Genomic DNA, 288,358 nt, shown 5'->3' with positions numbered 1-288,358 from the left:
ATGATGAAATGCATTCAACTCAAAAATCCAATGACTGACAGCTTTCAGTACCAGGTTTCATAGTCAAGCACGTAAATCAATTGGCACAGCAAATATTCAGTCCTAAACTGCCAAAGGACTGCAAAGAATAAAATAAAATTAGAGAAAGAAGATGTTTAATAACTATTCTCTTACATCACTAACAGGCAAAAGACTCTATGTCTCCCTTTCTTTCTTATTGTGTATTGGGAAGGTTGTTACAAAAGACTATAATTAGAAAGCAAACCAAATAAAACTTTCTGTTTACTGTACTGTCTCACACTGTCACCCACCCCTCCAATACACACACAGCATCTGAGTATCTATCAATCAGTATTTTTGGATGCGATATTATATAGGCCTTAGTATTATTAGTTTAGTTTTAGAGTCCATAATTATAATGTAGTTACTATACTCGTTAGAAAAGACCATATTAAAATGTTCTTAATTGCTTAGGAGAAGCATATGGAACAAGTTACCCAATCATGATGCTAAATCCTGGCTTCTTTCAAGAAACAGCTGCATGAGATCTTCAGATCAATTAGCTACTAACTACTAAATGAGCTAGATGGGCAAAATGGCCTCCTCTCATTTGTAACTTTTCTTGTGTTCCGCTATTATGAATTTCTTTTGATAGTGCAATTTCCTAGCTTAAGAATGTTGAAATATTACTATTACTATATTAATTATATAGCTACAGTTAATGTTTTTTTTCTTTTTCAGCTGTTGAAGGCTGTCACACCAGGTGAAGGCCACTATGATGTTTTTGCTTGGGCAGGACTTGTTTGTAGTGCCCACTGCTTGCATGCATGTTTCTAGGGACAGCATGCTGTTAAGCCTGATCTGCACCACAGATGGTTTTCCATTGATGGAACATGGCTTTGGTGCCCAAATTATGTCCAGATGGGGTTCATACATTTTTGCAGGGTACAGAAAGTAAGCACGGTAATCCCATTATCTGCTATTTCAGGCTTGTTAAAAATGACGAATACTCTTGTCTCCACAAATTCTTTATTCCTCAGCTCTATGTACAGTATGATTAAATATTAAACAGAGGGCCACATGGGAAAAACAGAATGTGCAGAGAGAAGGTCCATTGTCTCATCGTCTTTATAAACATAAGAGATTTTCAAACTCATCATTTTGGGTAAAAGTCCGCATTAAGATAAATCCAGCCCCATGTTTTAAAACATGAAAGATGTTTTCAGTTTACAGGTCAGCCAACGTTCTATGGAGCTGATAATATTGGCAGATTTTGGGCATTTCTTCTGATTTCATGGTATTTGTCAAGGGACAATATTTGCTCGAATTAATTGCAGATCCTTCAGTTTTTTTCTGCATTTTAGCTTTTACAGAAACACTAGACATCCCACTTCTTTCTAGGGAAATGGTAAGGTTAAATGCTTAAGAGTCACAAGGTTGCTGGTAAGATCATTATTATATATGTATATATATATTATAGAAATATTATTATATAAGGTAACTATTATAGTATTTATTATATACTGCATCATATATTTATATTGTTACTAATACTAAAATAATACATTAATTAAATATGTTGTAGAAATCCTAACTTATTTGGTCTTCTTTCTGAAGAATAAAATGGCAGCAGCAACCTTTTCAAGCTCTAATCAGTAAACTTGACTCAATGGCCTTGTACTGTATGTGCTTTAAGTAATTTTTCATAGAAATGGACACGATTAGCAAATGTGAAATTATAAGGAAAACCGTATGAAAAACTCTATAAAGACATCCCCATGTTAATTGGTTTCAAGTCATTTTTCATGTATAACTAAAGTTGATTTAGTTGGACCAGGTATGGAAGAAGGATTATAGCATCTACCTGTACATAAGAACATAAAGCTACAAATGAGAGATAGCTATTTGGTCCATCTAGCCAATCTACACTACTTCATACAATGTTAGGTAGTTTGTCTGCCTTACAAAATACTATGCAAAATATTTACTAGAAATTGATATGCATTTATCAAAACTATTTGCTCATTTGAGCCATGCTTTTTACATGAGACAGTCTTTGATAAGGTCATTTTATTGTGCGGATTGCGATTTTGCCCAGATTTTGTTCCTTGTTTATGCTTATTGATCACGTTCTACAAGATCTAAATTACAAATTGGAAGCTCTTCACTGAAGATCGGAAGAGATGACCACAAATAAGTCAGTTTTGCCCAGCTGTTCTGAATCATAATTACATGATCTTCTCGTAAAAGCAAAGAACAATGTGGAGGATGACGTGGAATAATTCACTCCTGTATTGAAGTAAATATTTGGCAAGCACAATACAATACAATCTCTAACACGTTGGACTTTCCAGTCAGTAAAACAATATGACAACCGGATAACCACCGCAAGTCTAAGAAATAAGTAGAGCCATCTAATGGACTGTTAAATGTATTTCTCAGTATTTATATACCCTGATATCAATTTACTTCATTAATCAGTACCAGTGTTCGCTATATACGACATACACAAATCCCTCTCCTCACATTTTTGTCGCATGCATCCCACCTCCATCCTACCCCACTTCTGAAGCTACTACTTGGTTAACCTCTCTCTCTAAATAGTGTGCCAGACCTGCTTGTCCTGTGGCCAGTGGGCTGCTCCTTGACCAAGCAGGTTAAAGCAACAGTTATTATACTTCAAATACACAAGAAACACCCAGAAAAGCACCTGATTCTTGGGTGTCACATTGTGTCACATGTAATTAGATGTTTATGTTGATTGTATTAAAAATGTAAATGTGCATTATGTTCATGTACTGTAAGTTCCTTCTTTCAAGCCAATGGTTTATTTATACTTTACATACAGAATTGTGATTGTGATACTAAATTTCAGCTCACCAGTCCAGCAGATACAGGAAAATCACAATGAATCTTGGAAGTGCTTAGAAAACAGCCTTCACATATTCAATGACAGCGACACTTGTCCTAGTTCACTCAGTAGGTGCTGACGTATTTGTAGGTCAGGGTTACACACATCTCAGGTTTGTGTCTCATTATGTCCTTTCAAAATGACAAAAGCATACAGTAAATATCTATGTACTTTTTAAAAACCAAAGTTCCTGACAGCAGCGAAAAGGAGATAGTTGTTTCACACCCATTAACTTCGCTTTTTGACCGCTGTAGATGAGGGATCCCCTTCTCTGACCTGTCACTTCATTAGTTACTTTCATTTTTTCACCTCCTACTCTATTGTCACCTCAGAGCAGGTCTTTTTAAGGGGAAAGGCTGTTCTCTCACATACTCTCTCAGGCAAGGAGTTGTCAGGAAAGCTCCAGGGGCTTAACTAAAGTCAATCAGACACCTTGTCTAAAATGTTGAAATTTTAACATATACCTTACAACATAAAATTGGTGGGCTGAGTGTTTAGTTTTTTTTGTAGGAAAAATTTTTGGGGAAATTTTTTAAAATGTCTTGCCCTTTAACATTAAAAACGGTGGATAAAGCCGTAATCATTGTTTAATAATTTAGGCATCTCATAAAATATATCAGTTGCAAAGTAGACAAGTCAAGTCCATACAGAGGTGCAACAAACACTTCTTTGAACAACAAATCCTATTTCTGTGCTGTACTTCAGAGGTTTTACAGGGCTCTAACAATACAAGGTCATTGCATTGCATTCAGATGGCAGTGAAGGAGAATGAGCATGATTGGAATGTTCTAGAGTGAGCAATTTGAACATTTTCGGCACAAATGCTGAAAATGAACACTGAGAGGTAACCTGAAGACGACTAAATCTAAAACCAGGAAACCAGAATTTTTATTTTTCATTCTAAAGATGATTTTAGAACAAGTCAAATTTTTGCCACACAGTGAAGCGTGTTTTCAATTCAAGTGATTTATGTTCACTCTCTTGTTTTGATATGTAATAGTCTGACATTTTACAAAACTATAATGGTACTGCTGGGAATTTTTTTAACAAAAAATGATAACTGTTTGGATGTGACCTTTTTACCCTATTGCATATAAATGTTTATTTTTTCTGATCATCAGAAAATTACGGTATGAAAATTTCTTTTCAGATTTAATTAAATGTTATAACACAATGGTGATTATCATAAGTTACTTTTTTGTGCCTACAAATGTGTAAAAATGAGTTTTTTTCTTAAGAGATCATTTTATTTAGCTTGACTAACACATTAAAAATCAATAGCATTTTGTGGTCCTCAAAAATCTCCAGGTGGAAATGTACATTGTCAGATTCACACCATATTTGGAAAAAGTACTAAATGTAAAGAAATATATAATAAGCAGGCCTTAAAAGACTTGTACAGAGTAAACACAGATGTGATCATTTCTGTAGGGGCGGGTTGGCATTGTACAGTATGCAGTAAAATAACAAAGAAATGTCCAATATTGCTCTTAACTTAGATATGATTTAAATTTTTGTACGAATTGATACTTTGCGACATTTTTATATTTCATTATGACTCTGCTGTAGACTGTCAAATTTTGACAACCAGCATATACAGTAAAGAAAGTGTGATGAGGCCTACAGTAGGCGATGGAGGCTTTCCATTCTTGGCATCCATACTACAGCAAAATGTTTTTTTTTATGTGCTGATAATCTGTTATCCTATTGACTGACTTTACAGTATGTTTTGTAGACATCAAAATGTTACAGTCCTCAAATATAAACAATAGCACCTTGACCCACAATGTAATATAGCAAGTAATGATGTAATACATAAGATCATAATACTGCATGGAATAATATCAATTATAATAAGAATGTGTGAAAAGACTCTATAAAGAACACTATAAAACAATCTAGCATCTTAATAAGCCACTTCATTAAATTCAGTTTTCCTTTTAACAGGTTATCTCTGTTTCAGCTTGTATAGTGTGAAATTTAGTTTCATGGAATAAATGTTGGAGCTTAAATAATATAACAATGTGTGCCAACAAGTGCAGTTTTATCTGCACTAAAAGACTATAGGAAAAAACTTTTAAAACAGTTTAACACTTTGAAAATTAATTGCTTTAAGATAAATAATGTTATTCTTGTTATCAGGTGTTTGGAAAAAAATCACAATTACAAAATTCAAAATGTATAGGAGAAATTCCCAAATTAAAATATACGCAAATTGTGGATCATAAAATATAATAAATGATAAAACATAAGAAAGGGAAACTGTATGCCTTTTCCTTGTTCTACATTCATAATAAGACATAAAAGTCACAGCAAAATGTTTTGAAATAACATATATAACACCTTATCCATCAAATGTACAACATACTGTGTATTTATACAACATATCCTTTTGTTCACATAGAATGTGTTGATTCTTCAATTCCAGACATTTTCCTAGTCTAGCACTTTAGTAGTTTAGGTAGTAGACAGGTATTTACATCAAAGGAGGAAGATGCTAAATGCCAATAAAATGATGTTTGAATCTACATGAATCCTTGTAAAAAAGACTAGATGCAAAATAGCTTTAAACGTTTTAGAGAAGTGAAACATCTGGATCTTTATTGTACTTGTATATTCCTTTCTAACATTTGCAAATCTGTCTGCATATTCTGCACGGCTGGAGTCCAGTACACCCTCACCCTTGAAAAAATGATCTCAAATCTGGCAGTTTTCTGCTCTCAAAATTGACAAAATAATCTCTGTTTCAATGTAAAAAAAAAGATAAGCTAGTGTCAAGAGTACTCATCTCTCACATAATAAAGTTTTGCTTTTAGACCATTAGTACATAAAACACTCCAATACATAATGGCTGTCTAACTACCACAGGAACTAACATGAGAATATTTAAAACACCTTAAAAATGAATGGTTAATCGAATTTACAATTTACTCATTTAGTTTTACCAAATGGTAGACAGCATTTTGAGTGGCACAGTAAAGATTTATCATCTGCTTTTTCCTGTGGTTGTTTTCTCCAAAATAGTAAAATATCAGTGGAATCAGACAGACACATAAACCAAGCTTCAGAAAAGTATTCAGACCCTTGTAAAAATATTAACCCAGTAGTTAATAGAAAATATGAAACAAAAACAGAACCATCATAAATAGGATAAGTATTTAAGCCTTTTGCTGTGGAATCAAATTACCTAATGAGTCACACAATTATTTAAGTGGTCTCATGCTCAGGTTGTGAATTTCAAGTGAAGGCTTTACCATGAAGATTAAGGAGCTTTCAAAGGATTTGGAAGAGCATCCAATCTGATAGTAAAGGTTAGTCTATAAGGTCAGTCTACAATTTTTTATTTTATTTTGTACAGATTGTCATATGGTACATATTTTTGGGCCATGTTATTTAAGTATATATCTCTCACTCCAGACATCCCATCCAAACCACTACTTTTGACACAGAAAATAATGGTTACACGGTAAAGAAATTAAGTTTAAAGGTTATTTGTCATGTGAAAAAAATAGAAAGCACCAAACAGCATGGAAGCTTAATATTCACTTTCTTTTTTTATAGAGGTTTTACATATCCTGTGATTATCACAAATCGGAGTCATGTCAGGTAAAAACTATTATTGGTGAGAAATTAAAATATTAGAAAACTGAAATCTAAATTTAAGTTTAGTAATAGATGAAGCAATAGCATGGAGAGTCAAAAGGAATTTTTAACTTAATATTGCCCTGTAGTCAGTAGTTTCACACTTTGGTGAGGTGGGGAGAATTTACAACGCTACATAATATGTATTCAAAACAGATATAAAGCATAAAACATTTCAAATTCTACATCACTTCTGCTACCAAAACAACTGACCAGCTGGCTTCACAAGGGACTTCAAAACTATTGGCTTTTCATTTTCTTTTGTGACTGAGAACAATCTTTACTATTGTAATGTAAAATACATTTTGCACTTGTAAAAAGTCAGCCACACAATCTAAATCTTGCAAAGTCGTAAGTCAGGCTAATAGGAATATTTTTTTAAATGTCACTTATTTAACATTTATATAATCTGGGAGATTTATGTTTTTGAGTCTTTGGAATTTATTCTAAATAACCGAGTCACTTTCAGAGCTGCTGTCCTTAAGACAAGACACTGGGAATACTGTAGCAAGAATATATGAAGTGAAGCACATTTTATATGTGCTGACAGGCTTCGTAAAATGGACTTACTTCAATAACTTCTACGCATGCGGTATGATTCCCATTTGCCATAAATATCGTAGCTTTCTCAAACTGGAAGTAATTTCCACTTAAAAATGTACTGGTGAAACATTTCAAAATGTCATGATTCACTGCATTGTAAAGAGCATTATATTTTATGTGACTCTGAATACCATTATATGAAAACTGATAGACTGCCTGAGGAAGATTAATAGCTTAAATCTCATCTGCTTTACTTACACCACAGCTACTTTGGTACAACAATTGAGTATGTGAATCATTTTATTCAAAGGGTGAGTATAAAGGAAAACAGGCCGAGCTGTCATTGCCGGTCCAATTTTATCGGGCTTTCATTTGTTTTTCTTCACATTTTCTTAAAATATAGAAATTTAAATATAATATTTTATATTCAGGATTATTATCAATAAATAACCTCTGACCTCACTATTCTATTGTGACCCTGGTACAAATTTACTCAATCCAAAAATAAAGATACAATGATTTCAGTGATAGGGATACCTATGATAATTTTTTCCAACAGGATGGTTTAATTGGTCCTTTGGAAATGCTGTTATATTTTATTGATCAAAACAAAGTTGTTAACACTCTTCATTCTCTGTTGTCCTATTTAGTCAATACAGCAACTCTGTATGTCTGTTCTACTAAACATTTTGTGTTTACAGTTATCGAGTACTACAAATGGAAAGAAATGGCATTCACCGAAGATCACTTTATGATTGTTCTGTGATTCATTGTAAGACAGCACCAGAATCGAATTACTGCACGATACCTGTACAAATACTCTTTTTCTGTTGATCCTGTATTCTTATAAGATAGTTTGTGTTTTCTATGTAGTACACAGTATAAAACTATTTGAAATTCAGATGGTCTTTCATTTAGCATGCATTTATAAATACAGTACGCTGTTTTAAGTTATACTGTATCAATTATCTTTCTTAATATTTCAATTTCCTTGAAAAGTCAGCGTCTTTCATGATTAAGACTCAGCAGTATTCTAATTGGAGTGGTATAAATCATCTGTTTTTTTTATTCAGTCTCTATGGAGAATGACCGCCTCCACACATTTATATGAAGGCCTTTTTGTCTGTCTCATTACACTGCCTACATGCTCAATCTAGTTAATGGAAAACTTGTCCCAAGTCACAGCTCTTAAATATTTGATTATTACTAGCGGTCTAGAATGCTTCTCAAGCATACTTTATATAACATCTTCTTTTGCATTACTGATTTGTCTTTAGATATTCTACAATAATTCTATATGTGTCATCATCATTCTGAATGTATCTTGTCTTTTCAGGATTTAGATTTGATATTTCTTATGTTATTCTTATCACTTTCTTATAAACAAGACAGACAATGTTGAACTTTCTTTACACAAGTTATGTTTAAAAGTCTCACTGATGACATGTACATTTCCGTAAAAACAGATGTTTCAGTTATTTTTGGACATTTGTGAGAAAATTGGAAAGCCTACAAAAATATTACATAACATTTAAAAGGAAAGTGCCAAATGTCAAATGAAATGGGGGAATACATAGTATTCCCACTACTGTACAAAATAACAATTACACTTCACAGAGAAATCTGGAGATAGACCAAAAATTGAAAAACACGCAGTCATGTTTCTTTCGTTGTGTTCCTGTAATTAATAAATACATTACATACAGTACAGGTATACATTTTATAATGGATATGCATATAATTGTAAATACTGTAGCTTCACTGGTGAGATCCATAAAATCTGATTACAGTTACTGTCAATAAATTACAAAAATTAAAAATACTTTTGGGATTACTAGTAGTTAAAAAGGAACAAATCAATCATATTTGCTTTGACCCTTTGGGATCTTATACAGTAGATATAAAAGAAGTATTTCATCGATCTGCTACTATCATAAAATAAATATAATTTAATAGAAAAACAAAGCTTGTATACTGCACCTCACTCTCAGAATACAGAGTACTTTTGTCTGTACTTTTGTACTTTTGTACTTTTGTCTCTTAGGTCATAATTAACCACTCAAAATGTGATTATATATCCAGATACCACAGTTTACTACTGCTGATGTGCAAATGATTATCTGGGCAAAAGAGAGTTAACTTATTGTGATGGTGACCAATTCTCCATGTTATTATTAGAGTTGATGTTAGTAAAATAGTTTAATTGTTGTTACTAATATTTTGTACAGAAAAAGCTACAAGAAAAATAAAACATTGCACTCTCAACATATTCCTGTCCCAATGGCTAGAATGAAATAAAAGGATAAAAATGTAAAACAATTACCTTTTCGATGACCCTATGACTGTGTAGTAAAAATCAGACTTTAAGCCGGATAAAGTTACATACTGTAGTTAGTGTTTGTTGGCTTAAAGCTTTGAAAAATCTGGCAAAATTCTCAACGTTGTTTTAGTTTCTTATAATAGGAAAATGCACTTGTGTTTTCTCGTTGTAATATTAATTTCACACTCAGATGTCTTACTTTCTCTCCACTGTTAGTTTACAGGCTTGATGGCATAAGCTCCAGCTCCCCTATCCTATATTGGATAAAGCTGTTAGAAAATGGATGGATTTTAGATTACAGCAGATTACACAAAAAGCATATTCATTAAGCCTAAAATGTGTTTTAACTAATTTACATTAAGAAATGGGAATATTCTCCATAGAGTAACACAGTCAATGTGAGTACTGCAATTATTTTTTTTGTAGGTCATGCATACCAAAACTTGATGCCAAAGTGACATCTAGAATCCACATGGACTTAAGAAGAACATTGTTCATTGGCTTGATACATATCTGGTTCAAGTATAAATCATACAAAGATTCATAAGTGTTGCTTTTAGTCCTTTGAAATTTAAATAAAAATCCCAAATGAGTGTACACTAATAAGACTGCCTTGAACAACTTACTCAAAGATGGATCATTATGTACTGCTAGGAAATGAACAAGATGCAGTAATTGATGTTGTGCCATAAAAATATGTCATTGAACGCTAACACTGATATTATGACGAGACAGAAGATTTGGTGCAACAATGGAGATGCAATGCAACATGTTGTTGTGCTTTTGGGCTCTTTTTTTATTAAACTCCAGTGGTCTGCAGGACAGTGAACAAAGCAATGGACACAGTACGCTTTTATTTACTGTACCTGTATGTTTTTAGTATACATGGGACGCCTCGTATGTTACTCCACCAATCCATTTTATAAACATTTTATCCAATACAGGGTCACTGAGAAGCTAGAACATATTCTGGCAAGCAACAGGCACACTGTATACAGTACCAATGCCTTGCTAGCTTGCCAGGGATACAAGCTAATGAGTGGGCAAACCAGAAGCCATAAAAACATTAATAATAAAAATGCTAAACATAACCTGACCTCTTCTAATCTGTAGGCTTTTTATGTTTTTGCACTTTTATGGCACTTATGACCTCCTCTCATTTGTAACATTCTTGTCCAAGGATGCTCGTACTCAAAATTCCAAATTGGCAAGCAGTAGCATATTGACCATCATCTTTCAGTGGGCACAACAGCCTTAATCCAATAGGACTACGATGTAAAGTGTATATAAGCATATACACTTACTGTATGCATGTTTGCATATACACCTGTACCTCTTTTTACGAAAGTAATTTGTTCCCAGAAACCCATTCATATAGTGAACATTTTTAGTAAAAGAAAAACCTATTACCGTTATTTATTATGGGGAAAATTTACCATCCGTTCCGAACCCCTACTTTTACTTTTTTCACCAAAAAATAATATCTAACATTCATACTGTGGTTTGTGTTTTTAGTAATAAGTTTTAGTGTAACTGCTTAACTAGTTAGACATCCTTAAGCATACCTAAGTACAATAACCACTTTATTTTTTTGTGTAATTACACAGACACAATTTTCATTTTCTTAACACCTTTGATAAACACCTATGATAAAGTCTAAACCACACATTTTTGTACACAAAAGGTAAGAGCGCACACAATAGCGAGCAATGTATGAAGCCAGTTGTGGTGAACTATATTGCATGTTTCTCCTGTCACTCCGTAGGTTGTGCTCGCTCTCACCCGTACTAGTTAGTGGAATGTTAGGCAAAAACTCAGCATAAAACAAGTCGTATGATGCCTTACTCTTCACTCTCTACATTTGACTGAGGTTTTGACATTTTTCTTCTTGTCTTTTGTTCGTAGTTTCAAAGTTGGCTTTCATAACTCGAAATGTGGGTAGCAATTCACATGCTTCGTAGTATTGAATTTTCATAAAAAGAGATACTTATTGACAGAGCAGGTACTGGAGGTATCAAATCCAAAAAAATTTCAGCAAGGCATTGCTGGCATTCAAGGTTGGGATGAGGTTTTTGGGTTGGTATGCAGTGTTTTTTTCCATCCAAATGTAATGTTGCATATTCATTCTAAAAAGTGACACTTTTGCCTCATCAGTCCACAGAACATTGTTCCAGTAGTGGTGTGGAACATCCAGGTGGTCTTTCGCAAACTTGAGACAGAGCAGTGGTCTTCTCTGTGGTACCCTCCATACACGCCACTATTGTTCAGTATTTTTCCTATTGTGGACTCGTGAATTAGCCAATGCAAGAGATGCCTGCAGATCCTTAGCTGTTACCCTAAGGTACTTTGTTACCTCCTTGAACATTGTACAGCTCACCCTTGCTGTGGTTTTTGCAGGATGACCACTCCTAGGGAGAGTAGCGGTTGTACTGAATTTCTTTCATTTGTACACCATTTGCATGACTTGATTAATGGAGGCCTAAGTCTTTAAAAATGCTTTGTAACCCTTTCCAGCCTTATCAACAAATATTCTTCTGAGGTCTTCTGTAAACTCTTTTGATTGGGGCATGTTTCACTTCAACAAATCTGTGTTGTGAACAGCAGACTGTGTTTCTAACCAAGCTTTGTGCGGTTTTTATAGCGCAGAGCACCTCCCACTCACACCTGAATATCATCTCATTGATTAGAACTCCTGACTCCTATTACCCCCTTTAATAGTAATCATTATCCTAGAGGTTCACATACTTTTTCCAGCATAGACAGTGTATGTTTCAACAACATGTTCAATATAGACAAGAAAAAGTAAAATTGTTTGTGTGTTACTTGTTTATTCATATTGTGTTTATCTATTGTTATGACTTGCAGGAATGAATGTTATTGGGTTATGAATATTATGAATGCAGGAATACAGATAATCTCACAAACTTTTTCACACAACTGTACTGTGTCTGCATGTGCCCTGCAATGGACTGGCATCCCATCCAGGGTGTATTCTGCCTAGCCAGGATAAACTCCAACTCCCCTCGACCCTACATTTGATTAAAGCAGTCAGAAAATGGATGGATAATGGCAAATTGACAAAATGGTGCTACATTGATCAAGTGCTGGAACCTCACTTGCTGCCCTTCGTGGAAACTCATGCAGGACACTGCATTTCCTCATGCATTTCTCAAGGACTGCCTGTCTTTCATTCAGGTGGACAAACCCAAGTTCATTCGAGGAATTGAGAAGGCTACTTAAGGCATTTTTCCCCGCTTAATCAGTGCTCCGACATCGATATAGAGCATTCTGTGCTAGCTTTCACTTTCACCCTAACAAGCGCCTTTTTTCCTTGAGAAAATTGTAAGCACTGATTCAGTGTGGTCTTGCCGTCCTCCAGACAAAGCCTCCGGCTCATTAAAAAAGCGGTCACTGCTGGCTCAATATTTCAACCCTTTTTGTGAGCAGTCACCTCCAGGGCTTTTCCTCCCCAGACTTCACCACTGGCGCTACCTGACAGGCTTTCTCTGCTGGGGGCCACGGCCTCTTTCTACCAGCAGCTCTTTTTCATCCCTGCCGAGGCTCGGTTCTCCAGCCTTTCCAGTGCAGCTGACAGGCAGCTTTTTCCATCCTTCAGACAACTTCTCTCGCCTCTCCAATCAGCCTGCATCATTTTCCGGCACACACCGCTCACTTAAGCCCTCGCTCCCACCAAGTCTCTCCAAGGACTCCCAGAGTTTTTCTGAACCCCTGAATATTCCTATATAATGTCTGGTCATAAAATGTCAATAAATACCATTTATTGACAAATAAAGGCATAAATAAAGGTCAATTCTCAGCGAACCTGCTAGAAAACATTTTGTCAATCTCAAGATAATAACTGTGAATTTGTAGCAGTTTTAAGTGCTATTTATTTAATCTTTCTTTCTGTGATGCAAAATTTAAATGTGTTAGAATTACAGTACTTAAACATAATTTCCTATTACTCAATATATGCTCCCCTGTGCTGTGCAGGCATTATGACCTGATCTGTAATGGTAATTTCACCCAGAATAAGGTAATTGCCAACATTCTCTACACTAAGGTTAACTTTGTATTGAACAAATAGATTTAAACAGCTACAGCAATGAACCAGACATTAACTGGAAGATGTACCTGTATACATTATACATTTTAACTACTTGCTTTATTTTGCTATGTAGTAGCAAAAGTACACTAGGTTACTTAGGTGTTCATGTACTCACAATCAAGCAAGTTATATCAGTAGATATACAAAGGGTGAATTAAACTTTTAATGCTAATGCAGGGGACAGAAAAGACTCCATAAAGTGAAAAACGGTGAATTTACAACACATAGTTCATTGTAATGAACCAATAAACACACCTGAATGGGACAGCTGTCCATGTTGTAGAATGGATCCTTGTAAAAGAAAAAGATGGTGCTGAGTCGATGCAGTACAAGACAGCAAGGCTGCAGATGCAAGCAAGCAGGCAGGTCAAGCAGGTGGAGCAGACGAGGCAAGCCGGTGACACGAGGCTGCGCAGCCAGGCGGCTGGCAAGGGTCGCGGAGCTGCAAGCACACAGCTGTGGTGGAAAGAGGCTAGTCGGGCAGGCAAAAGGTCCAAACCCTGTAGAAATGCGTCAGAGCATTCTGGAGCAAGCAAGGGGGGAGACAAACCACAGCCAGAGAGAAATCCAGGAGTCAGGGTAGAAGAAACACAGTCGAGAGCCAAGCCAGAATGACAGCACACACACTGAGAAAAGCCACTCAAGCACGGGGAAACACAATGCCAGGTCACCAAGCCTTGGCTGAGAACAAGCGCTGCAAAATCAGAGAAAAGGGAATAAATACGCTCCTGGTAATCATGCGGGTGCTGGCATAGATACCCGCCCCGAGCTGGAAACAGCACTAACCCAAGTGTGATTGTTACGCTTCACTAAAGACAATATTACTCTCTTACCTCCAAAATGGCAGCTTATTTATTTTATTTTGACCTCAGAATCTAAATCTGTTGCATTTCTCTAAGAAAGCCATGTCAACTACAGGTCCTAGAGAACCATCATCAGTCATTGACTGCTATTGATTTAAAGATGTCTACAACGCCTTAGAAAACAATAGCCCTTGAGACCAGGGTTAGATAAGTATGGCCAAAACATTCAGGGCTCATCTTGCCCTCAATACAAAAAGCATTATAGGACTACTTTTTTCGTACTTACAGGCAAACAGACAAACCCAATTTTACAGTACATTATGGCCACACCTGTGAAAGGAGATCTCAGTGTTTTGTATCCAAGTGTGGTAATGGTAATGAGTTGACAGTTTCCAGAGTTGATCAGTAATAACAGACAACATGCAGCAATGAATTAATCTAATCAGTATTAAATCAGATTCAAGTATACCATAAGAAAAAAATAATTAAACTAAGTAGCCCTGTTACAAAATATCATACAACTGAAATTTTCTCGTTCTGAAGTTCTAGCATTCCTGCTTATGGGACTTTATCCATAAAGAACTCTGTTTTTACAAAAACAGTTAGTTCAGTATAGAAATTACCTTTGAGTATATTCAGAGAATAGATTAAAAAAGTGACACCTCATTGCACTGGGTCTCCTGGAATCAAATCTTAATATCATACTGTATGTTACAGTGCTAAAGTGGTCTAATGAAATTAACTTCAAAGGTACAGTATCTTTAAACAACAGAGTAACAAATTCCATACATTGCCTTAACATAAACCATATGGTTATCAATACAATATGAACTTCACCAGACCAGATTTCTTTTGGAATGTCTAAGGTACTAGAAGTTTTTCCTGTTAAAGATGTAAAAGGACAGACATGGAACAGAACGTTGGATGCTGTCAAAATGAATCAAGTTTGTTTAAACTACTATATCTGCAGTAAATGCGTTACTATTTCTGCCTTATGCAATCCTTTATACCCACCACTCTATTTATGAATTCTCCTGCATTTGGTTATGCAGGCCCCTAACCACTCTAAAGTTCTAAACAAATCTAAATTGAAGAAACATCTGTTTTTTATCTTATTTGAAGACATGTCTTTCTCTTTACTTTGCCTTTAACCTGTTAACTTTCCTTATACTACTGTGACAATGTGGTGTTATTTAACCGAGCATCTTTGAGTATCATCACCTGTTTGTAAATACCAGCCTCAACACCTTGCATAAATGTTTCATTTTTTATGTATCCTAGAAAGTTAATGTCATACCGCTACAAATCCTCAATAAAATGCATTTGTTTTTAGATATTTAAGCCAACATGTAAATGTGCAAATTTGCACTTTTACTGTATATTTTTCATATATTACAACATCACTGGGAATATTTGTTTGAAATATATGCTTCTTCTATACTGGCAGTTGCATGATGTATTAAAGAATGGGGTCAGGGGAACTGAAGATGAAGAGTGAGGACAGTAAAGAAGCTTCAGGAGGAGCAATAAATTCTCCTGAAGAATTTATTTATTTATTTATACAAAGGCATTGTATTAATAAGGCCTTTGTGATATATGGTGCTTATAATTGATAAATTAGCTATACATTAACATATAAAACTGTTACTCGGGAACATTTTGACAAAAAATGCACTCTTTCAGATGAGTCTTCACTGAGCAAAAGTTAAGAAAATGAGGAATTTTATTTCCTGTACAAAATAATGATGCCAAAGGTGAAAAAGTATCATCCACCGAGGAGCTGAGCAAACAGATGGTTGAAAGTGACTGATTTCTTTTCAAACATATGGCTCTAGAAAGTTTTTATAAAACACTGTACATATACAGTGCATGGTGTGAAATGGAACATTTCCACAATGTTTTTTCCAAAGCACAAGAAGCCAGCAACACTGGGCTTCAAATGCAGGTGTCTGGCTTTTCAAACAATACAATATCTGGATCACAGACGGATCAATATCAACAGTAGGATGGGTTTATTGTAAGTTTCTCCAATTAAACACATGAAGCACATCACTGATTATTTCATGAACAGACGTCACTTTAAATGAAACAGAAACTGCATTCAAAGATGACAGAATTAAAAGTTGCGCTGACATCTAACTATACTGTTACAAGTGAGAGGGTTAAGAAAATATTTAACTTCACTTCTCAATACTTCTTTCTTTAAGGTAAGACGATGGTCATTCTTGGGACCATTTGTCAGGTGGTATTTCTCATCTTGCCATCTCAGTGGCCAAAAAGTTGGATAACCAAGACTTTACTAATATTTAACAAAGACAGACCAAATCACTCTTAGTTCTGTGCATTAAGTCAGCTTTCTTGGAGATAGTGGAGAGGAAAGGTGTGGCTCAAGGCTCAAGAGCAGGGAGTAAGGAGCGTCAGAGGAAGAGAAGAATAGGGACGATGAGATTGTTATATGCTTACATTCTTCTGGACACGCCCAGATAATGTGAGCACTGAAGAGATCTACTTTAGTGTTTAGGTAAGGGACTGATGTCTTTTAGTTGTGTAAATATTTATTTCTTATTGGTGGTATCCATTAAGCTAAAGAAATCTCTCACTTTTTTAGTGATGCACAATTTATAACAGTTCATTATTCTATTTTGGAGAAGTGTTTAGTTCTGCACAGGACCTGTTATTTTATAAGAAACTAATTACCTCTTCTTCCTACACAGTATTTGTGCCTCCTATGTTGTGTTGAGCTCTGCCTCTCCTGTAAATTGCATATCCCAGTTAAAATATTGTAAATATCTTTACATAAAATTATGTTTTTCTATGTTTGCTGCTTTGTTTATTACGTTATTTCAATATGACAAAAAAAGAAAGGAAACAAGTTACAGTACAAGTGCTACTGCTTGAAAATAGGAATCTTGTAATTGTTTAACAATTTAACAATTTGCCAGCACAGGCAAGCTGGTGTCAGGATCTTTTTTGATTTATCTATTATAAATCTCCTAATTTCAATTATTCACCCCCCCTCCCCCTCCAGATTATTACTATTCATACACACTTTGCAGTGAAAGACAAAAATAGTCAACTTCTGGCATAGAATACAGTATATAAAATGTGCTGTGTAATACATTGTCTTAATCACTAGTGTTTGAAGAATGACGTAGAAAGACATTCAAAAGAGACTCCAGGAGTAATTAGTATATTCTGGATAGTTTTTGAATTTACATCCTTTCAAAATAGTTTTTAAATACAGAAGAATTAACATCTGAATTCATGTGCATTCACAGCCACATTCCATTAATAGGAAAAATATCGGATAAAATAAGAAAAGCTTAATTTCATACTTAGTCATCCCACCATCATAGGCCAATTAAAAACAAAATCATACCTTTTATTTGACAGAAACTGAGCAATGAAGTAATTGTTACAATTACCTTATCATATGTGACATGATTGATATACACAATGTTCCAGTGTGTTAATGAAAACTTAATGCAGTGCATGATAGTGCATAAAGAGACCTGTGCAAGCTAGTTCTTAAAATTATAGGATCACCTGGAAATTATATTCATAGTCCACTATGGAATTCAGTTAGACATAGTTCTTTTATGTTTAGAAAGTAGGCAGCACTCCTGTTGTTTGACTCTGGCAGAGATCAGCTCTTGAAAGAACTTGTCTGACTGAAAGCATGTGTGTCTTTCTCAAACAATTGTGGCAAATCTATATTCTGTGTTGGTGTGGTGTTTAAAATTTTCTCTGGTAACACTGTCCTGGCAAGGTGGTGTTGAGAGACTGTCACCCACAAAGATGCCCCTGTGCCCCATGAGAAGCATATTTTCCCTCAAGATAAGATAGATAGATAAGACTTTATTGATCCCGAAGGGAAATTGATGATGACAGTGTACATGAGGATGCAACCATATTTAAATTAGTGCTATTTTCTTTGTGCACTGCCAGCAGTGACCACTTTGACAGATGGTGTACAATAGAGTCTAAAAAATGCAAAATATTCATAAATGGAATACAAAAATAAATTAGATATAGAAAACTGAAATCTGCAATTCTAAAGCAAAACGCTTTCAAAGGATATATATATATGGGGCCAGAGCTAAGGTTTCTTAGGACTAACTTGATCTTAAATTTGCCAAGGGGCTTAGAGAGTTATTCTGAAGCGGTCATATCTCTCTAAAAATAAAGGTCCAAATAAATGAAACCTTAGATCTTAATCCCCCTAGTGGGATGATACCCAAGTATCCCACACAGCATTTTCTTATTCCAAAACTTGTAAATCACAGAAATACCATGATATACTATTTGAAAACATACAAAAAAGAATCAACACATGTTAAAGTACAAAGACTGAGAGCTCTGATGTCAAGCATAAATGACCAGGTCATAATTCACACCTTTTACCTCTCAATATGGCTCGGACAGTAACCATACAAGAACATACCTGACTACACTGCATATGTTAAGCATCTATGCCCCCCCAAAACAATTCCAAGGGTCTTGAACAGTATCACAGATCATCCCTGAACAGCTTTCATCCACATCAGTACCTTAATCTTTGAGTGTAAAAGTCAGTATTTGTTTCCATATTCTTTTGAGGCAATAACTTTATACGTTCTATAACCCACTAAGCTCACCAAAGAGTTTGCTTAAACATTTGAGGTGCTCTGCCAAACCATTTCTTTACCCCACATAAAAGCTGTTATCTGTTCTTGGATTATTCCAAGTATGCAAAAAGCAAGCTAAATTGGATTTAAATCTGGAGAAGGATTTGATTAGTCTAATATTTTCCAGTTCTCTCTGGATGAATCTTTTGCTTGTATTGGCTTTATGTTTTGGGTCATTGCCATGATGCAATGGTGAAATACTGCCCAGTAAGAATGAAAGCACTTTCTCCTGTCTAAATAGACAAAATGTTCTGTAACCTGCAGAATTAATTCTTCTGCTACCATCTCTAGATTCATCCTGAATAATTGTCTGTGCACCAGTCCAGGATGTGTTTATGCACATCTAGGACATGACTTTACCTCAACCATGCTGCACAGAAGAGGTGCTGTTCTTTGGAGCGTCTGCAGTTTGTTTATTCCATAGTTTAAATGTTCATGTCACTTTGGTAAAGGTTTATTTTGGTTTCCTCTTTGCATAAATCTTTCTGCCATGACTCTCATTGCTCATCTTTGTTCTTCTCGGCAAATCTGATTCAAATCTGTGGTCTAGTTTTTGTTATTCCACTGTCTTCATTTTCTGTGAACTGTGGATTTTGATCATCTTCACCCCTCTACTGTGGTGTTTGTTGGTGATTTCACTCTCAGTTGTTTTAACGTTTTCCTTGACATCTCTGATAATTTAATCTGTCATCAACTGCAGATGTTTTTCTTGGCCAACCTGGTATTGACCGATGAGTAATTATACCTGTGGTTTCTTTTTTCTTCAGTATATTCCAAGTTGTTGATTTTGGTAGGCCTGTGTTTCTGTGTTATGTTATGATTGAGCTTTTCGCTTAGCTTCAAAATTGCCTACTTTTCTTTAACAGAGAGTTTTTTACTTTTCATTTTGACCTTTGAGTGTAGACTCTAAACAGTGAAGCTATGATCAATGCTTTTTTAAGAGTGCTTAATTATGTCAGAAAACTTCCTAAAGAGTACCAACACTATCATCTTATTTAATTGACCAAAGAATGTAGAACTGTATGTATTGGCTTTATTATAGTAATGGTGAAGTGTGTAGTAAAGACCCTATGTGTGACGTTATAATCCAGAAGAGTCTGGAGAAGGACATCAGGGAAAGAAACAACAGGGTTAGGATGGGTTGACAAACAGGGGGTGGTGACTGTAGTGATCCAGTGCACAGGGGAAACACCAAGGCAGCCAAATCCAGGGTAGTAATAAGGGTAGTCAGGGCACAGTCCGTCATCAAAGAGCCGGGAGAGCCATCCAAGACAAAGACAATTAAAACCAGGGAATGGGGAAGTAGGACCAGGAACACGGAAGATAAAAACATGATGGGACTAGGCACGCCAAGCCCCAGGCTCAGAGGTCAGGACATCAGGGTGAAGGCCTATGCCCTCAAGCTTCCCCTGAAGCCTGGTAGTAGGTGGGCCTTCGGGTGTCCATCTTCCAGAGCTGAGCCAAGAACTACGGAGGCGCCGGGCTTATATAACAAGGAGGGACCGTGACAGTAAGTTGTACTTACAGTACATTCAGAGTTCATAGTAAGTAAAGATGGAAACACCGAAAGAGAAACACAGAAAGAAATAAAAAGACTGAAAAAAGCTCTTCAGCATAGAAAAGACTAAGACACATATATAATAAAATGATATCAATGCCTGCTAATGATAACAGCTTTCCAGATCAAAAACAAATGGGTTGCTTAGAGATTCCAGTTCCAGATACTCTTCATAAAACCATTATCTTTCACCATTCATTAACTGAAGATATAAAACAGAAGTACCATAAATCCACAAAAGAAAAGAACAATCAATTTATTTCACAAAACATTAAAGGGGAAAAACACAGAAGAAGTACAGATTGACGAAATGTGCTTAGAAAACCTTTGAATTTTCATGAAAGCTGATTTTGCAGGGGTAAATGAACAGGATCATTTATTTTTTAAAACCACTACTAGTGAACCTAAGAAATAAGCTGGTGCTTTCATGTCTAACACAATACAAGTTACATAACTGCAAACTAGAAGAAAAAAGTCTGTCCTAGTCGACACCGTGAAGAAACTGCACGTCAAATTCTTTTTCGAAAATCCATCTGTGATTTGTTATTCATTGTTCCGATGGATGTAACCATTATGAGTTTTGAATCCGATGATTTATGACTAAGAATCATGTCTCTGTAAACTTCATGACAAGTAGTATTAAAATTTAATGACTGAATTAATGTCCACTGATCCTGTTTCCAAAACATGTTTGTATGATCGCACTGAATGAAAATCTTCCAATTAGATTAGTGAAAAAAGAAAAAAATCACAGTAACAAAAAGAAAAAGAAAGCTCCATTGAGCTGAGATCTTTCAAATCCAGCTCCACAGACTCAGAAGTTTTTTCCACATAAAATAGTAGTTTGTTAACACCATGAAATGAAAAACAAGTCAGCATATGAATGCTTTAGGAATATGACGTCTCAGAAAACTATTCTTGAAAGGTTGGTAGTGAGATCCAAGAAGAGCACTTCATTCATCCAAACAAGAAGCAACAATTTGTGCTGGAGAGCAGAGTAATATCAAAATCCCTATAGAAAGGAAAGGGCCCTCAAGCAATACGGGCATACCTTACTTACAGATCATTTGAAATTACTTTGTCTCTGTTGTTCATGTTTTCAGTTGTGGATCATGAAAAGGGGTAATTTGCAGCCATTTCATACTGAAGTACCATGAGAGGGTTTCCTGGGATATGAAACTTATTTATGGACAAGAGAAGAGTTCTCCTGATGCAGATATCGGTGTTCTGTAAAGAATAGCTGGCAGAATAGTCAGACATGGAAAGGTCACACCAATTATTATTAATTTATTCAAGTCATTGTATTATGGAGGTACTGTATAGATGTAACATTGCTATATATGAAAAAGGTTACTGTTGACAAAGCCACCAAAGAAATGCCTGGAGGTCTTGCAAATTGTACCTTCAACAATACACATTCATCTGCCAATCAAACGTTTTCCTGGAATATGTATGTGTCAGGATGTTAGCAGTGTATATTTAATTAAAAAAAAGGTTCCTGTGTTTGTGAACAAATGCAAGACAAATTTTCAGAACCACAATTGACTAGAACTGACGAACAGCTGGAACAAACATTTTGCTTTATGTGCCATAAAGAAAATAAAACATGGTGGTCTATTCTATCAATCCCACAGAAGATCAAGATCACCAAACAAATCCATTGCCAGATCTGGAAATGTGGATGATCAAGTCTGCAGCTCCAAAGACCATTGCAGCTCCAGTGCCAGCACCACTGAAAAACGCAAATAAAGAGATGATGCCCTTTTTTCAGGAATACAGCCATTTGAGATGTTGTCTCCCTGGAGCTGCAGTATTTAACATCCTCCCAGTTGTTGACCAGGCCAAATGACTGGTCTCTCCAGTTGTAAAAAATTCAAAGATCTAAGAAAAAATACAGAAGAGCAGGGAACATCAGCGGTATTCCCAGGAATAATATGTGCACCATGCAAAGGTGAACAACTGGAAATATGAATTTTTAAACATGACATGTGAGTGGACCCCAACTACACTTACGAAAACATCATCTTTCTCACTGGAAACCTTTCCATGGCAAAGGCCATTTATACACATTAGATGGATTACATCTAGTTGAGATGGGACCAGCTGGCTTGGGTCAAGAATCTCCAAAGAAAGTTGTAAACATCTAATGTTGAATGGAAGGGGTGAGAATTCAGAGGAAATTTGTAAGGGGAGTACTCTGGAGATACAGAACAGAACTTCAGGAAAAATGTCAGATAATGAAATGATTACATCTAAATGTCAGGAATGTTCGGAACAAAATAGAAACATGCAATTATGACTCGATTGGAAGCACAGAAACATGGCTAACAGAGAATGGCAGTAATGAATACATAATTAGTGGATACGCAGCATTCCAGAGACACAGGAAAGACAGAGGAGGAGGAGCTGTAGAACTACAGTATACATCAAGAAAGAACCTAACCTAGATGAAGCAAGAGTCTCATGCTCTACTGTACATACTGTAAGTCATACTTCTAAAAACATCTACAAGGTTTAATGTCATACAACGAGAGTATGCTAAAGGACCCCAAATTCAAATAGGATTTCCTTAATTCCAGATAATTAAATCAAGAAAATACATGTAAAGAAAGGTATACTGCACTCTTAACCAAGTAGTTCATCAGGCAGAAGAAGTGGAAAGTTTTGAACTGGCCGTGTCAATCTCCTGATTTAAATCCTATTGAACATGCGTTTTAATTGTTCAATAGGAAACTAAAGTCAGAAACCCCTACAAACAAGCAAAAAAATGAAAGTGGCTGCAGTTAAGGCTTGGAAAAGCATTCCAAAGGAACATATCAAGAACCTGGTGATTTTCACAGGTCACAGATTTGAACCAGTCATTTTATGTAAGGTAAGACCAATTCCTAACTTTACACTGGTTTAATTTACTTTTAAATTATTTTTTGTGCCAATACTTCTGATCACCTAAAAAGGGGAGATTGAACATAACAAATTATATTGTCCTAACATGGCGAAAAATGTAAAGTATGCAAAATGATACACAGAGTTGAAATTCTATACTTTTGCTTCAGTTTTATCTTTTGATCTGAGATACAGAGTTCTTTAGTGCACTGCAAAAAATACCAAATTTCACTTCACCATACCAATATTAATGCTTCTCATTCTATTTGGAAATAGTGAACTGTTGCCTAAAATAATATGCTATTTATTTTAGGAAAAACTGTCTAAACAGACTATTAATTCTGCTTGGTTTAGAAAAAGGGTGTTTTAAAGGGTAACTGCTAGGTACCTTTTTGCCCTTATTAAGTTTAATCAGTGTAACCTAGAGAGATTTACAGTAACCTTTCCAAGTGTGAAATGGCCTGAGCAAATTAATACTTATTCCTATAATTCACAGCCTTGCAACATGTATGTATAAATAATAGATATTAGTTATGTCACATTGGTAAATCATAATAAAGGCAGCATTAGTGTCACGATTGTAGTCCCTCCCCCTTAAGGGCGCTCCGGCTCGTTCACTTTTTAGTTGATTTCGTGCACCTGATCCCTGTTCCTGCCTCCCTACAAAAGCCAGACGCTCACTCTGTTCCAGGCTCTGCATTGGTTTCCTGAACCAGCCGAGTCCGTGACCTGGAGCGCCTGGTTCCGTTTCCCCTTTTTCCCCAGACCCTTCGCCGGATCCCGCTCCAGTTTTTAACTTTGTCATGTCTGTCTACAACCCCTCGCCGGATTCCGCTCTGGCTTTTAACTTTGTTTTGTTCGTCTTGGATTTATCACCCGGCTCTGGACCTTCGCCTGCACTGGACTTCCCTTTGGACTCCCTTTTGGACTGTTCGCCTGGACCAAGCCCCCCGGAGCACCTTCGTCACGCCCCCCCCCACCCCAGTTCCTCTACCAGCCCAGTTCCTCGTCTCCAACCTGTGTGTGTTCACTCCCTTCCGGATTGTGTCCTCTGCATAGGGTCCTGAATGAACGCTTCGTAACAATTAGCATTGCTTGGGAGAGTATACCTGTGTAAAGACACCAGCCATTGATTAACTATAATGAGGGATTCTCACATGGACCTAAATTGAATTTAAGGGTGTGTCACTGCTAGTAGAAGAAACATAGGGATGTAAACCCAGACACTGAGTGAGCCAACTTTAAGCATACTGTATTAGGATTTATTTCCGACAAACCCTTGTTTTTTTATTTTAAATAAATTAATACTAACTGCAAACTTTTAAGTACACTGGTGTTTGGAGTCTTTCATGTGTTAGAGTCCCCTGAACCAAGAAGGGGAGGGCTATAGTGCACCTCTAGTGTTCAGGGATGTAAGCGACATAAAAATGGACTTTTCTAGCCTGGATTCTCCCGAAATGCCGTTGGAGGTTTTGATTAACTTAAAGTGAATGTGTTCCACTGGGCTGAGTACAACGTCTTTTTACATTATCAAATGTATGCCTTGATTTACCCAAATATAAAATATAAAGCTGCAGTGGTTCAGAGGTCAGCACTGCTTCCTTGAAGCGCCGGGGCCCTGGGTTCGATTTCAGAGCTGGGGTGCCATCTTCGTGGGGTTTGTACTGTATGCTCTCCTCATGTTCACTTGGGTTTCTTCCCACAGTCCAGAAATACAGTATACTGGTAGGTTAATTGGATCTGGTGTGAGAGTGTACAGGTCTAAGTTTGTGTCTGTGTGTGCCCTGCAATGGACTGGCATCCAGGTTGTATCCGGCTATTAAAAGATTAATTTACCAATTTCAGATACTAAGCATTCAACGTTACATGTCTCTAGATTAGAACTGGTCAACAGATAGAAAACAGGATGACTTACAGTAGATCAATACAAACTACGGGGATATCATTGGTAGAATACTGCAGGAGGCTGAATTAGGACTCTTGCATCTCCTAGTTTATATCAATGATCAGTATTCTTGTAAGTTAATGAAGTAGTCAAAACCACAGGAAATTTCAATATACTGTAAGAAGCAAATGCTGTAAAGCTTGCAAAGGAAATTCAAAAAGATTTAGACAGAGTCCAAGTCTGGGTAAACATCTGGCAGATTACATTTAATGTAAACCAGGACAGTGTGTTACATTTAGTTAAGAGAACAAAACTAAATATAATTATAACATGACTATATATTTAGATATAGAATTGGAAACACTGAGCCTGAAGAAGCTTCTTATGAAAATGATGTATGTGAATATATTGAATTTAAAAAGATAATCATGATGTTAGGATATGTAATTTAATTGAATAGAAATAACATCAAGGAATGTTTTGTGAAACTAAGCCCACATGTACAGTATACTATTGCATATATGGGAAGAGAAAGCGTTGAAATATTCACCGTATGTACTACGAGGCCAACAGCAGTTGCCAAAGGCTCCGGCAGACTTCTGGTCTCCTATGTGCAGCATAATAACTGGCTGTATTGGAATGACAGTGGAAATGCATTGAAATCCAAGAACAGCAGGCACAAAGGGGATGTGGGAGCATGGAGCAAGCTACCCTGTTGTGTCATTGAAGCTGATACCTTTAAAGGAACAGCTAGTTGAGATCCTCAGATTAATGAACTATTAACTACCAAATGGACAAAATGGGCTGAATGGGCTTGTCTTGTTTCTAACCTTATGTCCTGAGACATGACAGTGTTTGTTCCACAGCGAATACCCTGTCTCAAAGTACTTCTCTGCTAGATTCATAAAAGCATTTCCCACAGATTAGTATTTGCCAAAGAAAAGACTCCATGTGAAGTGCTAAGGCATCCCTGTCCAAAGAATCAGCTAAATGCAAGCCAGAATAAACAGATGTGCAAGTGAAAATTCAGTTAAAACAGAGACCACATGAGATCAAACAGAAGTCAGAAGATGTTCGAAAAATTAAAAGTCTTTGTAACTTTTACAAAGTTCATATATCTGAACACTGAATTATTAACATTGTGATATAGGCAAAACACTTAGAGCTTTCAGCAATGGTCACACACCACCAGTTCATAGGGAATACAGGGAAGTTACTGTATGCATGTTGTCTTTAACTTTTTAGAGAAGTGCTTGGGCCAAACAACAATTTTTTATTCTAGGTCCAGTCATTCAAGCCCCACAGTATGTGGGAGAAGGAACCATTGACTTTTTTACCTTGGCCTTGGCCTATCAACATTCCTATTTATGACACCCTACTCCAAGCTGCTTGACACGGTGGTTTCACATTAGGTGGGTAGATGGCAAAAAGTAATTTTCAATTCAAATGTTTTTTCTAAAAGAAAATATCACATTTCTCTGATTTTCTCTTGCTTCAGGATTACTGTATAAATACAATGTTTTGTGAATATAAATGATTACCTCATAATGAAGGTTTGCTGTGATATTTGTCATAGCTGCTCTAACCAAAGTAAGGTAAACCTCAAATCTACCAGAAGACCTTTCACTCAGCACATTGCCATGACAACGAGGTCAGGTGGAAATCGGTCCCACCTGTGTGCACTTAACCTGGCTATTTAATACGTGCCCCTGCAATACTCGAATGTTCAATCTTAGTGATTTTCATGCTAGTCTGGCCATTCTTAGTTACCTTTGCTTACTGCCTTGTCTTTCTCACACCTGAAGAAGGCTCCATGGCCGAAACATTGTGTTTTCTCTGTTCTTTTTTTTTCAGCATGGAATAAACCTATTACTTATTCTTACTGTGCTTATCTTGTTTCTTGTTTTTTTTGCTTTGTTTCCCTTTGCTCTTGGATTTTTCAGTTTAGATGGTGTACTTGTTTATTCCATGGTCTTCTGGATCATTTCTCACTCATGACTTCTGTGATGTTTGTTTTCATTTCTCTCTGACTTCAAACCTTGCTTGTTTTTCAACCTTGGCTCAGGAATGTGTACCAAAGGCTTTCTCACTTGTCATTTCAGCTCTTACTTACCTGCACTTGAATCCATCTGGCACCTTCTGATGACTACATTTTCTCGAAGTAATCACGGCTATTACATGTATATCACAGTAAAAGCAGAATAAAGGAAGGTAAAGGGTGGGAAAACCAAGGTTAAGAACATAAAACAAATCTTATATTGTAGCATGAGGAAGTTAGTGACTTCACTCCCCATGACTCCTTAAAACATTAAAATCCCGGAAGCTAGGAGACTAGCCTTATTAATGTTGTTATTATTATGTTATTAATGTTTGAAATGTATTTGGTGAATACCATGGATTGGGAGTGTCAACATCCCTAAGAAATCTTAAAAATGAGTATTTGTGTCATCAAATCATGTGCTTGTAATATTAACAAATGGGCAAAGCTCTGCATTATAATGTAATTTGCCCAAAATTACAGTTGAAATACAGGCAAGTGCTTAGTGAATTTTGCCTGTTTTTAGAATTTTTCAGTTTCAAATAGCACAATGTCAGTATTATGTAACACTTAATGGTAATATATGTGTGTCTGATGGAGTACTGTATGTTGACTTTCGTGATCTAATTATCTACCAAATAAACTAGTTTCCATCTAGTTTCCAGACCAATTTCCAAAAATGGTTAATATCTGTTCCAAAAAACAAGTACTTTAGTACCTTGGAGCAAAAAAAAAACATTATTGACATTTTAAAGTGCTTCGCTACATTTGAGAATAAACTCATATTAGCTTTATGAGATATCTCTAAAGAACCATCAACCATCAACCATCATCCTTCAAGTAAACTATACATTACTCTTTAATGTACTGTACTTATCTGCATTGCAGGTGGTGAGAGCTTCACAAAGCACCATATGAGGGCTATTTGTCATGCCTGAATTGTTACATGTATCTCAGTCTACTGAGAATTTTGTGGAAGTGAATTTGTAAATTATTCCTGATTGTATGAGGTCAGCAAGGTCTGTTTCACAGCGTGTTGTAGACCTAATATATCTTCTGTAGCATAAGACTCACTTTCGTTTGTATGTTGATGGTACTTATTATTTATGTATAACATCCATTTTTTTTAAAATGCATTTGTATTCAGGCCAGGAAAGGTCTGTGTTTCATCTTTCATCATCTTTAATCATTTAAAATGATTAATTATTTTAATCTGATGCCCACTTACTGTTTAATTCCTATTTGTGCAGTGAAATAACGCCTGCTCTACATGAAATACGTGTTGGGATTGAGCAATAAAAATCACTTTAGTGTCTTCTCTGTAGTTAGATACTACCTACTGAGCAGCAATGGCATCTTATAGTACCTTGTTGCCTGATTTCATAAATCTTAGAAGAAGAAAACCTCTAGTGTAAGTGTCAGTGGGGGACCAGTAGGTGTCACTCTTTACTCTGGACTAGAATTTCCGATTTCCAATTCGATTCCAATTCAACAAACTAAAGATCCAGTGTGAGACTTAAACTGAGGTCCTGACTAATTTGTCAGTAATTATACTGTCATAGATGCTAAATTTTTCAAATTAATGGAGTTTTAATGAAAGTTCGGGAGGAATGAAGGCAGCCGAGCTCATTCGACACAGCTGCTGCAATTCCCACTAATTCTGACGTAAGCGACCGGTCTCCATATATATCAAACGTCACCCTCTCTTCTTCCTCGTTCGTTTTCTGCATCCCTCCTCCACCCCCTCTCCACCTTTGAAGCTGCCCAATTGGTTGCATGGGGGTCCTATCCTCCCCGTCCAACGGCCAGGAGTTTGGCCCTCAGCCAAGCGGGTTACGCCAAGTCTTCATATCCCAATAAACGATTCTAATTTCTCTCAACCTTTCGGCTGCTGTCATTCCTCGTGAATTGTAGGTGTTTGTCTTAAAATGTACTCGTATTTAACGAAGTATTCACTATCCCCCCTCACTTCTTAAAGGAAAAAATACTCGTAATGTATTACATGTTCAGTGTATATACTGTACATGAGACCATGTTCTACAATAGTTCATATGGGAATCATGTGTTGTGTGAATTGTTTTTCAAGTTTGACAGATATAAATAACAAAAACAGAGGTTGTCTAAGCAAGAGCAGCACGATTTTTATGATCACCACATGACACCACATTTTTTATGAATCAGTGGTGGCGGCGGCCATCTTCTACGCTGTTGTGTGCTGGGGCAGCAGCATCATGACAAAAAATGCAAATAGGCTCAATAAACTCATCAAGAAGGCTGGCTCTGTGTTGGGGATGAGCCTTGACCCCCTGGAGGTGGTGGCTGAGAGGAGAATGCTGACCAAGCTCACAGCCATCATGAACAACGCCTCTCATCCGCTTCTTGGGACTGTTATTGGGCAATGGAGCACTTTTAGCAGCAGACTGCTCCAGCTACGGTGTTCAAGGGAACGTTTCCGCAGATCTTTCCTGCCGGCGGCTGTCAGGGTGTATAACGCTGCCCTAGGCTCGGACTGTTAGCCCTTCATTTGCTCATCTATGGACAGCATGTTTGCTCCATTGTACTTTTTGGACAATCAGTCTGTATAAATTTATGCATATTTTGCACATAATTTCATTGTTTCTACAGTGACTATGGTCATCACATTTTGCACACACCTATGTATTTATTATTTAGGTATTTTATATTTATTTTGTTGTCTTTTGTTTTTATAACTATTCTGATGTCTGTTTTTGCTTGTCTTGGGCTGGACTGCTGTAACACATCAATTTCCCTATGGGATTAATAAAGTCTTATCTATCTTAATCATTTCCAGCCAGGGTATGATACTATGCACTATGACGCAAACTCAGATTAAACGTTGACATAAGCTCTGTTTATCATATCAATAATAATGTGCTTGGGCCACTGCAGGGGAAGAGGGGGACAGTGTGCTGTAAACTTTTCATATTTTTGTAAGTGTGACATGGGATGGAAAAGGTTGAGGAACACTATTAGTATATTACTTTGTGTTAGTGGTTCTTTCATGGAAGATAAGGTCTTCAATCTGTTGTTATGACTGAGCTAGGGTGGCCCAAAAAACTGACAACAACCATAAAACAAAGGATTTATTGTTTCTTTTTTCAGGTTTTTACAACAATACAAGCACTCAAATCCCTCTACACACCCGTACACGCACACACCTGTGTGAGTATGCATTTTCAGACCTATCAACATTAATCCCATAATTAAATTATTAGCACCTAGTGTGGTGTTTTACATCAACTGTAATACATGACCATATAACAGCCTCTGGTGGCAAGTCTTCTTCAACTGCAGCCCATTCTTATGACAGCCTACCACAATGGCCTTGGAAAGTTTTTCATGCATTTTTTTCTCTTCTTTCTAAATTTATTCCCTCTAATTGTACATCTTTTTGTTAATAAAAGTACAGTTTTTTCTTACTATTTTCATTTTCTAGTTCAAATGATAATGGGATCTTACTGGTTTTGTTACATTTACTAAGCCATGTTGTTAGCTAAAGAAATACTGACAACCTCTGGATGGTCCCCAGAGGGGTGCAAACAGCTTTAACATCAACATCCACAAATGTCGGGACCTTATAAATCACTGTCAACAAAATGCATTCTGTTCTTTGGAATAAGGCTAATTACACAATTCAATTCAAAGGGAATATTCTATTCTCTGTCACCAAGAAGCTTTTAACTCAATTTTGTTTTTCACAGTGCTCTAATTTATTGTGTTTAGCTTGTCTCAGTTCTGAAATTGCATCAGCCTACAGGTCTCGACTTCTCTCGACTTCTAGGAGACCCTTATCTTCAGTGTTTGTCTTTGCCATGTACTGGAAATGAAATGATTTGCAAAGTTAAAATAAAGCAGGAAAAGACCATGAGAAATGTTAGTTTGCTAGAAGTGCTATGAAATCTACCTGAGCACCTTTTCCTTCAGGCCATGCACTGAGACGTCATTAGCCACATTCAGTTGTGCTCTAACAACCTCTAAATAACCTGTCAGAGCAGTGTGATATGGGAGTTTGGGCCTAACACAAATGTCTACTGTATAGTCATGCATTGCATCATTTTAGAAGTTATGCAATAAATGTTTATCATCAATGTTTGAGCAGTGTTGTACAGCCAAACATTTTAACAAATTATGCATGTCTAGGGACTACCAGTGGCTCCCTGCTAAGATAGTGGTTTAAATAACAGGTTCTCACACATTGAGCCTATCTCCTCTTAAATAAGTCAATTTCTGTTTGGGGCCATTTTCACAGCTTTACCCCTTTAGTCAGGCCTACAAAGAGCAAGTTTAATTGGCAAAGGAGTCAGGTAGCCCCCTCCTCATAACTGAAGGTTAACAAGCCTCTTGCCTGGCAGACTACAGATTTCCTGATTCTCCAGGGGAAGGACTGTTGATCTCCCCGACACGCAACTCCACAGTGAGGGATTTTACTGGGGACTACCTCAGAGGTCACTGAAAACCAATCTATTTGTTAATGTAAAAGCTGTTTGCACCACTCTGGGGACCATGCAGTCTCATCTTCAGTGGGTGGAGGAAATGATTACAACTGCTCATCATCATTTGTCAACAAAGAAAGCAGCTGTGTGGAAATTCTGCACATAGAGCAATGGCAAAGCCATAACATCAACAGGGAGTTGGAGAAGGACATATCCCTGTTTCATTACTGTTCAAATAAGAGGATATAAGCCTCTGCTTTAGGTTCAATACAGTCAGCTTGCCAGAGGACACTGAGGGAGACCCATTGACTCATTCAATTTTTAACAAATACTATACCTACAATACCAAAATGGCTGCCCTCGCTGGCTACCATCAAGCCCATTGGAGTAATGAGAGATCATACACTGCAGTGCTCTGTGCCTAATCAGGACTTAGTATGCATAAATTATGAGATTTAGCAATTTAATTAAAGCCTCAACTAGTGTTTGCTCACAATTATGATGATGATTAATGCAGTTTAGTTTGGGTGAGAACAAACCAACCAACAAATGTCTTTTAACAATCTTTAATTCAAAAGCGTGACAGTAACTGAAGGTACCCTAGACACAGTCAGTCAATATGAAATGTTGTGGTAGCCAATCCTTCACAATCGCAAATATTTAATGCATTGATTGCAGTTCCTTATCTTTAAATTTATCTGCTCCTCTCTGTACAAAGCAAACCAGCTGTTTCTTGCCATACAAAATACAGATCCATCAGGATTAACTATTATCTTAAAACAAAATGGTTAGCTTTCCTGTAGAAAATCCCCTTGGGATTGTTTATGCACAAATAAGGAAAAAAATGAAGTGAAAAGACTAGAACAAAACACAGATAAAATGCCCAAGATGAAATGATACACAAGATACTGCCCAAAGTTATACACAATATACTAAATGCATTACTTGTGTTAATATTCAAAAGGCTTTGCTGTGGAAAACACATTGCAAGTACAATGATGTTCACAGATTAAGAAATAAATACAGTAGTGAGTGCTATCCCTGCAAACAGTATGTACAGTACATATTTGTGCATAGGGATGTAATAGAGTGATAGTCTTATAAGAGGCATGTTTTGCCAGACAGGAGCTGTGTCACAGACACATTAATCTGGTGCTCACATTGGATTTATAGTCTGTGGCTTGCAGATTTTAACACAGTTACCAGGAGCAGCAGTTATTCTCTTTTTTACTGACATTAAGTTGAATGTTTGTGGTCCTATAATAAGAGTTTTCATACCTACCTTATAACTATTGTTAGGTGATATAGTTATCCTGTCAAGTAGATAAAATACTTCGTTAACTGCTAAGCATTGCCAGCACTTGACAAGAATGAACTTCAGTCTAATTGCTAAAACCATTGTTCATTTGAACATGTGAGCAATCGCATGCAGTTGACCGGCCTACTGAAATAAAGGAATAAAAAAAAACTTCAATGGAATACTCAGTTGAGTTCTATACTACTTACCAAAAGCATAACTATTCAAAGTCACATATCTCTAAAAAACGATTAATTATACTATATACTGTATACATGAGTAAAATAAATGTTTGATAAATGTTTTAAAACTCATACATCTATTTTCAAACTGCTTTACCCTAGAGCCTAGCCTGGGGGGATACACCTTGGACAGGACGCTAGTCCATTGCAGGGCACCTACAGATGCTTACACACACACCAGGGCTAATTAAAGCTCTGCATATGCCTTAAGTATTATGTCAAATGCCAAAAAGAAATGGCTGGATGAGATCCTTGGGATGAATAAACTACCAAGAAACCAAACAAGATAGATTGACGCAATGAAATCCTCTCATTTGCAACTTTTCTTATATTTTTACTATAGTTCTTCAGTTAATGAAATAATGTCCTAATATTTTAGTAATGCTAATTGGTCTTTATCACTGTGAACATAGAAGGCACTCATTTGTATCCATATCTGTGTTCTGCAAATTTCTTCTGGTTTGAGCTAGGATTATGGCTATTTAATATATTTTGATCTTATTGTACCTACTGTACATGATTGTTGCTTGTACTCATTATCTATATTTTCCATATTGTTCGTCTCCCTGGATAAGAGTGTCTGCTAAGCAGATAATAATAAATGATTTCAGTATTGCTAAAGCTTTATTTAAAATGATAATGTTTGTGATAGAGGATTTACAGTACCCGCTGTTGGAAAATTAAATCCATGATTTAAATTGTTGTCTATGCAAGGTAGTCAAATGTCAGGCCAGTAGTGCAATATATCAAGTCTGCCCTGACAGTGAGAGAATAAAGACATTTCATCTCCTCACCTCTCAACAGGGCAGAAAGGAGACTGATTTATTAACCTGCAGCCTTGTGAGTCACCCACCCACAGCACCATAGATTAGATGAGTGCCATGCTGAGATGTCTATGGGAACTAATTTATTGAACTGACTTATTGAGCAACAATTTCACTGTGTTTTAATAGCAGAATCACAGTATTATTGTGAAGAAGCTATACATGGAAGGCTAACTAGCAATTCACAATATATACTGTACATACAGAAAGAGAATACTTTATAAACAAACAGGAAACAAAAAGGAAAGCAAACTAAAAATATTGTTTGTGTAGGCTTCTACCCATTTACTTTAACAGAGTAACAGAGCACTTTAACTTCAAGTAAACTAAGGAGAAAATAGAATGACACTTGCTGGATTGGAGCCCTGTGACTAAACTATATTTGAAAACCAGAACTTAGAGGTACAGGGCACATTTTACCATGTGCATTTAATGTGTAGCTGTTGTAGTATAATAACTTCAGAGTTTCAAGTCAAACGATGTAGTGGTTCCTATGGCAGCAGCAGTTTCCAGTTCGAGATAAAAATGGGGAGCCCAGTTCAACATTGTAAGTAAACAGTGGGCCGTGGTTCAAGTGTTAAACCTATCAGCAGGCACAAACAGGTAAGCAACAAGTGGGTCTAGCAAAAAGGCAAAACACAGTTCAGAATTGTAATCAGAGAACGAGCACACTTTAAAGCTGGAGAGACACATCGAAGGCACAAAAGGAATATCCAAAACCCGAGGTCCAGTGAAGAAATATGGGTTTGTACAACACAAGGGAAAGCCAGGGTCAGAGCCAAGCAGGGTGAAGAGTCCAAAGCAAAACACAGACAAAGCTACAAGCAAGAAGAATATTAGGTATTATCAGGTGCTTTTTTTACCTTTGTGGGAGTAGGAAATATTTTTGCAATCTGTGAAGTATACTGTATTTCTGAGTTACAAGCCAAATATTACTAAGGAAAAAAAAACAAATGGCAGTCATCCTAGTTAACATAAGAATCCCATTTATACATTTACTAACCTTGTTAGCTTTAGAATTTTAGTTTGTTAACTGGATGAACATTTTTTGAGCAGAAGCAGAGTGTACTGTAGGCCCTCTACCCAGTTACTACACTACACTATTAGTCTCCAGGTCAGATATGAAGTATGAGTCTCAGTCACTACTCTGTAATGTCTCGTTTTTGTGCCGATGATTGGATTTTAAGCATTCTTATTAATCAAACAGTCTGTGTAGTTTCAATCAACAAGCTCACAAGAGAGATTTATAGTGCAATAATATAAATAAATAATACCCACAACTTTTAAAATAGCAGATCTGTCCAACACATAAATAATTTGATGTGGGCTATCTACAGCAATCACAGTCTGGAGTATAAATCTACCTTTTTGGAATGAAATTCTGGAGGAAGGAATATGGACTAATCACAAACAATGGCTAAATATAGCTCCAAACAGATTGAATTCTACTTTGGGTTGCATGTCCATAAATTGTGATCTTCTGAGAACAGCAGATTTTATTTGAATTCTTAAGGCATAAAAGGCATATCCAAAAGTCGCCTAGAACACTGAAAAATATAAGAACGTTAATTTAAATTAGTGAATTAAATAAATAATAAAATAAATTTTTAATTTTAAACTATTTTCACATGTTTAAATGAATATCAGATGTTAAAATGAATGAATTTTACTTTGTGCTATGTAAAAGATTATGTGATTCTACACAGTACAATTAACAGTTCAAAGCCCATTATTATATTAATCTCTAGTCATCCTTGAGGCAGTAAATAAGTTATGGCTTTAAGGTAGTTAAATAGTTTAAGGCTTTAACTATCATGAAGGGAAATCTCAGAATCACAGAGACAGGAATAATGTGTAGAAGAAAGTATATACTCAATAATTAGAGATACAGAGTTTTAATTTCTGTTCCTTGTTGCTAGAAATGTTATACTATATAAAATGTTATTATTGTCAAATATACTATAAAACCAAGCTTGGAATTCAAGTTGCATAATCCCTGTTAAAATTCCTTACAGAAACACATTCTGGCTTCCGTATGTCTCCCAAATTCTCTTTGACATTCAGTTCATGCTTGACTTTCAAAATGTGAAAATGAGTTTAAATGTCTAAATGATATTTTGGTATAAATACAAGGTATTAAATGAAGCAGTGTAACATAGTGGGTAAGTCTCTGGACTCCTAACATGACTGGTTATGGCTTCAAGGTCCGGCTGGAGAAACTGGTGATGTCCGCTTGAGCGATGTACTTTACACCAGTGGCTCCTGTCCACCCATCTGAATACAGTAAATGGAGACCATCACCTCCTACCTTACTAGGTGTTAACATTCATGTATGTCTTGGGCTACATAATCAATGGAGTTTAAAAAGTTCAGGAGGAGGTCAAGCCCTAATCTCCTACCTAGTTCTTCCTGACTCGCTTGTGAGTATTTCTCTTCTTTACCCTTGCAGCAGCTCCCTGGCTCATTCCTGCAGATGGGAGAATCAGCTCTTTCTCAGTCAGGCAGGTTAGCCACTAATATGTATTAAACTTCTTCTTTGTCTTATTTAGGGTTTGACCTAACCTCTGAATATATGTTTGAGGATGTTGCCTGTTTTCCTAGAGCTGCTCAGTCTCATGTTGAATCCTATGTGTCTGATAAAAACTATGGTTTGCAGCCTTCCCCAGGATAAGCAGTGTGTATGTGATGGTCAAATCCTTTTGCAGCAGTCTAAATTTCTCTCTCCATTTTTTAAATCAGATAAAGAGCCTTTTGTCACACTCTATTTACACCTTGAAATTTTACAGTTCCTTCTTTAAAGAAAGATAGATTTTGCTGTGGTGCAATCATCTTTTACAACTCCACCACCTGGCTATCAGCATTTCTCCAACTCTATTCAAGTTTACTGCAGGTATCCTGAGCTAGACCCACTCTCGTGCTGACATCAGGACCTTACTGTATATGCTTAAACAGGTGGGTGGACTTTACCAACTGGGGTAATTGGGGTAAAGTACCTTACTCAAGGGTACGGCAGCGGTGTTAACAGTTGGGACTTGAACTCACAATTTACCAGTTATGACTGCCCTCCCCCCTAGGAAGATCTCACAAAATGGTTATTTGTTTATTAGATTGTGAACATCAGGGCATTTGAATTTCACCATTGAGATGTATTATTAGTTCTATATCAATGGAATAATTTTCTGCATTGCAATTGAGTTGCCAGAGGTATTAAACAACACTGCCAATACCCTCCTCTTTGTGCATTATTAGTGAATTGATAGAGGCATCAGGTATGTGATCTGAGTTTAAGGTGGGGACTCTTAAGGAAAGGCAGAGTAACTTACCTATAAATTCTGCTAGATAGGGAATGCTATTATAAACCCATTTTCTGTATGTACAGTATAGTGAGTTGATTTTTGATGCAGTGTAAGTGTATAAAAGCAAGTACTGTATATGGCGAACATGAAGTTAGATCTGTTAGAGTTTGATTTTTTGTTTAGTTATTTGTAGTATTTTGACTGATCACTCATATGACACATTTGGTGTACAATATTTGATTTATCACTTTGCTATTTTCAATACCTTAGAACATAGAACTCTCCCTTAACTCATTCTTCTGATCTGTTGAGGACTACCGATAACACATAACACATAAGAAAACTTTACTTTCAAACCCAAATCATTCTTATGATTGAAATCCAACAACATGCCAGGTTAGGTTAATACATGTTCCGAAATGGATTAATAAATGTTTCCAAATTCCAGGTATAAGGGTAGCACCTAATAGCTTCATACCCGCTATACTTGAAACCCTACTAACTAAAGTGATCTTTCAGGTTCATAACACACGTTAGATTCATCTGTGGCACTTTACTATAAAAGCTGTTCATATTTAGCTTACAGGGAATAGAGAAAACCATTTGAATTTGATGTGATGACATAATTAATTAAAGTCAATAAGAAACTGAATTCACAAGGAATGGCTTAGCTGAAGAGCCAATGGTAAAATGCTACCATTTGTGGCACTGTAACAGATCACCTCTAAGTCAGATCCCATGTAAAAGTTGAGAAATGTTTCCAATTCACCTTCCAGCAAGTGAGTGTGGAATCTATCTGATAAATAGACCTGTTCAAAAATAAATCTTGAGTTTCATTCCAGAGTGAGGTGGTGATGAGGCATGAGACTGAAAATGTGTTCTTACCCAAGACACTCAGATACAAAGAACAGCTTTCTGCAGTTTGTCCTGCATCTGTGTTCCTTACCGAAGGCATCATTCAAATGAGTATTATAAAGAAATTTAAATGTCAAAGAAAATACATTTTAATCTAAAGATTTGAACTACCACTTTTTTGTCTCCATATTTTCATATGGATATGTGGAAATCTTAAAACTACAATTTGCTAGTATTTTATATATATATATTCATTTTATAGGCTTGTAGAGACTGGATGTCTGACGTGTAAAAGCAGGACATGGATTGTGTGCCTAAGCAGCAAAAGAAGCCTGTGTTTGACATTGCCAGGTCAGTATTTCTGGATGTCAGAAATATTCTTTGCTGGCATTTTCCCAAATATGTCCCTTTTCCCTTTAACACGACTTTTATGGTAACAAGGGAGTCTGCTCATGCTGTATCTGTGTATAAAAAGCACCTCTGGAGCTGAGGGTAGCAGAGAACACTGGTGTCTCCCTGTTCAGCTCTCCAGAAGGACTTTCATAAACGTCTTCCAAAACTACACAAAAGTGCTGATTTGTTGCACATCAACACACCTTTTCCTTTGAATTGTTTGTGCAAGAGAAATGATTCCACGTATAAATGATTAACATAACCAAATATAATATGACTAATTCAGCCTTAGGACTGATTTGAATTAGTTTCGGTATTCTAATCTTCAACAGATTATATGCCTTTCATGATACAGAAAGTTGGAATACGATGTTATGAAAATGAATACCTTATGTATCTGTAATGTTCCATACCGGAAATGCCTGAATGCCTTTGCGTGATCTCGATACATTATTGATGAAAATATGTTTGCTTATTATGGAATTCCTTTTACCTGCTTTAATGTATGGTTTCACATTAGAAGGTGCATTTGTGCTGATGTCCCTGATCCTCTTCTGAGATTATGAAGAAAAACCCTAAATGCTTTATTGATCAAGAAGATCAGGGAACAGACTGCAGGAAGTGGGTATAAATGTTATGAAAAGATTAATTATACATTGAATGGAAATAAAAAAGTCAAGATAAAAATGCTACTTAATCTATACCATTTCCGGGTTCAAGCTTCTCATAATTAGGCTTTACAGTGTGTAGATACTTTCATTTCTTTTAATTGAAGACAATTGTCAACTTTTTGTCACTGTAGGTGCATTTTGCATGTCTTATTGTGCTATCAAATGCAGAAACATATTTTAAACACAAAAGCAAATTAATACTGTGTCACCTTTTCCACTGGGAATTAATAAAGTATTTTTAATTCCCTTTTGTTCCTATTAGTGTTGGTGGACCAGAAGGTTTCACTCTTCCCTCAGGACATGAATTAGAAGACCAATGCCCCAGTATGACTACCAGGGACACTGTGCTGTAGGAGGTGGTGACCAGGGCCGCCTTAATCACGGGCCCCTGGGCTATAGATTTTCAGGGAGGCCCCCCATCCCCCAACACACATCACTCCCAACCAACAAACACAACTGTGCCCAACATGTCATTACATTTAAAATCTTGTTCAAAACGTTCTACAAAAACAGAACTTAAGACAAATTAGAACAATTTCTTAATAGCACAGTATTATAGGCTACTATAAGTGAAGTCTTCCTGTATACTGGCTGACATACGAATTTCGGCAGCTTTTGCTAAGCTGCTAAAACGTTTTTAACACCGCCACAGACGGACTTCCCAACAAACAGTTTTGAGTGTGGAGAAAGAGTTTTCGCCTGTGACTGTCGAAGCACAGCATACTAAGGCCCGTTTAAATGTTATTAATAGACTACTGCAGGCATTCCTTAAATGGTTTTGTGGTATTCTGATAGCAGTCTCTGAACAGTCCATTTCTGAGGCCTGTTCCTCTTGCATCAGGCACATTAGGAATCGGTACGCAACGTGGCATACTTCGTACATCGAATCCAATCAAAGGCGAACCGGTGCACCGCCGGGCATTCTGGTTGAATGGATGAATGCACCCATATGCGCTATAAAGCACACAGCGCATAGCCTACGAAAACAAATAGCCTAACCAAGCAAAATGCAACATGAAGAAAAAAAAACTTCATGTTGGAAACCGTCTATGGAAAAACAGCTAGCTACAGACTAATTAACAAAGGCAAGCCGATGTTAACCAACACACCGTCCCAACGAAATTATAGCAAGCATAATTAAGTTAGACATCTTTACAGAGATTGAAAAGAAATGCCATGGCTGGCACGGAAATAATAACATCATGTAAACAGGCCTAATCTAATATTCAACTTAGCCCTACCTTTGATGTATTTTGAGTTGGCGTGCAATGTTTGGTCTTGGGCTACATCACAAAGCGAATACAGCAGGGCTTGGCATTGAATATTGTAACGGATTCGGGTTCTCGGGCTTGTGCCCTCATCACCCCCTCCCCAGTTTGTCCCTCCACCGCATGGGCATAATCCTGGGTCTCCGATGAAGACCTCACCCTTAACTCACAACTTGCAGCCCACTGAAGCTCAGCAGGTGAGCTTGGTCAGTACCTGGATGGGAGACCTCCAAGGAAAAACTAAAGTTGCTGCTGGAAGAGGTGTTAGTTGGGCCAGCAGGGGGCGCTCACCCTGCAGTCTGTGTGGGTCCTAATGCCCCAGTATAGTGACGGGGACACTATACTGTAAAAAGGCACTGTCCTTTGGATGAGATGTAAAACCAGTCCTGACTCTGTGGTCATTAAAGATCCCAGGGTTCTTCTTGAAAAGAGTAAGGGTGTAACCCCAGTGTCCTGGCCAAAATTCCCATCGGCCCTTACCAATCGTGGTCTCCTAATAATCCCCATCTATGAACTGGCTTCATCTCTCTGCTCTCATCCCCACTGATAGCTGGTGTGTGGTGAGTGTTCTGAGGCACTATGGCTGCCGTCGCATCATCCAGGTAGATGCTGCACATTGTTGATGGTGGAGGGGAGTCCCTATTACCTCTAAAGTGCTTGTAACCTGTAAATTGGAGTGTCCAGAAAAGTGCTATATAACTGTAAGCAATTATTATTAATATTATTACTAAAGCTTTAAACCCAAACATTGTTGTAAATTGAAAGAGATGAGGCAAAAATCCTCCAACAATAACTGTCAAGAAAGAAGTTGAAAATTCTTTTTAAATTGAAAGCACTCCGCCTAGAAGAACCTATGTTTTTATTTAAGAGTGTTATTTTGTTCAATAGAAAAATGCTGACTGGGAGAAAACCCAAAAGCATAATTACTTGAAACAACTGAATTGAACATCCACAGTACATGGTGTATAAAAGTACAACCACTGGTTAATTTTACGCTTAATAACAACCATGACGTGTGATCTTTTAATGCAGGGGGGCAATGACTAGAAATTCACACGCTACCATTTGCCAGTCCGCATTGGAACAGCTAAATTATCTTAATGATAATGTTGCTTTATTAGCCCTATACAATTTCTTGCATTAAGAGCTCATCTTTTCACATACCCCAGCTTGCTCTCCATGAGACACAGACAGGGAGAGAAGCTTGGGGGTCAGAGTGCAGGGTCAGCCATTGTACAGCACCCCTGGAGCAGTTGGGCTTAAGGGCCTTGGTCAGGGGCCCAGTGGAGTAGGATTCCTCTACCAGCTGCAGGATTTGAACCAGTAACCTTCCAATCATAGGCACAGATCCTTAGCCACAGAGCCACTGCTCCATCTTGTGTTCCTGCAGCAAGGTGTAACTCTGACTATTATTTGTTCTAGTCACTGAAGCGAGCACTGTAACTCATTGTTACGGATTCGGTACGAGGGACCGAACCAGTGAGTGAACCCACTTGCAGGAGCGAACAAAGCCAAGCCGTAATCCGAAAGCAAGCCGTAATCGTAGGAACGAGCCGAGAGTCCAGGGGAAGCCAGATATCCGAAAGGGAACGAGTACCGAAGCCGAAGCGTGATCCGAAGTCGTAGTCAGTAGAGCAGTCCGATAATCCAGGGGTAGCCAGTGATCCGAAACAGAGCGAAAGTAACCAAGCCAAACCGAGATCCGAAAAGCCGAAGTCCAAAGGGAAAAACCGCAAACCGGAAGCCAAGACGAACACAGGGTAGAAGTGGGAGTAGCGCAACCGGGAAGCTCGAAAGGAAAAACCAATACTGAGCAACGAGGTAGGGAAGGACAGGTGTTTAAGTAGGATGAGATGGGGGTGTGGTGGTGAATGGGAAAACTAATAGGTGAACTGATGGATAGGGGCTACGCCTACTTCTGCCTCCTCCGTTGCCGGGAGGCAGGGATCGTAACACTCATTTTCCAAGATGTTGAATCCTTGAACTCTGGTGTTGACAAGTGTTTAAAAGCAGCTGTCATGAGAGATTTTTTTAAGTTCAAATCATAAGATATTCTATTATTGGAGCTTTGCATGCTTGGAAGGCAAATGGACTAACCACATTGAAGTGAAAGCAACATTGAACAAAGGCTGAAATCTTGTGTATTCCTGAACTGAAAGAATGGCCCTTGTAAATATTAAGATGTTTTCTCAATGGTCTCATTGTGAAAATACTTTCCACGTTCCTACTCAAGTATTTGAAATCGTCTGTTATGCGTTTCTCATATAGAACTGATGAGCCAAAATCACTAATTGTTTGATTTTAATTTCTCACCTTTTGGATGTGTAAAATCTGTAAGGAACAATATTCAAGACCGAAATGATTTATGCTGACAAGACCTCCACAGCATGTGTCTTACAAAATCAGTAGTATTGATTGTCAACCCCAAATGTGTCGATCATTGCGTAAGGTTAACACCAATACAGCCAACGTCCCATACAAATGAATGAAGATGTCTTCTAAACCTTCTAGAGCAGATTAATATTATAGATGGGTGTGACAGGCCTACCTCTCCTCAGGTGGCTTGTGAGGCCTGAGCACATGGACAAACACAATGGAAAGAAAAAAAAGAAACTTCCTCTAATGCCAACTATCCCCATGAATCCCTTTATATATCAGACTTAGGCTACATGAAGGCCAGATGATAAAGTGACTCTCACACTTCAACAATTAGACAATTAACATAATATCCTATATAAACTGTAGATACAGTGTAAACTGTATATACTATAAACACCAGGTGAATATGTGCACATATACTGTATATACAAATGACTGAAGTCCAAACAACCTCTAAGGAGAAATCAATTTCCTCCCACATTCCAAAGATGTACTGGTAGGTTAATTGGTTTCTGAGAAAATTGGCCCTGATGTCAGTGTGTGTGTCTGTGTTTGCCTTGCGATGGACTGGTGTCCCCTCCAGGGTGTATCTCACCTCGTACCTGTGGCTTGCCAGGTTGGGCTCCCCCCTTGACTGGATCTTAGGAGTTGGAAAATCAAATCTAAAAACGTAGCCTTAATATTTCAATAAATCCATCCATCCATTTTCTAACCGTTTTATCCTATACAGGGTCATGGGAGCCAAGCAGGCAACAGGTACAAGGCAGGACCCCAGAGAGGATGCCAGTCCATCACAGAGCACACAGAGACACAATTTCAACAAATCAACTAGGAAACATAAGCGGAAAGAAAGGACACGATGAAATAATTAAATAAATGATAAGATCCAGTTCAAGATCTGGAGGAGAATAAATTGCAAGCACACTTGAAAAAGCTTATGGAAAGGCTAATAGAGAGAAAGAAATATTGTAATGGAGGCTAAAAACAAAATAAGTTAATAAGTAGGTCAGTATGGCAACAGCAAGAATACATAAAGGAGGAAGTAAAATGTATCTAGAAAAATAATGGGAAACACTTAGACAATGAAAGAGATAAGTACTAAAGAAGTACTTCACTCAAGTGTTCACTAAGGAAGAAGAGAACAAAAATACCTCACATAGTGCAAATACAAAGTTCTGTACTAAATAGTATTGACATGGAAGAGGCAGAAGTTTCTCAGGTACTGAGTACTAGGAACACCCAGTATTAATAAATCTCCAGGGCCTGTTGCTATCCCACCAATAGCTCTTAAGGAAATGAGATACTGTATGTCAGAAGGCATTGATACAGCTCTTCCAATAGTTATTCAAGATGAGTGTAGTGTAGCACCCGTGGACTGTAGAACTGTTAATGTAGTGTCCATGCATTGAAAGGCTGACATAACTGAACCAGGTGCTGTATGTTACAACTGGCCAGGTATACGTTCTCAGCCCTCAGTCTCCTCGGAGACTGGTCACATTGGCACAAGCAGCTCCACACCGCCTGGTGCTGTCCCAGACACCTGCTGCCCATTAACCCTGAGTAGCACGGTATTTAAGCCCCACAGCACCACTGCACGGGGTTTGGTTATTGAGATGCTCTCAGCCCCGCTCTGTTATGACCTGAGCTCTGTTTTCCAGAGTTGTCCTGCTTACAGGCAGCCTGGTGCCGTCCCACTCCTGCTTCCAGTCCTGTCCTGCTGCTAGCGGTCTTGTTCAGTGCTGCTTCACTTTCCATGCTCCTACTGTATCAGCACGGCTCCAGCTGCCTCTGTCTGCTCTTCCCGAGCAGCTTCCACCATCTGGGAGGCTTCGGGTGTTTGACCCCTTCTGTGTCCAGCTGAATGCTGCATCAACCTCTTGTCTGTTCCATTTACTACCTTTTCAATAAACTGGGCTGAACCACACAAATGGATCCCTCAAAACAGCTATTTTCCATCAGGCCGCTGCGTAACACTGTAAGTATAGAATACGTCTGACTTCAATTGCAATTACCTGTAAAGTTATGGAACCAATAATTAGAACTAGAGAATCACATATAAGTAAATAAGGTTCTAGGCGATCTACTGTAGCCAACCTAGATTTTTAAAAGGTACAGTTGGTCTTGCGTATCTAATTTGTTCGAATTTTTTGAACAAGCAACAACAGTAATCAATACAGACCATAGAACACAGTGTGTTTAGATTTTTAGAAGACGTTTGATAAAATTCTTCATAAAATATCCATTTTCAATTAGCAGGCGGTAGGCATATGCAGAAATGTGTGTTTGGATTGAGAACTGCTTAATGGACTCAAAGCAGAGAATGCAGATAATGGGATGTAGTTGTGGAATACTACAGGTATCTTTGCTAGAAACTTTGCTAGAGTTTGCTTCTTTCTATCAGTGATTTGGATTCTGGTAAAGTTTGGTCAAGTTTGCAGATGCAGACCAAAATAGGAAGATTAGCAAACACCTTAAATCAAGGCATGTTATGTTAAAATTGCATAATGCACTAGTATGGTCTCAATTAGAATATTCAAATAAATGTTGCTGTTCTGAAATCAGTCCAGAGAAGGGCAATCAGACATTTTCCTGGGCTTAAAGGAATGGCCTACACTAACACACTAAAAGAGCTAAACCTTTTTAGTCTTGAACAGAAAACATCCAGTGGGGACCTGATCCAAGTATTCAAAGTCATCACATACATTGTCATTGTCAACCCAGTGAACTTCTTTATTATCAAATGTGTCATTTCATGAAATGGCACACCATAGGAAGGGTTTGAAAAGGTCTGCAAGGTAACCTTAGTGCACAGCTAATAAAAGAAGTAAAGCCATTTTTAACATCTCCAATATACTATCTAAATCTTCTTACGTCTATCTTCTATCTAAAGGGCTTTTTCTTCTATCTTCCATCTATCAGGGTGGAGCAGTGGCACTGTGCCTGTGGCTGGGAGGTTGCTGGTTCAAATCCCATGGCTGGCAGAGGAATCCTACTCTGTTGGGCCTCTGAGCAAGGCCCTTAACCCCAGCTGCTCCAGGGACACTGTATAAACGGCTGACCCTATGCTCTGACCCCAGGCTTCTCTCTCATTGCCTGTGTGTCTCATGGAGAGCAAGCTTGGGTATGTGAAAAGACAAATTCCTAATGCAAGAAATTATATATGGCCAATAAAGTTATCTTATCCTATCATCTTTTGTTATAGAAATATTCTTCCATAACATTTTTTTTCATTTTAAGGGGCAAAAGGGAATTTTGGTCATGGTGTACCATGTATTTGAGTTTAGCTCCGGGTGACGTATCAGTTCTTTAGATTTCCAGACAATATGCGGTACAACATTTATAATTTGGGACTAGCTTTGATCATGAGGCACAGATAAAGGTGTAGCATATTATGAAGTTGCTTTCATACAATTAACAATTGTAGATTGAGTTCCCCAGTGAAAATAAGACTGACGTCATGGCACGTCAGGTTCAATAGGAAGGCTGTTGAGTCAGGATGTGTTGACTGGGTAACCATGGTAACAGAGATAGGCAGGGTCCTTATAAATGGATGGAATTGCTGCTTTCAAGAGTAGCAAATGGTGACTGAAAAGGTGAGTGTAGAATAATGGTTGTGGCAAAGGCAATAAGGTCAACAGCAAAAAGGCTCAGTTTGAATGCAGCAAATAAACACTTCATTTAAATTTCAAGGTTCTTTCATTTTCTAATTTCTTTAGACTTTGCATTTCAGTTCTTAGCTCTTTCATACAACAGCTGTCATCTTTATTTATCGTTGTAGGTCTGCATAGACACATTTCTGTATATTTGTTTTTATTCATTCACTCTTTTTGAAAGCTGAATTCACATGTTGAGAGCCAGTTCACTCATCTGATGATCTTCTGTCACGCACACGTCAAGTAAAAGTTGAGAAGGACTCAGGAGCAGCAGTACACACAGATTCTGCAATGCACGGCCTTACTGTGAGTTTGTTGCTCTACAATACCATGCTAGAGTTGCTAGAGCAAAGGAATTCTAATATGCTATAGTATAAAGAATACTGATATTGTTTGGCCTAGTTGGTCAGGATTATTACATGTCACCTTGCATTCAGGGTAAAGCAACAAATTTCAATGAGCACGGTTAGCTCTCAATGAGAGGATTAGATAATTAAAGTCTCCCTTTATCAACTGGAAAGGTTGGTGGTCCAATTGCAATGTTGGGTGTTGATGATGAATGCATGCTAGACAATGGTGTTTCACCTAGAATAGTACAGTCCAAAGTCCTGCTGTATAAATTAGTACAAACCTAAGATGCCTTGGTTGAATGTATCATTACTAAAAAATTAATATCTCAATTACTGTAGGTATTTTTTTCTGTGGCTAGGGGCCCATATAAGCTCTTAAACGTGGAATGTGTTTGGAAATCTATCACAGAATTATACTGTAAGTTAACGTAGTATTTTTGTAAAGCCTATACCTTTACTTTTGTTTATTTTACCTCATTTCTGTCCATTACAGGGCCTATCCCAGAAGCACAGAGCACAAGGCAGGACTTCGCCCCAGTTATTGCTACTTCCAAAAATAATTAAAATTGTCATTATTAACAACACACAGCCCATTCAGCACCTGTGTCCTTATACATTCAGCGAGAGAAAACAAAAGTACAATTGTTCCCTGTGCACCGGATTAACAAAAATCAATACTGTGCACCCATGCTGGAAAAGAGCAGAAGTGGGCTGTTCTTAAGGTAAAACAAATCTTCAAGTCAGTTCTAATTTCACTTTTAGCTATGGATTTAAGTTTATTTGTTCTTATAAAATAAAAAATCACAGCTGTTTTTTTTCTTTTCTGATTTTTCTGCTGAAACAGAAATTTGAGTTTTGTGTTCTGTATCATATAGTACTTCAGTAAGTTCCTATGGATTTGAATTGTTCCAATAATTACAGTGTCATGCCATGTAATCTACATGTAATCTTCATGTTGGAAAAGAAATCCAAAAGATGTATGCCTCTCAGTTCCACGAGTTCCACAAAAGCCCCTAAAAGAAAAATGTTTAATCCAAAGGGTCTGTATCACCACTTTTGTGCAAAAGACTTTGTACGAACTCTTAAATGGTCAGTGAGCAGAGATCTGGAAACCTTGTTAATGGTTCTTAATTTAAAAAAATGGATTGATCCAATTATGCTCAGCTAGAATGAAAACCAGAAGGCTCTGTGGCTCTCCGGAACCTTTATGCCTAGAAAGCACTCTGCCTTGTGGTTTTGAGCACGGAGTACCTTGAAAGCATATTCAAAACCAATTAATAAAAGCAAGTCAATTCGGCACTCGGAATGATGGTAACTTTAGAATGATGCAGCTTTCTAAGAAGCACATTAATATTGAATACAAAACTATGAGAAATGTTTGCGTAAGATATTAAATGGCAATAGTCAATATCGCCAGTTAAAGAATCTAACAAATGTTGTAATGGACATACCGGAATGATAAGCAGGCTGTGCATGTGACTGGTGAGAATTGTGCAGAGGGGAGTGAGGGCTATCAGTTTGCCGGGAAGTGTAGATAAATTACATGGGGAGTATGGAAAGAGGAATGATGATGTTCCAGCAAATCGCACACTGCTAACAGGCAGAAGAGGAACAATAAGAATATTTTTTTCTCAGTACAACTTTTTCTATATAAACCATGAAATGCAAATTTTACAGTACTGTACAGTAACTTAATAAGGATATATATTTTTAACCATTACTGCAACCATCTTTTACCAGAAACAGCAATAGCTTTGCTGTGGCAATTGTTTTTGAGTTATTGCAATTATTTTGCAGAACTATAATATCTGTGAATCAATGCAGCCAGGAAGCAACTCACTCTGACATGAAATCAAGCCTAATGCATCCGTTTTCGTTTTTTTTTTTTGCTTTTAAAGATGTTACTGCTTCATAAGGAAGTTGCCATTGTAGTTAGAAATGATATTTTGTGCTACTCGAATCAATTAGCTTCTACCTGTAACTACCAATGGGACTACATGAGCCTACTGTTCTCCTTTGGTTTGTGACTTCTGATTTTTCGAAAGTGCTTTTAAAAGTGGCAATTCCTCGCTTGAATTCATAATGCGCATCTATTAATAAATCACAACCAAATATATTACTATGAATATAATTACTGTTATGATGGAGATGCATTAAATATGTTTTCAACTGAAGTTTTTTCAATGGGATGTGAAGATTTTTTACATGCTCTTCGGTCGGTTTAACGCGGTGGAATGTTAGCAACCTCTGGTGGTCAAGGATAATTCCGTTAAAATTCAACTGACAGGTGTTCAAAGAAAACTTCACGGGCGGTGTACTCGCAACGTTTTTAAAATGATTTAAAGTGTCATGCTGAGCTCTGTGAAAAAGAAAGATACCTCATATATATGAGAGAGAGAGAGAGAGAGAGAGAGATTGTTTAATGGCATCTAAAAAACCCACACATGACAACTATACCTATATATCCAGTGGAACAAGTAAAGGTTTATTGCACCAAAGTACACCAGTGAGCAATTATTAACATCCAGGGCCTAACTGGAATGTTGCTTTTAAAATAATACAGCTATTTAGTTTAGAGAGGTTTATTTCTGGTCGTGTTACACTCAGTGGTGTTCTTTTTCCTATGCACAACATCTTTTTATCGTAAAAAAAAACAGCAATCTTATTTAAATACGAACTTGGGAACACTGCCGTCAGATGTCACGAAACATTTTTAGGACCGTGTTTTGTCACCGTGTAGCGTAGTACTTAAATCCTACTGAAATAATTTTACTTTTGTTGGTAACAAGATAATAGAGAGTTGAAATGGTCCTGTTACTGTTACTTTTCTGAAAACAAAGTAGCGTTTAGTTCCAGAACAGGACGCGTAAAACGCGGTCAATTAATAGTGTCTTAATAATACTGTATGCGCTATACGACTGTTAATGCACTGTCTGTGCAATAGCGCCATCTAGCATTCTAACTAGATATCGCCTTTCATGTAACTTCAAAGTTATTCCCAATGCAAGAAGGGTCTAAAATAAAAGCCAACATAAGTACACAGCCTAATCTTATGGGAATAAAAGCTCCTAATTAACAGGGAATTTCAAAAATTTACCGACACTGTTGAGATTTACTCCCATGTAAATAATCTGCTCCTTTTTTCCCTTGATATGTTTTCTCAGACATTGATTTATTTACAGAGTATCAGGTTCTCCTGTATATTTTACCATTCCCTGTGAATGTAGCATGTCTCAGCTTGCTAAAAAAGAATTGCATTAGAGGGCCTTAGTGACAACAATACACCAGCATGTAACATGCCATGCTTTGTCATCACATTCAACTTAATTAAAAGGACAGCCTGACAGCAGGGGCCTAAATTAAATTCAGGAATTCAGGAAATCAGATGGAACTTTCATATTCGGCTTACTGAAATGGCACCTGTCTCATTTGAAATACGATCCCCAGGTGAACCCCTCCCTGATCTTTCACTAAAGATATGTATTTACTGTAGATTTAGAGTGTGTGGGTTTGAGTCCATGGGTGCCCCACGATGGCCTAGTGTCTTGTCCAATATGTACCCACTGCTTGACAGGTTAAGCTCCTTCACGACTCTGAATGGGATAAAAACGTTACATAATGTGTGGTTGGGTAGCTTGTAAGATCTGGCTGAAGAATCTTTAATCTTCAATGAAGGGACAGTTGAGTTTCAGGACAAAGAATTATTTATTGAGGCATGCAGGGGACATGAATTTGGGAAAGTTGTGCTAACAGTTTCAGGAAAGTTCAGAATATACAGAGATTTTATAGGTTTCAAGCCAAGGTTAAGCTGTAAGTTATGGCCAACAATAATACATGTTTTGTAAGATGTATAACAGCATATTTTCGACAGCATCCTTGAGACAGTTGGAGTTGGCTAACTTTCTGTTGCAAAACCTGCTCATTGGCAGCTTCACACAAAATATTGAAAAATGAGAAATCACAGCTGATACAGAAAACAACAAATTTTACACTAAGAATGCTAAGAATAATTGGTAAGGCTTCTTCACTGACCTTCCTGAAGTTCCCCCTTACTTCAATGAGTGAAGCAATTTTATCTACCAGATCTGGTGTGCAGCTGATGCACAAATGGCTGCCACACATCACACATGTGGGTGCTGCACTATCGTAGTGGATAAAAGGGGTCCCCTCCTGCTCTAGATAAAGCACTCTGGACTGGGATGACAATTACTGTGCAAAAATGCAAGAAGGTATTATTAAATACATGCTGCATTCATTCACAGCACCTTCTTGTTTTTCTTATAGATTCCATGCTATTGCAATAGTTTTGAAACTCTTTCCTCTGGTACTGAAACAAATGAAGGTGAAGCCATCAAACCACACTTTGCTGACATTTTACAGCTCATAGTTACACACACAATTGCAGCAAACACGGGCAGCACCTGCACACAAAATGCCTATACAATTGTGAAACAGATTCTGTACACTTATAGTGATATTAATCCTCGCCCATCAGCTAGGTATTACAACAGAACCCAGATGAATACTCTGTCTCCAAGGTCTTGATATACCAGACCAGACCAGTGCTGTCCACCAGTTTTAGAACTAGAAGGGTGACAGATCTTCCCACTCATCAGAATCGCTACAGTCGAACCCAGGTTGAGGCTGATTACCTTGGTGTGTGATTCAGAAGGCAATTGCTTAATCCAGAGCTAAATTACAATTGCTATGACTAAAGGGAGTTTACACTTATCTAACCCATTTTTCTAGGTTTTCGTTTGTAATTACTTTTCAGAATGTTTCAGCATTTTTCACTTTGAGGCTGTGTGTTGCAGTGTGTAAATAAAGATCAAATAAATTCAGATTTAATGTCTTGATTTCAGGCTGTTAGCACACGGGGGGTGTAGACTTCTTATACTGTGAATATCAGATTTCATTATTTTATATAAAACTGTGTTATAATGGATATTTTATATCTGGATTTGGGTATATTCTATATCGTAGCACACTTCTAGTCCTGTGCACTTTGAATGCTGTTTTGGAAGCCCCATCTAGATATTTAGACCTTTCATACATCTAAGATAAGATAAGAGATAAGATAAGATCACTTTATTAGCCGTATACAATTTCTTGCATTAGGAATTTGTCTTTCCGCATACCCCAACTTGCTCTCCATGAGACACACAGGCATGCAGAAGGGGAGAGAGAAGCTTGATGTCAGAGCCCAGGGTCAGCCATTTATATGGCACCCCTGAAGCAGCTGGGGTTAAGGGCCTTGCTCAGGGGCCAAACAGAGTAGGATTCCTTGGTTGGCTGCGGGATCTAGGTGATGTTCCAGTACCTGTCTCTTCAGAACATTAGAGCTCGCAGCAATGCCACCCTCCAACTCACAACTGGCAACCCCTGAAGCTCAGCAGGTGTGACCCTGCCCAGTTCCAGGATGGGAGACCATCTGGGAAAGCTATGGTCACCCTGCAGTCTGTGTGGGTCCCAATGCCCCAGTATAGTGATGGGAACACTATAGTGTAAAAATGCTCCGTCCCTACGATGAGACGCAAAACCAAGGTCCCGACTCTCTGCAACCATTAAAAATCCCAGGGCCCTTCTGGAGAAGAGCTGGGGTGTTACCCCAGTGTCCTGGCCAAATTTCCCATTGGCCTTTACCAATCATGGTCTCCTAATAAACCCTACCTATGCATTGGCTTAATCACTCTGTCCTCCCCACCGATAGCTGATGTGTGGTGAGTGTTCTGGTGCACTATGGCTGCTGTCGCATCATCCAGGTGGGGCTGCACATTGGTGGTGGTGGAGAGGAGTCCCCATTACCTGTAAAGCACTTTGAGTGGAGTGTCCAGAAAAGTGTGAATGTAAGGAATTAATATTATTGTTATTATTATTTATCCTAAGAATAAACTAAAGCCTAGATGAGGGGGTACATAGCTCCAAATGGTCATAATGTCTGTGGGTGCTTGTTCCATCTTTGCTTTTGATGACTTAATTGAAGCAATCGTTAGCTTAAATGGATGAATTTGACACTTTTCAAAGCTCTTCTGCTGTTTATTTGAGGATGATATTCAATCTTGGTAATATATATTAGTGAATGAATAAAGGCCTGGAAACAGTGATTATATAGACCAATGAACTGAACAGTTGTTTAAAATCAAATCATTAATAACTCAGAGTGGGGGGAAAAAAACACTCTGCTCAAAGCTTTGAATATTAGTGTCCTATGTTGTAAATATAGTCTTTTTTTAATTCAAGCTGCATACAGAGTACAGATTTTCCCAATATTCTATTTTTGACATCCCCCTCCTTCCTGTTACAAACAAGAAAATAATTTTTTTCTGAGATATTTACACTGGCTATATTTCGCAAAAACAATAAAGTGATTTCACAATAACATTTCAGAAGCTTAGTTTATAATATTAGAGGCACAAAAGATAAATGTGAAATGTCCCTTTCATGTGTGAAATAAACAAGAATACTTCTGAAATTTCTTAGCCAGGGCAACACAAGTCTACTCCTCCAGAAACAGTAAATGATTCAATGAATAGAACACCTGGAGCAACACTGCACAGCATCATTACCCATAGAAATGCAAATCCATAGCTTAAAAAGCCATGACCATCTTTATATAAACTTCTTTAGATTATTAAATTAAGATTTTTTTTGCTATAAAAAAATCGGTATTGTGAACTTTGTGCCTGGAAGCAATTTTCATGTTGTTTAAACAGAAGCTGAAAGAGAGGCTGTAAACACAGTCACGCTGTATCAGTTACTTGAGATTTAATGCTCATATCAGACCAGGTGAGAAATACAAAAAAATTATAACACAAACCGCACAAACCCAGGTTTTATAATAGACGATACAAGCATGAACCTGGCACAAGAGAAAAAACTTGTGTCTGCTATCAAACCAACAATTTCTTCTTGACCAATTCATTTTTCTGTATAATCTCAGCTACAGTGCTGTTGTACCAAGTTAAAGTTGTTAAGATGTCCATTAAAAACATTACTTGAAGACAGTGCTTACAACATTCAACTTGCTTCCCACAAACCTGATTAACAAAAAGAAATGTCGTGAGAATTATTTAAAAAAACTCACAAAGCTTTGTGATCAACATAATTGAACATATTGTTAAGCTTACAATACAGAAACACCGATAAAAATCTCACATTTTCTAGCCAGTTTTTGCTAGAGTACCTTGGTCTATAAGCACCTTAGAAGTCCATGAAAACATGCAGCATCCTTTGATTAATCAGCCTATTCCGATTTCTCTGTTTTTGCTTTTTTTGCTTTCCTTTTCAGTTGTAGTGTCTTCAGCTCTGTCATTGTCGCAAATGTTCTGTAAATCCAAAGAATCTGAATGAAAAACAAAAAAACAAACTGTCAAATAATATAGTATGGAACCTTAAGACTACTGTCATTTTGAGGTCTGAAAAATGTTTATTTAAAACTAAACTATTAATGAATGTGCTTTCCTGTTAAAGAGAAAATATAAAAATAGATGTAAAGATTAGGGAATTCTTAATACAAGGTATCTTCCAGTGAAGAAACTTTCCTAACTTCACCATACCAACATGCTCCATGTGGCATTTCACATTTTTCAAAGTCCTCATCACCAATTGTTTTATACGTTCAGGTTAAAATGTGACTTATCAAGCAAAATAAAACTAAATTACAAGTCAATTGCCCAATACAATAACTACAGACATTCGGGAATTAAATAAAAGCACAGAGAAAGGGCTCAATTCAATAAAGGGCTCAGCTGAAAAATGCTTAAATTTAAAGCTTTTGCACAGACTTTGTAAATTGGAAGAGATATAAAAAAATATCAAAACATTTAAGAATGTAGCTTCGTTACAAGCTACTGTAGAAAGCAAGAGATATAAAGTTTGATATGTTTCTAGGACTAGCAGTAACTTACATTTTAATGTACAGTCAGGTAAAAGTTTAAGGGACAGGAAAGAGAGCCATGATCATTGTTATTTTGTATAGAATTAGATTACTTCAATTGGAAACAGAAGCACAATGCAATTTGATCATTTTCTGTGTCATTTTATTATACCTGCTATCTGTTCCACTGATATGCACTGATGTATCATTTGGAAAACCTGACAGTAGTTCATATAATCATAAATCCTTACAGTATTTAATAAAACCGTGTACCCCAGACAAAAAATTAAAATGCAAGGCATTGTGATTGTTCAAAACTTTCTATGGTCTGTTAAGTCTTAAGATATATGATGAAAACAGTTCTTTTACACATTTATAATTTCACAGCACATTATATAATGTTGTGTCTTCTACAGCTGTCTTTCACTTTCTGATTTTATTTTTGTAATTATTATACAGAAATGTGTTAAATCATTGTATTAAAATGTCTATAAACTTTCAACTGATACTTGTAAGTACTACACATGTATGTAAGTGTATAATGTGGAATTCCCACGGATTAACTTAATTTAGGTCATAACTTACCACAATAATGATAGTGTTGAGTAAAAGGGGAGCTGAAAACACTAAGGAGATGAACATTCCTCTTGAATCAAAGTACTGGTACTTAGAAAATGACCTGTTTTTATAAAGGAGAAAAAATGTAATTACTCTCTTTACAGGAAATTGAAAATGTGGCATAATAATGTGTAGGAACAAGAAATAGGTTTATTCCACGCTGAAAAGAAAAGAAAGAAAACACAACGTTTCGGCCGTGGAGCCTTCACAGGTGTGAGGGCTCCACGGCCGAAACGTTGTGTTTTCTTTCTTTTCTTTTCAGCGTGGAATAAACCTATTACTTGTTCATTTGCAGCTGACGCAGCTACCCACCTGAACATAGTAATGTGTATATCAACACACAACTGATAAAATGAAACAAGAGACACAGACCACAGTATAGCAAATGTTAAATAGTATCTTCCATTCTGAACAGTCAAAAAATAAATACAAGTGTTCCTGGATAAACTTATGACTAAAATTTAATGTAATGTTGTCAATGGTAACTATTTCATATGATGCTTATATTTAATGTAATACACTGTTACCATTTGTGAGTACATAAAATGTGTTTGCTTGTATTTATTCATAAATGTACAAAACTGTATTTTATTAAGTTACCAAGTTGCACTTATAGCATAAAATGTTTGTAGAAGGTTATCACTGAAAATTTACAGAGAAATGTTTTAATTTCTCTTTTCTCATTTTACAATTAGGGCACTTATCAATTCATAAGATGCAAACTTACCTCCAATTCATTGCTGCAATTTCATTTATGTTCTCTGCAAAGTATACCATCCCAGCTACAAGAAAACAATCCTTAGTTAGCTTAACTTATTAGGCTCTTTTAATTCACTGTGCTAGTAAAAATTGTCTTTGTAAGCTGTTCTTACTGTAAAAAGGTTAAATGGTATGTTTTTAACTTTTCTAGGATTTTACATCATGATATGGGAGGATTTAATTCTAACTCATACTAAATAATACTGATTGAACAGAGAATGTAATATTGCAAATATGGCTCATGGTATTACAAGTTATGAAATAATAAAACCACCACAAAAAGAGACTATCATTACCATAACTACATCACTAAGCATTTTCATGAAACCCATGCACCTGGACAGAATTGTCAAAGATGATTTTTTCTAGTAATGGTACACCCTGACACAAACCGTAAACGGGCAGCAAGTCATTTATCATTTATCACATGGCACTCATTTTTATTGGTAAAAAAAAAAGAACAGACGCAATATCTATCAGAATTGCCTCAAGTAAATGTTGCTTACTATAAACAACTTTTTTTCCAGAGTGATCAAAAAATAAGTATCCTATTTTGTATTCTTAACACTAATGCACACATTCAGATAAAAGAGAAAAATAGATTCTCAGAAAAAAAATTTGCAATGTTCATCCACCCTTTTTCCTAACCTCTGTATCCAATACAGAGTCACAGGGGAGCCAGAGCCTATCCCGGCAAGCAACAGGCGCAAGGCAGGGTACACCCTGGACGGGACAAAACACGCTGCATAAGAATTAACACAAAAGCTGAGAGCACATTTATACAAGTAAATAAGTAAGTTATTACTAACTTTCATGAATCCAAATCCAGAAAGAAAGAATACATAATATCAAAGACAATTCTAATTGCATTGGTAAATAATTTGTCAGTGTAAGAAATTAAATTTTATATATATCCGAGAGATTTTTTACAATTGAATAAGTACCTACAAATCATTTTTAAAATACATATGGATTATATTTTATATACTTTAAATCTGATGAAACTTACTATTTTGTATATTATCTCCACATTTTACAAGGGAATTGGTATGGTATACAATGTGGGTTGTACCCTCAATTTTGTATTTCAATTTTTTGTTTTACAGTTTTCTTTAAACTTCAGGTTAATACCACAATGATATGACAACCATGGTATTTTGTGGGTGAGGTTCTTATTACACGGGAATTTCATACCATCCCACTCCTAAGACAAGTGAAATACTTATTCACGACTGATATCTGGGAAAATCCGTGCTCACTATGGAAGGGTTTCCTTTGGAAGAACCACATAACTGGGCAAGCAGCACCATGGTTGTGAAGGTTTGAGCTAAGCAAGGTATCCTGTACAACCAGAGTCCCTTGTCTGGGAGTGTTCAGCCTGCAGTTTGATGCTAACTTGGGTCACAAGTTCAACAGCACGCAGAGATCACCATCATTCTAGGGCTGGTTTGAGGGTAACAAAACAAGAGACAAGTTGATTGGTAGGTGGTTCAAAATTTGGGAAGGGGGAGGGCATAAACATTATGCCCTCTTCCTAATTAAATACATAAACATTGACTGTGTTTATTCAAAAGTCTAAAACACGAACCTTCATAAATCCAACTCCACGCCAACACTGTAGAGTTTCACCGATTCGTTCGCCTGTTAGAAATGCGGAAGCTCTCACTGGCTTAAAGAGTACTCACCCATCACAAGGAAATGAAAGATCTGAAGTCTGTAAAATCTGAACGTCACAAAGGTAATCAACAAGCAGATAGCGTGGAATGTCACAAGTCCAATCAGCCAGGCTTCGGACCACTGGATCTGAACAAACAGCAGATTGAAAAAGTTCTGCAAGGTTCTCTTTCGCAAAACACTACTGACACCTGTCTAAGTGGCATCATTAGGAATTCCCATCTATGCCTATTACTTCATGACTCATGACATGGATTTCAGGGTTAGGTTTAATTACCCTGGCAGAGTAGCAGAGACTAAGACATATGAGCAGAAACTGAATTGTGAAAAGGTAAGCGTATCAGACGTCGAGATATGCACACCTTGTTTTAATTATCTGACATATATGGAATATGCATGATTGGTTATATCGGAAGATATTTTTATCTAACTAGAGCAATCATTCAGAACAGACCTATAGCCCTATATTAGGAGATTACGCCGTATTTGGGACCCACAGTTAAATTTACCAGTAAATTAGTGTTGTTGTTTTTTTTCATTTTTTCCCCATTTTCCGACAGGGAAGTTGCCAAATTAACCGAATTTAAAAACGTAAACGGAGCATGAAATCTGACATTAAACGTAGGTTGTAATATCTTCGGGGGACATTATGAAAACGCCAAACATTATGCATGCATGCATCATATTTAATATATTGTTTTTCTCACTAGCGTAACACCTGCGTTCATTGTCTTTTCAGAGGCAGAGGGAAGAAAAGGTTACTAAAGTACATCATGCTTGAAGGCAGCATCACCAAAAGCAGATACATATTGCATCATGTGAATGTTACAAACTTCCTTGACAGAATCATCACAACGAAACTGCTCAAAATAAGATGTATTATAAAACCCCCTTACAGAAAGCAGGAATGTCCAAATAGAAGTGATCCTCAAGTTGCTGATAGCATCGATTGGAATTGAACTAACATTCTGCTCTTCTTGCTCAGCCATTTCAAAAAGTTAACTATCACAAAACCAACAAACCACTAAACATAAACTCATCGGAAGCTCACTAATAAACCTGTTTTAGCTCAGCGACGGCGCATTGTGATGACGTCGGTCAGAGCAGCGCCGTAAAACAAGTGAAAGACGCGCTGATTTAGATTTTGAGACCCTACTTATATCTGTTGTATTTTTTCAATAGTCAGTTCTACGCCACATCTCCATGAATCTAAACATTTATGAAAATGCACCCCCTTCCTTACACACATACATGTCACCGAAATTACATTTATTATTCAAATTGGAAACAAAACTTGTTTCAATATTTAATCTGAGTTGGTTCGAAGAGCACAGTCTGCTCCTCTTGGCAGGCAGTGATGAGAATTCTGAGCTCTTTATCAGCTGCTGTCTGGCGGTCATTGTTTTTTTTTTTTAGCCCTGCCAAAAACAAACTATTTCTGAGCAAAGGACAAAGTAAAGTCTTATTCCATCCTGAAAAGAGAAGAAAAGAAACACAAGAAGAAGGCTACAGCCGAAACGTTTCGTTTCTAATCTCCTCTTCCCTTGTCCTTTGCAGCCTATACAGTACGTGCCGACGTAGCCACTACTAACAGCCTACTTCTGAACAAGCGGAAATCGTATCCAGTTTATAATAGTGTAACGCTTACGGCCGACAGGTACTGTGTAAGAGCCGGCGTACCAGAGCAGGTGACGTCACCGCCCTTCCCTATGATAGCAGGACTACAGCTACTGGGCTGGTTAGAGATCTCTCTTTAGCTCACGGGGCTAGGTCGCTGCAGAGAGACGCGGAAGTCCCGCGTTCGAGCCCCGGACAGTGTGGGGCCGACCTGATGCGGCAAGGGCGCCCGCCAGAGCCCCCGTTGCGTTACAATAGTAATAATAATTGCTTACACTTATATAGCGCTTTTCTGGACACTCCACTCAGAGCGCTTTACAGGTAATGGGGACTCCCCTCCACCACCAGCAATGTGCAGCATCCACCTGGATGATGCGACGGCAGCCATAGTGCGCCAGAACGCTTACCACACATCAGCTATCAGTGGGGAGGAGAGCAGAGTAATGTAGCCAATTCATAGATGGGGATTATTAGGAGGCCATGATTGGTAAGGGCCAATGGGAAATTTGGCCAGGACACCGGGGTTACACCCCTACTCTTTTCGAGAAACGTCCTGGGATTTAGTTTAGTATCCCCTTGAAATCTGTAACCCACTCCGAAATGCTCCAGATATAAAATGTTTATTGTTTATTATTATTATTATTATTATTTATGCAGATAACACATAAGGACAAATATGCACATAGCCATTGTGTGCTTCCTTTTGGGTTTCCCGTCCTATGCAACAATCATTTAAGCTTTCATTCACGTGGTGGCGGTAACTTTGTTACATTGCTCTGATCTCTAGCAAACGCACAAAATACATGGGGAAAGCGATAGAAACACGCACAAACAACGGGCTGCTTTTTTAACCCATATCGTAATAAGCAAAGGCACAAACATGCACGCAGGAGCTGTCTACTGTATATCAGCGAGCATCCTGGACATTTTTATTGAGCGTGTGGTAGGATAGGATACGACACCTGTAAAAGACCCCGCAGGTTGTAGGAGAACTGCTACACTCCCCAATGCCCCAGTTTGAAGAGGGGAGCGAGCCGGAGTCTCAGAGTGAAATAGACCACTCCGGCCTCTCATAGCGTACAGGAGAGAAAGTGATCCACAGTTCAAGACAGAGAGCCAGTTCAATGCTGCAAGAGACCCAGATTAATCACAGCAAGATTAATGGCTCAGTAATAAAAAAGAAATAAAAACTGAAGAGCTATCACCTATATATCCAAATTTTAGTCACAAAAGATCAACCTTTTTTAACCTCTGACACCTATAAGCAGGTGCAAAAACATTTCGTCTGAATCAGACTAATGTCTTTATCGCTATTTCTAGAGGCACACCAAGTAATTACTAAGTACAGTATGGGTTAATGAGTTGATACTAGAGCACGAAAGACAAGTTTCTGCAGAGGGGTTCCATTTATGATGGAAGTATTTCTCCCAGGTTGCTGATTATAGAGTTTAATAATTGAGATAGTGCCAAATCAAATAAATCTTTAAAATATCTCTTCACAGCATGAATGTTCCCAAATGTTTTTGTTCCCAAAAACGTTTCCGCATGTCCTTCCTCCCGGTGGCTGTCAGGGTGTATAACACTGCCCTAGGTTAGGACTGTTAGCCCTTCATCTGCTCATCTATGGACAGCATGTTGCACTAATGTACTTTTTGGACACTGCATTAATATACTGTTTATACTGTGGTACTTTCAATCTGTATATACCTATGTGCATTTTGCACATATTTTATTGTTTTACAGTGACTATTAGCATATTTTGCACACACCTCACTATTTTATTTTGTATTGCTGTACTTATTTTATTTTTTTTTTCTGTTCTGATGTCTGTTTTTGCTTGTCTTGGGCTGGGCTGCTGTCACACATCAACTTCCCTTCGGGATCAATAAAGTCTTATCTATCTAAATGTGTTGTTTTTTATTTGTTGTGCAGGGAGGTGTAGAGGCAAACAATTTTCAGATTTTGCATTTTCACTTCTGTATCAAAATACACATTTTGTTTTTATTCAAATCAATTTTAAGTTGTACTTGTTTTCTTTATTGTTCAGACTTATCTGTTCATTATTACTCTTAAGACTTGCATTCCACTTTATACTAAATCACAAAAGTCTAACTATAAACAAATGTATACAATTCTAAATAAATCATTAATTCATTCAATTGATCTATTATTTTGTCCTTTCTGCCTCCTTTAGTGTTTGCTTCACAAATAAATTTTACTTACATTTAAATAACTCTCAGTAGTACTCTTTGTGAGGCAATCATATTGTAAGAGTTTAAAATCGAAACCATTCCAAATAGAAAAAATGATCATGGGACAGTATACCATTATACACTGTCAAATACTTACTGTAAATACCTGAAAATACAACAATACTAGCTTCAGTTTTAAGATATTTTTATTGACTTGTAAGTGTCAGATTAGTAAATACAAAACTTCAATGTTATTCATTTTAAATTCGAAAGAAATAGACCATAAATAAATAAAACATTGCTATGAAGATGACAGCTATTTCTTTTAGTACAGATAATTCAGTTCAAAGATTCATCATTCACTTTTGGTGTTTATTAGCATTCTGATATGAAATAATTTCTATTTAACTTTTAAAATATTACAAGAGTTTAATTCTACTATGACAAAAAGGTTTTCTACAGACTGTTTTTCAATACAAAATAAATATAATTTTGACTTAATACTTTACATTTAGCATACTGAACATAAATTAGCTCTTAAAGGCTATCATTATGATTATGTTGAAAATTCTGTAACATTACAAAAAAGCAGGATTCAATGATAATTGTTAACACTTGATAACACTGTGAAGTTCATTGAAATAAGAAAGCTTAGCTATAATAATCACAACATAGCTATAAGATACCTTTGTTATTTTGGGACATAAAACATTTTCTATTTTTTGAGAATAGTTTTACATGTGGACATTTTTCCTTTTTTACCATGTGGTTACACAGCATACCTGTACACACTGGTTTTCGAAGAAAAAAATGGTGGATATTTAAATTTACAAGCTAACAATTAATTGACATTCACAAATGTTTAAGAAAGAGGGCTTAAGATGATGTTTTAAAGAAACTGAAAAATAATATCACATAAGGCACTTTTAATTACACCTTTTGAAGTCTTGTTGAATTCAGTCAGACTTTGATCCTTTGTGTTTAAGAGAGCCAGCAGGTGGCACATCTGTTGCACTTAAGGCATGTATTTAGGCTAAGGAATGTTTCACAGGTGAAATTTTGTTAGTCAAAAAGTTCTATGCTGAAAATTAGAAAGAAAAAACAATTCAGCTGTTGAGCCTCATTTAGGCAGACTGAGAGTCTCTACACTCTCTTGACCAGAATACTGTGGACTCAGACTCCACTACACCGCCTCCCATAAATACCGGGATGTATAAACAGGTATCTTGACAAGTTGCCATTTTAAAATGAGAATTTACTCCTCACTGATTGATGTAGTTAACAAGATAAATACCCGTTCTAGATACAGAACCCATGCCTGCTTGGGACTGCTGTTCAAAAACCTGACTTCCACTCCTCCTTTTATACAATCGTATTTTAATTTAAAAACTTCCACTTTGAAATTTCTTTTTCACTAGCAAATCTGACTGCTGCATGTGGCACCAATACATTACTCCTTTTATATTTATGTAAATCAACAAAAAATAAAATGAGACCAAAGAAAAATCAGTAGCACAAGCATTTGTCAGCATCTAAGCTACTATGGATTGTTTTTTTATTGATTTGAACACTTCCATCATTTGTTCAAAAGTGCAGCCAAAGCTTAAATTCATCTTGTGAATCAAAGTCAAATATCAAATAATACAAATAGTCATTTTTTAGCACTTCTAAGGTACGCATACTTTAGGCACACTCTTGAAAATGTTTAATTTTGCACTTGTTTCCACAGAAATAACCTAATATCCTGCTTTTCTTTTATTGTGTTGTGAGAGGAAGATATTGATGTGTAGTGTTTATTCATGTAGAACAGCCAGAATACTGAAAGCAAAAGTAGTTCATTCTTATATCATTCCCCCCTTTCTCTTCAGTCATTATTTTCCACACTGAATGCCCTCACCGTCTCCTAGGCTTCAGCTTGCATCACTCAAACCTCTTCCATTTCGTTCTCCTTGTCTCACACATTCACACGCTCCTGTCTTCTGCTCGAACTTGCCTTTCCCTTCTTTCTACCCCACTGAGACATACTAGACAATATTACAGACTAGCAATATTCTGAGAATTAACATGACTTGTGGTTGATACAATCACAAAATCAGATTTGAAAGTGACTGTCACAATTATTCTCCAGACTGTAACCTGAGGTATTGTGCAGTTTACAGTCTTCAGCACTTACTGACATTTGGTTTTTAGTACATTGTGAAAATGGTATAATATTTCAACTATTACAGCTAATAATTTTCTAAGTGTTTAATAAAACACATTTTGTAAAAGTTGTTGAATGTAGAATGTCTAAGATATTTATACAGCATTATACTGCCATATCAAATATTACAGAACACTTTATATTCCTTCAATTCATTATAACGAATCACGTTTATTCTGTGATTCATTTTGGATCAAGTGTGATAAAAAAGCTTTTCATGATAAACAATGTAAATATATTGTTTTTTTCTGCTTTTGCGTATACAAATATATACATTTTTTATTAAGATTTAGAGCAGCTTACACCAATAGATAAAGTTCATTACCATTGTGTCCCCTCCTTTTCTTGAGGCAGCATAAGCAGAAGTTAAGCAAAGTACTAAAATACTTTAAGAAAAGCACATTACCTTTCTATTACCTCAGGTAATATTAAGACATTTCATGTGTTCATCATTAATAATTTGTGTTAAAGACTTCTGAATTTTCTCCAAAATCATTATCTGTCTCAATTGGCTTCTGATTACGGTGCCATACAGACAACTAGAATACGAGGAGTTGATGTCCCGCTCAGCCATGGATGTGGATTCGTCGCCATTATCAGCTTCTTGATCTTGCTCCATGTGTGTCTGGGAAAAGAGCGGCTGCCACTGTCATAGGCGAAGAGTAGCCCGCTGCAAACTCCTGAAGTCCAATCACAAGACACCGCCATCCAAACCGAAGGGCCTTGCCCACATTCTGCAAAAACAATCGGGACATTGGTTTGGAATCCCACGTAAAGAAATGTCATTAGGTGTAGAAGTTATTAATACAGTACAAAAGATAAATAACAAAGGTAGAAGTATTTTATTAGAGATGTCTAAATAACAGCAGTTTCATTTTTGACATAAACCACGCTTTGCAGCTCAAAGAGCAAGTGCTCTTCCTCATGCTATAAGAAATGTCAAGCTGCAAACTTTCCATCCAGACAAGAATTTATCATTTAATTCAATACAGAGACATAATTTAGTACATAGGTCACATCATAGTTCCAGCTGGTTTCATCCTGCTATACACTATTATTATAGATTTTTTTAATTTATGTTCATTTTTTATTATATTGTATATTTTACTATATATAAATAGTAATTAACATTGGGCGGAGTGGTGGCTCTGTGCCTGTGGCTGGAAGGTTGCTGGTTCAAATCCCGTAGCAGGCAGAGGAATCCTACTCTCTTGGGCCCCTGAGCAAGACCCTTAACCCCAACTGCTCCTGGGGTGCTATACAATGGCTGACCCTGAGCTCTGACCCCAAGCTTCTCTCCCTGTCTGTGTCTCATGGAGAGCAAGCTGGGGTATGCGAAAACACGCATTCCTAATGCAAGAAATTGTATAGGGCTAATAAAGCAACATTATCATTATTATTAACATTACATTATTTTTGATAATCCAAAGCAATTTTAAAAAAACTCACTCAAAAACAAATTTAAATGAAGATTAAAGTCTGTTAAATCTGTATTATAAACATAATTAGAAATAAAAAAAATCAAGATGCAAAAAAGCAAGTTCAGCTGGAGCTAAATACATTTTTGTTAGAGACATCTTTGTGTTGAGTGATTCACAGGATTGTACGTATGTGCTCGCCCTGCCCTCGCTGTTCTCCAGTGGGGCGTGTCGCAGTTTCTGTAGTCTGCGGCCACGCCCAGCTCGCGTGGAGACAGCTGACGCAGAGCACCTGGCAGCAGGTCCTCTGAGGGTTTTAAATCCCTCTACTGTTTCTCCTCGACGACTCAGCATTGCCATTGTTCACTCCACTCCTGAGCCACCTGCCAGCGTCCTAGCAGAGCGCCTCTCGTTCCTGGTCTCCAGGGCCCTTGGACTCCTCCTGCGAGCTCTGCCCATGGCTGTGCTTTCCAATAACATCACCAGGCTGCTGAGTGTGGACCGGAAGTCGGGACCCTACACCAGACCCGGATCGCAACAAACAACTCCCTTGGCTCGGTCACCAGCACGTCTCCGGAGAGGACCTCCTGACGAGCACGCGCCTCTTTCAGTCCAGAGACTGAGGCGCCTTGAGCATGACTGTGCCGTCTGGGAGTATCCTGATCCTGCCTGGCTTCAGCGCCAGACTCCTCAGCCGTGGACTGCTCCTCGGAAGCAAGCACAGCTCTGGACATTGACGGCTCATCCCCTCCTTCACTAGTTTGGCCCTGCACTTCCCCTTCCTGCACCACAGCCTGCCAGTCCACCTGACCGCACGCCGGGCGACTCCAGAGGGCCGTCCTCCTTTCCTGCGTGGCCTCCATTTTCCTGGGAGTGCAGCTGCAGGAATCCGCTCCGAAGTGAAAGAGAGAGAGACCCCAGCGGCCCTTGCTCCCAGACTCCAGTCGGTGCACTTTAGGCTGGTGCTGCACTGTTCCAGTCACTCCTGCGCGCGAGGCGCCATGAGCCGGCTACTCCCACTGGTCTGTCGCGCCTTCGCTCCTGGGTCTGTAACACCTACAGTGCCACCTCAATTCCTGGGGGGTGGGGTTGGGGGTTGGTCATAACATGTACGCTGTGATAAATTACAGAACTCATTTTCCCCCATACAACCATAGCTGTCAGGTGCCCTGAAGGCCAGGTGATGCAGGCCTACAGTGTTAATTTCTTTGTGTGGCAAACTCATATTGTCACCAAGAAGTCCTTCAATGTAGTAGATCTTCTTCCTTCATTGAGAAGAGACTGCAGGGGGCCAAGGACTGCTACAGAGACAGGGCAGGAGATTGAGTTCCAGTCCCAGGATATGTAGCAAATGAGAAGAGTCCTCACTTTCAGGAATACCAGTGCCTATTGAGGGGTTGTGTGTGCTGAAGAGGGTGTGAACCACACCTATCCGAAGTTAATTCTTTCTTAACTCCCTTTAGAACGGAAATATTTTATTTGAAACAGCCTATATACGTTTTAAAAAATCAAATTAATAACTCAAAGTCCTTTAAAAGTGTTTCCATGTTTTTCTTTGGTCTTTAGGTTCTTAAGGCGCAGGCTAATACGGTGTATTTTCCATGGAGTGACTTCTTGCGTCTCGGCTTCCAGAAAGATATCAAAAGTATTTCTGGTTTTCTGAACCATTTACCTCAAACCCCAGCTATGGCCATTGTTCAGTGCTTTCATGTCCTCCACTAAAGAAAATAAGCAAATCTGTACAGACAATCGTGTTACTATTCTCGTTATTTGTGTACAGTTAGCTCATTTCTGAAAAGGCACTTCCGCTTCTTTTCCCTGGGGGGGTTCCACAACAGTGCACTGCTGGTGTCCTTCCCAGCTCAGGAACGGCCCAGCGAAAACAAGCATTTCCTCTCTTCTTCACGTGCCCCTTTCCTGGAACCTTGCTTGCATCTTGTTCACTGTGACAATGTTCTTTGAGCCCGTCTTTATTCATGCAGCACAATGAGCTGCATTTCCTCCATGACTACTTGGAACTGGTCATAGATGTGACATTGGTTGGCCAGATTTTCTCACACACTGCCTAACTTTGCATCTGCATTGGCTACAGGTCATGGACTTTCAAGGGCAAAATCAGTCGATCGCATTCAAGAATATAATCAGCCTCCAGAGACCTCTTCTCCGCCCACTTGGAAAACAGAGGTTTAAAACTGCCGCAAACACCCAGAGATGGGTCCCCCTGCAGGGAAATGGGGATGGATTACGCAGTCAAACTGCACCTTGGAAGAAAGAAGTCTGGTGGCAGCTTGTGAGAGACCCGACAGTGAGCTGGGAGAAAAGTGCAGATGCACTGGTGTGGTGGGACTGTACTGTATGTGGGCGTAGCAGAGTTAGTTCAGATACAGTGACATCATCGCCCTCACTGCGGGTAGCAGGGACCTCAGCTGCCTGGGCTGAGGGAGGTCTCCTTTAGCTCATGCAGCTGGCTCCCTGTTGCGTTACGCCAGAGACCCGGGTTCGCGGCCCAGGTGCTGCGGGACGGAACGGGGTGGCAGAGGACACGAGACCGCGACGGTCACATGGGCAGAAAGGCACCGAGCAGCTGTACAATCAGAAGGCCGTACATACAGCGGCTGTAATCACCACTGGCGGAGGCCATCATGAGTGTCTAGTTTCAGGCTGAGGAGCCCACATGAAACCACATGAGAAAAAATAATATAGATATTATAGTCGAAAGTATATCTTAACACAACAAAGGGAAGAAGACCTTTGCTCTCCTTTACAGTAGGTGCAATAATTTTGCGATGTTGTTCTTTTGTCTTTACAATAATGCACGTTCTGTGTATTATTTTGACAAAATAGCATGAGAAAGAGAACTTGCTCTTTGAGCTGCAAAGCATGGTTTATGTCAAAAATGAAACTGCTGTTATTTAGACATCTTTAAAGAAATACTTCTTCCTTTGTTATTTATCTTTTGTACTGTATTAATAACTTCTACACCTAATGACTTTCAGTATGAGCTTGACTTAAAGGTCAGGATAGGACCTAACAAACAGTAAATACAGACTCTAAAAGTGAGAACATACTAACAGAGGTTTTTCAACTTATAGAGGACATCTACCTTATAGCAAATTTGCATTTTTAAATATGGGGCATCAGGGTAACAGGTAGCACATTATATCTGTGATTTAGATCTTTGTCATGCAATAAACTGTATAAAATAGGAAAGATATCAACCTTTGATACTTTTTATTTGATAGACAATGATTTATGTGTTAACCAACTGATTTGATGACATGGCAGGAGGACACAGAGTAACTGGGAGTAATTCCAAAGTTCCATAGTCTACTGAAACTGATAAAGCTAATGAATCATCACTGTCTAAAAATAACTATTTAACTTGGTAAGTTGGACTTTTTTTGTAGAGTGGTCTTGTATAATTTGGTACAAAAATATGGCCCTGATTTCACTATTCATGCGATTTACTAACTATAGGTCATATTGACCTTTTTTTGTCCATTTCAAAGCCAGATGAAATGTCAATGCAAAGATTCCTAAAGTCAATAAAACATAAAAACAGTCTGTCTGAGCTGCTAATCTCCAAAACAAACTTTGTAATAAAGCTGTAAACAAGAGGAATAGCAAATATTTGTCTTTCAGCAGTACAGGACAAGACTATCCATTATTTAGTAACAGACTAAAGTATAACCAGTACTCAGAACTGTAGCAGCCATTCCATCTGACTGCTCACTGGAAGGAGTTAATACAGACTGCCAGCTAACAAGGAAAAACATAATTGTGTGAAGCAAAATATAAACCACAAAAATGTTTCCTTTAACTCAGCAATGAAGACAAACATGTTTTTTCACATGCTAAGCCTGTTTGTCAATAGAAATTCCTCTACAATCGGCAGCTTACCGGTTACAATACACTTCACTGGCCTGACAAGGGAAGTCAGGAGTCACGGAGTCATGTTTGCTGCTTAATACTTTATTATAGGCCGACAACGTTTTGGTGACAGATCATAGTTTAGAGATGTTTTACTGTTTTCAGTTGGATGTTGTGGATACAGACCATGGGTGGAGATCCTATTTTTAAATTGATTTTTGTCATTCTCAGTAACTGGAAACCTTTAACAGTGCTGCTAGTTAGCAACCTTCTAGCCATCCATTATCAGAAAGTCCTGTAGCCAGGCCAGGGTTACTGCAGTTTAGCAATCATCTTTCCAAATCAATACACCAAAAACAACACTTCACATTAACTTCTGCCTGTTACAGTAGTTACTGTATATTGTTCCCTTTTTGGCTAAGGATCTGCGCCTGTGGCTGGAAGGTTGCCAGTTCGTATTCCGCGGCCAGAAGAGGAATCCTACTCCGTTGGGCCCCTGAGCAAGGCCCTTAACCCCAACTGCTCCAGGGGCGCAGTATAAATGGCTGAGCCTGTGCTCTGACCCCAAGCTTCTCTCCCTGTCTGTGTGTCTCATGGAGAGCAAGTTGGGGTATGCAAAAAGACAAATTCCAAATACAAGAAATTGTACATGGCCAATAAAGTGATCTTATCTTATGGAACAGATGATATTGAATATATGTATCTTGTTGAAAATATAAATATAAAATCTCAACTTTAGTTATAATGTTGTCTCGTCTTCCACTGTATATTTAGAAAAAAATTAAGATGGTAGGGAATTCAAAGCTCTACTGAATTCTCTACTGAATTCCAGAAAGCCTGGAAAGTAATCTCCTCTAATCCCTCTGGAAATCCAAGCCATGTCACCTGATAACAAATATGCACATACTTTGAAGGATGAAAAAATCATATTTTACTGAAAAGTTCCAATTTTATGAGCTGAAAGTAACTAGCAAGGAAAATGTGCCATCTGAAATTATAGAGAATACCAGCAATTCTAAGATTGATTTAAGTTTATGATCTTAATTATTCTTCTTATTGCTTAAAACAAATAATTTAATAGTAATAAATAGGTTTAGATTGGTTTTGCACTACTGAATGTATATCTGACAGAGTAACAACGTACATTTAACAGTCCATGATTATGAAGCTTTAAAGATTTCAAAGGCTTTAACAATTTTATTGGTAACATATTATAAATTGGATTATCTATCATTTTATCTATTTGATCTCTTATATGCTGTTTACTAGAGTTGGCTAATTTTTGAGCATGTGCACAGACTGGTTTCCTTGATTTGGCTTTGCGAAGTATAAAAGTGTTTTTTTTACCATCATTTTGTAATTGTGTTTGTTTTTTGTAAAGAGTATATCACCATGAATGAGACAGTAATTATATTTCTGTGACTGAAGAGGGAACTTTTTTATTATTCACCTCTCTTATTACTACATAATTATGCTTCATACACAGGTTAACTGATGAACAACGAAAAACGGTAGGAAACCAATGGTAATCTCATTATTTTAATCTGGATATTTACTTCATACCTGAAGTTATTTCAACCTGACACTACATTGGAGACAGAAACAACCTAAGATGTTTCTCCCTTGATATGTACAGTATACAAAAGTCCAGTGCATACCCGAATGAAGGTTACAAGCAACAGAATTAAATTTAATTTTAAATACTACAATTCTCTCAGTATTTTGGCCCAATAATCATGTAATTTGTATAATTTTGCAGATAAGCAAATAAAACTCCCACTGCACAGCATTTACATCTTTATCAGGTTTCATGAACCAGAGAAAGCACTGATGGCAAGCATTTGAATAGGACCCACAGCCAAAATGATGAACAGAAATACCTTTTCCTCTGTCCCTCACATACTACCGCGACTTGTTAACCTCTTGAGAGAAAGCATTCCCTGTTCTGTTGCATTTGGCTGCTGCTCTGTTGCTGAAGCCTAACAGTTTTCCATCTAATACAAAAATCCTCAAATTCTTCAAGCTAGGCCCATACCAATACACATGACTTTAGGGTACCTTAAATAGTTTGTTTTCTACTACATGAGCATGTGAATAACATAATTATATCAGTATGCTTAAGCTGCACATAGAGCACAGTATATTAGCCTGTAAATATTTTTTCTGGCTGCATTACTGGTGTTTGTAAATCGACAAATGATTCTTTTAGAAATGTTCAATTTCATCTCACATTTTTAATTCCTACATCAAACCTTTGATCTAAAGTCCACAAATTCATAATGAATTCCAACGAATGCCACAAGACCTGAAAACATTTTGCAAGGATGAGCTGGATATAGTCCACATAGGTTCAATGAGATTCGTGCCTGGTGTCTGTCCAGAAAAGTGAAGAGTTTGCTACCTTAGACCTCTTTCATTGTTGGTCTTTCATATGGCATACAAACAGGGACAGCTTCATCCAGAAACCATAGCCTTTAGAAGATCTCTTTAGACGATCATAATTGTTTAGAATATCAGATGTTTTAATGGTAAATCACACTTCACCCCCAGAAGTCAAAGAATCACAAGTCTGGACAACTCTTCACAACTGGACACCTTTGAGCACTTTTTGCCTGCTGTGACAGCCAAGCCTGCTACAGATTTATTTTATTTTTATTTTTATTTTATTTTTTATTTCTGATGTTCTTTAAAGAATTGAGTAACAGTATTGTGACAGCAAAAAAAGTGATATTCGGAATAAACGGCTGTTTTTTTTTCCCCAAACTGTTTTCAAGAGGTCTCTGTAAAAGGTCTGTTAAGAACTGGGTGTGGAGTGATTGCTATGGTAATTAAATGGAATTCAGGAAGGGTCAACGTGCACAGGTTTTTCCAACAAAAAATGTAATCGTATATTCAGTTAGGTCTGTTTAGTTCATTCATGCTTTTACATTTAAGATACAATAGTCCACCCACCTATCCATCCATTTTCTAACTGCTTTTTTTAAATTCAGGCTCAAGAAGGAGCCAGAGTCTATCCCAGCAAGCATGGCGGGATACACCCTGGATGGGATACCAGGCCATCGCTGGGCGGGCAGACAGACACAAACACAGACACTAACACACACCAGAGTGGACTGAGGAAGAAAGAAAAGCACCAAGAGGAAACCCATGTGAACACTGGGAGAACACCCAAACTCCACACAGACAGCACTCCTGGTCTAGAATTGAATCCAGCGCTCCAGCACAGAGGGCGGCATCTCCATGCCACCCACTTTTTAAGACAGTGATCTACTGTACATAAAAGTAATCTCAATAAAAAGACATTCACATTTTCCAACAGCTTGGTCTTCCTTTTCTTATTTTACAGAGAATTAAATACTTACGTTATTTAAGAAAAGTGTACTGTAAATAACCCCAAATCCTTTCATCATCATCGCACATACCACATAGCACAAAGCACAATCAATAATGGCACCGGTAGTAACTTGTTTTTTACACACATTTTTTTAAATACCTTTCTGTACTTCTTGTACTTCTGTTTCTTTTGCTGTTTCTTTTCCTCTTTAGCTCGTCCTGTCGTCTCGTCGTCTTCTACCAAAGGCTCGTACTTGTCCGGTAAGAAGGCGAAGTGAACCTGTCTGGAAGAGCGCTTGTCTCCTTGACTAGTGCTGGAGCCTTCGGTTCCTTCTGAAGCGGCAGCCTGCGGGGAGTCCGACTGCCGCTTGCGCCACTTTCTCACTTTTCTCGTGTTCGGAGATTCAACAAACTGCTCTTCGATATTCTCGACGATTTTTGCTCTGTCATCCCGAAGTGTTTTTTGTTTCATCTTTGTTTTAAAAATCCTGTCCTGTTGTCATAGCACACTCGAAACCAGTTGCAGCGATGTGTTCGTGGGCTAGCAAGTGGAATTGGAGTGCGCACCGGACCTTGGACACAGCAATTAACAAAGTAACTTGCATAGCTTTACGTAAGACGACTAAGGCTTTGCAGTTGCACGCAGATAATTAGACCTGACACATTCTTTACAATAGGAAGTGTTTTCTTTGTAACTGTTGGTAATCTGGGTATTATTACAAAGACCAATAGTCTCTTATTTTAAAGGTATTGTAAATTTTAAAAAAGTAGGATGAACACAAGGACCGCTCCTCGTTGCAACCATGTGATAAGAAACCTGGATATCGATCAGTGAGCCTCAATAAATTCTCTGATCAGGATTTTAGGCTCCCACAAATAAATGTAAAACAAGTTCATTAATGTATGAAAAATAGATTATTATTAAGATTATAATTATCAGTTCATCACATAAACTATATATTTATATTATATACACATTTTTTCCCGAAAAAAGTGACGTTCACTGTGAACTATAAATGTATCACGGTTAGTGTGCGTCATGTAAACATTATGTATGTACAGTATATACTTTTCTGTCTTTGAGTATGTAACAAGTGAACCTCTCCCTGCGTTGATTCGATCTCAGTTGCTCGCGGGTTTGGAGCTACTGACCTGATGGCTCACAACTACACTGATGTAACAAGCTTGACCCACTGAACACTCTTACATTTACATTAAATAGTACTAAAGTATATGTGGGGTTCAGTTAACGGTATTTCTGGCGTAGTCAATCACTTATTTTAGCCTTCACTGATCATTGTATTTGGTGTTACCAATTTATAATTAGTATTGTTAATTTGATGCCACTTAATACGGGCTAGGTGTATTGAGAAACAGGTTACACTCCAGTGAAAGCTGGGATAAAAAAAACCTTTTATATAGCACACAATTAAAATTGAAATGCATGTTCATATGAAAACAAAAAATCCCATTACCAAATCTATATTCTAATGAAGAGATCAGTTTTCACACCCTCCATCAATTCAAGTTAGGTAATCCCCGGGGAATGTGAATAAAAGCTGAATTCTCCAGTGGCAGGAGAGGCTGGGTTTTTGCCTTGTGTTGTGTGACCACCGGGGTCGGAGCTACACGGAGATGTCCATGGCCACTATTGACACACTCATCAGGGAAGGATAGAGGGCAGCCTCAACTGTTCCATAGGTCCTTTCTGGGCAGTGCAGACGTTACAGTATAGCCTGTTGGTTGACCCCCCCCCCCAGTAGAAGGCGTGTCTTGGTCACCCTGAAGTGATCTACCTCCCAACACCTCGGGCCGCACTGCTGCAGAGACTACTGTCTGCTACGGGGTGCACCCTGCACTGCTTCTACACCCCATGGACGACCTGTTGACCTGACCACTGTGCCCAGAAAGCCCTCAAGGAATCTGGGTCCGACCAACACGTCCTACAGTATGAAGGAGGCATTCCAGCTTTCACACACTGACAGACCAGCTTGAGTTTCACCTGTCAGTTTCCTGACTGTCTTCTGAAGATGGCATGAGACCAGGCAGAGGGATGCAGCAGTGTCCCAGCTCTCACTCCTCACAGCATTCTCCAAGACCCCCTCTGCACTTGGCCGCTGGGACAGGACATAGGCTTTCAGATGGTGCTGGCCTGGACAGTGTTGCACAGTGTCAGCAGGGGACTTGGAAGGTGCTGTCAAAAGAGCTGCTGAGGTACACCAGGCACTGGGTAGGAGGAATAGACTCCAGGACCCTTATTCAGAAGTCTCTCAAACTTGGCAGGAGCGTTGTAGAGGCTGAGAAGTATCACCTGAAAATGTCTAGGACCTTATCCCCCTCGCCCCTTATATAGGGCATGAAAAGAGGAATAACATGATTTATCAATAATTCCTTAGACTTATGCAATGTTTTTGTGGACACTCTGCTTCAACAATGATGAAGCATTTAACAGGTAATGGGGACTCCCCTCCATCATCACCAACGTGCAGCCCCACCTGGATGATGCAACAGCAGCTATAGTGCACCAGTAAGCCCACCACACACCAGCTATCGGTGGGGAGGAGAACAGAGTGTTGAAGCCAGTTCATAGAGGGGGATTATTTGGTGGCCATGATTGAGTAAAGGCCAATGGGAAATGTGGCCAGGACACCAGGGTAACACCCCTACTCTTTTCGAGAAATCCCCTGGGATTCTTAATGACCAGAGAGTCAGGACCTCGGTTTTATGTATCATTCAAAGGATGGTGCTTTTACAGTATAGTGTCCCCGTCACTATACTGGGCCATTAGGACCCACATAGACCATAGGGTAAGCACCCCCTGCTGGCCCCACTAACATGTCTTCCAGCAGTAACCTTAGTGTTTCCCAGGAGGTCTCCCATCCAGGTATTGACCAGGCTCACATCTGCTGAGCTTCAGTGGGCTGCCAGTTGTGAGTTGCAGGGTGATATGACTCCTGGATTGAGGGGACCCTCTGGCTGACTCGGGTCCCAAGGGAGCCTCCTAGTTCGCATAAACCAAGGGCCGGCACAGACTTCAGCCTCCCATCCAGGCTCACACCTGCTTAGCTTCAGTGGGCTGCCAGTTGTGAGTTGCAGGGTGATATGGCTGCTCGATGAATTTATGTATCTTTCTTGTATTTTATTCTAGTCTTTTTTTCTACTTACTGTACATTATTTTATTGATATTTATGTAAAGTGTCTTGAGAATGCTCTGGATTGAAAGGCACTATACAGCATAAAACAAAATATGATGGATTGGTAACACCAGTTTAAAATCTCTGCAATCTGTTCTAATTCCCCTGTCTTTTCCTTTGTTTTTGTTAACAGTCTGTTTGGTAGGTGGGGGGGATTATTGCTAAGACCATTTATTCATCAAGGGACTTTGTGTCACGATTGTAACTCCCTCCTCTTAAGGGGGCTCCAGCCCTTTCTTGTTTGTACTGATTTTCCTGCACCTGATCCTGTTCCAGCCCCCTTCCCTTTAGAAGCCAGACGCTGCCACAGGTGGATGCTGCACATTGGTGGTGGTGGAGGGGAGTCCCCATTACCTGTAAAGCATTTTGAGTGGAGTGACCAGAAAAGCGCTATATAAGTGTAAGCAATTATTGTTTTAATTTTTATCCATCCATTTTATAACTGGTTCTTCCATTCCAGGGTCATGGGAGATCTGGAGCCTATCCCAGCAAACAGCAGACGCAAGTCAGGATACACCCTGGATGGGACGCCAGTCCATCATAGGCTGACACATTCACGCCAGGGCCAGTTTTCCTCCCAGAAACCAATGAACGTACCAGTAAATATTATTTTTTTTAATTTTATATTTTTACATCTGTTGTTAGTATTGCTGCCTCACAGCACTGAATTCAATTCCTTGTTACTATCTGCATGCAGTTTGTATGTTTTCCGCATTGTTACATGAATTTCCTCCAGGTACTCTGGTTCCCTGCCTATTCCTAAGACATGCTGGTAGGTGTATTGGCTTCAGTAAAATTTGACATTAGTGTGAATGTGTTTATGGCTGATGTCCCCTCCAGGGAGTTTCCCACATTACTCCTGTTGCTGCCAGGATAGGCTTTGGCTCTCCTGTAACCCTATACTGGATAATATAAGTTAGAAAACAGATATGTGTTTTATGGAGTCCTTGTAGGTGACCATGGACATCACTTGGAATGGTAATCTCTGAAGTCTGTGCACAATCCCATAACACCAGCAGAGTGAGACATAACAGTATAAAGCAGGAAATCACATTGACAGAGCTGTCAATCTTAAAACAGCACTTTGCTCTCAGTCGGTCTGAATACCAGTCCAATAATTGCCTGCAGCCTCATTGTATCATGTGCAGTCCTCTACAACCTGGCTATAGACTTGGGTGAACCACCTGTTCCATCTCCAAGACATTCAACACACTGGAGGTTTTCACTCCATTATTATTGGGCCACAGACAAGGATGCTTAAAGGCGTTATCTGGTACCAATATTATTTAAGCCATAAGCTTTCACTTCATTCTGGACCTTTTACATGTGATGCAGTGTTCTGCTTATAAAATTCTAAATAGCTTAAGTCTATAGCAAGAGTTGTACAACCATTCCCTTATTATGTAAGTGTTTGGTTCCTCAAATCTTTACCAAAATACGGGTAACTCACATTTTACGCACGTCAGAAGCAACCATTTCTTTGCCATTGCATGAAAACATTGCACGTAGGTAGAGAATTACCATTCATGATATTGCAGTGATGCACCCTACTTGCTCTAACTGTGTCGTTGAGTGAGGGAGAAGCAGAGCAGAAGTACAGGCTCACCAAGGGTTTATTGTTCTTTACTGATTAACAGGTGTGTGTGTCATCAGGGGAGGGGAAGAGAGCAAGAGAGAGAGAGAACATAGAAGCATCTAGCAGCCCATGAGCTGCTAGAGCAAGGTTTCCCAACCTGAGGTCTGTGACCCCCCCAGATGGATTGCCAAAAACACAAGGGGTTGCTGGGGGCTTTTATAGATTTGAGGTAATAAAGTATTTTTAAAAATAGCTTCTCCTGCAGTGATCCACACAATTTATATTAAAATTAATATCATATTTACAGTTTGGATAAAACAGTAGCCTTAGTTTTGCTAATTGACCTTCAATCTACATCACAAGCACATCACACTTCACATCTGGGACAAAAACTACAATGAATCACTGCAACTGTGCCAATTCACATGCCAATATGTGCTGCAAGCTGACCCCTCCAGATCATAAAGCTTTCTTCGGTCAGAGTCAAAATGGCACAGGGAATATAGCACATTTGGCAAAAAGTGTTGCCAGGAGAGCTACCTGGATTTTGGTTTTATAGAAAGTGCAGATAAGAGTTGGCCAAAATGTGACAAATGGGAAAAAATTGCCAGAGAGCATGAAGCCTTGCAAAATGCCAAGAAGCCAGGAAAGTTGACACCCCGTGAGACTATGAGATAATTTCCAACAAAAGAAAGATATACTGTATCAATTGCTATTAGACCAGTGGGCATGAGAGACGCTTTTGCAAGAGTTGGGAGTGATGCACTGAGTCCCATTGAGGCTTCTTTCGAGTGCTCACACTGAATCACACAACTCAAAAAAACCACATGACCTTAGCAAATAACTCATTAAAACCCGCTTGTATTAAAATGGGTGAGAAAACGTGGGGGCTGCAGGTAGCTGCTAAACCAAAGACAGTACCGCTATCAGCACAGTCAACGACAGAATCGATTGGACGGCACATAAGTAAGAGGGGATTTTTTTTCATAAACAAACTGATAAATGGGCCATTTACAGGTCAGTTGGATGAGACAACCGTTGCGAATGAAGCGGCATTGATTGTGTACGTGCAATACATTGTCTTGTTTTAACTCGGTTTTATCAAGGAGAGCAAAGGACATTTTCAAAGAATTTGACTCCCACCTTACAGCACAAACTTGCTGTAAAATGCAAGAATATCGTCACCATGCATTGATGTGGCAGCTTCCACGATGGGGGCGTGGGGGAGAAGAACAGGGAATTCAATTGTCAATTGGAAAAAAAAAAAGGCTCCTCTTTGTCAAATAGTTCATGGCATGATGCACTAGACAGCAAAAATTGTCTGGCGGACTGAAAAACTCCCCCTGATAGCGTGGCAAGGGGGTTTTCCACATGAACTGCAACCGTATACTTCCCCGTGTAGCAGTGGCAAGCACATCACTCGGTCTTTACCGGTTGGCCACGTTCGCTCGTTAACCGCCTTCTTAATTACCTGCGTCCCGACCCGGAAAACGACCGAGGCTGCAACCAGTATTACCCCCGCTATAACCCTTCTCCGATTTGTTGTACCAGGAGAAACCTCTAACCTCCCAATCTTCCTTTATAACTGCTCGCTATTCTTCTTAGCCATGATAGTCGGTAAAAAGGCAACCTCTGACTGCCTCAGCAACTGCTTAATAGGAAGCTAGCTATTCCAAGTGCAGCCAATTCGGTGATTTCCTCGCGGAATTTGATGAATGCGGCTCGTCTAAATGAGACGACCTCGCCCCTTGGGGATTGATCTGTGCTCCCAACATCTGCTTTGCTACACGGACATGTTCGATAAACGCCTTCAAGGCTCTGAGACTAACTGTTGTGCAAGGGAGCAATAGATGCATTCGTTCGCAAACTGGAGAAAAAGGAGCTTCAAAACACAAGCCAATGCACCCGCTGCCTAAATCAGTGATTAAGGTGGTACCCGCTAACACAGAAACAGGTTCGCCACAGTACTGTATATAGAGGTTACCACACGTGAACGAAAGGTGAGACTGAAGTATACAACACACCTGATGAATAATGCATTATATTCACTATTCATCTGCAGAACAAACTTGCTGCACTACTTGCTCTTTACATATGCAACTTAAACTTTTCCTACCGAGAAAAAAATATTATTTGAATAATAATTTTATGTTAAATTAACTTTATGTAAATCGAGTCTTGTGTGACTGGGGAAAAGGTTACTAAATTAGCCTCTGCATAATCCTGAAACGGCCTCCTTTGAGTCACTGGATTTATCAAACACTCCACAGCCGAAACGTTGTTTCCTTTCCTCTCTTTTCAGCATGGAATAAACCTATTACTTGACACTTACAACTGTAAGTAATCTTTCTTATTTTTTTGTGGCTGTGCTATTGATCCTACTACGGTCTTTTTATTGATCATCACAACTGCACCTTGTGAAACACTAAAGCATGATGTGAGTGTGCTGGCCAGGATACCAGACAGATTATATTCGGGAAAGCAGTGTTTGTTTTTTGGAATATCATGAAGGGAAAAGGGACAGTACAAGGACTACTCTCACTTCTGGTGGTTGGGGACTGTAACACAAAGATGTTTTTTTTTGTGTGCGTGTGCCTATTGTGGATAACGTTTTGAGTTCCTTTTTTTAAAGTTGATACATGTTGTTAATTGCAAATAGTTTTAGGAATGTCTTGCAGTGGTCTGCGAGTGTGCTGGGTCTCTTCAGAATCCAACGCACAGAGAGCAGGGAGATGGGTCCTTCAACCTTTAAAATTGCTGAGGTCGTAGCTGACTAGATCCTGAAAAGTGTTGTGACGTACTCTGCTGAAAGTGCATTACCCGCTCATTACACTAAATTTCTGCAAACCCCAACCGTTCCCCTTTGAACGGTTGGGGTTTGCATGAGGCGATATAAGTCGTTTGTCTCAGCAAATACTTATTTTTTTTCATTGGAGACTTGGCACTGCGGAAAGTTACCATTTCTCTCAGTGCTGCTGTTGGTTTCCAGCTCAGCCAAAATTATTCAGACAAAAGATAACAAGTGTATATTATTAAAAAAGGGTGTTTCGAAGATTTTGTTTTGTAAGATTTTTTTTTTGTTAAATCGTTATCAAGAGGCAGCCAGCTCAAGCCATTTGTAAATGTTATGTAAGTATTGAGCTTTGTTGTGAATGTTTCGGAGGCATAGAACGTAAAATGATTTTGTGTTCATATTGCTTTGGAATACCGTAAATACATAATATAAATCACTTTTAAAATAAAAATTAAACATTCTCTAAACCGTTGTACAAAATGTAATTAAATCCATAGCGAATTTTAATTGTGCGTTATATGATAATTTTTCTCTACTTTACTACTTTTGCGCTGCATAGACTAAAATTCAGAATACCATTTGCAATAAAAAGCAGACGAGGCTCACAATAAAATATGTATTTCCTTCATATAATCAGAATGAGGCGATGTCTAAAAAGCCGCTAATGTGAAAATATGATTACCTCTATTGTATATTGAAGTTGTGATTCATCCCAGCAAGGGGTTGAATTTCTGAGTTTCAGTCTCAGATCTCAATATCCTTGATATCCTAGGGACTATCCCTGATAGTCTTTAGCAAATACACTGTGTATATTGTAACGCTCCGGGGTTCATGTAAGTATGCGCCCTCGCCGTCAGGGACTCGAACCCGGGCCTCCGGCGTCACTCAACAGGGACCCAGCCAGTTGAGCTCAAGGGAAATCTCCCGTCAGCCCGGCAGCTGCGGTTCCTGCTATTCACAAGGAAGGGCGGTGACGTTACTGCGCTGGTAAGCCGGCTCTCACAACCTGCAATGGTAAAAAAAAAAAAACACAACCTGCAATGGTGGCCGTATGCGTTACAGTATATTGGCGAGCTCATTGCATTATTAAATGAGTTGTTCCCCTACCAAATAATTAATTTTATTAATAATTACAAATGTATTTGTGAATATTATATAATGGATATTTAAATTATTACCTTGCTGGTTGAGCAGAAAATGGCAGTTGAAGTTGCAGTTACGAATATTGCTTTCAAATTGATACAGAAAAACAATAACAGAAAGTCTGTGTTGAGCTGTTTGTTGCTTGCAGTTGAGGAAAAATTAAAATACGCTGTGGAATGAAATTTGTAATGTTTTTTTTTGGTTCGGACTTCATCATAATCCACTAACTCTTACTGTATGTGTCTTTGCAGATTATTGGAAACTCAGCAAAAACAATACTGTGGACAGCCATCTTACTTGGGACACTGAAGCAACATTATCTACTTTTAAACTCCATCTTACTGTTACACACAAGCTCTTCTTGCTTCCAATTTACTTTAAAGTTCTTTCTGTTCCTACAATATGCCACACTTAGACATCTGGCCATTCGATATAACATCTCTGTTATTTGTTCTGCTTTGCTTTACTTTCACTTTCTACATTTCTAAACCCCTAAAAATGTATAATTTCCCACCTGGTCCCCGAGCTCTTCCAATCATAGGAAACATTCATATTCTGGATCTCAAAAAACCATACATGACCTTGATGGAGGTAAGTTCAAATACGGTTAAATATCAGATGTCATGTGTGTGCTCATTCTCTGTTTGGACAGAGTATGTAGCTTTGTGATCATACTGTAACTTTAGGGTTAGTTATCTACGCTTTTGAAGTTTAGGATTTTCATGGTGTTTATAACATAATCCATTAACAAGAAGGAGTAAGTGGTGATGACAAAGTGTTGAAAACTACCAGTTTGCAAGCATGTGGTAATTTGCACAATTGACAATTGGTATTTCTTGTTACGTGAAATGAAATTTGATCTTTTTGGATGAACAGCATCTAAAGGGTGTGAAGGATCTAGAGTAATTCTGCAATTGAGGAATGTTTAACAATCCCCCCTGAAAAAGTCCAAAATCTCATAGCATGCTAGAAGAGAAATCTTATTAGTCTAATCCATGTTATAGAAGGATTTACAAAATACTGAAGGGATGTGAATAAATGGAAATGTGTTTTCTGGATTTAAATTCTGTTTGACCAATAAGACTTTTCCCTGTGGAAAACTATTGAAATTACAGAGTAACATTTTTAGATTTCTTAAAGCAAGATACATTATCCCATTTGCATATCTTTTTATTATATTTGGTGTTCCTAATTCCGCAGGGTATGAAAAAATCACTTTACAGGGTACATAATGTGGCGGGTCGGGGGTGAGGTACAATAACACTGGCCATCTTTTCTGTCAACAATGGAGATAAAAATTGCTTGCATCCACTGTGCACTTTGACTTTTTTGCCCAGAAAAAGATTATGGTGGGGAGATAAGGGAATTCATGTTCCTAGTTTTAACAGGACAATGAAGTAACATTTTTAAATTATTTTCACAAATGCTTAAAACAAAACAGTATTATCTAATAAAATGTGTTACCTTTAAACCAAAATATACTTAGGTTCTTAGGCTTTTTTCACTGGAGAAAAAGTAGAATTTGTACTTGCATCATGCACAAAATTGTATTTTCTGCCTTATTTACTAAACTAATGATATGATTAATATCATTAATGACACTAAATGCCTTAATTGGAGATGACACAGTAGATACAGGGTATGCCACAGAGACAGTGTGTAGACTAAAGTCATTATGCAGATTTGCATGATTGATTTATAAGACAAAGCTCTGTTCCACAGACATTTTTATAGAAATATTGGGGATTCTGGATTGTCTTTTTGCAAATTTAATTTCCTTTACTGAATTTAGCTTGTACCTTGTTAATAGAACATACTGTAGATAAGAGGACAATATGTATTTTAACAAAAAATATGGCTTCAAAAGGATATTGGATGTTTCCCTTCACTATTTAAGTAATGTCTTTCTTTTTTCTTAGTTGGCAGAGACATATGGATCTGTGTTTAGCATTCAAATGGGCCTGAGGAAAATGGTGGTTCTGTATGGATATGAGACCATAAAGGATGCCCTTCTATCTCATGCTGATGAATTTGCTGAACGCCCGAAAATACCGATATTTGAGAAAATTACCAGAGGAAATGGTATATGCATATTATTGTTGAAGAAAGTAACTTTGATCCAGTATCTTTTGCAGAAAGGGGGCATTTTTTAAAGAATTCTTGTTATACTGTATTTGTGTATTCCTGGCTGGCCTTGTAAGTGTTTTGCAGACGTCAGTTATAAACCAGCATTCACATAAACTACAGCATCATTGTAATGAACTGAAGAACGAGTATAAAAAACTTTGTATTTATTTAAAGCAAAAAAAAAGGCAAAATAAAAATAAAGAAAAAAGTGTTAAGAAAAATACAAAAACTTACAGATAGATACTTATAGCTATAACTATATAATTCATGCTTTTTGCAGTCAAGTAGGAGTCAGGACAACCAGTGTGAATTCAGTAACCTTCAATGCATTCTCAGGAGAATTTAAAGGAGGGAGAGTGCTCTTATCCAGGAAAATTCCTATTCTTCTGAGTCTCAGGAAATCCAGTTGTACCAATATGGCCATTTCTAATGTCAAATATTTTAAGTGGGTAAATAATCCCAATATCCCTAATATGGGCATTCCAACTATTTACTTTTGTTATTTCTTCTACCACCAAAAACCTACTTGAAGTTAGTTGATGCAGCAAACATATTATAGCCATGCAAGCAAAAGAGAGAAAACTCACAAATTCCCTCTCGAGACTCTTAACTCTTCAAGATGCTTTACATTTTTCTTCAATAACCACAGGCATTATCTTTGGTCATGGGGAGTCTTGGAAAGCTGTTCGCAGATTTACTTTATCAACCTTGCGTGATCTCGGAATGGGTAAAAAGACCATCGAAGATAAAATCATTGAGGAATGTGATTATCTAGTGAAAACATTTGGAGACCAAAATGGTAAGTAAGGACTATGTTCTGAATGTACAAAAAGCTCTAAATGAGAGGAGTCCATTTGGACTACTGTAGGTTGTTTGCAACAGCATTATCTTCAACAACATTTACCGTTGGTTAATGTTCTAACTGATTTTTAAAACATAAAAAATATGTATTTAGCTCTTAACAACACAAATCTTTATTTGCATGTATAATTTATTGTGGTATTAAATGTATATCCAGTATTATGTTTTCTGGCAGCACGGACTTAAAGATGTTTTAGATAGCTTGTCGAAAATCATCCTAGTATTACTTCCATGTCAGTCTCCAGTTTAAAGCAGTTCAAGTAGGCAGCTGCGTCAGCATGTGTAGGCTGCAAAGGAACAGGTAAAGGTTTATTCCATGCTGAAAAGAGAAGAAAGGAAACACAAGGCTTTGGCTGTGGAGCCTTCTTTGGGTGTGGAGCCTGCTTCACCGAAAAAAGAAATGTTTTGTTTCTTTTCTTCTCTTTTCAGCATGGAATAAACCTTTACTTGTTCCTTTGCAGTCTCCAGTCTTTGTCTTAATATTTGTTGTGGATTTTGCTAAAAAGGTACCCAAATTGTCGGGTTTGATTGGTATATCCATCTACAGTATCTATCCCTGCCCTGGCATGTTGCAGTTGAACGATTTGTTACTTACTGACATACAGTACTGTAAGAACTACAGTTGCCACTTGTGAACAAGGTCCTAAAGCAAGACTTTTCCACTGAGGGCCATTGCTTCCTCCTACACTTTTCTCTAGGAGAGAATCATGACCTTAGATCTGGCGGTGTGAACTGTTATCTGTAAGTCGCATCCAGCAATCCTCTGTGTCATTGCAGTGTTTGTAGCATGTCTTTGTCATGTTCGGCAGTATTGCCGTACCATGCAGTCATGCCATTAGTGAGGCATCACTGTATGGTATGGCACACGCACATGTAATGCATTCAGCAGCTGCTGGTGAATCGTATCTTCCCCTCGTGCTTTACCATTACAAAGGCTAACCTGCAGCTCCATTAACTGCAGCAGGATCCTCACCAACAGTGATCGTTCCAATCTCGCCAGAGTTTCTGATACTGCCTTCATTAAGGAGGACATGAACACCGATCTGAGAAGTTCCTCAAAGTGTCCCTTCTACTTCTCGACTACCTCAGTGGAAGTCAGTGTTTTACTACCTTTTCTGAGCTCTCCAAAATCCTTCCAAACCAGGTTTTTGCTTTATTGAAAACTGCATCATATTGAACTGGTCAGCCAATACTTCTCAGCCAATTCATGAGTTCAGCAGAGTTGCTTAGAGGGTCTCTTTCATTGACGTTACAACATTACCGACCACTGGTGTCTCAGTGTATCCTGTGTTTGTTACCGTGACTGGCCCTAACTGACAACAGTTCAAAGATTGATGTCCTCTGTTTCAATAGTAAAATTTGATTTAGACTTTGACTTCTGTTCTGAAGTTTATTGAGAGGTATTAACATTAATAAAAATAACCTAGCGATAGCAAGGTCATTTGCATTTTCTTCTATCCTCACCTACAATATAAAAGATCTATTGGAGCTGGGAGTTGCAATCGTTCTGCACAGGTATAGTCAACATGGATTTAGAAAATGTAGATCTCGATTAACCTGTTGGTTTGAGTTCTCTTAACAATAAATAACAGTAATGGAAGCATATGTGTAGTGTATGTAGATCTTCAGTAGCCTTTTAATAAGGTTCCTCATAAAAAGCTAAGACTGATGGTAGACATTCAGAAAAATGCATACATTTGGATAGAAAATAGTACAGATGAGGAGTGAACACTCAAATTGGAGTGGTGAAATTAGTGGAGAACCAGTGGAATCTGTACGAATACCACAGCTTTTCCCAGTTTATATTAAACAACCCAGATTCATTATAATTAGTAACCGTGACAGGTAGTCAAGTTTGCAAACAATAGAAAGTTTGGCTTAGCAACCACTGTAGAAAAAGCAAATGAAATGAAAACGTTTTAGATAATACTCAACACTGGCCAACACCTGGAAAATGCCCTTCAGTGCAGACAAATGCAAAATATTACATGAAAGCAGCAAATACCTACATTAAACACAAAATGGGAAATGATGAGCTTAAAAAGGCTACTTATAAAAAAGACTTGAGTGTAGATGTAGAAACATTTACTTATCCAGGGTGGGCCCTTGGCTTAGGCGAACTAGGAGGCTCCCTTGGGCCCCAAGTCAGCCAGGGGGTCCCCTCAATCCAATAATTATATCACCCTGCAACTCACAACTGGCAACTCACTGACGCTAAGCAGGTGTGAGCCTTGTCAGTACCTGGATGGGAGACCTCCTGGGAAAAACTAAGGTTGCTGCTGGAAGAGGTGTTAGTGGGGCCAGCAGGGGGTGCTCACCGTGTGGTGTACGTGGGTCCCAGTGACCCAGTATAGTGATGGGGACATTATACTGTAAAAAGGTGCCATCCTTCGAATGAGACATAAAACCAAGGTCCTATGGTGAATTCAAATCCCAGGGCCTTTCTCGAAAAGAGTATTGGTGTTACCCTGGCGTCCTGGCCAAATTTCCCATTGGCCAATTTCCCATTCTTGTCTTTACCAATCGTGAATCGGTTTGCCTTTGCCACGACCCCCGAGCACCGGATCACCCCCCTGTCTGTTAACCCGTCCTGATCCTCTACGTCTTTTCCCTGTTGTCCTTCTCCACTTACTTCCGGATTATACCATCTTCAAAGGGTCCTGGACTACGCTTCAATTGTATGTGCAAATTGTGATCTGGAGGGCCCCCAAAAAGATAGGGCTGGCACTGTAGGTATCCTGGAAGTGGGTAGCAGGCAAGTAGCTGAAGGAACTGCAGTAGCAAATGACTTGCCACTAGAGGCCGCCAAAAGGCCTCTAGCTAATGTAAATAGTTCAGTCATTAACTCGGTAAGATGTTACTCTGTAAAACATACTACGTGTTAATTTGTTAATTATTTACAATGTTAATTGTAAAGGGTCTTTTGGTACAATTAGTACCAAATGGTGTAATTTGGTTTAATTAGTGGTGTATCTGGCATAATAAGGGCTTGTATAGTGATAGCAGTGCTTGAGTTTAGTGGTAGTCATGAGGGTGTTTAAGTAATTCAAGTGGGTAGCTGCATCAGCATGTGTAGGCTGCAAAGGAACAAGCAAAGGTTTATTCCATGCTGAAAAGAGAAGAAAAGAAACACTGCGGACACAGCCAAAATGTTGTTTCTTGTCTTTTCAGCATGTCATAAGAAGGTTGCTTGGAAGTATTTTTCCTTAATTGTAAATTATTCAAATTGCAACAAAACTGTCTGCACTTGATGTTGTTACTTTTTATGTGCATAGATATTTGAGACTATCCTAGCTAAGGATGAGGTCTGTAACAATATGCATTTAAACCTGTGTTAAACAGTGTTGTGAGAGTATGGAGCAAGATTACTAGTCATGTTTTTTAATTCTTCTGTTTCCATTCCAATTAATTTCTTGAAAAAAATAATAGAATTACATGTTAAAACTTTGATTGTTTTATCTATAAAAATCACAGAGAACCAGATCAAAAGTATCAGGAAATGAATGGGAAATACTGGTGAACAAACCTTGTTTTTTAAGCTTCTAATGTTGATTAGATTTCAGCATTTGTTAGTGTTATCAATTTGCATTTTCAGGACAGCCATTTCAAACATGACTTTTCCTGAATGCAGCGACATCTAACATTATTATCTCCATAATCATGGGACACAGACTTGAATATGGAGATGAGAATTTTAAGAAACTTCTTGAAATGAATAATAGAAATTTTGTGCTGACAGGAAGCCCACAGGTTCAGGTAAGGAACAAAAATATTCAAAATAATTTTTAGAATTTTATATTAAATTACAAACTACAACTTTGTGCTACATCAGCAGAGTATAATTCTATTTTTCAGTTGTACAAGATATACCCAATTATCCATTCCTTACCCGGCTTTCATCATGATGTTTTGAGACACCAAGATAATCTGAAAGCATTCTTCAGAAAGATCTTCATAGAAGAAAGGAAAGTATTAGATGAAAACAGCTCAAGAAATTTTATTAATTCATTTATGAATAAACAAGAAACGGTAAGTCCTGTTTTATATCTCTAATCCTCAGCCAAATAATTTTTAGACTGTAATCAGTATGATTGTCAGTTTTTGTTGTTGCAGCTACAATTTTATTTGCAAATGTCTTGTTTACTACTTTAATCAATTCAAATTGGTAAGAAATGTTTTGTCATTTCTAGTAAAAATGCTAAAAATTAAGTAGTTCAGCAATTTAAGATAAATGCCTGAAATTTGTTGTTGGAAACTTGAGGTGTTACAATTTAATCCAATCAAAATTAATATCAGTATCAAAATCAAATGTCCTAACACTAGCTTTATATGCAGGCAAAAGAAAACCTTATTGGCAGATAATACCAAGTGCAACCTGACATGTTTTCTTTTTTTCCCTAGTACAGTATGATAAGTTAAAAGAACAATGTTTATTTACAATAATAAACATAAACACAAGTTTTCACAGCAATTTTGAACTGATAGTTATTGATCTGCGAGTTCCAGCGCCATGATTTCCATAGTCAAATAAAGCACAAAACTCTAACCAGCAATTGAGGACCAAATACAATAAAAGGAAACTCGTGTCTTCTAAAATATTAGTTCCTCCTCAGAACTAAATCACTCTCTAAACCAGATACTAAATGAATATAAATCTTTTTCTTAATAGCTAAAAAATGAGATACTACTTTTAGCCTGATGGATACTGCAAATAGGAAATCGGTATTTCTTCAATTATAATAGGCCAGTTCCTTACTTAAAACCAAGACTTGACCTCCTTAATGCACAGATTATCTCAAATGATTCTGGATATTTAGTCTGTTAAAAGAGATTTTCTCTCACAATTACTTCTTTCTCCTGTATAATTTTCTTTTCTCCACTATCTTTTTATCCTGCCATGCCATCCATGTGATTGCTCTAAGAGGGATGACACTGATTTAATCAAGAGTTGTTTGGCTATTGTGATGCCTTAAGCGAGATGATAAAATAAAAGCTGTGTAAATACACATTCCAGGATGCCCATAGATTTACTTATTGAATGAGGGACATTTGAAATTTGAGAAATTGGAAATCCCCAACAAGTCACATTATTTAACCATTAATATTAAGAAAAATAAGAACATAAAAGCTTAATATTTTCTCATTTAATGTAATAAAGATTCATATATGTACTTTTAACACACTTTCTAAATTGAATATATGAAAGTGAAAATGTATTGGATAGAAATCAAAGAATGCATGGGGTTCTTTGAGCTAAATACAATCAAATGTAATGTCAAGTTAAGTAAATGTGTTAAATAACATCAGCTATCTGGTCAAGGGATGAATGGGAATGAATATAAATTTAAAAATATTTTAGCTAGCCAGTATTTAGTGGATATTATCTTGGTGTTTTATTAGTGACTGAAATTGTAATCTTTCAGGAAAAGAAAAATCCTCATTCACACTTTCATGAGTGGAATCTGTTATGTACCGTTACCAATTTGTTTGTTGCTGGGACAGAAACAACTTCCAACACTCTGCGCTGGGCTATTTTACTTATGGTGAAGTACCCTGACATTCAAAGTAAGTTGTGTGTTCTCACCTCTATTTCAATAGTAAAATTTAATTTAGATTTCTGTTCTAACATTTTTTCAGAGGTTTAACATTAACACAAATGACCCAGCGATATTTACAGTAAGTAGATATGGATAACTGAGAAAATTTATACTGTAGGATAGTGGCCATTTCAGACTCTCATTTTATCTGGTTGGAACACACTACTTTATCAGAAGTAATAAAAACGTTGGATATTTTTGTGGTCTTCTCTTTGTCCTATAATGTATAGGACAGTCCCATTTCCAAATGCAAAGAGTTCCACTTTTGAGAGACTGATGGACTAGCTGTCCAACCTAAGACCTAAATCAGAAATAAGAAATAAATCAAAACTTCAAATTGGCAACTAGTCACTAGTGCCATTACAAACACAGTACTTAACTAGCATATTGCTTACCAGAAGCCTCTTTTTTAAGTGATATATGAAATATTGGGTTTTCTTGTAGTATTTTACTGGTGGATTAAAGTTTTTTAATTAAACCATGCCTAATCAAACAATTAAGATAATGACGCTGATCTATTCAAACTACACTGACATAAATGGTGTGACAGTGTGGTGCGGGTGGCGCCCCGGCGAGCACCGGTAAGAAGTCAACGCCCGGGGTGAGGGGCCAGAAGCACCGGGGTGAGGTTAGCAGGGACCAACAAGAATACGAACAGAGGTGGAAAAATAAACAAAAAGCAAAAAGAAAGTGTACCACTGTGCCTCGTTACCTCCAGGCTGGGCTTTCCCTGTTTAGCGGGGTCCAGTCTGGTGAGCAGAGCGCGTAAGGTAAAAACAAAACAAGAACTGAGTGCGTAACAAAACATGCGTGTGTAAGCCTGCCCTACTGAAAGTGCGTGATGGGACAGGCAGAAATAAAAATGAAAAGAGAACCTTACGCGGTTGCAATCCCCTCCGGGACTGTCGGTGAAAACTCCCCCCTTCCGGGGATGTCCAGTGTGTCTTTATAGGATCCGCCCAGCTGGGGCTCATCAGCCTGAAGCCAAAACAGCTGAGACCGCAAAGACAAGGCGTCGCCCTTCTACCAGGGCTCCGCCTCCACACTGGGCACGCCCCCGCGTAATGCCACAATGGATATAAAATATTAACTACACAAACTGACGGGTAAATCAGGAAACAAAGCACCACACCGTTTCAACTACTATTTATCTTTAGATTTGTAACGCGTTCGTGGACACCTATGTCGTGTCGGATCATCCTAATCCGTTAACATGACATGGAGGACATACACATAGAAATCCTGTGTTTCATATGGGGAAATGCAGGACTGGGGCTGTGGCTGGACCAATCCTGAAGTGAGCAACCTTCCCAGCCCAAACTTTGTCCATTACCTACTGGCCTTTCTGTTTGCTGTGTTGACTAGTACCTAAACTATCACGATAATCCTGTCTGGCCAGAGACATATTACAAATAGGCATTGCCAGTGCCCCTGACACAGCAGTTGTTTTGTCATTTAATATTTGTAATAATATGCCTCCTCACAAGACTGAACCTTTTTAAGCCTAATCCATTGTCTCACCATATGATTTTACCAACCTATTCCGTTACCCGAGTAGACTACATTTTTATGGAGGAATCACCTTGCAGGCAGCTGACGTTTATTCCTCTAATAATTTTGGACAAAATACAGAACATTATTAAGCTCTCCATCTCTGGAGTATCCCCACACTATCCTCTAGTGGACCGAAAGCACATAGAAAAAACTGTGGGCGAATTACTAAATATCTGTTAGTTTCTTTGAGTTTTGAGTTTTTAGTGACTGCAATTGATGCGTATCAATACTATGCACGCTTCTTATGTGGTGACCAATGTAATCCATGCAGGATTACCAGTCCTGCCAATGGTGATTGTCTGTCCTTCTGTTCTCAGAAGAAATCCAACATATCCACACCTGTTTCTGACATAACATGGGTCTCTACAATGAATTTCAGACTGTCATCCCTTTTCATGCTGCCCACGTCAGTGTCCACCCAGGTTTAAGCTGATGCCTTGTATTAGAACCAGGTGGCATTTTCTAATGGGTTCATGATGAAATACACAATGCACTCAAAATGTTCCAAATCACTGGCATAACTGATTTCTGACAGTAAGAGGTCCTTTTAAGTGAGGATTTGAAGTGTTTTTACTTAAAACAACTGAACAAAAGACCAAGTATAAAATAATTAAAGCAAGGAATTCAAAATGAGATAATCAATGACATCAAACCTTTCTCCAAAGTGGGTCTCCCGAAGTGGATTAGGTTTTACACAAAAAAAATCAACGGGAACAAATCTGTTAAATGTGAAAGCTTTGACTATGTGCGGTCAAACACTGTATGCACAGGATATGAAGTGCACATCATGTCCTTGTTGCTTCCAGTGGACCATGTGACAGCACCACTCTTAGAGGAGAGAAGGTGGGAGGCTAAAACACTCCCCAGCAGGCTGTGAGGGGCACAGCAGGCACTGTAGGCATGTGTGTTTCGTGCTGTAAAGTGATGGCCATTCCCTGTGATCTCACAGCAGGCAAATGAAAGGGTGCAAGATTATGATGTAGCCTTCCTCCTGAACTCCTGTTATAAACTCCATATATACATTCAAACAAGGAAGAGTACACAGGTGTATATCTCAACTTTGAAAATTCCATTTGGAAGACATTTGTTGTCTAGTTGCTTGTGTAGAAATCAGATCATTTAGCTCCTCATCTGTAGATCACTATGGACCATTGTATTCTGTCATTTCTGTAAAAAGTAGTAATGTAATTTTCTAATAAAATTTCTTCAACTGTGAAATTTTGGATTATCCGTACAAGTCCTCAAGGTCAGTGAGTAAAACCTTAGGAAACAGGTTAACTTGTACTAGTTAAGAAACAAACTAAAATTAACTAGATGAGTCTTTGGTGATCCAGGAGTAAGGTGATTTTTTTTTTTTACAGTAGAAAAAAATGGCACCATTTGATGGTTTATTTTGATTATTAGAACTTATTGGTTGTACCACGGTTTGTATTTTGAATGTCTGTTCACATTTGTTAATTTGATGCACTTTCTAAGAGGTGCTGCAGGCTGGCGTCATTGAACTATTCTATATTTCTTCTAAAACCGACGTTAAATCTGTCCATTCTCTAATTTAGAGGAAGTTCACAAGGAGATAGACAGAGTTATTGGGACTTCCACTCCTAGGTTTCACCATCGCCAGCTGATGCCATTTTCCGATGCTGTGATGCATGAAACCCAGAGATTTGCAGATATTTTACCAATGGACCTTCCCCGTGAAACTACCGTGGATGTAACTTTCAGAGGATATTTAATTCCAAAGGTAAATTTGTGCTGTACCAATGAGTTATCGCAGGACAAATCATGGCAAAGCAATTGCAGGATGATGAATTAACTGATAATTTTTAAAGAATTTTGGAGTGCAGAGGTTGGGTGTACAGTACTATGCATCTCTATTATTAAAGTCATGGGCACAGATGGTAATTAGCATATTCACACAAAGAGGGAAAAACGAGAAGATTCAGGCCTTCCCAAGCCAAGAACAGTTAGGAGTGGGAATTGTGACATTTTTGATCCCTTGATCCAGCATGATTGATGATTTTACTATATTCGGAGCAAAAACGTGATTCTAATATTTCCCTTATACAGTTGTAGGGTACTCCTCTACATACCACAGGGTCTGTGGTACCAAATGTTGGGATTGTCTCACTCCTGTAGACTTCTCCCTCAGGATCCATAGCAGTCATGCCTCATACATATGAACTTTAGGCCTGCGAAAGTCATAAACACACTACACAGGTGCAAGTAGTTCAGGTGGGTAGCTGCGTCAGCATGCATAGGCTGCAAAGGAACAAGTAATAGGTTTATTCCATGCTGAAAAGAGAAGAAAGAAAACGTTTCAGCCGTGGAGTCTTCTCACACCTGAAGAAGGCTCCATGGCCGAAACGTTGTTTTCTTTTTTCTCTTTTCAGCATGGAATAAACCTATTACTTGTTCCTACACAGGTCAAGTCTTCTTAACTCTTTCTTTTCAGGTTGCACATAAAAGGGAGCCTCTGCAGAGGAACTACCAGAATACAAAATTACAACAGGCTAAGAACTCTGGACACTCAGCTGTGGTGCCAGAGGGTTCACACCAAGACCAAGCCCTCAAGTTAAACTCTGCATCATCAGAAATAACATTCTTTAATCATCACACAAAGTATTGCACATGTAAGCGATCTCCAATATGCTCTAAATCCAGCCATTCAATTTAAAAGTAATATCTGAAATCTGAAGTATATAATGGTACGATACAAGCACTTCACCAACTGGTCTGACCCATAAACTTTCTAGTTATAAGTCAAGAGCTCCAAAAACTACTACATTTTGCGGTTTCCATGTCTTCATCCTTTTGGGTTCGTTTCCTCTCCTCAGCAGAGGTTTCTGAGCCACTGCACTACATGTCCACGGACACAATTTTACACAAATATGCATCTTAACTAAACTTGAAGAAACAGTAACAAGTGAACTTACAGAAAAGTTATTTACAAGACCTCTACTGATTATTTTCATACAGAGAATTTACATTTGGTAACTAATCATTGTTTTTGGAATGTCTATCTCAACCTCTTGTCAAAAATACCAGTTTCTCGAGCCACCTCAGAGACTCACATAAAGCAGTGGGTGAAACATGAAGTTGAGCTACAGACTGTTTAATATGTTTGCAAGTTGTTTATCTGTTCAGAACTATTAAACATAATTGTATGTTTTTCCTTTTTTTAGGGAACTTACATTATTCCATTACTGAGGTCTGTACACCGTGATAAAAAATACTGGGAAAAGCCGGATGAATTTTATCCTTCACATTTTCTCGATTCAGAAGGGAACTTTGTAAAGAGAGAGGCCTTTATGCCCTTTTCAGCAGGTAAAATAGAGATTACTGAGAAAGAATAACAAATTAGCCAAAGCTATATTCATTACAAGCTTTTCAAGAACTTGTCTCGCATTCATTTCCTTCCGGAGAACAGCTGTTTCTGAGTGTTTTGTTGTGCTCAATTTCTCAATTTTCCCCTTCTCATGAAACAACATTCTGGTGTGCATTCCATTTGACACAAGAAGAAAAGATCCAGCTTGGCCACTGCCATTTTTTTACTAATTCTGGAACATGTCCTCATCATGTTCATTGACTTCCTCAAAAATATATTTGCTTGTATTTCGGTAAGATCACATGAAAAAATAAAAATAAACATAAAAATAAACCAGGCAGTGTTGTAAGAGATTGCATAAATAACCATTAATGTATAACCTTCACAGAAAAATAGTTTACTAATGTGATGTCTTGATGACATATTGCAAGAGTCATCAAGTAATTTGCAATCTCTATGTTCAATTTTTGGCGATGTTAAGAAACTCATAGAAGAAACATTGCAGAAGAAGGCTGGCCTACTCATCCTAGGGTGATACTTATGGATAGTGTGAAGTCTCCAACCTCTTTCAGTCCTCAAGCAATGAGATATTTGATCTGAGGTCTTCAAAAGTTTAGAGGGAATTTAAAAACTTAAGTTCAATATTATTAAAGATTGTTATGATAGACAATGGGTTCAGGGAAGAGGATGCTCAATCACGATGCAGATTTAGGGTGAATAGGATGGTTTTCTTACAGCCTTTTCTTCTTTGGCAGGACGTCGAGTCTGTGCTGGAGAAACGCTTGCCAAGATGGAACTTTTCTTATTCTTCACTTCCCTGTTTCAGTCTTTCTCTTTCCATGCTCCTCCTGGTGTCGCAGAAAAAGATATCGATCTCTCTCCTGTCGGGGGGCTAACTTTGTCACCTAAGCCCCAACTTGTGTGTGCTGTAAAGCGCAAGGATTTTGCCTAGAAAGATCAATGCAACATTCTAGATGGAAGCTAAATGTGCTGTATTAATTGCATTAAGTGAATTAGGAGGTGTGCTGTTCTTCATTAGAATGATTGAGATTTAGCCAACATGACGGGAAAAATCCATGTGTAGTAATGTATGTGAGTGAAAGATGTTTAAGAAATTGCTTTCAAGAAACCGTGTTCTGACAGTTTTAAAAGGCTGTAGCTAGGAACTATATAATCTTTATAAAAATGTCCAAGAAGAACATGTCAACACAAAATTTCCACCTGTACTTTAAACTCATACTATAGACTGCTGTATATTAAATTGATACAAATGATCAGATTACCTAGAATACCATAAATAACTTCAGTTTCAATTAATTTAAAAATGAAAGTGTATTATGCTGTTTTGCTTACAGTGTATTGATTATGATGTATTACATTCTATACCATATTACACCTAAAGTTTTAAGAATGATCTATTACAATTATTACATGATTTAAAATTTTAACTGGTAGTAAATCATAGAAATGCTTCTGCAGTAGTGTATGTCACAAGATACTAACAATTTATCTTTTTCATTTTGTGGATTGTTACTGAAAATGGTGTAATAACCATGCTAAAATGTCACAAAGACTCACTTATGTGGTTTAGAAATGCACAGTAGTTATGTAGTATGTAGTTTGTATGAGACAATCCACTTCAGCAACAAACAAAGGAAGGTACTGGAAAGTAAACTCATGATATCTATTGCTAATTTGGCTACATACATTAATTATTTAATGTTAATTTTGTCAGATCAATTTAACACTTAAGGGTCTTATTTTAAGTTCTGCAATGGATACAACTGAAACACTGCATGTCCTGTAGTACTGCTTTATGATTGAGACGTAAGGACCATCTTTAACAAAATATCAGACAAAGTTGAGCATTCATAAAGAATTAATCTGTAATAGCAGAGAGAAAGCACAAGTAAAAATGTCTCATCCAGCCATATAAATATAATACAAACCTTTTATCTGCAATTGCTACAAACCCTGAAAACCTGCCTAATTTCAAGTCCAAGTATTCAAAGTACAGGGTGCTTAAGAAGTTATTGTATCTAAACAGGTGTATTTTGAAAATGGATCGCCACAAAGCAAAGTAATTTTCATGCACATACTAACAGAAATAACAGAAACCCATTCTCACAGACATTGACAGGATACCCCAAAAGGCATTAATATCACAGGTTTCAACAACTGAAGAGGCAGTGTATTCCTGAACTATACAGATCAGTGGACGGTACAGATGTTCAGCTCTCCATTGTGCTACGAATAACCTGTTGCAAGCAAGTCTAGAGAAAATTTAATTCCTCTGTGATTAATAACACAGGTATTAGAATACGAAACACTTTAATCATAAATATGAGCTTATTAATTCCATTCAAATTTCCCGGCAATTTTTGGCAGAACGTTTATTCCCTGTTCTGAATATCTTATGCCTCTTATTTAATCTCACGGTATATTGCATTCCTCAAAACTAACTTGTCAAATTAACATTTTAATGTTCATTTTTATTTGCACATTAAAAGCCAATTTCTTTAAGGAAGGAAAGCTTACTTTCATTTATTTTTCAGGGCTTTCAAAATACTGTAAAGTTGTCATGTTCATCAAATTAAAAAAGGGATTCACAAACGTAATAAGTTGGTTCTTGGAATCATGCTATAATGATTAAAAGGCACTTGCTTTGCCTGTGAACTGAGTAAAGATATAGCTGCTCAGCTGAGGCCAGAAAATATAGTGTGCATACTAGAAGATAGAAACATGAACATAAAGCTATTAGCTGTTCTTAAACTGATAAGTTATTTTATTTTGTTTAAAGTTATTTTAAGAGGGTTTGAAGTTTTGTTTATTTTTGATTAAGTGAAGCCACTATAAATTTATTTTGAGCTAATTCGATTTAATCATTAAAACCAAAAAATATTAGGGAAAAAATGCGTAATTTGGTCTTGAGATGTGCAAAGACGCTGGCTGACAAATACTGTTTCAACCTAAAATATCCATGAGCTTGTAAGCTGTAAGAAAAATGAAAAACACAACTGAAGTGTTGAAAATTTTAATGGGTTTTAAAAAGCGTCTAATACACAGGTAACAAGATCCTCTAGTTTTTCTTGAATCTCTGAACCTGATTTCTTAATTGATCTAATTAGATAATGTCCAACGTCCAGCGTTTTAATGTGGACTTAAGTGTCTTAATCAGGTGCTAATTGTGAAGCACGAATAGAGGCTACAGGACTCCAGCCCTGGTGGACTGGTTGCCCATTACTGTGATGAGGTCTAAAACCTGAGCTATACTGCTCATTTATTAAATGGCAACATTTATGTATACACTTAACAAACTATAATGAAAAGGCACTGATATAGCATGTAATGCGTTTCTAATGCCTTTCTGTATATAAATCATGAGAACACACAGTTGTCCTCACTCTTGGGGGCGGAAGACCACAGTACCGCAGGATTTATAAACCACAAATATTTTTCTGACTAAAAGACTAGAAATACTAGTAATTAAGGCAAATTAAAAGAGCTCAGGTAGAATGAAATTCAGAAGATCCTATGCTCTACCAGATCAGGATTGAGAAGCAATGTCTTACCATTAGTACTCTTTTACTGATGAAACATCATCTGCACACAAGCAATATATACATTATTTAAATATATTCATACACTTTAGTTTTTCAACTGAACACATTCTACATATTTTGAGCACTTAAACATTTTATACACCATATGTTTCCTTGCTTTGTACAACACATACTGTAGATTCATTAGTTTTACGCAGCACATTTTCAATTAGGGATGTCAGTGCAGGTTGGGCTCTAACTCTAAAACCCCAAAGCCAGTTCCAAGAAGGACCTTTAGCTGAAAAATATTCACTTTTCATCTTCCTCTTCCTGATTTCGTCTCGCAAACGGCAATGTGGTCTGTGTACGATCTGGGTCATTGAGACGAAGAATCCGAATCAAATTATTCACTGGCAGAGAACTGAAAGACAGTACATAGATGATAAACGATAATGGAAATCCAGATCTAAAATATAAACACAACTATATACAATACAAGGAAACAAGTTAAGATTTATTCCATGCTGAAAAGAGAAGAAAAACACAACATTTTGGCTGTGGAGCCTTCGTCAGGTGTAATACCTGACACCAGAAGGATGGAATAAACCTTTACTTGTTCCTTTGCTGCCTATGCATGCTGACGCACCTACCCACTTGAACTTTTATATACAATATATATAGGGATTTTCATGTTTAGTGATAGCCTTTAAATATCAAATAAAAAAAAATGAAATCAATGTTGATCCAAACAAAATGAGAAAAAACACCACAAAACATTATTCCCTTTACATTAGTATAACTCATTTACTGACAGTGTTAAAAGGAAATTACTGACACTTGTCTTTATACTCAGAACTTGCATATCCTACCCCCAAATATTTTCACTCAAATTACAGCCATACAGTATGTAGACAGGTTTATTGTGCTGCTTTTTCATGTCCGCCAGGTTTGGCAGTGGTTTTACTGAAAACTATATAAAATAGCAAATATACGCAGGACACACTTTAGTTTAGAGATTTAGTTTTTTGTATACAGCACTTTTGTTCGAAATTGAACATTTTCTTTTAAAAAACTAAAATATTGAATACTAAATTATTTTATTAGCACACTACAGACTTACTTGAAAACACAGTATGGTGTAGAGGGGCCTGATTGTTTTCAAACTTTTCTTTAGAATGGGAAGAGAGAAATATCAAGACTGGAGCTGTACCTCATGCTCTGTGGGGTCAGGAAAATGAACTGCCGGTAGCGCTGACTTGCAGCAATTTTCAACATCATGTCCATGGAAATTCTTCGATTCACCATATCCTGTATTTTAAAAAAGGAAAAATCTTCCAATGAGCTTATTTCCTCAGTCTCCCTTTTTCTCCCCCATTCAAAGGCAATTCTATGAATATGACACAAGTGCACTACACTCCTGGACCTTACTGACAAAGCCAACCCAATTAACCTCTACAGGGAACTACAGCAGCCACCAGCAAAGATTGGCTTGGCTTGAACAAGCAAATGAGGAAGAGGAACAGGTTTTAGAGTCTACTATACGACAAGGCAAGGGATGTCACTATCCTGTATTCTGTTTAATCCATGTCCTTTGACAATTTCCACTACTTTAATGTCCCTCTGCAACTCCAAACCAAGTGATAAAAACAAAAACATACCATGTACACATCAAACTCATCCAGGCAGCGGAAGGGGCTCTCTGCGATGGCCCACAGCGACAAGACGAAGCAGACTGTGGAGAAGGAACGCTCTCCCCCAGATAATGATCTCATATCACTCAGAGCAGCTTTGTCGCCCTCTCCTGGTTGAACCTGCCATTAGCCAAAGAGGAAAAAGAACACACAAGTTACTGTATGCTGGGTCCAAGACATCTTAATCGAGGTCAATGTAGACAAGAAAAAGCCATGTTCAGCTATACTAGATGCAATGAAAAGCTTCACTTACTGCAATTGAAAGAGCTCCATTTTTATGGTCAAATGTCATTTTCCCAGAGTATCCTCGCTGTGCCAGCAGAGAATCAAAGTAGTACTTGCATCGCAAAGAAAGATACCTTCCAAGAAATTAAAAATATGTTTACAGGTTGTTTTATGTTGTTTATAAGATTAAGTATCAGAGACATAAAAAAGAAAAACAGTACAACTGCAATCATTTTTGATTTGGCTTAGTATGTATAAATGCTTGGCACTGATCTACCTGACACACAAAACAAAGCTCAGAAAACCTTTTTTGGCTAACCTGTCCACTCTATAAAACATATGTAAAAGTCTCATTAATACCAACAAGAAAAAAATTCAAACTTCACTGTGTTGCCATTTTATATTGATCAAAATCAGAATTTAGAATTTTCAGACTTCTAAATGGAATAAACATTTGTGATTTCCAATTATAATGCATATTTTGAAAAATACAACACCATTATACATTATAATTAACGTCAGGGTGGCAGGTACTGAAGAAAAGCATTAGGTACACCACGATGAATTACATGTTTTTTTATCAACCCAATGAAGGAAGCAAGACTCAGATCTACAGACTAGACCGAATCACAAGTCACCTACATTCTCATATCCGAGTAAGCTTTGTGTCGATCATTCATTATCTTGCCCAGCAGAACAATGAACTTTCTCAGGTTCTTCATCTGCAAAGAGATGTTTCTGTACTTTTCTAATGCCTCACGGTACTGCCTACAAAACAGGAAATATGCACACAGAACCAGAAGAATATAAAAATGTTTTTTAGTAAGCACCAGCCATGAATACAATTCACTTCTACAGATTTTTTACAAAGCAGCAAAGGGACATATTGCATATTTAGTAATTACTTCCATCTCAGCTTAACATGTTCTGGGGCTTTTTGGATAGAGTAGCTCTCCCAAGCACAGGCTGAGCTCTAGGATCACAGGCTCAGGCCTAATGACACCTGCTGTCTTCGACCACGATTCCCTAAGAGGGAGAGCAAAACTGGCTGAGCATCACCTAGCGCAGGGTGGGACTAGTCAGCCAGGGCTCTCTCGGCAACACAGCGACCCAGGCAAGTTGGGCCTGTCTTCCACTCAGCTCTGAACAGCTAGCGATTAATGATAAAGGCGACCTGCAGTCCCAATTTCTCAGACCTATTATTAAATCTCAGTAACAAAATAAATTCAGTGACGTTACAGAACAATTTGATAAATCGAGAATGAAGCACAAAATCATAAAGTTTGTGAAAGTACTGTAAGTCGCCACGTTGTCGCAAACTCGCCTTCGAGTTCCCAAGAATTGAGATGTGAAGTGACCCTTTCTGTTCGCTAGTCACTGTAATGACTAATGCAATGTGATGTACGAGCAAATAAGTACAGGTCGTGCAGCAGACATTTCACAGCAGAAATGATCCAACATAATCTGCAATCCAGAGTTAATAAGTAAGTACTATGAAACTGAAATCGAATGCAATATTTCTATTGGAAAAAAAGAAATGTATTCACAGGCCTGCTTGTTTACAATGTCATAGGGTCGCACATGTCACAGTTCTGCCTCGTTCTGAATTGCAAAACTTGGCGCTGCGCAGACCTGGAAGCTTAATCTATTTTGTGATGTAAATTGGCGGTTTTACAAGTTACTGTGTACATTGTACTTTTATTGTGGTTTGAAATGCACTCATCTATGATGATTCTTTCTAACCCCAAAATATAAAAACAGCACTGCAGTTCCCCTTTAAAAGACAAGCAACTGCTGACAAAAGGAGGGAGGATTAGAGAAGTCTGTTGACACTCTCTGGAAGTGTGCGCAAACTGAGACATGAAAAACACACAATTGGCTATTCTAAATTGGCAAGGACAATGAAAATAACTAGTGGGGAAAAAAAAGAGCAAGACTTTTTGTAACTGTAACTGCAGCTAAATTCTGACAAGTTTGTATTTGCTCACAATTAATGGTCAGTAATATACACCTCGGCTATGATGTTTGTCACTAACGAGTATTTCTGCTCTCTGGGAGTTTTTTTCTTGCAAAGATTACAGAGAAACAAGATCTTTTTTGGACACCACATTTCCTGCAAGAAATATTTTCCACTGGCACACATTTTGTGTCAGAGATATGAAGGAGATGCACTGTTCTCATACCACAATCCGGTAGAACAAGATGACTATCTTTTCATGGGCTGCGATCCAAAAAAAACTCTGCACTGTTTTACCTAATAATCTCTTCTCGGTCCCCTTGCTGATCCTGTTGCGTACTAATTTTCTGCCGCAGGCGATTAATCTCGCTGTCGAGGCTTTTTGCTGTTCTCCTAACTTCAACAGGTTCAGCACAGATCTTTTTGGCTTGAGCAACTGATTCCTGTTGAGACATTTGACACAGCAAATACAAATAAATAATCAAATTTATATATAACCTCTCTATTCCTGCCTTTTCAAAACTACAAAAAGGACAGAAGCATTTACAGAAAGCTAAAAATACTTGTTAGAAGCAATCCTGTTTAAAGTTCCTTCCTGTGTTTTTAAGAATATACCAAGTCTAATTTTAAGTATAGCAGACAGAATGGTTTGATATGAGTTTCAGTTGCAATAAAAATGAAAATATTTCCCATTTTTCTCATTCTAAATTCTATAGTTTTAAAGTTTTATACAGCAAATATCTCACTACGAATCTTGTTTCAGCACTTTGCGCTAGGCTGGCTGATGTTAAAACATACCTGCAATTGCTTTTCTTTTGTCTCCAGGTCTGCCTTCAGTCTTTGAATTCCACTCAAATGTGCCTTTCGTTTTTCTTCGTAATGCTTTTTGTGGTGCTTACTTCTTTCCACTTCCTGATCAGTTTTGCCAAGTTCCTCCTGTTGAAACACAAGACGTCCTTGTAAGGAAAAGCTCACAAAATATCACTGAGAAACAAAATGGGCACCTGAAAAGGCTCCTCTGGTAGAAGGATGTGCATCTCAAGGTGCCAGAAAAATAGGTTACCAGGGATAGAGCTGTTATTGCCAACTGAGACAAGGCTTCACCGTCCTGATCCAGATGTCAAAGTCATGCTGTAAGAATCACAGCTGTCCACTGCTCTAGGACACTATTTTGTGTTCTGAAAACCATCTGGGGGCAGCAACCCTGTCACCGCATGACTACATTTAGATAAGATAAGATAACTGTATTGGCCATATAACATTTCTTGCATTAGGAATTTGTCTTTTCACCCCAGCTTGCTCTCCATGAGACACACAGGCACACAGACGGGGAGAGAGAAGCTTGGGGCCAGAACGCAGGGTCAGCCATTTATACGGCGCCCCTGGATTCCTCTGCCGGCCGCGGGATTTGAACCGGCAACCTTCCATCCACAGGCGCAGATCCTGAGCCACAGTGCCACCGCTCCGCTCCGCCGTTTATCTCTCTACCTACTTCCTGGTACCCAAAGATAGGAGCAACTACCCCATCCTCTATCTTGAGGAATTAATAGCTTCCCTAAAAGGCATCCTGCTTTATGATCATATATACAGTACATGAGCTCCATTCAGCCCAACAACTCGGACTTCAGGATTTATACTAATGCATTTGAATCCACACGATGACCACTGCAGATACTGTTCTCAGAAACAAAGGACTGTCTTAGATTATAATTGTAGATTATGTCTTTTGCGACTGCTTTCCCAGCACCACAAATTGACTGCCCACCGGGCGTGTGTGAACGTCTCAGGTTGTTTAAAAGAACAGACTGGAAAAGGTCGCAATCCTGTCTCAAACGAGTCGCAACTGTTGGGCGAAACGCACTACACATGGAAGGTTTTCAGAGACCTTTTGTGGTGGAACCTGGTCTTTGTGGCTAAGCCTCGTTGGATAAATAATTCTGGATGTTCCTATGAGAAATTGGAAAATGAAGAAAAGTGTTTTTGAGTTTTGAAATATAATACAATTTCCAGTAACTGTTACATTTACAAGCGTATCAATGTGTTAAACATACTGGAAATCAAAGTCTTACAGAAAACCATTACAAGGCAATGTGAGACAAACACTGTCCCCCTAATCTTGGCCACTCTAATTGCAGCAAGAATGAGACGTAGCCAACAGTAAAAATAAGTGAACAGCAGGATGAAAAAAGGACTATTTCATGGCCTACTACCTTCTTACCATTACACAAAGACCACACCAGGGACAGATATTGGGTGATTGAAAGAGAAGCAATACCAGAAGCCTGTGGTGGGGGGGTATTATTCACCCTGGCGATTCGTACCCCCAGGTCTTCCAGCAGATGGGAGATGTTAGCATCTGCTGTTAAAATCCGTATATTCCCGTGCGTTACTAATTGTGCTTAATTTACTGAGGTGAATACACACATTTCTATTTTCTCCCTAAAGGCAGGTTTGTCCTTGGGACAAATGGGAGGGTATTCTCAACAAACGACCTGATGGTATTTTTGAAGCAGACTGCCTAGAATCTTTCAAGATCTTTGCATCAAAAAAATACAAGTACCCAAAAAAGCTAGATATACCTAAATGCCTATTTTCAACTACAAACTTCATACCCTTCCAGGTTTTTGAATTCACCAATGAGACAATACACTGGAGTTCAGTAACAACCATTTCATACAAGGTTACACCACCTAAAAACAATTACAATCATGAAGTTACCTTGATTGGATCTGCTTCTTCTCTTATGTTATTTATGTCTTCCCTGTGCTTTCTATAATTCAGTTCAGCTTCATCTAAAGCTTTTTTGAGCTCTTGCATCTTCATTCGGGCATCCTCAGATTCTTTTAAAGCAGTTTCCAGTTTGTTGCTGATGTCCTGAGACTCCTCTTCCTGTGCCAAACAATGAGTTATATTTTCATTACAAACAAATGCCACTGCATTACTTACCCAGCAAGGATTGCAATGCTAAAATCTCAACAAAAACCATCAACAAACATTTCAAAAGTACACTGTAAATGTTTTATTTTTTTGCTCTGAATCTTACTAATTAACTGTAAAAGTTTACTGTAGACAAAATGTAACACCATAGATAAAGTGGATAAAACTGAAAGTATCATTCAACTTGAATAAAAAAATTTCCACAGGATGTTTGAAAACTGCCCTGATAATCAACATTCTTTTTTTTGCAAGCAGTTCTCAGCCTTACTTTAGCATTGTAGCTTACAATACATGTTACCACCTGAACAAGGCTAACAAACAATTCTATTACATTTTAATATATAAATTATTGTATTACAACTATGAACTGCAATATTTAAACTCTATTTAAAGACACTAAAATACAAAAATTAAGCTTACAAGTGCACTTATGTCTTCTGACTGGGGTTCCTCAGTGTTTTGTAGATCAGTAATTTCCAGTTTTATTTTTCTAGCTTTTTCCTGTATAGGAAACAAGACTAAAGCATGAAGGATGAACATAATAAAACAAAAACATCAACAAACTGTTTATGGCTTTTAGAAAAACATTTATAAATAATTCTGATCCTATAAAAATAATTGCAGTTAAAATATCAACCAGAGACCATGAGAAGTACACAAAATGAATCACCTTTGTGTTTTTCTGATTTTCCAGTGTTTTTCGATGCAGATTCTCATTGCGACGGATCTCCTCCTCTATAGTACGTATCTGCTGTTTGAACCTTGCGATGTGTGCCACCTGATTTTCTATTTCTGCCCTCCGATGCCTGTGGAAGAAGACTAGACAGTGTTAATTCCACACTAAGATTATTAATATTGATTAGTATTAATATGAATACCAAATACTTCATGAAAAACTTTTAATCTAACCATACAGAGAAATTTTTTTTTTAACAATATCTACATAGCTGGTCAAGTTTAAAAACCAAATGCACAAAAAGTAAGTAAGACGTATAAGACGTATAAGATTACAATCAGTATTCAGAACTGAGAGTGAAGACCATCTGCTTGTACCATGTTACTAGTTACGTGAAAACACAACAAGCTAAATGCTGATTAGCTCTTAAATCAGATCAGGGTTAAATCACAACTTCCTACTATAAATTGTGTAGAAGGCCTATACAAAAATGAGTCTGACTGCAGTAAATTTGGTAAATTCCATACGAACCTGATTTCTTCCTCTAAATCACCACTCAAGAACTGCGCCCTCTTATGCTCGTTGGAATAGTAGCGGTTGGTGTAGACCTGGTCTCCATCCTGGGTAAAAGCTTCACGGCAGTTCCTTGGGGGACTTCCACACTGCATCACCTGACGGGCGTCTTTGTTGTTCTAACAACACAATATCATCACTTGGTTTTAACAGTGAAATCGGAGAGCAGCCCGCACTGCTTTGAAAGGATTAATAAACGTATCATTTTGGTTTGAGGTGAAGTCCATACTAAGGCATTAAAGTAACAAGCAAGGCATCTGAAATGGCTCAACTACTAAAGACAGTCGCCCAGAGTGCAGATTGAGCCCGAATGTTCAAGCTCTCCTGGTTCACGCTCAAGACACTTTATTAGCCACAGGACACCAAAGCCTTATGATGCAACATCATCTCTGGGGAAATGCCTGCTGCCTGAGAATGAGCTCAGTAAGAGACGCATGGCTCAACCAGCTGGTGCTAAAATTTTAACTACGAAAATCTGTGCAGGCAAAACACCTCACAAAAAAAGGAATTTTGTCATTAACCCTTAAACGCTTCGAATGGCGCCTTTTCTAACAAGAATCGCAGCCTTCTTCTTATACTACAAAAAGAGTATTCTTGTTTACGCGATTCAAATACAGAAGAAAGACCACAAGTGCATTTTTACGTTTCAATGTTAAAGACCTTCCCTTGAATTGCAGCATTTCAGAAGGAAAGGGTTGCAAAAACATTTGTGACGATACAGCATAGTTAAAAGAAAAGACATACTTTAATCAGGAGGACTGTCTCTATCCCTCTCATGTCTATAAGACAATTTGTTATGACTGGATCCTCTATTTCCAAAGCCTGAAGAACGGATGGGAATTCTGGGTGATTCACAGCCCTAAAAAGAAAAGCCTAACGTTAGTTTTACATGTCACTTTCAACGACCACTTATCCAATTCAGGGACACGGTGGCCTTGAGCCTGTCCAACGCCAGTCTATCGCAGAAGACAAACAGACATTGACACACTCATACCAGGCCCAGTTTTTACAGAAGCTAATTAAGCTAACAGTGTATGTTTAGCACTCCAGGAACTGAACCCAGGACCCCAGCGCTACAAGGCCATAACACCATTCTAGTTTCACATGGCTCTAATTAAAAACTGTTGATCATATATACTGTCTGATAGAAATTCCCCCAGACATCTGATTAAAAACTATTTCTTGAAGAAAAAAGTATCAACCACCTGCAAAGTTTTTTTTCATTAAATTGAACACTGTAAAATTTACACTCCAGTATTTTGCTTATTAACAAGTTTCAGAGTTGCATTGGCAAAAATGACGCTGATCATTCTATGAGTCATTCGAATTACATTGAATGAAAGTATTCTGAGAATTTATTCTGATTCATCTGACCCAAATGTCTTTAAAATGTTGATGTAAATTTCCGATATAAAGGGTAAGTTCCAATCAGTTTTAGCCAGCTTCAAATGTTAAAGAAGTGACATTTTCACAAAAAGTATAACAGTCATGTTCAGCCCTCCATGAGTCAATAAAATGCATTCATGATCTCTAAAATCAGCCCTGCACAGAGGATAAGTGTTTTGTTTAATGGGTCACATTGTGGCCTCCTGAATGACTCAATCAGTAAAGGTGCTGTTTTCAATTCTGTTACTACTCAGCTATAGCATGAAGAATGATTGAGCTTTAGTATAGCCAGGGTATCATCAGTTAGCTGGACAAACGACTTCAGCTGATATTTCAGGCGCTTGCAAGCACAGGACAGGCAGTAAGACACAGTGGACTGAGGACTATGCACCGTGTGGAAGGGGGAAAGGCTCGGACAAGTGCATTATTCCGAAAACATAAGCTGGCTTTGCAGGTAACAGGGTCGGGTTTGCAACTGGACCAAACTGGAAGCGTATCAAAATAAAGAGAAAATTATCACTGATCCTAATTCTTTCAAAAAGGACTTGGCAGAACGTAAGAATTGTATAACTTCACATTCCCAATATTTTCTGAATGTGATTCAAACTTGGCAAACTGAGCAACTGCTGTGGAATTCTGAGCAAGACCACATTCAGTCATTTCAAATTAAAACTAAGACACTAAGAAGCTCTACAGTGTTAGGTGCATTACTTTCAAGAAAAATAAAATTCCTTGCTCATTTATGAAGGACATTACTAAAAAAAACATTTTAAACATGAAATGGACAGAAGGTGACTTCTAAGGTCACAAAGAACATCACATCACAAGGATGTTTGAAAACAACACAAGAAGCAGTGTTCTAACATTATTTTAAAAAATAAAATCATTAAATTAACATAACAAAAATCAAATCATACCTATGTCTTGTGTTGTATTCTGTGTTTGAAAATGCGCTCACAATAATCTGGGGTCTTCTCCCTTGATTGTAGTACCGAGACATAATTGTCTGCAGCATCTTCTCATCATTGTAGTTGTCACAACAAAAGGCCATCATAAGTCCCTTCAGACAGCTCTCTACAGCTAATGCAAGGTCAGGGTATTTAAGCCGTATGCAGAATCCTGAAAAACATATTTCAAAATCCACTATACTGTGCATGGACTATTCAATAAAGAAACCAAAACTGGTGGCTGCTGATTAAATAAAGAAAAAAATAATTGCATTTTTTACACCATACCATGATTTAATAATAGTAGACTAACAACTGACGTGCAATTAGGCTGAAGGCACTTGAGAGAAAGAAATATGCACAAAACAGAGCACAGATGTAACTATAAAAAAGATGTGCTATACAAGACCTTTATGTCTTCCACTATACTTAAGTATTTAGAGTAGGGAAAAAGAAAATATTCAGAAACACATAAAAAATTATGGGACTTTACCAATAGGTCCCACAGGTTTCTTTTTAAATAGTCCTCTCCTGTTTGCTTCATCAATGTCTCTCAAAAGAGCATGCATATATTCCCCAAATCTCTTAATTTTATCCGTTCTGCTGGCCTCCACAGCACTCAGTTCCCTCCTTTTGGCATTCGTCAACGCTTGAAGATCTCTCTCTTCACGGCTAAGACAAGTGAATGAAATGTAAAATGAGCATGGAGGAACACGGGATAAAGGTAACCGTTATGCCAGATACTATTGTGTGACAGCAGGCACACCGCCACGCTGACTGACACACCTCATCTTCGCAAGCTCTTCTTTGTACTTCGTAACCACCTGTCGAAACTGGTCCAGCTGCTGGCCTAAAGTATCATCTTGGTCTTTCAGAGACGTTAGCTGGTCCTCAAGTGTGGCAATTCTCTCCAGTCTTTCCCGCCGGTCCACCTCAGTGGACTGACTTGCGCTATTGAAAGACGACATTTTATTGAACAGGTTGCAGGTAAATAACATTTTCGAGTTTCTCACACTCCTACTATGTTGAGATACAATTCGGTACTCACTAAAGTAAATATCGTCTGCAACTTTGAGCTTTTCATTATACACACTTTAACCTTCCATCACTTTGGTAAAGGATTATCTTGGTCTCATTTGTTGATCAAAGTTCTAAAACTCTCCTGACCTAACTGACACAAAACATAGGGCCCAGGCAACCAAGGAATTCACCAGGAGAGAAGAGTGAAAAATCGAACATTTATATGTTTTGACTTTGCTGTCCCAGTACTTTTGGATGGCACTGTATATGCCCAAGCACTGTATATGCTTTTTTTCTTGCTTCCCCACATGGGGAATTGGATCACCTTTGCACTTATCAAAGTAAAATTTAATTCAATGTCTCAAGACCAGAAGATAATGAATGACAAGTGTGGAAATACCTGTACTTCAGCTCCTCAATGTGCTTTGTCAGCTGCTCTTTGTCCTTCTCCAAGTGCTTCAAGTTAGTCTTACAGCGATGATATGCAGCCTGACAAAGGAATCAGATAAGAATACAGGCATTAGAATATGGGAATCAGCCCATGATGAAGCTCAAACAAATCAGACATTTACTCAATGTTAAAACAAGAAGCATAGCTCATTTTGTTCTAATTCTGAGAAAAAAATAAGATGACCATACATAAAGTGTAAAACACATTATAAATGAGAGGAGGCAGTTCAGCCCATCAGACTCACTCAAGAGTTAGTAGCTTTTTGACTAAAGGATCTGATCCAGCCATTTTTTATATAGAAACCAGGGTATAAGCTTCAATAATATGTCTGGGTAGCTTGTTCCAAAGTTCCACAACTGTCCGTATAAAGATGTAGCTCTTGTTCTCAGTTTTACATGCACCATTGTTTCCACTTTGCCCTCCAGTTGGTGTTTCACAATTTATTCCTAAAAATTCCACTAGGTTGATTTTGCCAATGTTCTAAATGATTTTGAATAGACTACAAATATTCAGTTTATTTAACCTGTCGGTGTGGAACATTTTCTTAAAATCCAAAATGCATCGGAGGCTTTTCATTGAGCCGATTCCAGACCAGCAAATTCATTTTTTTGTAATTTGGTGACAAAAATTGCCTACGATATTCTAAACGAGGACTTACTATTGTTTTTTACTATTTTAACATAGCACCCCTTGGCTACAATTCTACCCTTCAAACTATACATCTTAATATTTTTTGTATTTGTACTGCTTCCCTGAATTGTCTAGAAGACGCTAATAATGTATCAATACAAACACTTTAGTCTTTGTCTTAAGTAGCCTCTACAAGATCAGTAATTCCCATTTTGTATTAACAATTTATGTTTTATCTACCTGCATGCAATCTCCTGCACCTGTCCACATTAAATGTCATCTGCCCAATCTGAGAAGTCACCTCTTATTGTACTCTCCGTATTCAATTAACACACATTTTCTATCACGCATGTCCCCAAATGACTACCGCCTATAATTTAAGAATCAATCCTTTATGAAGAACTTCATCTAAAGCTTCGGAAAAATCTAAATACACTATATACTCTGTGTTTGATTGTTGCTTCCACAAAAACCTCATAACAAGTTAGTTAAGAATGACATGCATTTTCTAAATCCATGCTCCCCTTAAGTCCTCTTTCTATAAAGATGATCCCCTAGATTGGTTTTGAAAGTTGTTTACATAACCTTGTAAGTAATGGTCAGAACTGTCTATAATCACTTGGTTCAATATTATCACCCATTTTATGGAAGGGCAGCACATTAGCAATTGCTGTACGAATGCCTAAGACAACTTTTCTCGTTTCCATATATACAATTCATAGGATTCCATCTGACCATGGAGATTTATTCATCTTGAGTGCTTCTGGTTCCCAAAACATGTCTGCCTCCCCTACGTTAAAACTATTTAATGAAGAACTTTATCATTCTACTGCCTGAAGGATGTAGTTGATTTTTTTCTTTAGTAGCTATTTGAAATACTAATTTAGTACATCAGTACCGTAGTACCATTTCCAAAGTAGCAGCAACTGTTAAAACAACTTGCAAAATGAACAGAACAGAAAATGGCTGTAAACATATTGGCAACATAGCTGCGCAGTGGTTAGAATTGCACTGGGTCCTTGGTTCATTTCCTGCTTTGTTTCTCCTTGTGCTCATGTGGGTTTCCACTGGGTGCTCCAGTTTCTTCCCACAGTCCAAAGATATAATTCATTGGCCTTGGTGTGAGAGTGTTTATGTATGTGTTTGCCCTGAGATGGACACTGTCCATTGCTTGCCAGGATAAACCCTGGCTCCCTCAAAACCATTTGGATAAAGTGGTTAGAAAATGGATGGATGGATGGATGAATGGCTGTAAACATTACAAAAAAGTATCACGTACAATTGACCGGGACAATCGATGGGTGGGGAGGGTGACTTCATCTATATGAGCATCAGTTCCTCTTTGTGGCTTTAAGTCTTTTCAAACTCACCTCAGCTTCTTTGCACGCTTTGCTCCTTGCCTGTGCTTCACTCTTCAGAGCTGAACACTGTGGATCCAGAACCCGGACCCTCTCAGTGATGCTCTCCAGCTGACCATGGATCTCTTTATACTTCTTCTCAGCTTGATCCACCTTTTCCTAGGGAAAAAAACAAACTGCTTTAAAGGATCTGCCTACACAATGTGCACAATGTTTCAGAACTGACTTTTTAATAGAATACAAAGGCAAGAAAACCTGTGTAACACAATCATCTGAATACTTGGTTTATGCATTCCTGTGTTACATATTCCCTGCTGTAATTCCCTCTCCAGTAAGAAAGAAATCAAGGCCTCTGTAAAACCAAAACCTACAAACCAATTGCAGAGGAAGGACAAAGTAAGAAATGGCAGATTCTTGGTGGCAACATTTCAAACAGAATGAGGCCTACAGTATATTCAAAATCAATGAACGCTACAATATCAGATCATTACCCTAAATTCCTCAGATACTTAGATCCTCAACAAAAACATAAATAGAATTCATTCTATTTACTACTTCTAAAAAACTGTGTCAACTAAAGATAATTAACCACAATTACTCAATCAAAAAAGTTAACCTTCCACTCTTCCACTTTCTGATCAAACTTCACTGTGGCCTTTTCTTCATGGGAAATTCTGTCCTTGATCGGCTGCAATTCCTTCTCAATTTCAGCGACCTATTGGAATCAAGCAAAATATTAAATGAACATGAAAATATAGCAATTAATAAACTCTATAACTGGGATATATTATCGACAAACAAGTATCTATATAAGCCACAATTACAGGAACAAGTAAAGGTTTATTCCATTCTGAAAAGAGAAGAAAAGAAACAACGTTTCCACTGTGGAGCCTTCTTCAGGACTTAGAGAAAGTGTGTAATTCTAATTAAACTAAAAACCTGACAGTGAACCCTACATGCTTAATAAGGCAACAGCAAATAACACATCAGAGATGTGACGAATTTGTGAGAAAAAAAAATAACAACTGGTGATTGACACCTGAAGAAAGCTCCACAGCCGAAACACTGAGCCTCCTTTCTTCTCCTTTCAGCATGGCAAACTTGATTTACTTGTTCCTTTGCAGTCTATGCATGCTGACTACTTGAACTACAATTAACTACTTGAACTACTTGAACGCAGCTAACTACTTGAACTACAATTATAGGAAGTTAGAACTTTTGCTTGCCCTATAAGCAATTATTATTAGCCTAGGAATCTGCTCACTTACTCTAGCTTGATTGAAACTGTATTGAAAAAATATGAATTCAAGAAATACAATTCAATGTCAATTTGATTCCAGTTAGTCACCAAACTAACTTTGGAATACCAAATCTTATCTGCAATCTGTACACCATGCTCATAACAAACACAACGTAGTATTCTTAAAGACAACTTATACTCAAGCACAAAATGATAACATTAGTTCATAAGCCTTTCCTGACAAAATTTGATTTGAAAAACATTTCCTGAGAAAAAGATGTAGCTTAGAGGCAGCCATAAAGAACCTGCTACCATCCAATATTTTTGTTCATGACCTCAAAAGATAGTCAGATCAAAGAACTGCTAAAGCTAATTCAATTGGTAATAGCTAAATTATTGATAAGTATGTTACAACATGTTTAAAAACTTTGAATTCGTTTATGGTACTACCTGTTTTGCAAACAACTATGACTATGACTAATATAAATAATAAAATACAAAAGATGAGATTGTGAATAGAAGTAGTGTTACACCTATTTATTACATATCCATTATTGTGCATTTGTTCACTGCATAACCCAATACAAAAATAAAATCCCAATTGGAAATGGGAGAGCTGAACATAAAAATTCTAAAAGCTCATTAATAGCTTTTAAATTATTTTGTAACTCAACCAATGTTGCAAAGAATTACATACAGTAGAATGTAATATATCTTTTTTTTAAAGACCCAGTCAAGGTAATATAATCATAACACTAGACAAAGTCAAATAAAGTATTTTCAAACTGTTTGAATCAATCCTTTACAACTAAAGCCTTGACTGCTCATGTTAAGGAGGGAAACCTACAGCAACATATAACAACAACAAATAAAAGTGCAAACACTGCTGGAACACAGTAAGCTGGATTCTCCATTCAGTTACGTCGAGTCCTTGAAAATGTTTCTGAAAACCAAATTAAGTGAATCACGTAACGTACGGGTGTACTCAGCATTTAAGATCATTTCACAGCTTGTCTGTTTTAATGTGATCACTTGCGATACACACAGGAATGTACTGCTGGGACGGCAACCTGCTGGATTCTCACCCCTTGATGGAGGGACTGGATTCTCTGTTTGCCAGTGAAAAGCATCGACTACAAATATCCGTTCTTTACTGGCAAGGTTTGCTGGTCACCGGCTTACTTTTAAAGAATGGTACAATTATTATTTGGCCAATGTCTCACAATGCCGTGACCATAAAAAAGCAATGTTGAGGTGTTGTCACAGGCAGGCTTTTCATCTCTAATAGAGCACCTCTGTCACCAGCTCACCAATGCCATCTGCAGAAAATGGCAGATTTTTCACAGGCTGTCCAGACGCTAATACCCAATACTTCTTTTGCTAGATTTATTTTTCATTTTGACTACGGCACATTCTATTCAGACAAAATATTATTTGATCTGTGCTCATGTTCATATTTTCTGTGATGTTGAAGGGAATCTATGTGTAAGTCCTTGACTAAAGGACAGAATGTTCATTCTACTTTGTAATTTGGTATATACCAGTACTCAATGTTCATATTTATCTGGTCTGGAAGTACTCAGCAGGACTGAAGATACTCAATGCTGAAAATAATAACAGAAGGATAATATGTTTTACCAATGCCCAGGCCATCTGATGCTTCAGTTCTTCAAGTTTGGCAAGCATCTCGTCTAGAGAAGCCAGACCCTTGTATTTATCTTCTTTTTCCAAATACTGGCGTTTTAACTCCTCCAGGCTCTATGATAAATTGGAAAAAAAAAAGGTATCTATATCCATTTTTAGCACAGTATATTAAACATTTGTTTTGTTACATTAGAATTAGACCAGGTTAAAGTTTAATATTAAACTTCATCAGCACAGGTTAAATATATTGAATTTAACTTCCTGAAAGTTTCCTTTCCGTATAAATTCTTGCAGTTTTCTATGCAATGCAGGTCTAGTGGCAGTTTTGTTTGTTTATGTTTACTTGCACATTAACTAGATGTATGAAAAAAGCAAAAATAGAATTTGTGAATTCAAAGTTCATGTTTATATAGAGAAGATCTGCAGTACAAGATGTCTTAAATTTATTGAGTACATTCTAACTGTACGTGCGTTGTAGCAGCCAGTGGAAAAGAGAACGGGCTGCTCTGTATGTGTATACTGATGGAAAAGGGATAATATAAGTATTACAGAAAGGAAGCAGCAGTACTTAAGAGTTCCCATTTCAAACCTGAAATATATTTGTGTAAAAAATCTAATTTAAAGCTGATTTCTACAAATGTATTCTATGAGTTGTTATGCACATCTTAAAATAAAGAGAATATTTTTTCCTTCCAGCATGGAATAAAACTTTACCTCTTCCTTTAAATGAAGACACCTGGAGATTCAGAGTACTCTGCTAGTACCTGTGCCTCACTGACACAACTTACATATTCTTAGGATTCAGGACTTTAAGTTTATTATGTACTGTATATAAAAGAGTAATTTACGGCTCTCTTTTTACTATTTCTAGATTGTTTCTGCTTCAGATTATAAACCAACACTGTATCATAAACAATGATGATCAGAATGTGATAATTTGTCATTTTTTCATAACTGACGGACCCAATGGATTATAACTACTGTATGAAGTGATTTCCACACACCTAATGCTGAGATTACCCCAGCATTTAGTGTGGAAATACTTTTATGAATAAAACCACTATCCTAGGTTAGCTCATCTGAGAATCACAAATAGACAGAGAAGAGTTCTTATCTTTACTGACAACATCACAACAATAGCATTTTGTACCAATGGTGATGGTAAGATAATGCTGATGACTAGTGTATACTACCGACAACCATTCCCTAAATATAGATAAGGTTTCAGTATTAGTTTCTCTGCAAATAAAATCATCAAAACCCATCAGCACCAATAAGGTACTGAAGACCTGGTATTTGGAACAAGATTTTAAGCAACTATGAAAGTTACCTCTTCGTGTTTTTCAATTTTACTAAGTGTGACAGTCCTCGTCTTCATAATGTAACTGTAATCTTCTTTCATCTGCTCCAGCTGAGTGGCTTTCATGAAAAACTGAGGGAAAATATATAACAAATAATTAATTCAAGAGGCCAAATAAAGGCAAGTATCAGTGAAAGTAACCGAAGACTACTTACATTAGCAGCCAGCATGACAAAATTACATGGAATATACCTACAATGAACAGTGGTGACACTTAACTCTGTGCTTATTTGAATGAATAGTGTAGCTCTTTGTTAGCTCTGTAAGTAGAAATTTATTAAAAAACTACTCAACCATATACAGTATACTGTATGCAACAGAACAATACTTTTTCTAAACAATAACTGTTTTTTGCAGGATAACTTATAAAACAGGATATATGATTAAAATAGCATATAAGTGGCCAAACAGCAACAGTTTAAGGCTCCTCCTGTCATTGTCAAGGGCACTTCAACTCTTTACTGCCTATCAGGACTTGAAATTCCCACCAGTAAAAAAGAATCTGACTGGACAGCAATGAAATGTCAAAAGACATTAGAGTGTAGAATCGGTAATCACTGGCTCATATTATTAACAACTACTTTCAACACAGGTGCAGAGAGACATCTCAGGACTTCCTCAGGAAGGCCCACTTTCTGCAAATGCTGTTGTTTCACGATGAAAACATTTCTGAGTCATCAAAGTAATCATTCCTACATTATATGAGCAATAAGCACTTCTTACTTTTGTTACACAAAAACAAAACACGCCCTAAAGGTTTAAGTTGCATATTATGATTATGTTTTACATTGTGGTTATCAAAAGGTGCATCAATATAACATTTAACCTGTCAGCAAACAACATTACACCCTTCATTGAGAAGTGTGTGCGTTATCAATATCACAGCCCTGAGGTACCACATAATTCACTGACAAAAACTGGACAATATAGCTAAATGAAAAATAAACTGACAAGTACTAAACAAGTACTTTTACACTAGTAGAACATCTAAAGAGCCTTTTAATTTTTTATTATAAATCTTCTTCTTTCTCATTGGTTTCTGATTTAAGTTCTAGATGCAGACTGCCTTACCTTGTATTTATCTCCTTCCCCTTTCGAATGTAGGAAGTGCTTACTCATTTCTTGGGTTAAAATCGACACAGGGTTATCAACCTGGACAAAATGTGAAAATGAACTATCAAGCACACGTATTTGAAGTTGCATTTCTTTTTCCTGATATCAATAAAAGTCCTTTGCCTTATTCATGACAACGCCGATGAACAATTTTACAGCCGCTGACACAGAAGATCTCGAGGCTGGTGATGAGACAAGACAAGCATCCCTCCAGTTCTTTAATATTTCTGAGCAAATCAATGCACACACCTGGATGTTGAAGTGATCCAGAATGGAAACGAGCTCCTCCTTTTTCGTTGACGTTAACTGACCTTTTAAGAAACAACAAAACTTTTCCAACAGTTCTGAAAAAAAGATAACTAGAATGCAAAATAAAGTGTCAAGTCTGAAACACGTTTATCACTTACTTTTTCTATGACTCTTTCTGCACAAAGATTTAACAACTTGATTTTGGTCTTTGGCTAGTGTCTCCTTTAATTCAAATGTTCGCTGACTCATAAACATTGTCTTTTTCAGCATTCTATACGTACTGCTATAACATATCTATGTAAGTGGAGTGCACACCAGATTAAAACACCAAAAATGTCGATAACACCATGATTACCACTAATCATTATATTAAAATTTGCAACAATCTAGAACCTACTGCAAGAAAGTCAATACAAACTTAGAGATTGAAGAGCTACCAGAATCCCACTCTATAGTTACTTTCTTGGTAAATAATGCAATACAATACAGGTGTATATACAGTAGTACAGCTTAGTATAGTACATAGATCCCTTTGTTTATTTTAATCCTATGTCATTTGCTGCTATATTGAATTTTGGAGCTCAATGCTTAATGATCAAGGAATACAAAAACATCTGAAGCCCAATGAGGAAGCATTAAAATTGCTTATCCTACAGCACTGAATGGTGTGAGGCAGGAATTACCCTCTCTCTCACTACACACCTGTGTCAAGAAAATGTCTGATCAGCATTTTGAGTTAAAAAAAGTAGCCTTGCTGTTACTAACTCTTTGAGAGAGTGGACAGTTGACCTATGTGTTGTAAAACTGAATGACTAATACAGTAGGGAATAAAAACATGTTTATTTAAAACAAAGAATAAGAAATTACCCATTTTGTTTTTTAATTTGTAAGATCTGACACCATCACTCGAAATCCTTTGTTCAACAATGATGGACTCCCCATATACCACAGGCTTGTAAGCATCTGGTCCTCTGTTGCGTAAAGTTATTGAGACATCTGCAGAACTATACATGCAAAAACATAAAGAGCTCTGATTACATATCTAAATAAGATCACCTTTGCCCTATAATTCTGAATATGTACTGCAGCTTATACTGTATGCTGATCTAGATTCAAAATGGAAGCAGTACTGACATTGCTGACATAAATGGTGGATAAAATGTAAAGAGACCCACCCTTATTAATTTAAAAAGTGACTGCCTCATTAACAGAAGCTGCTACTGCTGCTATTTGTTAACTATATCATATATAATATATAGTTAAATATTTCAGTTTGTGTTACAACAAGAATTTGTTGACAGTATTGCATGTATTTCAGCCTTATTACACATTGCCCCAGCTCTTACCTTTCTCCATCTTTCACAAATCCTTTCAAAGATGATCCCCTGTTTGTAGCCACTGCCTTACCACCAAGGCCAACAATCAGTGCTGTGAGAACAGCACTCTTACCACCTGATATCCAAAAAAGAAGAAATTATTTTGCTATATATGATTACCCAACAAAACACACAGCAGTACATCAAAAGCTGACATTCAACACATGACAAGACTCATACAAATGGATAATAAAAAGGAAAAAATGATTTACATTTCCAACATATTTGTTTACAAAGTGTACTATATTAATGTTTTGGTTCTGAGCAAGTAAGATTTCAACAAATATTTTTTTTTAGTTCAGATACAGTGTCTTGAAAAAATAAGCACACTCCCTAAAGATTATGGCTTAATGCATTTAAACATTTGGTTTTCACCAAGTCCTCACAATGTCCCAACAGTAGATAGAATTACAAAGGAACAAGTAAAGATTTATTCCATGCTGAAAAGAGAAGAAAAGAAACACAATGTTTTGACTGTGGTGCGTTCTTCAAGTGACAAAATTAGCCTCATTTAACACACACATGTATTCAACTCCTTCGTTTATTTTAAAAATGAGCCAGCATTCAATACCTCTGTATGAAATAGTAAGTAAACACCTTGTTTCAGTAACTTGTGGCACCCCTTTTAGAAGCAATAACTTGAATTACACTTTTCCTGTAAAAGCTTATCAGTCTCTCACACTGCCTGGCAGGAATTCTGGCCCACTCTTCCTTACAGAACTGCTTCACCTCTGTGATGTTTGAGGGCTTTCTTGCACGTACGTCTCTCTGAGTGCCACCATCTCTAAGGGTTTAGGACTTTGACATGGCTGTTCCAAAATCCTGTATTTCTTTTTTTTTAGCCATTCTATCACAGCGTTGCTTGTGTGTTTTGGATTATTGTCCTGTTGCATGATCCACTTTCAGTTCAGCTTTAGCTATCAGACCGATGGTTTCACATTTCCCTCTAGATACTCTGATATAGTGGGGAATTCATATTAGACTCAATAATAGCAAGATGTCCAGGTCCTGAGGCATCAAAATAGGCCCAAACCATCCCCTTCCCACCACCGTGCTTGATGGATGGTATGAGGTTCTTCTGGTCAAAGGCAGTGTTTGGCTTTCGCCAAACATGAAGTTTTGCATTATGGCCAAACAACTCCACTTTTAACTCATCTGTCCAAAGCATATTGTTCTAGAAGTCTTCTTTTTCATTGGTGACATTTTGCAAACTTAAGCCATGAAGCAGTGCTCTCCTTGGAGAGCAGGGGTTTATTCCTTGCTATCCTTACAAGCTTCTCTTTTCATTCGTTTCCTGATGATGGACTCACAAACTCTGACATTTTCCGTAGCATGAGAGAAGCCTGCAGATCGCTGGATGTCACCTAAAGGTTCTTTGAGACTAGGAGCATCATGGTGAGAATTAGGTAGGATGGCCACTCCTGAGTAGACTGACAGTGGTTTTGAATTTTCTCCATTTGTAGATTATCTTTCTTACTGTGAAATTCATATTGTTTTGAAATGGCTTTGTAACTTTCCCCAGACTGATAAGCAGCAACAAGGCAGTTACAGATTTATTTTGATCTGGGCATAATGTGTTACCACAAACCTGAAGGCTTTAGGCCAAACTTAAAGTTTAATCAAGTTTCTAATTTTATATACAGGTAGAATCTCATCCTCATGATCAACTAATCATTTGCACATTTTGGTGCACCTGACTCTACATACTCCTATCTGAAATGGCAGAACTAAGAGTGCACTTACTTTTTCACACAGAGATATTAAATGCTGGCTGATTCTTTTTTAATAATGACAAAGTAGACTTTTGTATGTTATTTGTCACATGGGGTTAGTTTTATCTGCTATTAGGACTTGCTGAGGGATAGGTGGAGGCCGTATATATCTAAATATGTTAAACATTTTATGGTTAACCTTTTCACAACACTGTATGTGGACATCCATTGTTTACATTCTCTTTACTTATAAACAATGCTCATTTTAAACATAGCTGAAAGCAATAATGAATCATTTAACATGAAATGACTGCACATAAAACTCATGTTAAAGGTCATGTCATGTGAAAGAATGTTAGCAAAAATTATCATTATATATACTGACAAATCACAAACGTATAATCATCACATAAAGACGCATTATTGAATAATTCTGGAAAATAAGTCAACACACATTTCAGTCAGGAATAGGAATAAGTGGACTTACTTCCATTATTTCCAACGACAAAGTTAACATTTGGTCCAAAAGTAAAGGGTCCTAGCAAGGCATGGCACATGAAGTTTTTCAAAGAGATGCTTTCAATGATCCCCACTTCTCCAGAAGTCTAAAGGAAAAAAACAATGAAATCCAAAAGGCAGATGGCTTTTGATAACTTTCCCTAATTTCATCTTAAATGCCTTGCAGTACAAGTTAGAGAAAACGTTCATGAGCAAAATGTAAAATTAATTTCTTGAGCATTGTGAAGTAGAAGACTTTAAATACTATTAAAAATGCTAAACTACAGCACATGCAGAATATTTCTGAAATACTGCCCCTGTTGTTTAGGACTGAAAAAAGAAACTGTCCAAAAGAAACCTACCTGGGAACTCTGAAATACAAGATCTACAAGACCAAATAATTACATTGCAATGACAGGATCCACGTTTTCCAAACTCCATGTGTACCTCCCATAATGACCTTCACACCAGATGCCCAATATTTTACACATTTTCCCCAGGTGAATCAGCAAATATGAAATGATTAAAAATAAAGATGGGAATTAATTCTCACAGCTTATGAATCTTACAAACGGGATCAAAGCATGTGAAAAAAATGAAACGTGCTGAGAATGACTGAAATGTGCCGTGGAATTGTTAGGATGACTGTAGGTAAATAATCCATACCAAGTGTGCGCTGTTGGCAGTGGCAGAGAAAACGTGTCTGGAGGAGTCGGAGTCCTCATCCGAGTCTTCCTCTGGGGCTGTCCGTGCCCTCTTGTGCGCATTCTCGCTTGGGGCATTTTGTTTTCGCTTGGACATTTCTTCTCTCTCTGTGAAACACAAAACTGCGTTGATACGCAACTACACTAACAAACATACACGGTTACACTACTCTATAAGGACATGGGGCCCTGAGATCATAAAATAAACACCTCAGTGTGTATGAAACGTTTCACAAAACCGCCACAAATGCGAATAACAAGATCCTGTGATGTTCACCCCAAATGTGGCGATGGTTTTTCAGCTCCTGTGTTCCTACTTGGCAGAGATTGAGAACCTGAGTGAACAAGATTTATTCTCAACTACACCTGACAGTACCCATCCAGCACACAAAGAAACCCGAGTTCTGAAATTATAGAAATACTGCATTTACCAGAGTAAACAAGAAGAATTTCTGACATTTATATAGCGTTTTTCTGGATACTCCACTCTAAGTGTTTTACAGGTAATGGGGACTCAACTCCACCACCACCAATGTGCAGCATCCACCTGGATGATGTGACGGCAGCCATAGTGCACCAGTATGCTCCCCACACACCAGCTATTATTGCGGAGAACAGAGTGATGAAGCCAGTTCATAGATGGGGATTACTAGGAGGTCATGACTGGTAAAGTCCAGGGGGAAAGGCAGCCAAGACACTGGCGTAACACCCTTACTTTTTTCAAGAAACATGTAGACCATAACCATGGAGAGTTTGAACCTCGGTTTACATCTCATTTGAAGGACAGTATAGTGTCTCCATCTCAATACAGGAGGTCTCCCATCCAGGTACTGACCAGGCTCACACCTGCTGAGCCTCAGTGGGCTGCCAGCTGTGAGTTTCAGGGTGACATAGCTGAATCACATAAGATCTTGCGTGAAACCCTCAGTTTGTTTAATACAGTATTTCCATAATTACAGAACTCAGGTTTCTTTGTGTACTGGATGTGCACTGTCAGGTGTAATTGAGAATAAAGCAAGTTAACATTTTACTCATACTAAGCTGTGCAAATACAGTGTTCACCATCTCAGAAGCATTCAGATCTTAGTCTAGAGTTACAAAGGAGTTTGGCATTTGAAAAATAATAGGATCATAGATTGTTTTCAGACAGCAAAATGAAGGAGAAGAATGAAAGTGATCCAAAAGTTCAAATTCTGAAGCTCAGCTTCCAACATAAATTTGGAGACTGACATTTGGAAACTCAAAAGGAAACTACAGGTCAAATTTAAAAGTGTTCCTATTTTTTTGCAAGGATAGACAGTTTTTACTCAGACATCTGCTGTACTTTCTATATAAAGGTGAGTACCTGGGCTCAATACATTTAATGCAGATTGTGTAGAATTTGAATCGGAGGTCCTAAGAGATATGACTAGGATCAAACAATGATATTAATGTAAAATGGTTCTGCCTTAGGATTTTTTTTTATTTTCATTTTTACCATGTTCAATTGTAATAGATTGATTAAATATCTAATGTCACAGACAGAGATGTGATGAAGGCTCAGTTAAAAGAACAGGAAGCTCAGTGTAATACTAAACTGATTTAGAGTGGGGGAGTTTTTTAGATTTTGAGCACAGGGGGGGGCGTTACAGCTTTAGGTGACACTTGGAAGAGTAAACACTTCTAACTTCAAAGCAGGATGTTTGCTGAGGTCTGGGGGATCCCTTGAGCAGAAACAATTGTAAAGTTTACCATAGTATACCTAGGTAAGTTGTGGATTAATGATTGGCAAGGAACAATACAGCAACATACATTATAAGATCACATTAAGACCACAGAAGAAAAGAAGAAACAAGAAGCAGTGAACAAGGAGAGGGGAGAGAAGAGTCGGGAGGAGTTGGGACTTGAAGCTTGTGTCAGTGTGCCAGGCGAGAGCCCCTACTTCATGATCATCCAAACCAAACCTGACTGGAGCTATGTATTGGAACCCTGCTAGAGAGAGTACTATTCCGTGTTTTTAGGGTGTTTTTGGGTTTCCTAGGTAACAGATACCTCAGTTAGAAACATCTTTCCTGCTTAGGGTGCAGTTTTGTGGATAGGGATATAGGCTCCAATTTATTCTGTGGCATCCAGGGTGCAGAGAGAGAGACTTAAGCTGCTTTCTAACTAAATACAGTGCGACCTGCGATGATCTCTTATGTGGTCTCTGTAGACATTATGAGTTTAATGCTTAGTAACAGTCCGGGGTTTTCTAGGTGACCAAAATGTTAGGACTCTGAAAGGCATTGTTTGTAAATACTGTACGTAGAGTAACTTGTGTGTTGTATATTTGTGTAGTTTGTGTCTTGCCGTTGTAATAAATATTTGTTTAAACAAGTGTGCCTGGATTATTACTCCTCTCACCAAAGCTGTGTCAGAGAACAAAGAATCCATGTGCCTCTAATTATACCTACCACTCGGGTATATTCTAGAGAAAACACTTACAAGTTGGGAGTTATCAATAATTATTTGACGTATTGACTGAAATGCTTCATAACAGGTGGTCTAGGTTCACTGTAATTCTGCCCCACACACAAAATGCACAATCATTTTTTCAGGTATTAAATCAGACTTGCCCAGATCTGCATAACCACATCGCACAATGAAACCACCAAATGAGTCGTTCCACGATTGCCGGGTTAAAAAATGAAAGTGAGCACAAAAAATGCATAGCTCAACTGCACAAAGCATGAGGAGAAGAGCATCAACTATCGGCTGATCACTTGGTAATGTAGTGAGATACCCTGGACTCCTGCTCTTCAGGTGGGATAGTTCTAGCATGTACTCAACCCATGAATGAGAGGAAATCATATACTTGCACCTGGAGAAAAGTACGGTAGGTTTCCCATGCATAAACAGTCACAAGAAGTGCCGACTAGATTAATGAGAAAAGCTCAGGATATAGTTAAGGTTAAATTATGCAGCAATACCACCGCAAACCCATCAAGAACCCTAAAATGCTCTTTGACATCTTTAAACAACATTTTAGTGAATGACTTCTACTGCATTATGCCAGCATCAAAGAGACTTGAATGACTACTGCATCCAGCAGAAGCCAGGCCGCAATAACGAAAGCCCCAGCCACGAAGTCGCATGACTCTTCAGGAGGGGGTGATGTTCACATGAAGCAACTACAGTATGTTTACCTCCTCTCGGCGTAATGAAAGGGCAGACTGAGAGAAAAACGCGTCACGGCGCGATCAAAAGGCTCACTGGTTAAAAAAAAAAAATGCAATACCCCCCAGCCCAACCACCAAACAAAACAACAACAAAAAAACATGCAATGCATCTAGCTATAACCAGGGATCAAGACTTGGACGTCAACACACAGGCACGTTTCCGTCCGTTCCTCCTCCAGGAACTGAGACTGCACTCCGCTGCTCTGGAGCAAACAGAAACCGAAACTGCGCTGGCACCGACTGCACACGCCGCCCGCAGTCGACACGGGGAGTGGGAGTGGGGTCCCGGGTGGATTCTGATGCTCGTGCTGGTTACCGGGGAGACACTCGTCGAGATGCTGCGATTGCAGGCACAGGCAGCAGTGCTGTACTGGGACAGTTTTTGCGTCGATGCTGGTACAGTCAAGTTTCCCAGGCCCGCAAAGCGGAAAAACTCGCCAACGCGATGAAGGGAGCCCCGAAAAGCAAAGTGGCAAAGGGATCACCCGGCAATTTTTTTTGTATTGAAAAGTTGACACAACACTGGAGGGTCGTTAAAGCACCTTATAACATAGTTTACGTAAAACACTCGATTTAAGACCATCACGTCGTTAAAACATCCGTTGTACGAAACGCGACAGTTGCTCAAAAATCAGTTTAACGAAATAGCGATACATCAACCATCAACCAGAAATTGTTTCCCCCCCAAAGTACTACTATTGCAGTTGCATTCATTCGCCGTATGCATTCACTGAGCATAAGTGTCACTGATATCTTCTATCTGAGAAATGAATGTTATCTCGCCCGGTCGCAATTATTACAGAAAAATACACAATATTTCTTGAGATAGCAATACTTTACCAGACTTTGTATACCTCCCTGGATGGGTGTCACATACCGCGCTCTTTCCGACTACAGGAATTCAAAATGCGCAGAATCCAAGAACCTGGGAGGTGATGGGCTCGCAAGTACCGTACTTCGCATAATAAGTGAGGACTACTATATGTCACTAAGTTTATCGGCGTCTTTTCATGGTGTCATAACGACTTCAAAAGCCCTTGTAAGATAACAAAAACAGCACAAATGATAGTCGTGTCAAAACATTTTACAAAACCTATATTGAACACAGTTAATACCTTTTTTTGACGCAAGCAACTAATATAGTTGCTTTCTTTTCACGCCACACAAAGACCCGGGTAAAGGTAAGATAAAGTCCATACTAATTTATTCCATTGCTAAACATGTGATGATGTTGCGGTTGCTGTCTTGTGGGATTTTGTCCCATTCTTGCCATAGAACATAGAGAATCATGTTTCTGCTCACTTTTCTCCGAGGCCTAGATGCCAAACCTCATCCCACAAATGTTCAATGGGGCTTAAATCTGATCAATCACAGGCATCCACAGCTTATCTGTCACATTCCTTCATCTTAACTGCGACAAGACTGAAGTCATGCTTATTGGCACCCCCCATCAACTTCGTAAAGCCAGTCCTGTAACCCTATCTGTAGATGGTTCTGTACTTGAGCTTCAATCTAAATTGAAAAACCTTGGGGTTATATTCGATTCTGGCTTAACATTCGACCCACATGTGCAGCATACTGTCAAAACATCTTTTTTTCACCTCAGAAATATTGCTAAACTACGCCCTATGCTATCACTAACTGTGGCTGAAAAGCTGATCAGCACATTTGTGTTCTCTCGCATTGACAACTGTAATGCTCTACTTGCTGGGGTATCGAAATCTACTTTGAACAAACTGCAGTATGTCCAAAATTCAGCAGCCAGAATCCTGACCAGGTCTAGTGGAAATGATCACATTACTCCTATCCTAGAGTCCTTGCACTGGTTTCCGGTTAAATTCCGTGTGGACTTTAAAATCCTCATGCTGACCTATAAGGCTCTGCATGGCTTGGCACCTCAGTACCTGTCTGAACTATTATCGCCCTACTCCCCACCTCGCAACCTTCGCTCTTCTAATTCTGCTCTCCTAACTGTCCCCCAAGCCCGTCTACATTTTATTGGTGACAGGGCCTTCTCTTGCTATGCCCCCAAGCTCTGGAACTCTTTGCCCAAGGATATCAGAGAGTCACCTTCTCTAAACTCCAGACTCAAAACCTTCTTCTTTAGTAGAGCCTTTACTTAACTGGTTCCATTCTTTACCCCTCTGCTCCTACTATAGTTAGTACCACCATCCACGGTCTCCCCTGTAAAGTATAATTGTGTTTTATCTTGTGTATTCGTCTTATTTATTGTTGTTGTCATCCTGTAAAGCGCTTTGAGAAGCCACCTTTAAAGGCACTATATAAAATAAAGTTTATTATAGTTTATTATTCCCCTCTCTCAAGAAAGCAATTGTTATACAAACAGCACGAGGGCTTGCACCACTCCTTCTGGGGAGTTGTCACATCAGAAAGAGTCCACAGGAAGGGCTGTAAGCGAAGTCCCAGGTAGTACTGATCAAGGTGGTAGTGAGAAAGCTTGTTACCATCAAGTCTTACTAAGCCTTGGAATTCATTACTTTTTCAAGAAAAATTGGCGTATATATTCTAGATATTACGGTTGCACATGCTTATCCTAAACAAAACAAAAGCGAACATATCTTAAAGAACAAACAAAAATAATAACATATACTGTGAGGTATTTTCAGGTACAAGCAATACATCCTGGACAGTAAATTCAGGTTTTACTAGGACATGCAATGGATCAGCCCTCGGTCTAAATCATCCCACATCCTTGACTAAACCGGAAGCGATCTCTGAAATGCGATGTCTGTTGCTCTCTTGAAATGCCTAAATGTTGAATATCCACCTACATACAGCTATATTTCCAAGTGTTCACATATACAAAATGAATCTAACCCACATTCTTCATCATAATTGTTTAAATCACAGAGATCATTAAAAAAAGATTCATTTTGTTGATATGGCTTTAAATGAAACTGTAAATACACACCCGGAACCGGAAGTCCTGTGAAGCGCTCAGGCAGGCAGGAAGGATGAGAGCTTGGGAGCGCTTTATTTGAAATTCGCTTTTCAGTGGTGTTTGTTCTAGAGGTAAATCAAGCCAATTTTATTATGAAGAAAGCGTTTGTCATCTCTGATGTTTTAGCATTTATTTTTAAGTAATGTGTACGAAATTTGTGAAAATTTAAAAAGAAATGTACATATGTGACTAGAGACCCTGATTGAAATCCATCTACTGTATCCACTATAGCCGGTACGCATGTCTAGTTACCAATGGAGCACAAAATAAAACGTTTAAAATAACGTTACCCCTTTAAATAATTACATCATGAGTTAGAAAATGATATTCAGGTGTTGATGAGGGAGAAAGCATGTTATATCTGACGTACATTATTCTGTTTTCACCTTTCCAAGAGAACAGTGACTCCATGTTTCTCTTCGTGTCCTATGGAAATGAAAACCTGATATATACATATGCATTACAATTCTTTTAAAGAAGATTGAACTAGGCCCTAAGTGACGTGATTTTATCGGGTGTAAAATATTGATCTACATGTCTATTGGTTTTACTGACAGCAGGACCTGATTCAAGCATTCAGATCCACAAAGCCATTGACTAGTTCATCTTTTGGACTTTGTTGGTATCAGCAGTGAAACATGTAGCACGGGACACCATGAAATGGAAACCTAGGGGAATTTAAAACTGGTAACGGGAGACGTGTCTTTAGTAAAGGATTGTGGGAACTTGGAACAAGTTACCCATCCATACTGTCGAAGCTTATGCCATTACTTCTTTCAAGAAACGGTTGAATAAAGTTGTTGAGCTAAAACAAAATAAGCCAGATGGGCTATGTGTTTTCATTTGAATACCTTTTGATCTAATTCTAGGCACCCCGGAACTGTAAAATTTGAAGCATGGGCGTTAATGAGTTATGGCCGATCCTGGAGCCAGTGAGAGAATCTGTGCCCCTCTACAGTCTTAGTGGGAAGACCTTGGCTGTGGATTTAAGTCTGTGGGTTTGTGAGGCTCAGTTTGTAAAAGAGATGATGGGGAAAGTTACTAAACCTCATCTCAGGTGAGTTATCTCAGGATGAAGACTTCATGACTAATACCTCTCAGATCAAAACCAGCAGAGCAGTTTTTGTAATGAACTAAACATGTATTGTGGATAAATACAAGCAATGTAATCTTTTATTTCCTTTCTTAATGTTTTCTTTGTATTAAAAATTAAGGTGTATTTCATAGGTCTGAATTACACAATGGAGTAGAGTGATATAATAATGCAAATGGTTATAACAACCAATTAAAATAAGTATAGTATAATACAATACAAGGTACAGCATGAATAGTATAATTAAGTGGAGAATAATACATTTAAGCAAAAATAACAATTAATCACAACTTAAATTTCAAGTTCACTGTAAAAAAACATGAAAGATGCATTTGTAATAGTTTAATGTAGCACTGATGACAAATTCTATGCATCTCAGGAGACACAATCACAGGTGCAAGTCTGTTTATGTGACCATTATAGAGAAACATGTTTTGCATTGATTAAAGTGCAGATGTAATTGCCATTAAAAGAAGACTTGAAATGAGATGTGTTCATTTGGATTCTCATCCTAATACCTATAAAACCAAAATTTTTTCACCCGTTACCACAAAAAAGTAGTTTATTTTTTTCTTGGATTGTAAAAGAGAGAACATATCAGCATAACCTTTAAATGTCTTTTTTTTTCTGGTCAGAAATTTATTTTTCCGAGTTATGTCTCTAACGCTTATGGGAATAAAGCTGATTTTTGTGGTGGAAGGAGAGGCGCCAAAACTGAAAGCTGAGACTATGAACAAGAGAAATGAGATGAGATTTGGACCCTCAAAGAAGCCTGCATCTAAACCAGGAAAAACTGGAAGGTCCCATTTCAAGTCTGTACTTAAAGAGGTCAGGATGTGTGTGGTTTCACGTGCTCTGGTCTAGAGAATGTGTGTCAGTATTGGTGGGAAAAGCAGCCCTACCAGTTTGTGTGTTTTGTGTTAATTGTGACTTTACTGTTTCTTTTAATCTGTCGGCATGCTTCCTGAAAAAAAATAGAAGTACTGTTATTATGGTTTAATTTTTAATTGATACATTTTGCAAATAAGCATATTTAATAAGTAAGGGGTGGAGCGGTGGCACTGTGGCTAAGGATCCGCGGCCGGCAGAGGAATCCTACTCTGTTGGGCCCCTGAGCAAGGTCCTTAACCCCAACTGCTCCAGGGGCGCCGTACAATGGCTGACCCTGCGCTCTGACCCCAGGCTCTCTCCCTATCTGTGTGTCTGTGTGTCTCATGGAGAGCAAGCTGGGGTATGCGGAAAAAAAGACAAATTCCTAATGCAAGAAATTGTATATGGCTAATAAAGGGATCTTATCTTATCTCTTATCTTATCTAACTCCCTGAGTTCTAATACCCATGGATTGTTTGTAATGTTGAATTTAGATGATCAGACTGTTTTTGTTTTTAATACTGTATGTGATGTAAGGGGGACTGTGCTGTCCTGCAGAGCGCTCTGAAATGTTTTGCCGTTATGTGCTGTGTCTAGTGCTCACAGATGCTCGACTGTCTCGGCATTCCTTGGGTCACGGCAGCGGGAGAGGCTGAAGCTCTGTGTGCCTACCTGGATGCCAACGGCCAGGTGGATGGATGTATTACAAACGATGGCGATGCCTTCCTTTACGGAGCTCAGACGGTTTACAGAAACTTTAACATGAACACCAAGGTAGAATATTAGTTATCTCTTACATTTCTTATGTTCAGTATATGCGTTACAAACATATATACCGAGCATAAAAGACAGAATGTTTCCTTGCTCAAATCATTGCAGTGATTGTCTGATACATGGTATTAGTGGATACATCTAATTGCTAGTAATTTGCCATCCAAATAATTTCAATCAAAGGGGAGTTTTTCTGCAGTGTAACTGGAGCTAGAATTTCTTTTGCATTAGGTCAACTTGTAATTTGCTCTTTAAATAAAAGGGAGTAGTAATACTGGTGAAATAAAAATTATACATTGTGACACATCCATAAAATAATTTAGCCCTCTTTGTATGCTTTTTTTATTGTACCCTATAAATATTCCCTATAAATTTAAGCAGACTCCTCCGTTTACGATACAGTTCTGATGACTGTTTTCAGGTTTTGAAACAGGCGTTGCATTGTATGTCTACAAGGTCATGGAACAGGTTTTGACTCTGTTATTTTTATCTGTGTACTAAAGACGTTACAAAAGATGGATTTGCACGGTATGGATTGGATTGAGGAAAGCAGTATCAGTCCCTTAAAACCATCAGGCATCTTCTGATTGTAGTCTGATGTTTGCCCACATGTTACCTGTGAAGATGTGTTCTGCCACATGCCACCACATTACTACAACAGAGGTTAGAATTATGGGATTTCAATCAGGGATATAAACAATTGGGTCCTTTAAATTTCCTGTAAAGGCATGTATTTTAACAGCTCTCGGTGTGAGGAAGCTAAGCTTTTCTTCTGATTTGCAGCTCATCTTATGAAGTAGTGTGGGATGTGGTGTTCATTGCCATTTAAAAGTAGGAAGGATGTCGCTGTGACTGCTGTACAATATTTTGTGATGTTCTTGCCTTGATCACTTTAGCTCTCTTTTATCTTGTAAGACTAATGATAAAAGTAATAGGCTCCAGCTTGTAGAGAATGAATCTACTATATTCATTTACTAACATGTTATACCAGAGTTCTTGTGTTTGTCCTGGTTAGTAATGATTTCTCATAAGGACTCTAAAGTAGCAGATTTACCTTGTAGAGCTTTTTATGTTCTTTGGAACTTACTTATTCTTAATTTATTTAATCAGTTCCTCAATCACAGGCTACTTAATTTAATCAGCTTGGGCTGGAGATTCCAGATGTAACTTAGTTAACATAAGGACTGGTAAATATCAAGAGTCCTTTAGATGTAAACTGAAGGCCTGTCATTTTGAATGTGCTTTTGTGTTCCTGATTATAATTCAAAGGTGCTGTGCTGTCTTTGGATATTTGAAGTTGCCAGTCCATTTCAAAACACTCCTAAACTACATTCAAAAGATCATATTTTGCAATTTTATTTATTTGCGATAAACCCAATTATTAAGAATTAATTAAGTATTCTGTTTTTTATTTTTGTAATTATAACCTACTATAGTACATGTAGTAGTACATTAGTATTTTTATACTGCAAAAAGTATTTTAATAAACGTTGTGGTGTTTCCATGCTATTTACATTTATGGTGCCTTATTCTTCTCTGGCATTTTCTCCATTTCACAACTACATTGTTTTTCAGGATCCTCAACTCGACTGCTATAAAATGGAAAAGATTCAGTCTGTCCTGCGACTGGAACGGGAAACCCTGGTGGGTTTAGCAATCCTGCTCGGTTGTGATTATCTTCCAAAGGTAGGAATCAGGAGTATATTATCTCTTTCAATTACAGGCGGTTACAGAAATGCAGAATCAAATGTTTGTATACTGTACCAATGTCAACCTTAACATGGACAACATTGACATTTTATTTTTTTTCTCTGCCAGGGAATACCAGGAGTTGGAAAAGAAATGACTTTAAAACTTATAGAGACATTAAAGGGAGAAACACTCCTTCAGAAGTAAGAATTGATGTATTAAACATATTTCTGTGCAGTGTTTAAAGGCCTTATAAAAGGCACTTGGTTAGGCATTAAATACTACTTATTTTTCCAGTTTCCAATAATTTGTGAAAATATTTGAACAATCTCATAATCTGTCTCTTGCAATGTGACATGAACAGCAGAGTAAATTTGGATTACAGCATTTTTTAACCCATCTACCCCAATTCTACACCTTGAAGCAGAATGTGCTACACTATCGCTAGATGGACATGGCTAAGTATCAAAACTATGAACTAATACAATACGGAATTTGTTTTTTTCTCCTCTGTGTAGAAGAAAAAAATGTGTAAAATGTGTAGATGGCCGACCTAAATATTGTAAAAAACAAAGCAACATTAGACGATTCTTTTCAAATTTAGGCTCTTGAATTGTCTAGTGAGAATTTCCTAAATGTGAAATACTCATTTCTAGGTTCAGCCAATGGAAGGAACAGGCTCAGGATCTGGACGTTCAGAGAAGAGCTGTTAAAAAAGTAACGCATTGTCAAATCTGCTGTCACCCAGGTGGGTTATTGTTCTCCTTTTCAGAGGGTAGTGCAGAGTTTGCTGCTTATCCCATTCTGGCTTCATGGTGGCCTGGAGCCTATCCCAGGAAGCATGAGGCATGACGCAAACCAGCCCATCTCAGTGCTGGACCCAAATACAGACACAAACACACTCACACCTCGGCCAATTAACCTACCAACATGTGTTTGGACTATGGAAAGAAACAGGAGGACCCGGAGAAAACCTGTACAATTGCGGGATGAACATACAAACTCCACGTGGCTGGAACTCCAGGCCTGGAATTGAACCCGGGGCCCCAGCGCTGTGCCACTGTGCCATCCCCACCTCTGACTGCCTTTTACATGAATGTACAGTATATGAACGTCATTACAATTTTTCAGAAGAGGGGTGGGGGGGGCTATTTTTTTTGTGCTTCCACAGGATCCGCCAAGACACACGAGAGGAACGGATGTAACTTGTGCGACAGCAAACGGTTCTGTGAGCCCCGGGGATACGACTACTCCTGCCCCTGTGACTGGCATCAGACAGAACGAGGAAGGCAGGCTAGTGCAGCAGAGTTCAACATCAAAAAGTAAGTTTTCACCTTCACTCTAATCTCCATGTCTAAGGTGTTCCAGAGAGACATCGGGTTCAAATACCGTAGCACAAAATTTAGACTAAGGAAGTTTAGGCTTCATACACTGAAATACACAGTTCAGATTTCATTAAAATAAACACGGGCTAATCTAAATATATACACTATATATATTTCTGTAGTACATTGATATATTGTCTGCATTTTTAGAAGATGACTAATCTTGAGGTTTAATGTAAATGTCAAGGACATGACAAATAGATACTTTGTATGTTATAAATTCTTTTTTGCTGATCAGCTAGGAACTTTGTAACCTTTCTGATATTATCTTATTGATACATTGAATCTTCTTGCTCAAATGAGCTTGTTTTTGACACAACGAATTTCCTCTTATGTAGTAAAGCTAAAACATTTCATTTATAAAATGTGTGCAATGTGTTTGTAACTTAATAAGTGTACTGAAGTCATCTGTGGCTCGAGCAATGTTAACTTTTGGGTCACACTGAGTGTTATTTGTACATGCATATGCATTATTTTATTTGATTTTATTTAATGAACTTCATAATTTGTTCAGTTTTAACTATAATTTCAGATAAGTAATTTGGTTACTTATATTGCACAATTAATGTTTATAAATATTTATAATGAGGACAGATTGCTTATATTTGGGAAATCTGAAGCCAACTGTATCACCCTGCACATTACATTTATTAAATGTGTGTTACAAAGTGACATCTTAAAGATACAGATGTTCTTTATAAAGAAATGTATATTATTCTATAATATATTGAATTATTACAATTCTAATAACTAAGTTGTGTTTTTTGTGAAATGTGTGTGAATTGTTTTACAAAATATTACCTATTTCTTAACAGAAAAGCCCTAGCATGTGAAGGATTCCCTTTTTCAGAGGTAATTATCAGCATTTGTCACATTGACAAGGATGATCTGATCATATTTTATTTTTAAAGTATTTAATTCATTGTCATGTTCAGTTCCTATTTTCCTCTCAGCACTGATTATTCTTCTTTCAGATAATCAAGGAATTTCTGATATCCAAGGACAAACTTACTAAAAACGTCAAGTACAGAAAACCAAATCTTTTTGCAATGCGGGTAAGCTGGATTCTGTACTGTGCAGAAATAGTACAAAGGAAAATTAAATATTTAATTATTGGTGTGCATTTTTATGTTAGCACACTGCATCTGTAATAGTGTTAAAAATACTTAATGTATTATGAATCGTGTTTTTTAACTACATAACTGCCAGCAATACATTTATGATATTTTACTAGTTATTTTTCTTTTAATCACTTCCAGTAGCGTAGTGAGCTTGGAGACATGACATGTCTGTGACATGAGCTGAACAGCACTACACAGCTATATCCACTGATTATCACACAGTACCGTTCGCGGCACTGAGCATCGCTCGGGGGAGTGATAACTGCATGTAGAACACACTCTTCAACATACACAGCTGCTCTGCTGAATTGTCTACTTTACAAGAAGATGCTGCCAGTTCTCGCATGTGCAACTTCTGTATTCATTTTCCATTTCAAATTTAAGATAATGGATTTAATGACTATTTTTGCAGGCACTATGAAAACAAACATAAACTGAGTAAATCCTAGCTTTGTGTAAGATCAAGTATTCATATAGTAAACATGATTAAAATAGTGATTCATCTCTGGTTTTGTTTCTGATTAGTTGAAAATGTATTTTGTTTTTCCTTTTCACAATTTGTACCCTTCAGTGCTTAAATGATTTGAGTTTCCCGATGAAAAATTATTCCTGATTGGGAGTATTACTGTACTACTACTATTAAAGATCAGTTTGTACAGAGTCAGACTTCTTACTGTACATGGACAGCTGTCATATCACTTTATATGTTTCAGAAATTTGCTTTGGACAAAATGGAGTGGCCTGAACACTATACAAGTGAGAAGGTGGCTGTGTTGATGACATATACAGAGATGATGAACAGAAAATGTGGGAAAGAGAGTGCTTCACAGATAGAGCCAATAAGGTATTGTACTGTTTAAGAGTTTTAAATATGGTATTGCCACTAGATTATCTAAAAGGAGTTTCTTTTCACATTACACTCCATTCAGAGTGTTAAATACAGTAAAGCCATATTAACATTTCAGTAGCCAGCAACTGTAAGACTCTATATGGAGAACTATTTTTGTAAAAAAATGTAATAATACAAATTTAAATCATGTTTATTTTATGCAGGATATTCAAGTCAAGAGTCAGAAATGGAGTTGCTTGCTATGAGATTATCTGGAAGAAACCAGGTTAGAAAATTATTTTCTATAAGGGGTTCTTATTGAGTTTTATATAAACTGATGTACAGATTATGTTGACTAGAAAGTAATTTGTTCTGATTGTTGTTATAATAAATACTACTATATGGGCAGTATTAAAATGTTTTAGCAAAGTCAGGTTTTTCTACTTTTAGATTAGTAAATTGCTTGTTCCGTTAGATTACAATACATTTCTCTCATACTTTACCATAATATACATTTTCAGGAAAGTACTGTAGTAAATGTATTTTGATTATATGGGTAGATTGTGCCAACTAACCTATTTACTCGCATGTGTTTAATGCTAAACTGTATTTGGCTATTTTTGAGATCCCTCTTGATTATAGGAGTTAATAGTGCTCCCACAATGTCATTTTCCACATTTCTCAGTACCAGTACCATCTGTCAATCTAGTGACCATCTCCTGATTCAGTTGTTGGTCAACTCTCTGTTGTGTTATCAAAATACCAAATCTAATTATTTTAAGATGATACATTATTCTGCACAGCTACTAGACAGCATCTGATAAAAATCTATTTTTTAATCTAATCTATCTATTCTATTCTTCCTAAAATGTAAATTATAAAAAGCAGTGGAAGAAAAAACAGTGACTGTAATGAAGAATCCAAATTTCACAGTTATAGATTGCACTGTTTCTTTAGGAACTTGTTTTTTTTCCTGTTGTAAATTGAAATTTTAATACCGATTAAAGGTGTCAAATTAGGCACTGTCCCTGAAGGTGTCAAGAGAACTTCCTCTATTCCAGTCTCAGGTCTTACACAAACAACCCCCAAGCATGTAGTCTATTCTTTGTTCGGATGAATTATTTCTCAGTTACCAAACTCAAGTTGAATTTGTACTGTAAAAACTTTTCAGGCAATCGGGCAAACCTTTTTTTTTCCCTGTCAGTTTAAGAATTCCATTGGAGCACTTTAAACATATATATTTTGCATACAAATACTCACCTACAGTTCTTTTTGTCTTTTGCGATTTTTGACCACTAAACATTTTGACCACTAAACTAAAAATGGTTCTGTTTGCATTTTAGAGCACTTTATTTATGCAGAAGATCATCCTGTAGAATCTCTGGACACAGTCAGAACAGTGGAGGAGGTATCTCTGTTCCAGTCAGCCTACCCAGAGACTGTCAACATGTTTTTGAAGGAAAGGGCTGAGGCTGAGGAAAACAAGAACAAAAGTAAGTTTGTATACGTTATATTCTTTAGCTCGTAAGAGATAAGAGCTAAGAGGATGCAGCTAATATTTTACAATAAACATCTTCCATTGTCAGTTCAGTTTATTAATTTAAAAATATAAGAACAGCTATAAATGTTCTTTCTTGTGATGAAAGCACTTAAGGAAACATCCAGAAATAAGACGTCTCCTCCTTTGCTGCTGCAGCTGTGCAGTTCAAAGTGATTTTGTATCATGGCTCTTCAAAATTTGTCTTCCTCTTAAGCCTTTTACCTCAGAGGTGTTGCTAAGCAAAGGACACACATTTGTAACTCTGCTCAGTTTGATAAGATATATTTTCTGCTGAAAATATCACAGGCAGAGTACAGTGAAAGTATAAATTGAAATGTGGCATATATTATCATGTACTGTAAAAACCTAAAATTACACTCACCAAAAAACCTCATGGAAAGAAAGTAGAAAACAAAATGAGAATGATACTTTTTAACTACACCAAGTAAATAATAATGCACAATTACACTTCAGATTCAGATCTTACAGACGGTGTTTTGTGGTCATTACAGATAAAAAGAAAAAGCCAAAAGGGCAGAAGTCAGGGGATACTGATGAAGTTTCAAGACTCTTTGCCCAAATGAGCATCCATAGTTCTTCTCAAGAAAGAGCAGAAGTGGCAGCCATTGCCACAGCTGGAATCCCTGCAGTTGCTGCCATAGATCACGAAGGCAGTGAGGCAACACCGGATTGTCAAGTTCTCCAAATTCTTGCCCACACAACTTCGGGCCAGCAGGAAGAGTTGTGTGAGCACCACACAAATTTGCATGGTCCAGAGAAGCCACAGACTGAAGATGCGGGTCGTGCTCTGTCTCCTGTTTCGCCAGATAAGGCCAGTCTAGTCTCATCCTCCCATTCGGCGTCTGCAGTAATAGATGTGCTGCATCTGAGTGACATTGACTGGGCAGCAACATCCTTTGGTGCATCTCCACCTCCACAACTGCAAAACACAGCATCTGAACCAAATAATGTTACACCTCAAAAAGGTGTTAACTGCAATGGCGAGAGCACTGGCGAATCTGGTGATTTCAGTTCCTGTAATAAAGTAATAAAACCCACAGTTTTGCATTGCGAGAGATTTTCAAATCAAGGGACAAAGCTGCCCGTTTCAGAGCTTTCCTTAAGAGAGCGTGTTATTATGAAGAACTTTAGTCAGTCCAATAACTCGCATATTCAGCATGCAGCTGGTGACAACGTAAGGCACAAAGCTCAGCCAAAATACCTGATTCCCGCAGGGCACAATACTATGTTCCAGAAACCAATAACATCACCCACGAATGCCATCAAAAAGACTATGCAGGCAGCAAAAGAACAGATTTGTGCTGAAAACACATTGCTGAATTATCATCAGAAATCTTTTAGTAAGCAGAATACAAGCTCTTCTCTTCCAAAAGCAGACATGCCTCTCACAAATCAGAAGGCAGTCAGTAGAATTAAGCAATGTGCAAAGACGTCTAATAAGTCATTGGAAAAAAAACAGTTTCTTAAGACGAGCAGCATAACTAAACCTTCCAGTGGCGTACAGAGGCTAAGTAGCACCAATGTAGTCGACCAGCCTGTTCACAAAGGCAGAAAGAAAAATGTCTTTAAAAAGAGTGAATGCCATGTACTGTATTCATCTAGCGAGGACAGCGATTTAGAGAATAAAATACTCAAAGGCCATAAGAAAGTGGTTCTTTCTAAACCTGGACAGAAGTACACATCCGTCAGTAATAAAATCCGAAATCCAGCCAAGACAGAAGGCAATTCGGCTTCTCTGAGAGCAGACTTCCATACTGCAGATCTTGTATCACAGACAGCTTCTGTGGAGCAAAATAAAAATAATCATGCAGAAATGAAAGCGAAGAAACAAATAATTGTTGATAATGAAGAAATTATAATAGGGGACCAGAGTTGCACTTTTGACCTTAATTCTCAGAGTCCTAAAGCTCTTTCTCACACATGTGATAATGTAGCAGATGATTCTGTTATTTTATTAGACAGCCCGCTGCCTCTAGCTGAAAGGCTGAAGCTCAAGTTCAGTAACTAATGTATTTTAAAATGAAATGAACAGAATTTTTAATGCCCTTTCCTGGTAGTTATTTTCTACTTTTTGTGTTCGTTAATTCTGTGTTTCTGATTTTTGTGTAATTGTATTAATTTTTAATTATTGCAAATTTTACATAGAGAATTATGTTCTAGTGTCTTTATTCTAAAATTATTTCATTGTAATTCATTGTAAACTTGTGTAAATATCTGTAGCTGCTTTTAAGTATCAGAAAACTAGCTTTATTGTGTTAAACGTTAAGAGAGCTGTCAACACTAAAAATTATTTTAATCTTTTTTGGTTGTCAAATTGATTGAAGTTGTAGGTGATTGAAACTAAATTAAAATGATGTGAGTTGTAACATTGTATATGTACTTTTATGTGAATAGTGACACTTTATATGTACCTTTTATGAGTGACAACTAGTATATTATGCCAGTAAACCTATAGACTTCTATGAATGTAAATCTAAAACATTTCTAATGCAGTTAAAAAACAGATTAGAGGTTATGATTTAGTTTTTGTTGTTGCAGCAGTCACACTGTATGAAATTGTATTGGACTTTTGGTATTTTTTCCAATAAATACATTCATATTTTGTTTTTGTATCCTGTAAAATATTTAGTTATTGTGTGTTCACTTGATAAAACCATTTTAAATTCCTTGAGACATTACAGATACTTCCAAAACTGCATAAAGCCCATCTTAAATTATGACACCTAAAACATCCGTTTGCTAATAGTAATTACAATTGCAAAACTAAAGAGCAAAGGAGATGAAACTGTGAGTAAATGAGTATGTGCAAAAAGTCTTAATTTCAAAAATCCCCAAAACTTCATGCGCAATAAGCTAATGAATGGAAATAGCAGATGTACAGTAGTATGCAATCACTTTTAGCTGATACAAGATTTTGATTGCAGATGCATTTAAAACAATTTTGGTTATATAAATTATGATACTTTAAAAACTACCAATCAATGTGTAATGTATTAAAAATCTTCAGTAGACCTTGTTGTAATTTGGACAGATTCCACATCTGCCACCCAAAAGAGCAAATCGGTAGAACGTCCTCTTCTCATCTTCTCAACTTTCATATTTTCAGAACAGTACCTCAGCAGAAACACACAGGTCTCCCTTACTTGAGAGTACTTTTTAAATATAGCATTAACTCCCCTTGCTTTCCTTTAAGAACACAATTCCTCAAGTCTGTCAAGTTGTTTCTCAAGCATACTGTAGGTCTGACAAATTATTGTTTGGCCAATTGTATTTTTACAACAAAAAAGTATATTTTTATAAAATTGCTGTAATACTTATTTCTATTTGTTGAACCGAAAAATAAAGAAAAGGCCATATTGTAAAAAGATAATGTGACTGTTTTTAAGCAACAAAAGCTCAGTGAAGTACAACTCACATTCGTTTAAAATATACAGCTGTGACAGGTTTTTAATTTCCCTATACGGCCGCGCTTCGGTTATGCATACACAAAACGCACCTCATGGACCATTAAATGGGAGTAATTACATTCCAATCAATCAATTAAATTGATCAAGATAGATAAGATAAGATCACTTTATTGGCCATACACAATTTCTTGTATGAGGAATTTGTCTTTTCGCATACCCCAGCTTGCTCTCCATGAGACGCACAGACACACAGACAGGGAGAGAAGTTGGGGGCCAGAGCGCAGGCTTATTCGATTGAATAATGAATTGGCTTAAGTGGCAACTCAGGAATAATAAATCACAGCTGTAGGAGAATTGTCGTAGAATGATTAAATTTAATGTCTCCGACATCTCCACAGATTTAAAGATACGTTGCGTAACGGGTTTTATTTGAAAAGAAGGCATCTCCCCGCACCGGTAACCATTTTACAACTAAGAACAGGGGAATAGATTTACTTGAAAGGCGAGATGCTTCTTCAAAGCTGGTATTATTCCCATTAAAACTTTAAGGAGTAAAAGATGAAAGATTCAGCACCGTCCTAATAATCGTATCCACCGTGTTAAGGTGCTGTTTCCCAGGAGCAAAGTGTAAGGATTTCCACTATTACCGTGTTGATCTTTCAGTAGCGCTTAGGTTAAAACAGGCCAGAGTCAGTCTGTCGGAGTTCCTTTATTATGAGTGACGCAAAGCACACCTACTCAGACATGAAAGAGTTCTTTCATTTGTGAGGAAGAAATTTCTTCCCTGAAGAAATGGATACGACCGAGCAGTGAATAGATGGATGGACATCTAGTGCTCTTAAAATAAGACGAGTAGAAAAGATACCAAATCTAATCAGCTGATATGATCAATGAATGATCTTGTGGATTTTCGTGGCTCACAGTTAGACATTCGTTCATATATATAGTACTTCACGATATCTGACTTTATACAGATTTTAAAAGCTCAAGTTACTAAACCATATAAATTGTTTACATAATATGCAATACTGAATCACACCAGAATGACTACCGTGTGACTAGGAATCTGAAATATCAATTAAATGTACTGTTGTTGTTGTTGTTACAGGTTTTTCAAATGTAGTATTTTGCCTCAGTAAAAGTTGTATTAACGTCCCCAGAGCATTGTTTTCAGTTTATATTCTTACATTGTTTTCACTTTTTGTTAGTGGAAAAAAACATTTTCACATTTACCTTTAGCATCTTGCGTCCACCGTATTGTAGAGACCCCAGGATTGGACTTGGACGGATTTTTGTTTCCAGAATACTCTTGACATTCTGGGCTCTGGCACGTTAGCGACAGCTCATAGTTTTAAATGTCTTTTACTTATTTTACTCATAAATTTTACAAACCACGCGCAAAATACTGAGATCCTAAATCTTATCATTTGATGGTAATGTGGTATTATGTGTAATATAATTGTACAATTATCATTTCATTATTAATTATGTTCTATCGTTTTTATTTTGTTTAATTCCGATCTTTTCCCTGGTTCACTTTTCACCTTCTGGGAAGTTTGCAGTGTCTTTACAACTACTTGTCACTTATAGCACCATTTTAAAAGTGTACAGTACAGCTTCTTAACTTTCTTTAAATGCCTATAATTTGTGTTATCTTATTTAAATCATATTTCCCACAATTAAAAACCATAACATTTATAAATATATATATTTACGTGGCTAATTGTAAAATCGTGACAAAAGTGTTGTGGAAGTACATTTCACTTCCTGGTGATGATTACTGGATGCTATGTACCCCGCCGACTTGAGAGCCGTTTTGATTTAAGATTCCTCAAAAGTAAAACCGCCTGTCTGCGTTACAAACATGATTTATTAGCCTTCAAAGTCACAACGACCATTTAACGATGCTCTGCAAATGTATTTGATGAGCGCCACGTCTGTTATTTACAGATCACTCTACACAAAAATAGCGTACTTCGTATTCTAACTCTAAAACGATTTCCAAACTAAACAGGGGGCTTCACTTAGTGTGTTTAATTTATAACATTGACACCTTCCTTTAAATATTACGCCCTGTCCATGGCTTTCTAAAAAATGCAGATACAAATATTAGAAATTGATTAGGTTCTCTTTACAATGTTTTAATTTCACATCTTACAAGGAAAACATGTATTTCATCAATTGCGAAAGCGAGTCTGGTTTCTTGCTAATTCTTTGTGCTTTGCTACAGTCTTCTCCTGTTATAAATGATATGCATTTAACTCATGAAATTGTACCAATATGGAATTTTACTCTTCTTCTATTCTAAAAAGAATCCCGCGAATGCCAAATTAAAATAATCTATAACGCTATGCCATAATTTGCCTCCCCCAGATTTCCCAATTTTTATGACAGAGTGGTTTAATTTGCATGCAGAGGAAATCAAAATCACTTGTAAACTCGAATGTTCTAACAATCTCACTACTAGCTCTGAAACTTGCCTAACAGTGAGTTACGCTTCTGTAATATCCCAGTGTAATTGGGAACATTTCAAATAGAGAAATATTAAGAAATAAAAAAAATGGTTTCGTATTATTTGTGAAACAAATTTAAAACGCTTTTAACCCTAAATTTAGAGCAGGCATATTATGTTCAATAACACGCGAATTCCGCCTTCTTTAATAATGTAAAAACTCCTGGTGTATAACTTAGCGGTTTTCTACGTCTTCATTAGCCTGCTCGCACCACTCTGATAATTGCAGTAATACCGATGTAAACCACTGTTCACACAATGGCCAATCTAATTATTTTTCTTGCTGCTACACTTTACCTGGCTGTTTACGGCTACTTCACGTACTTGTGATAATGAATGTAAGCTGTCTTCGCCAGAGCTGTTAGAAAGGTTGCGTTTTTGGCACTTTCCCTTTCTTTGAACTTCGGCTCTCAGCTGTGAACACGAACTGCTGGAGATGTCGCCCTCCGATATAAAGGCGGCCCTTCTCGATCTTTTTTCCTTGAACCGCTACAAAACCTTGACTTGACGGGTGTGGAGAGAGAGAAGTGCGCTCTCGGCATGGAGAACCTGCCCGAAGATGCGCTTGATCTGGATAGTGATCTGGACCACTTTACCTCCAAGATACTCGTTGACTGGAACTGGACGACAGAAGAGACCGGCCAAGGGCCGTCTCCGCACAGTATGTCCCCGGAATCTTCGTTCGACTCCATGTGCTCTTCGCCAGAGACGGCACACGGTGTTGTGGGATACCAGACTGCTGCCACTTTTCCGTATCACCTGCCTCTGCACAGCTCCGCGGCCTCGTCCAGCTCACAAGGGAGGAAGCCTGCAAAACCCAAAATGACAACCAAACGAAGGATGAAGGCCAGCGAAAGAGAAAAAATGCGCATGAGGAGCCTGGCTGATGCCCTCCACCAGCTGCGAGATTATTTACCTCCGGATTACAGCCAGAGGGGACAGCCCCTCACCAAAATTCAAACCTTGAAATACACCATTCAATATATTAACGAACTTTCCGACCTGCTGCGAAAACCCCAAGAGCTTCAGTGAAATAAGGAACTGTTATCCAATGGAAAAGTTTACTAACAGGGCGGACTGCACAAAAGCAAATACTATTCAAAACATCATGATGAATACAGATGCTTGCTGTTTTGGGATGAACTTTTTTTCCTGAAGTTCTTTGTAAAATAGCGTGTTTTCCTTTCTTCAATGATGAGATTTAATTTGCTTGATTTAGCTGCTTCTCGTGTCTTGAGGGTTAATTCTGTATTGCTTTGTATGTTTGTGGTTGCACGATTGGTTGCGCCTGTGTTACATTTTTTTTGTATATTTTGCTTTATTATTATACTAATGTCGATGAAATAAAACAAATTTTTATTTAGACTTTAGCGAAGTTCTTAATTTAAAAAATCACAACTGCGGGTGTGTAGTTACATCAGTTGGACACGTTATGTGTATTTTATGAATGGATTGTGCTTATCCAAAGCGGAGCCGGGGTCTGGTGTTTGGTGCTGCGCTCGCACGTCATTATAGTTGCTTCGATTGGTTTTAATTTGCTTTAGATCATATATTCCAAGACCTTTCTGCATTTGACAACAGAAAATGCAAACGACAAAAGGTCAAACATCTTTCACAATCACCGCAGAAATCTCTCAGAATTTGCCAGAAGGGATGTAATTTGATTGGGAAGGAGTTCCTGGGTCCGAGTACCATCGAGATTGTTTTATCTGATCTACCTCAAAACATCACAAATACATTACATTACATATATTACGTATACCAGCGTTTTCGCTGATCCTAATATTAATTGCGGACACAATTACACCCATTCAAGGTATATTTTAACCGTAGATTATAGAGAACGCCATTACATTAGGAATTATTGTTGCTGCAGCGGCCGTCTGTTTCGGTAGCGCCTGCTGTTCGGTTTGTGGATGAGATTCCGGCGCCTTCTGTGTGCAGTTTGTGTGATCCCTGTGGTCACGTGTGTTTTGCTCGAGTTTTATCCTAGTGTTATCCTCACTACGTGCTCAATTGCTACGAATGTGTTGTATGCGTACAGTACTGCGTACTAAACTGCGTGCTAGCCGGTATGGTGTTGTCTTCATTTTGCCCCTCGGCTGAGTGCTCAATTGCAGCCGAAGGAAAAAAAAACCAAGAGACGAATTCGGAAAGCTGCTGATACAGTCCATATTGCGACCCTAAAGATGAAGCCTTGCCGTCGCTCTACCAAATAAAAAACTGATGGGGGCTCGGAATCAGAATAATTTAATTATTTGTGTACATAAAACAATATTTAATTTGGCAATATTTAATTTCAGCGTAGGTCTACATTTAAGTATACTTGTAATGTAGTGTCAAATATAGGATGTATGCATGTGATAATTTAATGTTTGTTTTCAATTAAAAACACTCCGTGTGAGGGGATGAAACTCCCTATACATTACTCAAGTATATGCCACAAACTAATGTAACAAGCACAGCCTGGGTTTGTGGCGTGTAACACACTGGCTTCAATCCTCTTTTATAATAATAAACAACACATGGTACAATTCATAGAATTGAGAGAACACCTTGTCAATTCGATTTTTTGTTATTAAGCCGCGTTTATCTGTAGGCCTATAAACGTATCATGCTTTTTCATATTTTGTACAGGATTTGCTCCACCTCAACTGAGCCTTTTCTCATTTTATCGAAATAGTGTGCAGTACTTAAGCTCAACGACCTTTAATATATTCGTTTCAGTTATGTCACTTTACTATGTTGTGCACTTTAATACGTGTATAATATATTAATATAGAATTGCACATATTATATCAGTAATGATTGTATAATCATAAACTAGTAAATAGCTGTAAAACAGACGAAATACAGAGAGTAGTGTTAATAAAATCATTGTCTTAAAGCACCAGCTTATAACTGTACTAGCAAGTAATACAGTACTGCTTAAAAAGTCACTGGCTGTATTCACATCCCAATTCGCTAACACGGACGAAGGATACAATTTGCATCAATACGTTCGGGTATACAGTAGTTCTATCAAATGTCAATTGCCTAGTGAGAGGCCATACTACACAGTGTAGTAGCCAAATATGCTAGACTGTACAAAAACTGACATTTTTAACATTTTAACATTAACATTTTTATTTGGTTTAATTCGGATATTTTCTCTGGTTGCGTTTTCCCCTTCTTGAGAGTCTGTATTTTCTTCAAATCTACCTGTCACGTACAACACCCGTGATTATAAAAGTCTCGCAGTACAGCACCCTAATATTCTTTACATGTCTATGATGGAGGCTTTAAAATTTGTATGATCCTATTACACTCCCCATTATTAAAATCATTGCATTTAGAATTTACCCTCTGAGCCCCCCTTTCCTTACAATCACTGCTCCCCTCCTAGTGTCATGTTACGTAAAAATAATAATAGAATTGACCAAGTGACATCCGGATGTGACATTTAAGAGTCAACAGAGTTCTCTCTAAACTGAATATCTTATTACAGTATATTTAACACAACTCATACTATAGTCTACGTGCTACGTGCTAGTAGCTGTAACACTGATTATCTTTTCATTCATTATTAATACAGTGCAAGAGAATTTGGAATGCAATTTTTGTTCAACTTTACAATCCATTTTGGCGTCAAAGTGGTTAATATCATTACGTAGCGACAATATTATTGCAGTAAGAAGTTGCTATTATATTCTGAAATATATCCTTCCCTATATGATCCAATTCATAACGCAGTACGGTACCACGATTCTTAATCTACGACTATAGCAAGTTTTACTTAGTCCAACTTGTGTTCATTTAGTACCCCTAGTACCTGTGTACATGTGCTGTGTCCTACCTGGCCCCACATTTGTCTATGCGGATATCGAAAAGGTTTTTATGTTATTTTTTTTTGTTAATTACCGTCGCTATTATTGTATGAGACTTGGATATAGCTTTTAATTCGCCAAGCAATTAACCAAGTATTCTAGGTATTACAGACTGTGTTGCATTTTTATTGAATGAACATGCACGCAGTTATTTTTAGCACATCGTATAATGTGTCCAATACTGCGTTAAATGTGGATGTAGGTCATTGAACTGTACTCGATGCACCCCAAGGGTTATAATAGGCCAGAATATGTCACAACATTTTGTTTATGGTCTAGGCCTCGTGTACGCTTCACGTCTGCACCTCTGTACAGTTGGCATACACATTGTTTTGTTTACAACAAGTGCTTTGCTCGTTAGCCGGGTTGTTTGCACTTGTTACTGAACTGGCAAGACACGACTCACGCCAACCCCCAGCAAAGACGCAGACTGACATCTTCCACCTTGCAATGCACCACTATGTTTAATGAGCGTACAAACTGAGGCCATTGTGGTCCACAAATTAAATTCTTGAAACCCGTAGCGTTGGTGTATCTAAACATGATACATCTTTGACTAATAGAGGCGATTTTGGTACTTAGTTTTTTTGTGACGTTTTCTAAACTTTCCCGCTGCTTGGACTCAGCATCAACACCGAACCGCTTCTGCCTGCTCGCATTCCAAACACGGGCTGCAGAAGACGGGGTTTCCATTCCACCAATGACAGCGACAAACGGACATAGTGAGAGTGTACATTAGCCAACCAGGAAGCGTCTATGCCCCATGGAGGCGGGCCTTGTTCATAGCTACAATGTATCCTTGACAAAGGAATCTGAGCCCTGGATGTGTCGGATTTTTACAAACAAGCCGCCATTTCAAAGCAAACCAAGACAGGAGGGTGGAATATATTTTATTGTACCACAAGCTTATTTGTGTTTTAACTCGCCTGGTTTTTCGTCGACTTTCCTTTGGAATTCATTTTCCAGTGAGGTAAGTTGTTTATTTATCATAGCAACAAATGATTACAGACACCTTTCACTGAATAGATTTATGGAGAATTTCATGGTGAAAATGTATTTTTTAAAACCATTTACAGGAAAAAGCAAAGGATGTGAAAATGAATCTGATAAATGTTGCATGGAGCAAATTCAACCCCCTTTAAGGTTGCTAGGCACTTTGTTACTTTTTGATATATGGGCGTGACTTCTTGTAAGCTTGTCTTTTTACGTTCAATTCCTTTAATATTTTACCTATACAGTTAAAAAATAGTTTTTTTTAGAGACCAATTACGTAGCTTGTGAAAGATGTAATTAAAGAAAAGGGAAGCTGTATCGAATGCATTCTCACTGTTTCGGAAAAAAAAACCTTCAGGTTTCGAATTGTAGGCTTTGGTTTAACACGAAGACGTCTTTTCATCTTTTAAATAAAACGTGGACATGTTTCTTAGATATTCGAACATGTAGAATTGCATATTGCGTGCTGGTGCGGTCTTGCATGCTAAATCTCTACAAGACCGAACAGTTTTTCAGCATGCTATTTAAATGTGGATAGTCTGTCACTTTTTAAATACAGAATAAAATAACGAGTAGGCTAAGGCAAAATGTTTAATCAAAACTATTGTTTTCGTAGGGAATTCTGATTGTCTTTTATACCACAATACGAAAAACATTTTTCTTTGCTGTTTCCATTCCTAGATAACCTTTACAAAAATGACGACCCGCTTAAACTGTCCGTTAAGAGTCCGTCTGCGCTTTACTGTTACTAAGCCTTCTTGATCTCAGCCTAAAGATACCGGCTTTGATTTAACCTAGTTCTTGTTTCTGTCCGATTTCAGTTTTTAAAAAAATGTTCAACGGACCAGGAACCGAACACCTGTTACAAGATGTAACAAATATACATGATGGAGGAACCCAGGTGACTTTCTTATATGACAGCGAATGAAATTAGAACGAACCGGTATCCCCATGACAGTATATGCTGTCCATGGTCGATTTTTTTGAATTATTGAGTTAATAATAAAGAGAAAGAAGAGTAAAACTTGAACTCGTATATTTTGCTCTGATCTCTTAGAATCAGATTGGAAAATCTTCAGCGCATTTAGGATCAGCATTTGAAGAGAGATCCTAATCATATAAATGTCCCTGGAGAAAAACCCCGTGTGGTATTCATTTCGTAATTGATCGATACTTGATGAAGCTGTTTTCTCTCTACTGGTTTATAAGAACAGTGATTTGCGGTCATTTTGACTTTCTCAACCAAGGAAATAAGAAACTAGGAGGTTGAGTTCATACATCCTTATTGCAGTTTCAAAATGCCACAGGTGTATAAAAAACCGTACTAGAAGAGTCATGTTTTTTGCAGTGTTCTAAAAAGTGTATGCTAATGGTTGGGTGTTGTAATAGATTCTCTTCTGTGGGCAGAGAAAGCTTTGACTTTATTTTTATGCTTTGGAACAGGATAGTGTGAACTAGTTAATGTCTAGTTATGCGTGATGCGTTTGATGTTTCTGAGTCTCAGCATAGTGAAGTCCTGACTGTATGCAGATACGACACGTTGTCAGTAATTGTTTGGCTTTCTTGTTATTGCGCAGCAGGTGCGCCAGTGGCGTGGAGGTTCAGGCTTCTGTGTCGTAGCTCTCGAGTTCGAATCCAGAATGGGGCACGTTCTGTGGAGGCTTGTTGGGTTTTATCTGGGTGATTTACATACCTCTTATCTTCCAAAGACATGCTAATTCATATTTCTTTTTTTAACTATTTAGCGATGAAAAGATTTACAAACAGAACACGTCCAAAACAGCAATATATAAACGTTTGCCTTCATCTTTCATTTTTGTTACATTATGTTCATACATATAAAATAAACTATTTACATTCTGCCAGCAGATATGGGGGGGTTATAAAAGACAATACAATTGTTTAATGAGAAACACAACAACAAAATAGTCCACACAGAAATATTACTGTATATTCTCTCATAAACTGAAATCGGGTCTCAGTGGGGACACAAAATGAATCCATGTTTCCCAGTATTTCTTAAACCAACTCTGCCTGTAACCTGAGAGAAAAAGTTATCTTTTCCATTATAAAGATTTCACTCACGACATTAACCCATTGTTCATGTGTTGGAGATTCTTTTATAAGCCATTTTCTTGTGTTTGCTTTTTTACTATAAAGAGAAAGAAGAGTACTACCAGCTGCTAGAATAATCCCCAAGATGTATCTATCCTTTACTTCAATATGATCAAAGTCAAAATTGCCCAAATACTGTACATAACAGAAAATTCACATGCTATGTTCACATTTACTATATTGTTGTATGTATAGATTTCCAGTATTGTTATATTTTTGGGCATGACCAGAATATGTCTGTGTGAGTTGCACTAATTCATATTTCTGCATCTTCCCTGGGTGTGTTTGTGCCCTGACATAGACTAGTTTCTCTTCCAGGGTGAATCCTGTAACTTATTCATCAGAAATAGTCCTTGGGTTGTTTCCTTACATGAGCAACTAATTCAACTTACATCAGCTTTATCCAAGTATGAAATACAAGAATAGGCATAGAGTTTGTGAAAAGAATACACTTGACAACATCAGGTTTTCAAGTGCAGCTGCTTTAAAATCACCATGAATTCCTCTCTATACCAGCACATTCTAGAGGAATATGTGAAACCATCTGTCCAACAGCTAAAGCTTATCCGAATGTGGATCATGCAACAGGACAGTGATCCAAAACACACCAGTTAATCTACAACTGAATGGCTGAAAAAAGAAAAGAATTAGGATCTTGGAAGGGCTAAGTCAAAGTCCAGAGCTCAACCCCATTGAGATACTGTGGTGGGACCGAAATAAAGCTGTGTATAAAAAAATGCCCTCAAACATCACCGAGCTGAAGCAGTTTTGTAATGAGGAGTGGGCCAGAATTCCTCCCAGACGATGTGAGAGACTGATAATCTCTTACAGGAAACATCTACTTCAAATTATTGCTGCTAAAGAGGGTTCCACACTGCTGAATGCTGAATGATTTTTTTTGTTTAATGAATAATGACAAAGTAAAATTTGTGTGTGTTATCTATCACATGCCTAGATGTGGGGACTAGATGAAGGTCAGATATCTCTTTAATATGTAAAACCATAGAATCGTAAGGGGGTGTACTTTCTTTTTCACATAACTGTAAATTACATAATGGCAATTTGATAAGTGTTCTCCATTTAGATTGGGTTTGAGAGAACTGCTTTTGATTGGCACATTGTAATTTTTGATGAATCTGCCTATGATGTTCTCCAACTGACAAAGTAAAATAAACTCTCAATACAAGTAAGCTCTTAATCTGGTTTGTGTGCTTACTGCATAATCTTAATGTTCATGACAGATCAGCTTAATTTTCACAGACAAAAAGAGATGTCCTAGTGTACACGAGTCTAAAGTTAGCACTGTAGTGAGAGCTAAGCTTTCATCTTAGTCAGGCACAAATAAGGTAATAATTGGCAAAGATCTGATATCCATAGATTACAAGATGAATGTGTATCCCAGGAAAAAAAAAACATGTTTTATATTTGAAGTATTAAAATGGTTTTTAGAAAAAAAAACAAATATATTTGAAAATATGTTTTTCAAATACCTCCAGGTTATTATAAATACCTTGGTCAAATACTACAGTACATCTTAATATTTAGAACTGTGGGAGCCATGAAGGGTTTGTGTACTGTAAAGTTACTACTAATGATGCAAGCAACACTACTGTTATTGTTTTTACTCTTGTTACCATGTTTTTTAAGCTTTGATACGGTTATTGGCCATATTAGCTGCAGTGTAATTGTCAGCATATCCCTGACACTGTCTCCTCAAAGCCTTCCAAACTGAATACGCACCCCTGTGCAGTAGCAGGGCTGTTATAAATGTGGGAGCACAGCGCTGTCACATCATAAAAGAATAAAAGAACACTGATGGGCAATGCTGTCTACAAACAAATATTACAAACAACAACTAAGAAAAAGACCAGCTGATTGATACAGTAGGTCAACAATATTTTGACAGAAACTTTTACTACAGAGGTCTTCAGTCCCAATTAAGGAGTTTCAGTTTTAATTAGTTTTCTTGTGATATAATCATGGGGATCTGATGCCTAAACATTTTATCTGATGTCTTTCAAGTTCAATCAATGACAAGAAATAAAATATTTAAGATTTTTTTACGTCCTATTCAGTCCATGAGGGGAGTGGCACAATCTCAACAGTGACAATTTACCGGACAAAGAATGGATGGCTCGTATGTTCCTTGTTGTGTACTAACCCATAGCCCAGCACATCTGGAAAGTATTTCCCAATCAGGCAACACTAGAATAATGCACCCCAGGTATCTTATTCTAGGTGAAGAAAAATTCTGGTACCTGTGAGATCAAGGATTATTGTGCACTGTTTAGCACCAGAGCATAAACTGGGCAATTGTAAAACTTGTTGCAAATTAATAAACTGTACTTGTTAGAAATAGGTATGTTGCAAAAGCCAGATTTCCTTTTCAAAAAGATGTTTCTATTTCCAGTGGCTTGCATGTTATCAATTAATTCAATTTTGAGTAACTGCGCACCCTACTATGTCCAAATGTCAAGAACAACAGTCATCTACACTGATGCCTGGTGTTGTGAGGCACAAGAATTATAGTGCCACACTCCCTCATTGGCTGCAGAATGCAAACCTTCATGCTAACAGAAAACATGCTTCCTATCAGTGTTTTGAAAAGTATATTGTTTACATTCTTCTGCAAAGGCATGGACCCAAGTTATTCAGTGCCAATCCACAAGGCCGCCAGAGATATCTGTCTGTCTGAAACTTGATCTTTGGTCCAGTTGTCAAATGAATTCCTGCCAAGGAGAAACAGGCCTGTCTATTCTGGACTCTTCATAAACATGAACAGCTGGAGGAGATACTTGGATCAATTAGCTAACACTACCAAACAAGACTCAAGGAGCTGGATGGCGTCCTTGCACATGTAACCATTCTTATCTTATGTTCATAGTGCCATGCTCAAATAAGCTATTCAAGAGACACCACACTGGAGAGCAGATTGTAAACACGTGTGAGGAAATCTGAGACCACTACAAGTCTACACAGTGGTTACAGACAATGCAGGCAACACGATGGCTGTCTGCTCTTTCTTTGAAGAGATTTCATCTGCCCAGGAAGACGATTTTGATGATGAAGAAGAGGGAAGTCACCTGTCAATGAGGGTAACTTTCCTGACAGGTGTTTTGCAGCCCACTATTAAAAACAGCCTTAAGTCAGCAGACTGTATGAACAAACCAATTGTGAAAGCTTTCAGCATCGTCATCCACTGCCAGAAGCCCTTTTTCACACCGGATGACTTCAAGGAGAGCAACCTACTGCAGTCACAAGGTGGAACTCCAGGCTGAAAATGTTTGTTCAGTTATCAAAGCTGATGAAACAAAGCTAGAAAACTTACCAGACACCAAACTGTCCATCTTTGAAAGGAAGTGCTTAGTAATTCAACAGTTGATATTCAAGCCCTTTCAAAGATACTGTAGATCATATGCAAAGATCTCATATTGTTACAGCAATCTACATCATCCCATGTGTTGGAGACCTTTTCAGAAATCTTCATTGTAGCTTTTTGCAAGTACAAAGGCAAGCTTATCAACAGCCTGAATGCAAAGCATCTACAAGAAAAGTGAATTAGACAAAGCAGACACAGATCCATGCTTTAAGTTAGTGTAGCATGACAACTGTGAGGAGGCCACTGTTACAGCTGAGCTTAAAGAGTTTGCCTCCAAATTAATCAGAATAACATAGGATGTGCCATCCATGGAAGATCCAGCTAGGAAAAGTGCATTTTGCTGTCATGGAGCAGTCCACAAACTAAGGAGTATCCCAGCACCCCACGCCAGTCACCACCAGATGATTCTTTTTCATTCTGGAGTAGACGGAGGAAAACATGCCCTACATAAAGCAGACTGGCAGCTGAGTGCTTTCATGAGCCTGTATCCCCTGCTGCTGTTCAGGCCTGTTCTCTGCTCACTCTCTGATCATCTCTAGCATACTCGGTTTTTAAAATGCTACATGGCTAATTTTCCAATGACTCTTGAATTAAGCACATGTACGTGATGGGGTATTCAGTGTATGTGGTTATATTTTATTCTTTACTTATAGTAAATAGTAAGTACAAAATGTATAAAAGGTCTTCAGACTCAGTCAGAACCTTTACAATGGATTCAGATTAGAAGGCTGTGATAGCAAATCTAGCACTGATTTCTGTTTTGAAATTTCCTTGATCATCTTGCTACATGCTTCAAGGTCTTGGCATTATAAATTGCGAATTATCATCCCTCAGTCTGAGTCACTAGCACAACAACACCATGATGAAACTGCACCATGTTTGACAGTGAGAGTGATGAACGTCTCATCTATTGTCAACCTCCATACGAATGGTGGTCAGTCCCAGTTTGGAAAATAATATTCTTGACTCATTAGAATTAGAATTTATTAGGATTGATCCTCTGTGTTCCTTGGCTTTATTGATAGCATCCAACTGAATCCCACCTCATTCAATGGAACGAGACACAGAGCAGTCAGTGGAACTGATGGAAACCCAGCCAGCCAGTACAGAGCTGACAGCTTCAGACAGCAAGTCCAGGTCTGTAAAATAGATCATCATTATTTATTCTGCTGAGAATATCTACATGTCCAAATCACTCAGCTCTAATGCTGTTGTGAAAGTGTGTTGCTTTACATTGTTTTGTTTTTTTTCACATTGTACCATTAGGATTCATTGCCTTGTGGGAAAGAGCCACACATTCCATTTGGAAAATAGAAATGGTAAAAAAAAAGATCAGCTTCTGCACCTTTCAGTCTATAGTGTCTTTATAAAGAGGAGTCTTGCTTTTAGAATTTTCAGTGACTTCACAGACACTGTTATTAAATATCAAGAGTGGCCAATCCAGGCTCTTGAGAGTCAGAATTTAATGGATCACCCTTAAATCAGTTTGTAAACACTTGGAACAATTAGTTTTAATCCCTTAAAGTAGGTTTATCGTTAAAAAATGAATAGAGATCAATAGAAATGCAAATGCCTTGACTTGACTTAACTGAACCAATTAACCTACATAACTGATCCAAACTCCCATGTATGAATCCAGGTGCTTTCCTGGCTTTTATAATATTGATGATTTTGAGGGTGACGTTTAAGACCTACCGGACTGATGTGGGTCAGCCCTCCCGGTTATCGTCGCAGATGTGGGGTGATGCTTTTTCTCCACAGGGGCCGAGGATCTAAGGGGCGTGGTCGAGGAGGCCGGATGGGGCGAGGCGGCAGAGGTGGTAGGGGCATGATGATGAAAGGGCAGGGCCCTCCAGGGAGAGGCAGGACCAGAGGCAGAGATGGGGCCACAAATGGATTTGGACCTGCAAGGTAGTACAGTATCACGTCAAGTTCGCGTCCATAGAAACTGACCTTCACAGGGAATAAGTCTCTGTTTGATCACTCCTTCAGACTGTTCATGATAATCATTATGCTAACTTGTGGACTTTTAAGTACTAGGAAAGATTAGGTAGTAATCCCTGTTTTCAGGAGCTTGACCTCACTTTGAGATACTTGAAAGGCACTCAGAAATTAAATTGTGTTATTATTGTAGTTGAATAATTTGCGTGATCTTTGTTGATACAGTTCCCTAGCCTGTTATTAACTGAACACTGGGTTGGGCTGCGTATAACCCAGATAGATTCAATACCTCCATTGATAAAATTACAGCATTACAAACAGCTATATGAATAAAAACACACAGATATGACTTTATGTCTGCGTTCAGTTGGATGGGTGACTGAAGAAGAACTGTCAGTTTATTTCTTTGGCTCTCTTCACTTTGATCATACAGTATCTGTGCTCTTACAGGCGAGGCATGGGGAGGATGAGGCCATATCCTGACCCGTGTGGCCGAAGAGGGGGCAGGGGAGGTCCCATGGGAATGGCCCCGCCCCCTCCTCCTCCTCCTCCTCCACCCCCTCCACCACTTCACATGAGAGGACCTTACCCTCCCATGCCCAGGTGAGGGAGAGTGTGATTCTATCCTTGATCGGACCTGCAGGATTCCCTCGCTGGCGTTATAAGGTGGTGTTCTGAGCTGCACACCGAGCAGAGCTTTAAGTGTCGATCCATGGTTTAAAGCCAGGATGCAAAGATTTATATGTCGTCATTGTTCAAGAGTGTACCATTTCCTCAGATCCTCCATTTGGACTTCTGTAGCTTGGAACCGGACATTTATAATCCAGTTTAGTGGCTGACTTGCTTTCAAAGAGTCTCACACACAACAGACTTGCTGCTGCTGGTATTAGTTTGGATGGAACTGGCTATATGATACTGAATGTACCATAGGCCACTTGTCAGGATCCCAACAAGTCTGCATCGAGCATAAACATTTTTCACAAGCAAAAGGAGGACATTTGGCCCATCTAGGCTGTTTGGTACTGTAGTTTTGGGGACCAAAACTAAACAATATATTCTTATTGAGGTAGTTCAGGTGGGTAGCTGCATCAGCACGTGTAGGCTACAAACGAACAAGTAATGGGTTTATTCCATGCTGAAAAGAGAAGAAAGAAAGCACAACGTTTCGGCTGTGGAGCCTTCTTCTTCACACCCGAAGAAGGCTCCACAGCCAAAACGTTGTGTTTTCTTTCTTCTCTTTTCGACATGGAATAAACCTATTACTTGTTCCTATTCTTATTGAGGTCTTACTTGTGCATTGTACAATTTCAACATAACATCTCTTGATTTAATCATCTTTGCACAGGTAGCATCTTGAGGCTCAATATTTCGCATGTTTTAATAGTATTTTTTCATGTTATCACACTGCACTTAGGATCTGCAGTTCCTGCACACTGCAGTTTCATCTGACAGGTGTTTTCCCAGTATTGATTTTTACCTAGGGTGGCGCAGTGGTTAGCATTGTTGCCTCACAACACTGGGGCCTAATTCTAGACCCGGGGTATTATCTGTGTGGAATCTGTATGTTTTCCCCATGTTTTCGTGGGTTTTTGCTGGGTGCTCTGATTTCCTCCCAAAACAGTGCAAAGACGTACTGGTACATTAATTGGGAAAATTAATCTGGGAAAATTGGCCTTGGTGTGTGTGTGCCCTGCGATGGACTGGCGTCCCTTCCAGGGTGTACCCTGCCTTGCGCCAGTTGTTTGCTAAGATGGGTGCTGGCTGCCCTGTGACCCTGTATTAGATGAAGTGGTTAGAAATGGGATGGGTGGATTTTTTTCTGATCTTCATAATTGTTCTCCTGTGCTCTCTACGTTGTTCATCCTACTGTGGTACAATCTGCGAACCTGACTAGCATACACTAGCGTCATCAATTTCCCTTCGGGATTAATAAAGTCTTATCTCTTATCTCTATCTACCAGCTGTACCAGAATCCACATCATCAGATATAAACTGCAGAGTAGCAGTCCTGATACTTCAGATAGGCTGTAGTCCACACTCCACAGTGAAATCGGGCTGTTACCGTGGAGACGAGGCTGGCAGAGGTTTACGATGTTTCTCCTCCTCCTTCCCTGTCTGCAGACCTGGACTGCCCCCGCCTCCTCGGCCAGGACACCCAGGCTTCAGGGGCCGGCCTCCACTGCCCCGCGGGAGAGGGCTGCCTCCCGGCCCCCAGGGGCCCTTCCACCCTCGAGGGTAAGACCACTATCGGCCATCCCTTCAGCCCGCCTCCTTTCAGTCCCGAGCTTCTCTCTGCGAGGCTCTTTTCTCTTTCCTTTATTATTATTTTTTTTAAAAATCTGTTTTAAAATAAATTCAACGTTAGAAATTCAAAAACCAGTAAGGCTAACTTGTAAAAATAATATAGAAAAAGAAACCCAAACAACTAGCTAACGTTTCTTGAGGAAAAAAAAAAAGAGGAAGCCTTTTAAAGGTTTTTACAATTGCTGTTTCTTTCTAGTTATTGGAAGCCGACATAAAAGATGCATGAGTAATTTTGTTAATCCTATGACATATATGATGCTTATAATCGCCGAAGAGCAGGGGATGTGAGGAGCAGAGCCCAGCGGAAAGCCTGGGCAGAGCTCCTTTTGAACTGCGGGGTAGAGTATGCGAGTGGCTGAGCAGAAGAGAATCCAATGTGTGATTTTATCCTTTTACACAGCTTTCCCAACGGACCTGCCGCTCCGCCGCCTCCTCCGCCACCTGGCAGGGGCCAGCGGTGGCCTGGGCCCCCAGGTGGCAGACGCTTTTAAAGCTGCTTATGTTTAATACCAAGCGCTTTTAAAATGGTGGGGGGGGGCGCTGTCCACACTCACTATCCCACCCCACGTGGGCTACGAACTAAAAACCCCCGCCCTCCGTCTCCCCTCTTGCACAGGCCCAAGATGACAAAATTGGGATGCTAAGACACCCCTCCCCTCCTCCCCCCTCTGTGGAAGATAAAAAAAAGGCACCAAAAAAACATGGTCCGGGGGCCAGTATTCACAAGGCCACAGCACTCCACTACGGACATGTAAACGATTTTAACCCCAAACACGCCCGCTTTAGAAGAAGACTCGATCGTATTCCTGAGCTAAAAAATTCAAAACGTGTACAGCATGCCGTTTCGAAGAAGAGTGAAGATTTTTAAGCGCTTTAAAACTGAAGTATTGGAATGCTGTTCCCCTTTTTGAATTTTTTGGAAAGGGGAGGGGGGTGCCGACAATATAAAAATGAAATGAAAGCTTACATACTTGCGAATCCAACTGCCCAGTGCTGTGGCACTCTCTGAAACGACAGACACTTTTTGCCCACAAAGCAAGAGATTGAGATACAAATCAATTAAACAAACACAGACTGAGAGATGGCAGAATTTCAATATCTTTACAGCAGCCCTCATGCACCAGTGTTGATTAGTTTTATATTTAGTCCTGTGACTCCTTGGACCTTTCCAACTTTTGTTATATATATATATTTTTTAAATATGTCAACTTCAAAATACAGTATATGCTGTAAGGACTTGTACAAGCATAAGATCCTATTAATTGAAAGATCAACAAGCCAACATGTTTATCAAGAAACCTCCAGAGTAACACTGAGTTATAAGATCCCTAATGTGCAGCTATATGAAGTTTTAAAGTGTTGTTTAGAATCATTTATGTTTGTGTACTACAAGCTGTTGTGGAATGATCTTTTACGAATGGATATTAATGGATATACTTTTTGAAATAACGTAACTATATATATTTATAAGCAATTTACTAAAAGTAATTGCTTTAGTTTAGTATTAAATTAGTATTAAACTGTGTTTAGGTTTGAAGTGTTATACTTTTAAATATGTAAGTCATGTGGATTTGTGAATGTACTTTTTGAAAACAAAGTTAAAAACTTTGGCTAAGTCGTGAAGGAAAAAATAAAATAAAAATAAAATGTAAACTGTTCCTTTTTATTATTTTTAACTTAAATTTGTAAATGTTTTTCCTTTATCTACAGCTGGACTTGGTTAACATGTCAGCTTCAAAGTTAAATGTAATTAATATGGAAAAAAAATGTGGAATATCACGTCACAATATGTGCACTGTATAATCACTCCAGAGTTACAATGGTCACAGTACTGGTAAAATAATTTTGTTGTACAAACAGACCTGTTTTTCCTAAAAGTGCAATTAACATGTAAACTGCACTTCTTTATTTTTTGATTATTTGCACCAGAAACAGTGTTAAATCTGTAGAAATCAGAATGTAATATTGCACTGATTGTTAAATGAATGTTTAAGTTGGAGGACCAAGAGCTTATATGAAAAACTGTATTAAAAGATCTTCACAGCTTGTAAGTTATATTCTGAATCTGCAAAAACATGCTTTTTCCTTGTGCTGAGGGCTGAGTCAGTTTGCAATTGCTTATCTTAGACTAGGGCACCATTGGACGACATTGTCTACATTTTTATGAAGAATCATTCATTTTTGACAAGTATGACAGACAGGTGGGATAAATCCCACGTTCTCTCTGGTTTCCTGATTTCTAATTTGTTAAAGAAACAAATACAAACATTTCATTGAAGCAAAGCATGTCTGTCTTGAAAGAAACATTTGATTGCTCAGATATATTTTTAATAAGTGGTGGTGGGACTCAAATGTTTTTTTTTGTAAAATTTGTATTGCATATAATTTATTTTCATTATGCATCAATCAATAGCAATGCATGAAAATGAATGTAAAGGTGCAATACCTCAGACTAAAATGTACAGGTAAACAAATCCATATACATTTTTGACTGCATAGAAATGGTCATTTGTACTGGGTGGTCTGCTGTGCAGGCATGGAGCTGTCCCTCTTTACAATATCTTTGATAAAGTCACAGTATGTAGGCACTAGACATCGCCAGTGTTACCTTCCAACAAGCAAAATAAAATGTGAAGAAGGTTTACTAGAAACATCAAAATGCTAGATTCTGAGCAATATGGGGACTAAAAAAATGCATCTCAACTTTATTATGGAAAGGCCTGATATCTGTATAACTTTAGTTAACTTTGTCTTATATACAACATGATTCAGTGATTTCAGTAAAATATATCATTAAACACTTGTCGTTACATTTTATATTTTGACGTGTAATTGAATTTGAACTAGAAATTCTGCTTTGTGCTGGTTTTTATATACAGACTTGTATCTAGTGGTCTACTACAGTGCTGTCCACAGTAATGTATTGATAAAACACTTAGTTCATTAATTATTATTTTTCATGTTTCAGTGAGAGAACTATACAGTGTAGTCAGTCTCTTTTTAATTTTGTAGTGAAAGCAGATGGATTTTGAAAAACTGAAAGTCAAAAATGGAAAAACACAATATTACTAAATTGATCTGTCCCCAGGTCTTTGTATAAGCTTGACCTGTTTTTATACTACATGCATTTACATTGATTTCAAATCTGCTTCAAGGAGTGTGACAGTCGATGCTGGAATCTGAATCCAGCTTCACACTCTTGATTACTTTGCTCAGACTTGAGAAAACATGCCTAGTCATTGTTTTGTATGAAAACCAACATGAAATTTAATTTAATGTATTGGGATTTAATTATATGGAATTTAAAAAGAGATTTTAAAAAGTCTCCATGGACATCCAGTGAAGAGAAAAAAACAGATCTGAATTACTTTTTGCAAGTATTGCAAGATGCATTTTTAAGCGGTAAGCATTTCACTGCCCCCTCTTTTATAGATGCTTTTTTTTTCTAAATAAAGGTTTCAAAGAAATTTTCTATACAGGTGTTGCACCTTTTACAGTTTTGATTTTTTCTGCATATATATATATTTTTTTGCTTCTGCCACGTTTAAAGTTGAAATCCTCCGGATGGTTTAACGGTAAAAGATTGATGCTGTTGTTGTCTCCTGAAGGGTAACATAGTCACCCTTTTGAAGCCTGCGGGAGAAGGCATGCAGACCCTCCAGGAGCACACAGCCAGCACCCAGCAGAGGTGAGACTCCTTTTGTGTCTGGCTTTCTAACAGCAGAGCTCTACGGGACTGACGGGCTTCTCTTCAGGGTCTTGACAAGCAGAACAAGAGGGATTTAAGTGCCAGAACTGATGCACTGCTCTTAGTTCAAGTCTGCAGTCAGCGCTCTTTAGACAGTTCCATTGTGTTTTTCTGGAGAATCTGAAAATTGAAATTTGCGTTATAAAAGCATGTACAGTATGTTAATGACATAACTGCAATTTTCGATACACATTATGTACTGCAGAAAGGTTAATTGAGATGTCAAATTCTGGTTTCTCAAAATGATTTACTGTAGTTAACGGAAAATTCAGCTAAATCTTCTTGAGCAAATTCTCATATTAGCCATTAAAACGATTCTTCACACATGTATAATATTGCTCAGAACTTGTCGCATAATAAACTGAAGTTCGCCCCTCAAACCATAGCGCACGGTTCAAGATTTCTTGAAAGCGTGATTGGGGTCATTATCATTTAAGAATATTTCAATTCTGTCCCATTCATCTTCTCAGATGAAATACTGTGATGGACTAAAATAGTGCTTTACCCAAGTTAATAGTTCTATTTATTTAGTGAATATTAGTGTTCTATTTATTGAAGAAAACCAAATCCAAAATTCAAAGTCCCTTTCATTTTCTGTATGTTTTTCTCTTAAACTTATAGTATATTTTAAATATATGTATTAATGTCGGCAATACAATTAGACTGTTATTCGGATTTCAACATCCATAGTTTTCAGTTACAGCAGTTTGATTTAATATTCACAGCAAATTACAAAATGACAAACTATGAAATCATTGAGGTTTTTAATTTACAATCTGCTGCACAAGTGCATTGTGATGATCAGTCTTCAGTTAATAATAATAATAATAATTGCTTACACTTATATAGCGCTTTTCTGGACACTCCACTCAAAGCGCTTTACAGGTAATGGGGTCTCCCCTCCACCACCACCAGCATCCACCTGGATAATGCAACAGCAGCCATAGTGCGCCAGAACGCTCACCACACATCAGCTATCATTGTGGATGAGAGCAGAGTAATGTAGCCAATTCATAGATGGGGATTATTAGGAGGCCATGATTGGTAAGGGCCAATGGGAAATTTGGCCAGGACGCCAGGGTTACACCCCTACTCTTTTCAAGAAACACCCTGGGATTTTTAATGACCACAGAGAGTCAGGACCTCGGTTTTACGTCTCATCCAAAGGACAGCACCTGTTTACAGTATAGTGTCCCCATCACTATACTGGGGCATTAGGACCCACATGGACCACAGGGTGAGCGCCCCCTGCTGGCCCCACTAACACCTCTTCCAGCAGCAACCTTAGTTTTTCCCAAGAGGTCTCCCATCCAGGTACTGACCAGGCTCACACCTGCTTAGCTTCAGTGGGCTGCCAGTTGTGAGTTGCAGGGTAATATGGCTGCTTATCATGCTATTTATCACAATAGACATGAATGCTTTAACGTCATGATTTAATATACTGTAATTTATTAGCTGGAAAAAATGATTTAGCATGCAGGCCTACAGTATTTCAAAATAGTGCTGTATTATAAAATACAATCTGAGACCCTCCGGCCAAGATATCTCACATTTTTTCACAAAATGAAAAACAAAACAAAGTTCATTGACCAAATACACTCCTATTCCATTCAATTACACAAAAAAACTTTTTCAGCTGGGATTTTAAAGGATTTGGCTTCGAGTATTCATAATGTTGATGGAATGGCTGTAGCTCACACTCACAGCTCATTTTCTTTAACATCACTAGTCCATTTCCTCCTCTGTCTTTTCCACCTAAATTTGATGAATCTATTTATTTTGCAAACGTAACAAAGCCCTAATTATCTGTTTGTTTCAACGTGATGCACACAGAAATAGGATTTTTCTGGCAAGCATCACTTGACTCACTTTTTAAATTTTAAATCGAAAGTCTACTAGTACAGTATTCTTTTTGTGTGAGAGACTCCTTTTCTGTGACTATTTGAGATTTTTCCTTTGTTATGGTGCAGTTTATTTTACTTGTCCTGAAGAATGAATCCCTTCTCCATCATAATACGAAAATATAAATATTTTTGTAAGGTAAAAAGCAAAGAATAAGCAGTTCAGTGTGAAGATATTTTTTGTCACCACCATAAAGATATGTTGAACTCTAGCTCCAGTGTTAATGAACCTTCTGGGACAGAAAACTATACAGCAGCTGCTCCTAAATCTGTAGTCACTGCTATGCTGCACTCATAAAGTAATTTGAGACAGTAATTTCTCTGCTACTCCTGGCCTACTCCTTAAACTCACATACACTGTATGCCTCATACTGTATATGTCTTTATAGCGCTAAATAACAAACACATTTGAATGTATGGTAAGTGATATTATTAAACAAAATCACAAAGTTTTAAACGTTTGTTGTTCAGTGAATGGTTTGTAGCAGTTCAATGGACTGACTTCAGATAAAAGTTGGCTGTGAGTTGCCAGGCGCCTGGGAGATTGCAGTGCTAACAAAATTGCCATACTCACTGTTGGCTCCAATGGCTCACATTGTGAAAAAAGAAGATGGCCTGATGGTGCACATCCTGGAAGAGGCACATATGCAGTCGTGTGCCGGTCTGAGCACTACTGATTCCAAATTATTGGAACTTGAAAATAAAACATTGCTATTTCTAAATTTTAACAGAAAATAGAATCAAATGGATAATTAAGATTCAGTATTTCTGCCCGATTTGTAACTCCCAAAATATACCAGGTATCATTTTGTTGTTAAAGCCAATATCCATAATTGCCCTAAATGCTTTTTAGGATAAACACAACTCACTCAGTGTTGGAATTTGCATTGATCCCGTTATTTATTAGGGGCTTAGACTGATTGCGTTGTTTTTGGAACTATACAGTGCATTGCAGAAAGTATTCTGTCCCTTGCACAGTTTTCACAGTTTCTTGATTTAAAGTTTGCAGTTATGACACTTTGCAGTAGAAAATGATGTATGTTACATACACACCTTACTCCACATGTCCAAAGAAAAAAAAAACAAAAGAAAGAAAGCGTTGATTCAGTCTGTGTTTAACAAAAGTGGTTCACATGATCACAGACAGCCCTTGTCTGTCAGATCTCAGTCAGGTAGTAATTTTCCAGGAAAAATTCAACTGTGAAGATTACAAATCAGGTCTTCACAAGAAAGGCACAAACCAGGAGGAGGGTATAAAAATAAAAACACCCAATATCCCTTTGAACACTGTGAAGTCAATCATTAAGAAGCAGGATATGTGCAAACGGGCAAGTAGTAAATTGGGTATGGATGCAGATGTGAGTCCAGCAGTGACTTTGCACTCAATGGCGTACTGTAGATGGGAGCAAATGTACACAGGTTGCATAACCTAGTCAGTCACACTCCATAAACCTGGCCTGTATTCCAGCCTATATGAGTGGAAAAAACATCATCCCACATGGTAGTTATACCAAGCCATTTTAGTGATAGTGCAACCATGTGGCAAAAGGTTTTGTGGTCAGCCAAGACAAAACTGGATTTTTTGTGTGGATATATTCAGCACCATCCCTAGCATTGTGGTGGCAGCATTATGTTATTGTTCTGCTTGCCAAGTTTGATGAGGGATATAAATGGAACAAAGGACTGATCCTAGGGAAAAGTTGATTCAGATTTAAAATTACTATAAAAATTCATCTTTCAGCATGAAGGTGATAACAAGAAGAAAACCTGTTTCAGTCTGCTAAAGACTTTCTGCAGGATAATGACCCAAAAACACAAGGCCAGAGTTACATTGGACGTGTTACATTGCAACTGCAATTAATGCCAAAAGTGTTTCCACCATGTAGTTTATCAGTCTACATCTACTCATACAATCAATATATTAACGTTTTTGGTCTCTTTAGATTTTACTGACATTTCCTGTAACACTCCTTACCCATAGAAGTGTTTGGTTTGAGCATTCAGGTTTTAAATAAAATAAAAATGTAGGCATCTCTATAATGTAACCATTTTATAGTTTCACAGAATGGGACACCATTGGAAGGGAATGCATATTTTTCCAAGGCACTGGTATACTTCAGCATCTTTTTTGCTCCAGTGTCTCTCAAAAAGACCTACTGCCATCTTTGGATCGTGGTCCCATTTAAAGTATTCTTATGGGGCATGGTTTTCAGGTATTTAAGTACATTTGTTTGAACTGTTTCAGTCTGGAAGGTTTATGAAAGAATAGCTGCTGAGCTGGAATAAATGTTGGACAAACCTTATTGTAATCATTTCAAGTTGCGTATTAGATTAGTGATGGATTTCACATTGCACTCAATCTTGCCCTTGCCCATTGATAAAATATATAATGGAATAATGGAATTCCAGCAGTAAAAAAATGAACTGAGGTTTGCTGCACACATTAATTTAATTCAAGTATTAGTAGTGTGAATATTTGTAAAGAAATTCAGCCTAAGGCTTGTATTATTGTCCCATCTCACTCCTTCTATCACAGCCCAACACTCAAACACAGGTATGAGATAGTGTCCAGGAGATCTGTATGCCCCCTAAGAGCTCAGAGCTTCAAGTTTATTCCTCCTTCAGTCACCCCTTAATTACCTGGTAAATTAAGTAAAGTACATATATGGTAAAGGTGGATTCTAATCCAGTGAGTTATATGATGTAATGCTTCTGTAAATATAGTCTTGAATCACTATATTTTTTAATATTGTTCATATTGCAATGTCATTGCGTACTATAACACAATGCAAATAGCTGTGAGAATTCAGTCATATACTGACACTGTTCTTTAATTCTTCTGATTTAACGATTTTGTTCTGTTGTTTTTATCTAAAATTATTGCAATCACATTATGTGTTTACATCCATTGACACTGCTGTTTTCTGGACAGAACTACTGTGTCAACTAATAGTTATGGTTTTGAGATGATTATGAAAGACCCTCATTGTTATCCTGCTTACAGGATAATTCGCATTTAGAAACAGCTGCAAACACCAATGAGGACATTGTTTTTAAAAGATGATTAAGACTGTAATTATGTAAATTGAAACTCATTAATTTGCCACTTCCTGGGAAGTGTTTAGGAATCCAAAGTTTGGGACCCCTGAAAGCTAAAATGAGTATTTTTATATGGAAAAAATAAGCAGGTGTAATTAACTATAGAGAATTGCTGAATATGAATCCCATATCAAATATATTAGATATCAAAGATGGACTACAAAATAATTTATTAATGTTAGTTTAACATAATCACCTTTTCTTTTATTATTTTTATAAATTATATTGACTTGACTTGCTCTACATATGTTTTGAACCATCCTTAATGCCTTAAAAAACGAGTGATAATGGTCTAAAAACAAAAAGTGTTAAGTATTTAATCATAATTGTATGTTTTTTTCAAATGTTTTAAAATCAGATTAAAAATATTAGTAAAACGTTAAAATATAAGGCTAGTGGCAAAGAGGTAAGCATCTCTGCCTTGCAGCGTTGACACCCTGGATTTAATTCTGGACCCGAGGTGCTGTCTGTGTGGAGTTTGTATGTTCTCCTCGTGTTCAGATGGGTTTCCTCTGGGTGCTCTTGTTTTCCCCCGCAGTCCAAAGATGTACTGTAAAGTGGTTGGATGGACTTTTTTCTAAATCGTTATGATTTTCCTGTCCTTGCTTCATTGTTTGTTAATCCTTATATATATCCTTATCTAGTAGTGCGTTCTTTTAGACGGAGGCACAAGTATTGTGCCTTTAATTAACATTTGCTTTGTTTCTTGAGATGATTATGGAAATGGGCTGGCTGAATTTTTGTCACTCTCAGGCAACTGTTTCAAGTATAGAACTGTGTAGCAGGACTTTCTTAACCATGCTGGAGGCCATTGATCAATTCCAGAAAAAGCTGAAAAGCGTGATACGGTAGTGTAGTGGTTAGCACTGCCGCCCTACAGTGCTGGGGCCCAGGGTTCAAATCTGGACCTGAGGTGCTATCTGCATGGTTTGTATGTTCTTCCTGTGTTAGGTTGGGTTTCCTCTGGGTGCTCCAGTTTCCTCCCACAGTCCAACAACATACTGGTAGCTTAATTGGCTTCTGGGAATATTGACCCTGGTGAGTGTATGTCTGTGTTTGCCCCATGATGAACTGGCATTGTGTCCAGGGTGCACCCTGCCTTGCATCTATTACTTGCCAGGATAGGCTCTGGCTCTCCTGCATTGAATTGAACAGTGTTTAGAACTGAAAACAGGTAGAAAATGAATGGATGGATGTTCTTATGAAGGCAGACATTACTCACCCATTTGTCAAATCAGGAATTAAACTGAGATATATTTCAGTCACTTTGTGTATTGGACAATATAAGCTTTCTTAAAAGCTCATCCCTTCATGACATTAGTGAAAAGTCAGATCCAAAGTAATATTTTAATTAGTTGTTGGACCCCTTATGTTTTTGTTGTGAAGGATTATGCAACATTATTTACCAAGCATGTTTAGAAAAGACAAAGCTAACCTCTGAATGGACCTCCTATGATACCAGCATTTATTTTTTATACATTTAAATTTAATTGAATTCCATGTTTCAGCTCTGTCAAAAAAGTCTTCACTAATAGACTTGTTCCTCCACATCTTAACGTTGCAGATCTGCTTGTGCATATTCATATATTCTGCAACAGACACAGAACTGTAAGTATTCCTGCTTGTTTTTTTTTAAAACTTCCACATGGAGTATGGGGTGTTTTCAAGTTTATTTGTACACTGATGTGCATTCAAAATATTTAATATGTGCTTTTTGAATGAGTATTTCATGCTAAAAGTATAAAATGGGATTTATTTTTCTATCAAGATCAGAATGAAGAGTATAATTGACAGTTTGCATTATCTGTTTAGGCAATCATTGTAAGTATGTTTTTAAAATGATAAATACTGTGGTAAAATATATTAAACAATAAATCCATGGAATGCTAACCATGAAGAATCAGTGTTGTTTCTACTTAATACCACTGCACTAGAAATTGAATAGGATTAAAAGAAAATAGCACCCAGTTGCATGTATTGTCATGTGATGCCTCTTTCAGGATAATGTTTTGTCACACAAGCTTAGGTGTATTGCTGCCTTTTATTACCTGGTACATGGAAAAAGCTGTGAAGTGTTAAATGTGTTAATTTCAGAAGGAAGTCATTATGATGTTTGCGTGATTGGATGACTTGTCATATGTGTTCCAATAGCAATGAGATCACTAGGTTAAATTTGTTGGCATGAACTGAGCTCTTGTAACTGTTACAGCTAGACATTGCAAGTCATGTCTGTTATTGTACCAAATATACAACAGTACTAGCTGAGCTAATTCTTGCACGTGGACTATAAGCCTCTTTTGTCCTGCTCATGACTTTCCATTTGTCAGAGAATTTCTTGACTTTGAAGAATTCATGGGAAGGCAGGCTACAATAATTATGTATTTAGGACTTCCTTCTTTGGTAATAAAAGGTAGTTTTTGTCATATTTTCCGGACAAGTTCTGTAAATGTGCATCGTAGGTGTTCATGGAGAAACTGCCTCAGTCTATAAAGTACTGAAGTGTTTTTGACATTGTCCTAATTGCTTCAATGTAAAAGTGGGTGTTTTCACTATAAGGAAGCAGCTTCAACACGATCATAACTTTCGAATTTGATGCAATGCTAAGTCCTTTTAATGCTTATTATAGTTACACGTTTTTTTCTGTTTGAAGGCAGGATACACCCTGGACATGATGCCAGTCCATCACAGAGCACGTATAGACACACACTCACAGCAGAGCAATTCCTACTGCAAGCCTGTTTACTTGTAGGCTAATAAGAACATCTCAACAGTTTGGGCTTGTTCACAGAACTTCACATAACTAGTCTTATGCCACTTGTCATAGATTGAATTTAAGGCATGGCTACTCAACATGCAACCTTTCCCATCAAATTCTTTACACAATTTTTCTTAATTGTTTAATAATAAAAAAGGATAATTTGATTACTGGTTATATCAAAGCACAGCACTGAAATGGACTGGAACAGCTACAGGTTGAGTATCCCTGATTGAGGTATGCTACTGTCAATAGGGGTCATTATTTGAGTTGGGTGCATCTTTAATATTTTTATCTGTTACATTGGTGCATATTTATTTTATGCATAGAAAGATGACAGCATCTCTAATAAAGTACTGTACATTTCAATATGTAAGACCATGAAGCAGACACTTGTTTCCTTGTTCCACATTACAGCACTTACTCCTTTCACTGTTGTACTGAACAGTTTTTACGGATGAAGCCTTTAGCAAGGTTCAGTTTGCAAAAGGTTCAATCACTTATCTACAACCTGCACCGTGATGGTAGACTTTTTAGAGATTTTTAAACCTTTGTACTCCAGTTTTAAATATGTTTGAAAGGACAATAAAGACTGATTTCCTTAAAACTTGTTGTTTGTACCATTTTCTTAAATATAAGAACATTTAACAGAAAAATGTTTAATTATATTAAGCACTACAAAGACAGCATTGCATCAAATTCAAAGGTTATTAGCAAAATGACAATCTTCCATATAGCATGTGTATTAATATTTTTTTAGAAAAAAGTAGATAAATTATTTGTGCTAAATGACATGCTATCATCAGGAGGGGAGACCTACTGTGAAGATCACAGGCTAATGTGTGGCAAATACTTTACACCAGATCGCAGATACTGTTTTGTGAAATTTTGTGCCTGTTCACTGGTTTCTGAGTTCTAGACAAAATGTTGTGTCATTTCAACCTACAAATGTTCAGTGGAGCTCAGGCAAAACAGACTCATTCTAATCTAGCCAGAAAGCCAGTTACATGAACAGCATAAAGATATGCATTTTTCTGCTCTAATACCATACCGTGTGAGCATGAACCTGTAGCAAATGAGATCCCAGGATGTGATCAGTGAACACAGTCATGCAGTCAGGTAGCCATTGATCACTACAAGTGGTGAACTGTAGCAACTAGTTCAAGCAAGGGGCTGGGTCAGCATGCGTAGGCTGCAAAGGAACGGTAAAGATTTATTCCATGCTGAAAACAAAAGAAGAGACACAGCGTTTCCTTGTGACACCTGAAGAAGAGTTACACTTGGGTATCCTCCACTGGTTGTTCTGTTAAACACAATAGTTAAGAGTATTGTTCTGCATGTCTGTGCCACACTGGCTGATGTCCATCAGGGCTTTTGTACACAAAACCTATTCCACTTCTGGCAAGTCGAGCGGTGATTTATTGAAACCTTCGACGTACAGCACCAATGGCACAAAAGCATTGTTCTTTTGATAAATGGGGCATATTAATTCCTTGACAATCATTAGGTTAAATCACCTCATCACATGTTTTCAACCAGCCCTCTCACTAATGAGCTGGTTTAGTACTTATGCAACAAAGTCACTCAAGTATAGTAGGTTCTCAACATCGGCCAATTTAACATTTGCTTAGTCATGATTTGGTCTAGCTGATGGTTTCTTGTATAGAAGAGCAGAGCAGGATTAAACTGAGCCAGAGGCTGGTAAATGCAAATTTCAAATTAGCCAAGCAACAGACTAGGATTGTCTGACAAATCTGGCTAGTAACTGAGCCTCTCCCTGTCCCCCACACAAGTATACACTACCCAGAATCCACATCTCAACGTGGTCCCAGTTTTATATTGTAACAAACACTCCTGGTTCTTTGATTATTTTACAGGCTCGCTGATACCTTTATTGCCCCGTTCCTTGCAGTCGAGCATGCTAAACACGGAGACATAAAGTGCAGGCATCCGCTGGATGCACAGGAGGGATTCATGTAATTTTAGCTGATTACTGCAAGTTTATAATTACTGTTGTTTGTTGTATTTGATCAATGTTACTTTAATTTAAAGCCAAAGCATTAGTACTTTAATTATCATATAAGCGAGGGTTACTTGCGTCTTAGCCATACATACTATGACTACTGACGACAGTTCTCTGCACTGAACCCTTGCGAATGTCGTGACCCTACTACATATACACCAAATAAACATTGTATATTTTATTTTTATAAAAAAACCTACATACAGAGTGATGTTTCTTTTGATGGTCAGTGTACAATAAAAATAAAAGCATTACCAGGGAAACTACCCGTGCTTTCCATTACTAGTGAATGCAACTGCCAACAGAAGGCAATTCAATTAGGGTAGTGATGGCAAATTTTGCCCTAGCCCATACAGCTTTGAAAGGACTCAGTCATCAGGTGTCAAGTATTTCACATACAAATCTTCCAATGCAATGAAAAACAACTGAAGTTTAACAAATACATTTTTCAGATATGTGCATTAAAGGTCCATAGTTATTGTAAAAATAAATTACAATAGCAATTTTGATTAAATTAGATGCTCTTGAATCCCACCCAATTACAACACGTAGACAGACTGCAGGTTTCAAATATCAAATAATTTTATTTCATTATTTTGCTACACTTCTATAACACTTTGCTATATTCTCCGCCGTTAAACAAGATGCACAGGTAAGCCTCGTATCAGCCGCGGTCCCGCAGAAAACACTGTGGCTCCGACAGGGTCTCTGTAGGAAGAACTGAGGGAACTAGTTGAACAGTGGAATACAGGGAACAATGACAGAGGACCTTCGAGCAAGCGGAAGTGGTTTCTCAACCAATTTGTCTGCAAGACCTTTTGTTTAGAGGTTCTAAAAATAAAAATAGTGCTTTGACTGTATCCTGCTGCTTGAAAACAGCTTCATTCTTCGCTGTTCTCAAATGACAGACATGATTTTAACAGGCTGTGTAGCACAGTACAGTTCAATCACTGGGTCTGTCCACTGTCTGTCCTAAGAGATGAATCACTCTCTCCTGTACTTGGTGTGACATCACAGACTGGGCTTCTCCTGCATGGACAAGGAACTCCACAAAGGCTCTTTAATATGGTCTGGAAGTTTTTCTATAGCAGTCTGCAAAACAGGAAAAAAAAATCAATATTGTCCTCATTAAATTTCAGTACTGTTGTAAAGTATGCCCTCTAGAAAGGGTTAACCACTAAGTCAACTATACAACATCCAACCAAAAAGCATTTCCAGAATGATGTCACCATATGTTATTACTATGCTTTCTTTTGTCCTAGATGGGAAATGCCTGCTTTGAAGGCATGTAAAAGGACATATATGATATGCAATACAATTACCTGTAACACAACATGAATCAATTAACAAAAAAACATAGGTACTTGCAAGCCTACAACCTAAAAACTATTCAGGATTACCATATCCACGAGATAACATGTAATTTTATGTTTCGATAACTCTACTGTGCTTTGTATTCCCTGGGACCAACATTTTCTGTAGTTATCATCCTTTCACGTGATGTCTTAGTTCATTTGAACTTTTAAGAATGCCGTGATCAAAATACAGTTGTGTGAAATAGTGTGAACCCATTGGAATCATCTGTATTCCTGCAGTAATTGCTCCTAAAATGTGAATTGAAAAAATTATGTAAAGAGGACTGACCGAAAATACCCTCAAACTGGTGTACAGGACTGACCAGCAGCTACAGGAAACGTTGCTGCTAAGGGAAGTTCCACCAGTTACTAAATATAAAGGTTCACATTCTTTTTCCAGCATAGAGAGTGAATGTGCTTAATATAGACAAAAAAGTACAACTCTGTGTTATTTGTTGAATCAGATTGCGTTTATCTATTATTGTGACTTAGATAAAGATCACATCACACTTTTGGGGCAATTACTGCAGGAATATAGATAATTCCAAAGGTTTCACAGACCTGTTCTCACCACTGTAATTAGCTTCTTACATCATACTAGGAAGCATTAGAAAAAATAAAACAAAAGAGTTTTGAATATAAGGCCCTCTGATTCCGAATGTATTTTAAATAAATTACACAAAACGTACCAGAAGAAGCAGGACCAGGAGAACTTTTACAATAGATGAAATATGAAGAGAATTAATGATACATTTATAGTTTTGCAAGTCTTAGTTAAAATGTATCTATTTGAACAAATGCTTCACTTTTAAAAAAATTAAATGAAGATTAAAATACATTCCAGTGACTAAACATCGACCATTGTATAATAATGTAACAATTAACTGATTCAACAGGGTCATTTTTCTATCCCTACCCATCAGATACCTTTCATAATGTTCTTTAATATGCTTTCCCAATAACCGTGCTTATAAATTAATGTTACCTTAACAGTCAAAAAGCCTATTTAAAATGCACTGGGCGCTCAGTGTTCTTTAAGCTGTTTCGCTGAAAGCATATAAGAATAGACATACTGAAGAACAAGAAGTGTGACCTTTGGCAGAACTGAAATCCAAAAGTCAAATATTAAATATATATTATATATATATTATTATATTATTATTATTTAATAAATCAACCAGCCAAAGCACAAACAGCTCCACAGACAGGTCCCTTAAATGTTTTAGTAGGATTATGAAAAGTAAAGAAAGGGGGCCTCATCCAACTGATTTAAGATAAGACACAGTGAAGTGCTTAAGACAAACATAACTGAGCTATTCAAGACTGCTCTCCTTTAAATAAAGCACAGTTACCTTTGTTACTTCCATAGCGACCCCTTCTGGCAAGTTACGCTGGATGTACTCCAGATACACATCTGCTGTGGAGCCAGTCAAATGCTTCAGCTGGGGGTGAAAGAGAAGAAACAATTAAAAAGCGCACTAGCCACTTACTTTAAATGGAACACAAGGTTGACCTAGAGCATTCGAACAAACCACACTGCATTTGAGCTGTCCTCAGCAGACCCCTGTGCGGAAAAGCCTACTAGGCTCACTCCCTGGGACTCTCTCCAACTGGTTTTCTGTCTTAGGAATGGGCTACAGTCTTACGTTGTCAGCATATTGTGTAAGGGTCTTGCTACCTTGTAAAGGGCTTAAGTATTACAGCCACATATTTTGTTGGTGCTTTGTACTGTTCCAAAATAAAAAGGTTTTCTTTCAAGCTTGGATGTTCATTTCTTTAAATCTTTTTCATGTAGTGATGGTCTTAGGCTTCTGCCTTAAAAAGGACCAGCACAGGATGTCAACTCATGGTTCCTCATCAAATCCCTCCTACTTAATGTCATGGAAAACTTGTAGCTGTAAAAAAATCCATAAACTTTCAAATAAATGCAACTATCTAGGTCTACTGTGCCTACATAAAAAGGAAGACAGACTTTGTTCATAAATCTCACCTCAATACACCTATAATGTGTCCTCATCTCATACTGGACTCTGTGCTTCTTAAAAATGTGAACAGATTTCAGAAGGGTGAACCGTTCAATCTTCTTTGAAGGTTCATATCTGAAATCAAAAAGATAAACCAATAAATGTCTTGTGCTATCTAGATAAGACTAGTCAGTTTTTGAGCATGTAAAACAAAAAACCCTCTCAACAACAAACACTAAGCTACACTACCTAGTACTCTGTAAGCTTCACTACTGAATTAAAGAATAAAGGTGTTATAGCTAGAAGTTAAAGCTAACAAATATAACCCACTACAACTTTAAAACAAGCTGGAAATCAGTTTTGTCACCTAGCAGAGTTAAATTAAATAGCCTTATGTTTCCACAGCCATTCTTCACACTCACTTCTCAATGTGCTCAAAGTCTTTCACATGCAAAATCAAAGTCAAAGTTTTTTCTTTTTAATTGAATCAATTTATATATATAGGACAGTACTGGATGCTTTCTTTCCTCTTTCCTATCTTCAGCAACAGGAATGCCCTCAGGTGAGAACTTACACCTTGCCAATGGTGATGCCCAACTCCTGGGCAGCCAAGGTTGCAAAAAACTCATAGCTGTCCAGAACAGCTCTGTCGTGTCCCTTCACAAGTACGGCCACACTCTGGTACAGCGTGTCGGGTTCCTCCGTCACTCTGATCTACAGCACAGTTCAAAGTAAAGGTTACAGAACAGTCATAATGATCTCTGATCCAATCATTCCTCCAAATCGACAAGAAGACAAGAAATGGATGAGAGGAATCCCATCAGATGGGAAATTAGCTCTATTCAAACTTAAATGCGGAACAGAACACAATAAAACAATAAAAACTTCTATTTGCTAAGATGAAAAAATAGAGGGAAGGGGCTCTTGTTTCCCTATCAACTATCCAATTTGCCTATTAACAATAAGCATCAGAGATTCATTTGGTAATTCTATAGATCCTCTCACCAAATAGCCCTTTCTGGCCACCCAGTGACTGTTCCCTCTTCAAATGCTTTGGGGAAAAAAGAGGTTCCTTCTATTTTTCAGGTAATGACTTAGCGAACACTGTTGACAGACAGCCAGGTGGACAAATTCTATAGACAGACAAATCTGTATGAAATGAAACATACTCACAGCTGGAGGGATGGCACAGCAAGGCGACCCTGTGTGCAGAGCAGCTGTTAAGGTTAATGAAGGCAGTTTGGTGCTGCTTGATGGGGAAAAAAAAAGAAGAGAATTAACATTTCCACCTCCGATGCAAGATGCTTTCAGAAACTAGGGAGAGACTAAATGTGGACAGTAATAAAATCTTTCCCCTGCTAAATGTCTCCCACGTGATCAGGTCACATCACACATTAAAAAAGGAAGAAAATAAATAGTACTTATAAATTTGAATCATGTAAAACTTGTAAATGATGAGTCAAACACAACCCCAAAACACACAAGCTTGGTCTCCATTGAGGTAAGGCTTTGTACAATGTGAGTGATATCAAGATGAGCTCAGAAACTGCAGTTTTGAAAGACAATACAGCAATACAGCATCAAAAAGCCTGTCTCTTCAAAGGGCGCAACTTTACAATCACAGAAACAACCCACACAAGGTTTACGTTCCTATAAAAAAGCAACCGAAACAAGTACAAAACACCAAATGCTTTTCTTTCCCCATTTTATAACTACACAAATAAATATACATACATGGCATCATTTTTTATCTGCAATGTTTACATCCTTTAAATATTTACTAACATTAACTTTGGGTCAAGACTTAATATTTAATTGCAAATATTGCATAAGGTGACCCTGCGCTTTGACCCCAAGCTTCTCTCCCTGTCTGTGTGTCTCATGGAGAGCAAGTTGGGATATTACCCAATTACCCATTTACACACAAGTAATTCTAATTTAATCACAGAATTGACCATTCCCAAATATCCATTTTGCTTCAACAAATAAAACAAGATTTCTACCTTAATGTACAGACACACCTGGCAAGAACACAGCTCTTTGCTTGTTTGAATGTTTAATGCAGCTTCTCAAATGAAGTGTGCTTACCACAAGAGGTCATTTATTCTCCATCCAATACTTCTGCAATGGCCAAACCCTAATATTCGCGATTCCTGAAAATAATTAAGATTCAAATGAAAACAAAAAAGTAAGTTAAGGCAAAATTATACAATTGCTACTATTACGATTATGACCGAACGACAGTAAATCGAAAGGATTATTTGAGGTTTGGGGTGATCGGTGAACCGAAAAATCACAAAAATTAGCTAATAATGCAGATTTTATTCTCTACTCATGCTCCCGTTTAATATATACATATTTTAAAAGCTCTCGATTAAAAAGGAAAGGGAAATTACTCAAGAGTTTCACGTATTTCAAGGACACAGTAAGGAGCGTTTAGGTTAGGTAAAATTGGAAGTTTCATCTCACACAATTAAAATACCTTTGTAGGAAAAATAACACCACGAAATTAGTTCGCGAGCGAAGAAACCAAGCATATACCATATACGGCTCTAGTCAATTCAATCTTTTCTTCTTAAAAGCGTCCTTGAAATTCCTCTACCAGGAGGTACAGTACATTTTCCTGGTATTGCCCTTGGATGACGGTCTACGAAATCACCAAGCATGGCAGTGTCCAGGTCCTTAAAACAGATTCGAAAAGTTGCAGGTGAAGCTAGATTAACTCTGTGAACACCGATCACGTTGCCAAAAGGATACCTGCTGAGTACTCTGCAATACCCTCAACAAGGTACGGAGACTCCTCGTCACACACGCCGCGGACCCCATGTTTCCAGGCAGCGTGAAGCAGCCAGGGCCATTAAGCGACGCGCAACCTTTCTGCTTCCTGGTTCACAGAGAAACCGCTTCCGTCGGTCGCGTTGACGCCGAGGGCCGCCAGGGGGCAGCGTCTCCCTTAAGCGTCTTGCGGAAGCCTGCGCGTCTGTGACTCGTTTCCCTTCATCATCTCCGAGTTCTCAATACACTGCAGCCACATCCGCATTTTTTTTTTATAAATGACAACGTAAACTGTCATCCCGTAGAGTGGCCTTGAAGAAGCCTTACATTTGAATGCCTTAAATGGACTAAGAGTTGTTACAGACTGACCAACTGAAACCGTTGCTCACTACTGCATACGGTATATAATGGCTACAGAAATGTACTACTTGCTCAGGCATCCGCATTTTGTGTCAGGGAAAAGGAAATCGTATCATTGCCCCTCTCTCAGATTCTCTAAGATAACCAGTACTGATAATACATTTATGAGCTTATATTCTAAATTCGACATGAAACCTCAAGAGAAAGAAACTAATTTGAATGCCTTGATTCACAACAGGGAGCTTCTCGTGATTTCTCAGGAATTCAGTGATTTCAAGATGACCACTTAAACCTATTTGTAATGTAGACAATTATACCAGTAAAGTGGCATAATTAACTTCTCAGGACTTGTTAACATACAAGTGTTGCAATCCTATGAAGACAGGATCAAAACTAAGTGAACTGGATAATTGAATTACAGCCACAAAACATTGAGAAAACATGAGCACCGACAACATTTAGAACCTGACTGCACTGACAATACAAATTGAATGAAGTTGTCCTAATCTGCTGTTGTCTCCTTTTCATTGTGACCAGTAATCTCCTTTGCAAAACATTCATCACTTTCACTTCAATTCCCTGAAGATAATTACTGGTTTTCAATAATTGTGATTACATGTATACTGTCTTGGTAATAGCATCTGCTAAATGTAGAAAAATAAATCCCTTTCTTGTCAGGTTTTCATCTTTGCTCATTTACAATGATTTTCATACATTAGTAAGCAAATTATACTCTTGAACAAAAAGCTCAAAGTTAGATGTTTCTGCAACCTGTTCCTTGGGAATCATCTGGAAGCTGTAAGAAGCCCAATAAGGAAAATAATAATAATATTATAATAATAATTGCTTACACTTATATAGTGCTTTTCTGGACACTCTACTTCAAGCACTCTACAGGTAATGGGGACTCCCCTCCATCATCACCAAAGTGCAGCTCAACTTGGATGATGCGACGGCAGCCAAAGTGCACCAGTACACTCACCACACACCAGCTATTATTGAGAACAGAGTGATGAAGCCAGTTCATAGAGGGGGATTATTAGGAGGCCATGATGCTCAACCCAGTGGTTTTAAGTGACTGTCAGCTCCAAAACACACAATCACTTTAAATTAAATAATATATATGTCATTATTTGGTTGCACATCCCTTTGACCTAATTTCAGCAATAAATGCAGTAACTGCTTGAAGCTTCTGACCCACAGGGGCTTCCCAGACTCTCTTTGTAATCATTTGTGATGCTTTGCTGCAGCCACTTAAAACTATTGCTTATTCTTAATAATAATTGCTTATACTTATATAGCACTTTCCTGGACACTCCAGTCAAAGTGCTTTACAGGTAATGGGAACTCCCCTCCACCACCAATGTGCAGCCCCACCTGGATGATGCGACGGCAGCCATAGTGCACCAGTACACTCACCACACATCAGCTAACAGTGGGGAGGAGAGCAGAGTAATGAAGCCAATTCATAGATGGGGATTATTAGGAGGCCATGATTGGTAAGGGCCAATGGGAAATGTGGCCAGGATGCCAGGGTTACACCCCTACTCTTTTCAAGAAACACCCTGGGATTTTTAATGACCAGAGAGAGTCAGGACCTCGGTTTTACATCTCATCCGAAGGACGTGCCTGTTTACAGTAGTGTCCCCGTCACTATACTGGTGTATTAAGACCCACACAGCCCTGCTTGCCCCACTAACACCTCTTCCAGCAGCAACCTTAGTTTTTCCCAGGAGGTCTCCCATTCAGGTACTGACCAGGCTCACAAAAAATGTCCTTTTCTCATTTGTCCCCTTTCTTATCTTCTTAATTCCAGTTAGATCATTAAGACACAAACACCATGGCTATCAGTTGATGCACACACAATGAAATAGTTTCTATGTAGTAATAAACCCATGATCAATTACTTTTCCTTTTCTCCATCACCAGACTTAAGGGGTCCTCAAGTCTGCTTTTCAGAGAAAATGTGTAAAGCTGGTACTGAAGAACTTGATAATTCCCCCGTCTGTGAATGTAGTAACGTTTGTTAAGATGGTGTCCATTCATGAAGCTTATTTAAATTCCTGAAATTAGGCAAGTCACTCAAGTGGTACTGCTGCTGGGAATTTAGCCACATCTTTGTGACTTATTTCCTTCCTTGTCCACAAAATGCACAATTCAGGATACTGTTTACAAAGTCACATATTTTGGTAACCGCAGAATGTAGCCATGTAATCCCGTTTGGATTAAACCTCTTAGAAAAAACAGGAGAATCCTCTAATATTTGTTATCTGACAAAATGATTATTGGATAACTAATAATCGTGTAACAGCTAGACAATATAACTGGTCAAACGAGTCATTAAAAAACAGACCATGTAGAAGTGCAAGCTTTGCGCTGTACAAGCTTTTAATAAATAGAAAGGCATGAACTTGTGTTTGAAATATAATAAACAGTACCTTAAAAGAACATTACATTTCAGAAGGTACAAAAGGGAAAATAAACTCCACAATCAAGTAAGCATTACCTAAACAAATTACATTCTGCATTTTAAGAACAAGATCCAGATTGAACATTTAAAATATTTACACCCTTCCCACAATAAAAACAATCTTGGTGTTAAATACAACTCTGTAAATAAAACATATTATTTGTCGACTTAAAAAATATAGTTTTATATATAAAACTATTTACACTTTTTTTTTGCTTCAGAACCGTATACCAGGACAAGTTTTAAAAATTAAAGCTAACTGTCCTTTTTAAAGGAACAATGGCATATGACAGAATTATATAAAGAACAAAATAAAAAAAAAAACATTCAACAGTCCCTGAAAAAATATAAGGGTTTAATAGTCGCAATTTCTAGGAACCTGAATATACTCACAGGCTGACTGCTACAAGTACTACTTCAGGAACAACCGCGATAGTGCCAAGTGCCATTTGGTGGGAAAACGAGATGTTGCCATCTGTTTTTTTTCCTTTACCACTATTGAACCAAATTAAAATGTATTTGCACTACTCGTCTTTAATGTTAACTTAAGGTTATAGGAGAGATGCTGTAGTGCACCACAGGTGTAACACTCATCAAAAGCATTCAAATACTGAAAAATATGAGTAGTTTCTCATGCTGAAGTTGATTTCAACTTTATCTATGAATTTACTGAAGTCCAAAGCCACCCAAAAATACTGAAAATGATACATCCATAAACAGCATTGGAAAAACACCTATGCTTGTAGTTAAGTGCTCACAATTGATTGTCACATTTATGACTGGCTATATTTGTTGAAATAACTTCCAATGAACGAAAGACCTCACAGACCTCCACATCACCCTGTAGGGATGGGAGCACTCTGGGAATGCAAACTTTATAAAACCCCAGCATGTACAGAAACACTTATCAATTATTTTAAATTAAGATCAAAATATAAAAACTGCATATTAAGGTTACTGAGTCTATTATACTCACTCATGGCTTAGAAATACAACCTGGGAATGTTGTATTCAAACTTGGTAAACCAACAAACATTGTTCAGGCATTTATTGTTTTCTAATCCAGAAGATCAATTATATATTAGATGCACGTACTGTACCTCTCAATTTCATTATTATACAGTATTATTCTATTTTGAAAAGACAGTGTAAATAGTGAAGACCGACAGGTTTTAGAGAGGCTAAAAACCAAAAGAATCATTTTTATATTTTCTTTTGCCTTGTTAGTAGCTTTGGAAGAATGGAATCAATAATGGATGTTTTGTTGATAAGGAAACCAGTCTGATTCGTAATCCTTTACATGCAGTGAATACATATTTGGAATTCATATGGAAGTCACTATGCCTAACTGAAAAGCCACAATTCCATTTCTATAACTGGTGATCAACTTTAAAGGCTTAAAAACTGTGAAGCGTTTATTATGAGCTGCATATTAACTGTTCTTACTACAAGTGATTGGCATTTGTTTTAGTCCATATAAGGCAGCAAAAATCCTTTTTGTTTCCTGTAGTCTGTTAAGAATAGGACAGACTGTTCAGAATGTTTTGTGCTATGGTTACATGCACAGGTGTTAGGATACAATAAATGTTTTGAGAAATTGAAGTTATGTATAAGAATGCTCCCCTGAGATTGGCCCATAATTTTAGGACGGCACCACACCAGCAAGAGGCAAAGCAGAGCTGAAATTTAAACTACCATAATGGCACCCAATCGGGCAGTTCAATCTAGAGCACAACCAGAAATGATTTTACTGATCTCCCCCTACAGTGACTACTGACAGCTCTACATTTACAAATTCATTAAGCATTGCACGTTGCTTTTGAACAAAAGATTTAGCATTTAGTATTAAAGAGCTTTGAAAGCTTGCATGGAAACCAAAGCATGTTTTTGTGTTTTAAGTTGGGCAACCACAGAATCTACAGCATCTCAGGAACTGTTTGTTTGGCAATCTTAAATTAAAACCTAAAAATGTAAAGTAAGAAATTAACATATAATGAATAAAACTTCAAAATGTTGTAAACCATTGAAAAAATATGAAATAGCTTCCAGTTCCATTACTATATTTACAAATACCAAGGCCAGACCCCTATCTGAGTGCAAGATATAAGATCATCCTGAGAAAATTGCTGCAGGTCTTTATGTTAAGGAACAACATAATTTTATGTTACTTATTAAAATGGGTTGGACTTCCCTTTTTCTTACTTTTATTTTTTATCACCGTGCCAGCCAACTTCAACTGTAACCTGGCAATGACATTAATACAAATTAATAAATGTGAAGACACCTGGTGATTTACTTTGATCTGCAACCTAATCAAATGTTTCTCAAGCCCTGACCTCAAATATAGCACTTCTCTGCTTACAGTCATCTGTCTTGGCACTTCTGTTCTAGAGGGATTTTCATTATGTTCAAAGAGGCTTGCTGTGTAAAAGATTTAATTTTTTATAGTGTGACCAAACACTGTTATCATAGCAGTTCATATAGAAAGGATGAAGAGCTAATATGGAGAATAAATAACTTTATTTAATAAAGTTCATATTGAATTTAATTGACCCTTTTAATGGAAAAAGTATTACTAATATAAGAATTGTGGGGGTTGTAAAATGAACTCCTGAAAAAAAACATTTCCAATACTGTGGTAGATGTTTTCTGCAGTGGAATAAAATGAAATTATTTCTGAGAATTCCTGCTTCCAGAATGAAGTTAACTTTATAAAGAATTACTGTTGTGTAAGAGTAACCGATTAATAACAAAGAAAGAACAGAAACTATTTATTATACACTGTAAAAATGCCAAGAACATTTTTTTTGCTCTAAAAGCTACTCCCCAGCATGAATGTGAGCGAAAACAGAACACAGAATACTGAGCACATGGTCCTGAGATTATTACAGCAATGGTTTTCAAACTGCAATTGAAAAACCCAGGTGTCCCCAGGAAAACCTGGAAAACCATTCACTCCACGGTAAGCAGTGTTATAAATACACACCCTCATACACATGAGTTTTCCTCATGTATGAGGAAACTCATTGACCATGCAATTGGCTTAGTCCATCCAGGATGGTTTTCTCTGTTACACGGCAATACATACTTTTCAGAATCATTGTTAGAAACACAATTATATAATGATTTGCTGTTAGTCAATATTTAATTAGGGCAACTAATTTGCTTGGAAAATGGGGCTTCTCAACCGGAGTTTTTTTAGATAATTTGAGCCCTCACTTTCTCTTCCTTTCAATCACCCACATTACAGCAAATCATACCTGAGAAGATATGGGTTTAGGGCTGAGTTCTTTGCTCTACGGAGCCCAGTTTCACTGAGCCTGGGGATTTTTCTCCCACAGAAGAATTTGGATAAACAAAGAGGAACAAGGGATGTATCTTACTGCTGTGTAGTCACTGTTTTCCTTAACTATGCCTTCAAAATGAACTCAAGAAAAACTTTAAAATACAAAAAATAACAAAAGTGAAGGCAGGTGACACTGCTCTCCACCTCTTCCCAGAGGTGTGCGAAAAAGGGCCCTGTTCAGCCCGTTTTCCAGGGTCGATCAGACGTGAAGGCAAAATCTGTGTAGTTGGGTGGCTGCTGGGCGAGAGCAGCAGTCTGGGAGGAGGTGAAGTGTGAAGTCCGTCAGCTGCCATCATGCGCATGAGGACGCTGAGGTCCCCTTTGCCATCCCGGACGCCCACCCCAGTCACAGCTCGTCCTGCTGCTCGGGCAGATACTCCCCCGGCTCCCCCATCAGCAGCAGGTGAGGGCTGATCAGGGCCTCCCCCGCCTCCTCCTCTTCCTCCTCCTCCTCCTCCTCCTCCTCGGCCCCCAGCCGCTTCACCATGCTCATGTGGTCGAAGGGCAGCGGGGTGGGGCCCATGGGCACACAGGCTTTGGCCCCACGGTGGGGTGGCTCCAAGTCGAGCCCCAGGGGCGCCCGCTGTGGCTTCCTCCGGTCAGGGTCCTCCTGCTGCCGGTGGGTCTTCATGTGGGCATTGCGGCTTTTGATTTTGAAAAACACCCTACAAAGGGAAAAGAATGTGGAAAACAACACAGGCTTGTAAAACACAGCTGCTCACTTCTGGGTAGTTGACGCACCTGGTAAGTGCTCTCAATACAGTGTAAAGAGCTTGATCTACAGTATCTGCTCAGTACAACAGAAAGGAAAAAAAAATCCAATGACTATTTTTCCTGAAACATCTTATCGACAAATCAGCAAAACACTTCCAACATTTCTAACGCCAAACAATTTCATTCAGACGGCTTGATGAGGGAGTTTAAGAAGGAAGTGAGTGTCTTACTTTCCACACTCCTTACAGGGGAAGATGAGAGTGGGATCTGTGTCTCCGCTAGTGGTGCTGTGAGCCGGGGAGCTCTTGACCGAGCCGTGACCCGACTGAGACATCGATTTCGGTTTGCCACCAGGCGCAGGCCTGTGGGCCTGGTTTGTGTTGCTGTGGATCCGTGCATGGCCATTCAGAGCCTGTCTAGAATTGAACATCTGCAGGAGAAACGCCAAGGCAAGAAAGCACAAACAACTGGTTATATACAGTTGTATCCAAAACCTTAGATGTGTTATACAAAGAAGTGTGGAGCTGGCTTCAAAATGAGTTATATACACAGATCTGCTCAATATGTGTGTTCTGCAGTTCACTGAATTCACTGCACTACATTTTTGTATAAGACTGTCTAAACTATGCATACAACTTAGTGTATGCACAATGCAACAATTCAGGAGGAAGTCCTTCAATAATGTAAGTAGATGCATGTTAGCCCTTTTAAAAAGCCTTTTAGTGTAGATCCCATATTTCAATGTAGGTTATAATGACTGGTACACAGGTGATACTACATCATCCATTCATGATATGTAGTACATCATCCATGTAAGTGCAACAACAAGACTCAGCTAGTACTGTAGATATCTATGCTGTACTGTGTTCACCACTACATCACTGCAGGTAATTATGTTGACAGCCAAGAGCTGTTAACAACTAGCTCATCTTGGACAAGTGTTGCTGCAAAACATTCATGTACAGTATAACAGTTTAATGAATGTTATTTAGTTTGAAAGTATTTTAGCAAACAATGAAGCACTGTAATTATGTAGTTTATTACAGACAGACCTAAAAGCATCTCATTATCTGTATATTAATTAAAAGATGTGTTAAAAATGGATATTGCTTTTTATGGTTACAGATATACTTTTTTGGGATAACAGAATGTATCTTTATAATAAACTATTATATAATATACTGTATATGTTACTCAAGGCCAACATATCAGGAAACAAGTCATGCATCTGGATAGAAGGTTACTTTTCAGATGTGACTCAGATGACCTTTTGATAGAGGCTTAGTGATCTGAGTCAGTAAGTACGATGATGCACCAGTTTTACATTCAGGAACGGGTTAAAACAGGATGTTGGGCTGAGTATCAATTAAATATGTGTTTATAGGTGTTACTTTGCTTAAATGAACAGTGAACTACGTGTCACTGAGCAGAACTGTGTAGCCTATAAAGCAGGAGTTATAGCACCCTGGCTGCCCAGTTACTGAAACCATGTGCTAATGTTGTGGGAGATTGATCTTTTAACATGCATGTTCAGATCTCTTGCTGATAAAGGTATGAGGCTGCAAAAAAGAACCTGCTACTTTTTTAATATCCTGCCAGTTTAGATATTAAACTGTTTTGCATTAGCTGTTGTTGAAAATGTGGGGATTACTGCTCAGCTTTGTTGTCTTTTTGCATATGTTATAAACTGTAAGAAAATGTTATAGTCTGTTTTCTGCTTTCATTTTCATTTTAAAAAGTGAGGGAGATACCCATTGGGTGTACTGGGTTTACTTTATTTACTTTATTTTTGTTAAGGGATGATTAAAAATGTCTGGTACATCCAGGCCGTCGCCCCAGTACCTTTCATCCAGTCAGAAATCCATGGTCACCTCTTACTTTCATGATCATTACTGTACACACAACAGGGCTGTACGAAGCTGGAGAGAAGAGAATATAGGGCTGTACTCACAGATCCACAGTTAGGTACCTCACAGACAAAGGTTGCATTGGGCAAAGCAGACATTTGATCAGCTTCTGCCAGTTCATCGAGTGGGATTTCCTGGTCAGGAGACTGTGGCACTTCAGGCTCTTCCTCTCTGCTGGACTTCTTTTCCTCCTCCAACTCTTCCGACTCCAGCTCTCCATCTTCTCCGCTTGCCTGAGGACAAGTACGACATGGTGCTCTTACGTTACGATCACACTAAACTCCTGAACATTTTCCAGCCATCCATCCATTTTCTAACCGCTCCTTTGTACAATACAGGATGGCACGTACTGACATAAAGACACACACCCTCACACCTGGGCCAATTTTCCCAGAAGCTAATTAACCCATCAGTTTTCAGAAATGAAGAAAACATACAAACTCCACACAGACAGCACCCCAGGAATTGAACCCAGGGTCCCTGCACTGCACGGCAGCAATATTAACCACTGTGCCATTGTACCCCTCTTTACCAAATGTTTTGTTTCATGAAATTAACATGTACTCCAGACCTTTTGTGACTGGGACAAAAAAGTGCAGAACTAGGCAGATATACCCCCACTTGACCCCTAAGCACAATAAGGGATAACACTTTCTCATGCTTAGAGCGGTCTTGGTTACCACTGCATTTCTAAACCCTATTCTATTTTTCATTATGTTTCTAAACAGAAAGTTATTTTTCCTTCTGGTTATAAAAAAGTTTTACTTTTGAGCAGCTATACACCAACAATGCTGTCTCTAAATCTCAGAGGTCTCCTTGTCAACATGAGATGGCTCACGCTGTACACTAAACTCAAAATGACATTGTATGTAATTTCCAACTAGCTGCTCCATTATCCCATCGAGAATTCTTTTGTAATGATAAAGTTTAACGTAAAACACAAACACACAGCACAGCCCAAACAACTCTTTATATTTCATAAGATACTTTTTTTAGGCTTTACAACTAAACAAATGTGTTACTCTCCGGATCTGCTTTTTCATAATGTCTAAGCAGGCAGATGACTGCTTTCAATGCCTGAGTAACTCAAACAGAAACACAGATACCCTCACACATGCGAAAGATGCTGACAATGAGCTGCACATACTGGCTTTTCTGTGTCTGCAGGGTAAAAAGGTGGAGAGACACTTGCCATGTCTTCACTCTCCTGGTTAGTCAGGCGGGATCTGTTCTTCTTGCCCAGTCGCAGCCTTTTCTTCCAGGTGTAATAGTATTCAACACACTGTGCCACTGTTTTAGTCTTCACCTACAACAGAGCACCTTAAGCTTACATGCAGTCCATAACACACCCCGTACATTTGCTAAAGAAATGTATGTTTTTCTTTGCCAACAAAAACCTTTTTTTCCTGTGTAAAGTCAACAGATTCAAATAATGTGATTTAAATATATGGCAGCAAAAGTTCATTTCAATGGCTAATAATAGTCACTGCTGAGAGAAAGGTCTAGCTGCAATGAACTGCAAAAGGAAAATAGGCTGTGAAAACTAGTTTATACGTTTATAATTTGTAGGACCAGAAATTTATTCTAGAATGAAATCTATTCTGTCATTTCTGCAGCTCTCTAAATGAATGTGTTTCATTGTGGAGGCAAATTTAACCACTGTAAATTGTATCAATCTACCTAGCTATTTCAACAGTTCCTATATAACTATTTGCATTTGACAAAAACACTTTGTCAGTTCAGCCTTTGAAAAATTGTAACATTCAATCTGAATTTAATTTGTATGTTTGTAACAATTAAGTTTGAACATTTGTGTTTCACATGGAGTGTGTTGTGTGTTACAATGTGTAAATAAAGGTGGAATAAATTCTGATTTAATGGGTTTTGATTTGTTAGGCCATCAAATGTGTTATTTTGGAAATGGAGACGTGAAGACTTTCAATATGCACTGTAGCTAAATAATGGAGCAGATTCTTTCTTATACTTTAAAAAAGAAATGTATGCTTTTACGATTATTTAATTAATTTTATAGTATCAGTTTTCATGACTGACTACATGTACCACTTTGCTGTTAAGATACTGATTCTTGTTAGGCTCACATTTGCCATGCGAAGATAATTAGCAAAAAGAACTCTGAAAAAATATTTCTAAGCTCGTTAGCATGACAACTGCATGCCAGAGGCATAAAATGCAAATTTCTGCCAAAGTTAAAACAAATTTAGGCTGAGAACAAGATGGTCTAAACGGTTTGATAGGCCTGTGAAGACTTCATAAAGCACTTCGTTTTACTTAAGGAGCTAGATCTACCCCAGGTTTCTTGTATCAGTACCGTGACAGTAAAACAGCCAGTCAAGGAAGCAGTAAAAGGAAGCACCAAAGTGCAGAAACTATAGCTATTTCAGATTCAGCAGCAAAACAAGGACAAAGGGTCAGAGCTACAAACTGAATGAGACTTCTTTTAGGACAGAGCTGAATGTCAGAAGAAGCTGAAGGTGTGTTTCTGCGTGATTGAGAGATGTACTGTAACTAGCAACAGATGAAGCGTCCTGCAATTTCTACAGCAATGAGAAACAGCGGCAAGCACGTGCTTTTTGACAGGGATCAATTTTTACACAATGCGTTTATTAAAAACAAGGGTGCACTAAGTGTGTATGGTGATGAACACACTAAGCTTAAAAGGAAACAGTACAAAATTATAATAAGTTTGTAAATACAATAAGGCATGTTTATCTTTCAATATTTCCTTGTTGAACCATATTATAGTTAAGACTTTGTATGGGTAAACACACCAAAACAGTAAACTAATGTTTGAAGCGTTCAGAAAAGCAAAAAAACAAAAAACGCAAGCAGATAAGAATTTAAAAGCACCCTACCTAATTTACTGAGAACAACGCCCTCTCCAAAAACTCACTCTACGTCTTTTGATTCTGCTTATGCTTAACAGCAAGTGGTGACAGGTTCAAGGCAAAGAGGCTGCCAAGACGATAGGAAATATACGTCTCTAATGACACATTTAGCCTGCAAATCAGCAAAAGGAGCGTTAAAGATCAGCTGACCAGAGTAATTTGTGATGGGAGCAACGCAGCTGTACCAAACCACCTGTTTAGTGTAGCGCAGCTTAAAAAGCTTCTTTCTTTTCACCAGTGTGAATTAACCTCCATGTCATTCTGTGCAATTTAACTCACAATGCAGATGCAGCAACTCTCTAGTTTTGTTACCAAAATGTAATGTATAATTTCCTTTGTAAAATTTACATAATATTGCGATTTTAATAAAATGTTGATACTTGCCTTTCTACTCTTAATTATTAATGTTAGAAGAGTACAAAATGTTAGTACACTTTGGCTTCCAAAAGGAATATTTTATATAAAACTGTGCATTTTCTTAATATCTGCTAGGAAAATAAAAGCTGAATTTATATAACTTTGCTTCATATTAATATTTTGATCTTACATATAAATGTTAGAACATTGTTAGAACATAAAAAACAAGAAATTGACTGTAAACTCTATTTTGTTCATAGGAAAGTTCTACAAGCTCTGTGCTTCCCATTATATAAAGTGTATTTTTCTTGTTAGTAGCACTCTGAACAGCGGACGTTAAATGTCATTTGACATGTGATTGCCCAGATAACTGGTTCTTACAACTGTGCCCCTGTCTTTGAGAACTCCTGGAAATAGTTAAATCAGTGTTTCAAGACTAGCACCTAGAATTAGCATGTGGAAAGAACTACAGCCCTGAACTGCAGGACCTTGTAAGTGATCTAGTAGTACAGTATCCTCAGAGGCCTTCCCACAATCCTGCTGTAAGAACTTGTTTTTGTGTCTTCCAAGACTGAGGTCAAGTCAGAGACTGCAGCTTGCTTTCTTCCAGACCAGCACATTCACACTGACATAATTCTAGCAACTAATCATTTAAAATATTCTTTTTTTTAGCTCCATCACATTATTTTATTTTTTTACTGTCAATCAGCACATCAATTCTGTCATCATCTTCCTTCTGTTATTTTATTACTCATCCAACAAACGTGCTCCTTGAGTACTGCAAATGATTTTTGTATTGTTTCCCTGTATATGTTTGTCATCCTGTGTCTGTGGCAAAGAGAGAAAGACATACTGGAAGTGCAATTTAACACCCCCTCACTCTGCTACACTCCAACGCATACACCCACCTACAACGATTGGTGCGCACACACAATTTCATTTGTGTGGACAACTTCACTTGTATGTGATACAACGAACAGAAGGCAATGGAATTAGTGCTGTATGTTCTCCCAGAAATATGGAACTTCCATTAATTACCTACTTAAATTGTGAGTTATCTACAGCCAAGAGAGGTGAAATAAGCCCAGGAGAAAAAGATACAGAAAAAGGGTGATAAAAATTCTTTCCTTAATTGAGAATGTGATTGCACAATGTATTATCTAACAGCTTCTCATATAAGAGTTCTATATTTGATCCTAAATCTTTAAGACTTATTACTTAAAGGTGTTTATATTCACACATCTTTTACAGCCTCTGGACAATGTGAAGGAGCAATTGAAAAAGAAAACAAAGTGCTAAGACATACGTATAGTTTAAAGCATGTTAAAACTGTATAAGGTACCAGTAAGACCTCATTTAGAACATTGTGTACAATTTTGGTCACCATCATGTTATAGAAAAGACAATACAGCTCTGGAATCAGTGCACCAATGAGTAACCTCATACATTCTGGGATTCAGGGGAATATCCTGCACTGACTGGCTGAAGGAACAGCACCTTTTTAGTCTTGAACAGAGAAGACTGTGGGGGAACCTTACAGGAGGATTCAAAATCATCAAAGGGATCAAAAAAGTCAACCCAGTGGATTTCTTCAGAACGCACAGGGCAATACAAATCAGAGGACACAAGTCTAAACTGCGTGGAAGTGCAATTAAAACTGAGGACAGGAGGCATTTCCTTACCCAGAGGGCTGTGGGAGTTTGAAACAAGCTACTTGGCTATGTTGTTGAAGGCGATATCCTGGTTTCTTTCAATGAATTAATAGATGAGATGCTTGGATTAACTTGCTACTAACTGCCAAAAGAGCTAGATGGGTCGAACGCCCTCATCTCCTTTCTAACCTTTCTTAAGTTCTTCTTATGTTATCATTTCCCTACTGTACAGTAGTCACCTCATTAATAAAACAACAACTTCCATGAAGCAATTTTGCACAGATCAGCTCTTGGATCACCCCCAAATGTAAACTACAATACGAACACCTAGAATACTACACACTATCTGCCTGCATTGAAATATGGATGTTACAAGCCAGCCAAACTTGGGTGTTTGTATGCTTTCTGTGTGCACTGCTACCACCCAATAATCACACTTCCAGCCACAAACAAGAGCTGTAGATTATTATGATATGAATTCTGAGATCAAAGGGCAAGGAATGAAAAAGTCAGTTCACTTATTGTTGAGCTGCTCCTTTAAAACCGAGTTAAAATAACAATAAAAATACAAGAAAGGTACAAAGATTTCAAAATCCATTTCACTCACCTCTATAAATGCCGTAAACTACCAAAAGAAACGTCTGTGCTTAAGGACGATAACGGTGATATGAAACGATTGAAACAAAAACATGAGCAACAATAACGACAGGTCCAGTATCACCAATAATAAATATAAAAATGAAGACATTAATTTACCATTTTCTGTACATAAAAGAAATCCTTGTTGTGCACAGCTAAGGCTTTGTTCAGTTGCTTCTTCTCCAGAACTGACCATTTATCAGATCCTGAGGTGGGACAAAAAAAACAACAGAAATGGATTTCAGTTCCCATTTGTGCAAAGTTGCAAGGAACAATAACCAAATTTATCATAAAAAGAGAGGTGGCTTCAACATTAGAGGTCTTGGAGGTTTCTATGTATGTGTACAGGCTAGTGAAAAGTTACATTAAAAAAACCCAATCTATTACAGTTACAAGGTCCTTATGTAAGCATTATCTTCCAAAGTCCCATTCATAACTCAAGTTGCTCCCAAGTCAAAACAATTGCTGCCATAAGAAATAATGCAATTAGCAGTAACTGAGCAGGTAGGTAGGTCCCTTTTCAGGACATAAAGGCCCATGGGGGGAATGGGGGGCAAGGCCACCATTTTTCTCGACCATCCGACGCTGGAGGTGGACGTGGTGTGGTCACCTGGGAGCCGTCTGGAAGGAATTAGAGCAAGCTACATTGAACCCGGGACCTTCCAGTCAGGAGCTAGACGCCCTTGCAGTCTGAGCTACAACGTCTCCTGTAACTGAGTACCTAAGCTTACAAATAAAGCCTTTTTAACCTAAAACAGTGGCTACACAGCAAGCTAAGGTATAACACATAAACCACCAACGACTTGCTTGGAACAGTAGTGCTTCATCTCCAAATCCAAGTACTTTTTAATGTTCATGCAGGTTTATACAGTAGTTTTCTGTTGAATAAGAGGAATGTGCCTTTGGGTCTGATTCTCCACTCACTTGATTAACACTTGCTCTATTTTCTCAATACACCACTTCCTTTCTCAGTCATTGTGGTTAACTGGATTGGTGTGGAACTTCTGGAATTTTGGAACAAGTAAATGTTGTTCCAATAATGAACGACTGAGGCCAAGAGAAGTGCTAATGGGTGATGGAGATTCACCGTTTTCATGCCTTTTTGTGATGTCTACTTTCACTTCAAAGCTTATGGCCCCCTTCCTTCTTTAGAATTGGAATCCTTCTTTGGAATGTCATTGTCACTTTTCTTTTTCTCAGGCATTGTTACGAGCTACTAACACTAAAAAAAAAACCACAACATGATAGAGAAATGTTGGAGGTTAACGTGAACTGAATCACAGAGCCACTGACCGAGTGACTGACTATACCCAGTGTCCTTGAGCCACACCCCCTTGTAATACTGAGAAGTGAGGCTCAATTCTGTTGTTATATTCTGGGTGTATGTGCTATTTTGCCCTGTGAAATTTGTACTATTTCTTATGGGAACCAGTTAAGATGCTGTTCGTATGTATGGATACTCATATCTCGATCGTTCATACGTCTGAACTTTTAAATTTAATAAGAAAATAATCTTTTAATCATCCATTACATCAATTACAGATATCTATGCAGTGTATATATAGTTAGTACGTAGAGTAAAACATTACCTTCTATCTATCTATTATTACAGGGTCACTGGGGACTTGGGAGTCTATCCCGGCAAGCAATAGACACAAGGCAAGATACATCCTGGATGGGATACCTGGTTGTCTCAGGGCCCACACATACACACTCATACCAAGCCAGTTTTCCCAGAAGCCAACTAACCTACCAGGACTGGGGCAGGAAACTGGAGCACACAGAGGAACAGTGATGCTTACACAGGGAGAACATACTGTACAAACTCTAAACAGAGGATCCCAGGGCCCCAGTGCAATGCTAATCACTGTGCTGCCCTAAAGCATTACCTCTTAAAAGCAAGTTCTCCAATTTCTTATTTTAAAAAAGTAACCATTCACACAGGGTAACTCCAACACTGTTTGTTGACATGATGATGAAACTCACTTTAGAATTATTTAAGGTGAGGTTATTACCATAAAGAAGGAGCTTCATTGAGAACCACTTTTCAACATTTAAGCCCCACACTCCTGCTAAGCAGCAGAAAAAAGGAGGGCAATGACCTACCGGCATAATGGTAATCAGCAAGAGGATGGGATTTTGGTCTCAAAGGTCTCAGCATGAGCAGTTTTTCCAGTGTAGCCTGAGAAATAGAGACAAGGAATAAAAGATGAACATTTTGCCTCCGCTGGTAAGGGTCAATATGTACTTTAACATCAAATTTAATAAAGCATTCAATATTCGAGAATATAAAATAGTACATACTATTTCAGTGAGCTGTAACTGACATTATATACACATGTAGCATTGTTTGTATTCATATTCTTAAGTATAGTACAGTATACAAATAAAATTTCTCTATAAATCAAATGTATTGGTTAAAAACACAACACTGAGCTGTTATAGGGCAACGGTGCTATTTTTATGACTAAAATAACTAAATAATTTATTCTCCGTTATAAGCAGTCATTGAATCATAATAGAAGGCTGAAGGGAAGCCGTTTGGATGCTCAGCTGTTTGTACCAAAGACAGAATTCTGGGAATTTTCAAGACACTCCACGCTTTTGACTAGGAACGTTCAATACAATGATAGATCAATCCAATGCCCATAATTTTTTATCTGTTAATTTCTTTACCTAGAAGAATAATAACTCTCCAAAAGTATCTTGCCCCAGTTACTTGAAGTAAATTATTTACATTATTATCAAATTTTGGTATTGGTACCAAGAAAGGTAACACATACTGTACAGTAAGTCAGTATAAACTCTAAATAATTCAGCAAGGGTTTGTAACAATGAAGGATGACTATATGCAGATCTACTGATGGAAGTGTTTTCCCTAAAAGTAAGAGCTTTAGAACTGAGAACAATGTAGAAAATGCATGAAACAAGAAAACTGAGACATAAATTTTGATTGCTGTATTTTTTTTACATAATTTACTGTATATACAGTGCGCTATCAATAAGGGATTTAAGGGAAGAAAAACTTTGCTATCTCATGTTTGCGCAATATAAAAAACAGAAGACCACAGTCTACAGTTAAGACAACACAGTTTACACCATGATGTTCTGTGTGTTATTCCCCTGCGGGTCTCTGTGGTGTGTCTGTCTTTCCAGGTCCTCACCATGATGTTTCCTCTGCTCTCAAACAAACAGTGCAAAGCATATTCAGAGTTGGTTCCCCCTCCAGGCAGCACACTGGAACAGGCCATTTTAACAAGATTGTCCACTGCCGGGAGATGCAGGCACAGGAGGACAGATAGAAAAATTGAGGTGGACAGAGAGGGAGCAAGAGAAAGAATGAGAAGCAAGGAAAAAAAAAACTTTGTTAAAGACTTCTGCAAATGCTGATTCACATGCACAAAGTGACAAAAATCGAATAACAAATAAACCTAATTTTCAATCATATCTGGAAACCATTTGGTCTTGTACAAGAACTTGATGCAAAACTTTCTAAGCAAAAAAGGATGAATCACCATCGACATAGGTGTCTGCCAAGGAAATATATATATTATTGCTTTATAAGGATAATACCCCAGGAGTGGTTAATGTCTGCGATTTTTTACCAGGGAAAAAAATGTCCCTCTCGTGTCATAGTTATATGACTGGCACCCAATATGAAGACATAGTGTGCATGAGAGTTACGGAGAGGGTACCTTTCTGCTGAGCGCCTGGAGAGTCCAGGTCTGGCTCGGGGGTCCACACCAGGCTGGCTTTGTGCAGGTCTCGCTCCACCCTGGAATGTCTCCTCAGCTCAGGAATCACAGCCTGGAACCGTGGGCCAATGTTGATCCGTCTGCAATTGGTCAATAAACTCAGTTTTATCACGGTACCTTCATCTAAACCCAGACCATTTTTCATATAGTTGGAAAACAACCATTTTAATAAATAAGTTCAAGTAGGCAGCTGCGTCGGCATGCGTAGGCTTCAAAGGAACAGGTAAAGGTTTATTCCATGCTGAAAAGAAAAGAGACCCAGAGTTTTGACTGTGGAGCCTTCTTCAGCTGTGATGAATTGTTTTAAAAGCTTGGAACAGTGATGTCTGAATCAATGATGTCGATATCGTTCGCTTGGTCAAGGGAGGGTGCAACATGGGCTTGATACTTGGGCTTGGTACTTACGGCTTCACATCCACAGGCTGCTCTCCTGAACCAGGGGTCACTGCCACTGCACTGCCGTCCACACTACCTGCCAGCCAGGACACAGCACTGTAAGTTAACACTGACCACCGGGGCAGAAGAACACATTCATTTCACCTCCAGGTCTGACTGCTCTGAGTCTTAACCCTGCATCGATTGGATTAATATTACCAAAGTCATTTACGAACTTTTGCTACCTGTTTTCAGTCATCACATAAACAGAAGGAATATTATAAAAGGGTTTCTGGCTGGGTTATAAATAAACACACGCACAGATACTGACTAATCAGAAACGACTGATGCTTTTGATGGTAAACTGAATTACTGAATAGGAGACTGAGGATTCTAATATTTAGATGTTTCAGTATTATACCATTAATTGATTAAAATGCTTAATCAATCAAATGTTTTTTACATTTTACTTCTTTTCCAACTTTTTATTTAAGCCCAGAAATTAGCCACGGTGATTGAATTTTTTTCTGTATAAAACAGCAGTAAGTTTCATTTTTCTGTATTTTCTATATGCAAAAGATATCTTCAGATCTGCTACAAAAAAGGTGGGCTGAAACAGGGGAAAATATCCAGTGGATTTATCCTCATACATTTGAAAGCAATTTGTGCAAATCAGGTTTTTCAACAACAGATCATCTGTTAGTGTGGTGTGTACCAGTTTACTATAAACCAATCATATTAAAGTGTAAATTAGTCACTTAACTAATCACCCAAAAGGCAACACAAACTGGAAGAAAAAAAAACTGCATGAAATAAGATCTGTTTCCTTAAAATGGACAATACATATGAACATTTGCTGTTCACAGGCGTTAAATAAGTGGATCTATACAGGAGAAGGCATTCTGTAGACACACTACTTGCTCTTTAAGCTGTGGCAAGAAAAGTGAGACTACTTTTTTGCAGCCTGTTGCTTGCTAATTCAACAGGCACGTGTGAACACAAGGTCCGTGTCTGTCTGGAGCTGTGTGAAGAAAGGAGTAGGTGAACGGAAGGTTGGCCTACTCACTGGCTCTGCAGAGCAGCACCCGGGGGGTTATGGGTGTAGGCTGCCCGCCTGCGTGCAGGTACCCGCTGTTTACGCTGCTGAAGAGCCCCGAGCCTTGGCGGACCGGACTCAGCATGGGAGGGGGCGTGTACGGGGGGGGATCCCCCAGGATTCTCGGGGAGCGCAGCTGGCTCTGGAACAGTATGGCGCCCCCGCCGGACAGGCCCCCACAGGGCGAAGGGATGATGAGGGGCTCGGGACGGTGGCGGTACTTCTTCTTGTCCTGCTGCCCTCCCCTCACCCCGCTGCCCGCCAGCTTCTCCGCCTTCTGGGCACGGCGGATTGGGTCCTGGAAAACAGTAAAATCCAGTTTTGTACAATGAACACACTAATTTTCAAAGTCAACTTGTTTACCACAACTGCAGGTACAGTACAGAACCACCAAGCGAGTTTATGACCAGCCAACATGCAAAATCAAAAACAACTTACTACCTGCTGCACAAACGTAATTATCAGCAGAGTTAAACTCACAAAATAAAATATGGCAAGATACAGACACATTATTCAGCTGTCCAGATTCTCTACACTCAGTTCCAGCCCTCTATATGGCAAATCAATCGATTTATTAACCATGGTATTTTTATAAGCCCCAAACGGGCTTGTGAGGCACGTTTTTGAACAACGTCTCAACAGGACCGAAGCGCGTCTTAGGCAGAGAGGTGACGCTCACACAGAAAGGCGGAGGAAGGCGGGTGAGGCTTAGGGCACTGAACAGGCCGAGCGAGCAAGCAGTGGCAGGTCATGGCCGCACTCACAGAGGGGACGGGGCTGGGATGGGCCGCTCCAGAGCCAGGCAGTAGACGCTGCTGCTGCTGCTGCTGCTGCAGGGGCTGTGGAGGTTCGCTGGTCGGGCTGACGAGAGTGGCTGCTTCGCTGTCAGGGGGGCAGCAGGGAGTGGGAGAGAGGTCTGGGCTTGGCGCTGCCAGGGGAAGCTTTACAGGCACAGAGACAGGCATGATGATGGGAAGCAGGGGCTCCACCTCTTTGGGCAGCTGGGTGTCCCCTTCTTCCTGCACACAGACAAGGACACAGGCTGTAAGACCTCTGGACAGAGAGGAGGCAGAGGGGACGCGTGCAGAAAACTCTTGACAACAACTCGGTCTTCCTGAGCGTTTGAGGTCGAATGATTCACTATAATTCTGGTTTATTAACATTACTTTTACTGTACCTGGTAACATACAGATTAAGTGTTTGAAGCCAACGAATCTTAAAGATGTTGCTATGAAGATTCTTTTTTTATTTTATGAATTTATGAGGGCTTAATATCCCTTAGCAGTTCATCTTGTATTTCCTGTTTAAGTGACTCAGTAGGTTGTGCAAGCTAAGTATACACTGCTAATAAAAATAATAAATACACCAATAGTCATTATTTAAAAGTATACAAAATTACCACTAAAAATCAATAAAACCAGGTTAATAAATGGTAAATTCACTAAATGCCTTTTTTCTGTTGGATTTTAATGGTTGGTATATTTTTTGAATGTGGAAAGAATTAACATTTTACACCAGTCTTCAAAGCAAGTGTGTCAGAGCTTGAAGCTTCCTCCCATCGTCTCACTTACTTAATCTTCATGATATCACATTTTAAGAGATTTCAGAGAACCACTAAATGACATTTCCAGGATGTGGGGGTGTGAGGCAGTTTTTCATGGAAACAATTAAGTTTACACGTAAAATTGTCATTTTTAGATGTAATTTTGATGTAAAATTTCTAAAGTATTTAAGTTTTAAATATTAAAATTTCTAACAACAGCAAGGGCTACAATGACAAAATGGTTATAGATAACATTTTTAAGGAACAAATGCAAAAATATGCACATGACATCTGATATTATGTCCCACAATTGTCATCCTTTAACATACCAAACAGATCCCTAAATATGTTAGGTCAAATGTTCTTTGGGATGTCACATTAGACATTAGATTAATACACATTATTTATTAAGAGGAAGTGTTGATTTTCCAGTTGAGAGTTACGACATTAATGTGTGTATATACTGTATATAAACATTTACAGTCCCAGTACATATCATATATTAATGTATTATACACACACACACCACACAAGCATAAATCCTCATATAAGTTACACAGATTCCTCAGTGATAAAATGCACTTTCCTGCCAAGATTATCACGGAAGTGACAATGTCAGGCTATGTGTTCAAGGAATGCATTACATGCATTACATGCATTTACTATATTATTAAACAGCACTTCAAAGCACATAAACCGAAGTCAGACAAAAAGCACAAAGCACGAAGCACCATTACAAATGCTGTACACCCGCTGAACCACAGACTGAACTCTTGGATAGCAGGCAAGAGGCTGGAATTTGTACTGTCTTTCCTGAGAGCTTAAAACTGAATAAAATACAACTATTTTTCACTAAGGATGAGAAGACTACTTCAAGATAAACTGTAAGATAGTTTCCACCTCTAGTTTCAGCTTCTCTGGCTACAATAGTATTAACACTTAAAAAAGGGCCTTTCACCAAAGCAAGGCAGTACATTGTTGAAATAATGTAACTTAAAAGCACATTGTCTTCTATAACATCACAACTTCATTGTTTAGTTTAACATGTGGTTGTTTCCTATCCAGAGCTGATGAAAAGCAGCTAGATTTTCATTTCACTGTTATTATGCAATGATTCATTCAAGTTCGGGTATTTTTGTTAAGTGTAACTTCCAGTTTGTGGTTCCTTGGTACACAAAAAGAGCCCGAAGCAAGCAAAAAGCACCTGGGAATAAGGGAACAATGGAGACAAAAGTAATTGCAAACAATGAAAACTGCTGATGGCCCAAAACAAAGCAGTGGGAGGTCTGAACTATACACCATGACAAGCCTCCTCCTCACCTGTTTTGGACCAGGTAGTGCCCTCATTCCACCATGGGAGCGCATGTGTCCATTGAGGGCCGGGAGACTTTTAAACTCCTTCTGGCAGATCGAACACAGGAGCCTGTTTTTTGTGTCTTCCCTCTCCAGCAGAGGAGTGTTAGTCAGGGCACTGTGAACACACACAAACTGCAACTGAGCACTCAGTTGGAGATCCTCCACAGCAGCATGCCAGTGGCTCAGAAACACTTCACAATGACACCGTCTCGTAAGTAACTCCTAGCCACAAAGCCAGGAAAAGAGGACATTTAAATTAAAAGTGCCCAGGCATCAACTACAAATATATATTAAACATCATAATAAGGAGGAGACAGAATGGTACAATTTTGGCAAACGTGTGGCAAAAAGTGTTTTGTGGTCAGAAGAGAAAAAAATTGAAATTTCTGGTCAAAGTGCAAAATGTTACTTCTAGTGCAAAAACAGACTTGAATCTTACTGAGAAGTTGTAGAATGACACAGCTGCAGCCCATAACCGATCCATCACTAACTTGGGAGAGCATGAGCAAATCTACCAGTAATAATTGGCAAAAACAGCTCCAGGTCCAAGTTGGTGTGCAAAGTTAGTAAAGGCTTCGACAAAAAGACCTGATGCTGAGGATCTGTAGGTTCTTTCACCAGACATTGGGTCAATGGGCCTAAATGCTTATACAATCAACATATTTCAGCTATTCTCCCTACATTTACTGGAATTTTTCATACCCATAGAAGTCTTCAGTTTGAACATTCAGGTTTTGAATAAAAATCTAAATTCAGAAAAAAATGTGTATGCATCGGTTTGTAATTTTAGCAAGTTTTTAGCAAGGGTCTGAATACTTTTTTAGCAAGGCTCTGTTTATACTGTACGTCCTCATTCTCCTATGTCTGAGTCTCCTTACAGCACAAAAGTTAATTTGTACTTTTTATTACTAAAGACTGTAATTTGTATTGAAAATATCCTTCCAAATGCCTTTATAATGATCTTCACTCTTTATTCTGATGCAATTAAGCTTCTTTCTGTTAAACAGAAAAGGCCTTCTTTTAGCATAGTACTGGAGCAGCAATAATTCTGATTGACAAAATAAACTTATAAATCATTATATTAGGTCTGCTTACAATTCTGAACCTGGCAATTCAAATTGTATTTTAATTTCCCTAACTAACTCATAGAGTACAATAATCTTGGTCCTGGACAATGGAGGTTCAGTGCTCCTTGTGCTCCTTCATGGCTGAAAAGCAGTTACCTGGCTGAGGCACATTACAGAGATACAGTAGCTGTACTTACTGTATTCTGAAATCATGTGAACCACTATTACAGCACACAGAGGCCACTCGACTAATGGTGGGGCTCAATATGGTAATTTTGAGCACCTGAACCAATTTAGGTTTGCCATAGCACAGGAACCAATATTTATGCAATCAATTTATTTTAGCAATTGTTTTTTTCTTTGCGGTTTTGACTGGCATTTAACTTCTTTCACCCATAAAAGAGTTCAGTTGGAGAATTCAAATTTAATACAAAAAGATTAACTGAAAAATTGTGTGTACATCTTTTATAATACAGCAAAATGGGCCATCACTAGATGGGTGAATACTTTGACAGGGCATTGTATATTTCACAGATAGACAGTAGATACATCTCTGCATTACTGACTCCATACTCCACTATACATCACTCAGGGTCAACTGATACTGTTTATCTCATAGCTCTTATCTCTACATATATCGTTCTGTCCCTACTTAGTGGAATGATACTGTTCTGTGGCTAAAAATGTCACAAACAATACTGATTTCACAAGAACAAGTGTAAATGAACATCTGTTACCAAACTGTGTCATGTAACCCTTTTTTAGATTTCATTTTTGTTTCCAAATAAGAGACACGACTGTTCCCTGTAGCCCTGAATAAAGAACTGCAGATTTGTACCTGTGATCTGGGGATGCAGTCTCTACCTTGAAGTTTGACAATGACCCCTAAGGAAGATAATAAAAGAAGAGTTGAGTACAAGTAGGCCATCCAAAGACTAATCATTAAGAATTAGTTTTATCACCAGTAATCAGGATCATTACAAAATCAGATTTGTGCTGGGAATAAAGTTATATAAGATGGTAAAGGTAAAATCTATAACACTGACTCCTTCGCCAGATTCCATCCTTATTACTATAGCATTAAACAGACGTAGATCATGAATAAAGTTATAGACACTATTACATCCCATCCAGCTTTGTACCTGACTGAAGAGCAATGGAATATGGCTGACGTAGCTCTATAAGCCCGTATCTTAGACCTGAGAAGAGCTGAATTTTCACCACCTACTGTACCTGTGTCCACATGGCAGTGGGAGAGTGGAGCTGCCGATGGGCCCCTCCTTTGCTGTTCACCAGCTGGATGGTTGGGATGGCTTCGCGAACTTGCCTCTGATTCTGCTGGTGGGGGGCGCAGGACATGACCATGGGGGGATGGGGCTCTTGGCACACCAGACTGTCTGCCCTCGTGTTGGGGACCCCTTGGACTGCAGAGCTAGGGTCCCCAGGAGTGTGCTGGCTTGTGCTCAGGAGGTGGCAGCCCGGCTCGGGAAGATACTGTTTTGGTGGTGACTGGAGGCCCATATCCTCCTGTGACTGGACCTGCTGCTGCATCTGGAGATTGGGCTGGTAGAGCTGTCTGTACTGGTCCTGCTGCTCCTGGAAATAGTACTGGGTCCCGGAGGAGAGCTGGAGGTTCTGGATGGAGTGAACCTGCTCTGGCTGGGAATAGGAGTGGTGCTGCTGCTGCTGCTGCTGCTGCTGCTGCTGCTGCTGCTGCTGCTGCTGCATGGCTTTCCGGTTCTGATTATACAGGGGTATGGCAGCAGGAGGTTGCATTTGCTGCTGCGCCTGATGCATGGCTGGATGAGAGTGCTGGTGGTAATAAGTGCTGCGCTGGTGCTGTTGCTGCTGCTGCAGCTGCTGCAGGACAAGTGCATGCGCTGTGAGCTGCGTCTGTTGCTGTGCTTGTGGCTGCAGGTAGAACTGGTTTTGCTGCTGCACTTGCTGCTGTTGCTGCATTAGCTGCTGCTGCTGGGACTGCAGGCTCTGTATCTGCTGACGCTGCTGCAGGGCTTGCTGAATCTGCAGATGAGCCACTCTTTGCTGTTGCTGTTGTTGCTGTAATTGCTGCTGCTGGTACTCGAAAAAGAGCTGCTGCTGCTGTTGGTGTTGCTGCTGGAGCTCCTGGACGTGCTGCTGTTTGGGCTGTGCCTGGTCGAAGCTCCTCTGTACCTGCTGCTGCTCCAGTTGGTATCGCTGCTGGGAAGGCTGCGGCTGCTGCTGTTGTGGCAAGGTCACCTGCTGGGACTCCTGACCAGGGGGTTTATGGGAAAGCAGCTGGCGAAGGGTGCTGTCCGTGGTGGTGCTGGCTAGAGGGGAGACGCCCACTTGCCTGTGCTGAGCCATGCTGTTGGCACTTCCGTTACCGGCATTGCCTTGGTGAATCCGCAGGTTTTGGTTGGCAAAGACCTGGGTAAATGAATCCAGCTTCTGCAAGACGCTGCTGGTGACTTTTGGCTGCCCATCGGTGCTTGTCTGTGCTGCGGTGTTGTACTGGTACCCACTGCCATTACTGCCGTCTCCAATGTCTGGAGGCTCCCCTTGTGTGGGCGAGCCCCACATGGCAGGGCCACCCCCCATACTGTTTCGATGATGATTGGCAGATCCGGGCCAGGAGCCGGCAGCTTTGGAAACCTCCACCATTCCTGGAAAACCCTTTACAGACACGGCAGAACCATCTCGGGAGTCGTGAGGGAACTGGGGAGAGACCGGGGAAGACTGCAGTGGCTCCATGGTAGACGCCCCATAACTGTGGTTCATTGAGGCCATGGAGCTCTGCTGCTGATGCTGGAAATAGCTGCTGTCAGTGCAATTAACAATGTGGTTTGTCTTGTAGACAGACTGGTCCTCCATTATGAACTTTTTTCAAAGTTTTTTTTAAACAGAACGTGATCTTTTATTTAAAAAAATAAATACAAAAAGCCCTGAGGTTCCCTGAGTGTCAATTTAGGTTCAACTATCAAAAGTGGAGAACATGAAAGGGAGTGCGATTTAGTCCTGGATTTAATATCGTCAGGTACTTCACATCTTCAGCTGAGCATGGGCATTGTCCTGATTGAAAATAACCTTGAAAAAGATGCCTACATAAAAAGAAATAAAAAAAATCAAATGAACATCATTATATGAGTGATTCTTACTGCTGCTGACATGCCTGAAATAAAAAATGTAATATTAATTTTGGAAATATCTTGGAAATCAGAATTTAATAACAGGTGTGAATGCTGTTATTTCTGCTGTAAAATCAATGTAGCTCTCACTGACATAACTCATTGATATTCCTCATACATTTTAATAAATAATAAGTGTTTACATTTGTACAGCAATTTATATGAGACGGATTCACTTATCCCCCACGGAATTACAGATTACTTCCCCAATTAAATTAAGGAGAAAATTTAGGGAGGCTCAACTGTGATGAGCTCAAAGTGGAATTTTGCCAGGGCACTCCTACACTGACCAAGTAGACAGACTTAATGTCTCATTGATTCTTATCGCACAGTGCCCCCCGTCATCATACTGGAGCTGTCACTGGTTTGGAATTGCTTTTCTAGAGGGAACATTGTCACATACATGTCCACCAACACCTCTTCCTGCAGCAACTCAACATTTGTCTTACACAGTAATGCAAATTTGTGTCTAAAGCAGGATTTATTTTACTTTATTAGCTTGTGGATGTGTGAGAAGGAATAGTATGGCATTTATACAACTATACTAGCATGAGCTAAGTCACGGATTTTCCATCATTAAACAAGATTTAGAGTACTGTACTCAAGGCGGCCAATTTTACTGGTTAGGTTCTAAAGCTTGGCCTTCATCTAAATCTAAATCCAAGGACTGTCAAATTCTTTTCTTACCAAACTGTTATTCTTATTTTTTTTGTGGCAAAAATAATTTCTGAAAATAAAACAAATGATGAAATCCGCTGTAATCCAACAACCACACTGTAGTAAGGTGAATGCACTGATGTATCTGAGGCATACTGAGTTGTAAGTGAAATGCTACAAACAGGGGGTACCTGGACCAACAAGGTCCAGTCTAGCTAATCTCTTAAATTCTACTAAGATCAGGCTACACATGCAAGATCCTGAAGTATGAAGCTAAAGCAATCAGAGAAATATACCCCCCATATAACATTCTTTCTATGAACAATGATGCTTACTGATTCATAGACTATTACCTCGTAACCTCAAAAACAAAGTGATACGCAAACACCATATAAATAGGTATTGTTAAATTAAAATTATAATTTGTTATTGTGCACTCCAGCGGGCCATAAGAAAGATTTTACTAGTGAAATGCTGCATTTTCTTTGGTATGACCTGACCTGATATGTTTTATGCATACTGCATATAATATAAAGCATACTACAGCCTACGCATGCTGACACAGCTACCTACTTGAAGTACTTCATGATATGTTTTTATGTCTGCTTATAGACATTGCTTTAGCTTTGTGAACTGGTGGAGGGCATAATCCCACCTTGCAAGGATAGGTTGGTGCTGACTTGACAATTCAATGTAGCTCCACTGATGCAGAGAGCAGTATATAGACAAATATATTCAACACGAAGACAGAAACACAAAAAAGACACATACTGCTGCATGGAAGAAAAGACTGATCTGTTAACAACCAATATGTAGTACTGATTTTCTACATTAATCCCAATTGAACGAAAATGCATTTGTTAACATTGGGGACCCCACTGTATGGGGGAAATCCTATTGGCTTGCTTGGCTTTGACAGTGTTGAAAGTCAAAATGAAAACAAAATTATTTTCTTTTAAATGCAGGAAATTTCTTTAGCCACAGCACAGAAACTAAACGTACCACCATAAAAAAAAATTGAATATAATGATGAAGAATGAAACCACAGATATAATTACCAATCAACCATGCCTGGGTTAGCCATAAAAAAAAACATCTAGAGTACAGCTGATGTCAGAGAAATGGTTCAAGCTGTCTTGGAAAACACGAAACACTAACATACAGTGGCAGTGAAATCACCAGCAATCTCCAAAGGGCAGAGGTGAAGGCATCAAAAGCCACAGTTCAGAGAAGACTGCGACAGCAAAACTGAAAAGGCTACACTGCAAGATTTAAACCTATAATAGACACCAAGACCAGAAAAGCCCAATTAGAAAACGATCATAATTACTGTGCAAAGTTAAGCCAGGAGAGATTTGGAAGAGATTTTATGCAGAAAGATTATGAACAAGAGAAAGCCGTTCAGCTCATCTAACCTGTTTGGCAGTTAGAAGCTAACTGACACAAGGATCTTACCCAGCGCTTTCTTGAAAAAAGCCAAGTTAATGGTTTTAATAACATGGCTTGTTCACCCACAAACCTTTGCATAAAGAAATGCCTCCTGTTCTCAATTTTAAATGTACATTCGTTGTTTTGACTAGACTAAACTTACATACTTGTTTTGATTCTCACTGTAAGAAAGCCTGTTAATTTTTACCCATATGAGTTCCATAATTTTTCCATACACAAACACATTTTTGCCATAGAGCAGTATCCCACTTCTTTGCAAGTTTCTTCTTGGTAAGTACCGGACGCACAGAAGAATACAGAGAGCTTGAGAAACTCGGTCCAAAGCAGCATGTTACAGTATCAAAGCTCTCCCACTTTGTTCATGTGGTTTGTTGTGTTCCTGTGATCTCCTCTCCTGACAATGTGCGTGATATTAATCTGATCTATTAAGCTATCTGTGATCATCATGGACCCAAAAAGTGAAAAGATTTCTTTTGTGTGACAAAAGCGACAAAAGGAAGAAAATCAAAAACACTGTTGACTAAACTGGAAGTAATTAAAAGAACTGCAGACGGCCAGGGATCAAAAGACATCTGCACAGCAATGAACTTGGCTGCCTCCAGTATTTGTACCACTGTATTGCAGAAAGACAGGTTAAAATGGCTGAAACATGTTGGTGGAAATAAGTTCAGAGGGAAGGGATCCAATACAGGAAGAGCTTTGTAGGCCTTTCTTCATGATTTTATGTTCAGTATTTATGGTTTTATTAAAGAAAACTATTCTTAAATTCTAATGTTTATACTGTATATTACAATAACAATTCATATTGTACAATGAAAGCACATCAGCTGCCAATTAAAGACTTTTCTAAGTATAGCTAAACAGGTCATGATTACCACATACACGTGTTAATTTTCTTTTTTATATGACTATATTTTTTCTAAAAAATATTTAGATACATTTTTTTGTGGGACTTGGGAACCAGTCAGGGGCTTGGTTATGTAATGGGAATTATATTTTCAATTGACAACTTTCCACCTTACGATCACTTTTCATGCCATGAATTATATTTATAAGTTGGTGGATGTTTGTACTTCCAAACAGTTTCCACTTGTGTTCATTATGTATCCTGACACAGAACACTGAATGAATTTGTCAATGCGTTTGAATACTTGGATCAGGTTCCCTCAAAGTCCCTTGAAACTAAAAAGGATCAGTTCCTTCAGCCTGTCAGTGTAGGACACTCCCTCAGCCCCTAGAATGTATGTGGTTGCTCTTCTCTGGACTGCTTACAGAGCAGCATTTTCGTTCTTGTAATCTGATGACCCAGATTGTACACGGTATTCTAAATGAGGTCTTACAAACAAACTGCACAACTATAACATCACATCCCTCTGTTTTCTAAGTCCTTTATCCGGGGGAGCCAGAACCTATCCCAGCAAGGAAAGGGACAGGATACATCCTGGATAGGACACCAGTCCATTGCAGGGCACACACAGACACAAACACACACACGCGGTGTGTTTTCGGAATGCAGAACGAAAGCAGAGAACCTGGAGAAAACTCACAGAAACACAGGGAGAACGGACAAACTCCCGACAGACAGCACCCTCGGAACTGAACCCAGGGCCACAGCTCTGCAAGGCATGCAGTGCTCTCCACTGTACCACTGTGTCCTTTGATTTAAATTCTTCATTTATTACTACAGTACACAGCCTTACCTTACCTTGTTTGCCTTTTTATTTCTTTCCCACAATGTCTAGAAAATGTATATAATGTGTCATCTTAACCACGTCTTCTTCATAAGTGACCTTCTAAATTATACCTTTTTCTAAAACGTTTACAATTTTACATTTTTACAATTTAAACACAATATCCATTGACATAAATTTAACTGCATTTCCTAATATACTGTTTTCCTTTTTTATTCCTTTCACTCATCCTTCACACATCCGTAAAACGTAAATGATGTGCTCACAATACGTAAATCTTTTCCGTAAGCAGTCCTTACAAACTCAGCTCTCATTTTGTATATATACATTACGTTTGTACTATGCACATACAACACCCTGCACTTGTCTACATTCAGTATCATCTGCCAGGTGTTTGCCTAGTCATCAGTTTAATCTTATTTTTAATTTGTTTGCTGCTTAGTTCACTAGCTACAACAGAATCTAGATCTGTAATAGAAATAAGAAACAGCAGTGGCCTTAGAACAATTTGCTGTAGTACCCCTATAATTACATCACCCCAGTTTGAGTATTAACATTTACCTAGACTATCTAGAAATGGACCAATCCACAACATAAATAGATGCATTTCATCAAATGCCTTCTTTCTGTAATTAACCTTTTATGAGCAATTTTTCAAAAGCTCTCTAAAAATCTATAAAGGATTATCATACACTCGATGTGCACCTGTTACTGTTGTTGCATGTTTAAAGAACTCTGACTCTTCTTTAAGCAAGGCCTACCTATCCGAAATAAGAGTATCTTTAGATAAGCAAGACATATCTAAACCTACGTTGGATATCTAGGACCTTATTTCCATAAAGATGATCCTCTAGCTCTAATTATTTTTTCCATAACTTTCTATGTCATAGATGTTAGAGAGTAAATTTCACCTTTAATGACTGAACAGCAACAGATGTCTTGGAGAAACGGATCGCAGAGGAAGTTGTCAGTATGACGGACTACTCACCGTGGCAGTGAGTGTCATCACTGATCCTGTGTTAGGCTTGGCTGTGCTCCTCTTCAGTGACTCACTTGGCTAGGCTTGATCCAGGACCTTCTCTGGGACAAAGTGTCTCTCATTGCCTAGGGGATGAATACAGAAGATTGAGCTTTGTTTCGCCAGTTAATGTATTTGTCCGATTGCATAAACTACGTAAAAATGCAAAATGTATTATATAAGACTTTTTTAACAATAATTTTCATGCCAAGACAAAGTATGCTCATACCACATAGTTCTTTAAAGCGATAAAGCATTGGCAAGCAAGAGCTCTGTGAATCAACACAGTAGCTCAAGTTTGGTCTATCTGAAGTCGGCAAATCAAATACTTTTGTTAAATGTTCCACCTTGTTGAGCGTGCAGAGCTGGGGCTGGCGGCTCAGACTCCTCATCTTCACTGGGGTAAAACGGCTCTTCACAGTACTTCCACTGCATCCATGCCTGTCACACAATGGAACACACTCTCAGTTGTGCCAGGTTCTGAGCCTTCAAAGGACTCTCCAAATTCTGAAACAAGTTAGCCGTGAAGCTTATATTTAACAGTTAATTAAAGCTTTAACCATAAATGTTGCGTCCCAGACCAATAGCCAAATTTGTGGCTAGGATGTTTAACCGTTTAAAAGGGAGCAATGAAAATGTACAGTATAGGAAATTCCCTCTTGTCCTGGAAAGCTAATACAATATACAATTAAGACTGATCCTGTTTTTGATGCATTTTAAAAAGGCCTAACGTGGTTACATGTCCGCATCCCCTTCCAATGAGTATTGTTTAGGAACACTGTAATGAGTAACGAGTAGTGTTTTGGAACACTGTTTATGCATTCTGATGTTTTAGGACACTTAAACTAATATATCATTTTAGAATTTCTCTAACTTTGAGAAAAAAAATCTAAGAACATATGTTTTTTTATAAAAAGAAACCTTGAAAGATGTACAACGTTTGCTAATAAAAAAATATTTTTATTTACAGTATGGCAACAATGAAACGATCACACACACAATGCACACAGACTTACTGAAACACCCACCCCCACACACAGACACCTCAATGTTTCTAAAAACCTCTGACACGCTAAAGAAGTAAGCCACAGGCAGCCACTGTCAATCACTTCCTGTCACATGGGTTGAACAAGTAGCCGGAGAGATCTGGAGATAAGTGTCTGGGTATCTATTCTGTGCTCCTTAAAAGGAATGAAGAGGGAGACCCAGGGCTGCTCTCAGGAAACACCAGCTCGCAGACGATCTATGTTTGGGTCTTCTCGGTTTTCTAACACAGTGTAAGCAATAAGTTACCATCTCATAATGAAAAAATCTGCCAGCTTTCAAAAATTCTTGAAAACTGTCATTGAACCCCCAGCTTTCAGTATTTTCCATTTCCAGGAAAATAAAAAGAGATGCAAAACTTTAAAATCTAGGACAAACAACATCATGTACAGAAAAAGGCGAACTCAGACAGCGATGTCTGAGACCTTGGCATCGTGCATCATTAAAAGAACATTATGGCATTATGCTCAGGAAAAAAGCTCTTATTTATACCACAGGTGTGAAAGACTTGTGTAAAACATGTGCCATGCTTCCGCTGTGTTATACGTTAGTTCTTGTTGAGTAACTGACCACTGCAGTTAAGCTGAATTCTCCTGAAAAGTCTCCAAAGAAATAAAAATGCAAATAAGCTTGGATGTTGATTACCTAAATCCTGTGGACTTCGGAGTCTGAATAACATCCTCCTCCCCCCAAAAAAACTATTCTTAATATCCCAGTCTCCTCGTTCTCCTCATTAGTTGAAAAAAAATCAGCTTCAATATGAAATTGAGCAAAAGTCTGAATAAGTTGTAGAGATGTGCTTGTGTGTGTTTAAAGAACTAGGCCTATCAGTCCAAAACAGCATCTTGACGCTTGGCTTTGACTGAGCTGGTGCCTCTGTGGAAGTAATGCAAAGAGTACTATGTACAGTAGGTATCGAAACATGCACAGAGAAATCTGTCTTTGTTTCTTATCAGGTGGTTGGATACCCACTAAGACCTTCAAGCCTGCAAAGTATTGTTTTACATCTTCATGAGCCTCATGTATTCAATTTCAGAATCACAATCATTTCAGTTTCTGGGGGGAGTTTTTGTTTTCATTCAACATCAAAGTGTCAAAGCAGGAGCAACATGAGAGACTCGCTAACAGAATATGATTCAAATTAAGATTTTAAAGTGTTCAGTTATTAAAGAGCAGGACAGTTAAAACAGAAAAGCACACTGCAGCCATTTCTAGGATTAACAGAGTGTCAAGTTCAGGGAAAAAAAAATCTTCTTAAGTAGTCCCAGAACAAAAAACTTTTTTTTATTATTGTGTCATCCCACCATTGCTTGCCCAGATAGGCTGCAGCTCCTCAGTGATCCTGAATTGGATGAAGCAATTAGAAAATGTAAGTACTAAGATAAGCGACCCTCTATTAAAATTGCTATACTTTGCTTTTAAGCAGCTTTTATGAAGGATCATAAGATTTCTGGTATTCGTTTGCAAAGCTCAACGTATTTCTCAAATTTTTGTCCATTCTGTGGAATGGTGTTTTAGTTTTTGTAGGTGAAAGTCTGCTGTTGCGCCCACAGTACCAGTTCAAATGCTATCTCATCAGTTTGTCTTGTAGATTACCACTGGAAGAATGAATGGATATTGTAGGATAAGTAAGGTTACGCTTGATTGATGATATGTAATTTAGTATTCATAGAATCTGTTTTGCAAAGTTATGTGTTTGATAAGTTAAAAAGCACTGAACAGTTTTTGATAGGCCATGAACTGGAAATCTTTCCTGGAGAATTCTAAGAATCTGCCTCCCTGGCAGAACAGCTTTTTACAAGGACCACAAGCAATACAGCTCTCTTAACAGCACAGTGGAAAGACTGCTAGGTTCTGTGTCCACTGGCAGATGTCCATTTCCTCTTGAATAACATACAACTTTTGTAAATACTGTACATTAATAAGGACGTTGTCTATAAATAATGACAGCCCATTGTATTCTCATTTTAGTTGGAAACCAGCTGAGGAGAAGTGTGTGGGTGTATTTGTGGGTACTTGTATATTAAACATGTTGATTTCTCCTAACATTTGTTTGTCTTACTGTAGTAATTAGGTTGGAAACAACACAGAGAAACTGAAGACAGTATTAATACTTTCCTTTACTTTGATCCTTGGATTACTCATGTCTGTTGTACCAGCAAACAGGCACAAGTGACTCTCAATGCATCACTGACATAATGAGGGCACTGTTCTATAAATGTGATGGCAGACAAACCTGTGGAAACATTTTCTGTTCAAGGATGTAATGATAAGTGAATATATTGATTACGGTGAAGAATATTACCCTCTCCAGCATTCTGTACTTGTATTTATCAATTGTGATAAATAATATCTTCATCTGTTGTCAATTAAAGTATAACTTGCATGTTGTATAGAACTGGATCAGCAGACACAAGGTTTGGGATACAGTAAATGCGCTAGATCATGTACTGCTTATTAGCTTTCAACATTTTCAGTTCATTTATTTGGCTAATCTATATTTCTTCTGTCCTTTTTTTCTTATTCCTGTTTTACAAATAGTCAATAGTAAATATAATACAAATAGCCGGTGAAGAGTATCGATTTTAGACCTGTTATATTTGACACCACAGCAATTACTAGCTTGTATTTTATTAAGTAATACATTCAGTTCCATCTATTTTCAATAAATGTCTAGTCCAATACCAGGTTGCAGTGAACGGAAGCCTCATCTGTCAGACAATAGGCACACATACAGGTGCAAACAGAGGACAATTTACAGACACCAATTAATCTAGACAGCGTATTTTGGGATTTTTTTTAGAAAACCAGAGTGCCAGAGGCACAAATATGGTGAAAACATGTAAACTCCACACAGTAGGCGGCCTAAGCTGAAACTGTACCCAGGATCCAATGTGAGGCAGCAAGTGAATGCCCTTCATTCAGGTCCATTCATCTTGGCTGGCTGTTTTGAAAATGCTGTATGCTTCAGGTTTTCATTGCATTCCCTGGCCTGCTGCCTATTCACAACGAAAAGGTGTAGGCAATTTTTGAAAAGAAAGGAAAAAAACAAACAATAATAAATTAACCCAGACAAGGTTGAGGTCACTGAGATAATGGCCCTAGACAAAGAGCCCTGTCTGTATGGTGACAAAGAGAACCTTTACACAGCACAGTGAGTCAGGCCCTGTGATTGGCTGGGCTGAATGGTAATCTACAAGACAAACTGATGAGATAGCATTTTAACGGCTACTGCTGTGGGAGCAACAGCAGGCTTCACCAACGACAACTAAAACACTAAGCTGTCTGGATGGAAACTCTGACTGAGTTTTGACTAAGTTGAATAATTGTGATTTCCACAGAATGGTTAAATTTGACTAATATATTCAGCTTTGCAAAGAATAGCAGAAATCTTATGATCCTTTGTAAAAGCTGCTTAAAAGCAAAGTATAGAAATTTTAATAGAGGGTGGTTTATCTTAGTACTAACTCATCAGTATTTTCAGATTAATTTACAAATTATTTTTTATAAAATCATAAAAGAGCACAAATACGTATCAAAGACTGAAGAGATGGGGTTTACAAATAATAATAATAATAATAATAGATTTTTTTTGCAGGATGGGGGAAGTAATCCATAAGTAACAGTTAAGGATGCATAAAACAAATTATAGTGCAGGAGAAACTTACTGGCTGGGACTTCTAAAACACTTGCTTTGTGAAGTTGGTAAAAAATCAAGTTACTGGTAAACCAATTGAACTATTGGCCTAGTTGCCTTCTTGTTCATAACCCTTTCTAAGCCTAAAATATAGACTTACACTTAACATTAGCTCCCACCGATAAAAAAAACATTATCTTTTAGGTTTTATCTGTGGCATTAGTTACCAAGTGGCATTCACTTCAACCAGGTGTCAAATAATGAAGGCCAATCATTACTAATCATTTAGTCTTCCACTAAATGATTAAAAAACATATATCAAATTCCATAAACAGCAACCAATTTAAAAAATGAATCTGCTAAATTTTAGTAGTGAAGTAAGAAGTGCATTCTTAAAAAATATTTTTTTGTTTTGAACCATCCAAACTTTCAGTTCAAAAATCAAACAAGAACAGCAACAGCACAAGGATGTTTTTCTAGTTGTTTTAGTCTTCATTTCACTAAACTTTTATTGTTTACGACGTCTCACTCTATCTGAAGTCCACACTTCGTTATGCACAAGTCTCTGTCAGGTTCACAGAAGTTAACAGGGAGTGATTTCACATCACCTATAATCTGATCTCACTGGCAGATGAGGTACTGTAAGAGTGAGTGCAGAGAGCATGCTCTCCACTAATGCAGTGTCACTTCTTTAACTGGTTTCAGATTAGTTTAATAAAAGACAGAGACCGCATTACAATAGTTTCCTGTCTGTTTTTGGCTCCCCCTTCCCCCACAGAGCATTTAACACTTCCTTTAAATAAAAAAGACACCATTTTGAAATGGTCATTACTAAATTCTCACTTACAACACAACGCAGAGCTTTTCCACATGGAACTTAAACTTTTGGTGATCTTGAACAGTCTCAGCAATGAGTCATAAGGCTTGTACACACAGCAAAAACATTTACCAGCATGTCAATCTGTTCCCCTTCAAAATGAAAACGCCAGACCAATTCCATTTCTATCAGTATAACTGTAAGCAAGAAGAGACATAGGGAGTTATGTCCTTTATGTCTAATGTCCTTTGAAGCCTTTTGCTGTACTACAATTTGAAGTGATAAAAATCACTTCCTGTTATAATTACAACCATGACAATGAAAATAAAAAAATAAAATAAGGACAATGCATTTTGTTCTGTGTGGAAAAAACTGGTGAATATTAAAGAAATATACAGCCACATTGGACATATACAAGCTATACAGTACACCCAACAATGTATATTTAAAAGTCAGATATAATTAAGAAAGACAAACAGACCAAACTCCTTCAGTCTCTATATTTTGAACAAATATAAGTAGAATTTATTTATTATTATTTGCAGCATTTCTAACTCTTATTTAGATTGTGGGGTCTCCATAGGTACAGATAAGAGATGCGTCTTAGAGGATTCTCTTATCCTGCTCTTAGATCGTGATCAGTATGTGACCCATGTGCTTGTGGTAACACTGAAAAACCACTGAATGGCTGAGATGCAATACAGCATCATGAAAGACCTTGTTAGCTCTTCTGGTAAATGATGCACAAAGAATGACAAGTGTTTCCCGGGGTTGATATTCTATTGTTGTCTTGCTTTCAGGTTTATTAGCAGGGTGTGAATGTTGTTTTAACCAATAGTAACTGCATGTACACCTCCAAAGATCTCCAACCTTAAAATATTTTTTAAACCCATTTTGGCATTTTGCAATAAAAAGAGCAGCAATGTTGTGTAAAGTAACAAGAGATCATCTTTATGTGTCATTTAATGTTTTGTCAAATACTTAAAGGAAAGCCAGAATCTCTTCTGCTAATACTATAAATACTGAAGTCGTTTTCCAGAAAAAGAAACTTTTTGGATATTGGAAGCTCACGGTATATGCAGGTTAATTATTTCATACAATCATTAAAAAACAGTTGGCCGAGCTTGGGAAAATCTTTAACTTCTTTGACGGTTCAAGCATTGTTATTATTGTAACCATTTTAATTTGAATTTATTATCAAAACTGAAAGCTAATGCATTTGATCAAAAAAAGCCTACAGTACTTACGAGGAAATTCTCCAGACAGAAGAATTGCAGAAATGTCTATTCCTGTTTCGTAGTGAAGACTACTGCAGATTAATCAAATTATACCACCGAAATTTGTGATTGTCTTTTGTTAGTCACCTTGGCCAAGCTCTACAACTCTTGTACCAATGCAGATCAGTTACAAGTATAGACTAAACATGTTCTGCAATCTAAATACATTATAACTGCTTGCATTTCTACAGCACGTTTCATTCCAGAGTGATCTACATATAGGAGATCCACTTCATGCACCAGGCTAGGTGATTTACAGTTGCCATTATGTGCTGACAGCCTTGCTAAACATCAGATCTGATTCACAATCAGATGAAGAAGTGAGAAATCACTCTACCAGTTGAACTAAGTGGGGCACTGTGGATGTCACAGATTTTCATATGGCCGGCAGCCATATCACTCTGCACCTCACAACTGACAACCCTCTGAAGCTCAGCTGGTGTGAGCCTGGTCAGTACCTGGATGGGAGACCTCCTGGGAAAGCTAAGGTTGCTGCTGGAAGAGGTGTTAGTGTGGCCACTAGGGGGCACTCACCCTGCGGTCCATGTGGGTCCTTATGCCCCAGTATAGTGATGGGGACACTATACTGTAAAAAATGTGCCATCCTTCAGATGAGATGTAAAACCAAGGTAATTAAAAATCCAAGTGTGTTTCTCAAAAAGAGTAGGGTTGTTACCCTGGCGTCCTGGCCACGTTTCTCCCTGGCCTTTACCAATCATGGCCTCCTAATAATCACCCTCTATGAATTGGTTTCATTACTCTGCTCTCCTCCCCACTGATAGCTGATGTGTGGTGAGCGTTCTGGAGCACTATGGCTGCCGCCGCATCATCCAGGTGGGAGCTGCACATTGGTGGTGGTGGAGGGGAGTCTCCATTACCTGTAAAGCACTTTGAGTGGAGTGTCCAGAAAAGTGCTATATAAGTGTACATTATTACAGCACACCACGGTAATATCTCTGTCCAACAGTGTCATGAGGTTTTTAATAATAATAACATCACTTTATTAACCCTTTACAATTTCTTGCATTAGGAATTATCAGTTCGCATACCCCAGCTTGCTCTCCATGAGACACACAGACAGGGAGAGAGCCTGGGGTCAGAGCGCAGGGTCAGCCATTGTACGGCGCCCCTGGAGCAGTTGGGGTTAAGGGCCTTGCTCAGGAGCCCAACGGAGTAGGATTCCTCTGCCGGCTGCGGGATTTGAACCTTCTAGCCACAGACACAGATCCTTAGCCACAGAGCCACCGCTCCGCCCCATTAATGTCCTCCACTAATGACCAAGTAGTCAGGACCTTAGTTTAATGTGTTGTCCAAAGGAAAGCACTTCCTATACCTTTGTGGCTCCATTCACCATACTGAGGTACTGGTTTGGTAATTCTGGTCAAATGAAAAGAGTGCTACCTACCGGTCCATCACCATCTGCCTGGTTTTCCCTAGGGCTTTCCAGGATTAAATGGGATCTGACGAGATCAGGTTACAAACTGATAAGGCTGCTGTCACATGCTTCTTTCCACACAGTAAGACCCACAATGCCAACAGTATTGCATGGTCACAGTCATCTCATAACAACAACTGGCCATGACAACTGTATAGTGTGAAGCCTTCAAAAGAAACTTTGTGTTAAACTCAGAAACCCATGAGGCCAAACACTTCAGCGTTTCGCAAGATTCTGAAATGGATGAATTGCTGTGGTTGATGATGCATGATCAGGATGTTCATGCAATCAGGCAACTGACCATCAGAGCAATATTTAAGAATGTTGGCATCTCACAGGGCATGTGCCACACAGTTTGGGGAAGTGAAGCATGTTGGCTATTTTCACGCCACGGCTTCTCTGAACACAGCAGAATGAGCACTGAGTACTTATGTGTCAGGACTTCCCTGCAAGTACAGGACAAGACTCAAATTACCTGCTTTGCATTGTTACAGGCGACAAAACACAGGTCTACAGGTTACAACCTATAAACAGGCAGTAATTCAAGTGCTGCAACACATCTTTATCTTTACCAAGAAAGATGGAGGGTGGATAAGTGTGGTTTAATGCAAAGGCATTGCTAATAGTACCTCTGACCCAGACTGACCTCACACCACCTCCACAACAATAAGTCAGCACTTTTACCTGACTGTTCTGCAACGTCTATACCTACCCCAGCCTCCAGAGCTGTGACACCACAGGAGTACCCGCCACTTCGAAAGGTAACAGAGTAACAGAATACTTTCCGTGTAAACCGTTTCAGTTTCAGAAAGTGGCCTAGTTGCAGTTGTCCTAGTCAGTGTCTGCATATGCAGTGCAATAATATGAATAAGCTTTATGTGTTCATGAGGCATTAAGTATTTTAGGTTTTCCTGAACATCTTTGGAGGTTTCTACATAGTATTTGTCACAAATTCCATTATACAGATTCATGCTTATTTACAGCTGTATTTATTGGGAAACTGGAAAACTGCTTTCTGAAAACTTTGGGATTCTCCTGATTTTAAAGACACTCGAATGTTTTAACAACCACAACATGATTAGGAAATTTGTTTCACAGAACCACTTGTTGTATGGTTTTGTGAACTAATATTTTTAAATAGAACTAGTAATTTGGAATTCCTGCCAAACAGTCTTAGGTTACAAGAACAAAAGCTATACTACAGTGCTTTATTACAATGTATACCAGTGAACTGGTTAAATGTCAATTAAGAATCACTGTAGAACCAGTAACAATATATCTAAGGCCCTGAAAAAGTCATGAGTAAATTCAAGAGAAAAGGCTCATTACAGGATAGCACATAATTTCCATTCATCTGTAAGTTAATTGGTACCCTAATCATTACAGTATCAGCACAAACCACACTTGGAAATACTATGCCTAAAAATCAACTGAAACTTCAGTCACGTTTTGGACAGTTTTACATTTTTCAGGTTGTCCTAAAAGGCTTTCCCAACTATCCTCAAAATAATGCACAGAGATTACAACTCAAGGTAAAGGCAGGAAATATTTACTCAACAGTTAGTTTCAAATTAATCCTTCCTGTTTTAAGTGATCAAATGAGTTTTAAACAAAGTTTTACACTAGACCACCTAAGGTCACGTACACCCATAATGACTAAAATGATTACAGGATTTCTGACTCTGTTACTTCTGCAAAAGAATAGTAATAGTTGTACTTCTCATCCCAAAAGTATTTCACTTTTGCTATACATTTAGCACTAACTCTACTCTTATTTTAGACTTCAATTGTGATCAGTTAATTTAGATTGCCAAGAAGATCTTTAAATCCCTAGAAGCGTCTAAGTACTAAGTGCAGGATGTGCTATGCAGATGTTCACTAAAGCATTAACACTGGCCCTCCATAGGAAAATGTGTGAAGAATACTGCTACGATGAGCTACATGGTTGAAATCAGCATCTCTTTCAGGAACTGTAATGTTAAAGGAGGGAACATCCAGTAACCTGTTTATAACTGTAGCCTGCCACCTTTGCACCCACTATTGGGAAGACAAGAACATAAAAAAGGCTACACGTGATAGTAGGCAATTTCCTTCAGCTATTTCTTGAAATACGTCAGGATATCAGCTTCAGTAACATGGCTGGGTAGCTTGTTCCATGCTCTCACAAGCCCCTGCAGAAAGAAGTGCCTCCTTGTTTATGCACTTTAAGCTCTTAGTTTCTACTTGTGACCTCTGGTTTGCGTTTCAATTTCTGAAGACGTCTACTGGGCTGACTCTGTCATTGACTAATTGATTGACAGAGTCAATGATTGTGAATACTTGGATCAGGTCCCCTCCCTCATAATTTTCTCTGTTCGAGAATGTTTTGGGTTCTTCATACTGTCAGTGTAAGACATTCCTTTAATCGCTGAAATGTATCTGGCTCCTCTTCACAAAAATGATTCCAGAGCAGCAAATCTCTTTTTCATAACATGCTGGACAGAACTGTACATAATATTCTAAATGCGGTCTTATTGTACAATTTTAACATTGCACCCCAAGTAAATTCTCCACTTTTAGCATTACGTATCCTAACACTTGTTTGACTTTTTAATTGCTTCCTCACATAGTTTAGAAGAGGTAAGTGATCAAAGTGTCAAAATGAATTTTTAAATCTTGTTCAAAAGCAGCCTCTTCAAGCTCAGCGTTTCCCCAAACGGAAATTGCCTTGTTCCCAGACTGGAAAAAAATCCAGGCCGTGATGGGGACAGTGCGGAATTCTAACCTCAAGACCACTAGGGAGCTCCCTTTACTCCCTGGTGGAAATATTGTTCCACCATAATGAATTTGTTGGTGACCAGATAGCCCTGGTTTTACAGCTTGTTTCAGAATTTGAAAACAAAATGCTGCGTTGGGTGATGAACACTATAGAAAGCCAAGTTCAACTGTTTTCAGTTGCCTTTCTAAGGTGTTTTTTAATTACACGTAAGAAAACATTTAGGGGGTGACTGAGGCTGGTGTGTGTTTCATTCACCCTCATCTGAGCCAACAAAGTTGACTCAGTTAACGCACTGCTGGAGCCAGAACTGGTGGGCTGCCATTTCTGTGTGGTCTTCAACAAGGCTGTAGAAATCAATCATAAAATTTCTTCACAAACCACACCAATAAACCAGTACTGCAGTTTCTTCCATGCGGTATGAGTTTCTTACACAGCAGCACCACACACCTACTTGTGGTTAATCTCGAAAGCCACGATATCCCCAAGTTATATTCATTCCATACTTAACTGCAGCTTCACAGAGCTTTTCACTTCCACTCTGTGGACAGAAGGCAGAGTGATGCACAGCTCAGTCCAACCATTTAGTTATAATTCTTAAATGTGCTGTATATTACCCATGCTATCCAAGAAACCATGCCTCTTTCGCTAAGGAGTCTTGATGTTATCTCTAAGAAGATTAAACAGAGAAACCTAGACTGTTAAAAGACAGATCACTTTTTCTGATGCATCTCATTTAATTAATTATTTCTAGACAACACTGCCACATTCTCCAAAGTAATTCCAAATTTTTCAAGGTTTTAAAAATGCGCCACAAACATATTTTAAACATTGAAAAGATATGCAGGTGGTCATGTCAGTACTTTTGACGGATTACAAATTAACTTTCCCTTTTCCTCCATCACCTATCAGATAACTACAGCTGCAGAAACTGTGCTCAATGCAATAATATTTATAATACATCATTTTTTATTTATCCAATAATGATATTTTAGTTCTAACCTAAGGACTTTATTATCTGTTCCACAAAAAAAGTAATTAAAATAATCTTATGTCCATGTGGATTGTCTTGTGTAATTCTTAATGTAGTTCTGTGTATAAAACAGTTTCAGGAGACAACTTAAAGTTTCAGTAAGCAGCTTCTTTTTGTTGAAATGGGACACAATATTTCACAATATTAGCATCCAGTTCTTCAAACCACCTTGAAAATGTAATAGTGAAGAAAAAAAGTGGAAAGATCTGTAAATTATAAATCCTAAAACTAAACGGTTTGAATGAAGAGTGAGATCTGTTGTCTTTGTTACATCAGTGAGGATACAATATTTGATGTCTGCCTTTTTTATCGGTGTCACTGAAACCACCTGTTATAAACCAATACAGAATAACTTAAAACAGACTGTTTCAAAATTAAAAAATAGGGCTGTTGAAAAGATAAAAATACTTCTAACAATTACAATATTGAAATGCAGTTGTGGCAAATTTAATTAAAGATTACACATCCTATCTTCAGCAATGGCTCAGCTTCCTATTAGAGGGGTAGTAATGAAACAATCTTAAAGACCACAAAAGCCAGAAGATACTCTGGCATGATGAGCCATGGTTCAAATACAGTCTTTGTACTACTGTACAACTCCATGGTAATTATACATGACGCTGATCACTTTCCTCTTATAAACACTGTTTGTTCTACTGTTATACTTTAATATACTTTCCATTCCAAATTTTTTATATCTTGCTTTCCTTTTAATTTAACACTAAAATACTTAATGCACATTAGGCATTTAGCAATGTCCTTTGGATCCCACATTACATTTCATCTGCATATAGGGCACGGCACAGTTCTGCACTGTCTAGATTTCAGTGGGAGTGACGTCACTTCTGTAAATCCCTCAGCATGGCAACCCCTATTCACATACAGTATCCCATTTTTGTTCTTTTATATCCTCCTCTGGCTGCCTCTTACTTGAATCCTTTCCTATATTATAATCTATGGAACTGCAGTTTTCAATAAACTTAAGGAGATCAAGTTTAAGATAAGTTTAGTTTAACAACTCATACATGACACATAATGTATACGTGAATAACACTGTTGGGGATGGAGGTGCTGATACTTACTGGGATCTGTGACTGTATGATTATGATGTGGTGCTAATCTGGTCCTTCTGCCCCTGGGATCATGCTGGTTACCGATTACAAAGGGTCCACTGGTCACCTGCTACTCCTGTAACCTAACTGATAACTCTCTACGTGCTGACCACATCTACACGGTGTTCAAAAGGTCAATGTGGAAGAGTGATCAGAAAGAAACATCACTGATCAGCAATGATTTGTTTTCAAATTGGGATGCCAATTGAGAAGAATTACGGCTAAATTCTAAAGAAGACAGTGAAAGGTTACAGCTACCTTTCAGCTGACAATGTGGCAGGAACAAAAAAGTCGAGAAGCAGCACAGAGGTGGGAAACAAACCTGCAAAGATGCATGTCTGGTTTTGCTGGCAGTTCTTACTGTGTATTTCAAAAGAAGTGACAAACAGAAATAATTTCGTTTAGCCAAAGAGTCTTGATTGATATGCTCCATCACCACCTCTGAACTGTCATTTTCTGTCTGTACTGTTTTTCGTACGTGTCTGCACTTGTACTTATTTGGTAAGGGATACGATAGGATTCTCTTACTGTATTCAACTAAAATAATAAATGAAATATACTATAGGCTTTCAACTGCAGCGTTGGCTTGATTGAGTCTTTATACGCCTATCAAGATACTTCAAACAATAAAGTATAGCTTCCTTTACAAGTCGAATGACTTCTGAGTTTCTAAAATAGGACAGTGGTTTAGGCATAATATCTAAAAACTGTGCTATAAATAAAAAATAGCAAACAAATAGTATTCAAACACAAAAGGTAGTGAAACATTGTGTTTTGTGTTGTGAAACTACCTTTAACTTTAAGTTCCTTACTATTAGGTCATTCACTCTCAGGGAGCACTTAGCATAAACTACTGACTTTAGCAGCAAAAACATCAATCTTCTCGAAAGAAATTGCAACAGAAAGATACTTTTACTTTTATTTTCTCCTATTTCTCAAACACATCACTTTGTTAGTAATCAACCCTGGAAGTACACGAGTCTCTCACAGAAATATATGTATAAGACACTGTACATTACTCCCCTGTCTAGTTTTCATCCAAATTGCAATAGGATTATGATCACGCAACTGGAGTAGGAATGCAGCCAGCTTGGACCAAAATCTGTTGTCCACTCTCTCCAAATGAAGTATTTAAGGTTTAGTCAGAATGCACTGATACCATAATTAACAAATACTCGCAGGTCAACTTCCTAAGGATAGTGCAGAAACTGAAGAAAAACCACAGTGAATATGGGCAGAAACCCAAGTTTAGGCTTTAACATGTCTTTCTGGAATACAATGTACCATAAACTGTATTACCGGAGACATAATGTAGTTGCACTTTCTGTCAGTTTGTCTTCTCACACGCTATTTTCTCATGGAGGTGAAAAATTCAGTTATCCACAACACACACACATTGTTTGCAAAATCACTATTATATCTTACACCCTAGGTTGCTTGCTACACATTTCGTCTATGCTTCGGACACTTTAGAAAATGATTAAAAACAACAGGATCCAGTTAAATAAAAGACATACAATGAACTGCAAGTACAGGTAAAATAAATCTAGGCAGTTAAAGAAAAATGGCTGATGTACTGAATTCATATTTTCACTCAAGTGTTCACTGAGGAAGAAGCCAACTACATGTCTCAAGCAGTGGAGGAGGACAGTTCTTTATTAAATAGTATTGGAACACAAGTGGCTTATGATTGTCCAGTACTAGAGACACTCAAAAATAAACCTAAATGAGCAAAGGGTTTTGGTAGTATGGAACACGCTACCCAGTCATGTTGTTGAAACCTGGTTTCTTTTCAGATACAGCTGCATAAGATCCTTGGATCAATTACCCGCTAACCACTAAACAGGCTAGATGGGACAAATGGCCTCCTCTCATTTGGGATCTTTATGTGCACATGCGTGCCAGCAACATTCTTCTGCATCGTTTGACCAGGATGAAGATTTCTGGATTAGTGTTTTTGACCGTTGGTCTCTCAATCTAGATGAAGGCCTCCCCGACACTGGATTTACTATGGTTTGGGTTTACACATGCTTACCAGGCTTCCTGGCTGATGACTGGCGAGGCAATGGCTTTGACACGATGACTCTGGTGTTAATGCAGCGTGTTAGTAATAGTGCACAAAACTAGAAAGGTGCCATCCTCTTTTCGACTACATTTTTTTAGACCTGTGAAATGATCCAGTCAGTACTGAGTAGCGTGAACCACTATTATGGCAAACAATTCAATTACTAATTTGTCGACCTTGACAAATTAGATAAAGGTACATTTTGGAAGCACGTAAATAACAGTGGCTACGAGATTTTACATTTGTAATAATACTCAACTTATGATGAACACTAGTTTCACGAAGGGTAGGTATAGTCATCAAATCTTCATGACAATCATGCAGGTTAAATAGGAAGCTGTCCAGGGGATTTGCTCTACTGTATTTAAATATTATTTTTAGAACTACATAGTATACAAGTATATTTAGAGTATATCTCATAAAACATCACTGTATTTTGAAAGGTGACAAACTATCAGAATGATAAAGTTAGAAGTAAGAACACTAAAGTAGACTACATAGACACAGTTTTCCCCCTCTTTCACAGTACCACTTGTTCTTATTTGTGATGTTCAATTAAGACTGTGAATCAAAATGATAAGCGCAGTTGGCGGTGTTAGATGCCTATGTGGTTTCTGACAGTTTCCACTTACTGTACTCACTCCTTTCACTATGACTTCATAGACACAGCAGGCCCTCAGATATCTCACCAGTTTCTGTGCCTGTCGCCAAATGGAGTCCTTTGTTTCAGTGAAGCACATGCACACTGTAATACCTCAAAAGACAAACCATCTTAAAGTAAAACAAACAGCTTTAGGCTCAATGACTGTTCTTAATCAAATCAATTATGTTTTGTAAATGCATGGCTAGCACATGGGTATATATAAAATAATGCACTCTAAATATATGGAATTAAGGTTACATTATATTACAACTTTGAGCTTTTATTAATTCAGGACTTGTACTGCAAAGGTGTGTTATGGGAAAGGTCTCTGACACTGCACATGGCTTAGAAATGATGTATGATAAACATATTCTGACTTGAGATGAAATGTATCCAAAGAAGACAAAATGTGTTGAAACAAAAAACACTGTGGAGTAGATATGCACAAATACACTAGGTACACAGATAAGCCTCTGAACAGCAAATGTAAATACACAGCTTGTTTATATTTATTCTAATGAAGCGATATATACTGATACTTAGTTTAAATAAAATATTGCAGAAAGCAGTCGCAGTGAAAACCTGGTGTACAGTATGTTTAATCAAGTCTTCTGTCAAGTGAAAATGACAGAATAATAAATAAACTCCTGCTTTCAAACCATCGCCTCACGCTGGTATTTTGCATGTCACTCATGGGATTACTGTACGTTGTCCTGCAGCATTTTCTGAATTGTGTGTAGCCTGTAACCTACATGTCAGTGACTGGCTCAGCAGACGCTAACATTCTTTGCAGTTCAGACAGAGCTGGCCCCTGTGGACTGACAAAGGAAGAAATGGAGTCGTTTTTCAAACTAGGAGGGGTGTATCAGAGAGTTTACAGTGTAAACACAGGGCCTCTCCCCTTTTCTACAAGTGGTGTTTCACAATGTTGAAAGGGCGTTACTGTTACAGCACACCATTACCAGATGATCTAAGTCTCACTCAAAAGGTGTCATCCTCTTTTAGCTCACGTTTCAGAGCTGCACACTGGCCAACTGTCGGTACTGAAGCAAGCGACATCTGCCTTGCTCCTGGCTGCATTTCGCTGAGCCATGATGGTCAAAATTGTTCAGTTCAGGCTTTACTGACTGTAAATAAGACCTTTAATCAACTTTTATAAATCCACTTTGAGAAACTGTAAATTCTAAAAAAAAATTAAAGTCACTCAAACTGAATGCAGAATATGCAGCAGATATGAAAAAACAATACTTTTTAAATTGTATCTATAGCTCCACTGAAAAAAAAAATTCAGTGCATAAAAAGGCACAAATTATCTTGCTTCTCTTATAAATTAAACCTACCTTACAAAGAAAAGGTCTTGATGATGGATAAGAAAATTACTTTATGCAAACTTCAAGTTTAGGCTTTACCATATCTTACCAGAATATTATGTACCACAAAACAGACATTTATAGCAATTCTGCATTCAATGGAAAAGAGTTGTCAATTGTTTTCTAAAATCTTTGCACTTGTTGCTATATCAAGTTTAATCCTTGACGACACAAAGCACTAGACAGGTGCAAAAATCACCAAAAAAATAGACATAGTATAGAAAGATATTTACTAACTAGGAACCATTTGATGCAAAGATCTCCAAACCTGCTGTTGTAGGCTCCAGACAATCTATAGGCTAAAGGACCTAGCTCATTTACCCAAATTAATCATTCTTAAGCATTCAGACAGTTTTACTACATAATAAGTAGGACTAAATGAAAAAGTAGAATAGTCTATGCTTTAATGTTGTAAGATATAAAACAGCCATCAGTGGAAAAAATGCACTGATTAAACTGTCCTGGTCTCTCTTTTGTAGCTTCAATGCAGCTTTTTATACCATATAAATTCCACTGAATTTCAATTTAAACATCAGGGACTGAGAAAATAAAACACCTACTGCTAACCTGAAAGCATCAAAGTACACGAACACTCACCACTGCATTAACAATTTTACAAAAATACATGCAACAAAAAATCTTTTTTCATAAGAGTTTAAATAATCCCTTTAATCCAGATGATTTCTACTGTATACAGATCTCTGTTGCAGACAGCTAAAAAACATTTCCATTACTTTTGTGTTCTCTTCCAGTTAACTATTCTGCAGAAAAGCTGTTGTTTTGAAACTCGAATGGCGAGAATCTGCAGGATCGTTGAGTTACAGGCTCGTTCATTTGAGACTAATGTCTGATGGGAAAAATCTCTCAGGTTGTTGTCATAGGTGGTGTTTAAGTGGCTCTGGAGCACCAGTAGGTGGCACTATTTCCCCGGGACCAGAATTTACAATGCCCCAGTATGGTGACAGGGTACAGTTACAGTATATAGAAACGAACTATAGGAGGTGCCGTCCTATCATCAAAGCATTGAACCAAAGTCTTGTGTATTCAGTCAGTCTCAATTCCATGGCACTGTGGGTCTCTACACCCACACCAGCTGGGAGGAATTTTTGACAATTATTACTGGCAGATTTGTTCAAGCTCTCTCAAGTTGCTTGGGGATCGCTTGCAGGCCGCAGTTTTTTTTCCCTTCAATTCTCAATAGTATTCAGGATAAGACTTTGACTGAGCCACTCAAGAACTTCCACTTTCTTATTCATAAGCCACTTCAGTGCAGATTTGGCCTCATGCTCTGAGTCCAGTTGAAAGGGGAATGTTTGCCCCATTTTATGTCTTTGGCAGACTAAAACCGATTGTCCGCTAGTATTTGCTTGTACATTGCCCTGACCACTTTTCCTTCAATCCTATCAGGCCTTAGTCCCTGTTAAGCAGAATCGTCCTCATAGCATGATAATATGTTACTTTGTGGGGTCTGTGCCAAATGTAACATTTGGCATTAATTTAGACCAAAAAGGCCCAATTTGGGCTCATCTGACCACAATGCCTTTTGCCACATTTTTGCAAGATCACTCAGGTGCTTTATTACAAACTCTCTGCAGGAAATTAGATGAGTTTTCCACTCTGCTACATAGACCAGCTTTGTGGAATGAGTGGGTTATTGCTGACTGACACACATTTTTTTCCATTTCTGCCACTGAACTCTGTAGCTCTTTCAAAGCTGTAATTGGCCTTACAATGAGATCCCTTACCACTTTCCTCCTTGCCCTGCTGATGAGTTTGTAGGGGTTGACCTGATCTAGGCAGTGTCCTGTTAGTACTATGCACCTTTCATTTTTTGATGAGTAGATTGTGCACATACTATCTGCATCTTCAGATACTGTACTTCTATATTTTTTGTATGTTTTTCAATGGCTTTATCCCTGATTTGCTTTGAAAGCTCCTTAGTCTTCATTATCTTTACTTGAAATTCACAACCTGACCAAGGGACTCTGAAAACATGAGAACCACTACGACTGCTCACAGACAGAGGCCACTAACTGTGTGGCTCATTAAAATAATTTTGTGCACCTCAGTTAATTTAGTTTGCCAGAGGAAAGGGTCTAAATACATGCAACCACGACATTTTTCTTTCATATTACCCATCAGTTTACTTTGTCCCTTTGCTTTTCTTGCTGGCAATGCATGGAGTAGATTGGGTATATAACAAACACTGATTGTTACTTCTAAGTCTCATGACCTCAAACTTTAAAGTTACAAAATGTGTAAACTGTGCAAGGGTCTGAATACTTTTGCAAAGCGCTGTATTTTAAAACAGTATGATTATCTTTTAAAATCTGTAAGTGTAAAGGAATCAGTAAGTGGAATCAGTAGCCCGCTGTAGAAATCTTTATGGTTGACAAGCATTCAAAGGGGCAACTATCTTTGTTTCACATCAAATTAGTGTTGTGTTACAGTGCACACCATGCACTGAGAAGACATCCAGAACAGCTTTGTGGAATAAAAATAAGAGTCTTCCTTCTACTTGTCCTTCTAAATGCACAGTATTTTTTTTGCAGTGATCACAGCATTTCCTCAAGAGAAATTATTTTGAAATCTTGCCCACCAACACATATCAATTCCTTTGAAGCTGAAGTGCTGATTAAAGAATTTCAGTTTTGAAAAGCTGAGCAGCAGTTTCAACACACCATGGCTAAAATGATAACGAAATAAAAGCTAAACAATTCCCCATAAAATTAATATAAAAATGATTTTATATTAATTCAAACACTATCGTATAATATAGTCACACTACTGTTTAATTGTATTCTACAACTTCATAATCTGTTATTTATTAATTGTTTTACACACATAAAAACCTACAACAGAATCCTCAATACTGCCAACTCATCTTTGGTGAACTTTCATAATTAAAGTCAGTTCAACAATTCTTAGAAGTATGCAGTGGCTCTTTCCTTCCCTGCACATTAACTTCTGCTTAATCAGCTTCTTTGTGAATGCAATGAGAGACTACAACAGAAATCTGTATTCATCAACACCTGCTTCTATTTTGTGAACATGACAGCCATACTTTATGTCTTCAGCATACCATTCCAGCTAGGTGTTCTTCTGTCTTAAAATGAACTGTGACTGAGATACTCATTGTAATGGAGCATTATACAGTATATGCATATGGTGGCTTAATTTCATATACACAAAAACACAAAACTATAAAATAACATGGGTTTTGGATGATCAAGACCACAACAAGGGTGAAGTCAAACATGTCTAGTCTTCAGTTAAATCCCTCCACAACTGTTATGAAGAAAAACTGACATGTTAATGGCTAAATAATTAAAAAATCCCTGATAATGACTATAACCAGTCCTAAACTGATGTGGTTAAAACATGAAAACAGACTAGAATTTGAAAGGAGCTGCTAAGGTGACAAAAAATATGTCTCTTAAAAAAATGAGAAGCAAAAAAAAAAGTCAAAATCATAGTACCTTTTTATTTGATGGAACAATCTGTCAGTATTCATTTTTGGAATGAATTTAAAATACTCACCATATTGTTTAAAAATATTGCGGGAGAAGGTGGGGGCAGCTTCAGTTTATCGCCTGAGATTAGAAGTATAAAATCTTTACTACACTATTGTGTATTTTCTTGATAATACTTTCAATACTGTAATATATGTAGATATATTATTGTATATCTCATCAGTGTCTTTTAATTTAATTTTAATGCTGGGAATTACCAAAAATGTTCTGTTTCTCTTCCTTTAACAGTAGACCAAGAAAATATTATACAGTTTTGTGGTGTTAAGAAATGTCTTGAAACTCTGCAGATGACACAGAATAGATGTACAAACATTTCACAATGGCAATATTAATAATATAATAATAAATAGAAGGCAAAAACACTTCTTTTGGAGAAACAAGATCATCAATCCAACAACAGGATCAAATCAACTTCAAAATCACATATTCAACATTCTGCTGTAATCTAGCAAACTGAAAGAGGCTCCACCTCTTAAGATACAATGTGGCAAATTTTGTAAAAAAAAAATACTTCCTATTGCTATGCTGTTAGCTATTTCAGTTCACTATGCACTATACACAGCTTGTTTTTTATTTTAAGGAATGATGACTTTAATTCTTAACTGTGCAAAAACTTATAAAACTTATTTTAGGGTTAATCCAAGGAAAATTCTGTTCTACAACTCAAGGTAGTGACGTGGATAAGATATGTGTTAATTATGAAATGACAACAGGGCATGTGCTGTACTATAGCAAAATGAATCAAGCATATTACTCCAGGATACAACAGCAGCATCCCACCAGAGATTTTAAACCACGACCCAACATTTGACTCCAGATCTTTAACCACCACATCCTGCTGCATCATTACCTAGAGTTTTTGATTACATACAGCATACTGTATAACATCAGCAGTTGTGAATCTGACCAATCGTGTCCTTTTGTATGTGTGACTGCATTTTCCACACTTTATCAGTCTAGATCACATTTTACTTTAATAATGGCAATTTCAAAAAATGAAAAAAAGGGATTGTAATGCAAATGTATTCTTCTGGAAAAAATGTTTCAAGGCTGGGGTATATAATTAAAACACTGTTGGTCTGAACAATACATCTGAAGGGCTCAAAGGTCTGAATAGTAATTGGTACGTTTTCATAGAAGAATGAGAGAACATGTTAAGCAAATCTGAAACCAGAAGGTGGAGGGACAATGGTGCCTCTTTAAGTAAATTGAGTGCAAATCCATCTAAGGATGGATTAAATACGAAAATCACACAATTTATTTTTTACTTCCATACTTTCAACCATTATGAAAATTACATAATACTAGTAAGATACTGTAAGATGAAATCACTTTATTGACAGTATACGATTTCTTGTAATAGGAATTTGTCTTTTCGCATACCCCAACTTGCTGTCCATGAGACGCACAGACAGGGAGAGAAGCTTGGGGTCAGAGCGCAGGGTCAGCCATTTATACAGCACCCCTGGAGCAGTTGGGGTTAAGGGCCTTGCTCATTTCTCTGCAGGCCACAGTATACAAACCGGCAACCTTCCAGCCCAGGTGCAGATCCTTAGCCACAGAGCCACCGCACCACCCTAGTACACCTCACTGAGTGATCCAAGCTTTACCAGGACATGACATGTACAGTACATCAGCCAGTGTAGTGCTTTACAGGGTCAAATAATCTAAGGTGTGTAATGTATATTTTTGAATGTGTCATTTCAGGATTTGTGGGCTCATAGTAAATAATGAAGCATCTGGCATCCTTAGCAATCTGTAGATTTACAATAACACACACAGTATAGCATTTAAACATCTGGTTTCCAATAATTATTAAGATAAAGTCTATGAATTTGAAATGAAACAAAGTCACACAGAAAACCCATAGAAAATGATACAGATATCATAAGAAACAAACGCCAACTAAAGAGACAAAAAACGTTGTCTAACAATGTTCAGAAAGCCTGTGCAAAAATATCGGAAATCCTTTGCAACTAAGCCGTCTGAAAGACCCAACACTCTTCTAATGTTTACCAGAAAGACAAGATGCAATTCAGAGATAGTTGAGTTTTAATTGTGCCTGATTTTGGTCACTATGTGCCAAGTGGTTTTAAAGAAGGAAATGCAAGAACATGTATGAGTAGTTTGAAAGGTCTAGATTTTTAGATATTAGATTTAGATTTCAGATATTTTTTCTCATCAGAAATAAAAATTTTAAAAGCTTTTATAGATAAGGTTACTGTTACCTCATGCAAAAGCTATTCTGAACATTCCTTTTCTTTCAGTTTTTTCATGTTTTAGAATGTTAAGTGCAATCTGATTCTATAGTTCCTTGTTAGAAATGTACCGTATTCAACACAGAATAGAAAAAAAGACCTATGGAAGCATTTGAACTTTCAAAGCCACTAGAGAAGACAATGCAGTCAGGGTTGATAAATGACCATTTCCATTTCAAAGTCATTTTTTATAGACACGTGTAGAGTTAACTGTCATTGAAACCAACTACATGACACTATGAGCAATGTCAGTAGTGATTAACTCCAGCCTCCAAAAGTAAATATACAGTAAATGTAGAAACTTTTCTACTTTCCATGAATTGTCAGTTTCATATTAGTGAGAAATGAAGTCTTTTCCCTATGGTCTGAAAGCAAGTCAATGACACTGTATCCTTTCCTTGTGACAAAATCAAGTAAAATGTGAGAACAGCTTTATTTTCCTCAAAATGATTATTTTTGTAATTTGTTAGAAACATTCACAAATTCTAGTTAGAGATACTGGTAAGAAAACTCTTAGCTGGACTCATTAAGACTTTGCTGTCTTGTTCTAGACATTTTCTGTATGTTTCTGACAAGCTTTGCACAACAAGGTATTTTCCCCCATCAATGTATAAGAACAGTCTGGAGTACTTCAGCTGAAGCTTAAGTTATCATTACAATATTTAAAGAAATGTTCAGAAATTGCAATTAAGTCAGAGGCGCTACATCACCTTTTGTGTTTTGTTCAATGACCTTCAGCCTTCTGCAATCATGAAGAATAGTCTTCTCCTATCATTGTATATGACAGACTGAATTATGTTACTAGTCTGCCTACTTCAGTCTTTCTGAAATTCTGGACAATGAAAACCCTGTCCACAATTTTATCATCCTTTCTGATAATATATGTAACTGCATTTCACATATACTGTGAGTAGATAGTACAGAGCTACCATACAGCAGAAGGATTACAGGCTCTGCTTTATTTGTAATATGTGAATACTAAACCATGGACACAGTACAGCTTATCTTTCTACAAACCTATTTTATGCAATACAATACGAGCACCAAAACCTAGCTTTTGAAAAAACAATGTACTAATAAAAATACATTTATCCCTAGTCTCATGTGGTAACACAGCACTTCATCGTCAGCTCACCCAAAAGAAAAATCAACAACACTACGTTCATCCATATGGTAAAATTATGATATAAAATAACATGCATCTCTTGTGACATATTCTCACTTTGAATTGCATTACAATTTTAAAGCCAAGGGAAAAATGTGCACATCCTTTTGCTCACATCTAGTAATTTTAGAAATTATGAAAAATGAACTTTCTATATACATACACAATTACTAATTCCTAAAGAGAATATAATTTAAAAAAATAAACCCAAATGCCAGAAAGCACTGATTTTCATTATCAATACCTGAGGGTATTTCAGAGTTTACACTGATCTTAATAATAATGAATTGCAAGATTGCATCAATTTCTATTAAAATCATAAAGCGATATATCATCATTTTTTGTGTAACTGTGGTTTGTTGTATTTTTTATGCACTGCATTATATATAAAGCATCAAAAGAAAAATGGTTATCGTGAAATGGACAATCTTTTTTGTAACAGGTGTATTGACATTATATTGCATATACAGTACAGTACATCCAACCATCCATTTTCTAACCAGTTTATCCAGTACAGGGAGTGGGGGACAGTAATGTCGATGGACATTAGTCCGTCTCAGGGCACACACTCACACAAACACACACACACTCTCACACCAGGGCCATTTTCCCAAAAGCCAATTAACCTACCAGGATGTCTTTGGACTGTGGGATTAAACCAGAGCACCTGAACAAAACCTACAAAAAAACACGGGGAACACATAAACTCCATGCAAAAAGCACCCCAGGTCTGGAATTGAACCCAGGACTCTAGTGCTGCAAGGCAGCCATACAGTATATGACATACAGTAATTATTCTGATTAAAACTGACCACATGAACAAAGGGTCATGAATGACGAATTAAAAAAATGATACCAAAAACATTAAAACACTTTATCTACTAACATCCATGAACAACTAGCTTGGCAAGTTTCTTTTTAATACTTTTTAATATTTAATGCCATTTGCACATTTTCCACTGTATACTGCAGCTCATATTCAATCCCACCTCCTTAGAGAATACTGATAAGAAACCTCAGGATGAAGACAGAGACTTCACATCCAGTATATTCTTATTTCACATGTGTAAACAACGGGCACACTGCCTACAATAATCATGGCAGACTGCTATCAGTCTCTTCTCTAGGCAGCTGAACATTAATATGTATGCAGAGGGCACTGTTACTAACCATAAAACATAATATTTTTAATTAAATGAAGAGGCCTAGTAAAGTAACTGTGGCAGTGTTAAGTATATGTGTGGTTTTGTCTCAGCTGTTTTTGAAGAAAAGAGAAAGCACTTCTTTCTGAAGTGTTTTTATGTTGATTGTATAATGCTGGATGTGAAAAACAGGACTCTGCCCTTTTGAAACAGTTATGCAAAATTCATTTCATTTTTCCTGAGCAGCGTGCGTTCCAGGAGCATGAGGTGATAAGAGTCCATCCACGTTCTAAATAATTCTTCAAGGAAAATATGAAATATAAATCAAAACACAAAGAACAAGCAATATAATAATATAAAAGATCGATTTCTTACTAATGAGCGATTTAACCACATCAATTATCTTTCATAATCCTGACACTGCATTTGTAAATGTCTTTTAATTATTTGATGCCTAATTTACATTGAACTAGATATAATACCAGATTATGCTGATCTTTAAAGGACATTAAATATGAAAAAAATGAAACATGAAAATGCCCTGCATACCAAAAAGGAAAGTGCAGTACAATATAATTACAGTGAGGGTCTAGGAAATTATAGTGATCTTGTCACACATCAAAATGCAAACAGTGTCAATAATGTTTCTAAATGGTATGCTTTGAAACAATAAAAATAAAATGTGCTGCATACTACAGTATATGTTTTAGAGAATAACAATGTTCTTGATGAATTTTAAAATACTTTTACTGTCTTAGACGTGAATTAATTAAAAGTATTGGCATTTTGCACTTTTTAGTACTTTTTAGTTTTTTTTAGTACTCTAAATTAATCACTAAAAACTTTTAAAGTTTTTAGTGGTTAATTTAGATTATTTGCAGCAAACACAGAAACAGCAAGTGGACAGTGTAGGCTAGTTAATGCATCTAAAATTCTAAATGTTTTTAATATCTATAAATACAAGTACTGAGCAATGATGAAAGTAACACATTCAGCTCCTAAACACAAGATGAAACAATGTAATTCTTTCAGTAGGCTGGCTGAAACATTTGAGTATTGTTTAGCAGATTGGCAACCCCTGCCAAGAGATGGCACCTCAAGATACTCTGCCTGTCAGGCCAAGCCCTTTTTGAAGAATCGCAAACTTCCTAGATAACAGTGCATGCTTGGGCTGATCCTCACCTCTAATTTATATTTCACTGGTGCAAATCACAATATTGTGAAGAAAAAGGAAGGTGGCAGTCTGATATCACTTACAGTAATTGTCTTGTTTTAAAGAAAAATAGAACCATATCCAGATCTTACAATGCCTTTAACAACAGCAAATTAAATTCTGTAGCCTGAATGGAAACTCAAGTTTTTGTAAGGACATCGTTCGTAAGTAGCCACTACAAGTTCAGCATTTTCCATTTTCTATTTATAGATTATGTTTTTACTACCTGCGTGCACACACTGCACATGTCTACATTAAATGGTATGTGTCAGGTTCTGGCCCATTTTTTATAAAAATCTTCTTGAATTGTATAAAGTTTAAATTGAGTATGTTCTAAAACTTTCCTATTTTATATCATCAGCAAACTTGACTATCTAGGCTTTTATCTAGCTAGGCTATTTACCTATTTTAGTTCAGGTGGGTAGCTGCATCAGCATGCTTGGGCTGCAAAGCAACAAGTAATAGGTTTATTCCATGCTGAAAAAAAGAAAGAAAAGAAAGAAAGAAAACACAACGTTTCGGCCGTGGAGCCTTCTTCAGGTGTGAGCAGGTACTGTATTTCAGGTAATATACCTATTTTATCTAGCTAGGCTTTTACTATATCAGAATATAGACCACTGATATACATGTAAATTAGTAAAAGTTTCTATCCATTAACCCATTGTCAAGCCAGACATATGGATTTCCATGAATGACTGCCATCTTTAATTTCAGAACCTTTTATGAGGAACTGTGACAGAGTAGACTCCAGCCTACAGTCATCACCATGTCCTAAAAAACAGAACACTGGAAAAACAATAAACATCTTTATACAACTAAACAAAAGGTTCTAACTTTCTTTTGCTTATACTGCTTTGTGTGTACACACACAGAATAACAGAAGGCACAAAATAAAAACAGAGGTCCTAAAGGTGTTTAAAACTATCACAAACTTTTACACAATATAACAGATACAGTAAAAGTTATATTTATCTTCTGCATGTAGGACCCCAAAGAACAAGAGAAATATCATAACAGGTGGCTTTTTTGTGCCTGAAGGAAAAGGTTCTCCTGAGCTGGGGGAGAACAGCTATAACTGAGTAATTTGAATTATATATACAATCCAAACTGTTTAAAATGTTATATAAATGTTTAAAATATTGTATGAATATTTGAAATGTTAGTATAATATAACATGACAAAAAGGCCATTTTGTAAACAACTACTAATTTTGAGATGTACACCTACACACAGGGTTTGCTACAGCGGGGGGAGTTAGACACATATTAGTTAGACACATGTTGTTACTCATTCAAAGAACACTTAACAAATTAAGCATGAGTTGCCTTTAAAAAACTCCATGTTGACGATACCCTAGGCTCTTTTTTTTAATCTGCTAATTTGGTTCTAATAATTGTTTACATAACCTAATATGGAACACACGTCACACCTACAGATCTATAATTACTTGGTTGAGTTCTATTACCTCTCTTATGGACAGGCACCACATTACTAATTCTTCAGTTCATGGAACTACCCGTCTTAGCGACTGCTGGAAGAGATGGATCAATGGCTTCTAAAGCACATCTCACATTTTTAGGTATCTGACCCATAAAAATTCCTCAAGACTAAGTTCCTGGGCCTGAATAGTCTTTGATATACTGTGCTACCCTCTTCTGTCTTTCAGACAGTTCATATCCACTAATGTTGCAATCATCCTTGTCACTTTCGGGTCGCTGTGTACTGTATCAGTTTCCAGCTTTTCCGTAATAAGGTTCTCACTGTTGTTTCCCCAAACAGTTCTGGGAGCACACTGCCAGGTACCGTAGATTGGATTCTACATAGGAGTCCATTTAAAAGCAAAAACATGAGGCCCATCCTCTCCCAAACTGTTGTGGGAGTGTGGAACAATCTACTGAGATGTGTGGTTGAAGCCGGTACTGTGGCTTTATACAGTATGTGCCATATAGGGATGGCTGGATGGGATCCCTGGAATCCAGAAGCTACTACTAAACGGGCCAGATAGTCCGAATGGCCTCTTCTCATTTATAACTTTTCTTATGTTCATATGGTTCTGTGAGTTACTCGATCTTGGCGCCATTTGAATTTCTTCAGACTATTCTCCAATGCATTCATTTTTGCAGCAGGATCTGGACGTTGCCGCAGTTCAGACTGAATGCTGGTGCCCCTCCAGGGTGCACCACACCAACAACATGCCACGTCACACAGTGCGCAGATTGCAGGCTTTAAAACCCTTCTCTCAAAGAACTGAGTGGGCACTTGATACAGAGTAGTGGTCTTTTTGTTTTACGGTCCTCAACGACAGGTGTGTCTACAGGCTGTCAGTCCAGCTGAGCTTATGACGCCCCGGATCAACTCATTATTGGCTTATTTGAACCAGTCTAACAGCTTCTTCCAGTTCTTCAGGCAGAAAGACATACAGTAAAACAGCTGCAGCGACACCGTCCCTCCAGAAACATCACGGGGGGACTCCTGAACTGGGACATGTCCCAAGAAATTTGTTCTAAAAAACAGAACATATTAGCAAATGTCTGTTTAAAAAAAACAAGCATCAGTACACGTGCCCTTCCTTTTAATATAACAGAAAGTTATCTTTCCTCAGTCAGGAGTCCTCATTAAGAAGACAGATTGTTGATACTGGAAGTGCTGCATTATAGACACATCACAGAACACACATTTATTGGAATACTTTTTGAACTGCAGTTTGGTATAGTCCATAACTTTTTTCTGTTTCACCCTGGCTTTCCCCTTTAAATGCGTCAAAATTGATATCCTATTGTGTAGTTGGAAAGCAGGCATATATTATTTACTACAGACAAAGTGAGACAGGTACAGTAGATTGCACCACCCTTTGTGCAATTATAAAAGCTCTTGAGTGGCCTATCTTTCTAACCAACAAGGGATACGTGCAAGAATGTTTAGTGTCGTTAAAAATAAAGTGCCCTGGCAAGCTTGCGAAGTTAAAAGTATTTTGATCTTCGGTTCTTACAGTACTTTGCACATTGTACAATTGCAAAATCAATCAGTAAGATAGAAACTGAATCTTTTGACATGATACCAAAGAAATAAGCAGAATTACTCAGCTAAATGCATCAAGTTTTAACATGGAAGAATGTCTTGACATTAACTGGGGTTCATTTTTGTATATGAATTAACTTAAATTTACTATTTTTTCCTCAATGTCAACAGTATGATTTAATACTATTTGGCAACACATTTATGTCTAATGTATTTCCTATATAGGGTGAAGATGTCTCATATTCTATTACTGGTAAATCCTAAAAATGCCCAAATTCAGGGTGAACTTAAAAAAAGAGAGTTGAAGGTCTGATAATTCCCCTTTGCTTTTATGCCCATTAAAATCAGCAATAATAGTAGTCTACTGAATATTTAGTTTTACAAAAATCACTACACCTTTAATGAAATTCTTTATTATTCTAACCATACACTTCTTTAAACATCTCAGTCAGTACTATAATACAGGTCAATTAATGTTTGGAGAGATTATGTATACACTTAAATGGTTTAAAAGGCTAAAGATGACTGATAAATGAGGTAAAGTTAAATGTTTTTCACATAAAAATCAAATTAATCAGTGCAAAAGCTTGACCTGCAATGCAAACTTTCCTTAGTAACATCTACCATCTGGCTGAATGAGTTCCTATTCCTATTCTATAAGATGCAATACTCCACACAGTCAGTATAATGGACTGGCCACATCAAGCAAGTGCTTCCATTTGAATTAGCACAATATGAAAAAAATATTTTTATAGCACTCTTTATACTGCCATATCCCACAGTGCACAATGTAATTAAAATGGCAAAAATACCAAATCAGAGTGTTAATATTTAAAGCTAAAATAAAAAAAAATTAATCACGATTTACAGAAATGCAGTGCATTAGCCTGCCTAGTAGAAAGTGGAATAGAATTCATTAAACAACAAGCACATCAACATAAAGCTCTAGCTCCAGATGTTTTCAAACAATATTAAAAAAACAGCATAGGTTTGTTTGCATTTCTAGAGCTCACAAATCATGTTCAAACTTGTGGAATCAAGAGCATTTTAAGATAAAAGAGGTCCATGTAGAGGATTTCTGAATTTATGGAATAACTCAATGGTAGTAAAATATAACAACTATAACATACAAAGGATCTAATGAGAAAAATGGTTATCACCCGAACAAGCCTTCTAGGTTTGGAATTGGATCATTAAATAACGATCACAGGTGGAAGCTCTGTTTTAATTCAATTCTCATGTACGCGGTGTGAAATATGTCCACCAGTGTGTCTGTAGGAGGAGTTTACAGTCAAGGAATACTATCTTTGACAAACTCAAAGATTTTTTAAAATAGGGCAACACTGAAGACCAAGGAAAGAAAAGATTAAGGATAAGAAAACAATCAAATACACACACTTTTCATTAATGTTTGAAATTCAATTTAATCTTCAGAACAATGGAAACAAAGTGACATATCTGATGAATTGCGCAAAACTTCCTATCACCCAAACCGACAGCTGGGGTAGACAAAATGTTCAACAGCAGCAAAATCCAAACCACAAATACAACCAGTCTCCTTTAATACTACCTGCATTTAGGACACAAATCAGGCACTTTTCTGCACTGTGACCCACAATTAACTGAAGAAATGGACATATCTTAGGGGTGATTTGTGACTCTTCCCTCTTTTTCGAAACACAGGACCGCTAGGTCTGCAACACATCCTTCTACCATTTACGAAACATATCCCGTTTAAGACTAATTCATTCACCCACTGATACTGTGAAATTAGTTCATGCAGTAGTCCAGTCTTGAGGAGATGAAAGCAATGCTGGATCATCCAAGATCTTACTTCAGAAACGAGTGTATATCCATACTGTAACTGTGCTGCTCGAGTGCTGACCAGGTCTACAAAATCTCAACATATTTCTCATGTGCTGAAAAATCTGTACTGGCTACCAATTTCTTTCAGGACAGACACAATTCTCTTGTTGGGCTGCCGTACCAGATTCTGCATGGTCTACTGCTGTGCACCTTTCCTTTTAAGAGTTACTATCCCCACTCGTCCCCGTTCACTCACTTTGTTCCTCTGCCTCTAGACTCCTCATGTTCCAAGCACCTCACATCGTATGTTAGGGGACCGAGGCTTTTCAACAGCAGCCCCTCGTCATTGGAACACACTTCCTGACTATATTCAGGAAGTGTGTTCTGGGCGGAGCGGTGGCTCTGTGCCAAAGGATCTGCGCTTGTGGCTGGAAGGTTGCCAATTCGTATCCCGCAAAGGAATCCTACACCGTTGGGCGCCTGAGCAAGGCCCTTAACCCCAGCTGCTCCAGGGGCGCCATATTAATGGCTGACCCTGCGCTCTGACCCCAAGCTTCTCTCCCTGTCTGTGTGTCTCATGGAGAGCAAGTTGGGGTGTGCGAAAAGACAACTTCCTAATGTAAGAAATTGTACTGTATATGGCCAATACACTTATCTTATCTTACATTCAAAACACACCACCTCCGGATGTTTTTAAAGCTCGCCTCAAGACTTACTGCACTTGTTCTCAATGGCCTTCAATTCCTAACATAATTCTCTCTTTAAATCTCATCATTTATACATTTTTGCTTTAATCTTCTTCTGCTTCTGTACACTTCCTTTTTATATATAATTAATATGAAGTACCTTGAGAATCCTCTGATGGAAAGGTGCTATACAAGCACAAAATTGATTGATTGAAGTATTCACAACAGAGGTAAATGACATTCTTGTAAAAGTGGGTGAAAACTACATGCCAAAAAATAAGATGCTTTAATTAAAAAGGAAACATAAGTAGTTTTAGACTTACTTTTCCGAATATTCTCAACATTCCAAAAAATATTGCCATTGTTACAGCAGCGTGACCATCTGGTAGTCAGATCTCAGAAGGCAAGAAAACGGGAATGAGAGAAACTTAGGCTTGGTCAATGCTAGTATGGGAGACGTCTAAGGAAAACCAGGTTGCTGCTGTAAGTAGTGTTGGTGGACAAGACATTGGCTGTCTTATGTCTGACAGGGGTCACTGTTCTATAGGAGGTGTTTTCCTTCAGACCCTTAGTTGGAGCTCGGTCTCATCTGACTACTTGGCACTGTTCACAAGAGTAGGGATGTTAACCCCACTGTCCAAATTTCACCTTTGGGACTGCGTAATGCTGCTTTCCTAGATTTTTTCTTTTATTAACTGGGTGAAGTCATTTCCCCCTTCTCCTCCTAACGGCTACCATGTGTCACCCAGGTGTGTGCTGTACTTCATTGATGGAACCCCTCTTACTGTATCTGTAAAGTGCTATGGAAATCTTTGGGATAAAAAATCCCAACACAAATTTAAACAATAATTATTATTTGTATTTCAGAAGTGAAACACAAGAGTGTGATGTTTCTGGAAGGGGGTTTAAAATGCTGTGCCATAAGCAACTTCTATGCAAACATTTTCATATGTCTTACAACCAGAGCTGCAAAATGTGGTAAAAAACAAACTGCCAATGATCTCATATTAAAAAGATGACAGAAGTGTCACTGTTAATACTAAAATGCAATGAGACACTTTAAGGAAACCATCTTAGTTAGATTTATTGATATTTACTTATTTCCCGTGACCTGACCTTCAGAAGAATTTATTCAAAAAGGAACAGCCTTGCATTCTGAACAGGTGCGAAGCATTAACGCCAGCTTTGCACAGTGAGGCAAGAGTCAAGCCTCTCTGAGCTCTGGTCAGGAACCTTACGAGGCAAGAGCGAGATGAAGCATGAGTCATCCCAGGGTGCACTTGCAGACATCTTTGACACGCAGTATTAAACCCACTTTCTACGTCAGAAACACACTGAGAATGAGAAAGGTTGGGCTCTTCTCAGCCCGCCTGGGGTTCCACTCACTTCATCTGCTGTCTTTCCTTCATGGACTCTATTGCATAACCACACCTCATTATTAGAACGTCGGCAGGTTGACACAATGAAAGAAACACACCTTTCACAATGTTCAAACCTACAATCCCATTGAGCCCAAGGGCTGGGCTTCTTCAGGGACACTTGTGATGATCCCTGCTGGATCAGGAGAAACTGAATCACTCACCTTCAGTCCAGAATATTTAATGCTATACTCATTCCCGACCTTAATGTGGATATTTGGACAAAAAGTATGTACAGCTTTACACGACCTTTACACAAAATGTTTACACAAGCTTTTCACAAAATGTTTGACTCACAAACATAGAAATGTGTCTTCAGAACTACAGTCATCAGTATAAGTATTTGGAGTCTTCAGTAAAACATCTGGTTAATATAAGATTTGACACTCAGATACTCCCCATTGCTATCTCAGAGTATTACTGTTTAGCAACAATACACTAATGAAAAAGAAATTATTTGAAATGACACTTAAAACAATATCACTTCTCGTTTTTTTGAAACTGGTTAAGACTGTGGCTTTTATTGTGAGACACATCACCAATTGCTATAAACTATATACCAGGAAAGAATAAACAAAAAAAACATTTTCATTCACTTGATAAACACTTCTATCCTTGATATTGATCTTCTTCATATTTCTAAGGCAAGAAAACCCATAGAACTAAAATACCTGATGTTAACTACAGCAATCAAACTTTATGGTATCATGCATTATACGAGTACCATGAAAGTATGTATTGCAAATATATGAAACAACAACAAAACAAGAAAAAAACAATGTTGAACCATATACCATATATGTTTCACCTGAACATATACCATATAGTTGTAAGAATATTATTCATTTGATTTTTTTTGTAAAATCAAGAAGATTTAACTAAGAGACTCCTATATCTACCCAATAAATACTGAGAGATAAAAGTTTAATATTAGTTCATTTTGTCTTGGTGGTTATAAACTCTCTATTAACTCTCTGTTTTTTAACATAAAACATCTGCTAGGCTTCTGAGTTGATCCAATTCGTTCCCGGTCACCACACACCCCTCACAAAGCAGAATGTGAAACAGACCACGCCTCGCAACAGGACTACCCTGCTCTCCTTTTTGGATGATACTCAATATTATCCCAACATCTAGTCGGAGCTTAATGACAGGCTTCCACATTTCCTTATTCAATTGCAAAAAATCTTAATAAATGGGTTTAACATTTTAATGTTCTTGAAACAGGGTTATTTCACTAGTTTTTCTGATTCCACAGAAAATTTAACATACACCAGAGCCAATGTAGTTTTCTCATCAAAAATTTAAACCATTGTTAAAAGTTCTCTGTTTTTAAGAAAAGAAAGTGTTTGCTTTTCTATTAGAAAATTCAATGTACCTTTTGCATGTACTTTGGCTACAATCATCCACAAAATCCCTGCTGAGAATCCTGGGATCTGTTAAGAAAAAGAAAAACAGATGTCATTAGCATTACTCAAATGGTCCTCCTTGTAAAGCATATACTGTAGGTTTTACAGCTACCCAATGGACACACAAAATTGTCTGTGCATCATTTTCCATGTGTTTTTCATAAAACAGAATGCAAAGTACTGAGATTCAATATCGAATGATTCACAAACATACAAATGTGTCTTCAGAACTACAATCATCAGTATAAGTATTTGGAATCTTCTGTAAAACATCTGGTTAATATAACATATGGCACTCAGATACTCCCCATTGCTATCTCAAGAGTATTACTGTCTAACAAAAATAGACTAATGAAAAAGAAATGATATGAAATGACACTTGAAACAATATCACTTTTCATTTATTTGAAACTAGCTAAGATTGTGGCTTTTATCGTGTGACACATCACCAATTGTTGTAAACTATACCAGGAAAGAGCAAAACAAAAAAAAAAAACATTTTCCTTCACTTGATAAACACTGCTGTATTTTCCCCCGAGGACATCTGTGGAACTTTGGTTAAAAAAATACATTGTTGGCCTACAACATGGATTTCAGAATATTAAAATTGGGGTTTTGCATTAATCTTACAAAGGGACAGATCCTCTTGCATAAGATGCAAAGAAAGCTGACATTCTGTGTTGGTAGTGGGACTACTGGTACATGAGAGCTGCCCATTAGAGACTGTAGGTGCTGCATTTCAGAGGTAGATGAAGTGCGTTCCTGTGTATCTGTAAAGTCCTTTGGTATGAAAAGCACTATATTAATGGAAAAGCAATTATTATTACTACTACTAGGACTGGAAACATGACATATCTTGACACTTATTCTTACCCCTTAACAACGTGATGATGAAAAAGATCTCAAATGTGAGAATAAATGTCAGTATAAATAGGAGGCAATACATAGGCAATACACTATACATACAGTAGGAGGCAACTGTTATTTAGAAAGCTGTCAGGCCAAACTCAATATAAACTAGCTTACATGAATCTTATACAGGGTTTTGTTTAATCACTTTAATCACTAATTTTAAAAAGAGTGCCAAACTCATTGAATTGTAACACAAACTTTTCTGTTGTTAGCAATCTCTATTTCAAAGAGGACAGAACAGTTTCAGGGAAACTCAGGAAATGCAGTCATTTTTCTTTTTTATTTTCTGAAGCTTCCTGAAAACAACCACAGAGCATTTTCTCATCCATCCCCTTTAGCTTATCTGTGTTTAATTTTTTTCCTTCTTTGCAGAGTTAAGAGTAATAGTCTTCAAATAGACTGCATGCTTTTGGACCAGCTACACAGAGTTGCCTGTGGCACAGACTTCAGCAGGTGACTTCACTTTGTAATTATTTTGTTAAAATGCTGCTAGATTTCTTTGTCTAAAATAACATGTTCTTAAAGGAAAAGTTCCATGACATCTACATATCACTTAAGTATTTGATTCTCTTTAGATTCTCTAGTCCTCTATTTTACTCAAGGAATTGCACCATAAGCCAATGATTTGTACTGACTGGTCTCAGCTGTAATATTACTTATTTTGACTGGACTAATATTTTAGGATTTGTTCATCTCAGAGTACTATTTTTTGGCATGTTTAATTTGCAGCAAGCCTTCCATCTAAACTAAAGTAGTTGCCGCAAACATTCTTGAAACAGGTATTGTTTGGCTCCTTTGAGGGAACATTTAAGATCTCTTCTTTCATTAAATAAGGTGCTCCACAGTGGCCATCTATCAGAAATTGTGACAAAAAAGCCGCTGTCTATTATACAACTTTTTCTTTGGCATCCCCTAATCACTAGAGGTCTAAGAAACAGGCTTCTGCATCTTCTCAAAGCCCTTCACTTGCCAGTACACTTGTCTGATAAATAATATCTTTTCCAAAAGTGTACTGCTTCAGTTATTTTTTTTCACACAATCATTTTTCCAAAGGCATCGCCTGCTGATTTGTTCTGAAGACACTAGCGTCTCTACACAAAGTGTACCAAAAACTCACCAAACAAAGTGCTTCAAGCAGGTAGGAATGTTGACTTTTATATTCAAGTTGAGATTTCTAAGCCATTGCACAATGTGTTGAACAATGTACAACACAAGCTGTAGCTGTAGGTAATGATCAGCAGACGTACAGTGAAAGCAGGTTTTGATCCCACATATTCTGCCTACTGACAACAGTGTGGAAAGGGTAGAGTTTCACTTCTCTGTTGTTCAGCACTTATAATTCTGGAGCTCCTAAAAGACGTCTGACCCCTCTCAGTGTAAGCAGTAACAGACAGGCCTCTGATGAAAGAGGCCATTCCACTCCTCATCAGGCTCATTTTGTTCCTTTGCTCTACAGTCACATAGCTAGTAGGTATACAGGCAACAAACCCAACCAACCCAGGGAGAACATGCCCTTTACACAGACAGGTGACCCAGGCAGGACTCGAACCCTGGACCCATAATGCTAACTACCTTGCTGCTGTGTTGCCCCCATGTTGCAAAGTCTCACAGACCACAGTCTCAGTACTGTAAGATGTTGCACTGCATATAACCATATTAATGGACATCATCAACTTCGTAACTCCACAAAGGGTTACTGAAAGACACAAGCTGACAAACAAGCATACATGACCTCTTATTTACTGCACTATTAACCACAGAATGAAAAGGCAACAGCACAACACATGAAGTACATCTCAGTTCACAAAACTGTGGTGTAGCAGGTATTCTACCTGCAGAGCCGTTAGACCACACAAGAAATCACATGTACAAAACCTACCCTGCTGCTTACATTTCAACACAGTAAATTTCACAACCTGAATTAACTTCCCTAGCATTGCTTAATTAGAAGAGCATAGTTACCGTTTCATTTAGAGATCCATTCAATGTCAGCCATAGATCAGTCTTCTTCATAGTCATTTCAGCAACCCGTTTCCCTTGTTTCACTCTCACTCATCTCTTGATCAGTTATATTGACTGGTGGGTGCAAAACTCTACACACCAAGATCTTTCTTTGCACAACTCATGTGTATGTACAAACATTACTTGGCAATCTTTCTGCACGTTAATATATGCCTAACACTTCTTGTATGAAGCATTTATCTTACATAAAGGCTCTAAAAGGACTTATCTGGGAAGGCAGAGTCCTAGCTCTCCACAATTTTTAATATATAAAATAAACTAACCGATATATCTGTGTAGGCTACATGCCCAAAAGGCTCTATGTACTGAAGAAAGAACTTCAATAATATGAATAATACAAAATACTGAATTTTATTTTAAAAATTACATCTGAAAAATGTCTACATGAAATTCAGTGTAAAAGGTTAGGTTAGATTAATTTAATCTGTAAGAATATTTTAAAGTACTCACATCTATAATGACATACAAAAACTGTATTCCAACGGAACTACTTGTTTGTCACATTCTGCTAGGAAAAACAAAAAAGTTTTCTGCTCTGCCAGTTTAATTTTTGTTTTTGATATGCATGAGAAGATACTTTTAATTAGCTACATTTTAAGATAATATTCATGTTTGTATTTCCAATACATATGATTCATGAAATCACTGCATGAAAAATGGATGCAACCTAGAAAAATACCAACCCTGTATGGAAGCATTATAAAAAGAAAACTAGATGATGGTGGAAATAAAAAATAATCTGAAGTTTTATTTGCCATGGAATAAAATGCACAGTAAAACATGCAACTTTTCTTTTCCTTTTTTAATATACACTATGAGTACCTTCTTGCACATTAGGTGAACAGTGGTTTTTGGGTGACACTGTTTGCCTGCCATCATCTCATAATTATTAAAACATTTTAAAACAATTAAATACAATGGTCTGAACTTCATAACTGGCTAAAAGTGATTGGGGCCAGGAGTGGACCCAGAACACAAAAACCCTCTTTTTACATGCATTCTTAAGGTAAATTAAGGTTTTTGATTTACATGGTGTTTTTTCGGGAATACTGTACATAAATTAAAAACTGCTTGTAAAATCTGAAAGGATTACTGCCAAAGAAGTAATGTGAAGTGTTCAAAATAAAAATTAAAAAAACACATTTGCAATAAATCACACACACTGCACTTTGGAAAGGTAGAATCAAGTACGATGTTCACCCACTGGCAGTATGTTCAGAGAAGGGCTGTCAAATGGTGATGTACTGTAGAATCTGGACAGTCAAAAGTGAAACGGGTATGACAGCACGCAGTTCTGGAGTTAATAAAGACAAGCATGAAAGATAAAAGAGACTATAACTAAAGAAAGTACTGTAAATTGATCCCGAGAGGGAAATTCTGCAATCTCCCTCACGGGATCAATAAAGTATCTATCTATCTAAATGTACTATGCACTTCCATCTCACAATCTGCAAACTGCTGAAAATATTTCGTTAAGGGAATCATTTGAAATTAATTGCAAATGTAGTTAGATCGGTATCAAGCGAGTAAACAGAAACCATTCTACCACTATGTCACACAGCCCCTTTTAAATAACAACGCATACATGACAAAATTCCCCTCTGGGGGTGTCGTCATGGCCTCTGTTTTCAGTTCATAGGAAAAAAAAAGTGTCTAAGTTACCAGTTACCAGGTGGCCCAGTGACACAGCAGTTAGCATTGCTGCCTCGTAGCGCTGGGTCCCTGGGTTCAGTTCCTGACCTGGGGAGTTTGTATGCTCTGCCCGCATTTGCGTGAGTTTCCTCCAGAGGCTCCGTTTCCTCCCAGTCCAAATAAATAGTAAATAGTGGCAGGTGACCTGGCTTCTAGGAAAACTGGCCCTGGTGTCAGTGTATGTGTGTTTGTGTCTGTGTGTGTCCTTCGCTGGACTAGCGTCCCATCCAAGGTGTTCCCTGCTTTGTGCCCTTTGCTCGCCACAACATTGTATTGGATGAAGTAGTTAGAAAATGGATGAATGGATGAGTTAAATTATAAATACACCCAACAATGTGCAATTCTTTCCCCTACTGCAAAAAATGAAGACTTTACCACTGAAAAGCACACTTCTCCCATGAAAAGATGCGGTGCCTTATCCTTCTGGACAGGGGAAGATTGCTATAGCATGGAATTTGTTGGTTGTTTTATTCCCAGGAAAATAAGTTTATATCCGCTGTGTATTTTTTTAAAATTATTTACAAAAATATGAATGACACAACAAAATCATGCTACCATTCATTAAATCTAACTAAAAATAAACATCAATCCACTTGCCAAATTACATTTTAAAAAGATCTTGAAAGTCTTGAATTTGTATTTGGCAACTAGTGAGTCAATATTTTGATTAAATACAAGCCTCAGTGTCATCTTTTAATTTTAGTGTCAGGCCACTTCATCCTTGTTTCGACCTGGCAATAATACAGAGCCTAAAGCATTCTCATGTCTGTGATATGAGAGGTTTTAAAGCAAGTGAAAAAAAAAACTTTAAATTTGAAGAGGGAGAGCAGCATCTGTAATGTACATGACTAATTATTACTGTTGCAGATGTGAAGTCAATGGGCAAAGTTATGTAATACTAATTAACTCATGAAGTGAAGTACTGTACATGGGTTCATTTTGGGACAAAAATACCAAGAAATACATGTCTCATGGAAGAAGCATTTTGAGGTTAGACCTTTAACTAGTTTCAGGAGGCTAAGCTTGCATTCTTATCTCATGATATGGTTCTGACAATTTGTTAATTTTGTGTCACAGAAAGCCTGTTGCTGAACACAGTGGCACAATAACTAAATCTACAGACCCAAATGAAAGCAAGTTATTTATCTCTGCAGTCAAAGAAAATCCAACAGCAGCATACACCATACAGTGTCAAAATTACATAATTACATAAGTTTTTACATAAGTCAAAATTGCTATTTTCAAATGGCTCACTCATCTATATTGATCACGTAAGTAATGATTGTGGTAAGAGAATGACTTCAGAACTGTACAGAAACATCTTGTCTGCCTATGTACTGTACAAGAAAATGCCTTCAGATTGGCTGGCATGTCATCGTGCAGCAAGACAAGAGTTTGGTAATGTCAGTGGATCACAGGTTTGAAGCAGTTATTGCCTGCAAAGGATTTGCAGCCAAATACTAGGTTTAATACTACTTTAATTTACTTTAAGTTAATTTGGCCCAATACTTATGTTCCCCTGAAATGGGAAGACTGAACACAAAAGGTGCTATTATGCTAAAATGGTATGACAATATAAACACAGAAATACCCAGAAATAAAAAGATTAGACCTATATGTGGTGTCATTAGTTTAAATTCCGTACTTCTGCCAGATATTAATCTTTTCATCTCAAATCCGAATTACTTGGGTATACAGCAAAAACAGCAAGTTTGACTTCACTGTCCCAATATTTATGAAGGACACTGAACATAGGGACCTGCTAGGGACCTTTCCTCCACCCTACTAATCCAGCCAGGGGCTCTCTGGTACACTGAACTGGGCTTCTATCACCTCTACAAAGGTGCAAATGTTTTAGAAGCAAAAGGGGAATTAACCCTAGTGTTACGTATATATCATACAATAATCTGCATATTTATCCAGAATTATAAATTCTGCCAAACCTGAAAAACTAGTGGATTGAGGACTGGAAGTCTGATTTCTGCCCAGTCTTGTCAGGTTTGTCACTCAAGAAAGCTGCTATCTGGAGGGCTGCCACATCAGGGCTGCCAAGATTTAAATCTGAAGGAGCTGCGCTGTGAAGCCTGACCATCGGTTCAATGTGATGAATAATGTAAGGCAGAATCGGTCTGACATATACGAGTATTACACAAGGAGCAAACATACTGTTTACTTGGTATATATTCCCTGGGGGCGTCGTACCTGCCCTTCGTGAACTCCAGAGTGCTGTCCTCAATGTCTTATACGGTAAAAGCAAGATAAATTTACAGCTGCTGAGTAAATCTGTGTGTATATATTTAGCTGTTCAGTAGGGTTCACTGATAAGGGGGATTTACTCAACTTACTGACACCTGCATGCTCAGTTTGCCTGACCCTGTCATGTACAGTAAATTCTAGTCATTTTTAGGAGTCTAAGCACGTGACTTTCTTACCTCTCAGTTATTTATGACTGTATCGCTCAGCTCACAGATGAGAACAATACTAAAATTCCAATACTAAGCAGTTCCAAATACTTCTCTGGGCTTCTACAAAATCTTTATGTTTTATGAGCAATGCAGTAATGGCAAAATGTGTTTAAAAAGTATCTACAGTTAATTCCAAATAATAAATTCCAGTGAATTAAATTTAAGAGTTTCAAGTTAAATAGCTGTTACAGTAAATTTGTATGTCTTTTTTGCTGATGTGCTTGTTTATGATGGCACATTTTACATATTAATGTACTGTTATTAATTGTAGTAGTTGAATATGTAATTTTCACTACTGTATATGGTGTAGTGCAGTTCTTTTGGTTATTGGTTAGCTGTACTGTAAGAGTTCACCATCATCGCATCATTCAGGGTCACGTGGGCCTGAAGCCTCTCCTGGGAAACACTGGGTGCAAGTCAGGACACACCCAGGACACTCACACCAGGGCCAATTGCTCTTTTCTACAGAAGTCAATTCTCCTACGCGCATGTCTTTGGATAGCGGGAGGAAACGGGAGCACCTGGAGGAAACCCACATGAACATGGGAGGAAACTGCCCTGCAGTCAGCAGCCCAGGTCCAGAATTGAACCCAGGGCCTCAGCGCTGCGAGGCAGCAATGCTCACCACTGTTCCACCTTGTGGGCCTGTAAGAGTTCGTATTTTATACAGTTACTGCCTCTGTCCTTCTGTTTTGAGAACTAACCTTTGCCTGACCAGACAGAGATACCCTAAAAAACCTCTTTCTCTCTAGATTTTTCACCTGAACCTCTTACAACGATTAGTGGATTGTAACAAAAATTGGTTTATGCATTGCTTTAAAAGCAGCTAGGAGTCAAATTTAAAAGTTTTTTAATTTAATAAAAAGTAGTCTTGCTAATCTAATCTTGTATAACCAATCTATTAAGGATGATCTTGGACTACGGCTGAATCTGAGGCATCTTGATATCTGTAGTGTTGTTCTGGAGAAAATACTTATGCTCTATATTTAGTCTATGTTTAATCTTTAATTACAACTCTTCTAAATCCCATTTTTTTATGTTTTACCCTTTCCTTTCAGTATGTTTCACAACACCTAGTAACCTTGTTCACTGCATCTCTTCACGGAATTTAACTTTTTTTTAAATCAGAAACATTTATACAAAACTCTAAATGTGGGTACTGCCATTGATTTTCCACTTACACTGTCTTGTTGTTAAAGATTCTTTGTCACAAATCTTTGTTAAATACTACTGGGTTGGTATGTATGCCATGTATCTTTCCATAATGTAAATGCTGCCCTTAATAGTAAAAAAAATGCAGATTTGTCAAAACCATTATGGTTAATAACAATGGTTATTACTAACATTTATTATTAACTTATTTGACCACCACTTTAATCCAAAGAAACCTAAAATTGTACCATTTATACAGCTGAGCACTTTCATACAAGTTCAAAATGGACATTTTGTCACGATCGTCAGCCCTCTGTCACGATCGTAAGCCCCTCCTCTTAAGGGCACTCCGACCCTTTCGGATTTTAGATGATTATGTGCACCTACCCCCTGTTTAGTCTGACACTATTTCAGCCTAGTGCTCCTGCTATTCCTGGCTCAGCACTGGGAGATGGACGCCCGGAAGCCCGCCTACCAGTGGGTCCAGGAGAGACCCGATGGCATAGGCTTCATCACGGTGTCCTGACCATCTGAGACCGGGGCTCGGAGCACCTGGCCTAGTTACCCTGGTTTTACTCCCTGTTCCTGTTCCGGATCCCATTCCGGATTTTAACCTTGTCTGTCTTGGATGGATCTCCTGTTACCTGGACCCTGGACTGCGCCCCCTTGGACTGTTTGGACTCGTTTGCCTGCCATATTTTAAACATACAGGATGGTTGAAAATTTTAATTTAAAGTAAAACTACAGTTTGTTACTCTGTTGTCACAGTTATCTTCAATGGGCAATCAATTGCACCACACCCTTTTCCTGCACATTCAGAACCAGTCAAAGTCAAAGGCTTCAAAATGAGAAATAAAAAAAAACAAGTAAGGTTAAGAATGCAAGTTAAAATATGGTTTGATAAACAAAATGAAGGTACCAGTATGTTTTGAAATAACAAGTACCTTTTTTGCCCAAATCATGAGATATAGAGGTTTTCCAGATCTTTTAAAATGCAGCACTACCCACAACACCAGCCCAGACACATCAATTGTTTAAAATGTTTAAAACAACTCAGAGTAAAGAACACCTACAAGCCTTTGTTTGTTTCCACACAATGAGAAGCATCTGAGAAAAAAGCAACAGTAACACTAAGACATACACAGTACAGACACCACTAGATCCTTTTCTCACATACAAAGTTACCTCACACAGTTTAATTGGCTAGGCCTATATAACCTAAATTCAGGTGTTAAGCACTAAGCACTTAATGAGGCAGTAGAAACAACAGTTAGTTACTGCAGTACAGTTACTTCTTAAATAGTAGTAATTAACTACTAGTAAACTAATTTAAGTACCTGAAGTCCTGAACTGACTATTTAGAGCTTAATGTTCACTCAAATTTATCAAGCTTATGAAGTTAAACTGTTAGTACTATGTACATTTCTACCTACTGTAATTAACAATGCTTATTATATGGTTTGATTCCAGTTGTTAACTAAGTCCATCTAATTACAAAGTTAATTCTGATAAAATATTGACAGGATACCATTGAGAATTGAAACTACAGAAATCATCTAAGAGCAAACTGTATTCTTGGTATTTAAATGCTTAATGGAAAAAAATAGCATATATTTCTTATAAAGCAGGTGAGGCTAAACAGGAGGCTGAAAGAGCTCAAAAATCACGTGGTTGAGTTCCGAGAAAGATTTTGCCATCAAAGTGATACAACAGGTACAAGTGTCAAGAAATGCATCTGGCCAAACAAAAATGTTTTTTCATTTACAGAAGAACACCTTGCATACTGAAAATGACCCTCTAATATTAATCTAGTTTCTAAAGTGAGTTTAGTAAAAGTCAGAAATGACTTGACATCTGAAAACTTGTACACTGAATAACCTTAAGACGGGCAAGCACTCTGGAATATAAACACTGAGAGGCAGGGGTGCTTCCTGCAGTGTTATGTACTGTAGAACCACTGATGTCATCTGAAATTCCAGGTACAATACTTTCACTGTAATCAGAAGTCTGCTCTTTGGTGGTCTCTTATCAGCTACTTTACCTAAACTGCATAGAGTGCTAAATTGATTAAATTAACATAGTCTAAAACAGGCATACAGTGTTTTGTCAGTGTACTGGAAGCCAGTAATGTACAGTACACTCTAGGGCTAAAGATAGCTTAACTCACCTTGCCAAAGGTCTACACTGTAATTTCTTCTAAACTCATAGGAACATAGCAGAATGAGAAATGTTTATGGGAAAATCACTGAAGATTAATCTCATTAAGAACAAAAAGAAAAAAACAATGTTTAGAGTTCCATATTGTAACTGAACCGGAAAAGTACCAGAAATTAACCAGAATAATTCATATTGAATTAACATAGCCTTTTTCCTAAATAATTTCAATCAAGTAACGGGCATGTTCTTTCTACTATGGATCACAAGATGTTGTGTAGCACTTTACATTATGTTCTGCCTTCCTTTCTGAGACAGAGGAGTGAAGTTAAATTAAAGGTTGCTTTCATCAGACACTTATGGTGGCAGGTTTAATTTCTTTTTTTACTTTAAGCCACTACTCATTTCCTTTGAAAAAGAATGGTTGTAGAAGTTATTACAGGTAAGCACTACAAAATATTATCTGTAATACTGATAAGATGAAAGAATTGTAAGGCTCCTTTATACACCTTGATTTTATACCCATGTATTTAAAATTACTTTTATTCAAGCATTCAACTTCAAGGGTGCTCTTGCACATGAAGAAAGGGGGTGTTTACTTAGTTACATCCATTTATTCATACTTGGATATCCGAAAGGTTTACATTTCACACCAGGATATAAACAGAACAGGTAAAGAGCCCACTGAAGAACACACACGACCTGGTGTTGTGAGCAAACATCAGCCACATACATCATTCTCCAGTGTCGTAACCATACTTCTAGTTCAGTAAATGCTAACATGTTTCTGTTAATTCCTTCACATTTGGAATGAAAAAATGTTAATGAACTACACCCATAATAGAAATCCTCACACAAGCAAGCAGGGGATAAAGACAGCACAAACCTGTCATCCACAGCACCAGAATATGAGCAAAGCTTAAAAATGATAAGAGGCCATTTAAGCCATCTGGCCCACTTTGCAGTAACTAATTGATCCAAGGAGCTCATCTTCCTGTTTCTTGAGGGAAGCTAAAAGTTCTCCTTTAACCACATGGCTGGCTAGCTGGTTCCAGACTCCCACAATCCTTTGCGTAAAGACATCCCTACAGTTCTCAGTTTTAAGTACAGTTCCACATCATTTCCTCTTGTCCTCTGGCTTTTGTTTGAATGTTGATTTTATCCTCTATAAGTCCATTTGGGTTGACTTCTTCAGTGGCTTTGAGGATTTTTAATGCTTGTGTCAGGTCCCCTCATAGTCTTCCCTGTGCAAGGCTAAAAAGGTTCTGTTCTGGCAGCCTCAGTGTAGGTCAATGGTCATACCATCAACTTCTTCTCATACTGCAAGCCCCTTACTCACACCACAGGCCTACTGTAAGGCATCAGCTAGTGAACAAAGGACTAAGGACTTTTACCTCTCACAAGGCAAACCAGAGTGGTTTCCAAACACACCCCCACCCCACAAAAGTGTTCTAGTCCACCCTTTGGTGCCTCAACTTACCGATGGCAACTAGAACAGCACCGTTTAGAACCAGTGACCTGTTCAACACACTTAAGCAAATACTGTAGTAAATGAAGGATGTGAATAAATAATCCAGGAGACATACTGTATCTATGAAACCTTTTCCTGCCCTTTGGTTTTTCAAACTTTTTGGGTGGTTTAATTCACTTTAAAATCTCCATTATGACATTTGTAGACTGAACTGCGGGTATCAGAAGTGTTGCTGTGTAAAGAATTATCTTACCTAATGCACTAACGTGTTCAGATTTTATTTGCTACTACCAATTCCCCTTTACAGAGAGGTAGCAACATGAGGTATGGCAGTTGAGCTCGTGTCAAGAAACAATACAGGTACAGATATGAGTGAATTATGTTGTCCTAAAAATGGAAACCCGTATTTATTTTTATTGTTGTGGACCTTGTGGAACTGTTACGACAAAATTTAAATATACTCCGTTTCCCAACAAACCAGATGTCTGCACCAGAAGAGGGAGAAGGAAGATTTGGAGGACTTGTGCCTGCCATACTCTGATTTAGTGAATATTATGATTATTCACTATTTAACCAGCCGCATACACAACAGAGCTACTACCAGCAGGATGGGTGACTGCCTTTCACCCACACTTCACTACAAGCTTGCAGGTGCCCAGTGAATCCTAGTGTTCACAGTCACTCTGCAGGCCCAAGATAGTCAAAGACACAGGCAGCCTGAGACCAGAGAGAAGAAACCAGTTAAGGCTTTAATGTCGCCTCTTACATAAGTAACTTTTGCATCACGAAACCGAAATCAGTAGAGACGAGATGCGACACTGAATGGCGGCACGAGCAACTGCTCTTTTCACCACACTAGAGTGACGTAGAAATTGTTGCCACCCCAAGAAAGTTTCCTGATAAGAAAATCCCACCAGCTCTGTCCTATTTATTATTTCTGCTTCCTTCTGCTGCAACTAACCTTTACTCACAACAGCAAACTAGTTGCAAGCATGTTTCTTCCTAGTTAGACAGCAACTAAAGTTGGTACCTTTTTACAAGTAGCTTCCCCAACACCGACACTGTAAAAACATTGTAAAAACACTGCTTTCATGTCAGCGTTAAGTGCAGGGGTAGAGTTTTCCATACTGTGTAAAAATAAACAAAAAAACACAAAAGGTCTCTCAAGGAAGCCAAGAGCAGCTTTGAATACATAAGCAGTTAAAGATAGTATTTACTCATAATTATCAATCTGTTTCTGATCTTTATTACTGCAGGAAAAATCTATCTATGTAAGAGTCGAAGCTAAAAGACTGAAGTCACACCTTTTACATGGGAATCATCTCTACCCTGATGTGCCCTTTATAACACTAGAAAAGAAACACAATATTTCGGCTGGAGCCTTCTTTGGGTGTCAAGACTAGGCTTTCTAACCACCTCCTATTCCTTTACAGATGTCGTCGTTATAATATCATTCCTAAAGGATTTTGTCTGAAATTTAACACTTTTTCCTTTGACTCTGACACCACCCAGAGTAACACTCAGAGACTTCTACAACAATTTTCAAAGAAACTAATGCTTTCTACCATTTTCTCCCTCAAACAACAGATTACCATTTCACAACATCAAAGAAGCTAAGGAATTTGTACGGCTAACAGCTCCACATCATCGTCCTTTCATAACTAACCCCATCAGATCCACACCCGATACGTTGTGCTTCTTTTCTTCTCTTTTCAGCCTGGAATAAACCTTTACTTGTTCCTTTTCAGCCTATGCATGCTGACGTACCTACCTACTTGAACTACTTTAGAACACTATTTGTCTATACTAAACACGCACTTACAGTACGCACTACTGCAACCGAACACAGCAGAGAAACAGTCGTTTCAACAAAGATCCACAGGCAAAGCGGTGGTTCTACAGAAGCAGTTTTGTCTTCAGAAAGGTTGGTGGTCACAGCATAAATGGTAAAGGTTCAAAGGAACGGAAATCAATGTTCATCACAACAGTTAGAAAGTGGTGTGCCCAACGCACGGTGAAAGGCTGCTTTAATAATGTCTTTCTAGCTCTGCGACTGTTTCTCTCACATCACTCCCCATGCCAACACAACAGCCATGCACAGGTCTGCTGGAGGCTGCAGAAGTCCAGCGGCCACCTGGTAAGACCACAAAAGCCTGCAGTGCTCGTCACGAACGAGCAATGGCGGAGACGATGCAAAAAGCAGAACAATAATTTAACATCTAATAAGCGTTTTACACAACACGCCTCATAAAATAGTTTGGGCAAGGCCTCCAATCGATTCTTGTTCAGTAAGGAATATTTCTGAATGCCATCAACTAGTTTATCTGCGATTTCAAAGCTGCTATAAAATCTCAAATCCCTTTAATAAATCTGGACTTCATGATCCCTATTTTTCACTGTGGGCAAACTGATAACTCCGGAATCCCATCAGATCATGTTTTTGAATTGGAAAAATTCAACAAAGGCACTCATTCATGAAACATACTGACATGTGACGTGTCACTGTCACATTAAATTACATTTCATTCATTATGAGGCATCATGCATTACGAAAAAGCCTGAAACAACATTTATGTACCCAATTGTCCTGAAACCTCATTTGTTTTTTTCAATGTGAAAAGGATGATTTTCTTAGAGACCTGACACCACACGACATGATCATCTGTTTTGCAGTCAGTTCTTATTGGAACGGTTGTGAATGTTAGGCTCGATGTTTGTTTTTCATATGCAGCGGGAGAGGGGTGGCATATTGAGAGCTGATCCTCCCTGAAAAACCACCAAGCCTCTTGGGCAGCAGAAGCACCAGTTTATTACAGGGCTTACTGCCACTTTGATAAGAGCCTTTCTGAACATTTCTCTGCAGTAGGCTGCACAGACGGTGCTTGTACTCTATTTCTACTGAGTGTGGCTTGTGAAGCTTAGGTAATGAGATGATTGAATATTCAACTCTTGTGTGAAGACTTTGTGCAATGTACAGATTACACCACATTGAACTGTATGCTGTGCTGTTCCATTGGTCACAATAAAAACAGTAAAATAAAAAACACCAAACACAATGATATGACTGTCAAAAAAAGCAGAAAGGAGAAGGAAACAGGGATTTTTTTTTTTACCAGTGACTGTTGAAGCACAGCTTAAAACAACAAAGTAGCTCATAAGATCTCTCTGAAAAAATCATTTTTTAGCCATAATTGTTCAGATTTTCTTTATTTGGAGTACTTTTCTTTGTCCTTTATATGAAAATAACTAAAACATAAAAGTAAAATGTAGCAGAAAAATCTTGCATCATTTACTTGATTTCTTTTGCATTTTGTTAAACTAAAGAACCCACAAGCTTACAAAGAATGAATGACAAAAATATAGCAACTCCCAGGTCATTTGTATTCACATTCATTTGAATATTTATAAATTTACTTAAACACTACACCCTTCTCCTTGTCTACTGTATGTGTTCCAACTGAAACTGTTACCTGTAATCTAAAGCTGGATTAGAATTCCTTTAATTCTTTGTAATACTGATATAACATTCATTGTTTCAGTTATATTAAACTGTGGTACTGTAATTTATTTCTCGTGATTTCTGCATCACTACACAAACATGCTACATCTCATGGACTATCTTAATTAAGTCATACAAATCTGGTAACAGTTGATAAAGTCATACAAAATAAGGGATTCATTTATTATCATTCTTAGTTTAAAGTTTTTCTGTTAACACATACTGTATGCTCAGATCTCATGTACATACCACCAAGATCCATCTTTTTATGAATCAAGTATAAAACAATACCCAGGATTTTTAGTTTCAGAATGGAAATAACCAAAATGTTTCGTGACTAGCACATGTTGTGGATGAAAACAGCTAGAAGTAAGAAGGCTCCTTCTACTGAATGGGCAGTTATCTCAAATGAACACATTTTTATGAAATGACACTAATATTTAACAGATCTATGTATAAAAAGGAAGTGGTAAATGAATTAAAACAGAAGAGAACCCTTCTCTGTAATCTATCTTGCCAATTCAGGTACTGTACAGTATTGCTGCAGATCCAAGCACTTCAAAAACCTTTATTCAGAACCAACGTCCTACAGTTACTTTTGAATTTGGGTTACCGGAGGAAGACTAGTATATTTATGTTCTTCTAATATACAAAGAATTGATGCGACCTACACTACGTAAAAAATGTATTTCACCTCAGTTCACAGACCCAGAAGTTTCTTTGTGTTGTAATAATGAAACTTAGTTTGAGACAATGGCAGTCATTTAACAAAATAAAAAGGAGGTGGCTAATCAGGAATGATAACTGATGAGCTGGGAACAAAAAAGTCTGATCAAAATGATACAAGATGGCAGGTTTTGTTTCTTAAACTGGGCAACAACCACCATATCTGTCTACTATCTTTCTACTGTGTCTACTATCTTTCTGTGCACTGAAGATACTGTATACAGGTGCTTATAAAACATACCGTACATATTTGAGACAGGGCACACTATATAATGCCACAAGGAGCAGTACTCTTTCTGAAAGCCTTCCTAAATCAGTGTGTTCTAGTTTTCATGGGTCGTTGTGTATAAATGGCTCAAGTGGTACACCTGATCATTTTTCAGATTATTTTAACACGTCTCCAAGTCACAGTGACTCTGATCATCACCCTTAGCTTCAACAGATGGCACTGCAAAGTTATGTAGTTTGGATAAAGAACACAAAGTAAATCTGCCAAAAATAGTTGTAAAATCCGCAGGAAATTAAACACCATGCAGGTGAATATACAATACTACACCATCACGTACTTTTCCCCCCACTATTCATGTTCAAACTATGAATGTAGGAGTCAGTTATGCAATTAAGTAACCATAAACAAGGCAAATGATGACCTCATCCACCTATTACAGCTCCACATTAGTACAGAGAACTGATCCTTTTTGAGTTTCTGATAGGAAAGTGAAAAGTCAGGTGCTATTTTTGAAAATGACCACTAACCTTAAACCTTAACCTAATGTTAGTACCATATAGGCTACATTTACACACATCATCTGTCATTATATTTTTCAAACAATTATAAGGAACACTTGCAACATTTAGCTCCAGTGCAAATAATCTGTACCAGTATTTTACTCTTCACACATACTGTAATCTAACTAAATATCCAAAAATATGTTAAAGTTAAATTAAAATATTCTTTTAATTTGGTTTACAGACCATCATCTCCCCCTGCTAGATGTGCATCTTTAAAATTACTCTTCAGTAAAAAGTCTTCACGATGTTCTGGTATGTTGGCCTTATGGATAGAATAATGTACCCCATTACACTACTACTTTATTTTACTAGCTCTGAAGAGATAAAAAATAAAGAACTGTTTTTTTCACTAGATCAAGCTTTTACATACTGTAGTTGTATAAAATTATACTTCTCTTGATTTCTTCAAAAATATCAATTTAGCCCATGTTTTATCATGCGTTAGTAAATATTAGACACATTAGAATGTTTGATGTAACCATTAAATATACTACTGATAGCATGGGACCATGAACACAGATGCTGCATTAATAAGACTCTCCTTGCCTGATTAGAATAATTAACAGATGGAAGAAGTTAAGTATTTAGTTTACACTGGATAAATGTCACAAATGGTTAAGTGCACATAAATCCTTTGTACCGCCCTGAATTTTGTTATTCTATTTTTCTTTCACTTTCTTTTTGCTTGTGTTGAACACTGCGTTGTGTGTGCTATTGTTCAGTGCTTTGCGTTTCTTGAAAAGTGCTCATATTATTATCAGAAAACTACTGTAATGAAGACACCGAAAGCAAGCTGACTAGTACTGTAAATGCCGCTCAAACGAAAACTGTGCTTGTGCTGCAGTGTTTTGGGCATGATTCACCAGCCTCAGAGGAGGAAGGCACAGGACTGACTGGCTGACAGGGGAAGTTGAGGCACACTTAAAGTTGTAACAACAGTGCAATTCTAAGGCAATAATTTTCAGTCAAACAGTAATGATAAGATCTTTAATGAAAAGGTCACATTGGATGATATCCAATAATAGCAAAAAATTATTTATTATTCATTATATTATTTATTTATTTATTATTTTACATAATAAAAAAAATATGTAAAATTCTTACATAATTATAGGTTTTCACACTTATTGACTGCCCAGGTGCTTCCACACAAAGATATTTTTGGAGATGCCACATAGAATTCGAGTTGCTACTAATTAAGTTGATTTCAAAGAGCCAATGACACACGAAAGTGATGTGAAGTTGTGACTAACCTATAGAAAACAGCAATACTTTTAAACAGAGAAAAAAATAATAAATTCTGACCGAATAGCATAAGAGCAGCACCTGAAAATTTCCTCTGAAGACACTCTTTAAGATTTCTGAAGACTTTAGTAAACTAATGATTTGTTCAGATGCCGATCGCTAGCAGCCTCAAAAAACTTTTTCCATTATTTTGAAGTGCTGCAATAAGAAACAACCACACATCACTCTGGGTGGGAGTAGTTTCCAATAACCATGTGTAAAAACATCAATGAGCATATACAGTATGTGTGGTGAAACAGACTGTCCTGTTCAGCTTTCTTAAACTGGGAGGGGAACCTCAATTTAACAGCCTCGGAGTCAAAACAAACTTCTGGGGTTTCCAAAAAGATGCACAAGGTTATCCATGAAATGGTGTAAAGACCGCACAACTTGCTTTAATTCTGATACATACACAACACAACAGAAGTGTTTTTTTTTTACTCACATTAGGAAGTGCTTTGGGTGTGAAAGGCTTAACCAACTTGTGTCATTATTCAAATTTTAATTGCAATAACTGGTTCAGTTAACTAATTATGAATCCTGTAAATGAGGGTTCTATGGCTCTGTCCTATCACTACCCAAGATGTAGGTGAAACTGTCTTGATCTTTTTCATAATGATCTTGTCTCAGTCATAACACTTGTTTGTAGTGTGCTTCCAAAAAAATACTAATTACCTTCAAGTAGAAGCGAACTACCATTAAATCCAAGTCTTTAAAACACTGTCCCTCTGTATCAGAGTATGCACTCTGACCCCAATGTGTTTGGATGGCTTTCATTCTTTTTCACAAAGATCAGAAGCACATCACAATTTCCCCATAGTATGCAGTCAGACAGCTCTGCCTCAGGATTAATACTCTTTTTTCCCTTTAATGTGTGAAACCCGCTCAGAAAGTTGTATTGTAAATGGGGTCAGACCTCAATTGAAAGAGTGTGAAAAGTGTCAACAACAGTCTGTGAAATGGAAAATTTCATGGTCTGATTTTTCAATGCAATTGCAGAGGAAAAATGAAAACAGACACTTTTTTAGATAGTTATTTCAAACATTAATGCACATACAGTATATACATATAAGCCAAGTGATTTAAAAGAGTCTGGAAACCTCAGGTTTCTCACATGTTCATCTTCCAAAATTAAAGAGGAAAAGTGGAACTACATAGAGACCAAACCAAAAAGTATACGCAAGCTGTTTTTGAATGATCAGTTACAAAACCTGAAAGCAAAAATTCTGGATAAAATGCAAATGTTTCTCTTTGACAACGACCTTGAGAAACTTAGTGTTTCCAATGCATGTCAGAGGACACGCTTTTAACTTAGCTGACATTAACACGTAGTTCAAGGTACTTCACACGTCTCACAACATCCTGTGAATTTCACCTGATAATGCTGTTTAGAACTCTTGACAGTGGAGGAGCAAGTCAGACAAGGCCCTATGTAATTATTACAATTACACGTAATGTAATTTTTAAAAATGTTTTCAATTACTCATTGCCACCATTTTCAGCAAAAAGCCAGTTTCACAGAATTCTGTTATTTGAAGAAAGATAATCAATATAAAATTTAAGAAATTGAAAAGAACGTGCCTAGCAATTCTGAAGGCAATTTCTGTGGCTGATCAAAGGTAAAATCATAGAATTTTATCAGAAGTCTAATATAACTACTTCATGATTTTTAACCCACACTACAAATTCATCAGTGGTGTGGTGTTCAACTGCGAACATCAAATTACTCTTGTAGTGCACCAATAACTATTACTACAGGCATAGCAGAGCATGAATAAAACTCCAGCTATTTTTACAAACTGATCATTTATATGAATGTGCAATTAAAATAAACAGCAGAAGAACTTAAATAGTAATGATTTTTGCCATGACAATGACATACCCAAAGCAAATGGAAATTATGCAAGTGACGACTCCTGTCTGTTTCCACTATTCACAGTTATTATTACAACCAATATAAATCCCTTATAATCCCTTAAAATCTGACATGCTTTTAAAAACACATATAACCAATACAAAGGATGGGCAAGGGAATATATTAATAAATTATGAAAGGTAAATGACAAATTCTTAAAAGGAAACCAAAATCCTGCTGAAAAGTTGCTCAACTCTCTGATGTGATCACCTTCAGCGGTAATTTTTTAAGTATATTTCCTCCTCGCCCCTTGGAGCTGTGTTTGATCTGTGTTTGACACAGGCCCAGATCTGATGTCAGATTTATTGATAGCAGAGTCCAGACAACAAACGTTGCCCATCAACAGCACAACTCCACATAGTGGAGTCTTTGTCGCTTCTTTAACGCCCTGTTATACTGTCATACATCCCTTCAACACCACATCTCTGAAAGACACTGCTCCCCTGAAGACTCAGGCACTGACATGTGCTCACGCGCCTTCTAAGCACTGGCATGTGGCCTTTCAGAGAGTGTTAAATGACACAGATGCGGTGTGGAATTCATGTGACAGTGAAATAGGAAGAAAAGTGGCTCTCCAGGACTCTCTTTCCCATCTCTCCTGAGCGCTCAGCTAGAATCTAGAGACCAATCAGGGGTCTTTAAAAAAGCAATTAGGGGTCCCCGCCAAAAGAAATTAAAGCTTCCACCCAAAATCAATACAGTATATCCAACCAACACTCTAAAATTTGCGTTCAATCGATTCCCATTTGAAGATACTGACAATCCTAATTCCTGCAGAATGGCATTTCTACAATTTGTGGTAAGTACCAGCATTTCAATTGGTGTATTTATATAAATGTATACATACAGTACATTTGCATGTGGAAGCTGGGGCACTATTCAGTGCAAGAGGTTAAAAAAAGAGTCCCTTGTCAAAATGTGGGAAATGTTTGAAGTACTCCTAATTTAAGCCAGGGGTTTGCTATGGGCCTGCTCAACATGTGAAAACAGGAAATGGTATTGTTTATCAACACAATCACTAACAAATGCATAAGGATTATTGCAGTTTGCTATAAATATTTCAGACAGACAAGAAATTACCCTACAGTTCCAATCAACATCTAACTGTACAAATATCCCCCCACCTCACTCACTTGTACCTGGCTGTTACAATATGAGGTTACAGCATACTGCCAAAAGAAATGTGTATATACTCTGTGGTTCTATCTCTTTGGTTAGAAAACAGTACTGCTGAGATACTCTCTGAGCTTTCTCAAAATGCTTGCTTCTTGAAAGCTAAACCACATTTACTCAATCCAGGTCATCATCTTTAATCATTATAAATCCACCAATTATATTCACTACTGTACTTTGTTTAAGGATGTTTATAGCACAAAAATTGAGAAAAAGTCATTATTGCATGAATACAACACTCTAAATATACCATAAGTTAATATTTATCTCTCTTACTGTTATCCATACTTTTAGTCTGTGTTCAGACTAGGACAGTTTTATGTCGTGTCTGCAAGCAGCATTGTTCTTTCCTGAGTGAAGCGTAGACATATAGTTTATTTGTAAAAAAAACAATACAGTATACTGAAGTCACCTGAAGAGATGGTCTTGTTATGTTTGGAAAGTAAGCCGGGGTCACAGGCAACAGACGGATTTTCCACACAGGAAATGAACCTGAACTTTAGCTTTAATGAACATGCATTCATTCACAGGTATACATGATATGCCATGCAATTAATGAGATAGATAACATCTAACAGCTGGATAAAAGGAGTGCACCACTGTCAATTTTACTTTCTGTAGCTGCCTATGAAAGACGTTCCTGTCATCAGATGAATGCCCCAGTGTTGTATCACAGGGGTAAAACAATAAGAACATGCAGTAACACTGTGCACAGCGTAATCCATTCCTTTCACTACACTGTCAAAACCACTAGTTAAAAATAAAAAAGATGCTTATTCTGTATAGCACTGCTCTAAAAATTGTTTATTCGGCACAGCACTGTTCTTCTGTTTGCATATTTTTGAAATTCTAGCTGAATGAATTAACTTCCATGAACAGCAAGAGACTGACATGTTCTTTCATACCAAACAAGAGAAGCAAGTCTGAAATGGGACCCATGTGAAAGCAAGACAGTGGAAGGACATGTAATGAACATTGAAAATGGAATGAAAGGACTGTGAATTTACATTTTTTTAGCTAGCACTCATATTTTAATTGTGTGGGGGAGACAGGCTTTCCAACAAATCTGGTAGGAGAATATGTTTGAGGTCATCAACTAAATCAAAGTGGATTTAACTAGCAGGTCTTCACAAGTTACACTACACGTTAGAACCTTCATTATAAAGATGGGCTTACTCCTTCGCATTAACTTCTTATGTTCCATTTCACTCCCACTATATACAAAAATGATCCATTTAATAATAATCCATTACTAAGGTGCAGACGTCACCTGGATTACATGTGGTAGCCATTATGCACCAGGAACTCCACCACACAGCAGATCAGGTGGACAAGTGAGAAACTGTTTCACTGAACAGTATTAAGGGAAGCTCAGAAAAGCTAGTCTGTGCAAATCCAGAGTGGAATTTAGCTAGGATGCTGGGGTTACACCACTACTTTTATGAAGAGTCTCACTGGATCTTTAATGACCACATAGTCACGAGAGGGGTTTAATGTCTCATCTGATGGAGAGCGCCTCCTACAGTACGCAGGGGCATCGGTTTGTAAATTCTTATCCAGCAGGGGGAGTTCCACCTACTGGTCCTCCAACACCACTTACAGCAGCAACTGGGTTGTCAGACGTCTTCCATCCCAGCAGTGACCCAGCCTTGCTTAGTTTCTGACATGTGATCAGATTAGGCTACAGTGTGGTAAGGCTGCTGTTGAAATTACCTCTGATTCAAACTGTTTTAATGGAAGGGATATGCAATCATGTATTTGACCAACATGTTAATGGAGACATGTTGTACCTGTTTGAATATTATTCATGGTCTTTTTTTTTTAGTTGAAGGTGCTTAGGATTGCACACAGGATTGTGACAACAAGTAGCCTACAATGTGATCACAAGCACTGTCCTTGAAGTCTTCCACTTAATACAGAAGAACTTCACGGAGGTATGACAGCTAGAAGGAATGGAATCGTTTAATCCAGATATAGTGCACAAGTGTTCCTCGTCAGCAGGCTACTGAATGGGTATGTGGCTGGGTACCAACTGCCCCCAGTATTTTCAGAAAGCCATGCAATTTATAAAACTCAACGAGTACCTTCTTCCTTTCATCTGCTGTAGAAAATGTTATGATCTGTACACCATGTTCACACAAACCACTGCCACTTAGGACACTTTAGTAAAGTGTCTTGATATGGCTGCTTTACGTTTTCCCATAGCAATTACCTACTTCCATGAAAAATTCCACTTACATAAATCTATAATGCAGTTTGCACTTGCAATGAAATAGAAAGCAACTTTGTCTCGTTATATGCTTTTGGTTGTGATCAAGCAAATCACACATATTTGGCTTTTTTTAACCCAGCAAGCCTTTACTGTGCTATCCGTTCTGAATTACTGGAAAGTTCAAGGATGATTAATTGATCTAAAAATCATCTCCATTCTAGTATCTCTGCTGTACCAAACTTGAATAGTTAAATCCGTGACATTACAAATAATAATCTTGTATATAGCACTTTTTTTTTCAATTATTCATTTAGCACTTGCACATGAAATGTGGAAGTGCTCTGGACGTGAAACTAAGTACTGTATAATTAAAACTGAGAATGGGCGACAGTTCTTTATACAAAATGGTTGAGGGAGTCGAGGACAAGCTGTCCAGCCATGTTGTAAAAAGCTAAATAAATCACTTTTTAAGAAACAGCTGGATGAGATCCTCTGATAAATTACCTACTAAAAATCGAGACGGGCTAAAATGGCTTTTTCAATTTGCTAACCTTCTTATGTTCCTAATGTACGCTACATTACACCATCAGCTCCAGATAAAAGTTTTTCTCAATCCCCTTGTCAGAGACACACTCAGGGTGCACTAAGTACCTAACCATGTTCCCCAAGTCCTGCAATAGAGCCCTCTAGGACGTAAGTGACTGATGCGATGTGTTAAGTACAGTAAGACACTGATATTCACAGGTTCTACATCTGTGATGTGATTTTGCCTATTCACACAATAATTGGTGACCAAATTATTTCTACATTTGTAGATCAAAATCGCCTGCTCACAGGCTACATTGCAGGAAATTACTGTAAATGTGGAACCAGTTTTCTCATCTTCATCTCGTGGATCTCTTTTGCCCAACCTGCATCAGGATGTAGTAAAGTCACAGCTTCCTAAACAAAGAGCTAACTTGTTTTTGTAGAAGTGCATCATGGGTTATGCTTTGGTTATTCAGTTTCCGTCAGGATAGTGTTAGATGTACATTATGTGTAGACCCGTTATCAGAATCTACGTACTGTCACTGTAGGTGACTCAGTGTTGTGCTCTGACATAAAATATGAAATAACACAAAACCTCCATGATTCGCTAAACTTTTAAAGACTTAGTGTGTCTTGTGGAAAAGGATAAGAGGTTTAATACAGTACAGTAGTGCTGCCAATTATAACAGTAATAAAAACAAAATCTAAAAAGAAAAGAAAATATGCTATATAAGAATAAAATAAGAATAATAAGAATAAGAATAAAAAAATAACCTTATACAGGGTATGCTGTAATACCATAACAGTGAGCTAATGTATTTGTTTGCACATGCTATAACTTGAAATATAGTGGAAAAACAAGTTTACAGTATTCATTTTCATTAAAAATACCTACTACCAATAAATACTGACACTATTTCTGAAATATTACTACAGTAATGCATGTTTCATGAGGCTTGGAAACATTACCCTATCTTCCCCACTAGGTATTAAGTCCCACATTTGTGAAATCACCATTTGCTGAGGCTTCAAGGTACCTGAACCTCCTGAATGCTGAGGTTTCACTGGTCTCTTTTTAGTGTGCCAATGACCCCAAACTGAAGCTGCTCAATAACAACAAGTGCCACCCTACTGTCAATCTTCACGCACACTTTGTACTGGCAGGTCTACATAGCAAAGTCTTTTGCTGTGCTGGGTGCACACTGAGATCACCCTCTGTAAAAAATTAGAAGAAAGTTAGAAGACAGTTTGTGTCCAGGATTGTGCTGCTAGCCTGAACAACCGGACAAAGATCAAAAGCCATAATAAAAAATTAAAATAAAATCGATATCTTTGAATTGTACTGTTTATGATTAAAGTGACGCACCCACAGTTTTATCATCACCTGCCCTACAGTATATTAACAGCTAACTTGCTTGCCATGAAAACAACAATGGCTATTTTTAACTGCAAATCTTTTAATTACCATAAATAATGTTGAAGATAAGCAAAATTTACCCCAAATGCACAACAAAGCAGGCTAGTCTTTTGTTACCTGACCTACTTTTTGGAGTAATAGTCATATGGTGTTGATAATTATATCTAAGGCACTGCTTTTCTTTTTCATGTACAGCACTGCATCTCTTTGATGTGAATGGTCCTCGGATAAACATGAAGTGACTTTCCCCTGGCTGTGCAATGAAACAATGTGATTGATTCAGTATACTGTGATCAGGCAAGAAAGAATAACAGTCATTACAGAACCAAACACCAATGTATCTAATTAATTGCCACATTTAATTTCAGCACACATATAGTTTACAGTTACAGAAGATTCAAGAATGGAGTATTTTTCTACCCACTTCTTTATTTCTGGATATGTTAACACCAAGAAATGATTTAAACCATCTCTAAAATGCAACAGTTTAACACCATACCAAGACATCAGCAAACTACCCCCCGGGTCAGCATCAGTTTAGCCTCCTGTATAGTTTAAAAAAAATGTTGATTTTTCTACAGGAAGTCTAAGAACTTGAGTACAAAACACTAACAGCACCTTTGGCATTTGACTGTTTTTTTTTCCTCTTATTAAAGTAAACAATATTAAAATATTGACGTTCTGTGTTTTTCTCCTTTCTTTGTCTTGCATACACGCTGCTATACCGTCAAGTAGCTACACAATCCAGCACAAAAAAAAAGCTGAGGTGGAAAATCTTTCTCAAAGCAGCAATAATGGAAATATAAAAATAACGTGGGAAGAAATACATAGCATTGTCAAATAAGCTAAAATCCATATTCTACATAAGTGGTCTTGAGAAAATTATATTTATTCACTCCTTCAGAGTAAGGTTGGAAAAACCTGCCCAGCAACTATTTTTCCTAGAATATTAGAATACTCAGAAATGCAAATCATCTTGGAAGAAACAACAGAGAAAAGGCCACATATTACAGCACTCACATATTAGCACCCTGTATCCAAAACAAGGGTAATTTGCAATTTGTTAAGCTGTAATATGATAATACTACACTTTATGTAGGCCTGTTCAGCAGCTCCACCTTTTAAGACTTTGTTCATAAACACTCATTCATTCAAGAATGAGTCACAAAATATGTTGTAGTGAATTCAAGAAATGGAGTGACAATACTCTTGTCTGTTGCGGTATAACTTTCATATAACCCAGCAACCAAGAAACTGCAGGAAAACTAAAACGATGCTGTATAAGCAACTGTAAGTGAAGCAACAACTTATAGTACGTGACTGTAAACACAGTTTTTTCAGTGAAAAATAACTGTGATTACCACAAGGTCCTCAAATATGTCACAGAAGGCTTCTTGCCGCATCATGAAAAAAGGGTAAGACAATAGGTAAAGTGAAATTTTGACTAATCCACCAAATACTCTTCACTGGTGGGGAAATTCAGTTCTTGGCCACCTCAGCGAACGTCTACCACAAGGAGATGGATGCCCTCCGAACAAATGGATGTGAGTTCTTTCCTGAGCCATTCCTGCACTGTCATCAGTGAGCATTAAATTCCAAGTGTGGTAATGTGTAGAGTACCCGGTCTGTAAGGTCGCTGTGGCAATGGCTCACAACGAAGATACAACGTACGGTAGCACTAGACCGTTCTAGTTGAAGAAGTACAGAGTAAGTGGTTCTCACTACCGCCTCGTGATCAAAATGCTGTCGTCATCACTTTTCTAACACGTGGACTATAACTGCCTTTGGCGCTGGTGATGAAGACTTCCAGATTTTCCATCTGTTTGGCCCAATGAAGAGGCTCCCCTACGTCACAACATACAGGAAGTGTTGACAAGGAAGCCAAAGCGACAGGGACTAACCAATGCCGGGCTATTACATGGTCATTCCTAACTTTGTGAAGACGTGGGAGAGATATCAGGGTGTGTGAGGGGCACTGAGGGTGTGTGAGAGTAAAAAAAAACCTTTTCCCACCTGTCTCTCTTTCTTCTTCACCGTGGCTTCACTCTAGAGGCAGCGCTGATCCTTTAGCAAATAATTCTGTCTCTTGCAAGGCACACGTGGTCAATAACTGTTTGGCTGGTGAGTGACACGTTTGTGCAATGTAACCTGTGGTCTACCCCTGCTTCCCGTCTACATGGGCGTTTGTGATATGAACTGATAGGCCGTCAACTCTCATGAGACATTTTCAGCATGGCAGCTTCCTAGTCTTCACAATATTCCACAATTTACCCTCATCGTCTGCTCTTGACGGCACCTCTCCAATCGCTACATCATGTGCAGTTACAGGGAGCCTCTGGAGCTTCCCATAGCACTTCATGTATGTATATATGTGCACGGACTATACTGTGTGTAATGTGTGAGTACGTTACATTTACATCTTTCATTTGGAATACTGTGTAAAATTTTGGTCTGCACATTATAGTAAAGATATAGCTGCTCTGGAATCAGTCCAGAGACCAGCAATCAGATGCATTCCACGGCTCAAGGGAGTGTCATACCCCGACAAACTGAAAGAATCTGTCTCTGAACAAAGAAGACCCTGAGGAGACCTGTTACAACTATTCAAGATCCAAAAAAAACACCGACAATGTCAACCCAACGGATTTCTTCATAGAGAACAGTGAATCAAGATCCAGCAGACACAAGTGGGACCTATGTGGACGTGGATTAAAGCTTTATCTGAAGGGTTCTGGGAAGGTGGGACAAGCAACCCAGCCATGTTTTTGAACCCAGTACTTTTGCCTCCATCAGGAAACAACTGGATGAGATTTTTTGGATCAGTTAACTAGTATCTACCAGGGTAGCTGGGAAGCCGGAATCTATCTCGGCAAACAATGGGTGCAAGGCAGGATATACCCTGGAGAGGACACCAGTCCATCTCAGAGCACACACAGACACAAACACACACAATTACACCAGGGCCAATTTGTTCCAGAAGCCAATTAACCTAGTATTATGTCTTTGGATTGTAGGAAGAATCCCATACAAACACAGACAGACCATACAAACAACATGCAGACAGCACACCAGGAACTGAACCCAGGACCCCTGGGCTGCCAGGCTGTAATGCTAGCCACGGTGCCACCCCCAGTGAAGGGTTCTTAGTGGATGATTTCCCAAGTCCCTTTATTTTTTTATTTGCCTTCGTTATATAAGAGTAAAATGATGTAGTTTACTGTTAATTTGTTTGTTGACTAAAACCCTGCGGTCATGTACAGTACCATATTTCTTAAATAAGGAAGAAGTAAAGGGTCCAAGCAGAACGCTTTGACTATGGAGCCTTCTTCATATGAAGCTGCCGTTGCAGCTGATGCGTTTGTAAATACAAATGTATTATTTCTACTACTGAGTTTTTTTTCCCTCACATCTTTATTAAATGGAAAACTTGTTTCACGATGTACAAACCGAAGAAATGTTCTCCTATTTAACGCAATAACTGGTTGAGTTAAAAGATGTTTCAAAACGGAGTACTTCATTTATTTTGTTATAGCCAAATATCCCATAAACAAAATAGCATGTTTTGGATAAATTAAAACTGAAAGAAATAAAGAATCAGAAATTCATAAACATATCGACGCGCTTCCATCTTCTCGTTGTCTCCTGTCTAACTGATCCTTGGATCATTCGTGTATTAATGACTACTAAACGGGCTAGATGTCCCGAAAGCCCGCCTCTTCTTTGGAGCTGTTCTCTGTTACAAATGCGAGTAAGATCACAAGAATCGATTATGCGATCCTTGCTGTGCCACGTAAATGTAAAGCCGGGCCGATTGTGCAAACGTCCATGAAATATAGCCTCGCTGACATTTTTTGGCCTTAAAACATTCTCATAATCCGCTGTCGATAGCGCGTTACTTTGCCAGCTGCGTTCGTTTTAGCAGTTAAACGTCACTATTTATAACTTGAATATTTAAGTCTATGTACTTAATATGCCTTATAGTGCAGATCAGACGAAAATACACAGTACACGCATCAATATTTTTATACAGTCAAATGTATTTTTTGTTTCGCTAGTGTTCTGTAACCGTCACTGTGCAGTAACACGTTTAAGGCGTTTTTTTAAAGATTTCCCAGTGTCCGGCTAACGTTTTAATTTTACTACAGAACAGTTCATAAGACTATACTTTCGAGTGGTTTTAACTGGTTCTTAAAATGAGAGATTTTAGTCCTGCGCCTTAAATCCAGTTTAAAAATCCAACAAAACGTTAGTCCGTACACCCAAAAGAATATTACAGATCACCTTGATGGAGAGTCGATAAGGTCTCATCACTTGTTACCGCCTTAGCTGTTGGCACTGTATAAAAAAATACGACTGGTGCTTAAAAGAAACGTAATGTTCCTCAAACGGTGACAAGTCAGAACTACAACACACTTGCGCGAGGTGTATCTGTAAATATTTTTTAAAACATCCAAAAACATCTTCAGACTTGCGAAAAAGAAAATTCAAACAGCTCCTGCGAAGTACAGGGTCCCGTTTCGCACCGCTGGCACGGCGGGGGGCTGCCTGGCGAGTCTGTCTCACAGCCGCACGGAGCATCTTACGGCCCCGGCAGACAGTGGCAGTGCACACGACGGGTTAAAGACTGTACATCGCAGAAAGAGCACGACAAAATACATACATACATATATATATATCCTCCAACCTACTCAAGCAGCGCATCGCTAAAGGCGGATTTCCTGGTTTGAGAAATTGGATGCTATCCCTTTAAAACCAACACATACCGAAAAAAGGAAATAAGTCGAGATGTTCTCCACTGGCTACAGCAAACACGGACAGTAGAATAACCCGTCAGGTGTGTATGCGCACACATCGGATGTGTAATTTTCTCACACGGGAGTGGGGCTGGGGACGGGAGGGAGGAAAATAAAAAAGACAGCTCCCGGAGACACTTCACGGTCAGCTTTCCCAATGCGTTTCGGCGAAAGATGATCAACAGTAATGCTCCTGCTCATCCAAAGTAGTGCAAATCATGCCATGCCCCCAAACTAACTGGGTAGCGGGCGGGCCGAAATAAAGATAAAAGGCGTTAAACTGACCCAGACTTTTCCACTGTCAGGCGACTGTGCGCTGCACCACTCGGCACCCTAGTGTCACAAGCACGACATGTCTGTCAATTTCGATGTCAGCTCCATAGAACAACTACTGTACTGCTATACTGCACGTATATATATATAGCTTGAAGTGCACGGTACTGTTTGACAACCGACATGAAACTTGCACGTCCGTGAATTAACCACCTTTTGTATTTAATTTTTCAAACCACGATTTTTTTTTATTTACGGTTTCAATTAAATTGCTTTTCTTGAAGCACCGTGTCACCAATGACTCGAGTCCAGCACCTAGCCGCATTTATTCAAACTTAGCAGTGCAACAAATGGTGATTCTTGTTCTGTTCGGAAAATGACATTTCGCCGCATTAAAATTAAAAAAAAAAGCTCCCTTTCAAATGCATGTCAGGAGTTCCCTTCTGAGAAGGCCCTGGCTGCTGTACATACCGAAACTCTTGCAAAATAAAACTTTTTTTTGATTAATCGTTACTTCCCAGGCGCATCTATTTTTACACCTACCTTTAGAAGGCACGCGTGCAGAACCTTTGTCATGTAGAAAACCCCGAGGAAAGGCTGTGAGGTCGCCTCAGGATTGCTGAAGAAATCAGTCCGCTTGAACAGTTGTTTCAATTTAATTTTCATGCAATTTACAATCAACTTGTTCCCTTACCTCCCCTCTACAGGATAGTTTGAGTTATGCCGTACAGCTACAATCCTGTAAACAAGTATCGGTCCGCCGTAAAACATAGCGCCTGCAAATTAGACAGTTCCCAAACAGGTTATAGCCTCTCGGTTCGTTGTTTTAGAAAGTATATTCCATACATTATATACACACGCATCATAATACGTTTAGCTATTTTATACATAGATTTTTAATCTGACCACGAACCACAATTCATTTTTGAACTCGTACTGTAATCTGCATGGTAAAATTCTTCCGCGGAGAGATTCTGGTCAAGACTGCAGTTTTTAAAGCAGGAAGTAAAAACGTTAGAAGAAATGCGTATTTTTTTACTTTTATAATTTTTGTTATTAATTTGATATATGAAAGTATCTATTGAATGTGCAACAGGCTTTAACGTTGTATTTACATGAATTAAAACAAAAGAGTTAATATTTTACAATGCACGCAGGTGTGTGGGCAGTTTGATGCTTCTGCCTTGCAAATTAAGTCTTCGTTTTCTTTATAATTAAGTATTCAGTGCGCTCTATTTTTAAAAATAACTGTGCTTAATGGGAATCTTGGGAAACTTTAAAGAAGTCACAACAATCTGATTTCAAATGCTTGTCGGTCAAGTTGAAATATAATGTGAACATGCAGTTAATATGGGTGGCGCGCAGTGTAAAGTAAGGAACCTTTCCTAATATAATTATGCAAATTACACCCCCCATTTTTAATACTGCATTGATCCAGCTTAATTTGCATGCTTCTGGTAAAATGCAAGCTATCGTTCTTTAGATTTTTGCATACCCTGAACTGTCCGTAGTGCTACTTTAGAAAGGCAAACCTGGGAGGGTTTTACTGCAGCGTGTCCAGTATTTATTACCACTGGAGACACTCCACCCTGATTCCCTCTAAAATCGTATTTTCGTCGCCGAACCCCTCATTGTGGTTTTACTGTAGTCTGTAATATAATAAAACATTGTTAGAAAAAAAAACAAGCAGTTTAAAACATTGACTTAAATGATTTTTTTTCAAGGACGTCTCATATAAAATAATGAGATTCATTGTTGGAATTTTAACACCATTTTATTGTAGAAAGGTCTTTCCAAAAAGCTCAGGGCTGGGATCAAGGACTGAGTAACTTGGAAAACTCAGCCCCCTGCATTTGGCCATGCCTAACACCATGTCTATATGAGAGTTATGTTCAGTGGTTGTTCTATCTGTCCAGTTAATATGTGCAGAGGCAGAAAAATCCACTGGAATTTAAATATCACTGTTTTCCCATGAATACGTAGCAGAATATCTTCAGCAGCAGAACACCTACAGTGCCGAGAAAAAGTTTGAATCACAAATTTAATATTTTTACCAAGACAGCTACTTGAATCAAAACCAGTTTTAATCCAACCGCCCCTCCATCCATTTTCTAACTGCTTCTTCCAATTCACGGTCGTGGGGAGCCAGAGCCTAGCCTCGCAAACAATAGACGTAAGGCAGGGTACACCCTGGACAGGACGCCAGTCCATCAAAAGGCAGACACATACATAGTAGACACAAACACCGACTCCCCCACCCAACCCCCAATAAACACCCAGGCCAATATTTCAGAAGCCAATTACCCACTAGGGTGTTTTTGGACTGAGGGAGGAAACCAATGTGAATACAGTGACAACATTCAAACTCCACACAGACCAGTCTCAAAGTAAATTTCCAATAGGGTTTATAGTAACCAATTCCATGTCTCTCTTGAAACAAAATGATGTATGATTTAAAAAATGATTAATTAAGGTACAGGGGACATAAAAAAGTAAGCCAAACCCTAGAGAATAATTTGAATCAGGTGTTTAAATAATTAGGTAGATCTTGGTGGCTGAGTTTGGAAGTCCCTACCCTATATAATGCCCATTAGTCCTAAAAGGGTTACAATACCATGTCGGGTTCTGTCCATCCACTGTCAGATGGATCGTCTACAAATGTAGGAATTTCAAGACTACAATCACTCTACCCAGGAACAGCCATCCTCCCAAAATAAGTCAAGAGAACAAACCACAAAAAACATCACGGAAGTTATAAAGAACCCCAGAGTAAGTCCAAGGAACTGCAGGCCAATCTGACCTTGGCTAATGTGAGTCATTGTTCAAAAAACAACTGAACAACAATGGTGCTCTTGTTAGGCCAAAGAGCACATAGATGATCCACAAGTTTTCTGGAACAATATTCTCTCAATGAGTCAAAGGTAGAACTCTGGGGCCTCTGAGAAACCTTATCTGGCAAAAACCAAACCCGGCTTTTGAACAGAAGAGCTTCACCCCAGCGGTCAATTATGGTGCTGGAAGTGTGATGGCTTAGAGCTGCTTTGCTGCCCCAGAACCTGGAAGTCCTGCCATCATTGAAGACTCTAGAGGTGAATGTCAGGCCATCTTTCTGTGACCTGCAGCAGAACCGAAAGTGGATCTTGCAGCAAGACAATAATCGTAAACATACAAGCAGATCTACAAACGAATGGCTGCAGGAAAAGAAATTCTGCATTTTACAATGACCTTGTCAAAGTTCAGAACTAAACCCATTCAAAATGCCCTGAAACAAGCTGTTCATGCAAGGCACTTCCGTAATTAAATCTTAGTGTTTAATTTTTTTTAGGTCTTTCTTGGCAAATACTACAAACGATAATATACAGTATGAACTGTATAACATTCCATACAGTTATATTTATGTTTTACTGGATATAAATTTTACTCCTGTTACCTCAATGAAATGAGAATGTTTTGCCACACTTTCTGTCTGAGAACTGCAAACAGCTCTCAGAACCTGAACTAAAAGAATCAAATGAACAGTTGTCAACCTGTGTATTTTAAATGGAGAACCAAAGAATGTGTACATGTGGGTCAAAGCAATAAAATAAAATTTAAGAAAGGTTATGAATGACAGGACTACCATATACAATTTGATAGTTAATAGCTAATTGATCTAAGGATCGTATCCAGATGGGTATCAGCTTCAACAACATGGTTGGTTAGCTTGGTCCAGACTTACACAACCCTTTATATTAAGAAATGCCTTGTGTTCTCAGTTTTAAATGTACTTCCATGTAGTTTCCACTTGTGTCCTCTGTTTCATGTTTCACTGTTCATTCTGAAGATGTCCACCAAACTGACTTTATCAATGACTCTGAGGAAACATAAGATTTAAATAATTATGCTTTGCAAGAAAGGTTTTATGGAATTACAAGAAATGTCTTTCTTTGAATTGTGGATAGAAAAACTGTAAGTATGTCAAAACCAAGAGAGGAACAGCAAAAAGAGATACAGATAGACTTGTTTTGATACCAATGTCAAGTCTATATCACATCTCACCATACCAAAGGACAAGTCAAGACAATACCTCTGTCAAGATGAAGAAACTAACACGAACACCCTTATTGGGTATCAGTTCAGAAAATATTAGCAGGTAGAGTAATATAGAAGAATAATACTGTCTTTCTGTTTTCACAGGGCAGAATAAGAAAAATACAATGAAAACACAAAGCACAGTTGTAAAAGGAACAAATATTTTAAGTTTTAGTGTCATGCAGTTACTTCAAACAGTTAATATTTGGATAAAAGGTTTTCTTCTTCCTTTCCTTTTTTAAATGTAAAATTTGCCTTATTGCAAACTCTCTGTTTTAAAAACGGCAGCAGCAAAAAAAAAAAGGCTCATTTGAGGTTTATCTTATCATTTATACATACTGTAGATAACCTCTGTATATATTGTGTCAAGATGAAAACTTGGTTTAGTCATGGTTAATAATAGAATTCATAACAATTAAGTTAATAATAAATGGTTAATAATAACACAATGAGTCTGAGTTCATCACAAAATTGATGTTTGATGCTCAGATTTATCATTCTTATCCTATTATTAATATTTATCATATTTAACATTTATGACTGTGACGGACACACACCTTATGATAGAGTGGCTTCATAGAGTTGAGCTCTTACAAACTCACAAGAACCTTTGTCTTAAGGTCCAGGAAACGTTATTTAGCAGGATCTACAAGACTCTAAAAGAAGCCACCATTATTAAACTCTTAATAGTGACGCCTAACTACATGCAGCACAGTCATCCTGAAAACCCCCGTTTTCTACACCTACTGTGTGGCATTAATTATATCAATCAATCAATAATCCAATGAATTACCAATACAAAGCAATGAAAATAAAAACCCGTATTTCTCCAGCTCCACCACAACCCTGAAATGGATAGAGTGGTTAGAAAATGGATGGATGGATTCGAAAGAAACACAAGAATATTCTTCTGCCCTCAAGGGGCAGTGTTTCCTTCACTGAAACATTACTTGCTTAAAATATCAATGACTTAAACAATTGTTCCTGATCTTTAAATATTAGACACAGGACAACCTATAAGACTAACTGGACTGGAGCTGTCCAGCAACGAGGTTAGAGACCCCTGCAGTTTGCCTGTATGAGTATGGAGGATGTTCCATAAAATGCTCATTTAAATACAATTTCTATGTCTTTGACTACACAGTGTAAGAAGGCATGGAATATGTGCAGAAATAATTTAAAGATACAATAAAATATTTAAAAATACAGTTTCTTAAAAATAAGACAGAACACAATGGACTCGCTGTACTCAAATGGACACTGAAAGCTTAAGGACTGATCAGAATCCAGGAATGAAAATACAGTAACAATGAGCTACAAATAATGAGTGAAGGACCCATATGATGCTTTATGTAATGCAAAAACCACAAGGTGTTCACTGCAAGATACTGTGTTCAGTTCTGGTTCAGTCTTGGAAGCATGTGAGACCCAGTTAGGACAACTGACAAGAGAGGTTGAGGTGAAAAAGAATTAGACGGAGTCAAATTGTGTGCAACTTGATATATAGACTAAGAGGCTTTAAAAATGCAACAGATGAGTGGTGAGCACAATAATATTTGCTGTGTTTTTAATATACTGTATCTTCTATGTCCGATATTGAAGAAAATGTGTATAAACCTAGTCCTGTCAAGAAAAACAACAGTTCTCATAGGACACAGAAAACAAAAGCAAGTCTGCCTTACTACCTATGTCTTTAAATCACTTCTTGTGTAACTAGCACTTACTTTCTGATTAATAAATTGAAGTGATTTTTAAAGATCCATCTAGAAAAACTATTGGAGTTTGAAATCTCCCAATCCTTCTCCCCAGCCTCCACCTGCTTTCTTGGCTGCCTGAGAAGGGGGAGTAACACCCACTGAATCTCTCTATCACTCCGTCAGGGACTGACTCTAGTCAGACATGACAGGTGTCAATGACCTGGATCAAGGACTGGGTAACCTTGAAGGATGGGACTATCGACAAATGTAATAACAAAATGCAATGCCTTTGACATGTACCATTGGTATCCTGGCCAGAGTACTGGGAATGGTGGGTCAATGTGCTGGGATATGAGAAAAACAGGCTGATGTAAGTGACCTCACAAGAGGATTGATTTTTCATGTACTTCTGGTAAATGGTAGGATGCAATAGCAGTCATGGCTAATGTGTCAATTTGACAAGACAAACCCAAGCATTTACGTACAATACAGTGGTTGGCAGATTAAAACAAAATACTTACAGGAAATGCAATTCAGGCCTCAAGAATCTATCAAACCTCTACTCCCATCTCATCTCAATGTCTTTTGGGTGATTGGTTCGTTATCTCCATCAACATTTGGGTATCTCTAGTGAAATCAGTCTAATGATCTGCTGCAATGTTAGGTAGACCAAATTGTTAAGATATTTTTGGTACTTTGGTAAAGTCTGCTTTCCTAAGGCACAGCACAATTAATAAAATCTGGAGTAATGTCTTTTCAGCAGGAATGAAGGTGGCCTGTCTGTGAGACAAATAACTTGTTAGATATTCTGCATTAACAGTTGTTAGACTTGTTCAGAAAAATCGAGAAACAGGCTTTGTTCAAGACAGGCCATTAGTCAAGAGAAAGATGACTGCCCTTGACCAGAGCTATAACCGTCATTTGTTCCATTTCCAAAATTGTTTCGTGAAAACGGGAACACAAAAACAGTTTTCATAGCCAATATCATAAAGAAGAATTGCATCTACCAGTACATCTATTCCTATGAGGAGTAACGAAATACTGTTTGTAACTCTATTCAGAACATAGGCTTATATGACAGATCTATCCATCCATGCATTTTCTAAGCACTTCTTCCAATTCAGGGCTGCTGGGGAGCCAGAACCTATCCTGGCAGGCAACAGACACAAGGCAGGGTACACCCTGGACAGGACACCAGCACCCAAATCACCCTGCAGCTCAGAACTGGCTGTCCACTGTAGCTAAGCAGGTGTGAGTCTTGTCAGTACCTGGATGGGAGACCTCCTTGGAAATACTAAGGCTCCTGTGGGAACAGGTGTTAGTGGAGCCAGCAGGGGGCGCTCACCCTGTGGTCTATGTGGGTCCTAATACACCAGTATAGTGATGGTGACACTATACTGTATAAAGGTGCTGTCCTTCAGATGAGATGTAAAATTGAAGTCCTTACTCTCTGTGGTCATTAAAAATCCCAGGGTATTTTTTGAAAAGAGTAGGGGTGTAATTCCAGCATCCTGGCCTTTACCAATCATGGCCTCCTAATAATTCCCATATTTATGTGAAAAATACATTTAAAGCAAAATAATTAGTTTTTTTCAGGACAGAACAACTTCCATCTAGTCGATTTTAGTAATAGGTTTTATTTTTTAAGGAAGGATTGTTCCACAAGGCTTGGACAGTTGTGTACTAAACTCTGAAGAGGTATCTTCATTTATTGTATGAACTGCTGCTTGAGACGAATGCCAAATGCTTTGTATTATTGTAGGAGATTGGCTCCTGATGGGTGTGTTGGGTCCATAAAGCAGTTAAAAATTTTGTTGGTTAGTTACAAAAGCTAGTCTGCATAATGCACAGAGCTCACATCTGGGATGTTAACAAGGCTCTGTCACGGAAGCACATTCTGCGCACAATCTGTCCAGGTAGTTGACCGAGGGTCTCCCATGTTCAGCCCTGCCACTGCATAAGCTTAATCAGATGAATCCATGGATTTTTCAGTTGAACTCCTTTACCTCCGTTTATGGCAACAGATGACCTGATCCCAAAGGTAGTTTTGCTGTCGTGGTTTTGTGCAGCCACGTGAAAACAAAAACTTTAGTTACTGCAAAAACTGTATGCAGTGATATACATGTATGTAAATAGTTCCAGAGGAATCTTGGCCTTTGGCATTTTCTGTGAAACCATGGAGTGTACTTAAGAAAGCTGTTGCGATTATTATGGTGAGGTTGTTTTGGTTTGCCATTGCTATGTGAATGAATGGTGGACATTCCTTGCTGCATACCAGGTGTATGCTGACCTCTGGTGTGTCAATAGTGAAGTACACATTCAATACAATTTTGATACAAATCCAGTGAAAATTATTTATTCGTTTCCTATTTGGCCTCAAAAACTCGAGAGTGGAAGTAACTGTTTCATAAAAATAAACCTCACGGTTTGTCTGCATCTTGACTGTTTTATTTCAGATGTTTGAGTGGGGAGCTGTACCAGAGTGAATTGGCGGCAAAGGAACAAGGAAAGTTTTATTCCATCCCAAAAATAGCACAAACTCAACATTTAGCTATAGAGATGTCTTCAGCCACTATAGCCAAACTATATTATATTCCTCCTCACTATTTTTCAACATGGAATTATCCTTTACCTGTTCTTGGAGTTTAGGCAGTTTGGCATGCTGACATGCACTTTAGAGTCTGACCCTGTCCAGTTTATTTCAGTGTTAATCACCTGTACATGAGAGACAATGCCCTAACAGTATGCTGCCAAACTGGAATCGTGATTGAATATAAGATAGGTTGTGCACAAGAGGTCCATCTTACCCATTTGATAGTTAGTAATTAATTCATCAAAGGGTCTCATCTAGCTGCTTCTTGAAAACAGCCTGGGTAATTGACTTCAACCACATTGCTGGGTAGCTTGTTTCATACTCTTTGGATAAAGAAGCGTCTCCCGTCATTGGTTAGAAATGAACTTTTAATTTTGGAATTTTGGAAGATCACAATACAATCATTTTTATGGTTAACCCGAATTTTAGAAATTTACAAAGTTGGAGTTACAATACTCAAAGAATACCACTACTAATTCTCAATAACTCCATGACCCTATGATTAAAATAATAGTTATGCTTATAATAAAGACCATGTGTGGTTTTTGTTTTGTTTTTTCAGCTTGTGGAGCATAATGTTCCTACTGTAGCTGGAGCCAGAACTTTGTTCAGACTGACATGTTCCTCCTTCTTGCTCCTTCATGTTTTGTGCTGCTTATTGTAATTATATCGGCAAACATATGTTAGAAGTAGGTGTCTATATTCAAAAATAGAAGGCTATAGAACTGCATACCATTTTACCAGTATTAGAGATACAGTAAAATATGGGAGGACACTGTTTGGATTTGGACAGATTACAATGTAACCTCCATCTATCCATTCATTTTTAATGGATTCTTTCCCTGGACGCAACAGGAGCAAGCCAGGGTACACCCCGGATGGGATACCAGTCCATTGCAGGGCACACACAGAGACAAAAACACTCACACCAGGGGCAATTTTCCCAAAAGCCAATTAACGTACCATTATGTCTTTAGACTATGGGAGGAAACTGGAGCACCCAGAGGAAACCCAGGCGAACATGGGGAGAACATACAAAGTCCACACAGACAGCACCCCAGGTCCAAACTTGAAATTGGGGTCCCATCAGTGTATACTTATAAGTCTAAGATACCTTAATCTAATGCAGAATAATAATCAAATGTCCAATTTCCACAGTCCACCTGAAATGTAGAACCAGCATGTTTACTTTTAGTATCCATGTTATATAAGGAAAGAAAAAAAACACGTATTCCTGCTTTGAAAGGTCTGAAATAACTGTAATACTGAGACAGATTAAAGGAACTAAATCTTTTTTTAGAATAGAAACAAGAAGATAATGAAGAGCCTGATTCAGCTGTTTAACATCCTGAATGGCATTGGCCAAGTTATTTTAGGTAACATCTTCAAGATAAGAAACAATACAATGACCCTTCTTTAGAGAGTATATTGTACTTCTTTACTGAGAGACATGGGAATCTGGAGTAAACTCAAATACTGTAGCTACTGTATTTCATTGAAGCTGACAATGAGAAATCCTATATAGATATAGGTCAGTGAGTTTTGGATCTGATCTGTAGTTTAACCCATCTTTAAGGCACAAAAATATTTGATCTATACCTCTATGAAATTGTAAGAAAATTCAGCTTTACAACTGTATTTTTATTTAGGCATGGATACAATTCATAAACACTATTTGTGACACATTACAATGCAGGGGTTCTTCTATATAAAGTATACGGCAAACAAAAATGATCTTTTTGGTGTGAAAACAACAACCAACACTTAGCAAAACTGATTTTTTTATAACAGTCTTGTAAATGTACGTCTTTTACATTAGTAGTTCAAGTAGGTAGTTGCGTCAGCTGCAAAGGAACAGGTAAAGAAGAAAAGAAACACAACGTTTCGGCTGTGGAGCCTTCTTTGGGTCGATAATGTCTTTTACATTATAAATTATTAGGTTAAATAAATCTGTCATTAATTAATGAAAGCAGGCCAAGGCATATTTTTATCATTTGCTATTATTTGTGTTCTAACAATTAAAATCAAGACAGTCAATTAATATGTATTAAGGTCCCAGTATCATACACAAATATATTTACATATACTGTGGTTATGTCCAATTGGATATTATCACATATTTTAAAATATTTGTACATATGTCAGATTTGCAATATTACCACTAACCTTACAGATACTGAAGTTACAGATACTGTTGTCTAAAACAGGGAATTTTGTGGCTACTGGTTTTGTTTCACCAGAGAACAATAAATTTAATTAGAACTCTTTAGTTATTTTCAGTTCCTAAACATACAGAGGGTTGCTTTTTAACTATTGCCTTTCTTAAGTAACTGAAAATATCCAACCTTTGAGTAAAAAAAAATGCAAAGCGTTTAACCAGGCTTGCTAATTGTTTTAAAAATTATCTTTAAGAGCTCAGCAACAATGACAACTAGTAGGATTTGGGAAACCCTGTTCTAAAACAATCAGTACAAAATGACCTGTGTTTGTCAGGCCTGGTCATACAGTAGGTAAGCTTTGCATCTGCTGATTTTTGCCCATTATGTCATGATGAGCTAATTGATTTCAAAGGCTATTTCAAGTTCAAGTTTATTGTCATTATACTCATACACAGGTATATGGTATAATGAAATGCTATTTAGCTAGCTCTCAGATGGTAAGTAGTAAAAAACAACAACAATACAATTGCACAGTATAAGAAAAGAAAGACAGAGACAACAGGCAATGTGCAAAACAACAAGAACAACAGGTAATGTGCAAACCATCATCAGTTGTGCAAAATCATACATCAACAGAATTAAATAAAGGATAGAAAATTATGGGGAGTGAACTTCTTGACATGTGAGGTAGAAGTAGAATCCAATATGTGTTCGAGTTTTGATAAAGAGAGAAGGCACTGTGAGGGTTCAGATCGTAGGTGAGAGAGGCTGGGAGTTTAATAGTTTGATAGTGCGGGGGTAAAAACTCTCTGAGTCTGGTAGTTCGGACCCATACTGTATGCTCCGGTACAGTTTTCCAGATGGTAGAGGGTCAAACAGTCTGTAGCTGGGGTGTGTGTTGTTTTTGAAGCCCTTTATAAAATTTGAATGAATCTCTTATGAGATTATGGAGGGCAACACAGTGGTGCAGTGGTTTTTATTACTGTTTTGTAGTGCTGGGGCTCTGAATTTAATTACAGACCTGGGGTGCTATCTGCATGGAGTTTGTATGTTCTTCCCATGTTTCCTCTGGGTGCTCCAGTTTCCTCCCACAGGCCAAAGACATACTGGAAGGTTAAAAAAAAAGAATTAGTGCCACACTCAGGCGGACTTGAGCCAGCCACACTTTAACCTCTAAATTTACAGTCAATGGTCAGCTTGTAGAGATCCTGAAAATGTACCTTGTTTTAAATATCTTGGAACATACTGTACGGTATATTGATAATAAATTAAATTTCTCAGACAACACAGAATGTTTTAAAAAATATATTTCTCTTGAGAAGACAGAGACACTTTCATGAAAGCAAACGCATCCTAGAGCTGGCTTACACAAGTCTGGTAGAGAGTGTGCTCTCTTCTAACATCTCTGCTTGGTATGGGAATTTGGATGTTAGGGGTAAAGCCAAATTCTGAGGGATTATAAACATAGGCAGCGAAATTATTGGTCAGAAACAGAACCAGCTGAACTACATCTAGGACTGTTTACAGTAAAGCAGTATTTAATAGTAAATGATGCCTCACCTCCACTACACCCCCAGTTTGAAGACTTACAATCTGGGGGCCTTTTCAGAGTATCAACAGCTATAAAAAACATTTTAAGAAGTCATTCATTCCAAGTGCTGTTACTCTGATGTACTGGCCCCTTCACAGCATTTCACTGAGAACTATATACAGTATGTGTGCAGCTCACACTTGAATCTTATGTTTTTATACTGTAATGTATTCTATGGTATTGTTAATTACTGTATACAGTATTACATTAATTTTATACATCTTAAAACCCTCTGAATGTTTTATGTACTCTATAAATACATTGTTTTAATTATTGTCTAAGTGAGGCCAAAGGAAAAGTTCCACTCTTTGTGGACAATAAAGTAGGTTCGGATTCTAATTGGCTTCTGGGAAAAGTGGCCCTGGTGTGAGTGTGTCTGTGTAAGCCCAGTGAAGGACTAGACTGGACTTGTTCCTGTTGCTTGCTGAGATAGGCTACCCTGTGATCCTGAATTGGATGAAGATTTTAGAAAATGGACGGATGGTAATGCTGAAGGAGATTTGGACAGTCTACACCACTGGTTGAAGCAGGATGGGAACCACTGGTATAAACCCTCTGCTAACCCTCTGCGAGTTTCAGAACTAACTACTTCAGGTGTTATAGCTGAAATATACTGTAACCTACAGGACTTGAGAAAAGGAAGAACACTGACTCACTGTGGGAGTGTCTGGTACTGTGCATTGTAATTCTCACCTGTGTTTGTTCAACAAATTGTTAAGTATCACGTCGAGGAGATATTGCATTAAGTTCTGTATGATGAAATCGTTGGGAAAAATGCACTTTCTTCGGGACATTTTTTAAACCAAGGGATGATTACAGACAAAAGTCTAAACCAACAAGCAGATGAGTTACCGTTTACCAATTACTAACTCGTGATCAAGAGCGCAGCTGGAACAAAACTAAGCACATACATTGGTATTCCAGGACCAGGACTAGAAACGCCGTGGTTTAGACCGGCGATATGCCTGACATGATTTAAAGAAAGGCTTTTCTTGGTTGTGATACGGAAGTTAAGAACATATATACAGTATCTATATACGGTACAGCCCGACATAAATGCGTGCACACGATATTTTCTTGATCAAGAGAGGGATAATTTTTCAGTTCTTGTCCGAGTAATATGCCTTTATAGGGATTCATGTAGAACTGTCATACCTTTGATACAAGAAACGCGCGCCGGGTTATGTGCATCAGGTTGGCAAACCATTGTAAAGAAAAAAAACGAGTTGAATCCTGTAATATATATATTTTTGCCCCTAGGTGGCAGCAGCTCCACGTCATGTATTAATCACTACGCAAGAACAAGTTCCTTGTTTCATTATTGAACGCGATAAAGTAACATCTTTAAAAGAGTATTCCATTACTTATTCCTCATAATGAGGTCTGGAGTCGAGTCCTACCTGAACAGCAGAGATCTTGAGCAGATAGTGAAACCAGAACATTAAAATACCATCAAAAGGAAAACAGGAAACCAGGCAGGTCTGTTTGTACTGCACATTCTTGACTCTGCACCACGTTAAAATACACAGCTTAATTAAAGATATTTTGGAATTGATTCCATTTAAAAGCAAATCAATAAACATTCCTCTCTGTATATCCGTTATAGTCTACGAAAAACTGATAACTCGAACTGTGACAATGACCATAGACTGAAGTTAGAAATAATATTGATGCAGATGCATTCAATCCGTACAGGTGTGAAATGTGTTAGGTCCACTGTACTGTAGTTCT

General features: G+C 37.9%; 8 protein-coding genes and 1 pseudogene across 17 annotated transcripts; 4 read left to right on the top strand and 5 right to left on the bottom strand.

The window, feature by feature from the left end:
* Window positions 1-53,792: 53,792 nt before the first annotated feature.
* Window positions 53,793-59,344, bottom strand: tmem18 (transmembrane protein 18). The gene is made up of 5 exons (XM_088930320.1): window positions 58,864-59,344; window positions 57,979-58,096; window positions 56,262-56,316; window positions 55,502-55,595; window positions 53,793-54,382 (listed from the first exon to the last, which is right to left on the bottom strand). Exons 1-5 carry the CDS (start codon window positions 58,954-58,956, stop codon window positions 54,284-54,286), a joined length of 459 nt encoding a protein of 152 aa, XP_088786446.1. The 5' UTR covers window positions 58,957-59,344; the 3' UTR covers window positions 53,793-54,283.
* A 2,620-nt stretch (window positions 59,345-61,964) lies between these two features.
* Window positions 61,965-73,156, bottom strand: LOC148840029 (required for drug-induced death protein 1). The gene is made up of 2 exons (XM_088930332.1): window positions 72,761-73,156; window positions 61,965-64,713 (listed from the first exon to the last, which is right to left on the bottom strand). The coding sequence occupies exons 1-2, from the start codon at window positions 73,070-73,072 to the stop codon at window positions 64,576-64,578; spliced, it is 450 nt and encodes a 149-aa protein (XP_088786458.1). The 5' UTR covers window positions 73,073-73,156; the 3' UTR covers window positions 61,965-64,575.
* Window positions 73,157-81,805: 8,649 nt separating this feature from the next.
* On the top strand, window positions 81,806-95,723 carry LOC148840028 (cytochrome P450 2K1-like; annotated as a pseudogene).
* A 2,066-nt stretch (window positions 95,724-97,789) lies between these two features.
* On the bottom strand, window positions 97,790-126,147 carry smc6 (structural maintenance of chromosomes 6). Its single transcript, XM_088930308.1, has 27 exons — window positions 126,098-126,147; window positions 122,023-122,168; window positions 121,346-121,463; window positions 119,117-119,222; window positions 118,638-118,774; window positions 117,771-117,832; window positions 117,480-117,560; window positions 116,379-116,480; window positions 115,043-115,162; window positions 112,781-112,879; window positions 112,177-112,323; window positions 110,126-110,214; window positions 109,492-109,656; window positions 109,199-109,377; window positions 108,676-108,877; window positions 107,117-107,231; window positions 106,331-106,491; window positions 105,794-105,929; window positions 105,544-105,624; window positions 104,905-105,075; window positions 102,985-103,122; window positions 102,484-102,629; window positions 100,872-100,997; window positions 100,258-100,363; window positions 99,972-100,124; window positions 99,524-99,621; window positions 97,790-98,734 (listed from the first exon to the last, which is right to left on the bottom strand). Exons 2-27 carry the CDS (start codon window positions 122,155-122,157, stop codon window positions 98,623-98,625), a joined length of 3,285 nt encoding a protein of 1,094 aa, XP_088786434.1. The 5' UTR covers window positions 122,158-122,168; window positions 126,098-126,147; the 3' UTR covers window positions 97,790-98,622.
* A 2,069-nt stretch (window positions 126,148-128,216) lies between these two features.
* gen1 (GEN1 structure-specific endonuclease) lies at window positions 128,217-139,620 on the top strand. The gene is made up of 14 exons (XM_088909517.1): window positions 128,217-128,290; window positions 129,089-129,276; window positions 129,948-130,140; window positions 130,780-130,956; window positions 132,529-132,639; window positions 132,772-132,845; window positions 133,299-133,390; window positions 133,814-133,964; window positions 134,843-134,879; window positions 135,002-135,082; window positions 135,862-135,992; window positions 136,202-136,263; window positions 137,321-137,470; window positions 138,030-139,620. Exons 2-14 carry the CDS (start codon window positions 129,116-129,118, stop codon window positions 139,544-139,546), a joined length of 2,937 nt encoding a protein of 978 aa, XP_088765643.1. The 5' UTR covers window positions 128,217-128,290; window positions 129,089-129,115; the 3' UTR covers window positions 139,547-139,620.
* A 4,377-nt stretch (window positions 139,621-143,997) lies between these two features.
* Window positions 143,998-144,615, top strand: msgn1 (mesogenin 1). Its single transcript, XM_088909515.1, has one exon. It carries the CDS (start codon window positions 143,998-144,000, stop codon window positions 144,487-144,489), a length of 492 nt encoding a protein of 163 aa, XP_088765641.1. The 3' UTR covers window positions 144,490-144,615.
* Window positions 144,616-147,443: 2,828 nt separating this feature from the next.
* Window positions 147,444-170,158, top strand: LOC148840024 (uncharacterized). Of its 6 annotated transcripts, XR_016093858.1 has the most exons (8): window positions 147,444-148,293; window positions 154,836-154,947; window positions 155,572-155,721; window positions 156,202-156,354; window positions 157,873-157,986; window positions 161,664-161,743; window positions 168,368-168,411; window positions 169,454-170,158. XR_016093858.1 is itself a non-coding variant. In XM_088929448.1 (6 exons), the coding sequence occupies exons 2-6, from the start codon at window positions 154,862-154,864 to the stop codon at window positions 161,671-161,673; spliced, it is 513 nt and encodes a 170-aa protein (XP_088785574.1). In that variant the 5' UTR covers window positions 147,444-148,293; window positions 154,836-154,861; the 3' UTR covers window positions 161,674-168,693. The 6 variants fall into 6 exon arrangements, 3 of the variants coding, with proteins under 3 accessions (XP_088785574.1, XP_088785555.1, XP_088785564.1); XR_016093857.1 differs by having other exon boundaries at window positions 161,664-168,411; XR_016093856.1 differs by lacking the exon at window positions 169,454-170,158 and having other exon boundaries at window positions 168,368-168,693.
* A 1,981-nt stretch (window positions 170,159-172,139) lies between these two features.
* mrps10 (mitochondrial ribosomal protein S10) lies at window positions 172,140-177,781 on the bottom strand. Of its 4 annotated transcripts, none has more exons than XM_088929388.1 (7): window positions 177,658-177,781; window positions 176,989-177,053; window positions 176,074-176,149; window positions 175,475-175,614; window positions 174,927-175,035; window positions 174,289-174,378; window positions 172,140-172,673 (listed from the first exon to the last, which is right to left on the bottom strand). In XM_088929388.1, exons 1-7 carry the CDS (start codon window positions 177,724-177,726, stop codon window positions 172,593-172,595), a joined length of 630 nt encoding a protein of 209 aa, XP_088785514.1. In that variant the 5' UTR covers window positions 177,727-177,781; the 3' UTR covers window positions 172,140-172,592. The 4 variants fall into 4 exon arrangements, with proteins under 4 accessions (XP_088785514.1, XP_088785522.1, XP_088785541.1 ...); XM_088929396.1 differs by having other exon boundaries at window positions 176,074-176,146; XM_088929415.1 differs by lacking the exon at window positions 177,658-177,781 and adding an exon at window positions 177,442-177,649 and having other exon boundaries at window positions 176,074-176,146.
* Window positions 177,782-180,405: 2,624 nt separating this feature from the next.
* On the bottom strand, window positions 180,406-275,217 carry LOC148840022 (transcriptional-regulating factor 1). 2 transcript variants are annotated; one of them, XM_088929367.1, is made up of 18 exons: window positions 275,060-275,217; window positions 244,006-244,063; window positions 209,548-209,641; window positions 209,171-209,286; window positions 202,452-204,298; window positions 202,057-202,103; window positions 200,116-200,266; window positions 198,017-198,271; window positions 197,223-197,550; window positions 196,187-196,253; window positions 195,722-195,861; window positions 195,191-195,294; window positions 194,133-194,208; window positions 192,144-192,232; window positions 187,620-187,778; window positions 186,517-186,705; window positions 184,796-184,995; window positions 180,406-184,516 (listed from the first exon to the last, which is right to left on the bottom strand). In XM_088929367.1, the coding sequence occupies exons 5-18, from the start codon at window positions 204,069-204,071 to the stop codon at window positions 184,198-184,200; spliced, it is 3,744 nt and encodes a 1,247-aa protein (XP_088785493.1). In that variant the 5' UTR covers window positions 204,072-204,298; window positions 209,171-209,286; window positions 209,548-209,641; window positions 244,006-244,063; window positions 275,060-275,217; the 3' UTR covers window positions 180,406-184,197. The 2 variants fall into 2 exon arrangements, with proteins under 2 accessions (XP_088785493.1, XP_088785502.1); XM_088929376.1 differs by having other exon boundaries at window positions 187,665-187,778.
* Between the last annotated feature and the right edge of the window lie 13,141 nt (window positions 275,218-288,358).

The sequence above is a fragment of the Atractosteus spatula genome, chromosome 2, assembly GCF_055471065.1.
Source record: "Atractosteus spatula isolate fAtrSpa1 chromosome 2, fAtrSpa1.hap1, whole genome shotgun sequence".
NCBI lineage: Eukaryota > Metazoa > Chordata > Actinopteri > Semionotiformes > Lepisosteidae > Atractosteus > Atractosteus spatula.
This window is presented reverse-complemented; position numbering and strand designations above follow the sequence as displayed.

What these genes read in the sequence shown, in the direction of transcription:
- tmem18 (XM_088930320.1), bottom strand. Translation starts at nt 58,956, where the DNA reads ATGGCTGAGCAAGAAGAGCAGAATGTTAGTTCAATTCCAATCGATGCT. An exon ending in TTTGGACATTCCTGCTTTCT is followed by an intron (nt 58,097 to 58,863) that starts GTAAGGGGGTTT and finishes CTGTTTGTTCAG; the next exon opens with ATCCAGTGGTCCGAAGCCTG. An exon ending in TCAACACTATCATTATTGTG is followed by an intron (nt 54,383 to 55,501) that starts GTAAGTTATGAC and finishes TTTTTCATTCAG; the next exon opens with ATTCTTTGGATTTACAGAAC.
- LOC148840029 (XM_088930332.1), bottom strand. Translation starts at nt 73,072, where the DNA reads ATGAAACAAAAAACACTTCGGGATGACAGAGCAAAAATCGTCGAGAAT. An exon ending in AGTACAAGAAGTACAGAAAG is followed by an intron (nt 64,714 to 72,760) that starts GTATTTAAAAAA and finishes TTGTTTTTGCAG; the next exon opens with AATGTGGGCAAGGCCCTTCG.
- smc6 (XM_088930308.1), bottom strand. Translation starts at nt 122,157, where the DNA reads ATGTCCAAGCGAAAACAAAATGCCCCAAGCGAGAATGCGCACAAGAGG. An exon ending in GGGAAGGAGATAAATACAAG is followed by an intron (nt 116,481 to 117,479) that starts GTAAGGCAGTCT and finishes ATTTTCCCTCAG; the next exon opens with TTTTTCATGAAAGCCACTCA. An exon ending in AAAATCAGAAAAACACAAAG is followed by an intron (nt 105,625 to 105,793) that starts GTGATTCATTTT and finishes TTTCCTATACAG; the next exon opens with GAAAAAGCTAGAAAAATAAA.
- gen1 (XM_088909517.1), top strand. Translation starts at nt 129,116, where the DNA reads ATGGGCGTTAATGAGTTATGGCCGATCCTGGAGCCAGTGAGAGAATCT. An exon ending in ACTTTAACATGAACACCAAG is followed by an intron (nt 130,957 to 132,528) that starts GTAGAATATTAG and finishes ATTGTTTTTCAG; the next exon opens with GATCCTCAACTCGACTGCTA. An exon ending in TGAGGAAAACAAGAACAAAA is followed by an intron (nt 137,471 to 138,029) that starts GTAAGTTTGTAT and finishes TGGTCATTACAG; the next exon opens with ATAAAAAGAAAAAGCCAAAA.
- msgn1 (XM_088909515.1), top strand. Translation starts at nt 143,998, where the DNA reads ATGGAGAACCTGCCCGAAGATGCGCTTGATCTGGATAGTGATCTGGAC.
- LOC148840024 (XM_088929429.1), top strand. Translation starts at nt 154,862, where the DNA reads ATGGAACGAGACACAGAGCAGTCAGTGGAACTGATGGAAACCCAGCCA. An exon ending in GCTTCAGACAGCAAGTCCAG is followed by an intron (nt 154,948 to 155,571) that starts GTCTGTAAAATA and finishes TTTTCTCCACAG; the next exon opens with GGGCCGAGGATCTAAGGGGC. An exon ending in CCTTACCCTCCCATGCCCAG is followed by an intron (nt 156,355 to 157,872) that starts GTGAGGGAGAGT and finishes CCCTGTCTGCAG; the next exon opens with ACCTGGACTGCCCCCGCCTC.
- mrps10 (XM_088929388.1), bottom strand. Translation starts at nt 177,726, where the DNA reads ATGGGGTCCGCGGCGTGTGTGACGAGGAGTCTCCGTACCTTGTTGAGG. An exon ending in AGAATAAATGACCTCTTGTG is followed by an intron (nt 176,150 to 176,988) that starts GTAAGCACACTT and finishes TTCCCCATCAAG; the next exon opens with CAGCACCAAACTGCCTTCAT. An exon ending in TCGCTATGGAAGTAACAAAG is followed by an intron (nt 172,674 to 174,288) that starts GTAACTGTGCTT and finishes CCTGTTTTGCAG; the next exon opens with ACTGCTATAGAAAAACTTCC.
- LOC148840022 (XM_088929367.1), bottom strand. Translation starts at nt 204,071, where the DNA reads ATGGAGGACCAGTCTGTCTACAAGACAAACCACATTGTTAATTGCACT. An exon ending in CACTACCTGGTCCAAAACAG is followed by an intron (nt 198,272 to 200,115) that starts GTGAGGAGGAGG and finishes GTCTGTGTGCAG; the next exon opens with GAAGAAGGGGACACCCAGCT. An exon ending in TCTTTTATGTACAGAAAATG is followed by an intron (nt 187,779 to 192,143) that starts GTAAATTAATGT and finishes GCTCTGTTGTAG; the next exon opens with GTGAAGACTAAAACAGTGGC.